This window comes from Lissotriton helveticus, chromosome 8, assembly GCF_964261635.1.
Source record: "Lissotriton helveticus chromosome 8, aLisHel1.1, whole genome shotgun sequence".
NCBI classification, from domain to species: Eukaryota; Metazoa; Chordata; class Amphibia; order Caudata; family Salamandridae; genus Lissotriton; species Lissotriton helveticus.
In genome coordinates, this window is record NC_136069.1 from 128,152,902 (window position 1) to 128,441,259 (window position 288,358).

Genomic DNA, 288,358 nt, shown 5'->3' on the forward strand with positions numbered 1-288,358 from the left:
AATTGCATGGACTTACTCTGAAGGACATCATGTGCAAAATGTTTCAAAATTCTGTTGAGTATTTAGGGCATACCCTCTCTGGAGATGGAGTTATTCCCAAAAAATCGCTTGTTGAAGCCATTTTGAAAGCTCCACATCCAGACAACAAGGAAAAACTTCTATCTTTCAATGGATTATGTGAATATTACAGTAAGTTTATTAAGGGATTTGCGACTAAATTGGAGCCCTTGAGGGAACTTACTAGACAAAAAGTTGAGTTTCATTGGGTAGAGAAGCAAGAATCTGCTTTTCAGTTAATCAAAGATGAGATTGCTCATGCTCCCACTTTGAAACCGTTTTGTGTTAACAAACTTTGTGTAGTTACTGTTGATGCCAGTGAGTATGGACTTGGAGGGGTTTTATCAAGTGTGTGGCGTTTGCCTCTAGGACTCTTATTGAGACAGAAAGGAAGTACTCAGTTATTGAGAAAGAACTTTTGGGATGTGTATGGGTAATCAAACATTTTCTAAATGTTTTGTGGGGAAGTCGGTTTCTTTTGAGAACAGATCACAAACCTTTGGTCTCAATACTATTGCCAGGTGGATGTCATAATGCCACCGCACATATTAGATTACAAGAGAACAATTTCAATGTAACTGCTGACTGCCTTTCCAGGTTGCCTTGCAATTCAGAAAACATAAAAGGTGAGGGTGATGATGTGGAATCTGTTGCTTCTTTGGGAGATTTTGTAGCCAGTGAATTTTCTGCCATTTCTGAAGATGTTTGGAAGAGTTGTATTGTAGGAGGCAAACATTGGGAGTTATTGAAGATAAATATTTTGGAGAGTTGGCCTAGAATCAATATGGTTCCTCCTGAGTTGAGGTCATTTCAGGAAGTGTTGAATGAATTGGAAATTGACAACAACCTTATTTTCAAAGGTGGGAAATGTGTACCTCCTGATTGTATGCAAGATGAGATCCTTAAACTTGCTCATGAAAGTCACCTGGGTATGTCATCTATGAAAAGGTTAGTGAGATCTAGTTTTTGGTGGCAGGCATGGACAAGATGATTGACAGGGTAGTTAGAGAATGTCCAATTTGTATTAACAGTGACAAAATGTTGAAAGTTCATCTAGCCCCGTTAATACCACTTGCATGGCCGAAAAATACCTGGCAGAAATTAGCGGTTGATATCTCTGGTCCTTTTTATTGTTTACCTCAAGATGCTCGTTTTGCTCTGGTCTTAATTGACTATATTTCGAAATGACCTGAAGTCAGGTTTGTTTAACATGCCACTTCACAGATAATTGTTTAATTTTTCAGAGAAGTCTTTTCTCTTGAGGGGAATCCAGAAATCCTTATCAATGACAAAGGGGTGCAATTGAAATCTAATAAAGTAGAGGATTTTCTTTGCTCGTGTGGTGTGAAATACATTACCACTCCTCTGCATGAACCACAAAGCAATGGCCAGGTGGAAAGGTTTAATCGTGTGCCTAAAGAATGGTTGGAGTGGGCCAGGAAAAGTGGAAATGAGTGGAAGAGGGTCTTGCGAGAGAGATTGTGGATGTACAGGATTACTCCCCATTCTGTTTCTGAACTTAGTCCATTTCGCCTCTTGAGGTAGAGAACCTGTTTCAAAATTGTGTCCTTGGTGGATTAAGGAAAAACTAAATTGTTCTGTTCCTGCTGATAGTTACAGTACTTCTTTAGAGTCAAACGTCACCAAGATAAAACGGAAGCGTATCACGATATTAAATACAATGTCAAGATTCCCACTTTTACTGTTGATGACTTTGTAAGGATACGTAAGCCAGGTTTTCTTGTTAAAGGTTCTTCAAAATATAGCCCCATACACAGAGTAGTCAAAGTTAATCTTAATAGTATTGTTACGAATGATGGTAAAGAATGGAATGCCAGACGTGTTGTTAAATGTCAAAATGGCTCTGGAAATATTTCATCTCCATGTGGGAGTGAGACGTACTACTTGAGAACCAATCGGGGCTCAGAGAATATATCTCATTCAAAAAATGTGTTTGATGAAAATACTGTGGCTTCAAGAGTGAAAGCCAGCAAAAGAGTTATACATTTTCCAGTTAGGTTTAGAGACTATAGGTAATTCTTCTTATCGTCTTTAGTTTTTTCACCTTTTCTTTTACTTTTATTTACAGCGATATAATGTAATGTATGCTTATATATTTTTTTTTATACTGTTGCTTTAATGTATGTTTCCCAGTAGTTTATGCTTGCAACCTCATTTGTAACCTGTTGCTATGGTTCGTGGAGTTCCATGTTCCATGCAACAGAAGTTATGGAGTGTGGCATATCTGTATCATTATCTCCATGACCACAGGTGAGTGTTCTATGTTCTATGATGCATCACCTGGCTTCTCATGTATTCTAGAATAGTGGGAGAGAGATCAGTTGTCTGTTGGACCTGTTGGTAGGATTACCTTTCTCTTGTACCTGCTTGAATAAATATACTACTGAACTAATTTCCATGGAGCAGTCATTATTACAATGGCGACTGGATGGGATTTACATCACCTTTTAGACGACATCATACCCAGACTGCTCAAGATTTCAACACGTTGGGCTAATTAAGCAAGTATTTTTTTTTCTCCATTTCTTGCTTAAAAGACTTAATGGGCAGTAAATGTCAAGTAGAGCATGCTGCTCATTTCATCTAGAATAAGGAAATATCTTTGAATTAAGGAGAAGAACTCTACTCGGAATATGAGAGGAAAAGCATAAAGAATATTTTTTGCTACATTTTAAAAGCGGATATTATGTGAAATGACGATGAGGAATTCAAGTGAGTAGCCTATTTTGATTGCTGTTCGGAGATTTTGGCATTTTAACATATTGCATTGTAAATTCTCACCGGTCGTGCAAGTGGCATTTTTTGACTTTGGTGAGTGTCATGGATCGCGCCTTCTTCGTGCTCAATCGCGAACTCTTCTTTGGAACGTCACTCGAGGCACAACGTAAGGACGCGCGCCTTCCTCGTGATCAGTCTTCTCTGGAAAGGCACAAAGTAAGGATGTGGTCACGCTTAAACCACTGTCAGCGCAATGATGAAATCGCGCTAAGAAAATACGTGGCGGCCATCTTAGGTAGCATATCCTAGCTACCAACAATGCTGCAGTTTAACGCTAGAGATGCCGAGTGAATCTCCGAGCACAAGAATTACAGTGGTTTCTACACAACGTTTATTTCTTCAACGCTAATAGAAGGATTACAGCGATTTGGTTTTTCCACGACGATTTTTTTTTGTTACTTAGTTCTGAAAGCAGACTCAGGTTGTGGAACCAGATTACATCAGGAAGCTGGTATTTGTCCTTATCTTTTTAATTATAAGTGTGTCAATTATTAGAATAGGAATTGGAATATTGTGAATATGGCTACACAGTCTACAGGGTTAGTTGCACCTGTACCCTTCCTTCCTTGGCCGGGTGAGCCGGCTATAAAGTGGATCAACTCGAAAAAATACTTTTTAAATTATGTGGCAGCACTAGAAGAAGAAAATGATGACGTTTTTACACCTTCTAGGAAGAAAAAAATGCTGTTACATAATTTAGGTCCTGAAGGTATAAGGATTTATTTGCAAATGGAAAAAAAGACAAGCTCTGACAGCGATTCAAATATATTTCTTGACACCTTAGCTGACTTGGATAGATACTATCAACCTACTGTGTGTGTAGGAATAAGTCGTTATGAATTCTTCCAGAGGAAAACAAAAGAAGTCAGAATCTGTGGAGGATTATGTATCATCTTTAAAAAAATTATCTATTAATTGCCAATTTGATAATCTACACGACGGTTTCATCAGAGTCCAGTTAGTAATGCACTGCAATAACTCATCTATTCAAGAGAAGCTATGGGTTTGTGGAGATTCACCCTTGAATGAGATTATCGCTATTATCAATAAAGCGGAAATGTCTCAGAGGTGTGCACCGGTTGCTTTAAAAAAGGATGATGAGAATAATATAGTAGCTAATGTGCAAGTTAAAAAGAAGGTAGATAGTAGAAAATACAATTTTTGTGGGAATAAAAAAGAACATATTAAAGTAAAGAGTAGTAATGATAATAAGAACATTTGTTACAGATGTGGTTACGCAGGTCAAAATGCTTTTGATAAGATATGTCCTGCATAAATTCTAAATGCACTTAGGGGCCGATTAGGATGGAGGATTTTCCGCCTCCTCCGGGCTGGCGGAAGCCACCTCCGGCCCGGAGGAGGCGAAAATCCTCTGCGGAGGCTCCAAAGACCCACCGCCAAATTAGGATGGCTGGTGGGTCTGGAATTCCGTCCGCCGCTTTTCCGCCGCGGTCGGCTTCCGACCGCGGCGGAAAAGCTATAACATGGCAGGCGGTGTCTATGAGACACCGTCCGCCATATTATGATGGTCGTGTAAAACTGCTTTTCCACGGCGGCTTTTCCGCCATGGAAAAGCATACGGACATTCACTTTGGGGGCCCGTTGCGGGCCCCCTGGGTGAATGGGGGGTGGGGGGTGCACATGGGGGGTACCTATGGTACCCCCCTGCATTTGCGTGCACAAAGCAGCAGGCACCGTGCGGTGCCTGCCGCTTTGTGCATGTAAATGTAACACATGCTTTTTAACATTGCGGCGGGTGCAGCTTGTAGCTGCACCCGCCGCAATGTTAAATATAGAGGATGTGACCGCCACCCTGGCGGTCACATCCTAATCAGCACGGAGGGAACGCCGCAGCCCCTGCGGACGTTCCCTCCTCCTCAAGGGTGGCGGACGGACGCAAGTCCGTCCGCCATCCTAATCGGCCCCTTATTGTGGAATACCAGGTCATTATGCTAAGGTTTGTAGAAGACGTGTCAACAAAAATCAAAAGAAACATGTGGGTTATGTCAATGAGAAAGAAGGAAACGACAGTAATAATGAATTGAGTTCTGGCGATGAAGAAATCCTATGTATTTTAGATTTTGATGATATTGAAGATGTTGTTTCAAATGTTAGTTCCACTGGAAAAAAGAAACCTGTATGTGACATCAACATTGGTGGGGTGGTCATCAAAATAATTGCAGATTCTGGATCCCCTTATACTATTGTACAAAGGGCAGTATGGGAAAAAGAGTTTGCGCATGTCATCAAAAAAGAATTAAAACCTTCTGATATTCATCCGGTAACATACACCGGAGAGAAAATTCCTATGGTAGGGTATGTTGAAGAATTGTTTAAATTCAAAGACAGGTCTACCATGGGAAAATTGTATGTTGCCGAAAAAGGTCCGTCTGTCCTTGGCTGGATTGATCAGGGGGAACTAGGGATTATGTTGAATCCAAAAGCTAAAGATCAAGTCATGCTTATTGATGACCTGAATGAAGAATTTATTGCAGATATAACTAAGGAGTTTCCTAAAGTATTTACTGGTGAAGTTGGGAAACTCAAAGGATTTTCACACAAGATCGTTTTGAAGAAAGACAACCAGCCAATATGTCATAAAGCAAGAAACATCCCTATGAGCATTAGAGGTGATGTATTGAAAGAATTGGATATACTTGAGAAGAGAGGGATCATTGAACCTGTGGAGAGCGCCGAATGGTTGGCTCCATTATTTATTGTGCGCAAACCGGACAACCGTCTTCGTTTGTGCATAGATTTGAGGGATCTTAATAAAAATATAGTTATAGACAAATTCCCTCTTCCTAAAATAGATGAACTACTCTCTCAAACAAAAGGTGTGAAATGGTTTTCAACTTTAGATCTATACATCTGCTTACCATCAGGTGGAATTACATGAGAGCAGCAGAAGTTTGACAGGCTTTATCACACCTTTTGGGTGTTACAGATTTATAAGAATGCCGTTTGGTCTGGCTTCTGCTGCTGCCGTGTTCCAACGGCTGATGCACAAATTGTTTAAAGGGATTGATGGTATTACCTATTTTCAGGATGACATATTAATTATGGGAAAAGATCTAAGTGAACATGATGTGAAATTGAGATTGGTTCTAGAGAAATGAACGGAAAAAGGTTTGACTGCAGAATTAAAAAAATGTAAATTCAGAATGAATTCTGTGACTTATCTGGGACATCAGGTAGGCAATAAGGGCATTTCTCCCAAGAAGGTGTTGATGGAAGCAATTGAGAAGGCACCCTCTCCTACTTCCAAAGATGATGTGAGATCCTTCTTGGGTTTGACAGAATTTTATCCAAAGTTCATTGGGAATTTCGCATCTAAACCCTTTAGTTTAAGACAGTTATTAAAAGTCAAGAGTGAATTTATATGGAATAGAGAACTGGAACTAGATTTTCAAAACATAAAAACTAAACTTGCAAATGATGTCCTACTTAAAGCTTTTGACAATTTGGCTCCGAGTATCATTACAACTGATGCAAGTGACAGAGGGTTAGGGGCTGTATTCTCACAAATAGATGAATGTGGCAAAGAAGTCACTATAGCTTTTGCTTCACGGTTGTTATCCCCTTCTGAGGTCAAATACTCTGTCATAGAAAAAGAAATGTTAGCAACAATGTGGGCTATGACTAAATTCAGGTAATTTATTTGGGGAAATAAATTTCTTCTTCGCACTGATCACAAGCCCTTATTGAAAGTTTTAACTTCTGATGGAATAATTAAGGCTACACCACGCATAGCAAAAATTAGCTTAACGTTATTGGACTTTAATTATGAAGTTGAGAATCTCCCTGGGAAGAGCAATCAGGTAGCAGATTATTTAAGTAGATCACCAATTCACCAATATGTCAAGGGTAGTGAGGAAGAGGAGAATTTCAGTGTAGCTGTAATTTTTGATGATACAGAAGCCATATCCAACAGGATTGGGAAAAGGGTTTATTGCAGGATAATGAATTAATTAAAGCTAAAGGGTTTATTTCGAATGGTTGGCCCAGCAAAAATTATCTTGCTGGTGATTTAAAAGCCATGTGGGAATTACAAGATGAGCTATCAATTGATGATAATGGTTATATCTGCAGATATGAGAGAGTTGTTGTTCCTTCTGCTTTTATGAAGTAAAGTTTTAGGAATTAATCATGAGGGCCATTTAGGTATTTCCAAATTAAAGGCAAGATTAAAATTAATTTATTGGTGGCCTGACATCGATAGAGATACAGAGAATTTTGTTAGAGAATGTTATATTTGTTGTGATTCTGACAAGTCATTAAGAAATTTAAGACCCTCTTTAGGATTTAAAACTATTCCTGATAATCCATGGGAACATTTGTGCATTGATTGGCTTGGTCCCATTGAGGATAGAGAAGGGAATAACAAACATATTTTGGTTGTTATGGACGTTTTTTCCAATTGGCCTGAAGTGGACATCACAGAGAATTTTGATTCTCAGCACGTTGTCATTTTTTTACAAAGTTTGTTTATTAGAGAAGGGATACCAAAAGAGATTTTGAGTGATAATGGGCCTCAATTTTCTTCAGTTAGGTATGAAAAATTTCTTGAAAGGAATGGTATTTGCAAAAAATGCACTCCTATATATAATCCAGCTGGTAACGGATGTGTTGAGAGATTCAACAGAGTTATCAAGGGTAGTGTCCAAGCTGCAGTAAATGTTGGTAAAGATTGGGAAAAGGAACTTTTAGTCACGTTATGGGCTTACAGAATTACACCTACTGGAACTGGGTATAGCCCCTTTAGAATATTAAGGGGTAGCGAACTTTTTTGCAAAGATAATGTAGCGGGGAGTGTTAAAAAAAATACATAGCAAATGGTCTCCAGCCTTAGTAAGATCTAATATGAGAAAAATGTATGATGCTGGGAAAATTCATTATGACAAAATGTATAATACCAATGATCTTACTATAAAAAAGGGTGATTGGGTTAAGGTAAAGTTACCTAACAAGGTTAAAAAAGGGTTGAGTAAATATTCTTCTCCTTTACAGGTTGTATCACCATACTCTCGATCAGCCAAACTCAGTGATGGGAATGTTTGGCATTACAATTGGATGAGTTTGTACAAGAATTAAAAAAATAAAAAGGTTGTCATTCCTTCATCTTCATTTTTGTGGATGTGGGATGATGTAATGGACTCTGCTTCTAATAGTAATGATATTGTAAGTGTTTCTTCAGATACGTCTTGTGCATCATCTTCTGTTGAATTTACCTATTCACAGAGTAATGCACAAAATGTATCCAATACAACCCGCTCTGGCACAGTAACTAAAGTGCCTATTAAATATAGAAGTTATGTAATGTAATGTTTTTCTTTATGTTAAGAGGGGAATAGAGTGGTTATTGTCTGAACTTTACCAATTTATACTTTATCAATCTTGATCTCATTGATGTTCTTGTTCACCTTACTTAGAATATTGTGTTTTAGGTCTTTCATATTATTAGGCTTGTATAGTTTTATGAAGAAGGGAGATGTGGCATATCTGTATCATTATCTCCATGACCACAGGTGAGTGTTCTATGTTCTATGATGCATGCCCTGGCTTCTAATGTTTTCCAGAATAGTGGGAGAGAGATCAGTTGTCTGTTGGACCTGTTGGTAGGATTACCTTTCTCTTGTACCTGCTTGAATAAATATACTACTGAACTAATTTCCATGGAGCAGTCATTATTACATAGAGTATCAGAGATGATCAGTTGCTGTACTGTACTCCTCTTGAATAAAATCTATTGTATTGAATTTCTACAGGTTAAGTCCCCATAGCAGGTGTAACATTCAATGGCCCATCTTTTGCTCTTGCTGGATTTACTGGATTTAACGTGGGAGTGTGTTGTGTAGTCGACGTACTGTCGGAGCAGCTCTGTAAACCTTGCCCATCCTTTGTGGTAATCCATTCACCATGTTCTCCACTGCTTCATCTGGTGCGCGTATGTGAGGCCGCTAAGTGGGATGTTGATTATACTCACACGCCCTGTCTGACCACCTGCTATGGAAGCACTTACCATACAGGACACCCTCCACCCTCGGCTGGACCTCATTGACATTTATAGGTAAGGTGGAAGGAGATAAAACAAGCCTTTTGTTTTAAGGTCCTTTAGATGTTCTTCTATTAGCCACAGCCTCGACTGTTATGGTTAAAACATAGTACAAATTATATCGCATACACTATCCAGCAAGGATTTTTGGAGCAGGTTGAAATGATCAGCTTAAGATAAAGTGCAATCCTTGTTGTGGGTTGGTTGGATACTTATAGGTGCAGTTGCTCTGTGATTCGCCTGCCCATTATGGCTAAGGGAGGTGATGTCCATTCCTGCGGGTGAACTAGTTTCTCCAAAGGCACTCTCATTAGCAGAAACTCAAGTAATTGTGGAGTCAAGATCATAGATTTGTACAGGGACTGACAGGGTCTCACTCCCTAATTCACTAGATGACATGGGGCCAACTGCATCGTCTGCTGCCAAAGTCCCTGAAAGGCGCCTTTCCACATGGTCTGTCTCCTTGTTCAGTGGCCCACATTGCACACTTGATAAAAACATCTAAAGATGAGGACAAGGGGGCCAGATTTATTAGTGGAAGTTATTTTATGTTTCCCCATATTACTTAGAACCCAAGTGCTCAAAAGAAGAGCAGGAAACTCGAAAAACCTAAGACACATTATTAGTTTGGCCGCACAGATCTACAACACAAGATAAACCCAAGCTGGCCCCCATGATATTCTACAGACAAAAAGGAAATGGAATCTTGCAGAACCTGAGAGTGGTTACTTTTGGAATATTTCTTAACATGACAGCCAAACCAACCCAGTGCCAAGAGGGGTGGTCCTGCACTGCCTCCTCCAGTCGCTAACGGGTGTAGGATGAGCCCGCCCTTGGCTCCAGCTTTCCCTGGGCACGGCCTGCACTCATCTCACACCGCAGCACCCAGAATGCACTTAAGTAGCCCTTTTTAGTCCAGCTGGTACTTGTTGGAGGGTTCCTCCTCTGCCCTGGGGGTTTCTGGGACAGGCATTCCCGTAGGTCAGCACAGCAGTTAAAATCAAATGTCATGTTTCAAAAGGTATGCACAGATATGTTGGCTAAACAGCCATAAATTAATGAAAATACCACCCATAGTGTGACTTACAAGTTCTCTATGACCATGCACACTTAACAGATGGTAGGTCAGATAGAATATAAATAAAAATACATTTAGGACTTGAATACGACTGCCCTGTAATGATCCCTGCACAAACACCTGGTTGCACAACTATCACCATTTTAGGTTGAGCATCCATTCCCTCAAGCAACGTCCAAGAGATGAGGCACTGGTTAGATCTGCTAGAAGGGCCTATATATTTGCAATACCAAATAGGAAGAACTTTTTTAGGGCCAGGGCCTGGGAGGTACTTGATGAGGCAGTACAATGTTCTTGGAAGTGGTTAATAACCCTTTCTTCTCAGACACTGCAAATGATAAAACATATTGTACAATAGCTTCAGAAAGCTGAGTTCTATACTTTGAGGGGATGTTCAGTGGAGATGACGCAGGGGGTCTGACATACAGTGGGACTCTGATATAGAAAGCGCTCCACTGCATTTCAATACTGAAGGGGTACTAAAAGCTATCCTGGCCACAGCAGGAGGAAAAGCCCCAGGACCGGATAGGGTACTTGCAGATTTGTATTAAGAATACTACCTAACCTGGGCCGGGATTTTGATGCAAGTATTTAATGCGGCCTGTTCCTGTGATCTCCCCTCTTCCTGGTCAATGGAAACTATCATACCTATTTTTAAAAAGCGTTCAAGGGATGACCCAGCATGCTATTGACCCATCTCCCTCTTGGATTCAGCTGCAAAAATCATGGGAAAAGTGGTTCTGGATCGTTTAACCACCAGGTTAGATAAGTCAAATATTATCACAGACTTACAGTATGGCTTTAGACAGGTGAACCGTATGTTAGATCAGTGTCTCAACTTACATCTGCTCATGGGGAACTACACAAGAGCAAAAAAGGGATCTTTGCACATGGCCTTTATGGACTGAATGTCGGCCTTTGACTGTGTCAATAGATCCACGTTATGGTCAATTCTTTTGGAGCTGGGTCTTGAGGTGGATCTAGTGGCCTTTCTACACTCTGCCCCTAATAGCACCAGTGCAGCAGTGAGATAAAATGAGGACCGGACCTTCTATTAGTTACACTCCATATTAACAAGTTAGGGAACATCGTTTTGGTTACTAGCGGAGACATACCGAGAGCTGGTACCAAATAATAACCGCACTTCTGCATGTAGATGATGCGGTGTTGTTTGCTAGGACAGGTGTAGGACTACCAAAACTGTTAGATGCTTTTATAGATTTTATGAACACACTTGATCTAGCAACTAATTTTACCAAATCACCTACCATGACAATTGGCATCAAGAAGGCTGCGAGTTGTAAGTTCTTCTGCCGGGGGCTTGCACCCACTAAAGTCCAAACTTTCCACTACCAGGGTGTGCTGTTTGATGACAACGGATCTTGGGTTGCGCAGAGAACACAAAAAAATAATGTTCTGGCAAGGGCGGTGGTGGCTACCATGGACTTTGCACAACAAATCCCGTCCTTGCACTGTTAAAAGTCTATAGGGAAAAATGCATCCTAATTGCATCCTAATGGCCTCCTATGGCTGCGACGTGTGGGGATATAAGGAAGTAAAAGATCTGCAGGTGTTAGAAAACAGATTTTTGCATAGGCTCCTCGCTGTCCCGCACTGTATCCCTGGATTCCTGCTGCATGAGGAGCTTGGTATGGAACACATTTCTGATCATACTGCAGTTGCAACTTTAGTACGATGGATGAGAATTTGATCCTCACCTATACCCACCCTTAATAAACTTGTCATAGTGGACTGCATGGCTCTGGAGGTGGCTCTACGTATTCCATGGTTGGAGTACATAGCAGAGAAGATGAGAGGTCTAGGCTGCCCTGATGTGTATACAAACCCCAATTTGCTGCAATCTGTTGACATCAGGAGGATCAAATCTCAGTTTCTGGCTAGTTGACAGGATGACAGGGAGGGTGTGGAAATCAATAAACCTACATTACACTCTGTTCCTGTCCAAAAGATCACCCTTACCTGTCTCTTGTTAATAATGTCTATCATTGTTACCTGTTTACCAGATTTAGACTGAATCTCATCCATTGGCTACTGGCTTTTCAAAGGGTTTCCTGAAGCCTGGGGACTCAAGGCCACATCCGTCTGACAATTTTTCTGAACAGGTCACTTTGCATGTTGCTCTGTTTTGTGAATTTTATGTCCCTCTGCCCAAAAAATATATTCTTCTGCTTTTGAGCCCATGTCATTTTGTCCAGGCAAGGCCAGCACTACTATATCTGCCGATGCTCTCCTCATCTATTGTTTGCTTCGGGGTCGCCAGCTATTTCTCTAGTGCTGTAAGAAAAAGGAGAAAAATGTCTTCTGTTTAGTTCATTTGTTCCATCCTTGAAGAAATGCACAAGAACTCTCTTTTATTGTTGAATATAATGAGCAGAATTTTTTCAATATTTATTTATACCAATGAGTTTTATATCTATTTTATCCTATTATTATAGTTTTAGTGAAATCTATTTATGTAAACTGTACTCGTTGTATGCATATGGTGGTTTACTGTTTTGTTTTTGTTTTTATTCTGTGCTTTTATGGCTTTTATTATCCAAATAAAAAAAATGTGATGATACAATTTGAGCAAATGTATTTCACACTGAATCAATGGATGAGGTAAAAGTCACATCCCAGATAAACTTTGTATCTCAAAGCTGCTGGAATTTATTAAAGGATAAAGGCTACAGAGACATGCATATTTGCTGCAAAAAGTAACCAGATGAAGTTCAAAACCTGTGGTATTGTATTTAACCAGATGGGATAAATATCACACACTACTTTCTTCTACTCATTTCCAGAGCCTGTAGGATGTGGTTAGGGTGACAGAACATGGAAGGAATCAAAATAAAAGGGAAGAACAGGGATATTAGAACAAGAATGTAATTGGAAGTGTCTTGCAATAGAGTAAGATGGAGAGACAAAACATCAGAAGAAATTAAAAGAGAGAGGAAAAAATACAGCGAAAAGAAGGTTTGAGTGGAGAGAGAAGAAATCATTTAGAGGGAGCAAGAAAGTTCTAAAGGAAGACGGAGCGATATAGGAACGGTTTAGGTTATAAACTTTTTACCTTGCACCAGCAACAAAAACTTCAGTTTCTCTCCATGTCAACCCCACCTCCATAATTATCATCCCCCAAACTGATGTTCTAACCGGCCTCCAGAACAGGACTCCAAGGGGCATATTTACAATGCCCGGGCCCTAACGCCACTAGAGTATCGCTTTTTATGATGCTCCGGTGGTGTTGCTCTCAACCCAATATTTACAAGGTAGCAATAAGCTACTTAATTTGGCTTGACACCACATTGCAAATATGCCCCTTAGCGCAGCAGTCTGCGATGGCAAAGGGGCGGGCAATAGGTATTGTTGTTTGGATTCCACCGCAATACCCATTGCTTTTTGACGCTGACCCAGATTTACAAGGTATGGGGCAGCCCCAAAAATAAAACCAGGAAATACCTGGTTTCAAATGTGCGATGCGAGGAGAAATGTTTTATTTCTCTACGTATTTCGCTCTTTCCATGTGTGCTGCATTCTGCAGCAAACATAGAAGCAGAAAATCGCCAGTAAATATTGTTTATGTGCAGGAAGGTGTCCCTTCCTGCACATAAAATACCCGCCCCAGCAAGGTATTTTGTAAATACAGCACATCCCTGCGTTAGTTTTGGAGTGCAGCATTAGCAATTTTGGAGTAACACTGCCATTTTTTTGTAAATACGCCCCACTACCCAGCCTTGTTTATCCTATCTTTTCGAAGAAAGTTTTGCTCTTTGTTTTTTGTGGTCTCCTTGTCTTGGGTTCATTTATTAGCAGAGTCCTGATGGTTATCCCCCCTCTCTTTTTAGAGGACCGAAATGTAGATAATCACTGCGGACCGTTTTTTACAGTTGTATATGGTAGGAATGCCATGTTGTTCTTATTGTATGATACACATTTCTGATCACTTGATTTTCACAGTGTGTATCACATGTACATACGTAGAGGAGCACAGAGCACGTCTTCCACCACACACCCACTGTGCTGTCACTGATGATTTTTCTTTACAATTTATTACCTGAATTAATTCAATTATTCCTTCGGTACAGATGACTTGATTGTGATATTATTGGTTATGGAACCAGTATTTGTATATATAACCTTACCTGCGGTCCTAGGCGACCCTCGGGGTCCCTTGTAGGTTATAGCTCAACATACCAAGGGCCTCATTTATAAGAAATGACGCATCGGTGCGTGAAAGCAGCGATGCGTCACTTCTCAGTGCGCACTCCTTGCGACATACTTGATGCTTCATATTTACTGTATGACGCATCATGTTGCAAGGAGTGACATATACGTCAGTATTTCTGACATATCTGCATGGCGCAAAAGTGACGCATTGCTGGAGTGTGTCACATAAGTGACGCAACTCCGGCAATGCGTCATTTCACATGGGGCAAGCCCTTTGTGAAAGGGCCTGCGTCAATCTTGCGCCTGCTCTGAGGCAGGCATAAGATTTTGACGCAACGGCGTCCTAGAAGTGACGTAGATTTCACTGCGTCACTTCTACGAGGCTTTTTGCGGGGGAATGCCCCCCTGCATACATTATACCTGACACAGTATAATGTAGCATTGTAAATAGTCCGCACCAGGAGGCATGTTTTACGCCGCTGACGCAGCACAAAAAGTTACGCATCGGAGGCCCAAAACTGACACAAGGCCTCATAAATGAGGCCCCATGTTTTGTCACTCCCTTTATGTTACTTTCTATGTTGCCCCTTACTGTAACGTTTCTTCCAGCAAAGTATGTGGCTTAATCTTAAACTTCCAACGAGCTTAAATAACATTTGGAAAGTGGCACCTCAGAAAAATGGACAAATCACTTCTAACACAGTAGCTAGCATGCGCTGTGCATTGCTTTAAATCTTTTTTTCCAGGATGCGGAAGCTGGCCAAGGGAGCTGGAGTCAGTGCCACGTGCACGAGCGTGAATCTTAGTCATTGGAAAGCTGCACCCTGATGGATTACGCTTGCGTGAGCTATGTTCAGTCCTGCCAACATTTGCAATCGAGCAGCGAAAGGCACTGTCTACACATGATCTTTTATTTATTTGCTTTCTTATTTATTTATTCACTGGTCCCACGAGATGCTTTAGCATCAAGCTTTGTATATTCCGCGCTTTTCCTCTCCTCTCTTGCTTCCCACCTATTTAGTGTGCAGCAATAACTGTCCGCCATCATGGGTCCCCCCGGCCCCGTTATGGAGATGGTTTGTCTAGCTGGTTACATTATCTAGCAAACAACGCGCTGATCGCTCCCTAGCAGCTCCTGGCTTCATAATTGGATCCCACAATAAGTACCCATCAGCCCCCTCGCCTGGATCACGGGGCCTCCGTCGCATCATTACTGAAGGGAGAGGCGCGCGCAGAGCATGTAATTCAAACAGTGGCACAAGCTGCAGTGCGTGCTGCCAATGAAACGCTATTCGACTGCATCTTTGTAATGGAATGGACTGCTCAGCACCCACGCTGTGGCGATTGAGTCTGTCACTCACATATTTATGTCCTGCTGGTAAATAATGTATTATGTGAATGAAAGTTTAAAGTACACACAAAAGAATTTTGTGGAAAGTTTAGCATGCTTGTGTCTTCGTTTGACCACCAGTTCTACTGTAAGTCAATAAATATGAACCTCGACGATATACTCAAGGTAGGTAGGTGTGAAGTAAAGAATTATACAGTTGTACTTTCCTATATCTGTTTATTTTCACACGATTCGCTAATCAGTATTCTGGCTACGATATTTTTGCAGCATAATACTCTGTGCTTGAGGTCCTGGCAAGCAACTGGCAAGGAATGAAGAGGCAAAGCAACAAATTTACTGGTCCACAAAAATAAATGTGCACCTGTCCTGCTCAACACAAGTCCAGGTAAGTAAAAAAAAGTGGGAGCCATTTTCTACCCTGTACCTAACCATTAAGTACATTTAGTATTGTCTAGCCTAAGCTTGGCCACAGGCTTGATGAAGGCAGTACCACAAACAGACAACTATGGGGTCTCCAGGGTTCCAGTTAATGAATGCCACAGTTATGAATGGGTAAGTCTAAATCTGGTTATCCGCTGCTACACAAAGTGTCCCTCACTGTTGCTGCATCATCAAGGAATGCCAGGGTGCTCTGACAGGGCTCTCAGACAGTCTGTCAGTGCTGCACTGGCGCTCTCCTCGGGTGAAGAGAAGAGGGCACAGCTTCCGTGATTCGCTGTCATGCCACCTATAATCCTATATAGGTGTATATATATATATATATATATATATATATATATATATATCCGTCACCCGCTGCTACAGCACCCGGCCGTGAGTGAAGGGGAGTTGACGGATAGTGAGCCTAATATATTTATATATATATATATATTTATATATATATATATATATTACAGCTCCAATTCCTAAAAAATCCTTCAGGAAGCAGCACTCATAGACACGATAATGCTCACACTCATGTTTATTTTGCACAGAGCAAAACGAAAAGACGCGTTTCGGCTTCAAGCCTTTGTCAGTTTCAGTTGCACTGTGCCGGCCAGCCATATGTTATAGATACATGTGAAATACACAGAAATTCTGATTGCGCCTCTAATGACCTCGATGTAAATACCAATATGTTGTTGAAATCAGTGAGATTTGCTCATTCAAAGATGGCGCGCTCAGCTGTAATGGTGATTCAAGTCCGTCTTTAATGTTTAATCCACAACAGCATCTATAACATATGGCTGGCCGGCACAGTGCAACTGAAACTGACGAAGGCTTGAAGCCGAAACGCGTCATTCGTTTTACTCTGTGAAAAATAAACACGAGTGTGAGCATTATCGTGTCTATGAGTGCTGCTTCCTGAAGGATTTTTTAGGAATTGGAGCTGTAATATTTGAGGAGCCTACTGCCACATGCAGCACCCACCCGCAAGTGCCTGGATTGACTGAGTAGGACCGGGAGCAATAATATATATATATATATATATATATATATATATATATATATATATATATATATATATATATATATATATATATATATATATATATATATATATATTTACAACAATGTTTAACTCCAAAAGGGAAAAACTTGGTCACACCTGAAAACTTTGTTTCTGCTTCTTTATTGATGGAAAAACAGCAGCTTGTGGCATAATCCCAACATGTTTCGTTCCAACATGGAACTTCTTCAAAGGCAAGCCTTGCTCTGTCCACAACCACCGTCCGATGTTTAAAATCATTTTGTTTGCCTCCAATGGCATTCTTTTATGGAATCACTTCCGTTTTGAAATGGCTTGTGGGACTTGTGGTCGTGCCTTTGTCCCAGTCATTTTGTGTCACAGTCCGAGTTATTTCGAGTTTGGTTTCTTTTATTTCGTGTCTCCCCATAATGTTCTCTTTCCAAATTGCCTTTTAATTTGGAGACACCCGCTCGGACCTGTGATTCAAAAAGGCTGTTTCCTAATTACAACCCTTCAGTGGGTAGAGCATTGTGCTGTTGTTCTTTCGGCGCTTGTTTGCACTGTGTGTTTATCCCAGTCATTTTGTTTCACAGTCCGTTTTATTTCAAGTTTCTTTTCATTTTTTTCTCTCTCTCGTGTGTCAGCCCATAGCGTTCTTTTTCCATGTTGACTTTCGATTTTAAGACACCAGCTCGGACCTGTGATTCAAAAGGCTGTTTGCTCATTTAGTTGTTTCAGCGCTGATTTGCACATTTATCCATCATTATTGGCAGAAAGTTTTCCCGGGCCAGTCTACATTTGAAACTGGCTTCTGATCCAATACCGAGGTCCCATCCTCGGCGGCACCACTCCCCCTATTTTCGGTTTTCCGAGTTCAACAAAATGGTTCAAGGCGGGAGAGCTGAGGCGCTCTTGTGGCGGTGTTTGACCTTCGGCAGAACCACACCGATATATATTACAACAATGTTTAACTCCAAAAGGGAAAAACTTGGTCACACCTGAAAACTTTGCTTCTGCTTCTGCTTCTTTATTGATGGAAAAACAGCAGCTTGTGGCATAATCCCAACATGTTTCGTTCCAACATGGAACTTCTTCAAAGGTAAGCCTTGCTCTGTCCACAACCACCGTCCGATGTTTAAAATCATTTCGTTTGCCTCCAATGGCATTCTTTTATGGAATCACTTCCGTTTTGAAATGGCTTGTGGGACTTGTGGTCGTGCCTTTGTCCCAGTCATTTTGTGTCACAGTCCGAGTTATTTCGAGTTTGGTTTCTTTTATTTCGTGTCTCCCCATAACGTTCTCTTTCCAAATTGCCTTTTAATTTGGAGACACCCGCTCGGACCTGTGATTCAAAAAGGCTGTTTCCTAATTACAACCCTTCAGTGGGTAGAGCATTGTGCTGTTGTTCTTTCGGCGCTTGTTTGCACTGTGTGTTTATCCCAGTCATTTTGTTTCTCAGTCCGTTTTATTTCAAGTTTCTTTTCATTTTTTTCTCTCTCTCGTGTGTCATCCCATAGCGTTCTTTTTCCATGTTGACTTTCGATTTTAAGACACCAGCTCGGACCTGTGATTCAAAAGGCTGTTTGCTCATTTAGTTGTTTCAGAGCTGATTTGCACATTTATCCATCATTATTGGCAGAAAGTTTTCCCGGGCCAGTCTACATTTGAAACTGGCTTCTGATCCAATACCGAGGTCCCGTCCTCGGCGGCACCACTCCCCCTATTTTCGGTTTTCCGAGTTCAACAAAATGGTTCAAGGCGGGAGAGCTGAGGCGCTCTTGTGGCGGTGTTTGACCTTCGGCAGAACCACACCGATATATATTACAACAATGTTTAACTCCAAAAGGGAAAAACTTGGTCACACCTGAAAACTTTGCTCTGCTTCTTTATTGATGGAAAAACTGCAGCTTGTGGCATAATCCCAACATGTTTCGTTCCAACATGGAACTTCTTCAAAGGTAAGCCTTGCTCTGTCCACAACCACCGTCCGATGTTTAAAATCATTTCGTTTGCCTCCAATGGCATTCTTTTATGGAATCACTTCCGTTTTGAAATGGCTTGTGGGACTTGTGGTCGTGCCTTTGTCCCAGTCATTTTGTGTCACAGTCCGAGTTATTTCGAGTTTGGTTTCTTTTATTTCGTGTCTCCCCATAATGTTCTCTTTCCAAATTGCCTTTTAATTTGGAGACACCCGCTCGGACCTGTGATTCAAAAAGGCTGTTTCCTAATTACAACCCTTCAGTGGGTAGAGCATTGTGCTGTTGTTCTTTCGGCGCTTGTTTGCACTGTGTGTTTATCCCAGTCATTTTGTTTCACAGTCCGTTTTATTTCAAGTTTCTTTTCATTTTTTTCTCTCTCTCGTGTGTCAGCCCATAGCGTTCTTTTTCCATGTTGACTTTCGATTTTAAGACACCAGCTCGGACCTGTGATTCAAAAGGCTGTTTGCTCATTTAGTTGTTTCAGCGCTGATTTGCACATTTATCCATCATTATTGGCAGAAAGTTTTCCCGGGCCAGTCTACATTTGAAACTGGCTTCTGATCCAATACCGAGGTCCCGTCCTCGGCGGCACCACTCCCCCTATTTTCGGTTTTCCGAGTTCAACAAAATGGTTCAAGGCGGGAGAGCTGAGGCGCTCTTGTGGCGGTGTTTGACCTTCGGCAGAACCACACCGATATATATTACAACAATGTTTAACTCCAAAAGGGAAAAACTTGGTCACACCTGAAAACTTTGCTTCTGCTTCTGCTTCTTTATTGATGGAAAAACAGCAGCTTGTGGCATAATCCCAACATGTTTCGTTCCAACATGGAACTTCTTCAAAGGTAAGCCTTGCTCTGTCCACAACCACCGTCCGATGTTTAAAATCATTTCGTTTGCCTCCAATGGCATTCTTTTATGGAATCACTTCCGTTTTGAAATGGCTTGTGGGACTTGTGGTCGTGCCTTTGTCCCAGTCATTTTGTGTCACAGTCCGAGTTATTTCGAGTTTGGTTTCTTTTATTTCGTGTCTCCCCATAACGTTCTCTTTCCAAATTGCCTTTTAATTTGGAGACACCCGCTCGGACCTGTGATTCAAAAAGGCTGTTTCCTAATTACAACCCTTCAGTGGGTAGAGCATTGTGCTGTTGTTCTTTCGGCGCTTGTTTGCACTGTGTGTTTATCCCAGTCATTTTGTTTCTCAGTCCGTTTTATTTCAAGTTTCTTTTCATTTTTTTCTCTCTCTCGTGTGTCAGCCCATAGCGTTCTTTTTCCATGTTGACTTTCGATTTTAAGACACCAGCTCGGACCTGTGATTCAAAAGGCTGTTTGCTCATTTAGTTGTTTCAGAGCTGATTTGCACATTTATCCATCATTATTGGCAGAAAGTTTTCCCGGGCCAGTCTACATTTGAAACTGGCTTCTGATCCAATACCGAGGTCCCGTCCTCGGCGGCACCACTCCCCCTATTTTCGGTTTTCTGAGTTCAACAAAATGGTTCAAGGCGGGAGAGCTGAGGCGCTCTTGTGGCGGTGTTTGACCTTCGGCAGAACCACACCGATATATATTACAACAATGTTTAACTCCAAAAGGGAAAAACTTGGTCACACCTGAAAACTTTGCTCTGCTTCTTTATTGATGGAAAAACTGCAGCTTGTGGCATAATCCCAACATGTTTCGTTCCAACATGAAACTTCTTCAAAGGTAAGCCTTGCTCTGTCCACAACCACCGTCCGATGTTTAAAATCATTTCGTTTGCCTCCAATGGCATTCTTTTATGGAATCACTTCCGTTTTGAAATGGCTTGTGGGACTTGTGGTCGTGCCTTTGTCCCAGTCATTTTGTGTCACAGTCCGAGTTATTTCGAGTTTGGTTTCTTTTATTTCGTGTCTCCCCATAACGTTCTCTTTCCAAATTGCCTTTTAATTTGGAGACACCCGCTCGGACCTGTGATTCAAAAATGCTGTTTCGTAATTACAACCCTTCAGTGGGTCGAGCATTGTGCTGTTGTTCTTTCGGCGCTTGTTTGCACTGTGTGTTTATCCCAGTCATTTTGTTTCTCAGTCCGTTTTATTTCAAGTTTCTTTTCATTTTTTTCTCTCTCTCGTGTGTCAGCCCATAGCGTTCTTTTTCCATGTTGACTTTCGATTTTAAGACACCAGCTCGGACCTGTGATTCAAAAGGCTGTATCTGTATATATATCTAACAAACAGGGTTGCCCCCAAAGAAAGTGCCCAAGCTCGTTGGCTATCTTCTTCCTTTATTGGAGATTGGCAAAGTGATGAACAAAGAGCCACCAGTTCATTTTGTAGCCAACGCGATTCAAGATAAATTCCTTTTGTCACAGGCTTTAGCTTGAAGTAAGAGGCAGAGCAGCGCACCCGAATTTATTCTCCATTAAGTACCTGCCCCAGTGGCCGTGGCCGTCTCCACGGCCTTCTGGTACCTATAGTGCTGCCGAGTGTTGCTCAAGTGAGTTGGCTTCATGCTTCAGCAATAAAGTTATTTAAAATCCCAAGTGGGTTGGCGGACCTTCCTGCTTCATTCACATTGCCAAAGTGATTCCTCCAATGTTGTGAAAACCACTGTCCCAAACGGTGCACGCCGGTTGGTGTCACTCAGGTCCGCTGTGAGGCAGCACGGCAATTTCACGGCCCCGCCGCCTCACAGTGGACCCAAGTGACGCCAACCGGCAACGTGAATGAAGCTGGAAGGTCTGCCAACCCACTTGGTATTTTAAGTATTTTACAGTGAGTGATGAAAGGTCATACAACTGTATGATGAGGTGTATCTGATTGTCACGTGGATGATGTCATCAGTGATGCCATTTGAGATGTCATCAGTGATGTCACTGACCATGTCATGAATGATGCAATATGTGACATCATCAGCAGTGGATTGTAGGCGCACGAGTTATAGTTAGCAGAACTAACTATAACGGAGGAAATTTAATGGTTTTGTACGACTGAAATGACCAGCTAACTATAACAGCCCTGAAACCTATGGTTTTTTAAGTGAATTTCCAACATTTTTTAAATGCTAATTCCTAACTATAACATGTCTGAAACCTATGTTTTTTCAGTAAATTTCGAAGTTTTAAAAAAAAAATTGACACCGATTTTCTACAGTTTTTTAACTGTTTAGTTTTTACATATTTTATTTTTAAATTACACTATATATTTTTAGTATAAATGGAAAAAATGTTTTTTTTTAAATATTGAAACAGAAATTTTTTGTTTTATATTTTTATTTTAATATATTTATATTATTTTCTTAATTTTTTTTCAGTTGGAATTACCAATGTTATCCTACGGAAGGACATTCAATTTGCAGGTAAAGTATGTTCACGTTACTTTTGTAATCCAGTTCTGGACTCCTAGGTTCAGCTCTGGGACCTCTATCTAAAACAGGCAAGTAATTACGTTTTTATCATTGGCACCATTTTTAGAGAATATTTCTAAGTTTCAAAAATCGACACTTAGAGACTTTTTCAGCAAAAAGCAGGCAATGATATCCTATGGAAGGAAATTCAAGTTACTGGTAAATACGGTTAGAAAGATTTTTCAGGATCAGTACTGGGCTCAAAGATGCAGCACTGAGGTCTCTCCTGATAACAGGTGAGTTAATTGGAATTCGTAGTTCGGCTGATTTTAGAGGAATATTTGTAAGTTCCAAAACTCCACACATGGAAGAATTTCCAAGTGAAAACAGTCAATATTAGCCTATGGAAGAAAATTCAAGTTACTGGTGAGTAGGGTTAGAATTACTTTTCAGTATCAGTACTGGGCTCAAAGATGCAGCACTGAGGTCTCTCCTGAAAACAGGTGAGTAAATCGGAATTCGTAGTTCGGCTTATTTTACTTTGGTCCAGTATATATAGAGCCATTTACCTACACCATCCCCTCCCTTCACCACTGTGTAAACGCGCCCTGTTTCCATTTAGAGTTGGGAGATTAAGTCCCCTTCAATCCTGAGGGTCCCTGGGGGCCAACTAGCCCACCAGGTACCTCCAGTAAGCGCAAAAAAGCTGTGTTGCAGAGAGGTGGCCTGCAACGCAGCTCCCTGGTGCAACTCTGGGCATTAGCTTGCCTAATCTCCACAACGGCCCTATCAACGCCGGGGATGCCTGGCTCCACCTTGGGGATTCCCAGCAGGGACCATCCCACAGGGAAAGCCAGGACGGGTTCCCCAGCGGTATACAGCGCCAGGATGCCGACTGGCAACAGTGCGCTTTACAAGTATACACATTACATTTACATTACATTACATTACATTACCATTACTGGAGGTACCTGGTGGGCCAGTATTTAAAGGGAATTCGTTCCCTATCTGCAAACGCGACAGGGGGCGCGTTTGCATAGTGTTGCAGCGAGGGGGCAGGGGCCTCCGCGCAATGCCGTTTGTTTCCCTTTTTTTTTAAAAAGGGGGGCTGTGTGGCCCCCCTTCTTTACTTTTTTTGGGCCCTGGGAACCTCATCCCCCAGGGCCTGACCCCTTTTTTAAAAAAATTGGAAGGGAGCCTCGTGGCCCCCCTCACAAGGCCTCAATCGGCCCCGGGACCCCATCCCCGGGGGCATGGCCTTTAATATTTTTTTATCTTTTGGAGGGGTGCTGCGTTGCCACCCCTCCTCAGGCCACTTATGGCCCCGGGGACCCCTTCCCCTGGGGCCGGCCTGTTTTCTAAAAAAAAAAGATTCTTTTTTTTACTTTGGGGAGGGGGGCCACGTGGCCCGTGAGCCCCCGCCATTCTTTTTTAAAAGCCCTGGGGGTGGCGGTCCCTGGGGCTGGTGGGGCCTGAGAGCCCCCCTGCAACAAATTTAAAGAAGCCCCAGGGGGTGGCGGTCTCCGGGGATGGCGGGCCTGAGAGCCCCACCACCTAGTTTCAAGAAGCCCCGGGGTGGCGGTCCCCGGGGCTGGTGGGGCCTCAGAGGCCCCCCTCACAATTGAAAGAAGGCCCGGGGGTGGCAGTCCCCGGGGCTGGGGGTGCCTGAGAGCCCCCCGCACATAATTAAAAAAAGCACCGGGGGTGGCGGTCCCGGGGCTGGGGGGCCCCTCTGCGTAAATATTGCAGATTTAAAAAAAAATATACATATATTTTTTGGCCTTCGGGGTCCATGTGGGACCCCCTGAGCAGGCCTAGGGGTCAGGGTGTTCCCCCCTTTTTGCATTTTGCACGTTTTTTTCCTGGCTTTCTAGGCACAAGATGGCTGCCAACACTTCCTGATTTGGAGTGTTGACAGCCAATTAGAATACAGCTCGTGCTCAGCAGGGTGCGCTTAGGGTGCGCGGATCCACTTCGGCCATAGATGTATATGTGATTTCAATTTCAATTTTCTCAGGAACTAATGAACGGATTTACACCATTTAACCAAAAGGCACGACTCTGAACCAAGGTCTACCTTTATGCCAAATTTAGTGTCATTCCGTTCAGCAGTTCAGGCTGCAGCTGCGATTAAAGATCCCTATGGAAAATTGTATGGGAAAAAAAGTTTTGGGACCCCCTTTAATCTCGGCCCCCGCTTGACGAATCACCCCGAGACTTTCAGGATAGGAGCGGACCAGAGCGCCCCACCAGTTTTAAAAATTTCACGAAGATCCATGAATCGGCGCCAAAGTTATTCCAAATAGAATGTTGCGGATTTCCTATGGAAAATAGGTCCTAACTATAACTACCTACTGGTAACCCCCAGTAGGTAATATATATATAAACGTATAGATAGCTGTGGATAGTCCAAGTATGAAAAGTGGCTGAGTGGGACTAGGGTCAGTGCTGTCATACCACCAGGGCATGGCGGAACGTATTGCTACCTCTGCATTCTGGTAATCAAGGTTCTTGCATGGACCACCTGTGCCACTTGCTTTAGCTTAAGCTTCATAAGAGTAATTTTGTACACCACTTCCTGTACTTATAACACCAACATGAACACCAGAGCAGGTGCGATAGGAACATGTTGTGCAACTATAATAGGCTTTAAGGGAACTGAGGTTAAAGAAAGAATTGTGATTGTGAGCTAGGCGAGGGGTGGTTGGGAACGCATAATTTCTTTTTGGAAATTCTTGCAAATCGGCTGTTGTTCCGGCCTCCCTACTTCTGACCCATGCTGCACGAAAGCGCATGCATCCAGGGCCATACCATGATGAGCTGCTCTGGCTCAGCAAAGAACCAAACACCTGCTGTTTTTGTGTTTCAAGTGTCTAATGGTATTGCACATAACCCAAAATGTCTCCAATACATGAATGAAATGCAGACAGCACAAGTGGGAAAGACTGAGCAGGGACTGCCCTCTAAAGTTCATGCATTAATTCAGAGCATTCCTGAGTTATATGGATGACCTTTCGACATTTCAAATGCTAGAAAAGCAGAAGCATAGCACAGAGCCATGTCAGCACTTCATGATACAGCTCAGCTCAGTAAGTGTGCTAATATGTGTATCCACTCTACTCAGTAGACGACTGGAATGAGATCTCAGGTGTATTGACTTGATGATGGGATTGACTAAATTACTGCTTTATTTACTTGATGGAAACCGAGTGGGGTTCTTTTAAAGGCAAGTGCACAAGGATAGGCTTGTGAAGGAGAGTCTGAATGAAATATTCCAGAAATGGGCTCTCTCATGCAATTCTTTAAGACCCTCATCTTCATCTATTTACCAGATAATTATGGTAGGGTGTACATCCAGAACATGGAAGTCTGAAGGGTTTTATGTCAGAGTATGGCCATCTCACCACAACATGAGCATGAATTAATTCACCTCAATTATTGTGTAGGGATGAGGATTACATGTTGGTTAACCCTTGGTGTGAGTCTTTTGACCTGGATAGTACCTTGTCCCCGGGCCATGGAACAATTCAGACGGCTTAGTTCTCTCTTCATCTCTGTGTACTGTTGCTTGCAGCACTGTTAGGAGCCATACTACAGATGCATGGCTCTATTTCTGGGGGGTGGCAGATTCAGTTTGAAGGCAGAATGAGCACTTTGGCATCTGCAGTTGCCATGGGTACTACATCCTGGAGTATTTATCCATTGTCACCAACAGATGCAGAACTTGTGCAATGGAGCTGTAGATGCAAATGACTTTAACTTACCACAATTTACAATTTGCATATATTGTTACTCTTGTCTAGGTTACAAAAACAAACGTTGTGGCTGAACACAGAGATAATGGTATGTTCCAGATCAAGCATAGGTAGGTCGACATGTTTCTTACCATGTGTAGTCACTATCGATTAAAGGTTGTTCATCAGGAGTTGGGTTAGTTATCAAGTGTTAGTCAAAAGTACCCAATTACAGCTGTTTAACAACAAGCATTTGCAATGCAATAGGTCTCGCATTAAGAAAGTTTGAGCTGTTGGTATTGTAACGACAACTATTTTATTCATGTGTTGGTTTTGAAAATAGTGAAAATAATATCTCTTACAATGCCAATAGTTTTAACTTTCGCAAATGTGACACCTATTGCATTTGTAATGCAATATGTGTTGTATTTACGTGACTTAGATGTATTGATATTACAAATAATAATGTCTTTTAATTTTTTTAAATAATTAATACCTAAATAAAAGTTATTGTAATTCATAATGGCAATAGCTTTAACTTTTGTAAATAACTTTTGTGAAGATTATGTTCGGTGTATTTTATTGTGACGAAAATGCAAGAACAGAAGTGAAATATTAACTTCTTTTTGTGACATTTGTAATAAAGCTTAAAGCATTGAGAAAACATATTTGAACCAGTTGTTGTTGAATGGTTGCACAGATTCATGCTGTGGTGGCGCTGATTGATGATGTTGTTGTGACGAGTGATGCTGTGGCGTTCAGTGATGCTGTGGTAGAGCATAGTGATGTTGTGGTGCCCCTGAGTGATGTTGTGGTGCCCCTGAGTGATTCTGTGGTGGTGCCGACTGATGCTGTGGTGATGCGATAGATAGAGTGAGTGAGTGCGATAGATAGATAGGGTGAGTGCGATAGATAGATAGAGTGAGTGCGATAGATAGATAGGGTGAGTGCGATAGATAGAGGGAGGGCGATAGATAGAGGGAGGGCGATAGATAGAGGGAGGGTGACAGATAGATAGATAGATAGATGTAAATGTAAATGTAAAAATGTAAATTGATACTTGTATAGCGCACTACTCACCCGCAAGGGTCTCAAGGCGCTTGTACGAATACTGCTGTGGAACCCATCCTGGCTTTCCCTGTGAGGTGTCCACTCCTGGGCAGCCCAAGGTGGAGGCCAGGCATCCTTAGTGTTGTGGGGGCCGTTGTGATAGATAGAGTGGAGATAGAGTGAGAGCGATAGTTAGATAGACAGATAAAGTGAGAGTGATCAATTGATAGATAGAGTGATGGCGATAGATAGAGTGAGTGCGATAGATAGACAGATAGCGCGAGGGCGAAAGAGTTAGGACGATAGTTAGAGGGCAACAGATAGATAGAGTGAGGGCGATAGATAGAGTGAGGGTGATAGATAGTTGTAATTTAAAAGTGTAAGAAGCACTGAGTGATGCTGTGGTGTTGTTGAGTGATGATGTGCTGGCCCTGAGTGATGCTGTGCTGGCCTTGAGTGATGGTGTGGTGGCCCTGAGTGATATTGTAGTGGTGCTGACTGATGCTATTGTGATGCTGTTGCGCTGCAGAGTGATGCTGTGGTAGTGCTTCATGATGCTGTGTGGTACTGAGTGATGCTGCTGTGTTCCTGAATGATGCTGTGTTGGTGTTGAGTGATGATGTGGTGGTGCTGAGTGATGCTGTGGTGGAGGTGAGTGATCCTGTGTTGGCCCTGAGTGATGCTCTGCTAGTGCTGAGTGATGCTGTGGTGGTCCTGAGTGACGCTGTGGTAGTGCTGAGTGATGCTGTGGTGGTGTTGACTGATGCCGTGGTGAAGGTGAGTGATCATGTGCTTGCCTCGAGTGATGCTGTGTTGGCGCTGAGTGATGCTCATGTAGCCCTGAGCGATATTGTTGTGTGCTTGAGTGACGCTGTGGTGGTGCTGAGTGTTGCTGTAGTTGGGCTGAGTGATGTTGTGGTGGCCCTGAGTAATGTTGTCATGGTGCTGAGTGATGCTGTGGTTGTACTGAGTGATGCTGTGGTTGTGCTGAGTGATGCTGTGGTTGTGCTGAGTGATGCTGTGGTTGTGCTGAGTGATGCTGTGGTGGTGTTGAGTGATGCTGTGGTGGTCCTGAGTGATGAACTGGTAGTGCTGAGTGACGCTGTGGTAGTGCTGAGTGACACTGTGGTGGTGTTGCCGGATGCCGTGGTGAAGGTGAGTGATGCTGTGGTGGCGCTGAGCGATGATGTGGTGGCGCTGAGTGATGCTCTTGTGGCCCTGAGCGATATTGTTGTGTGCTTGAGTGATGCTGTGGTGGTGCTGAGTGTTGCTGTAGTTGGGCTGAGTGATGAGTGAGAGGACACAGCATAAAATTAGCATGCTTCCGTCAGCGCGCAGCGGTCGCGCATGGCGGGCGCGCCTTAGGCGCGCCGAAGGTAAGCCAAAGGTTAGCCCATCTTCGCCCATCCGTGCTTCGGACGTGTCGGACACAGGACGGGCTACCTTACAGGTGTGGAATCCTGACAACACAGACATTGGATATACCCGAGCGAGTCTGCTGGCGCTTCGTCCGCCGGTTGAGAGACGACCGAGGTGTGTAACAATAGATCCTGTTAGTCTTAATTCCTGCTCTGCTTGTGGTTTTTATTGCAGTATTAATGAGAATATTTCATCAGGTTCCATCTTAGGTTCAAGCTCTATTTCTGCTGCTTAAATCAATGCTTGCTCAATGAGTAAACACACAGCAGAAATCTTTTCACTATTGGAAGATGGTACACTGGACTTGCTGTTTATAACAGAAACTTGGCTGAATAGCTCATGTGCTCCTGAAATTGAGCTGGCCATCCCCAGAGGGTTTAAGATCCGGAGGAAAGACAGAGCCAGTGGTAGGGGTGGCGGATTAGTCATTATTTTTAGGGAATCATGGGTCCTCAATATTGAATCTACGGATGACATAGTTGAGGGTGAGATTGTGAACTTCTCTCTGGTGTTGTCACCACATTTTACATTGGGAGGTTCTCTCATCTATCGACCACCAGGCCCCTCGGGTCCTTTTCTTAAAGCTCTCCTGGAGACTCTGGTTCCCCGAGCAGTGAGGTTTTCGCGTTTCTTACTGCTTGGTGACCTGAACATCCATGACGATCGTTCGGAACTTCAGGAAAGCAAGCTTTTACATGATTATTTTGACCTGGCGTTACTAACCCAATGGGTCTCCTCCCCCACACATACGGGTGGGCATACTCTGGATGTTATTTGTTCTAACTGTCCCCTGAAGGTCGAGGTCCCTCAAATTCTAACTTGGACTGACCATCGGCTGATTAGATTTACATGGTCGGCCATGAAAGTCCGGCAGGAATATGTTTCCCCGGAAGATCAACATAGGCAATTTTATTGCCTGGCTCGATCAAAATAGACCTATTCTGGGGGCGGAGCTGGATTCTGCACTTCAATCATTTGATGGGTGGTTGGGAGCAGGGATCTCCGCCTCATCGAAAGGGTCCAATTCAAGTAGAGATAGGATGACCCCCTCGCAACCCTGGTATTCGCCCCAACTACGCATACTTAAGCTTGGGTGTAAGAAATTGGAGCGAGTGTGGCGGGTGGCCTATTGCCCACAAGCCAAGGTAGCATACCTCACGGCACAGCGGGAGTATTATGCCAGTATTAAACTGGCTAAATCTGAATACTTTGTCAAGAGAATTGAGAGGGCCAATAATAACAGTCGCGAAATTTTTTCTATTGTCAAGAGTTTTCTCTCCCCCTGTGCAGAACAAATGTCGGCGAAGCCTTTCACTGAATGGTGTGAGAATCTTTCTTCTTTTTTCTTAACAAAAATTTCTACTATACAGCAGAGTCTCAGAGCTGTCAATGGTGGGAGTAGGATTTTTGATAATGTTAAATCTATAGCACCACCTACCCATACTATGGAGACATTTACCCTCCCCCCCCCTCAGTGGAAGACACCCTGTCTGCGATTAAGTCTTTGAGATCTGGCGCCCCTGGTGATACATGCCCGGCCCGGGTGTTGGCTGTAGTGGCACAAACAGTGGCAATGGAGGTTTTGCAAATAATGAGCCTATCTTTTAAAACATCTAAGGTTCCCGAGGAATGGAAACAGGCAAAGCTTCTTCCGTTGCTGAAGAAGACAGGAGCTGATCCCGCTGCGCCGGGCAATTATAGACCTATTTCCCTGCTTCCCGCTATGGCGAAAATTGGTGAGAAACTGGCTTTTCGTCAGTTGAATGCCTTCGTGGAATCTTCTGAGGCACTCCACCCTGCCCAGTCAGGCTTTCGTGCAGCACATAGCACGGAGTCAGCTTTGGTGGAGATCACAGAGGCTATTAGGGAATGTTTGGACAGCGGAGGCAGAGCGGTTCTAATTTTATTGGACCTCTCTGCCGCGTTTGACACTGTCCCGCACTCTCTCCTTCTGACCCGATTGGCTGAGATTGGCGTGTCGGGCTCAGCACTGGAATGGGTGAAATCTTTTTTGTCCGATAGGTCCCAGCAGGTTTGGATCCCACCTTTTTCTTCCTAGACCAAGCCTCTTACTACAGGGGTACCCCAGGGGTCTACATTGAGCCCCTTGCTTTTTAATGTCTATCTTACCCCGCTTATAGTGATGGCTGAACAAATGGGGGCCAAAATTATAGCGTACGCAGATGATACGCAACTTTTATTCACATGGCCTGATACAGCACTAGATACTGAGGTTATTTGGTCCTGTCTTTCTTCGGTTTTCAATTGGTTAGCAGCGGCACAGTTGAAATGCAACGAAGATAAAACTGAAATTTTGTTGTATGGCCAATTTCCCCCTAATTTTAGAGAACTCGTGTGGCCTTCGGATTTTCCCCAGCCAAGCTCAGTCACCATCCCTGCGAAGAATTTGGGAGTATGGTTTGGGGAGGATCTGAGGTTTGAGGCACACATAAAGAAACTTACAGGGGTGTGCTTCGGATCTCTCAAGGCCATGAGAACGTTCTTTCCATACCTCCCATCTTCGGCAAGAGAATCGGTTGCTAGGGCTTTAATACTATCACGGCTCGACTATGCCAATTCTCTTCTTAGTGGAACCCCAGCCTTCCTAGTCGCCAGATTACAGATCATCCAAAATGCGACGGCGAGACTTCTTTGCAATGTGCCTAGTAGAGAGAGTGTACGAATTCATCTGAAAGAACTACACTGGCTACCAGTAACACAAAGGATTACTTTTAAAATTCTGACACTAGCATTTAAGGCAGTCAATGACCTTGGGTCTCCTTATCTGAAGAAAAGATTTAGTCGCTACACCCCCACTCGATCTCTACGCTCTGCGGATTGTAATTTGCTGAGCGTTCCTCGCTTTCGGCGAGTGCGCCTTGGAGGCCAGTCAATTGCCGTTCTTGCGGCTTCGGCCTGGAACGCTCTGCCTTTGTTCTTAAGATCAATTCAGAATTTTGTACCTTTTAAGAAGGCACTGAAAACGCATCTTTTTAGACTTGCTTATTAAACTATTAAATTATTTCTGTTTTCCTTTGGCCACCTGCTTGTTTTCTTCTTTCGCGCCAGGATACTCTGGTAGTAATAGAGCGCGTTATAAACAGCTAAAAATAAAAAATGAATAAAATAAAAAAAAATTGTGGTGGCGCTGAGTGATGTTGTGGTGCCCCTGAGTGATGTTGTCATGGTGCTGAGTGATGCTGTGGTTGTGCTGAGTGATGCTGTGGTGGTGTTGAGTGATGCTGTGGTGGCGTTGAGTGATGTTGTGGTGGTGCTGAGTGGTGCTGTGGTGGCGTCGAGTGATGCTGTGGTAGTGCTTAGTGATGCTGTGGTGTTTTTAAGTGATGCTGTGTTGGTGTTTTTGAGTGATACTGTGTTGGTGCGGAGTTATTATGTTGGAGAAAGTGTAAGAAAATTTAAAAAAGCAAAAACCCGTCGGTGAACCCCCATTTTAGCCTGAAATAAAGTTGTTTGCCTACTCAATTTTATGTTCTCTATAATGAAACGCCCCTCGTGGTACTTAAGCTTGGGAGATTCTAGGTAACCATGTGTATAGTTCAGAAACGTAGTGCATGGTAACTGAATAAAGTAGAACACATTTGTAATTGGTCAACACACGGTATAGCAATTCAAGACAAACTGTGCTGCAATCCGGGGTTTTCATTAAGCAACCACTGCATTATAGAAATAAGTCACTTCACCTGCCGCCAGAGAAAATGGGGAGCAGAGAGCTTGGCTCTCACATTACTGCATACACACTGTTCCAAGCCCATCATCTCATCAACTTCTATTGGATGTAAACAATCATTTCCGTGCTGCCATGCATATTTAATATATAATAAACACTTCAAATATCTCACTTTAATTAGCGCTCTGAGCAAGATTTTGCTGTTACGGCGCGCTAGCGCTTCGAACAACATTTGTCTGTTACGGCGAGCAGTGAAAAACGTACTATTGTCAAGAAAGTAATTTGCACCCCTTTTTTCAAACAAAAAAAGACGGTGGGAGCAAGAATGTTGTATCCCATAGGTATTATCAATCGTAAAGGTTTGAATTTTCATAATGCATCACAACACCCAACGGCAAAGCTTACACCATGCAGAACAACTGCTGAGTCACTCACAACCTCTGGAATTCTAAACAATGACCTACAGTTTACAAAGAGATCTCTGCAGGCGGCGCGTGAACCCCGTAGGCTGCTGAGTGGACAAACATGTGCAAATGGTCTTGAACCCCCCCCCTTGCCCCCCAGGACCCTAAAATAGGGTGTGCCCGTCTTTTAACACTATACTTAATAGCAAACTGATTATGGCTTGATTCAACCAGGATCGCACAATGGGCGATACCAAGGGACAGGCTTTACACATCTTGGGTAAGCTTATAATATTCCCTACTAATTATATTAAAATGGTGTGAATCGCTTGAAAGCCCACAGAAGGTTTTCACACACACAATTATCCATATGCATCCCTGTTCTGTAGTTGACCGACAATGTTCCCCGTTTTCGGCCCACGCCATCTACTGTAATCAATACTGGTGTTTACTTGGGGTACAGTGCAGCCCAGTTAGTTACTCGGATCACTAAAGACTTTAAAACGCTGACCTTGGCAGTTTGGTCTTTTTCCGAAAACGTTCTCTGTCGGTGGCGGACTATGGTGAATCACACAACGCCATCACGTTATCTCAACAGTTCCAATACCAGCTCCCTATAAAGTGTCTATTTTGGGGTAATTTATTAGGCTCCAATAAAATAAATAAAATAAATCCTTAAGTATGTGTGACCAAGCCAGGAAAGTGGGGGTGAAACAACTACGCTAGCTTGCAATGTAAAGTGCTATGCAAAAACGAAGTAAAAAGTATTAAATATAACAAGTGGTGATAATGTAGAGAGAAAGGCAAAATAAGTAAAACAACAGGATATATTTTATAAACAATAAAGAAACAGTACTGGCTTACATTTATTTTTTTTTAAATTAGAATGGGAGGAGCGAAATGTGGCATGCCCCAGGAGGTATTAGCGGGGGAATGGTACAGCACGGGATACGGGTGACATCCCCCGGGAGATGGTAGCAGGGGAATGTCACTGCATGGGCTGAGTGGCAGGCCGTGGAAGGTGGTGTCGGGGGAAGGCTACCGCACGTCCCAAGAGTGGTGCGGTGGAGGAAGAGCAACACGTGGGGAAATAGATAGCGAGAGCAGGGGCACCGAAGTCAGGCGCTGCGCTTGTGGTGCAGGGAAGGGAAGCAGAAGACAAGACAAGAAGTTGAAATAAAAAGGAAATTTAAAATAAGGGGCAGTTGTTGGTACCGAAATGAGAAAGAGCCTCAAACCTTAAGAATGCTCACAAAAAAACAATCACTTACCTTCCCAGACGCCTTCATTTTATCTCGGGGTGCAGATTTGACAAGTGTTGTTCCAAGTCCTTCTTTGATGTCTATGCCGATAACGTTGAACGCGCGTGTTGTTCTGGTGAGTTCTACTGCTCATAAACATCAAAAAGGGACGATGAATGCCCAGTCGGCCGTAATTCCAGCTGTGACGTCAACGGAGCGTTTCGTCATTGCGTTGCAGCTTGAATTGTGTGACGTCACAATGCTAGCCAGGGGTGCCCTGGCTCCGGACCGGAAGAAGCAGTGGTCCCCTAAGGTCCCACCATGAGCTGCCCCGGTGGGCTGCCCATCCTGCTTCTTGTCCTCCTGTCTGCCCCTCCGAGCCATGGGGCCACTAAGCTCAGCTCCCCACGAGTTCTGCTTCCCTACTGCAAGGAAGTGCGGGTCAGCATTATCCTCCAGGCTGGGAGTGCCTGCTACAGCTGGTGAGTACCAGAAAGGGGCGGACGCGCTGACACATTGTTAAGGGGGGTCAACCAGGCTAATTAATCGGAAGAGAGTCCAAAAGTCTTTAAAGCTGTTGAAAGGGATGCGGTATATGGAAATCATATAGACTAGTAAAACACTACCCAACACGTACGTCACGCTTTTGTTTTGTAACGTGACTGTGCTGGTGGCTGGGTTGTTACGAAACTTCACTAGCCGCAAAACACGTACGTCGCGCTTTTGTCTTGTAACGTGACTGTGCTGGTGGCTGGGTTGTTACGAAACTTCACTAGCCGCGAAGTGAAAATAAACCTCCCAGGGGGGGTTCCGCTGCCGAGACAGCGCTGAGAGCTGCGAGGGCCATGGAGGCCAAGGACACCGAGCTCTGCGAAAGCCTCATCCTGTGGGTGAGTGACGGGACGGGCGCGAAAGTGGAACTGTGTGCTGGCTTGCCAGCGAAAGCGGGACAGGCGATGTGCGTGTGGCTGGACGTGCGTGTCCCCAGACCACAATCTGCGCGTGCCCCGGTCTGTCTCCCTTGAGAGGCATCTCAACGACAATAGGTCTCGAGAGCGAGACCTAACAAGCCTATTAACGAATTAGAAGCCAGCATTTACGAACGACATTGACACAAGCCAATGACAAATATGGGTTGAGAGTGGGCGGGCCTTCAAGTCTATACTTTAAAACAGCATGCTTGGCAGAACAGCGCATGTGCTGGCCAGGCTCGACCTAAAAAGAAAATCCTGGCCTCCTGCCACCCACCATCGACACCCTCTGTGTCTCTTGTCCTCCTTCCTTCCCAAAGCTGTGCTCTCTTTGGAGCAGAGGGCCAATGCTTCACTGCCAGGATCCCAGAGAGTCATATCAGAGGAGCCTGGAATTCATTTGACAAAGCAACAATGGGAAGCAGCCTTTGCTTACCTCTATTGCTTCGTCAAGGCAGCGACTAACTGGATTTGTAATCTGGTATTCACGCTAGTGGCCCTCAGAGACGGTCCTGCTTAAAACAGTTAATGGCAACTACCCAGTTATAATTCTGTGTGATCTGCATTTCCCTTCTCCCCCAAAAAATCCAAGTCTCGCAGGCCCTCCCTTGAAGCACCTTTATGGGCCTGCCAGAAATAAAATCGCATATCTGGTGTCTCTATTATCCATCTCTCCCACTAATGGTTCCTTTAGGACATACAGGATAGGTCTTTGATGTTCCGAATTGTCCCTCCTCTGTTCCCGAAACAGGTTACTTGGCCCGGCAGAAGGTACTCGCAGCAGTGCTGTCTTTCTCACACATGCCGTGGGGGTCACTGGGGCCAGAGCTGGCGGTACAGGTGCTGTGACATCAAGCCAGAGCATAACCAACTTATTTGACAACTTGTGTCACATCATCCTAGGCCAGAAGCCTTTATCTTCTAAGATGGCATCTGTGGAAGCCATATGCAATAGAATAATGTGCGGACTTGAACCACATAGCCGTGATTGGCAGGCAATGAAATCAAATGCTTGGAGTTACATCTGCTCATCTTTCACAGGCGTGGGTCGAGGGGTCAGAGCTGCTCAGGTTATAAGGCTGCCATCACTGAGACCTTGTAAACTCAGTGGACTGATGTGAAACTGAGTGCAACAGGTCAACAGCTCAGACCTTTCCACACGTGAACTGTCAGGTCAAGCACAAGATGACAGCTAAATTCTCCCTTCATCAGAACGGTGCGGGGTTGAGTCTTGGCAAGACAATTGGGTAATATCACCTGTTCATTATAGCGCTTAGAAACAGCAGGTGTGTGGTGAGTGACACCCTTCAGAGAGAGACCATTTTTATTCTAGTCCATTTCTTGTCCGAGTGCTGGTTCTTCACTGTCACATTGAATGCAGAACTTGTCCTCTCTGGGTTCCTGTCGCAGTGCCCGCCTGGACAGTTTCTGTGTGGCCCCACGCGTGCGACATGTGCCTCACGCATGCGACTTGTACCCCACGCATGTGGCATGGAATCCTGCGCTTGACCAATGTTTGGATCAACTTTAAAATTATGATCTAGTTTCAGTTCTTTTATGCCTCCTTTAGCCTGGCCGCTAACACTGCTCTAAATTCAAAAAGGTGTTTACATCCCATATTCAGTGCTAGAGGGGTGTGTTTTCAATATTGTAACACAGCAGCTCGCTAATCTCTGTGACACCCTCCCATTTCTCACATGTGCGGTCCTCTTTCGTATCTAAAAACAACTTTTTTATGGATGTTGCATAAAACATAAACGCATTTCTCTGCAAAATGTCTGTGATAGTCTCACACATCAGTCACATCAAAAATAAATAAAAAGAAAACTGTATTGAAAACAATCTGTTTAAGAATTATTTCGGGGCATCGGGGCAAGGTCTATGCAGAACAGAGCTGGGTGGAATCAGTGTATGCATAGGATTGTACCACTGTGCCTGGTATGGTGGAATCGCTGCAGCTGATGTGGTGGAATCGTTAAAGCTGTTGTGGTGGAATAGCTGCAGCTGCTGTGGTGGAATCGCTGCAGCTGCTGTGGTGGAATCGCTGCAGCTGCTGTGGTGGAATCGTTGAAGCTGCTGTGGTGGAATCGCTGCAGCTGCTGTGGTGGAATCGCTGCAGCTGCTGTGGTGGAATCGCTGCAGCTGCTGTGGTGGAATCGTTGAAGCTGCTGTGGTGGAATCGCTGCAGCTGCTGTGGTGGAATCGCTGCAGCTGCTGTGGTGGAATCGCTGCAGCTGCTGTGGTGGAATCTCTGCAGCTGCTGTGGTGGAATCGTTGAAGCTGCTGTGGTGGAATCGTTGAAGCTGCTGTGGTGAAATCGCTGCAGCTGCTGTGGTGGAATCGCTGCAGCTGCTGTGGTGGAATCGTTGAAGCTGCTGTGGTGGAATCCTTGATCTGGAGCTCGTCCGGCTTCTTGCCCCGTTCCCCACTTTAGCAGTCTCTGGGATGCCCTGTTTCTGCCTGTGCCAGGTGGCAGGGGGCATCTAAATACCGCGCCTACATGTCTCCTACAGCTGTGCCGAGGATTTGCGCCTTCTCCCTGCTGCTTGTCACTGTTGTCAGCCGCCATCTGAGGGAGGGCTGCCCGCCCGGCTGTGCCGAAGATGATCGGACAAGTGGGGCTTGGAAGGAGCCGCTCGGAGACGGCTGGGGGCTGCTGCTGGTGGGCGGCAGGTTCGCTGGGTGCGTGAGTGGGGCCGTGCACGAGGGACTAGCAGAGACTGGCTCGGGACTGGCTTGTATCATACTTGACCAACAGACATCAGGTGGTTGCCTTGCCCCCCTTTAAATCCACCATCAAAAGGGTTGGGCAGGGAGTTCCCCAGGGTTCGGCCATCAGCCCCATTCTTTTCAATCTTTACCTCCACCCCCTGGTCAAGCTAATTAAATCTTTTGGCATTTCAGTCACCAACTATGCTGATGACACCCAGCTCATCTTCTCCTTTGAGGGGGAGAATGCGGTGTCCCAGGAGACCTTTCACCATTGCATGGTCACCACGGCAACTTGGCTGAGCAACAACTCGCTGCAATTCAACAGCTCCAAGACGGAGGTGCTGCACTGCTCAGTGGACCGGGCCCCTCGACCTTTACCTCAGGACTTTTGGCCCCCCTCCTTTCAAGGCACGTCAGCGGCAGCCACATCAGTTCGGAACTTGGGTGTAACAATGGAACCGAATCTTCAACTAGATGGTTTCATTGACAAAACGGTGTCTACCTGTATGGGTTTGCTGCGTTCCTTGTGGAAGATCCTCCCTCTGCTCTCCGCCCATGCGAGACCAGAAGTAGTGCGCAGTATCATCTTGAGCAGACTTGATTACTGCAACGCACTGCTTCTGGGGGCACCTTCTACAGCAATAGGCAAGCTACAACGAGTGCAGAACTTCGCGGCCAAGTTAGCACTTTCCCGTCGACGTTCTGACTCGTCCTCCACGGCACTCAGAGACTTGCACTGGCTTCCCATCCCTAAGCGGATTGAGTTCAAAGCTTTATGCCTGGTTTTCCGGGCTTTGCATGGATTAGGACCTCTACCTCTACAGGAGATGTTCTCCTGGTATACCCCCACCAGAGCACTCCGATCGGCCTCTGCTTTTCTGGCTGTTGTTCCCAAAGTTCGGAGAAAGCGAATGGGTGGCCGCTCTTTTGGCTTCACGGCATCTAAACTGTGGAACGAATTGCCACTGTCGCTCAGAGGTTCAGAAAATTTTCTGTCTTTTAAAAAAGAACTAAAAACACACCTGTTCCCTAGGTCAGTATAGTGTTCTTTTTGCTGATACGGCTTTGACTGTGTTTGGGGATCTGCTTGATCACAGTGCCAGGATGCCCGTCGGGTGACAGTAGCGCTTTATAAGTGGGTTATACATACATACTTCAGGTCTGTGGGGGTTAGTGACGGAGGACGAGCTGCTCACAGGTTCGAAGGCGTGTGGGGCCCTCGATTTCTGTGGCTGAATTGCATGATTTAGTGTTTGTGTTCAGAGATGTGGTCATTATTTTCACGGCCTGTCCGTAGAGCCTCCCCCTGCACCCGAATAACTCGGGCACATAAGTGGATAACTTTCAGCTGTCCGTGGAATTAGGTGTCTCCGGCTTAAGGGAATTTGAGTGGGCGAGGGGCTTCGAAAGCCGTAGCCTTTCCTACACCCGCACCCCTCACTCCATCAGGGCTCCTGTGCAGCCCCTCTGAAGGGACACCTGTAGGAAACTCAGTGTCTCCAAAGTACAGTGGGTGGGCGTGACGTCTGGTGATGGCGTACACTGACGGCGATGTATCCACGGGCGATGCCAGTTATCTAAACTGACACAGCAGGGTGGGTGGCAATAGAACCAATACAAACAGAGGGGCACGGAGGCCAGATTTGTAAACCCAAGTGAAGTGTCCTGGTACATTAATCCATCCTTGCTTGTCTGCATCGGTGTGCAGAGTAGGACCCCCAAGATTGCCCCAGCGTCGGATTTGGACACTTTGAGAATTCCCAGATCACTTTCAAGCATTACCTCGGGAAAGGGAGGCACGTGGGTGTCTGATGCAGTAATGTGATAACAGTATAAAGGACAGTGTGACTTAGGGTAGTGGGTTATGTAACCTCAAGGGTTACCCAATCGTCACGGTTACCGTACTTCTCCCTTACTCGATGGCCAGCTGACCTAGAGTTCACTTCCGCACAGACTGCGCTCGGAAGCCGGGGGGCCTTCGACATCCAGAGAGGGTTCGGGGTGCGTGAGAGGCTCTGCGGCTGTCAGGGCTGCCCTGCCGCTTCCTCGGAGGAGCTGGAGTGGAAACGTGCGTCTGCCACCAAGGAGGTGGAGAGCCGAGCAGACGTGCGCAGGCCTGGGATCACCCCTCGAGAGCGGTCCTCCCTGGGCGCTAGCCAGACCTCCATACACCAGAACCCGTACCCGCCGCTCATTCTTTGGCCCTGAGACACATCTCTGGAGACCCCTCTTTCACCCGAGGCCTCTTCGCCTTCTCCGTTTAGTGGTTTAACACTTGGCACTGCTTTTTTCGCTCTACGACGTTTGAGCTTCTTTTTAAAAAAAAAAACTTTTCAGCTAAAATGTAAGCAATACATGTTAATGTTTTATTAGTAACAAAAATACGATAAAACAAGTGTTTTCGTATTACCATGGCGACCAACTCCTGAGTCATGCTGCAAGCTACGCACGGTGATGTCGGGATGTGCATCCGGAAGTTCGGGTGCGTTACGACTGTCGTGGGGCGGGACTTCCGTTTTCTATGGGAAGCCTGCGCCACGGAGTGACTGGTCCACAGAAGCAGCATTGACGCGGGGTTCCCATGCCCAAGGGAGAGCCCCGCGATGGCTGCAGAAGTCAGAAGTGGCGGCGGCCGCCGATGCGGTGAGTGGGGCGGGGCAATGAGCGTGTGTGTATGTGTGCGCGTGCAAGCGTGTCTTTGTGTGTGTGTACGCGTGTTTCTGTGTGTTTTCAAGGAAGGGGGGGTGGCTGTGTGTGTGCGCACGCCGTTAGTGCATGCTAGCTAAGTGAAAGCGGGCTGTGTGTATGTGGAAGCGTGTCTGCGCAAGCGCGACTCTTTAGAAGCGCATCCACAGACCAGAATCGCCGCGTGTGCCCCGGTCTGTCTCCCTTGAGAGGCATCTCGACGACAATAGGTCTCGAGAGCGAGACCTAAAAAAGGAGCCTAAGTGTATAATAATATCTTTTTGTAGTTAAAACAAAACTCACTCCATTAACCCCTTCGACGCTCATGACGAGCTGGGCTCGCACGCTCATGACGAGCCCAGCTCGTCATGTAAAGTGCGGTTTTTAAATTCTGAGCACAGGGGCGGAATTTCGCCAGCGCTCATGTGGTTAAGGTCCATAGTATAGCCCTCTAAGGTGAAAACAAAGGCTGCACTAATTCTGTGGGCTAAAAGGTTTTGCAGTGAGCAAAATGCTCGGTATCCTACCCTGTCTCTGCCACCTTGAAGCAACTACACATGGCACAATTTCTTGAGCTGGAACAGACTCCAAAATGAAGTAAGTCACATCAGCTTTAGATGCTTTTCAGAGAAAGAAAACAAATGTTTTTAAAGAATGAAACCTATTAACAAACTCCATTATCTAGTACCTTCACAGTCTACAAACGCACTACTAAATAACTACAAAATGTGTTTAGAAATGAGCAAGTGTGAATCTCCACTTCTTCTTTCTTTTCTATAGATAGATCCTCACACATGTAGGTTTACTACCAAGGGGCCGATTCCGATCCGGGTCGGAAGGGCACCGAACGCGATCCAGCCGGAAAAACTATGAGCTGTACGTGTGTTTTCCGGCCGACTCGTACAGCTATACGAGCGTTCAAGTACGATACGAGCTACGTGAAAATCACCGCCGAGTCGTTATTGGGTCCGAACGGCTCCGTACGTCTCGGCCGTAAGCTAACCGTGGCATGCAATGGATGCGCTTTACAACCGAGCCAGTACGATGCACGTGTCGGACAGCCGGTGCGAGCCGAAGTGTCCGGCTCACAGGAAGTTGTCTTTAGGGGTCTGCATCGGACCCCCTGTCACCAGCAGTTGTACGACTCGGACACAGGGGGAGACCCAAAGGTCTCCCCAACACAGGCATGTACGGTGCGGATGGCACTGATGCGTACCCTCTGTAGGGGTCGCCCTTGCACGAGATGCACCCATTCAGTCAATGGGAGCCCATGTACGCATCGTATGACCGGCTCCCTTTGACCTCTATGGGAGTCTGACCGAAACGAGTCCGGCAGCATACGGCCGCATCGTACTCTCTCGGTTGGACTGCAGGACTCCGGCTTGTTCGGAAAACACTCCGGATCCGTCTCGGTCAGAGAGCTTTCCGATCCAGATCGGAATCGGCCCCTTAGTAGTAAATGGGAGAGAGAAAAGGGGGAGTGGCTGGAAAAAGGGACATACTTACTTATATGGGAGGGGTTTAGGGCGGAGCAAGGAGAGGTTTAGGGAGGGGTTTAGAGTAGACATGCACCCACACACGAAAGAGTAAGACTATTGCTATTTATTGATTCCTCTTCTAAAGTTACTACAACCAAAAAGGGACCCAAAACAGTAATAAATTATTCCAGCTTAGTGCTAGAGTAAGTTTTGTCAGTTCTTGTTAGACGGACCGGGAGGGTCGGCCGAGGATAAGAGGAGGGGTCTCCGGGGAGAGCCGTCTCCAACGATCGTACAGACAAATAACTTCCCCCCCACTGACGTACACCACACAAGGATAAGGTTCAACGTTACTTTATAAGCAATTCTTGAAGTACGGTGAGATGGTACAAGGAGGTCTGGACTCCGGGGTCCCCTCTATTCTAGTCTCTTGGTTGGGTAAGGGGGTAGCGGGACAGTCTCGTTACCACTCTGGGGGATATGGTGGTAGGTGCATTAGCTCACAATCCTTGAGCTCGGCGTTCTAGATGATCGGACCGCGGCGGAGCCGGAAGGTCCCGGGATGGTTGAAGATAGCGACGGTCCGCGGCGGAGCCAGCAGGTCCCGGGAGGGTTGAAGATAGCGACGGTCCGCGGCGGAGCCAGCAGGTCCCGATGAAGATGACGGTTGCAGAAGGCCGCGGCAGCGCCAGCTGGCAGGTCGGTAGTTCGCAAGGTAGGGCTACGGCAGCGCCAGTAGTCCGTCAAGGATGAGTTCTTCACTGCGTCTCTCGACTCCAGGATACAACTGCCCTCCTGCTCCGGAGCTGCCCCAGTTATAGGTCTCGCGCCCCTTTGATGTCCGGACCCTCGCACTGGGAGGTCGGGAGGCCCGGGATGAGGGAGTCCAGACACCCAGCAGGGGGGTGGAGCCAGCGCCTGGGGGAGCTGGGGGCGATCGGCACTTGGCGGGGGAGAGCCATCGACACCTCTTTCTCCCATTGACCTGCCAAGTAGTCCGCTCGCCTCCTGGGTGGATGGTGGTGCCGGGATGTCGGGGCCTGGCCAGGCCCAGGGTCAGGGTTGATCGGAGGCCACGCGGCCTTGTGGTGCTGTGTCCAAGATGGCGCCCAGGCCGGGCGAGGGGGCCGGTAGGGAATTGGGCCCATGATGTGGAGATGTTCAGGGGCAGGGGCCCTATAGGAGACGGGAAACGGGTTGTTGTTGCGTGTGGAGATGTTCAGGGGCAGGGGCCCTATAGGAGACGGGAAACGGGTTGTTGTTGCGTGTAACACCTGAAGAGCGGGGCTCGGGCCTGGTCGGGCGGGGAGGGAGCCAGCCTTACACGTGGCCTGTCCAACATGCGTCCCCCCCAGCTGAAGGCGGGGAGAGTCACCCATCCTCTTGGGGACTCTCCTCGTCGAGGCGGAAAAAGCGTGACAGGCCATCTGCGTTGGCGTGGTCTTGCCCGGGTCGATGTTCCACAGTGAAGTCCATCCCCTGCAGGGAGATGGACCAACGTAGTAGTTTCGGGTTTTCCCCCCGCATCTGCATGAGCCATTGCAGGGGTCGATGATCGGTTTGGACCCGGAAGTGGGTGCCGAAGAGATAAGGCCGGAGCTTTTTGAGGGCCCACACCACGGCGAAGGCCTCCCTCTCGATGGTGCTCCAGCGTCGTTCTCGGGCCAGGAGCCGTCTGCTGATGAAAGCCACTGGCTGGTCAAGTCCTTCGGGGTTCAGCTGGGAAAGGACTGCCCCAACGCCATGGTCGGAGGCATCTGTTTGGACGATAAATTCCCAACTGTAGTCGGGGGCCTGGAGCACCGGGGCGGAGCACATGGCGGCCTTCAGCTTCTCGAAGGCCGCTTGACAGTCTGGGGTCCAGTTGACCTTCTTTGGTTGGTTTTTGGAGGTGAGTTCCGTGAGGGGCCCTACGTGAGCAGTTATATGAACTGGCCCGACCTGATCGTAAACGTAAAGCAAAAGGTTGCAATTTTTTGTCCGGCCAGATTACTGTCAGGCAACGGTACAACAAAGATGGCACCACCGCCATCTTATTTCAACTTTCCAGGGTAAAGGGGCACAGGCATTTTTATTAACCCCCGCTAATCTCAAGGTCATCTCCAGAGATAAAACAGTGTTTTTTACATCGGAGATTAAGGCGAAGGAGTTCTTAAATACCGTCTAATCTGCTTGTTTATCCTGTTCCCATTACCTGGTCACATACTGCTACATATGAAGTGTCTTCTTTTTGTTAATCTATAAAAAAAGGAGGAGGACCCCACACAGGCTTGTAAGGGACTGGGGGGAAGATAGTGTTAAAAGAAAAAAAGGTCCCAATCACAAATGGACCACAGAGGATGTGTCCGGTTTAAATATTCCTGCTGAGGGTGTCTGACTGAAACAGCATGCCAAATTCATAGGTGGGAAAGGCAAAGGTACAATGTAGTGTTTTACAATATTGACCGTATCACTAAGGGGACAGTTGTAGACTTGCACAAAGTTACACAAATTACTTTAGGCTATAATAATCATTGAGACTTATCGCAGTACATGTTTGGTAAAACTCTGTTTTCAAATTTATTAACACAATCAATTTAGAATTCATATGGTCATTAAAAAACAATTATAAAACCATGTCTCACTGGACATTGATACTTGACATTAATAAAAACGTATTCTTTTTATACAAAAATATTAAAAAACAAGAAGAATCACAAAAGTCGACGCGGCGTTTCGGTTTTTCTTTTAGTACACCTTCTTCAGGACTGATTCTAAACAGTTAAAAGACACAGAGTTACCATCCATTTTTTCATTTATACAGCATTCTACAAAAATATCTCTATATTTCATTATGTCCCAACAGATATGTTTACAGTTGCCTGTATTTTTTTAATTGTTGCTCAGTCCTCCCAGACACGTGTGCCAGTAATCGTTTACTTCAAGACCACAATAACCCACTCTTCTTTTCATGGTTCCATCTCAATATTGGCCCTTAGTTATTCTGTTCTTCATCACTTTCCCCACATGTTTATACAATTAAATTTTGTTTGCCTTTCCCTTGGAGTTTTTATTCCAATGCTGTTGAACTCACTGTCAAGAAATGTCTATGGCCAGCCTACCTTATTCCAGGTGGAGTAAAATGGCTCTACTGGAGAGTGCTGGCTATCCCAAGAAGTTTTCTATGGGCTTTTCGGTAGAGGACGAATCACAAGATGCCGTGTTCAATTAACAAAGTGTGACCTCTCTAAATAAAAAATTGTTTATATTTAGTGGACCATCCATTGGATTTTTCATTCTTGTTCTGACAAGTAGCTGCTTTATATTAAGTGAGCAATGTCACCGCTACATACCTCTTTGATTTAGGAGTTAAATCAATGTTCATTTAGTAGCCATCTGCATCTATAAGTGGGCTTTAGGATATATCTATGGACCTAGAGAAACAAGAATTCCCCTTAGTACATGCATTTACCTAGAACATCCTGCATCTGTTTCTTTAAGATATAGTATAGATAACCTGCTACCTGTTGGTATGATGTGTTCTTGCTGAATCTTACTGCCAGGAGGAGCCACCGTATTAAATACCGCTTGGACGGTTCTTTTCCTGAAAAATTCAATTATTCCCTCAATCAATGTTACAATATATAACTTTGCCTGGGGTCTAGTTCTCTGTTATTGTGTCACTCACCAAATAGGTTAAATTGAAGAGCCGCTGCTGACTTGATCCTCTCTCAATACGATCAATGATCAGCAGGTAACAGATCACCCAACTGGGGATAGTCTCGTAATTCTGTAGTTATCTGTAAGGGTATTGGGCATAGTATTATTTATACGCCCTTCTCACTGTGTCACCATTATTTGTCACTACTTCTCAAAATTTGGCTTCCGTTTTTTAGTTTGAGCACAAACAGGTACTCCATTTATAATAATGTCCCCACATTTCTCAATTAACGAATTTCCCTCTCTATCTTATTAAATTGTAATTACAATACCTACATTATTACTAAGGGCGCTTAATATATTCCACCCTCATTGCTTAGTATGATCCACCCTCGTGTCGTCACTGCCCATGTCACGCAGATCTTGTGCTATAATCTCCTTAGTGTGCCAATGGGTCTTAGCAGTGGTAGTCAATTGCGTTGTCATACTCTATAGCTGAAGAGACTGACCAAACTCCTAACCGATATTGTTCCCAATGTGAGGGTAGAGCCGTTCCTCCTCCTTTACCTTCTTTATTTCTTTCAGCCTCCCTGCTCCTTTCTCCTGGCAGTGCGTCTCGTCCACTCAATGTTTAGAAAGCGAAAGGAATGATCAACGCCGCATTTCCGAGTTTATATGCCTCTCGCTTTCTAATTGGGCGCTCGTTTTCCGTCGGCTGATTGGTAGGAATTTAACCAATCTAGAGAGCGTTGCTATGGATAAACAACGCATCTCCTGCTTATTCCTTACTTGCCTCGTATTGGTTCAGGGCATTTATACTAATTCAGACCACCTCAGGCACCCCAGAAGACCTCTGCATAAAATTACTCCTGAGATTCTGGCTCAAGCGCTTCAGGAATATCCCTGTATCCTATCCGGCCATCTGGAGAGGGACCTTGAAACCTTCCAGGAATGGTTAACTGAAAGGCTTGATGATCTTGCTCCTCTTTCTACCCCCTCTTCATCTGTCAAGCGCTGCTCGGCCCCTTGGTTTTCTAAATCACTTGCTCTGGCACGGCGTAACTGTAAGGTAGCCGAAAGACTCTGGCGGAAGCATTATGATCAAGAAGCTAAGTCTGCCTATAAACTATCTATTAAATCTTACCACTTTGACATTCTTGAGGCCAAAAAGAACTATTTTTCAGATAGAATTGAGTCTGCGTCAAATTCCAGTAAAGAAATTTTTACCATTGTCAAAGAGTTTATCTCTCCCAAATCTAGCATAGTCCAGCACAAGTTCTCCGAACCTTGGGTAAAGGAGCTGGCCATTTTCTTTAACACTAAAATCAAATTGATTCAAGAATCTTTTCCACCAGCTGCCCTTATTGCATCATTGCATGACTCCAATCTGACGTCCTTATCTCCTGATTCCTGCCCCATTCTATCGGAGTTTCCTCCTTTATTGGAATCTAATTCTCTGGATCTTCTACTCAGGATTAAATCTGGCTCTCCGCTTGACCCGTGTCCGGCGAGCTTTTTAGCCAGGAATGCCATGACTCTGAATTCCTTAATCTCTTCTATTTTGAACCTTTCTTTGTCCTGCGGCATGGTTCCGCCAGCCTGGAAGAAGGCAATGGTCGTTCCCCTTCTAAAAAAACCAGGCCTTGATCCAGAGATACATGCTAACTATAGGCCCATATCTCTCCTGCCCAGTTTGGCTAAGATCGTCGAGAAGCACGTTCACTCTGTGCTTTCTTCCTTCCTTGAAGACCATGGGTTACTCCACTCTACCCAATCTGGCTTCCGCTCCAACTTGAGCACTGAGACCGCTCTTTTGGAAGTTAACGAAGCCATTAAGGAAGTTCTCGACACAGGCGGAAGAGCAATGCTGGTGTTGTTGGATCTGTCGGCGGCCTTCGACACCGTCCCGCATGATGCCCTCTTGAGAAGACTTCACGAGATCGGTCTCAGAGGGACGGTGTTGAGCTGGATGAGATCTTACCTAGCGGGTCGTCGACAAGTGGTCTGGGCCCCCCGTACTCCGCCGAGATGCCGCCTATGGATGTCGGAGTCCCACAAGGGTCGGTGCTGAGCCCGACCCTTTTTAACATCTTCATGACTCCATTGGCGGTACTGGCGGAGTCAATGGGTGCCCAGATCATATCATACGCTGACGACACCCAGCTCCTCTTCACCTGCAAGAAGGGCATGGAGTTCGACGGGGAGAGCATCCGTGGTTGCCTTGGGGCTGTCTTCAACTGGTTTCAGCGAAGCAGCCTCAAGTGCAACCCTGATAAATCTGAGGTGCTCTTCTTCGGCTGTCAGGCAGATCCGCCCTGGCAGGAATGGTGGCCGGTTTGCATGTCCCCCCCCTCCTCCTCCTCTTTGGTCGCCAAAAACCTTGGGGTCAAAATTGATAACACCCTTGCTTTGAAAACACAGATCACAGGTCTCACGGGTACCTGTTTTGGTCTGCTAAAAATGATGCGCAAATTCCTTCCTCTGCTCCCTCTAGCCCATAGGAAGCTGACAGTACAAGCTCTGATTTGTTCCAGGCTTGACTATTCAAATATCCTCTACCTGGGTTTGCCGGATTATCTCTTGCACAAACTCCAGGTTGTACAAAATTCTGCGGCCAGAGCCATCTTCGGCCTACCCCGGCAAGCCAGATCATCTGAGTTGCTTTCCTCCCTGCACTGGCTTTCGATTAAGAAGCGAATCACATTCAAAGCTCTTACACTGGCCCATAAGGCACTCCATTTGGTAGGGGCCTCCTACATTCAGAAACGGCTTTCTTTCTACAAGCCCACCAGATCTCTCCGGTCGGAAAATCTTGGCCTGGCAATGGTGCCTCCCATTAAGAAGGCCAGAATTGGTGGACGTTCCTTTAAACATCTCGCCCCCAAACTATGGAACTCCCTTCCCGTTGATCTCCGCCGCATCCCCAACCTGTTTGCCTTTAGAAAGGCCCTGAAAACTTGGCTTTTTAATCAGTAATTCTGTTATGTTTTTGTTGTCCTTCTCCTTTTTTCAGTAATGGGTCAGAAAGCGCCGGGACACTCCTTGGAGTAGCCGTGCGCTATATAAGTCACCCATTAACATAACATTAACATTAAACCGTTAAATCTCATTGGTTCAATACACCAATGCGTTCCTATCGTAATATGCGCTGGTGTATTGCCATTGAGACTACGGCCGTATAGTTCCGTCCTAAGTTAATGAGTTATTACTACTTTGATTTTCTCGAGTGTTACTCTCGCGATGTATGTTATATGCTCTCATTATAAGGCCGCCATTGCCGTTTTGTGACATCTATTATTAACGCAAAAAGTTTTACTGTGGGGATACTAGTCTCTGTTGTTCCGCGAAGTGTGTCCCTTTGTGGCTCAAGGATAATCTGTTGCTGCGTGCTCGCAAATAACTACATATTATCCAAATCACCCTCTTCAGCGTCAATAACTGTATGTCATATTTATTCATATACCCATTTGCCACATCCATTTCTGCTATACTATGGGGATATTGTTATTGATATTAACATCCTCATGAAGAGAATCCTGGTTTTACGTGTTGTAAACATCATAAGGAGTGTCCTGGTAACCAAAATTAATTTGTCTAGGTGGTCTCACAGATTACGAATTTTAAATTCCTAGTCTGACCTACTGAATTTATTTAATAATTTTCTCCCAGTCTTCTCTTGAATTCAGACCCAGCCTAACACTGTTGAGGGTAGACATATAGAATTGTTCCCTTTTCTTTCTTTTATCATTCCAATTGCCCCCTCTCTTACTTACTGTTATTCTTTCTAGTCCGCACCATCTCAGATCATCAATCCCATGGCCGGCTGACCTCCAATGTTCAGTGAGAGGTGCTCCAATTTTGTTAGTTCTAAGGGCAGAGCGGTGCTCTTTTAAGCGAAGCCTGATTTCCCTGGATGTCTCACCCACATAGGATTTCTGACAGGGACATTGGATCAAGTAAATAGCATTTTTGGTCCTACATTTGATAAAGCTTTTGATGTTTACCGATCTATCATTAACTGTGATTTTATTCCCTTTGATGATACTTGTGCAGTTAACACATCCCATATAGGGATATGTCCCTGTAGGTAAAGGGTTGCCATCAATGGTCGGTTGCAAATTCTTGGGCGTTTCCCTGTATGTATGGACAAGAGAATTCCTAATCGTTTTGTTTCTCCTAAATGAGAACATAGGCTTTGGGATAGGTATATCAGTTTTGTCTGCTACCAGGTGCCAATTTCTGTTGATGATATTTTTGACTTGATGGCTGACTTGTGAGAAATTAGTGACAAACATAACAGGTTGTGGACCTTTCTGACTGTCATCCTTTGGTATAAAGAAATTTTCTCTATTAAAATATTTCGCCCGTTTATAGGCGTGCCTTACCATCCTTTTCGGATAGCCTCTCTCCAAAAATTTAGTTTTCAAGGTTGTTGCATGTCTATCATAATCCTGCATTGAGGTACAGTTTCTTCTTAAGCGAAGAAATTGTCCAAAGGGAATATTATTCTTCTGTGATGCTGGATGATTGCTATCGAAATGTAGCATGCTATTCCTATCAGTGGGCTTTGTGTATAACTCCACAGTTAGGTAACCGTCTGTCTCTTTGATTATAATATCAAGAAATTCCACACAGTGTTTGCTCATGTGTGATGTAAATTTAAGATTCACATCGCCCAAATTGAGCCAGATTAAGAACTCATTCAAGGTCTCCATTTCACCGGTCCATTTAAAAAATATGTCATCTATATAACGACCCCATTCAGAGATGTTCTCATAGAATGGGGCGGCCCTGTTGTAGATGTGCTTATCTTCAAATCTGGAGACATATAGACAGGTCAGGCTCGGGGCACATGTAGCCCCCATACTGGTCCCCTTAGTTTGTCTAAATAGTTCATCCTTGTACATAAAAATGTTGTTTTTGAGGATCAAGGTTATACATTCTAAAATGAACACTTGATGGTCTGTCAGTTCTTGTTGATTGCCACATAAAATTTCTTCCATGATCTCTATAGTATTGTCCTGGGGAATGTTCGTGTATAGTGCTTCGATATCCAAAGTCACTAACACTTGGGTTTCCGGATTGAACTTCAATCCTTCGACCTTCTTAATCATGGAGGTCGTATCTTTGATGTAGGCTTTTTGTTGTTGCACTATGGGTTGTAAAAAAACCTCTACGTACTTGCTCAAAGGTTCAGTAAGTTATCCTATACAGGATACTATGGGTCTCATGGGGGGATCTAGAATATCCTTGTGGACCTTTGGGAGACCATACAGTGCTGGAATTAAAGGATCTGTATTAAGCATAAATGCGAATTCTTCCTCGCATATAATAACATCTTCTTTAGCCAGTCTAAGCATTTTACCTATTTCTTCCATCAAGGTATCCCACTCTTCCCTACTCGATTTTTGGTAATGTGCCCTATTGTTTAAAAGTTTTGACATTCTGTTATCATAGTCATTACTATCCATAATAACTACACTGCCCCCTTTGTCTGCTGGTCTTACTGTTAGGGTTACATTTAGTTCAAGTGATTCTAGTGCTGTTTTCTCCTCCTTGGTTAAATTAAAAGGTGTCCAAGTTTTTTGTTTTATAAGATTATCCACACTTTTGTCCACAGATCTCTCAAAGGCTTCTACATCTTTGTGGACAGTATTGAGTGTTGGGGTCCAAGTGGATTTATTTTTTAACCCTGATTTGTTTTGTTTGGGAGGTTGATCTTTCCCATCAAAAAAGATTTGAAGTCTTACTTTTCTGAAAAAGTTTTGTAAGTCTCTTTCAAGGGCATATCTATCCACAGGGGAGCAAACAGCATATCCTAGGCCCCTTTCAAATAATTTGGTCTCTATAGGTGTTAACTGATAATTTGATAGATTAACAACAGCTCCTCTTTGGGAATTCATTAGTCCCATTGTTTCTGACTCCTGGTTCGTGGACGTTGAGGGTGTTGGGCTTGTACATATTGGGATTGGTGATTGTAGTTGTTGCGGCCTCTCCCTCTCCCTCTCCCTCGTTGTTGGCCAAATGTTTGGTTGCGTTTCTCTAAAAAAGACAAACCTTCTTTCAGAATTGGTTGTTGTTGTTTATTAGTTTCCCCGCTTTTGTTTTTATCATTTGTTCATTCACTCTCTGAATCCGTACTCGTGTACGAGGAGTCAAAGAACCTAACCCTTTTTCTAGGTTGATTTCTGGGTTGATTCTGCCACTGTCTACGGGATTGGAATTGTTCCCTGGGGCGTTCATAAAAGTCCTTCTGCAAATAGGGGTAGACAAATTCAGGATTATAGTTCTCAATGTCTTTTTTAAGTTTATTGCTCTTCTTTTTAATTAAATATTCATTATATCCAGCTACATCATTTTGGATCTCCTCTAATTTGGCTCTAGCATCCTCTAATGCTGTACTCTCCTGTAATTGGCTCTCTAAGTCTTCTATCTCCTTCCCTTCAATCACTAGAAATTCATTAGCTGTTTCTATTATTAACAGAATCCAATCTCTACTACACCGATTGGCTACCAGTGTCCATTTTTCGATGAATTTCCTATCTGTTATAAAAATACCGGGTTCATTCGTGACCTGGAGGCCCTTGGGTATAATCCCATTTTTACAGTATTCTACTAGGAACTCTGCGTGAAGTTCCGCTCTTACAGTTTTCTTTTTTAAGTTCCAAAGTTTCTCCCATTGTTCCTCATCCGATTTATCTAACCTAATTGTGGTGGTACTTCGGGATTTACTATTTATGAGTTGATTAAATTGATCTTCGGAAAAGCTGAATGTCTTTATCCCTTCCATTATTATCACACACAATCTGGATCGTGTTGTGGTATCTTAAATTTTACCACACTGCTGATTTGCAGTCGAATACAAAACCTCCTCAGCTAACAAGCTGAGTATGAATCTATAAAAAAGGAGGAGGACCCCACACAGGCTTGTAAGGGACTGGGGGGAAGATAGTGTTAAAAGAAAAAAAGGTCCCAATCACAAATGGACAACAGAGGATATGTCCGGTTTAAATATTCCTACTGAGGGTGTCTGACTGAAACAGCATGCCAAATTCATAGGCGGGAAAGGCAAAGGTACAATGTAGTGTTTTACAATATTGACCGTATCACTAAGGGGACAGTTGTAGACTTGCACAAAGTTACACAAATTACTTTAGGCTATAATAATCATTGAGACTTATCGCAGTACATGTTTGGTAAAACTCTGTTTTCAAATTTATTAACACAATCAATTTACAATTCATATGGTCATTAAAAAACAATTATAAAACCATGTCTCACTGGACATTGATACTTGACATTAATAAAAACCTATTCTTTTTATACAAAACAATTAAAAAACAAGAAGAATCTCAAAAGTCGACGCGGCGTTGCGGTTTTTCTTTTAGTACACCTTCTTCAGGACTGATTCTAAACAGTTAAAAGACACAGAGTTACCATCCATTTTTTCATTTATACAGCATTCTACAAAAATATCTCTATATTTCATTATGTCCCAACAGATATGTTTACAGTTGCCTGTATTTTTTTAATTGTTGCTCAGTCCTCCCAGACACTTGTGCCAGTAATTGTTTACTTCAAGACCACAATAACCCACTCTTCTTTTCATGGTCCCATCTCCATATTGCCCCTTAGTTATTCTGTTCTTCATCACTTTCCCCACATGTTTATACAATTAAATTTTGTTTGCCTTTCCCTTGGAGTTTTTATTCCAATGCTGTTGAACTCACTGTCAAGAAATGTCTATGGCCAGCCTACCTTATTCCAGGTGGAGTAAAATGGCTCTACTGGAGAGTGCTGGCTATCCCAAGAAGTTTTCTATGGGCTTTTCGGTAGAGGACGAATCACAAGATGCCGTGTTCAATTAACAAAGTGTGACCTCTCTAAATAAAAAATTGTTTATATTTAGTGGACCATCCATTGGATTTTTCATTCTTGTTCTGACAAGTAGCTGCTTTATATTAAGTGAGCAATGTCACCGCTACATACCTCTTGGATTTAGGAGTTAAATCAATGTTCATTTAGTAGCCATCTGCATCTATAAGTGGGCTTTAGGATATATCTATGGACCTAGAGAAACAAGAATTCCCCTTAGTACATGCATTTACCTAGAACATCCTGCATCTGTTTCTTTAAGATATAGTATAGATAACCTGCTACCTGTTGGTATGATGTGTTCTTGCTGAATCTTACTGCCCGGAGGAGCCACCGTATTAAATACCGCTTGGACGGTTCTTTTCCTGAAAAATTCAATTATTCCCTCAATCAATGTTACAATATATAACTTTGCCTGGGGTCTAGTTCTCTGTTATTGTGTCACTCACCAAATAGGTTAAATTGAAGAGCCGCTGCTGACTTGATCCTCTCTCAATACGATCAATGATCAGCAGGTAACAGATCACCCAACTGGGGATAGTCTCGTAATTCTGTAGTTATCTGTAAGGGTATTGGGCATAGTATTATTTATACGCCCTTCTCACTGTGTCACCATTATTTGTCACTACTTCTCAAAATTTGGCTTCCGTTTTTTAGTTTGAGCACAAACAGGTACTCCATGTATAATAATGTCCCCACATTTCTCAATTAACGAATTTCCCTCTCTATCTTATTAAATTGTAATTACAATACCTACATTATTACTAAGGGCGCTTAATATATTCCACCCTCATTGCTTAGTATGATCCACCCTTGTGTCGTCACTGCCCATGTCACGCAGATCTTGTGCTATAATCTCCTTAGTGTGCCAATGGGTCTTAGCAGTGGTAGTCAATTTTGCTGTCATACTCTATAGCTGAAGAGACTGACCAAACTCCTAACCGATATTGTTCCCAATGTGAGGGTAGAACCGTTCCTCCTCCTTTACCTTCTTTATTTCTTTCGGCCTACCTGCTCCTTTCTCCTGGCAGTGCGGCTCGTCCACTCAATGTTTAGAAAGCGAAAGGAATGATCAACGCCGCATTTCCGGATTTATATGCCTCTCGCTTTCTAATTGGGCGCTCGTTTTCCGTCGGCTGATTGGTAGGAATTTAACCAATCTAGAGAGCGTTGCTATGGATAAACAACGCATCTCCTGCTTATTCCTTACTTGCCTCGTATTGGTTCAGGGCATTTAAACCATTAAATCTCATTGGTTCAATACACCAATACGTTCCTATGGTAATATGCGCTGGTGTATTGCCATTGAGACTACGGCCGTATAGTTCCGTCCTAAGTTAATGAGTTATTACTACTTTGATTTTCTCGAGTGTTACACTCGCGATGCATGTTATATGCTCTCATTATTAGACCGCCATTGCCGTTTTGTGACATCTATTATTACCGCAAAAAGTTTTACTGTGGGGATACTAGTCTCTGTTGTTCCGCAAAATGTGTCCCTTTGTGGCTCAAGGATAATCTGTTGCTGCGTGCTCGCAAATAACTACATATTATCCAAATCACCCTCTTCAGCGTCAATAACTGTATGTCATATTTATTCATATACCCATTTGCCACATCCATTTCTGCTATACTATGGGGATATTGTTATTGATATTAACATCCTCATGAAGAGAATCCTGGTTTTACGTGTTGTAAACATCATAAGGAGTGTCCTGGTAACCAAAATTAATTTGTCTAGGTGGTCTCACAGATTACGAATTTTAAGTTCCTAGTCTGACCTACTGAATTTATTTAATAATTTTCTCCCAGTCTTCTCTTGAATTCAGACCCAGCCTAACACTGTTGAGGGTAGACATATAGAATTGTTCCCTTTTCTTTCTTTTATCATTCCAATTGCCCCCTCTCTTACTTACTGTTATTCTTTCTAGTCCGCACCATCTCAGATCATCAATCCCATGGCCGGCTGACCTCCAATGATCAGTGAGAGGTGCTCCAATTTTGTTAGTTCTAAGGGCAGAGCGGTGCTCGTTTAAGCGAAGCCTGATTTCCCTGGATGTCTCACCCACATAGGATTTCTGACAGGGACATTGGATCAAGTAAATTGCATTTTTGGTCCTACAGTTGATAAAGCTTTTGATGTTTACCGATCTATCATTAACTGTGATTTTATTCCCTTTGATGACACATTTCGCGGAACAACAGAGACTGATATCCCCACAGTAAAACTTTTTGCGGTAATAATAGATGTCACAAAACGGCAATGGCGGTCTAATAATGAAAGCATATAACATACATCGCGAGTGTAACACTCGAGAAAATCAAAGTAGTAATAACTCATTAACTTAGGACGGAACTATACGGCCGTAGTCTCAATGGCAATACACCAGCGCTTATTACCATAGGAACGCATTGGTGTATTGAACCAATGAGATTTAACGGTTTAAATGCCCTGAACCAATACGAGGCAAGTAAGCAATAAGCAGGAGATGCGTTGTTTATCCATAGCAACGCTCTCTAGATTGGTTAAATTCCTACCAATCAGCCGACGGAAAACGAGCGCCCAATTAGAAAGCGTGAGGCATATAAACCCGGAAATGCGGCGTTGATCATTCCTTTCGCTTTCTAAACATTGAGTGGACGAGACGCACTGCCAGGAGAAAGGAGCAGGGAGGCCGAAAGAAATAAAGAAGGTAAAGGAGGAGGAACGGCTCTACCCTCACATTGGGAACAATATCGGTTAGGAGTTTGGTCAGTCTCTTCAGCTATAGAGTATGACAGCGCAATTGACTACCACTGCTAAGACCCATTGGCACACTAAGGAGATTATAGCACAAGATCTGCGTGACATGGGCAGTGACGACACGAGGGTGGATCATACTAAGCAATGAGGGTGGAATATATTAAGCGCCCTTAGTAATAATGTAGGTATTGTAATTACAATTTAATAAGATAGAGAGGGAAATTCGTTAATTGAGAAATGTGGGGACATTATTATAAATGGAGTACCTGTTTGTGCTCAAACTAAAAAACGGAAGCCAAATTTTGAGAAGTAGTGACAAATAATGGTGACACAGTGAGAAGGGCGTATAAATAATACTATGCCCAATACCCTTGCAGATATCTACAGAATTACGAGACTATCCCCAGTTGGGTGATCTGTTACCTGCTGATCATTGATCGTATTGAGAGAGGATCAAGTCAGCAGCGGCTCTTCAATTTAACCTATTTGGTGAGTGACACAATAACAGAGAACTAGACCCCAGACAAAGTTATATATTGTAACATTGATTGAGTGAATAATTGAATTTTTCAGGAAAAGAACCGTCCAAGCGGTATTTAATACGGTGGCTCCTCCGGGCAGTAAGATTCAGCAAGAACACATCATACCAACAGGTAGCAGGTTATCTATACTATATCTTAAAGAAACAGATGCAGGATGTTCTAGGTAAATGCATGTACTAAGGGGAATTCTTGTTTCTCTAGGTCCATAGATATATCCTAAAGCCCACTTATAGATGCAGATGGCTACTAAATGAACATTGATTTAACTCCTAAATCCAAGAGGTATGTAGCGGTGACATTGCTCACTTAATATAAAGCAGCTACTTGTCAGAACAAGAATGAAAAATCCAATGGATGGTCCACTAAATATAAACAATTTTTTATTTAGAGAGGTCACACTTTGTTAATTGAACACGGCATCTAGTGATTCGTCCTCTACCGAAAAGCCCATAGAAAACCTCTTGGGATAGCCAGCACTCTCCAGTAGAGCCATTTTACTCCACCTGGAATAAGGTAGGCTGGCCATAGACATTTCTTGACAGTGAGTTCAACAGCATTGGAATAAAAACTCCAAGGGAAAGGCAAACAAAATTTAATTGTATAAACATGTGGGGAAAGTGATGAAGAACAGAATAACTAAGGGGCAATATGGAGATGGGACCATGAAAAGAAGAGTGGGTTATTGTGGTCTTGAAGTAAACGATTACTGACACAAGTGTCTGGGAGGACTGAGCAACAATTAAAAAAATACAGGCAACTGTAAACATATCTGTTGGGACATAATGAAATATAGAGATATTTTTGTAGAATGCTGTATAAATGAGAAAATGGATGGTAACTCTGTGTCTTTTAACTGTTTAGAATCAGTCCTGAAGAAGCTGTACTAAAAGAAAAACCGAAACGCCGCGTCGACTTTTGTGTTTCTTCTTGTTTTTTAATTGTTTTGTATAAAAAGAATACGTTTTTATTAATGTCAAGTATCAATGTCCAGTGAGACATGGTTTTATAATTGTTTTTTAATGACCATATGAATTGTAAATTGATTGTGTTAATAAATTTGAAAACAGAGTTTTACCAAACATGTACTGCGATAAGTCTCAATGATTATTATAGCCTAAAGTAATTTGTGTAACTTTGTGCAAGTCTACAACTGTCCCCTTAGTGATACGGTCAATATTGTAAAACACTACATTGTACCTTTGCCTTTCCCGCCTATGAATTTGGCATGCTGTTTCAGTCAGACACCCTCAGTAGGAATATTTAAACCGGACATATCCTCTGTTGTCCATTTGTGATTGGGACCTTTTTTTCTTTTTGTTAATACCTCCCTTTTTCTAGTGGAGGATCTCTAGTTATTGCAGGGGGGATGGGGGTGGTAGGAGAGCGCCCACTCCTTTCTTTCCATAACACATAAGGACATTTCAGTCCGTCTGCCTCACAGGGGTGGGTTTGCTGGGGTGTAAGGGGAGGGAGGGGTGTTCAGGGGTGGGAGGTTCATCAGGTTGGGGGGGTGGGTAGGGGTTCAGGGGGCAAGGAACAGAAGGAGCAGAGTTTGGAAATCATTTCAATATTTAAAAATGCAACGAGATGCCGTAATAATAAATTGTTAGCACTGTCTACTCGTTTTCTCTTTGACAATGGTTAAATTCTCTATTTGTTCTTGGAATGTCTGTGGGCTGAACAATAGAAAGAAAAGGGGGGTTATGGCACAGATTCTCAAAAATATGGGGGTACAGCTTCTTTGTGTTCAAGAAACACATATTGTTTGAAACAATAGGGCTTGTTTGAAAGATTTGGGTTTTGAACTTGTTGCCTGTGCTCGACAGGGATCAACAATAAGAGCGGTAGCAATTTAAAAAAAGTATAGCTGGGGAGAGTGTAAACGTGCTAAAGCGGATCAGCACGGACGATGGGTGATTGTTGAATTGAGGGTCAATAACTCTCCAATTACCTTATGTTCTATATACGGTCCTAATTTAGATGACCCAGAAATGTTTCATGATATCAGTATCGAGCTTGCTTCATTGCCCTCTCCTCTTGTGATTTGGGGAGATTTTAACATGCATTTACCTGGAGATTTTGATATTTGTAACAATAGTTGCTATGTTGGTAGAAAGCACAAGGTCTTTAAAGCCACTAAGGGCATTATTAATGAATTTGGGTTAGTGAATGTTTGGTGGCTTAAAAATTCAGGAACTCCGGGGTATACTTTTTTCTTTGCCCCCACATCAAACGCATATTCATATTGATTATTTTTTTGCCCCTATAGAACTATTAACCCGTGCCAAAATGGATATTTTCCCCAAAATCATATCAGATCACAACCCTGTTATTCTTGAATTAGCATTAGATATTTTGTCTCACTCTAACAGGAGCTCATAGACTTTCGATCGTCAGCTACTGGTGGATCAGGCGTATTTACAACACATGGCCAAATGGTTTCCAGAGTTTTTTTAGTCCAACTCTGGCTCCGCTTCAGTGGGCATAGTCTGGGATGCTTTCAAAACTGGAGTCCGTGGGGAAACATTTAGTTTCTCTATTAATAAGCAGCGTAAGATCAGGGCTAAACAAGATAAGGAATTGACCCAATTGCGTGATTTAGAGCTGGCGTTGATGCAAACTAACACCTCCAATCAAGAACATGAACAGCAGGTGCGTGACCTTGCTGTTCAAAAAATGAAAATATATGAATGTTATGCTGAGAAACTAGCTGCTCAAATAGCGATCCACCGTGCTGATATGTACGAGGTTGGAGAAAATTCAGGACGACTATTAGCTAAACGGTTAAGACAGAAGTCAGTGGCTGGGAAAGTAGATTCTATACAAGACGCTAACGGTCTAATTCATACCGAGCCCGAAAAAATCTTGGGAACATTTAAGGAATTTTATAGTATTCTTTACTCAAATAAGGATTCCCCCGACACTGCAGATGCGCTCGCTGAGTGTCTGAGGGATCAAGAAATCCCCAATCTTACTGCTATACAGAGGAAAGTTCTAGAGGAGGATTATACCGCACAGGAACTTGAATCGGCCATTTCATCTTTAGCGGTCGGGAAAGCGGTTGGCCCTGATGGGATTCCTTTGGAATTTTTTCAAACCTTTTTCTCAATCTTGAAGGAATATTTGTTGGAAGTCTGTGTTATTGCACAATGAGGTTCACCTCCCGTTTCCTGGCAAAAGTCAATAATAACGGTGTTTCTAAAGAAAGATAAACCTTCTTTGCTGCCCTCCTCATACAGGCCAATATCTTTAATCAACACTAACAGTAAGCTTTATTCTAAAATCTTTGCTACTCGACTTTCCTCAATGATCTCTTCTTTAGTATCACATGGCTTTATCCCTGGACTTGATACGACAGATCATGTGCGGTGAGTAATTGCTTTGATGGATTGGGCAGAGGTGACTAAAACCCCTATAGGCGTGACCCTGTTGGATGCCGAGAAGGCATTCGACAGGGCTGCCTTGCCTTACCTTTGGGAGGTGCTACGCTTGAAGGGGTTCGGGCCAAAAATCCCCCAGGCAATTAGAACCTTGGACCTGGCTCCAAAGGCATCTATTTGCCTAGCTGCAATAGAATCGCACCTCTTCCCGATCTTACGTGGCACAAGGCAAGGCTGTCCCACGTCACCTTTATTGTTTGCGTTATATATTGATTTTTTTTGGGTGAAATTAGCAGAATGTATACATATCAAACCAGTTAGAATATGTGAGGTTGAATATAGAGCCCTTGCTTATGCAGACGATATTGTTGTCATAACTACTGATCTCCCGTCTGCGTTGTCAACTGTAGAAGCCTTGGCGAAGCAGTTTGGTCATTTCTCCGGGTACAAGTTAAATATAAATAAGAATCGGATTTTGTATGTGGGGGTGCCTCTCCGAGAGATATAAATGTGGTAACAGAGGCAACATATCTAGGGATCAAAATTACCTCACCAGTTAGTAAGATTCCTGAGAATAATATTATTCCAGTTTTAGATAAAATCAATTCTACCTTCGAGCGTCTCAATCATCTTCATTTATCATTACATGGAAGAGCAAATGTCTTAGAAATTATGGTTCTCCCCAAACTTCTTTATCTATTCAGAGCCATCCCATTAGAATTTTCTTTAACCTGTCTTAAAAAACTTGAAAATATCTCTTCAAGATTTTTGTGGGGCTACAAACGGCATAGAAGGGCCTTAAAAAAATGGCACTTCCTAGATCCAGAGGGGGATGGGGTATTCCGTATTTTTTTATTTTATTATTGGTCATCTGTCTTGCAATTTATCTCACCTTTAGTTATAGGCAAAAAAAACCAAATAATTACCATGTCATAACCCCTCAATATACAAATTTAATATAGGAGAGGAGGCCAATGGTTGTCTGTTGAAAATACTTGAACCTAGTTATTATAAAAAAAACTAAGTTTAAGGTTCTGATTGCTGCATTTTCAATTTGGAGGCAAATCAAGCGTTATTTAGGGCTTCCTCAAATAAATTGTTACACTCCTTTTGATGCAGCGGGAATCTTTCCCAGAATTTTCGAGATGCTACAACCAGGAACTGGCACCAGCTAGTTATTAGTAATTTAGGTGATTTGTTTCAAGATCTTCAACCACTGTCTTTCATTGAGATACAACGTAAATTTGGTGTACATAAGGATTTTTTTAATTTTTACAAATCCGTAGCTATTCTGGGCTGTTTTGGCAATACAACATTAGGTTCAAGGTATGCCCTCTGATAGAGGGGATTGGAAAAGGATTCCCCATTAGTTTTTTTATTCTAATTTAATATTGATACTCCCAAAGGATTTAGAGCAATGCCAAGATAATTGGAGAACTAAATTAGAAGTAGTGACAATTGACCTTCATACCTCTATTTCTGTGGCTAATGATGTTTTGATTTCCGGGAGGATGCAGGCACAATATTATATGGTTTTGTATGATTTGTAATATTTTCCCAGGAAAGTTTCCAAATGGAGTACTGGAGCTGGGGCCAGCTGCAGCAGATGTGGCTGTTATGCTGCCGATGCGCAACATATGTTCTTTTTATGTCCTAAGCCTGCAGATCTACTACGTTCTATTCAACAGTATTTGATAGAAATACTTGGCCCCCCAATTTGCATTTCCGCAGAGCTGGTCATGTTAGGCACTGATTCAAAAGCTCTAACTATACCGGAGGCACGTGCTGCTTTTCTTTTTATTTGTATGGCGGTTCTGCGTGCCTGGATTGGAAATCCCTACATCCCCCGTTGTTCTCTTTCTGGAGGGCCCAGTTATTATCTATGTATAACAGTGGAGTTGCTATACTCAAAACTAAGAGTATTCGCAAGAGAAGTAGACGGTTAAAAATATGGACCCCTATATCTGAATGGATTTAATTGATTGTAGTATTGCTCCTATTCGGCCATTTGTTTTTTGTTCTTTTTCTTTTTTTGGGGGATATTTTTTTAAATACCAACTGCAATTTTTTTTCCTTATTGTCTTATATAAAGTGTCTTGTATGTACTTACAAATTCTGGTTTTTGTTAAACCTTTCTGCTTGTTATCCTTCAATGTGCGCATATGATCTAATTGTATTGCTGGTGGTGCAACTGTATTGTTTGTTGTCTCTGTATCTTGTCTGTTCCTTGCATAAAAAAAAATAATAATAAAAAAAAAATAGAAGGAGGTTTGCCAGTATCTACCTGTCACCTGGTTTCACCTAAATGCCCAGTAGCTGGCAGGAGGGACCAGATAGAGCCACGGAAGGTTAAAATTCAAAGTCTTAAAATGAGGGTTCCAGTTATTGTCATGATCAAGGTTACAGGGTTCAATCAAATAATCAATCAATCATTCAATCATTTGTAGAGTGCACTGATCATCCATGAGGGTCTCAAGGCGCTTAGGGAGTGGGGGGGGTGGGGTGCTGCTACTGCTCGTACAGCCAGGTCTTGAGAAGTCTTCTGAAGGTCAGTAGGTCCTGGGTCTGTTGCAGGTGGATGGGAAGGGTGTTCCAAGTCTTGGCGGCGAAGTGGGACTGCTTCCGGTGGTCGTTTGGTGGATGCGTGGGACGGTGGCGAGGGCGAGGTCAGTGAAGCAAAGCTGGTGGTTCAGGGTGTAGAATGGGAGTTGTTTGTTGAGGTATGCTGGTCCGGCGTTGTGGAGTGCTTTGTGGGCATGGGTGAGGAGTTTGAAGGTGATCCTCTTGTTGAAGGTGGGCAGTGATGTGACTGTGGCGGGGGATGTGCAGGATGATGTGTGCGGAGGCCTTCTATATGCGTTGGAGTCTTTTCTGGAGTTTGGCCATAGTTCCCAAGTAGAGGGCATTGCCCTAGTCCAGCCTGCTGCTGACGAGGTCCTGGGTGACTGTCCTTCTGGTTCCGGTGGGGATCCATCTGTAGATTTTTGCGCAGCATGCGGAGGGTGTTGAGGCAGGAGGAGACGGCGTTGTCTTGCTGGGTCATTGAGAGTGATGAGTCCAGGATGAACCCCAGGTTCCGTGCGTGGTTGGTGGGTGTCGGTGCAACTCCCAGCGTGTCCTGCCACCAGGAGTCGTCCCATTGGGATGGAGTGGAGCCAAGGATGAGGAACTCTGTCTTGTCTGAGTTCAGTTTCAGGCGGCTGTTCCTCATCCATTCAGCGACAGCCTTCATTCCTTCATGGAGGTTGGTTTTGGCAGTGGCGGGTCCTTGTTGAGGGAAAAGATCAGCTGGGTGTCATCAGCATATGAAACGATGTTGAGGTTGTGGGATCGGACGATGTTGGCGAGCGGTGCCATGTATATGTTGAAAAGGGTCGAGCTGATGGATGATCCTTGGGGAACGCCGCAGGTGATCTTGGTAGCTTCGGATCGGAATGGGGGAGGCGGACTCTCTGGGTTCTGCCGGTGAGGAAGGAGGCGATCCAGTCCAGAGCTTTGATGCGGATCCCCATGTCGTGGAGACATGTGCGTAGTGTGTGGTGGCAGACGGTGTCAAATGTGGCCGAGAGGTCCAGGAGTATGAGGGCCACGGTTTTGCCTTTGTCCAGCAGGGTCCTGATGTCGTCGGTGGTGGTGATGAGGGCGGTTTCGGTGCTGTGGGGTTCACTGCAGACAGTGCGTCAAATGGAAGCCTAGGGAGGGGCAAATCCCAACTTAGTCAAAGGAGCAGGGTGGAGCAATCTAGGACTTAAACTTGCCAGATCAACATTGTGACAAACACCAAGAAGCAGTCGGTACTATAATGCATTCTTTACTCAGAAGATTTCCCCAGTTTACATAGGTGATGGCAAATTTAAATCCACGCCAAGGTGTAGCGTCCTATTATTGTGTCTGTGAGGCATGACAGCAACATTATTGTTTTAGAGTACTGTAAGGGCGTGGCTACGAGCCGAACATGGCGGACGTGTAGTTACTGAGCTTTGTCCGTAGCCCACAACACAAGCTATTTATCCTTCCCCCTAGTAAGGCCACCCACCCGAAACCCACCCCAGGAGCTGTTAAAACGGACAGTGAAGCGGCGACGGAAATCAGCCGCCCTCCAACGCTGACCGGGACCTGGTAAAGGATCGGCGTTTGTCGGGGCCTGCGTCCACGAGTGAAGCCGCGACCTCGATTTGCGGCAAGACCAGACCTGCAGCGTGAGGCCGGCGGAACACTACTGGACTACCGGAGGTACCGGGGCCACGAGATACGCACACGCGCCTATCCCCCTGCTCCTACTTCCACTACCTGGGGGCTCCCTTCCCGAGTCACCTGGGGGGCCGTCTCAGACCTCCCCAGACCGATACTGGCCGGCAGCAAACCCGGGCCGCCGCCCGCGCCTCTCAACGACGCAGCCTGCACACATCTGAGACCGGAACACAGCGCGAAGACCGCCAGGCACCGAGGGGTGCTGGATGGCCGGATCGCTACTGCACTGACCTGGTGGTAGACGGCGGCTGCACGGCGGGAGCCGACTACGCGGGTGCACCGGAGGGCGCCATCTTGCATCATCTCCCGGGCAGACAGAGCGCCATACCACCCGCGCGAGGGGTCACCGGGACAGGGGCCCAGAGACACGACCGCCGAGCCACAAAGCAGGGGACACACTGAGCCTCTCGTGGAAGCCCCTGCCCATACGCTGAGGGAGACAAACCCTGGAGCCCCCGTGGGTGGAGGTGCATGGGCGAGATCGTCGCACCCTGGAACACTCCCACAGGGGATGATGCACAACACCACTAGGAACCCCCCCATTAATGACCACAGGAGCAACGAAGCAGACGTCACCTGCCACCACCGCCTCAGCTTGTGCCACTGCTGCGCGGAATCGCTGCACATAACGCCACAGCATTCCTCAGAGACACTGCGGTTGTCACGGACCCAGCGGGCCCCCTCACTCCTCACGAACACCCGCGTAGCTAGTGCCTCATCTCCTAATAGTATTCTTTACTCAAATAAGGATTCCCCCGACACTGCAGATGCGCTCGCTGAGTGTCTGAGGGATCAAGAAATCCCCAAACTTACTGCTATACAGAGGGAAGTTCTAGAGGAGGATTATACCACACAGGAACTTGAATCGGCCATTTCATCTTTAGCGGTCGGGAAAGCGGTTGGCCCTGATGGGATTCCTTTGGAATTTTTTCAAACCTTTTTCTCAATCTTGAAGGAATATTTGTTGGAAGTCTGTGTTATTGCACAAAGAGGTTCACCTCCCGTTTCCTGGCAAAAGTCAATAATAACGGTGTTTCTAAAGAAAGATAAACCTTCTTTGCTGCCCTCATCATACAGGCCAATATCTGTAATCAACAATAACAGTAAGCTTTATTCTAAAATCTTTGCTACTCGACTTTCCTCAATGATCTCTTCTTTAGTATCACATGGCTTTATCCCTGGTCTTGATACGACAGATCATTTGCGGTGAGTAATTGCTTTGATGGATTGGGCAGAGGTGACTAAAACCCCTATAGGCGTGACCCTGTTGGATGCTGAGAAGGCATTCGACAGGGCTGCCTTGCCTTACCTTTGGGAGGTGCTACGCTTGAAGGGGTTCGGGCCAAAAATCCTCCAGGCAATTAGAACCTTGGACCTGGCTCCAAAGGCATCTATTTGCCTAGCTGCAATAGAATCGCACCTCTTCCCGATCTTACGTGGCACAAGGCAAGGCTGTCCCACGTCACCTTTATTGTTTGCGTTATATATTGATTTTTTTGGGGTGAAATTAACAGAATGTATACATATCAAACCAGTTAGAATATGTGAGGTTGAATATAGAGCCCTTGCTTATGCAGACGATATTGTTGTCATAACTACTGATCTCCCGTCTGCGTTGTCAACTGTAGAAGCCTTGGCGAAGCAGTTTGGTCATTTCTCCGGGTACAAGTTAAATATAAATAAGAATCGGATTTTGTATGTGAGGGTGACTCTCCAAGAGATATAACTGTGGTAACAGAGGCAACATATCTAGGGATCAAAATTACTTCACCAGTTAGTAAGATTCCTGAGAATAATATTAATCCAGTTTTAGATAAAATCAATTCTACCTTAGAGCGTCTCAATCATCTTCATTTATCATTACATGGAAGAGCAAATGTCTTAAAAATTATGGTTCTCCCCAAACTTCTTTATCTATTCAGAGCCATCCCATTAGAATTTTCTTTAACTTGTCTTAAAAAACTCGAAAATATCTCTTCAAGATTTTTGTGGGGCTACAAACGGCATAGAAGGGCCTTAAAAAAAATGGCACTTCCTAGATCCAGAGGGGGATGGGGTATTCCCTATTTTTTTATTTTATTATTGGTCATCTGTCTTGCAATTTATCTCACCTTTAGTTGTAGGCAAAAAAAACAAATAATTACTATGTCATAACCCCTCAATATACAAATGTAATATAGGAGAGGAGGCCAATGGTTGTCTGTTGAAAATACTTGAACCTAGTTATTATAAAAAAAGCATTTTCAATTTGGAGGCAAATCAAGCGTTATTTAGGGCTTCCTCAAATAAATTGTTACACTCCTTTTGATGCAGCGGGAATCTTTCCCAGAATTTTCGAGATGCTACAACCAGGAACTGGCACCAGCCAGTTATTAGTAATTTAGGTGATTTGTTTCAAGATCTGCAACCACTGTCTTTCATTGAGATACAACGTAAATTTGGTTTACATAAGAAGGATTTTTTTAATTTTTACAAATCCGTAGCTATTCTGGGCTGTTTTGGCAATACAACATTAGGTTCAAGGTATGCCCTCTGATAGAGGGGATTGGAAAATGTTTCCCCATTGTTTTTTTTATTCTAATTTAATATTGATACTCCCAGAGGATTTAGAGCAATGCCAAGATAATTGGAGAGCTAAATTAGAAGTAGTGACAATTGACCTTCATACCTCTATTTCTGTGGCTAATGATGTTTTGATTTCCGGGAGGATGCAGGCACAATATTATATGGTTTTGTATGATTTGTATTATTTTCCCAGGAAAGTTTCCAAATGGAGTACTGGAGCTGGGGCCAGCTGTAGCAGATGTGGCTGTTATGCTGCCGATGCGCAACATATGTTCTTTTTATGTCCTAAGCCTGCAGATCTACTACGTTCTATTCAACAGTATTTGATAGAAATACTTGGCCCCCCAATTTGCATTTCCGCAGAGCTGGTCATGTTAGGCACTGATTCAAATGCTCTAACTATACCGGAGGCACGTGCTGCTTTTCTTTTTATTTGTATGGCGGTTCTCCGTGCCTGAATTGGAAATCTCTACATCCCCCGTTGTTCTCTTTCCGGAGGGCCCAGTTATTATCTATGTATAACAGTGAAGTTGCTATACACAAAACTAAGAGTATTCACAAGAGAAGTAGACAGTTAAAAATATGGACCCCTATATCTGAATGGATTTAATTGATTGTAGAATTGCTCCTATTCGGCCATTTTGGTTTTTGTTCTTTTTCTTTTTTGGGGGGATATTTTTTGAAATACCAACTGCAATTTATTTCCTTATTGTCTTATATAAAGTGTCTTGTATGTTCTTACAAATTCTGGTTTTTGTTATACCTTTCTGCTTGTTATCCTTCAATGTGCGCATATGATCTAATTGTATTGCTGGTGGTGCAACTGTATTGTTTGTTGTCTCTGTATCTTGTCTGTTCCTTGCATAAAAAATAATAATAAAAAAAAAAAAATAGAAGGAGGTTTGCCAGTATCTACCTGTCACCTGGTTTCACCTAAATGCCCAGTAGCTGGCAGGAGGGACCAGATAGAGCCTTGGAAGGTTAAAATTCAAAGTCTTAAAATGAGGGTTCCAGTTATTGTCATGATCAAGGTTACAGGGTTCAATCAATTAATCAATCAATCATTCAATCATTTGTAGAGTGCACTGCTCATCCGTGAGGGTCTCAAGACGCTTAGGGAGTGGGGGGGAGGGTGCTGCTACTGCTCGTACAGCCAGGTCTTGAGAAGTCTTCTGAAGGTCAGTAGGTCCTCGGTCTGTTGCAGGTGGATGGGAAGGGTGTTCCAAGTCTTGGCGGCGAAGTGGGACTGCTTCCGGTGGTTGTTTGGTGGATGCGTGGGACGGTGGCGAGGGCGAGGTCAGTGAAGCAAAGCTGGTGGTTCAGGGTGTAGAATGTGAGTTGTTTGTTGAGGTATGCTGGTCCGGCGTTGTGGAGTGCTTTGTGGGCATGGGTGAGGAGTTTGAAGGTGATCCTCTTGTTGAAGGTGGGCAGTGATGTGGCTGTGGCGGGGGATGTGCAGGATGAGGTGTGCGGAGGCGTTCTATATGCGTTGGAGTCTTTTCTGGAGTTTGGCCATAGTTCCCAAGTAGAGGGCATTGCCCTAGTCCAGCCTGCTGCTGACGAGGTCCTGGGTGACTGTCCTTCTGGTTCTGGTGGGGATCCATCTGTAGATTTTGCGCAGCATGCGGAGGGTGTTGAGGCAGGAGGAGACGGCGTTGTCTTGCTGGGTCATTGAGAGTGATGAGTCCAGGATGAACCCCAGGTTCCGTGCGTGGTTGGTGGGTGTCGGTGCAACTCCCAGGGTGGCCTGCCACCAGGAGTCGTCCCATTGGGATGGGGTGGAGCCAAGGATGAGGAACTCTGTCTTGTCTGAGTTCAGTTTCAGGCGGCTGTTCCTCATCCATTCAGCGACAGCCTTCATTCCTTCATGGAGGTTGGTTTTGGCAGTGGCGGGTCCTTGTTGAGGGAAAAGATCAGCTGGGTGTCATCAGCATATGAGACGATGTTGTGGGATCGGACGATGTTGGTGAGCGGTGCCATGTAGATGTTGAAAAGGGTCGAGCTGATGGATGATCCTTGGGGAACGCCGCAGGTTATCTTGGTAGCTTCGGATCGGAATGGGGGAGGCGGACTCTCTGGGTTCTGCCGGTGAGGAAGGAGGCGATCCAGTCCAGGGCTTTGATGCGGATCCCCATGTCGTGGAGACATGTGCGTAGTGTGTGGTGGCAGACGGTGTCAAATGTGGCCGAGTGGTCCAGGAGTATGAGGGCCACGGTTTTGCCTTTGTCCAGCAGGGTCCTGATGTCGTCGGTGGTGGTGATGAGGGCGGTTTCGGTGCTGTGGGGTTCACTGCAGACAGTGCGTCAAATGGAAGCCTAAGGAGGGGCAAATCCCAACTTAGTCAAAGGAGCAGGGTGGAGCAATCTAGGACTTAAACTTGCCAGATCAACATTGTGACAAACACCAAGAAGCAGTCGGTACTATAATGCATTCTTTACTCAGAAGATTTCCCCAGTTTACATAGGTGATGGCAAATTTAAATCCACGCCAAGGTGTAGCATCCTATTATTGTGTCTGTGAGGCATGACAGCAACATTATTGTTTTAGAGTGCTGTAACGGGCGTGGCTACGAGCCGAACATGGCGGACGTGTAGTTACTGAGCTCCGTCCGTAGCCCACAACACAAGCTATTTATCCTTCCCCCTAGTAACGCCACCCACCCGAAACCCACCCCAGGAGCTGTTAAAACGGACAGAGAAGCGGCGACGTAAATCAGCCGCCCTCCAACGCTGACCGGGACCTGGTAAAGGATCGGCGTTTGTCGAGGCCTGCGTCCACGAGTGAAGCCGCGACCTCGATTTGCGGCAAGACCAGACCAGCAGCGTGAGGCCGGCGGAACACTACTGGAGGTACCGGGGCCACGAGATACGCACACGCGCCTGTCCCCCTGCTCCTACTTCCACTACCTGGGGGCTCCCTCCCTGAGTCACCTGGGGGGCCGCCTCAGACCTTCCCAGACCGATACTGGCCGGCAGCAAACCCGGGCCCCGCCCGCGCCTCTCAACGACGCAGCCTGCACACATCTGAGACCGGAACACAGCGCGAAGACCGCCAGGCACCGAGGGGTGCTGGATGGCCGGATCGCTACTGCACTGACCTGGTGGTAGACGGCGGCTGCACGGCGGGAGCCGACTACGCGGGTGCACCGGAGGGCGCCATCTTGCATCATCTCCCGGGCAGACAGAGCGCCATACTACCCGCACGAGGGGTCACCGGGACAGGGGCCCAGAGACACGACCGCCGAGCCACAAAGCAGGGGACACACTGAGCCTCTCGTGGAAGCCCCTGCCCATACGCTGAGGGAGACAAACCCTGGAGCCCCCGTGGGTGGAGGTGCATGGGCGAGATCGTCGCACCCTGGAACACTCCCACAGGGGATGATGCACAACACCACTAGGAACCCCCCCATTAATGACCACAGGAGCAACGAAGCAGACGTCACCTGCCACCACCGCCTCAGCTTGTGCCACTGCTGCGCGGAATCGCTGCACATAACGCCACAGCATTCCTCAGAGACACTGCGGTTGTCACGGACCCAGCGGGCCCCCTCACTCCTCACGAACACCCGCGTAGCTAGTGCCTCATCTCCTAATAGTATTCTTTACTCAAATAAGGATTCCCCCGACACTGCAGATGCGCTCGCTGAGTGTCTGAGGGATCAAGAAATCCCCAAACTTACTGCTATACAGAGGGAAGTTCTAGAGGAGGATTATACCACACAGGAACTTGAATCGGCCATTTCATCTTTAGCGGTCGGGAAAGCGGTTGGCCCTGATGGGATTCCTTTGGAATTTTTTCAAACCTTTTTCTCAATCTTGAAGGAATATTTGTTGGAAGTCTGTGTTATTGCACAAAGAGGTTCACCTCCCGTTTCCTGGCAAAAGTCAATAATAACGGTGTTTCTAAAGAAAGATAAACCTTCTTTGCTGCCCTCCTCATACAGGCCAATATCTGTAATCAACAATAACAGTAAGCTTTATTCTAAAATCTTTGCTACTCGACTTTCCTCAATGATCTCTTCTTTAGTATCACATGGCTTTATCCCTGGTCTTGATACGACAGATCATTTGCGGTGAGTAATTGCTTTGATGGATTGGGCAGAGGTGACTAAAACCCCTATAGGCGTGACCCTGTTGGATGCTGAGAAGGCATTCGACAGGGCTGCCTTGCCTTACCTTTGGGAGGTGCTACGCTTGAAGGGGTTCGGGCCAAAAATCCTCCAGGCAATTAGAACCTTGGACCTGGCTCCAAAGGCATCTATTTGCCTAGCTGCAATAGAATCGCACCTCTTCCCGATCTTACGTGGCACAAGGCAAGGCTGTCCCACGTCACCTTTATTGTTTGCGTTATATATTGATTTTTTTGGGGTGAAATTAACAGAATGTATACATATCAAACCAGTTAGAATATGTGAGGTTGAATATAGAGCCCTTGCTTATGCAGACGATATTGTTGTCATAACTACTGATCTCCCGTCTGCGTTGTCAACTGTAGAAGCCTTGGCGAAGCAGTTTGGTCATTTCTCCGGGTACAAGTTAAATATAAATAAGAATCGGAATTTGTATGTGAGGGTGACTCTCCAAGAGATATAACTGTGGTAACAGAGGCAACATATCTAGGGATCAAAATTACTTCACCAGTTAGTAAGATTCCTGAGAATAATATTAATCCAGTTTTAGATAAAATCAATTCTACCTTAGAGCGTCTCAATCATCTTCATTTATCATTACATGGAAGAGCAAATGTCTTAAAAATTATGGTTCTCCCCAAACTTCTTTATCTATTCAGAGCCATCCCATTAGAATTTTCTTTAACTTGTCTTAAAAAACTCGAAAATATCTCTTCAAGATTTTTGTGGGGCTACAAACGGCATAGAAGGGCCTTAAAAAAAATGGCACTTCCTAGATCCAGAGGGGGATGGGGTATTCCGTATTTTTTTATTTTATTATTGGTCATCTGTCTTGCAATTTATCTCACCTTTAGTTGTAGGCAAAAAAAACAAATAATTACTATGTCATAACCCCTCAATATACAAATTTAATATAGGAGAGGAGGCCAATGGTTGTCTGTTGAAAATACTTGAACCTAGTTATTATAAAAAAAGCATTTTCAATTTGGAGGCAAATCAAGCGTTATTTAGGGCTTCCTCAAATAAATTGTTACACTCCTTTTGATGCAGCGGGAATCTTTCCCAGAATTTTCGAGATGCTACAACCAGGAACTGGCACCAGCCAGTTATTAGTAATTTAGGTGATTTGTTTCAAGATCTGCAACCACTGTCTTTCATTGAGATACAACGTAAATTTGGTTTACATAAGAAGGATTTTTTTAATTTTTACAAATCCGTAGCTATTCTGGGCTGTTTTGGCAATACAACATTAGGTTCAAGGTATGCCCTCTGATAGAGGGGATTGGAAAATGTTTACCCATTGGTTTTTTTATTCTAATTTAATATTGATACTCCCAGAGGATTTAGAGCAATGCCAAGATAATTGGAGAGCTAAATTAGAAGTAGTGACAATTGACCTTCATACCTCTATTTCTGTGGCTAATGATGTTTTGATTTCCGGGAGGATGCAGGCACAATATTATATGGTTTTGTATGATTTGTATTATTTTCCCAGGAAAGTTTCCAAATGGAGTACTGGAGCTGGGGCCAGCTGTAGCAGATGTGGCTGTTATGCTGCCGATGCGCAACATATGTTCTTTTTATGTCCTAAGCCTGCAGATCTACTACGTTCTATTCAACAGTATTTGATAGAAATACTTGGCCCCCCAATTTGCATTTCCGCAGAGCTGGTCATGTTAGGCACTGATTCAAATGCTCTAACTATACCGGAGGCACGTGCTGCTTTTCTTTTTATTTGTATGGCGGTTCTCCGTGCCTGAATTGGAAATCTCTACATCCCCCGTTGTTCTCTTTCCGGAGGGCCCAGTTATTATCTATGTATAACAGTGAAGTTGCTATACACAAAACTAAGAGTATTCACAAGAGAAGTAGACAGTTAAAAATATGGACCCCTATATCTGAATGGATTTAATTGATTGTAGAATTGCTCCTATTCGGCCATTTTGGTTTTTGTTCTTTTTCTTTTTTGGGGGGATATTTTTTGAAATACCAACTGCAATTTATTTCCTTATTGTCTTATATAAAGTGTCTTGTATGTTCTTACAAATTCTGGTTTTTGTTATACCTTTCTGCTTGTTATCCTTCAATGTGCGCATATGATCTAATTGTATTGCTGGTGGTGCAACTGTATTGTTTGTTGTCTCTGTATCTTGTCTGTTCCTTGCATAAAAAATAATAATAAAAAAAAATAAATAGAAGGAGGTTTGCCAGTATCTACCTGTCACCTGGTTTCACCTAAATGCCCAGTAGCTGGCAGGAGGGACCAGATAGAGCCTTGGAAGGTTAAAATTCAAAGTCTTAAAATGAGGGTTCCAGTTATTGTCATGATCAAGGTTACAGGGTTCAATCAATTAATCAATCAATCATTCAATCATTTGTAGAGTGCACTGCTCATCCGTGAGGGTCTCAAGACGCTTAGGGAGTGGGGGGGAGGGTGCTGCTACTGCTCGTACAGCCAGGTCTTGAGAAGTCTTCTGAAGGTCAGTAGGTCCTCGGTCTGTTGCAGGTGGATGGGAAGGGTGTTCCAAGTCTTGGCGGCGAAGTGGGACTGCTTCCGGTGGTTGTTTGGTGGATGCGTGGGACGGTGGCGAGGGCGAGGTCAGTGAAGCAAAGCTGGTGGTTCAGGGTGTAGAATGTGAGTTGTTTGTTGAGGTATGCTGGTCCGGCGTTGTGGAGTGCTTTGTGGGCATGGGTGAGGAGTTTGAAGGTGATCCTCTTGTTGAAGGTGGGCAGTGATGTGGCTGTGGCGGGGGATGTGCAGGATGAGGTGTGCGGAGGCGTTCTATATGCGTTGGAGTCTTTTCTGGAGTTTGGCCATAGTTCCCAAGTAGAGGGCATTGCCCTAGTCCAGCCTGCTGCTGACGAGGTCCTGGGTGACTGTCCTTCTGGTTCTGGTGGGGATCCATCTGTAGATTTTGCGCAGCATGCGGAGGGTGTTGAGGCAGGAGGAGACGGCGTTGTCTTGCTGGGTCATTGAGAGTGATGAGTCCAGGATGAACCCCAGGTTCCGTGCGTGGTTGGTGGGTGTCGGTGCAACTCCCAGGGTGGCCTGCCACCAGGAGTCGTCCCATTGGGATGGGGTGGAGCCAAGGATGAGGAACTCTGTCTTGTCTGAGTTCAGTTTCAGGCGGCTGTTCCTCATCCATTCAGCGACAGCCTTCATTCCTTCATGGAGGTTGGTTTTGGCAGTGGCGGGTCCTTGTTGAGGGAAAAGATCAGCTGGGTGTCTTCAGCATATGAGACGATGTTGTGGGATCGGACGATGTTGGTGAGCGGTGCCATGTAGATGTTGAAAAGGGTCGAGCTGATGGATGATCCTTGGGGAATGCCGCAGGTTATCTTGGTAGCTTCGGATCGGAATGGGGGAGGCGGACTCTCTGGGTTCTGCCGGTGAGGAAGGAGGCGATCCAGTCCAGGGCTTTGATGCGGATCCCCATGTCGTGGAGACATGTGCGTAGTGTGTGGTGGCAGACGGTGTCAAATGTGGCCGAGAGGTCCAGGAGTATGAGGGCCACGGTTTTGCCTTTGTCCAGCAGGGTCCTGATGTCGTCGGTGGTGGTGATGAGGGCGGTTTCGGTGCTGTGGGGTTCACTGCAGACAGTGCGTCAAATGGAAGCCTAAGGAGGGGCAAATCCCAACTTAGTCAAAGGAGCAGGGTGGAGCAATCTAGGACTTAAACTTGCCAGATCAACATTGTGACAAACACCAAGAAGCAGTCGGTACTATAATGCATTCTTTACTCAGAAGATTTCCCCAGTTTACATAGGTGATGGCAAATTTAAATCCACGCCAAGGTGTAGCATCCTATTATTGTGTCTGTGAGGCATGACAGCAACATTATTGTTTTAGAGTGCTGTAACGGGCGTGGCTACGAGCCGAACATGGCGGACGTGTAGTTACTGAGCTCCGTCCGTAGCCCACAACACAAGCTATTTATCCTTCCCCCTAGTAACGCCACCCACCCGAAACCCACCCCAGGAGCTGTTAAAACGGACAGAGAAGCGGCGACGTAAATCAGCCGCCCTCCAACGCTGACCGGGACCTGGTAAAGGATCGGCGTTTGTCGAGGCCTGCGTCCACGAGTGAAGCCGCGACCTCGATTTGCGGCAAGACCAGACCAGCAGCGTGAGGCCGGCGGAACACTACTGGACTACTGGAGGTACCGGGGCCACGAGATACGCACACGCGCCTGTCCCCCTGCTCCTACTTCCACTACCTGGGGGCTCCCTCCCTGAGTCACCTGGGGGGCCGCCTCAGACCTTCCCAGACCGATACTGGCCGGCAGCAAACCCGGGCCCCGCCCGCGCCTCTCAACGACGCAGCCTGCACACATCTGAGACCGGAACACAGCGCGAAGACCGCCAGGCACCGAGGGGTGCTGGATGGCCGGATCGCTACTGCACTGACCTGGTGGTAGACGGCGGCTGCACGGCGGGAGCCGACTACGCGGGTGCACCGGAGGGCACCATCTTGCATCATCTCCCGGGCAGACAGAGCGCCATACCACCCGCGCGAGGGGTCACCGGGACAGGGGCCCAGAGACACGACCGCCGAGCCACAAAGCAGGGGACACACTGAGCCTCTTGTGGAAGCCCCTGCGCATACGCTGAGGGAGACAAACCCCGGAGCCCCCGTGGGTGGAGGTGCATGGGCGAGATCGTCGCACCCTGGAACACTCCCACAGGGGATGATGCACAACACCACTAGGACCCCCCCCATTAATGACCACCGGAGCAACAAAGCAGACGTCACCTGCCACCACCGCCTCAGCTTGTGCCACTGCTGCGCGGAATCGCTGCACATAACGCCACAGCATTCCTCAGAGACACTGCGGTTGTCACGGACCCAGCGGGCCCCCTCACTCCTCACGAACACCCGCTTAGCTAGTGCCTCGTCTCCTAACAAGCTACCTACTGCGAAGAAGGCCCGGCACCAAGACATTGAGTGCCACAGCGCAGTGGGACTGTGTGTGGAGCGCGTGTCCAGCGTAGCGTCGCCCTGCACACTTGATCTATGGGGAGGCACAGGGGCAAGGCCCAAGACCAGGGCGCATCGGCGGACATACAATCGACTGGCTCGGAAGACCCTCTGGCCTCCTCCAACATGGACGTCATCCCGCCGACCGGGAAAGGAACGCAGGACGCCAAACTAGACCTTATCTTGAACAAAATAAGGGCTTCAAGAGAGGCACTTGAATCACGTATGGACAGCATGGTGACGGGCCTCTCCCTGCTCTGGGCAGATCACAACAAGCTAGCGGAGAGGGTGTCGGAGCAGAAGATTGCGCTCAATGATCTAATACCTCAACAGACAGAACACTCAGTAAAACTGGAAGGCATGGAAAAACAGCTCAGACTACTATGGGACAAGGTGGATGATGCGGAAGGACGAGCCCGACGCAATAACGTCCTCATTTTGGGCATTCCAAAACGCAGCGAGGGGAGGAATCCTACTCAATTTGTGGAAGACTGGCTCAAGCAGATGGTAGGCCCAGAGGATCTGACTGCTCTGTACAGCGTGGAACGAGCGCACAGGATGCCGTCCAAACCGCCACAGCCAGGGGCGCCGCCGCGCCCATTGATTGCGCGCCTCCTCCACTACAAGGATCGAGACGCAGTGCTACGCACAGCCCGGGAAAAAGCGCCTCTCAGATACGAAGACAAGACTATATCAGTCTACCCGGACTTCACTCCAGCGGTACAGTGAGCCAGGTCCACCTTTATGGGAGTAAAGCTCAAGTTGCGCGATCGGGAATTTAAATATGACCTCCTATTTCCCGCCCGCCTCAAGATCCTGCATGGCAACAGATCACACTTTTTTGATTCACCAGAGGAAGCGGAAGAATGGATGGAAGTAACTCTCACGCCGACCACCTCACAAGATCCATTTACCGACGGAAGGAGCGGCGGCCATCGTAATCGACCGGACAGACGACGCCCTACCACTGATACTGGTCAGGCCCCCTCAACGCGGAACCCCCCGACTAGACAGGAAACAGCGACCGGCTCGGAGGAGCGGATAAAGGTGGTACAGCTGACGGAGGAAGCACTGGCTGCTCAGGATGCAGGCACGACGAGAGACGCCGCCAGCATTACAGACACACACACCGAGGTCTCGGGATCAGCGGACAGCCTGCAGCTTTTCCCCAAGATCACGGCGCAAATGGCTGCAGAATTTTGACACCAGCACCTTGAACACTTCCTGGGTGGTAATGTATGAAATGCAAGAACGGTATGACTGGCCGCACATAGGTGGGTGGCTGGTGGGGTTATAACGTGCTAAGGGCTTGCTGGGTCACCGCAGACCAGCACAGATCCGAACGTATAGACTACACCCCCCATCATATGGACATGGTTATGTTTGACTGTTACCCACGTTGGGTATCATGGTTTGGACCCCGGGTCTGTTCATCTGGGGACCTCAATGTTCAGGGGTTATTTGTTCACTTGGCACTCCACTACTACCATAGGGTATACTTGGCACGCTCACCCATATGCCCAACATTGACACAAACTGCGATCGTTATGGGGCCACTTAATGTCTACAACTTGTGCACCTGGAACGTGAGGGACATGGGCTCGGTCCACAAAAGACACAGAATACTGGCACAACTTAACCGCAGGGGAGTCATGATAGCCTGCCTCCAAGAGACACACTTGAACACGGCTGAAAACCTGAAATTGGTAAAGAAGTGGAGGGGACAACTCTTTGCCACCTCTTACTCTGCATTCTCAAGGGGAGCGGCTATTTGGCTTCGCAATTCTGTGCCATTTAGGCCTGTGGAACAGAGAATTGATAAAGAGGGACGATATGTATTTGTGAGGGGTATACTGGATGGGGCTGCTGTTGTGCTTGGCTGTGTATATGCACCTAATTCGGGACAGTCAGAATTTTTAACCAGACTCAATGATGTGTTAGCGGACTGGGCGGGTTATCACTGGATTGTCGGGGGGGATTTTAATGCTGTGTTAGATGTATCATTGGACAGATCACACCCACCACTACACGCCACTGACAGCAGGAAACAGGTGGCTGCGCTGACGGAATGGGCAAGCGGGTGGGATCTGGCGGATACGTGGCGCAGTAAACACCCACTTGACAAAGAATATAACTTCTTCTCTCCGCCACACCAATTACACACCAGAATTGACCGAGTGTTCTGCTCCCGCCCTTTATTGGAGGCGGTCCTTACGGCTCAGCACATGGGGAAGACACTTTCGGACCACAACCCAGTAGAACTGACGCTACAATGGGGTAGAGCACAGACACCAATCCCGACATGCAGGTTACCCACGGAATTGCTGGAAGATGCAGTATTCAAATCATCAATGGCAACCACCATTGAGACGTACTTTGCTACGAATACTGATACTGCTAGCTCCAGACAGATTGAGTGGGACGCGTTCAAAATCTTCATCCGAAGGGAAGCAATGGCCACCCGCGTGGGCATGAAAAGGGAGGTAATTGCTGGGCTTCAGGGCAAACTGGCCATGTTGGAGCGCGAGGCGGCGGGCACAAACCTACACTTCACACCACTGCAAGAAGCACACATTAGACATGCGGAACTGCTAGAGGACCTACGATTACTGGACTATCGCGAACACACTGCCAGACAACACACGCAAGCCGATCGGTCAGGCCCACTTTTAGCTCGCATTATACGGACTCCCCGACACATCTCCCTATTTTAGAAATTGTAGACCAAGAAGGCACGCTGGCCTCGACTCAATTAGGAGTTAACACAGCGTTCAAAAAATACTACACTACCTTATATGGCCGACATCAGCCCATGTCACAAGAGGCACTGGAGAACTTCATGAGGGATTTAGCTCTTCCCCAACTAACTAATAGCCAGAGAGACGACCTGAAACCTAACAACACCACAGCAGAGATTAAACATGCAATACGCGCCCTCCCAAGAAACAAAACCCTGGGGACAGACGGCTTATCCGTAGAATTCTATGAGGCGTTTACTGACCTTCTTGCCCCACGACTGCTAATTATCTACCAGGAGGCTCTACGGACTACCTCCCTGCCACAATCGTCCCTACAAGCCTTAATAACTTCCCTACTAAAACCGGGCAGAGACGGAATGCAACTGGCTAACTACAGGCCCTTGTCCCTACTTAACACTGATAACAAGATACTGAGCAAGATACTGGCCAATAGACTAGCGCAATACATCCCCCAGCTGATCCACCCCGACCAATGCGGGTTTGTGCCTGGTAGAAGTACGGCCATGAACCTTCGTAGGCTGGCCCAAATGATGCCACGAGACAAAGACGATGTGGGCACAGAGGGTTGTATCTCACTGGACCTGAAACAAGCTTTCGACTCCCTCAGATGGGATTTCATGTTTGCAAAATTTGGGCTACCCCCAGAGTACATTGCATGGGTCCGGATACTATACACCCAGCCTACGGCACGGGTGCGTACGTCTAGATGTATCTCTGAACCTCTGGCTATCTTCAAGGGCACCAGACAGGGATGCCCGCTCTCTCCGCTCTTATTTATCCTGGCGCTCGAGCCGCTCCTCTGTAGGCTCCGCAAGGAAGCCTCTCACCGGGGCATTCGGAGAGGCGGGACGACTCACGTGGTGTCCGCATATGCGGATGATATCATCCTGTACCTCCGTGACATACGGGGTGACCTGGACCCAATACCCACGATCTTTGAGGACTTCCGACTGTTATCGGGCCTCACGATAAGCGAATCCAAGTCGTATGGATATAGCTTTGATGCTACCGATCCACCTATGTCACTGCCCTTCCCGCCGTGCACTTTCCAAATGGCAGAGACCACTTTCCGCTACCTTGGAATTCAAATCTACAGAGGCGCGGAGGAAATGATAGACGGCAACCTGGGCAGAGCAATACAGGCGCTAAAATCACAAATACAATTTTGGTTATCACTGCCTTTGTTGGTGGTGGGTAGAGTAGCAATTTCCAAAATGGTGGTACTCCCCCGACTCATTTACTTCTTCACTAACCTACCATTCCTGATCCCAGCTTCCACTTTCAAGGCTCTGGACACGTTCTTAATGGATAATATGGGGATCGGGGCGGAGACGCATAGGACTCGCTAAATTACAGCTTACAACTGAAACTGGAGGACTGGGAGTTCCGGACTTCAGAGCCTATAATTTTGCCTGTCAACTACAATGGCTGGCATATTGGCTGGCAGGCTGAAATATACATGAGATCGGCATGATGGAGGAGGATCGTTCCAAAGGGAAGATTCATGTCTTGCTCCTTCCCCGAGCGGAGCTCCCTAGGGACACCCCCCTCTTCTCCGACTTGCAGTGCAATACTGGCGGAAGGCGGTTAAGTACACCACTCCCATGGCTTCATACGCCCCTACGATTCCGCTCCTGGGTATCCCACTAACATCGGGAATGCTCTCGGCACACAAACTAACACCATGGCATGACGCAGGAATAACACACGTTGGAGACCTCTTCGTAGATGGGCACTTAATGCCCTTTGAGGACTTCAGGACCGCACATAATGTACCGGGAGGTTCGTTCCTCATACATGCTGGTTTACGCCACTACGTGACAACAACTTGGACGCGGGATGGCGACGAACCACTCACGAATCCATTGCTGACGATGCAATACCTAATGGGGACGGGAAGCCACCTGACTAGATGGCTTACTACTGGCATCAGAACGGGTAAGGCGCTTTCACTGCTACCCCTAAAGGTAAAATGGGAGGGAGACATTGGACGACCACTCGAAGATAAGGAATGGGAGCGTATCCTACAGTACCTCAAAAAAGTGGCTAGCAACCCGAAGTTCAAATTCATCCAATTAATGATATTACACAGAGCGTATCTCACGCCGCGACGTGTGCATGCTATGTTCCCCGACGCTGCAGACGCATGCCCTAGATGCAGAAGGGATGATGCCTCACTGCTACACATGCTATGGGACTGCCCGAAACTGGGCTACTACTGGACCACTATACATGAATCGCTCTCCAAAGCGGGTGCGCCCCTCCTAACACGCACCTTGGAACATGCACTATTAGGGCTAGGGCCAGCAGCGCGCAAAAGGAGTGTGTCGACACGCTTCACTGATATGGCTTTGCTGCTTGCGAAACGCGCGATAACCATGCGATGGAAATCGCCCAAACCACCCGACCATGACATGTGTAGGTCAGAGGTCATACGATGGGGCAAAGCAGAAGGGGAGGCGTTACAACGCAAAGAGCGCAGGGGCCACAGGAAGACCCTGATTTCACTGGACTGGTTCACAGTACTAGGGGCTTTCGAGACGGAGGGAGATGACGGATCTAATGCCTCGCTACTCGCACTTTGAACCACAACCTGTCCACAATACACTACCACTTGCCACGGGCGTACATGGTGCACCACACCACACGGAATTGGGGTAACCCACTCAACTCTTGATTATGCCTCCGGCTGATTGCCAGGACTACTATTATGGGCAAGAAGAGCTATTGGGGGTTGCCACGTACCAATGTATATGCATCTATGAACTGTGAGTGCCTAGGGTGGGATTAAAAGGGGAGCGGGGTTGGGGGGTTAACGAAGGTTTTTCTGTTTGGTTCCGTGCAGAAACAACAAAAGAGAACATTCATGTACCACTGGATATTATTGTACAGCACGGGGTATCTAGTTATGCAATTCCTTTTCTGTTAATGATATAATGCTTTGCCTTCAATATTATGCAAATAAACAAATAAAAAAAAAAAAAAAAAAGAGTGCTGTAAGAGGAGAGAACTCAAGTATTTGCCTTCTCCCAGCCCTAGTATTTATTTCTTGTAGATGGCAACCTGGGGGCTGCTCTTGTGTGACTTTATGAGGTCAGTTCTTACATTTAGAATGCGACGAAGAGACAGAATGGGTGAGGAGGTAGGAGAATAGACGAGACAGGAGTATAGGGGGAGAGAGAGAAAACTAAAATGAATGAAGTGTTTTATTTGCATATAGCCTAACATAACTATACCTATTGCTATAAATACATTCTTCTGTTTTCTAGCATGGCAAACACGCTTTACAATGCAGTTGTGTCCACACAGTGCCTTTAACTCACAGCTTTGACCACATATGTGTTTTTTGGTGCTTGTTCTGTAAATACCTTTACAGCGCATGGTATGTCTTTTTAAGGATAACTATTCATCAATGTGTGTGTATTTGTGTTACTGTCCTTGTGGGGACTTGGGTGTGATAACACACTCACGCTGTGGGGACTTGATTGCACTGTGGGGACCTGAACTCAGGTCCCCACAAGGCACTTTCTTCTAAATGATAAAAAATGGCTTCTGGAACATGTGTCAATTTTTACACCTTTTTAGAAATTGCCTTGTCGGGACCTGTGTTTCATCAAGTGTGTTTATATTTTTGCTTGGCTCTGCCCCTGTAAGTAATTAAGTAAGTATATTCTTTATTGCTTGAATAATAAAAATCTTTGCAATTGGTATAAAAGGTGCTTGTCTTGAGCACTTTTGCAAGGCACATAAAATAGCAAAGGATAAAAGGAGTACATTTCATTACAGTCACATTAGTATAAAAGCATTTCAAGATTTAGCAATGTTAATAAATGTGTAAATAAATATGTGCAAAAAGAATCTTGTGCTATCTTTAAATAGAGAGAAATTAAAAGCCCAAGGATTCCTGTGAGGCACTGTCAGTGTGTGATTTCTGTGCTTGCTATAGCAGGAAAGAAAGGACACTGTCTAACATTCGCAAATGAAAGTTATTTCCATGTAAGGGTTTTTCGCAGGTCGTAGTCATTCCAGATCATGGACTAACGGCTGGGTTTAGTGCGGTATTTGCTAGTTTCATGAAGCGAACCAGTCTGCAGGCTAATTGAATGTCCTCCCCGTTAAAGCATGCCAACAATGCCTGTCGACGGGTTCGCAAACGTCTTTGGTTCCATAGCTGTGTTAGTTGTCTCCTTCGTTCACTGTCTAGGGCTTTGCAGCTGCATAACAAGTGCAAAACATCCTCTTTTGGATCTTCGCAGAGTCTGCACTTTATTTTGGATTCCGAGCGTTTCCACTGGGGAAGATGTTCTTTTGATGGTATTACCCCCATTCTCAACTGCAAGAAGGATTCCTTCACCGCCCTTGAGAAGCCAGTGCCTAGATAGGCCTGTGGTTGGGGCCAGATCTAGCTCTAGATCACGAACCACCCGTGAGTCCTACTGGTTAGTGTTGCTTTATCTTCTTCCAGAAATTGATACTTCACAGTTTTGTTAACGAGCCGTTTGAAGCATTTGTGTGTACAGCTATCCCAAAGGTCTTTTAGAGAAAGGGTGCTTATTGCTGCTTGAAGATAGACCATTGCAGGGCTGTCCATGTTTCTTTCCAGCTCCCTCCCAGGTAAGTGTTCAGGGTGCCCGTCTCAGCACTCTTTACTTTGTGCCAGCATTTTGCGTAAGCACCCTTACGTGCTATTTGTTGTTTCTGTAGGCCGAACTCAAGCCTTAGTTGATCTGGCGAGGTGTACGGTGGGAGACTGAAGAGTATTCGCATTGATTTTGCTACTACTTTGTATAATGTGGGCTTGTCTCTCCCTCTCATACATTCGCTACAATAGGTTATCGATGGCAGTAGTCTTGCTTGTAGAACGTTTAACAGAGGGATTCGATTTGGTCCAGCTATTTTGTTCTTAATGCTCTTTAGTGCAATGGCCCCTGTAGAAAGGAGGCGGTACTGCACTCTTAAACACACATTGCATTTAAACATACTTTGCATTTAAAAACTCTTTGCTAACCAGAAACACACGCTAGCGACAGAAAGGAAGACATTTCAAAGGAAAAGCTGCATAACCTCTTGTTCATCCAAATATTTTTCATGCAAATAACCATTTTCTCAAATTATAAAAATAAAACTTTCTTTACATAAAGTATTGAGTTTAGAATTATTGTGTCTGAATATTGCTAATAGTTTTGTCAATATTGCCAAAAGCAATTTGTGGCATTTTCAAATCCCATTATATTTCACTATTGCCATTTGATTTTTTTTATCATTTTTGGCAAATAATTTAGAGGCATCAATGCTTATTGTTACATTTTAATACTTACACAAAGTATTCAGTCTTTATGTTGCATTGCCTTTTAAGAGCTGCAATTAACAAAAGAATTGTCTGAATTAAAAGCAGTAATCCACTTATCGAGCAACATACAATAAAAAACTCATCTGAATTTTAGTTACATGATGTACTTTGCAAGAGACACATTAACCATCTATGCAAATGTAATCCAGAATATGGAATAGACACCTAATCTCTCCAGCAAATGCATTAACCTCCAGAGTTACCTTACAATTATTACTATTCCCTGAAATGGAATGGGCACACAAAGATCTCTACAGCTGGTGCCTTCCCCCTGTAAGATATTTTAAAATGCAGACTTTGCAACTAATGTAGCAGAAAAGATTTACCGTCAAGTTTCTTCTTGTTGCCAATTTTTTTCTGGCATGTAAAAAAAAAAGAAATGTATACTTTGAGGCCCAGATTTTGTGTAGTTTCAAATTCTTGTAAAGCATTCAAATGTACACATGATAGACCTGCTAAACATATAGGTGAGGTGTTAGGATTTGTGTTTCTTCTTGTAATGTCAGTTTGTGCGAGGTCATGGGTTGTGATGTCACTCCTGTGATGCCACCTGTGATATCATGCGCCAAGGTGTCATACTGCCTAACTTGGCTAGCCCCCCCCCCCACTGCTTTTTTTACAACGTGTGCCCTGCTCCATCACATTAGACCATAACATAATGAAGAGATTTCTTAAAGTTACCTCAGAGAGTTCGGCCTATGGGTGATTTCCTTTGCCTCTCTCTACCTTGCTAATAATCTTAGCTCAGCTTGTCTTTTATGGAAGCAGGATGCTCATCTCAGCTACATTCATGACTGCATGTTTGTATCTCCCAACTATTCTTCAGTTTGCTTCTTTTTCAGTTGTCTTCATAGACAATGTTATCTCCTGTTCTGTTCAGTTGTTCAGTTCATACGTACAGGTATTTGCAAAATGTGAATAAACATTGAGTGTGAATTCACCTTTTCCCCGACTAACAAACTTGATGAAGTTAGTGAAGCTTTGTTTAATGGCTTCTGTTCCATGATTGAATTACTCTCTCAGTACTTGAGTTTCTCTTGTTCCAAAAGTCTGGAAAGTTCCCTAACCTTGTGCTCAAGATTTTCTCCACATTGCTGCCTTCTAAGCTTCTCTCAAGTCACTCCACTGTCTATTAATTGCATACAAAAGGTTTTTTGAGTTCTTTTACCCCTTGCATGTGTCGGACGGCACCCGGTCGTCCGACTTCACAGCGGGTGTGCGTCGAACGGCGTCTGATTTGCGCATGCGTGGAATTCGCCCGCACGGCGGGGGAATTCCAGCCACGCCCACAGGGTTAAACTCAACACATTTGTGCACACGTGGAATTCGCCCACAAGGTGGGGGAACTCCAGCCATGCACACAACTCAACACATTTTTTGCTGATTAGGGTAGTTACGCTGACTAATGTTTACGCTACAGGTAAGGCAAGAAAAACATGGGGATTCTCCTGCTGTGAAGGCAGATGCTTAGCTTTTCTCAGCAGTTCAGTGGAAGTGCATCACCCCAGAGGCACAAGCTCCAACTCTTCAGGGGCCTCATCATTTTACAATATGTTACTGCACCCCCACCCAGCTGTGTAGGTAGTCCTGCAAGAGACTTTTTCAGTGACTATTGGTGTGAAGGAATCTTCATTCATGTGCTAAATTGAATTCCTTGAAAAAAGATTAAGGAGTGAGGCATTAATATATCCAGCTTGAAAACATTGAGGCGTGTCGTTCTCACCCCTCATGTTTCACCATATGATTTGCTAAAGTGCAGATGAGGGATAGGTGTCTGATGTGCAGCATTTACCTCATGGATGTGATGAAGATACACAGATAAAACGTGTGTGTGTCTGTGTCTGTGTGTCTGCGTCTGTGAGTCTGTCTGTGAGTGTGTGTGTCTGTCAGTGTTTGTGTGTCTATCCCTGTGGGTTTTTATGTGTGTGTGTATCTGTCTGTCTGTCAGAGTCTGTGTGTTTTTCTGTCTGTCTTTGTGTCCATATGTGTGTTTGTGTATCTGTCTGTGTGTGTGTGTAAGTGTATTTGTGTGAGCGCCCACATGGGTAAGCGTGTTGGGTTGTTCCGGGCTACAAAAATATATACAAAAAAATGTATGTATAAGAATTAAGATAATTTTTTAAAATGTTTAAAGCAAAACCTTGTATCAACAACCTGTCATGGGTTATTAATTTAGAAATGCCTCACAGATCACCTAATAAAAATGTATAATAGAGAACAGACTCTGAGGCATATCTACAAAAACTTAACGCCACCGTAGCATTAATTTGTTGACATTACGGCAGCTTTTTTTATCGCTGTGTTTACTAGTTGCAGCTATTTGCAGTTAGCAGCACTTTTCCAGTGTAAACGTGAATTTTTAGTATCTCAACTACTGTTGGCGGAACTAAACGAAAATGAGATGCAAGGTGGGCGTTCACATGCAAAAACTGCTGCTAACCCCACTTCGCCATATTTACAATGAAATTCCCATACGATGATAACCACCCAAAACTGCTGCTAAGTCCATGTAGAGACAGCTTTTTAAGACCAGAAAATAGCTGGTGCAAACACTTGGGGCCTAATTTCAGAGGTTTTGGTGTTGGATAGCGCTGCAAGGAATGTTGCTGCGTTGCCCTGTGACAAAACAAAAGGGCAGGAATGCGCACTATCAATAAGATAGGGCACAACCCTGTGCCTCATTCATAAAAAGTGTTGCATCGCTGCAACTAAACAGCGTTGTGACACTTTTCACTGTGCCCTCCTTACGACACCATGGATGTGGCATATTCAATGTACTGCGCTCCATGTTGCAATCAATGATAGACACGTCTGGAAATCTGACGTATCTCGCAGCGCTAAAATCATGCTTTGCCACAGTTGTGTTGCAAATACAAAAAGAACAACTGATAGACAGAATACAGAACAATGTCATACATTCACCCCAGTACAGGGATCTGGTCCTAAAACCATCTTTTTATTTGCTTACCATGCCATTCCAGTTTGGACCTAGCCAGATGCAAATCAGTAGGATAGCTTGACTCTAGTGGCATGCAAGCATGACACAACTCCAGCAATGCTTGGGGCTAGCCTATCCCTATGCATGGGGCTAGCCTATCCCTATGGCACTCCGTCACCCCTACGCCTGCCATGAGGCAGGCATAAAGTTTTGACACAGCGGTGTTCTAGAATTGTCGCTGTGAAATCTGAGAGAATTCACTGCGCCAATCCTACAAGGCTTTGTGGCGTGGGAATGCTCACCCTGCATACATTATACCAGACTCAGGTATAATGTGGCACAGGGCTACACAAGGTCACGCATATGCCTAGATGCGTCATTTTGTAAATACTGTGCAACGTGGTGCAAGATTCTCGCTGCAAATACATCAAGAAAATGACAAAGCAGCACCCTTAAACTGCTGCAAGGGGCTCAGGATTAAGCCCCCTGTCTATTTCCCCTACGATGGCGCACAATGGCTGCCATATGCCAACGCAGGCACCCTTCCGCCATGGTGCATGAGTGACTTTGCTGCGGAGTTGATTGATCTTGTGGCTCCATCTCTACACAAGACATCTGCAGGTGCTTCTGGACTAGTGGAGGGTGGGAGTGAACCAGTTGACCTTCTTTGGGTGTTGTTTGCCTGGTCTTTTCTTGGAGGGTGCCATGGTGTTGGCCTAGTTGGAGATCAATCGGGGAAGGTTGCGCACTGAGGTGTTGGCGTCTGTAAGCATTGGTGGAGTGGATGTCCTGAGAGAGTTGACGAGAAGTTCTTCTGTGGCCTTGATCCAGTTGCAACGGGGGGTTCGATGATGGTGGTGGTGTACGGTGGGCGTGGTAAAGGCGTGATGTATAGAATGATGGTCTGTGCACGAGAGTTCTGTTATGTGGCTGTAGTCGAAGTTCCAGCTGGCGGAGAAGACAGACTCGAGCGTGTGTCCGTGGTGCAATGACTAGCTGCTTGAGTCAGATGTTGACGAGGTTCCCTAGGAGGGGGGTGGTGTTCTGGTCAATGAGGTTGTCCAGGTGGAACTTGAGTTATCGGAGTAGGATGTCGTAAGTAGATGGTAGAGCCTGGGGTGCAATGAGGTCTACAATGGCAATGGTGAATGGGGGTTCATGGCCCGGGGGGCCTGTAGACGAGAGTTACATGGAGGATGATGTTGGGTCTGGTCCTGGTCTGGAAGTAGAGGTGTTCCATGGTAGCTGTTGGGTCTTTAGTGTGCATGGTCAGTCGGAGTGTTTTTTTGTAGATGATGGCAATGCCTCCTCCTCGATGGTTGGGGTGGTCTTTGCGGATGAATTTGTTGCCGTCTGGGATGGGGATGGCGATGTCTTGTCCGGAGCAGACTTTGGTCTAAGTTTACGTGAAGAAGGTGATATCTGAAGAGGTGGCATCGAGGAGGTCCCAGATTTCAGTGGTGTATTTGTGGAGGGACCGCACATTGAGACGCTGGTGTGCTGATGTGTCAAGAGGTGCATTTGCAGTTTTGGCAGGCACAGGTTGCAAGGGTATTCTTTTGTGATGCTAGATGGCATGCTGTGTGACATCTAGGGTTGAGGTTGAGGGGGGTGCTTGTGTCATAACGGTGGAGTGTCTGAGAGGCAGGGTCCCTTGTGCTCGGGGCAGTACAGAGGCGGGCGCAGGCGGGCTTTCCTCCGGCGCACCAGTGGCATGCCCTCTGCCCTTGGCCGCACAGCATCCGCCATTAGGTAGTGCTGCAGGGGGGATGGACAGCTGGGAGGCGGGATATGCTGTAAAGAACACTGCAAGGAGGATGCAGGGAACGTAACGGCAAAGAGGGAGAGGACAGGGAAATAGGAGCGGCAAAAAAGCGCAGGAAAAAACAAATACAAACAAAGCAAAGATGAAAAAAAACAAAGGTAGAAAAGCAACGGAGAAGAGCAGAAAGATGAACAGGAACAGCTGAAAAGAGGGACAGGAGGGCAATCAAGCTGCATTGCAGTGATGCTCTACCACTGGACCACAAGGGATGAGGCGCAAACAGGAGCCTGCAGGTGGAGGAGGGACTCAAAAACCTAACCTCCGGGTCAGAGGAACCAGCAGCAGATCGGGACAGCAGCAGCAGCAACCAGATGGCTTAGCGCTCTGGGAAGAGGAGGTCCACTAAGGGTTAGTCCCCCATACACCCAAAAGCAAAGTAACACGGGGCAAGGAAAGGAAGCACCACCAGGTTGCCTCTTCCAATCTAACAGTGGTGACCAGATTCCGTGCTCTGCAGTTCCCCAGCGAGTAACAGCACATCAAGCTGCATACACAAGGTTCTGGGCTGGAACTGGGCCCCATTCCCCTGGCACCCACTGCCAAGAATGGCCGATCTCAGTGACTTGAGCCAGTTAGTGGTGTCCCCCACCAGTCTTGTGTGGAGGCCTCTGTGATGTAGGTCAGCCGCAGTGCAGGGATTGCTCAGGGCACGGTGTGCATTACACACAGGAGCTATGCCTGGGCCCAACTCACCCCCGCACCTCCTCCACTACGTGTCCCGCCTTCTCACCTGGACATTGACAGCAGGGCTCAATGCACTGCACTCTTTCCTAATCTGTGACTCAGCTATCAGGAGCCTCAGCCAGGTGGGATTTCACAAGCCTGGGTACAGCAGTTGTGCCAAGTCCACTGGGGAACATCCTGATGCAGGTGATGTAACAGGACCCCCTTAGGCCTGAACCTGCAGTGCTCCCACCACCCAAGTTTGGTGCAGCTCAGGGGCCCCACCCTCCACAGCGTCTGGCCTGTGCAATATCCTCCAGCCTGTGATGCAGAGAGGCACAGCCCACCATTGGTAATCTCCTCAGTGTACCCCAGTGTAGTGGTGGAGCCTGGTATGCGATGCAGAGCTCAATATGATGGTGTGCAGGAGCGCCTCTACCATTTTCAGCTCCAAGGGGAACCAATCAGTCTTCTCACACAGGTCAGCAACGTGTCTCTATGCGACCTGCCAGAGTTCACCACAGTAACTCCACAGCACCTCTGCCTCCCACTCCGGGTCACAGACACAGGCCCAGCAAGGCCTCTGGGCCCCAGGGACTTGCCCCACTTTCAAGGTTTTGGCTGCCACGGTGTTGCAAGGAGGGTGCTATGAAAAATGATGCATTACTGATTTTTCCCAGCGATGTGCCTTGTTTCATAACTGTAGCCCTGAAACTGTATTTCCTCCTCCCCTGGGACTCTGTTTAGTCATTATGGCTGTTTGGGGGTTTGTGGGGGTTGTTGATCTGTGCTGCACTGGGCCCTGGCTGCTCTATTCTGCACTTCAATGGTTTTATTTCCTATTTTTCATTGGAGGTGGACTTGTAGGCTATTTTTGCCTCTAGAGGCAACAAAAGTGACTTTCGGCTGACTAACGTGAGCTTTTTTACCACTAATGGGCCTTTTGTCACTTTTCTCTCGCTACTGTCTGAATTTTTATCGCCTTGACGCTAGTGTTAGTGGCAGTTCTCACAACGGCTAGCTGTTACTATCGCCATGTAGTGACGTATTGTAAATACAGGGCGATAGTTTTTGGTGCTAGGCCACGTTAAAAAAACTGTCGCTAATTTACGCTAACGCGAGTTAGCAGCAGTGCTTGCACATATACCCCTCTGTGTTCTGACACAAAATTGTGTTATGATATGTCATGTTATGTCATGATATGTTGTGTTATGTTGTAGAGATTTCTAAACTGCAGCTTGTTCCTCGAAGGATATTCATGCACTGGAACAGGTGTAAAGGTTGTCTGCAGGGTCTTAGTCGAAGAGCCAGGTTTTCATATTCTTACAGAATTCTAGAAGTGAGAAGGCGCACCTTAGGTGTAGAGGGAGGTCGTTCCATGTTTTGGCTGTGAGGTATGAGGTATGAGAAGGTGAACCATTCTGTTCTTCTGCCGTGGAGGTGGGGAGTGCATGCAAGAGTGGGAGAGAGAGTGTAGGTGTTTGGTGGGGTGGAGGAAGTGGAGGCATTTAGTGGGTTGGTGGAAGTTGAGGCGGGACTTGAGGTATGCCAGTCCAATGTTGTGCAGTGCCTTGTATGCATGTGTGAGGAGTTTGAATTCACAGCATTTATGTGTCAGCAGCCAGTGGAGATCTCTAAAGTTAGAGGTGCGGTGGGTGTGCTTCAAGAGGTCCCAGACAAATTCAGCAGTAGCGTTCTGGATGGTCTGAAGGCTGTGGAGGAGGTGGCTTCTGAGTCCATCATGGAGTGTGTTGCAGTAGTCAAGTCTGCTGGTGATTAGGGCTTGAGTGACAATATGTCTGGTGCTATTAGGAATCCATCTGAAGAATTTTTTAAGGAAGCATAGCATGTGGAAGCAGGGGGAGCTGACTGTGTTCACCTGTGTGGCCAGATTGAGTTTACTGTCTAACATAATCCTGAGGTTTGCATGTGTGGTTGGGGGTTGATGGAGTAGCATCAACACCAGCTTTTAGGTTGAGGAATTCCCTGACCAGTACACAAAACTGGTTATGATTACTTCTTCCCCTTTCCATGGTCTGTTTTTCCTAGGAGGATTTTGGAAGATGGGTTATTGGAAGTGGTAAGTCGGCACCTACCACCAGAAAAAATGCCATCAACATGTCCCAAATAGGGTCTCTATAAATTAGACCCTTGCTCATCCCTGGGAAGGTGACACCAAGCAATAAGGCTTAACATAGAAGACAGGCATTTAAAGCATTTAAAAATAACAATAATGTAAATAGGTTAGACCCAATACACAATACAAATACCACACCAATTTATACAAATAGGAAATATTTTACATCTTTAAAATGACTTCAAACCCATGGAAATCCAATGTAGGGAACCAAAGATGATATGTTTTTATAGAATAAACACTTTCTAGTGCTTAGAAACCAATAGCACCACTTCTGGACATCTGACTGTGCTTGAACGTTACAAAGTTAAAGTTTGAGGCTGACCACAATGGAGGCCTGCTGAGATACCCCTTGTGGTGGACCTCGGTCAAACTTTTACCTTTGTACTTAGAAACTTTTTCCGCTAGTGGCCCTCGCTACTCTCTGAGTCTGGATTTGGTGAGGGTATGCAGCTTGAATTTCAGGGAGAACCCAAGTCAAACTCTGGAAGTCATACCTCCGGACTCTTCTGTGGTATGGACCTGGAATCAGGGCCAGGTCACACTTGAAGGTGACCGTTTTGGCTTTCGTGATCTGGTCGGTCACCTCCTGGAGCTTTTTCCCAAACGTTTCCCAAACTGTCCCAAACCTTTGGAGGTCCTCCAAGAAGGTCTCCTGGTGGGTTCCAGATTTCCAAAACACAAATCCAATGGTCTCAAATCTCCTACATGGTCCATGGCAGGCCTGGACTCCACTTCCCACAATGCCTCTTAAAACTCCACTGGATGCACTCCAAGAGGGGGGCTCTGGCTGGAGAAGGATCAGTTAAGCTCTGTTAACCTGTGGCTGCAGGGAGTACACTCACATGGACCTCTCACATGTTTAATCTTAGCTTCTGAATATCAAGGGGGAATCCCTGAACAATGGGTGGCAGAGTACCACTCAGTTGCATGTCCACTTCCTCCAATGTGTTGCATCTTCTTGTACCAGAAATCACTATTATATTTTTCCATACTTTCCCTAGCAAAAGTTATGTTTTCACAAAATATTGCCATGTTAGCCTATGAGGTATCTTCAATGGGGAAAATGAAATGTGGAATTTCTTTCTAACAAGGGTTTATAAATCCTCTTGTATAACACCCCAGCTCATACTCACAGGACCCCCCTTCCCTGGAACACCTAGGGAGGCTCTTAGTATGCAAAATGATTTTGGTTATAACTTCACAGTGCCCACAGCATTAAAGTCAACTTTGTAATGAATTGCCTACAATGGGAAAAAATAAAATGAGCAGTTTTCACTTTCCAGGGTTTATAAAACATCTTTTATAGGGACCGCGCTTAAAGTAACATTACTCCCGCACCCCTGGAGCACCCAGGGGACACCTCGGGGTAACCACAATGTCAAAATAAGGAAGATTATCACTTTTAAAATGCTCATACCACCAAGTTGAGTTTGCAGTGAATTTGTTTTTTTTAAAGCAGTGCTGCAACTCAGAGCTGCTTTTAAAATGACCTCAGGCTCTCAGCAGTGCACACATGCAAGTGCAACAAAGGCTGCTGGCCCCTAAATTGCAATGCCCTATTATATACTAGGGGCCTCATTTATGAGGCCTTGCGTGAGTTTTACGCTTCCGATGCGTCACTTTTTGTGACGCATCGGTGGCGTAAAACATGCCTCCTCATGCGCACTATTTACAAAGTGACGCATCTAATCAGATGCGTCACTTTGTAAACCCCTGCGCTACATTATACCTGCGTCAGGTATAATGTATACAGAGGGGGCGTTCACCCGCAAAAAGCCTCGTAATAGTGACGCAGTGAAATCTATGAGATTTCACTGCGTCACTTTTAGGACGCTGTTGCGTCAAAATCTTGCGCCTGTCTCACAGCAGGCGTAAGACTGACGCAAGCCCTTTCACATGGGGCTTGGACCATGTGAAAGGATGCATTGCTGGAGTTGCGTCACTTTTGTGACACACTCCAGCAATGCGTCACTTTTGCGCCTACAGATACGTCAGAAATACTGACCTATCTGTAACTCCTTGCGACATGATGCGTCATATTATAAATATGACGCATCAATCATGTCGCAGGGAGAGCGCAGTGAAAAGTGACGCATCGCTGTTTTCACGCAGCGATGCGTCACTTTTCATAATTGAGGCCCTAGGGACTTATAGGGTAGGTAATTTCAATTATAACTGTACCTCAATATATATGCTTGTGTTTAACATAGCACTGGCCATGGGCATTACTTGCAGAGCCCAGGACACAGTCAGAGTCTGCTACCACCAGTTCCATTCACCACAAAGAAATGGGGTGGACAGGATAAAACGGGTGACTTTCCAACAGGGGACAAGGACAAGGGCAGGCCTGGTGTCAGGTTCCTTTGTGTGTGCTGTGGGTAAGGTCCTTTTAAATGTAAAAGGGCAGGGTACAGCTCAATCTCAGCCATGCAGCCAAGAAGATCCTTTCCAAGCTGCACCCCGGTCCCATTGTTAACTGTTTTTGACCAATACACATTTGTGATGGGGGGACCATTAACAGCGCCAGGTAGCTGAAAACTCCTAGAAAGGCCTCTGAAACCTTGGGCAAGAAATTGCCAACTTTCTAAACATGCCATTTTCAAAGTTATAATCTAAAATCTGACTTTACCATTAAAGGGGATTTAAAATTACAATTTGTATGAATGCAAACATCATTTCGCTATCTGCTCCAAATCTAAAGATATAATTGAAATACGGTACCCCAGGGTAAGACTATGGGAAAGATAGATTTTATAACTTATAAATATTAAAAAGAAAGGTTTAGGCCTGGCAGAATGTTTAGTTTGCCAGGTTGAAATGGCAGTTTAAAACTGCACTACAGGCTCCAGCGGCAAGTTTGAAACTAGATCTGGGTGGTAGACTCTGCTTGCGGAGTTTGCAGAGTTGTTCTCACTACGCGCTCTACATAGAGCACGGGATTCTGAAGGAATCCATGGAGTGATGCAGAGTAGAGTTGTTCCTCTGTTGCTGCTCGCCAGTGTTAAGTTGGTGAGTATGAAAAATCAAATGCCGGCGCGTCAGCTACTGTATCTCTCTTACAACAGCGTAACTGGTGGCATGGATTGTACAAACAGACGCGTGATTATGTCCTTCATTGTGACATATGCCAGCAATTTAAACCTTCAACTGCTGCGCGCCCGCCCTAGACACAGTTGTACATATCTAATAAGCCATTTGGGTGTGTTTATTTAGATCAATGAGGTCCTTTCTCCTCCAATACTGCGTATAAGTACATCTTAGTTGCAGTCGATGCGTGCACACGCTTTGTTTGGGTGCGGCCGCAAAAGAGTAAGCATGGGCGGATTTTGCGGATTCGCAATCCGCGAATTTGCGGATTTGCGGATTTGCGGATTGCGAAAATCCGTAAATTCCGCGAATTCTCGCGGATGTGCGTATTTTTTTGGGGGGGTGTGTTCGCACGGGTTTCTGCAAGTTCCCGAGGGTTTTGTACAATTTCGCAAATTGCAAACTTACTTGTCGGGTCGCCAGTTTTGCGAACTTGTTGTTTCTACGTGCCCAGCCTGTTTGCAAGGCTTTCTTCATCACTGCCACCCTCTGTCACCACTGGCACTCTCTTTGGTCACCCATGCCACCCTCTGGCTCACCCATGTCACCCTCTGTGTCATCACAGCACCCTCTGGTTCACCAGTGTACATTATTGGGGCAAAGCAAAGCACTGCCATCCTCTGTCAACACTGGCACTCTGGTTCACCCATGCCACCCTCTGGCTGGCACACCCATGCCACCCTCGGTGTCATCACAACACCCTCTGATTGACCAGTGAGTGTACATTATTGAGGCAAAGCAAAGCACACCTGCTAAGTGCTTTAAGTTATGCAAACCGCAACACCTGCCCTGCCTCAACTGACATTAATGAAGGCTGGCACCTGCTTGTCTGCTCCCTTTCCTTTTTGTTGCATTGTAAAAAAAATTTAACAGGATGCAATGGCATACTTGTAACTATTCTGTGACTGTCAGAGCAGGGTCACACAATAGTTGCAAGTAGGCAACCGGATTGTGGAGGGCCCCTTCAGGAAGCACTACAGGTAAATGGTTACAAATGATGAGCTCGAACTTTTGCACCTGCTCGTTGGTTTTGCTTTTGCAAAACTCGTTTTTCGGTAATTTCGCCCTATTCGCGAGGCGCGGCGTCGTGCGAAATCGATCGTGTAAGCCGCGAACTCGTGTGAGTTACCCCAAGGTTGAGTACGGGCGCCGCCATTTTGTTTGCGTGACGTATTTCCGTTTCCGCCCGCTATGTGTAATCTCGCGCGATGAGCGCCTTGCGAATACAAGTTTGCACGAGTTCGTGAGAGAAATCGCGTGCGAACTTACTTACACGCACGTGTTCGGGCGGCCATCTTGTTTTTCATTCATTCCTATGTGTCTGGGCATGGTGTTTCTATCCTCTGTATATCTCTGCCATCCTTTGCTTGTTTTATTTTTTTTTTGATCTATTAAACTTTTTTTCTATCCCTCTTGTTTTCTAGGTCTATATTTTTGTGTTTTAGTCTACTTTTGTTTACTTTTCAACTACTTTTTTAAACTTTTATTTCCTTCTTCTCTACTCCTATTCTTTTTCATTTTATCTCCTTACCTGCCCAGAACATGGTGAAGACAGCTGTCAAGCTGCCCAAGACGGGCACCACAGCCCGTGCCCGGCTCCCGTGTGGCCGCTTGAGGGCGGAAATGGTGGTGCCCCGGGAGATCTTCAGCCCTGAGGAGGTGGGCTCACTGGTTTATTATGTGCAGCGCCGTCTCCCCAGGACCATCGCGGCAGGCGGCAGGATCGCTGCCGGTTACACCAACAGCCAGGAGCGACGGAAGCGGTGGGGGCAGGTGTGCCGGGCCCTTTTTAACATCACGGGGGTCCAGCGCACCTATAATCAGGTGACCCACTGCTGGACCGATATCCTGGACCGGGAGCACGACCTGCTCGACCTGCTTGGAGTGGAGGTCCCCGGGCTTGGTGAGTAGTAGTAGCAATTTTTCCATCACTCGTCACTACTCTGTTTTTTCTCCTGCTCTGTGTGTTATATAATATTGCAAATATTTGCTTTAACTTTTTTACAAAGAGCAATAATGCTGCTGATTACATTGATAGGAGAGGTAAAATAATATTTCAAAATCTTCTGTGCATTTCAGGTGCACTGCTCTCCTTCTCTGTGGCGGTGCCACTGCTTATTTGTTTTCTATTTTGTGTTCATTTATTTGGGCTGAGTAATGTATGAGTGTACTTTACAGAACTGCGTAATGCTAGACACAAAGGGGCAGATTTACAAGCCCCTTGCGCCACGTTTACGCTGCCTTACCTGACGCACAGCGACGTAAACGTGGCGCATCCCTGCGAGTCATGTACAATGTGATGCATCTAGGGAGATGCGCCACGTTAAGACCTGGGCCTGCGCCACAATGGGAGCGTTCCCACGCAGGGGGAAGGGAGGGGGGTGGCGGTCAGGCAGATGTGCGCCTCGCAAAAGTGCCTGCGTGAAATCTACAAGATTTAAAGCAGGCACTTCCGCGACGCTGCTACGTCAATTCTTTATGCCTGCTTGCTTGAAGCAGGCGTAAGGACTGATGCGGTATGTTGAGTATTGGGCAGCCCTGAGCCTTGCTAGAGTTGCATCGCGCCTGCGACGCGACTCTAGAGATGCACCCCTCTTTCGTCACGAGATGCGTCACGCATCTGCCTACCCTTGTGCCAGGGTTTGCCGCATTATAATTGCGGCGCATCTGCCGTGACGCAAGGTTAGTTTTGCGTTACGCATTTGTTCTGGTGCACATCTGGAGGTGTCCAGCTCAGAACTCGTAAGTATGCCCCTAAGTGTCAGATTAGCAATTACCTGCGCATCCCTGCAAAGTGTGAGGCACGCCAGCACCACCCATGGTGCGCCGTATTTTCAATGCGGCACGCCATGGTGCCAAAACGTCACCGAAGCGTTACGCATCGGTGCCGTAAAGGCGGCTCATTGATGGAGTTGCGTTGCAACGATGGCGCAGCTCCAGCAATGCTGCGTCAAGCCGTAAGTCTGCTTCATGCAGGCGCAGGGTTTCAGTGACGCATCATTGTCCTTAATGACTGATTGAAATTTTATCTATTCCCCATAGCCACTTTTAGCATGCCTTCCTGCGCAGGAACGCCCTCCCTTGCGCTGGAACGCTCCCTTATGGCGCAGGGCTTTAGAATGGGATGCATCTCCCATATGCGTCACGTTGTTAATATACGCCACACCATGGCGCCTCTCTTGTTGTGGCGCTGCATCACAAAAGTGACGCAAGAACGGATCAAAATGGCCACCACCAACATAGCCAGCCCCCAACCCCTACTCCAAAAAGTCAAAAAACACAACACAAATCAAATCACCACAATCCAATGCCATCCATCAAGTTTCAGAAGGCTTATGCTGCCTGCTGGTGGTTTTCCGGTGCAAAATTGCAATTTTTACAATTTCACGAGTGCGAGATTGTTGCTTCACGGCGCAAACGTGGCGAAAAACCAGCAAAATCCACGAACAGACCGATTCTGGGCCCCCTGGGCATAATGGATGACATCAGAGCACACTGGGTGCAGGCCTATGGCACAAAGCACACAAACTGGCTTAAAAATGGCCCCTAGACCCCCACCCACACGGGACCAGGCAATAAAATGGCCCCCACCCACATAGCAAGCCCCCAACACCACCCCAAAAAGTCGTAAAACACACAAAAATCACCACAATCCAATGCCATCCATGCCCTGGCCAGAATCATGTTAAAAAAAAAATTCAACAAAACAGTTGTATCATGCATGCTCCCATAACTAAGCCTGGTGGTTATCAATTCATGTGCAGAATTGTAATTTTTACAATTTCGCGAGTGCGAGATTGTTGCTGCGCGGGACACGAGCAGTGCGAACACAAGCAAAAACATCCTCAGCTCGCGAACTTGCAGATTTTCCCCCCAAAAAAGTCGAACAAAAAGCAACACACACAAAAATCACCACAAACAAACAACATCAACTTACTTCTTTGTGAAATCAAATTTCGAATCCAAAAGTAATCCAAAAGGCCTCAAATCCAAATATCCAGCAGCAACCACAAAAAGTAATCCTTCCCAGTCAAGATCGAAATCAAAGTGGCCAGGAAATGGACTAAGCAATGGGAGGAGCTTGCTGGACAGGAACAGGAAGTTGGAGACTAGGGCACTTCCTTCACCCCACCCCTATGGGAGGAGCTTGCTGGACAGGAACAGGAAGTTGGAGCCTGGGCCACTTCCTTTACCCCTCCCCTTGTAATTTTTGTACTTTCGCGAGTGCGAGATTGTTGCTGCCCACGCCGCGGACCGCAAGCAGTGCGAACACAAGCAAAAAATCCGCTTTGCGCGGATTTGCGTATTCTCGCCACATCCGCGAGAGTTCGCGGATTGCGGATTTTCCAAAAATCCGAAAAATCTGCGAGCGTAATGGATTTTACGCCCATGCTTACAAAAGAGTGCTGATGCCCGCACTGTCATCAGGGATTTGTGTGTCTTTGTCAGAATTTTTGCATGTGGCACCTTTCATTCGGACCAGGGTCCAGCGTTCGCCTCTAAGACGTACAAGGATGCCATGGGTTCATTGGGGGTACAAGTCAAATTTTCGTCTCCATACAGGCCTGAGGGCAATAGTGTTGTGGAGCGAATGAACCATGACTTCAAGCAATCCTTCACAGCTAAGGTTTTAGGTACAAGCCAGAACTGGCTAGCCCATCTCTATAGGGTACAGCGTGCACTTAATAATCTCCCTAGAAGGTCTATGGGTGGGTGACCCCATACGAAATGCTCTTTGGAATCAAAATGCTTGTTCTGGGCCTTGAGGGTCTAGATAAGGCAGTGCTGCCGCATCTTTTGACGTAGATGAACATTCTGCTGTTTTACAGAATCTACAAAAGACCAGAGACAGTCTTGCAAAGGAACATTTGCCCTCCACATCTGATGCTGCTCTTCAGATTCTGGTAGTTGGCTGGCTACCCCGAGTTGGTGATCTGGTCCGTGAGAAGGTGGAGAACAAGAAGGAGTTCGGCCCCTCTTATCGTGCACCAGTTCCTGTGTTTGGCGTGCAGGGTACAAGTACAGTGATTTTACCTCCACTTCCTGATTGCAAGGAAAACAGGTACATCTCCATTAAAAATGTAAAGTTACAGTGAGTGGCCGATTCTTCTTAGTATGACTCCAGCGGTCTCTTGTCCAGAAATGATGAGCAATTCTGTTTTGGCTCTGGCAATTAACACCAGGCCTGATGTTGAAATCGAGATGCCTATAGTTGCAAGTCCTTTATTGAGTTCACCGGCTGGTGATACCCTTAATGAAACTGAGTATACCTACTCTACAGACTTGTCGATGCCTGATTTGCAAACATCTGCTGTTAACCAGTCACGCTTTTCATTTGACCCTGGTTCTACTTCATCAAAGACCCCATCGAAAAATTTAATTTTTGCTGTTTGGTTTAGGAAACACTTCGACTTACATTTGGCTAGTGCTTTTTTCAATTTTTTTATTCACGTCAATTGGATTTGTGGTGTATTTTTTCCGTTTTGAAAATGGACACTATGTTAAAGAAAGAACTTCAATTAGACTAATTGATGGAACTTTGGCACCCCACTCCTCATCTCTCATCTCTCATCATGAGGAAGGACCAGACTTATGTTAAAATTACAGCTTGGCCCGTTTTAATTGGGATTGTTTATGATGCTGTCAGATTTCAAATCCACGGCTCCAAAGAGGGTATTAATGTTCCCAAAGTACTACGTGTTTCAATGGGGGATGTGGTTAAACAAAATAAATGCTCTGATGACTGGGATGTACAGGCCATAGAGTCTCTGTTTTCTGATTTGGAATATTATGCTGCGTTTGATGCTGAAGATTTATATTTAGACTCAGCCGACTATGCTGATTTATTTTGCAACCAACATTATGGCAATCATTTTCTGCACAAAGCAAACACATTTAGAAATGTGGTTCATTATACACAATGAGAACATTGTCCAGCTCCCCTTGGGGGAAGCTCCAAAAAAGTTTACATATTTTACTGATTTTAATCAATCGAATCCTGAAGCATTTTATTTTAATATGACTGGAAAGTCCTCTTCTAATGTTAGACTTACCCACACTAAATTACTATTTTCTAAGTCCTTTCTTGACCAATTAGCAGGTGGGGGCTATGAACTGTGGAAAGATACTATTGATCATAAATCTATTTGGGGTTCTAAAGGCTGGCAGGTACTAGGCACTGAGGCTTTGCATGGTGCATGTCTCATCCTGAACCATATGTTGTTTTTTAATTCGACAATTTCACAGACAGCCTGCTTTGGATTTGCTGCGTCTAAAAAATTAAATGCTCACTCTCTTCCTGATTTAGGAGAATACCCTACATGGTACAATTACACTGATTTGTCCTTTAGTGAATTACAGTCTCTGTTGCTGAATTCGTCTTTTAACATTTCCAGTTTTGATTCCCAAGGTTGGTTGTTATGGCAAGAGTTCAGATTTATGCCAACATCGTTTTCTGGGTCTGACCCCTGGCTATACGCAGGTGAGGTTGATCCCCATTTTCAGAGTGATCATTCTGTTACTACCTATTATGTAGCCAAGTTATGTCAGAACTGGCTTAGACATTCCAACTTAACATCACTTAAACTCCATTTGTCCAAATTGACTGAAGATGTTGATCTGAATGGCTTTGTTAAAGGCCCTGTGGGAGGCAGATCTAAAAGATGGGTATATGCTGTTTACAATGACGTTTGGAAACTGTCTCAAATTGAAGCTGCTTCTAGACTACGTGAAATAGATCAAGCAAATTTAGAAAAAGTACTTGCAGTTGTTGATAACAGCAATAACACCCTTTCTTCCCGAATTTACACATTGGACAATATTGTTTCATCTGTTATTGATATCGTACAGGATGAAATGTCTGTTTTGTACCATGGTCAAATTCAATTGCGTTCAATTATGCAATTTGCTTGCACATTACAAACGTTAAAGGCTGGTTAAGTGCCTTGGGACTACATGAATACTTCTTCTCTATTTTTACCATTTAATATGACTGTAAAACAACAATTCATGTCTATGAAGGATGCTGCGTATTTACTTTTGCATACTGAAAAGTTAGAACAGTTTGATTTTTCTGTTTCTGAATATAATTCAGCTGTATGGCTAATTCAGGGGTTAATAATATTGCCTTTTCTGCTATTTAAATACGATTCATGTATGAAATACTATGCCAGAGGCATATTTGAACCTTTAGGTAGCGCTTGTCTCAATGAAGCTTGGTCTATAGGTGCCTGAGGGAGGGTAAAGAAGTTTATCTGAAAGGTGAAGATTGCACTTCCACACCTGATCACTCATTAGTTTGCAGGAACATCCAATTGCACAGCTCTTGTAATTCTGATGCCCCAAACTTGGCATGCATTTTAAAAGGAAATCCGGTCTCGGACATAACTTCGACTTTCACGTTGCTAGCAAACTGTATTTATTTACTTTTAAATGATGAAGACTGCTGTGGTATGCTGGCAGGGATACCATACATTGTGACAGTTTCCCAACGTGTAGTCTGTTGCAAAAATGTGCTGTTCCCTCCTCCAAATGGGAAGCTCGATGTATCCATCTGGACTTCCATTCCGACCTTGAAAGCAGAGTTCAACAAGATGAGTCGAATAAGGGCTCTATTGTCTCAAAAAGAAGTCACCCTAACTTCTTTGTATGAAACATTTGTCCTTCACGTGGCAAACACTCACACCGAGGTGCATGCCCTTTTGAATACTGATCTCTCCCTGCATTTCGGTGCCTTGATTCACACTATCTTCAATGCCTCGTCGACCACGGGCTTGGCGCACTTTTTTAAAATTGTAATTTCTGGCCTTGTGACTTTATTCCAAACTTAGGGGCCCTTTAGGATTTACCCGCCGGGCCGGCGGTAGCTACCGCTGGCCCCGCGGGGGCAATCCGCCCGCCATCCTCAACAAAATGACCCCCCGCCACATTAGGATGGCTAGGGGGTCTGCGGCGGATGGAAAGTCCGTCCACCTCATTTCCGCCGGTCGCGAAGTCGACTGGCGGAAAAAGTGCTTTCCTATGGTGGCAGTGTCTGCGAGACACCGCCAACCATATTACAATGCCTGCGGTCCTATGCCTTTCCACGGTGGCATTGCCACCTGGAAAGGCATACGGTCTTTGCTTTGGGGGCCCTTTGCGGGCCCCCAAGGTGAAGAGGGTGTGGGGGGTGCACATGGGGGGTGCCTATGGTACCCCCCTGCGCTTCAGAGTACAACATATGGGCCCCTATACCGGCATTTTTTCATTCTATTTTTTCCAGCCTCTTCAGCTGATTACCATTAATTCTCGCCTTGGCTGCCGGTATACTGCTGTTGATTTGCGTGCTCAAAAATGGCTGCACAATCTGTGCCCCACGACCACCTTCCCCGGCTGTTCCAGCTTCGTAACCGGATGTTTGATTATTATGGAGCGCTCCCAATGGCTACCTTAATTGTGGCGTATGGATTATCCTTCCGGTTCTCGTATTTTACATGCATGCAGCCTGTCTTCCTTTGCCTGGATTCCAATTTTGATTGGGCTCTGGATTTGTGTCTCTGCAACACAGTGTCTCCTAACCCGGATTATGATCTACTAATGAGCCCCTTAGTTGCTCATAAGTTAGACTGTTCTGGTATTGGAATAATGGCCTGCGCAGCGGCACATGAAGTTCTAGGTAATTAGAACAGATGGACTGCAGCCCACGACTTTCTGGCACGCAGTTATCTCGAAGAGCACCCGAGTTGTCCTTTGATGGTGCTAGAGCAGAGGTCTTCAATCTGTGGGGCGCAACCCCCAGGGGGGTCATGGAGTCCTTGGAAAGGGGTCGTAGATTCTGTCAGAGCATGCAGTTCCTGGCGTTGGGCTGATTGAGGGTGCTCACGGCGGAGGCCGAGTTCACATCGAGGGGTGAAAAACATCAAAGCCTCATTAACAAGTAAAAGGTCTTTTAAAGACCTGTCAAGTACTCGGGTGTGGCTGTGTGTATGTACAATCCTGTCATCTACCACATACCAGGCTTACATGCCAGGAACTATCACAAGGAATCTGCTGCCCTTCGGGCCTGCAGGAAAGGTTAATTAGGATTTTAAACACAATTGCTTCACAGAATAGCAGTTAATTTTCTGCATGATAGTATCAAGAGCAGAAAGGGTGTGACTAATGATTGATTATTTTGTGGAACAAAATCACAATTCACATATGCTACCTACGTTAGATATGCAGTAAAAGCACACATTTTACTTTAGACTCATTTTGAAATTATATTAATGAAATAATTCACAATTTTGTCGCATCGGGTTTCGTTTCGTTCTGGAAAGGAAAGGTTGACAAATAGAACTTTAGATTAATTTTAAGATTGTTTCTCCATTTCTGCTGCTCCCAAAATAGAAAACACACCTCTCAGGAAGTTGGAAATCATGGAAACTCATATTAGTTCATCTTTGGTCTATCGTAGCATGCAAACTCCCAGTGTTTGGGGTAGCTAATATTTGCAGTTAGTGGTAGTATGTGTTCGTCTAAAGCACCTTCTGGTGTCCTTTTAGGCAGCAAACGTTTTGAAGAAAAATAGGCTGACATATGGCTTATTCAGGACCATTCTGTTTTTCCTGCATTTCTTTTAAACGTATTCACGTCTTGAGGAAGATGATCACTGCTTTCGTTACAATTGCATACTGCTCATATAATAGGAAGCTTGTTATATGCTGCTTTTTATGAGCGGGCTTCACTTCACAGCGCAGCTGTCGCCAGACAAATATGTGAGGATCTCTACAGAGGTTTTGGCTCCGCCCACATTTTGAGAGCCAGGAGTACAGTAGGTATTAGAATTCTTTCGCTTTTTCAAGAGAGGCTCCCTATAATGAGAATTCCTCGTTTACAGCTTTTCTTGCTTCTTTACTATCAATTGAGTACTGCATATGTTGTTCTGTAAAGAAATAGATGAGTTTTAGATTTGTGAATCTCCAATTCTTGCTATTTTCTTTCCCAGACTTCTATTTTGCTGTTAATCACTTGTCTATACATCTATCCTGTTGGTATTTTATCTTGGACAGATCCTTTATGCAAGACCTCTAAAGGCTATTTTTTCGGTGAGCCACAGTATAGGAGTTTGAAGATTGCTTTGTATATTTAAAATTTGGAACTCTGGTCCTAAAAGCCTGTGATATCTAGTGCCTATACATTTCCTTTTTTTTTTTAAAAGATTTAAATACGTTTTTATTCATCAAAAGGAGTACAGGTTGGATAGATGGATGAATGATGGATGGATGAACGGATGGATGGATGAAGGATGGATGTTTGGATGGATAAAAGGTTGCATGGATGAATGATGCATGGATGGATGTGTGAAAAGGTGGGGGGATGAATGATGGGTGGATGTATGTATGTATGGATGGATGGATGAAAGGGTGGATGGATGAAGGATGGATGTATGGATGGAAGGATGAAAGGGTGGATAGATGAAGGATAGATGTATGGATGGAAAGATGAAAGGGTGGACGGATGAAGGATGGATGGATGGAAAGATGAAAGGGTGGATGGATGAAGGATGGATGTATGGATGGATAAAAGGTTGCATGGATGAAGGATGCATGGATGGAAGTGTGAAAAGGTGGGGGGATGAATGATGGGTGGATGGATGGATGAAAGGGTGGATGGATGTAGGGGTGGATGGATGGATGTATGGATGAAAGGGTGGATGGATGAAGGATGGGTGTATGGATGGGAGGATGAAAGAGTGGATGGATGTATGGATGCATAAAAGGTTGCATGGATGAATCATGGTTGCATGTGTGAAAAGGTGGGTGGATGGATGGATGGGTGGATGGATGGGTACAAGATGGATGTATGGATGGAAGGATGAAAGGGTGGATGGATGAAGAATGGACGGCTGGAAGGATGAAAGGGTGGATGGATGGATGTGTGAAAGTGTGGGTGGATGAATGATGGATGGATGGATGTGATGAGGTCTAACAGGCACATTTATAGTTGTCAAAAGTTGATGATGAGGAGTACCAGTTTCTAGAAACTTTTGTCGGAATGGGGTCCTTACGCCTAAAAAGGTTTTACAAGGAGGTCCCGGCATCAAAAAGTTTGAAGACCTCTGTGCTAGAGGCTCCGGCTGTCGAAGAACATGTGTGTTCTTTCTCATTATTGAATTCGATGGCTGAAAAGTTTTTGGATGAGAACAATGACTTCCTCTTGGAAGCAGTTGCAACGAACTGTGCCTATATGCTTTCGGATTAATGGCATAGTTTCAGCTTCACACACGTTTTTGGCCTAGAGTTTTTTTCATTTATTTTTTACTCTATTCACATTCTGTGTTTTGCAAACTATACAGTCCCTGCTTCGTGTTGAGTGAATTTTTTTTATGGTAACTAATTCGAAATTTTACTCCCAATTGTCCAGTTTGGCAAATTCCGATCAAGGGAGGTTGTAGTGAAGGCAGGGCCTTGTTTGAGTACATTGCTATATTAACATAGGCTTATTAAAAGTTTAAACGCCATTTTACCTTTTTGCTGCTTTTGCACACAACACTATAAGTAACTGTTGTTGTAAGTTAGGCTGCGTGAAAATCTTCACATGAGAATGGGTTGTTTTCCAAAATCCCCAGACTTACATATGGACCATAATCTGCACAGTTAGTGCTGAAGCCTCCAAGGTAATCATAACAATGTTAGGTGTTGTTCGGGCTGATCGGCTCATGCTCTAGACATAACAAGTGCGCAGCTGCAACTAGCTGAGGTTCTGGCGTCTTTAATATCACACTGCATGCATGATTTAGACACTCTGAAGAAAATCAGTTTCCAGAGAGACAGAGAGCTTTTGCAGATCCTGATGTGATTTACTTCTGCTGATCTTGGAGGTATGGGGTCCCCTATTTCTCCTAAGAGCCCTTCTTTATTATTAAAACATAGTTTCTAGCTAGGGAGGGTGGCATACAAGGCACTATAGGACCTGGTTTCCACTATCATTATAATATGATTTCTCCCTTTGTGTTTTATGGAATTGTAACAATGCTGTACAAAAGGGGGTGGTGATGGACAGAGCATCTGAATCAATCAAACACTCACACCCAGTCAAAAGATCTGGGTTTAATCCATCACCGTTCTTTAGCCCACTCTGCCACCCCAGTTCAGACATGGCTATATACAAATCAGTCGGACCCTGTACCTCATGGGAACAGTCCAGCCCGTACTGCCAAGCCATGTCTTCCCTGGACCGGAAACAAGCTTCCGAGGACCGGTTTCTGGCATTCCAGCCGTCTTCAGCCCGACTTGCTTGAATCCAGTGGCAAAGTGAGCAAGAGACTCACGTCTGAGCATACCCTGCCACACTTGTGGCGGCCAAAAGCGGTACAAAAGGGGGTGGTGATGGACGGAGCATCTGAATCAATCAAACACTCACACCCAGTCAAAAGATCTGGGTTTAATCCATCACCGTTCTTTAGCCCACTCTGTAACCCCAGTTCAGACATGGCTATATGCAAATCAGTCTGACCCTGTGCCTCATGAGAACAGTCCAGCCCGAACTGCCAAGCCATGTCTTCCCTGGACCGGAAACAAGCTTCCGAGGACCGGTTTCTGGCATATAGCCAGTGTCTAACGCAGGGTGGTGTGGAGTGCAAAAAAACGATGGATTTTGGCCCAGATCCTTGTACTGGGGTGAATGTATGACATTGTTCTACATTCTGTCCATCAACTGTGTTTTTTGCTATTTTCACCCCGAGTGGGCTGGGTATGCTCAGACGTGAGTCCCAGGCTCTCCACTCCACTGGAGTCAAGCTATCCAGGCTGATGAAGGCTGATAGCCAGAAACAGGCCCTTGGATGCTTGATTCCGGTCTGGGAAAGACATGGCTTGGTAGTTCGGACTGGACTGTTCCCATGAGGCACAGGGTCAGAGCTGATTTGCATATAGCCAGTGTCTAACCCAGGGTGGTGTGGAGTGCAAAAAAACGATGGATTTAGGCCCAGATCCTTGTACTGGGGTGAAAGTATGACATTGTTCTACATTCTGTCCATCAACTGTGTTTTTTGCTATTTTCACCCCGAGTGGGCTGGGTATGCCCAAACGTGAGTCCCAGGCTCTCCACACCACTGGAGTCAAGCTATCCAGGCTGATGAAGGCTGATAGCCAGAAACCGGTCCTTGGATGCTTGATTCCGGTCTGGGAAAGACATGGCTTGGTAGTTCGGACTGGACTGTTCCCATGAGGTACAGGGTCAGAGCTGATTTGCATATAGCCAGTGTCTAACCCAGGGTGGGGTGGAGTGCAAAAAAAACGATGGATTTAGGCCCAGATCCTTGTACTGGGGTGAATGTATGACATTGTTCTACATTCTGTCCATCAACTGTGTTTTTTGCTATTTTCACCCCGAGTGGGCTGGGTATGCTCAGACGTGAGTCCCAGGCTCTCCACACCACTGGAGTCAAGCTATCCAGGCTGATGAAGGCTGATAGCCAGAAACCGGTCCTTGGATGCTTGATTCCGGTCTGGGAAAGACATGGCTTGGTAGTTCGGACTAGACTGTTCCCATGAGGCACAGGGTCAGAGCTGATTTGCAGATAGCCAGTGTCTAACCCAGGGTGGTGTGGAGTGCAAACAAATGATGGATTTCGGCCCAGATCCTTGTACTGGGTTGAATGTATCACATTGTTCTACATTATGTCCATCAACTGTGTTTTTTGCTATTTTCACCCCGAGTGGGCTCGGTATGCTCAGACGTGAGTCCCAGGCTCTCCACACCACTGGAGTCAAGCTATCCAGGCTGACGAAGGCTGATAGCCAGAAACCGGTCCTTGGATGCTCGATTCCGGTCTGGGAAAGACATGGCTTGGTAGTTCGGACTGGACTGTTCCCATGAGGCACAGGGTCAGAGCTGATTTGCATATAGCCAGTGTCTAACCCAGGGTGGTGTGGAGTGCAAAAAAACGATTGATTTAGGCCCAGATCCTTGTACTGGGGTGAAAGTATGACATTGTTCTACATTCTGTCCATCAACTGTGTTTTTTGCTATTTTCACCCCGAGTGGGCTGGGTATGCTCAGACGTGAGTCCCAGGCTCTCCACACCACTGGAGTCAAGCTATCCAGGCTGATGAAGGCTGATAGCCAGAAACCGGTCCTTTGATGCTTGATTCCGGTCTGGGAAAGACATGGCTTCGTAGTTCGGACTGGACTGTTCCCATGAGGTACAGGGTCAGAGCTGATTTGCATATAGCCAGTGTCTAACCCAGGGTGGGGTGGAGTGCAAAAAAAACGATGGATTTAGGCCCAGATCCTTGTACTGGGGTGAATGTATGACATTGTTCTACATTCTGTCCATCAACTGTGTTTTTTGCTATTTTCACCCCGAGTGGGCTGGGTATGCTCAGACGTGAGTCCCAGGCTCTCCACATCACTGGAGTCAAGCTATTCAGGCTGATGAAGGCTGATAGCCAGAAACCGGTCCTTGGATGCTTGATTCCGGTCTGGGAAAGACATGGCTTGGTAGTTCGGACTAGACTGTTCCCATGAGGCACAGGGTCAGAGCTGATTTGCATATAGCCAGTGTCTAACCCAGGGTGGTGTGGAGTGGAAACAAATGATGGATTTAGGCCCAGATCCTTGTACTGGGTTGAATGTATGACATTGTTCTACATTATGTCCATCAACTGTGTTTTTTGCTATTTTCACCCCGAGTGGGCTGGGTATGCTCAGACGTGAGTCCCAGGCTCTCCACACCACTGGAGTCAAGCTATCCAGGCTGATGAAGGCTGATAGCCAGAAACCGGTCCTTGGATGCTTGATTCCGGTCTGGGAAAGACATGGCTTGGTAGTTCGGACTGGACTGTTACCATGAGGCACAGGGTCAGAGCTGATTTGCATATAGCCAGCGTCTAACCCAGGGTGGTGTGGAGTGCAAAAAAACGATGGATTTAGGCCCAGATCCTTGTACTGGGGTGAATGTATGACATTGTTCTACATTCTGTCCATCAACTGTGTTTTTTGCTATTTTCACCCCGAGTGGGCTGGGTATGCTCAGACCTGAGTCCCAGGCTCTCCACACCACTGGGGTCAAGCTATCCAGGCTGATGAAGGCTGATAGCCAGAAACCGCTCCTTGGATGCTTGATTCCGGTCTGGGAAAGACATGGCTTGGTAGTTCGGACTGGACTGTTCCCATGAGGCACAGGGTCGGAGCTGATTTGCATATAGCCAGTGTCTAACCCAGGGTGGTGTGGAGTGCAAAAAAACGATGGATTTAGGCCCAGATCCTTGTACTGGGGTGAATGTATGACATTGTTCTACATTCTGTCCATCAACTGTGTTTTTTGCTATTGTAACAATGCTGATCGGATTATTTTTAATCATATGCCTGCTTATGCTCGCAAAAATACTGCATCTTAAAGCACATTGTTAAAATAAAAATGTAAACTTTATTGTGTCTCTTTTATACCCATGTTGTGGACAGGTATGAGAATATAACGAAAGAGTGTTCTTGATTCTCACCATTCCTGAGAGTAACCTAAGTCGCATGTTCTGGGTTGTCTAATCATTGGTACCTTTGCTATAGGACGAATAGCTAATGTGACACTGATGCTAGTCGGTTAGGGGTTCTAGGTACTGAGGTGAGTATTTTGGTCCACCACAATTCACTGATATCCTGGGTCTCTGTGCACAGTTCTATGTATGAGCAAAATCCCTGCAACAAGACCACCTTTTGGAGAGATTTCTCAAAGATGCAGGTTGCAGCAGGTTGCTACCGCTCATGTTGGGAAACCTGCCACTCACGTTATGGAAACATCCACTCGAGTAGAACATCTATTCGAGTTGCCAAAAGAATCTGCGCTCTTATGTGTTGTGTGTGATGCTGTTCGCACTGATTTTACACTGCAGGACAAACACCAGGAGCTAAAAATCAGCACGAGCAGCGTGACTTACCTCACTCCACAGCTTGTGGAACTATGCCCAGGCCTACCTAAGACATGATTTGTAGTGCCACGTTAGTGGGTGGCACAATGTGTGTTGAAGCCCACTTATAGCATTTAATTTCCAGGCCCGGGGTAGCTGTAATACCATTTACTAGGGACTTACAAGTAAATTAAATGTGCAAACTTGGTGCAGGCTAATTTTGCCAAGATTAATGGAGAGAGCACCAGCACTTTGCCACTGGCAAGCAGGTACAATGTGCACAGAGTCATAAAAAACAAACAAAAATTAGTTCAATAATGAAGGCAGAGAGAGGCAAAAATCTGGGGTGATGCTTCAGAAAGGGCCAGGTCCAACAGTGAGTATGTCCGTTTTTGCATTATCCTGATTCTCTCTCCAAGGTACGCATTTCTAAGAATATCTGCTGTGCCCACTGGATGGCAAAAAAGGGGAAACCAGATATTCACTTCTTCACAAGAAGTAGGTGCGTGAGTATCTGAGTGGGTGTGTGAGTGTCCGAATTGCTCTATGAGTGGGTGCATTAGTGCCTGAGAAGGTTCTGCTCCTTTTCTGCTCACTTATGACCTTTATTTTGCCTCTTTCTGCTTGTTACTGACCTTTATTTTTCCACTTTCTGCTGGGCCTGGGTGGAGCTTGCGAGGTTCACTCTGCGGAGTCCCCCAAAAATTCCCCCAAATTCCCCAGAGTTCCTAGAGCAGGTGGAGGATTGCCCCACCACCTCAAATTAAGACCCTCTATCATTGTACCTGTTGCCCGTTTGTGGTCGCGTTGGCTGCTGCTGTTCATCTCAGGAACGCCTACCCCTCGCCGGACCCGCTCCGCGGGTCCCGCATCGCTGCTTGGCCACAGGAGTGCGCCGGGGGAACGTGGTTGGAGACTTAGGGCGCTGGGCAGTCTTGCAGGGCTGCGAGCAGCGTGGTCAGGGACTCCATATCCCAGGAGTCCCTGATAGCCCGGCAGAGAACACCTGGGCCGCTCTCCCTGCAAGCTCCGCCCCCTCACCAACGGACCTAAAAGCCCTCGCCTCTACCGCCTCACTGGGACCCTCTATCATTGTACCTGTTGCCCGTTTGTGGTCGCGTTGGCTGCTGCTGTTCATCTCAGGAACGCCTACCCCTCGCCGGACCCGCTCCGCGGGTCCCGCATCGCTGCTTGGCCACAGGAGTGCGCCGGGGGAACGTGGTTGGAGACTTAGGGCGCTGGGCAGTCTTGCAGGGCTGCGAGCAGCGTGGTCAGGGACTCCATATCCCAGGAGTCCCTGATAGCCCGGCAGAGAACACCTGGGCCGCTCTCCCTGCAAGCTCCGCCCCCTCACCAATGGACCTAAAAGCCCTCGCCTCTACCACCTCACTGGGACCCTCTATCATTGTACCTGTTGCCCGTTTGTGGTCGCGTTGGCTGCTGCTGTTCATCTCAGGAACGCCTACCCCTCGCCGGACCCGCTCCGCGGGTCCCGCATCGCTGCTTGGCCACAGGAGTGCGCCGGGGGAACGTGGTTGGAGACTTAGGGCGCTGGGCAGTCTTGCAGGGCTGCGAGCAGCGTGGTCAGGGACTCCATATCCCAGGAGTCCCTGATAGCCCGGCAGAGAACACCTGGGCCGCTCTCCCTGCAAGCTCCGCCCCCTCACCAACGGACCTAAAAGCCCTCGCCTCTACCGCCTCACTGGGACCCTCTATCATTGTACCTGTTGCCCATTTGTGGTCGCGTTGGCTGCTGCTGTTCATCTCAGGAACGCCTACCCCTCGCCGGACCCGCTCCGCGGGTCCCGCATCGCTGCTTGGCCACAGGAGTGCGCCGGGGGAACGTGGTTGGAGACTTAGGGCGCTGGGCAGTCTTGCAGGGCTGCGAGCAGCGTGGTCAGGGACTCCATATCCCAGGAGTCCCTGATAGCCCGGCAGAGAACACCTGGGCCGCTCTCCCTGCAAGCTCCGCCCCCTCACCAACGGACCTAAAAGCCCTTGCCTCTACCGCCTCACTGGGACCCTCTATCATTGTACCTGTTGCCCGTTTGTGGTCGCGTTGGCTGCTGCTGTTCATCTCAGGAACGCCTACCCCTCGCCGGACCCGCTCCGCGGGTCCCGCATCGCTGCTTGGCCACAGGAGTGCGCCGGGGGAACGTGGTTGGAGACTTAGGGCGCTGGGCAGTCTTGCAGGGCTGCGAGCAGCGTGGTCAGGGACTCCATATCCCAGGAGTCCCTGATAGCCCGGCAGAGAACACCTGGGCCGCTCTCCCTGCAAGCTCCGCCCCCTCACCAACGGACCTAAAAGCCCTTGCCTCTACCGCCTCACTGGGACCCTCTATCATTGTACCTGTTGCCCGTTTGTGGTCGCGTTGGCTGCTGCTGTTCATCTCAGGAACGCCTACCCCTCGCCGGACCCGCTCCGCGGGTCCCGCATCGCTGCTTGGCCACAGGAGTGCGCCGAGAGAACGTGGTTGGAGACTTAGGGCGCTGGGCAGTCTTGCAGGGCTGCGAGCAGCGTGGTCAGGGACTCCATATCCCAGGAGTCCCTGATAGCCCGGCAGAGAACACCTGGGCCGCTCTCCCTGCAAGCTCCGCCCCCTCACCTATTTCCCTCTCTATATACCAACGCTTACTCCTTGCTGCGCGGGAGGGCGCCGGGAGAAGCCCGGGACAAGGGCGGGACCGTCTGTGGCCGTCCGGGGCCGCTGGAGGCCGGGCTGGGCCACTCCACTAACACCCACGGTCCAGGTACTGATAAACTAACTGGCATATTAACTGATTTTTGACTTGATAGTTTATTGTTGGTTAGAAGGGGTTTTTTTTGCACTATGGCTTCCTCAACAAGTATCTCTACCCTGTTGCCTCCTACGGGTGAGGCTGAGCCTGCTGTCATGGGCCCTCTTGATTCCTACTTTAAGCGACTGCCACAGGATATTGATAAAGAGATCGCCCTGGCGGAAAGACGAGCCGGGCGTAGGCTCTCGATTGAGCTCTTGAAAAATCCGCCTGAGAAACATCAAGGTCAGAACTTTCCTGCGCTGGTTACACCTCTGTCATCTATTGTATTACCAGCCACCCAGGACCTATTACTTGACTTGCCCTTGTTTACTGAGTTAGCTGATAATTCACTATTAGACACTGTAGCAACTAGTCTACCTGTTGGGCATCTTGATGTATCTAGTCAGTTATCTAAAGGGAAAGGAGTGTTAGAAAAATCCTGTGTACAATTGGAAGTGATTAAATCCAACCCTTGCCCCAAAAGGAAATGGGGAGCTACTGTAAAAAAATCACAACCACAAAAAGCCGCAAGAAAGTATAGGAAGCTGGGCACTAAATCATCCCCAAGCCATGTTCTTGCAAAGAATGGCGTTGTAATGGCAACAGGGGAGGCTGAAGCAGTCCCAGTAGGAGTGGACCCTATAATTATGGCGCCTTCCACAACACTGACGGTATCAGCCCCAGATCCAACTATCATAGCACCCCCGGGGTCACTATCTCCCAATCACGATCTCTTGTCAGAAGTGGAAAAAATAATGCGTTCCCTTCTAAACCCCGTAGAGCTAAGACTTAAAAAGCTAGCTGAATAACTTGACCATTTAGAACAAGCTAGCCTAGATAATTTTTTCTCAATTAAATCTCTAATTAAGTCTGGCAATAAAATGGGTGAGAGTGGGAAACACCAACAGATAGCCGACAGAGACCAAGGAGTCGTGTTGGTTGACTTACAATCCCCGACTGCGAGTGGTATTCCTGTACAGGATAATAAAGGGGTGAATAGTAAGAAGGTATCTGATTTAATGCCCACCACAAGTAGCAGTAACTGTGGGAAAATTAAGCCCAATAACATTACCAACAAGGGTAGAAAGGACAGTACTAAAAACCCACCCAGCACAACTAGCAAAAATGCCACACCTTTGCCGACCGGACCGGAAAAAACTATGGCCAATCGGTCAGGAAATGACAAAATCCATTCTAGTAATGGCACGGGAAATAAGGTGGGGCCTACCTCCCAGATAGCAATGGGGGGTGGTCCCACAAGGGATGCCCATAGTATCGGGAATGGGATTAATACTTGTGTGGCAGTGGAAAACATTCTTACACAGTGCCGTGTTCCCTTAGAACAAGGCCAACCAAAGCCACAAATAACTAAGCTGCTGACTAGGATCCCCCCAGTACAGCTCACCCCGGACTCCTACCCATATGTGGCCATACTTACTAACGTTCCACCCCTACTGGAGGGCCAAAGAGAAACCTATGACACACTAAAAAACAAGGCCATGCATTGGCTTCGTGTCAACAGACCCCTGCCAGGGGGAGTGGACGGCCTGATAATTGGGGCCAGAAGGGTCAATTGGATAGGGAACACCTTAAAAAAACAGGGGGGTGAGTGCATTATAATTAACTTCCAGGATCCAAGGGTTGTGGGGTTGATTACGGGACCTGGTTGGAATATTAGTATTGGTGGGATTGGGGTGGTGGACCTCACCTTTTTTTATCCCAGACCGGTGGTGATCTACCCTGGGGGCTGTAGGGAGCAATTGAGATCTAGTCTCTGTCCCTGGTTAGAGGCTGGCCCCCCAGCTGCTCCCATACCAAGAATAAATGATTGCTACAAACAGGCATTTAACCCTCTAAATGTGCATGGGCAGATGAGGTGGGGATGTTGACAGAGATCTGCCGAACAAACAAACTTGGAAGGGGAAATGGTCAGGGGAAGCATCCCAGATGCAACATTGACACCCAACGAAGATGTAATGTGTCAAATATCTGAAGTGGTGAACGAGAGGGATGGGAACATTATTGTATGTTCGGAGGGCTGGGTGGGTGAACCGGGCCTTACAACCACCAGTTGCACTAAGGAGGGATCAGATGTAAATTGTTTAAATGTTGTTCTAGGAGAGGATTGTGATTGCGGGAGGCTGACTGATGCACCGACCATGGCACCTAATGAAAAGGGGACTTGTATAGAAAATTCCCTGGAGAGATTTTTGTCATGGAATATAGCGGGGCTGGGGGCTAGATTGTTGTCACAGCATTGGATAGATTTTGTAAGTGGGTTTCAAATGTGCCTATTCCAAGAAACGTGGGCTTGTGACCCAATTCATTTCCCGGGTTACTTAAATTTTTATATACCAGCAACGAGAGGCCCTAGGGGTAGACCTATGGGTGGCCTCACAGTCTGGATCAAGCAAGATTCAAAAGTAAAAACAAAAATGATTGATCTAGGTTGCAAGGATATACAATTATTGAGATTATCTGTAGGAAAGGGTGGTGTGATAGATATTTATAACATTTATGCTAGGGGCAAGAGTCTTGGGAATTCTGCTACCCTAGAAGTTCTATCCGCCTCCCTCGAATCCCAGTCAATTGGAAATAGAGTGATTTTGGCTGGTGATCTGAATAGGACATTTGAGCCTCTTGAAAATACTGTATATCCAATAGGACTAGAGGAAGATGCCCTTTGGGGCATCCCAAATCTAAACCTCATACCTGTGAAGCGGTGGACAAAAGATATTTTGTTGTTGAATGCGTTATGTCTGGAGTATGGTTTGAGGGCCCTCAATGGCAGGACAAAAAGCGACCAAGGAGGTAATTGTTCATTCGACAATGGTCATAATAAAAGTAGGATTGACTACGTCATCTGTAGTCTTGAGTTATGGTGTGGCGTGGGTGATATGGAAATCATGGGGAGAGTAGAAAGTGACCATAACCCCCTCTGTGTCTCCCACTCATGGTGGAGGGCCGCACGCGCAAACCCAGTGTCAGGTATTGAGAGTGTACCTGTTATGGCCAATGACTCAAGAAGGGTGAAATGGCCATATGTGCTGGCCAATTTGGCCACCTTGGAATCCATTAATTTGGAGGTAGACAATGCTATTGCTGCCATGGAAAAAGTAGATTCTGTAACACCAGGCTCCGTCCAAATAACTGATATACATGACACATTCTTCTCTTTGATAAAACCGCACTTCATCAAGCCAGTGAGGGCTAACAGAAAAGTACCAATTACATTGGCGAGCTGGTTCAACAAACAGTGTAGGGTAGCCAGACTGGAGTTGGGCAGAGCACTCAAAAGCAGGGATAAGGCCTTGATTAGCTCCACCAGGAAACTTTATAATGACAGTATCCGCAAGGCTAAGAAGCGGTGGGATGAGGAGTATTGGGAGGAGCTACTCGAGGCCGCAGGGCAAAAGGATTCCAGACTTTTCTGGAAAATTGTGAAATGGGGAAGAGGGGGTACCCCCAATAATCCCGTCAACAATGTCGATGAGGCATTGTGGGTCGATTATTTTAAACCCCAGTATGCTGAGAGTAGGGATATGGTGGCCATAGAACCAATTTCTATGGTATTTTGCAAGGGCGATTTATTTCTAACTAAGGATGCGGAACTCGTAATTTCAACCCTGCAGGGGGGGAAAGCCCCTGGGCTAGATGGAATCCCCTCAGACATCTTTAAGCACGACAAGGTTCGGTGGGCAAAATATGCGACCTTGTTGGGAAACGGCCTAGCTAAAGGGGCAAAAATCCCCAATATATGGAAGGGGGCAATAATAATACCGATCTTCAAGAAAGGTGACCGGTCACTCCCGGCAAATTATAGACCAATAAGTTTGCTGGCCACTATGCAAAAAGTAGTGGGGAAGATGTTGGTCGACAAACTTATGGCCTGGGTAGAAGACAATAATGCTTTATCCCCCTTCCAGGCAGGATTTAGACGTGCAACCAGTACGGTCGATCAAATTTTTCGCTTCACCATGCTACGGTGGGGGACTGTACTCCTGGGTAAAGGCAGCCTTTATGTAGCATTTGTAGATCTAAGGGCTGCCTTTGATCTGGTGCCTAGGAGCACGTTGTGGGAGGTTTTGTCCAAGATAGGGGTCCCACTTGATTTGCTCACGTTGATAATGCGTCTCCATGAAAGTAACTATGCCAAGGTCCAGTGGGGGAGGAATGGGGAATCCACTACCAACTTCCCAGTTGAGCGGGGGGTACGGCAGGGATGTGCAATGGCACCCCTGCTGTTCTCCCTGTTCATCAATGGCATAGTGGATAGGATATTGGACGCAATGGTTGACGCACCTTCGTTAGCGGGCATCAGAGTTCCAATTCTGATGTTCGCTGACGACACCTTGATCGTGTCCAAGACCCCGTCGGGTCTCCAGCGCGCCCTGAACATATTCGACACTTTCTGTAAAGAACGGGGCCTCGAGGTTAATGTAAATAAAACCAAGTTGATGGCCTTTGGGCAAAAGCGCCAATCTCAACCCAAGGTATTCTTGAATAACATCAAATTAGAGTTAGTAAATGTTTTTACATACCTTGGGGTGGAGATATCAAGTAAACTTGGTTGGGCAAGACACGTAGAGAAGGCGGTGTTGAAACACCAGCAGATTTCAGGAGCCCTCAGGGTTGAGCAAGTAAAATCTAAAACTAGGCCTATAAAACCTGTTCTTATGGTTTATGACGCAAAAGCCCTGGGCGCAACCCTCTATGGGGCTGAAGTCTGGGGCTTTGAGAGTCTTACCATCCTCCAAAGATCTGAGAACAGGTTTGTGAGAGGGATAACTAGTCTCCCCCAAAGCACCCCATTAATACCGCTTGGTTTTGATTTAGGCAGAAGATCGCTTAGTGACCGTGCCCGATTGAGGCCTATCCTCTATTGGAGACGGCTATGGACAACCGTGGAAATAAGACACTACGCTGAGGGGTTCTTAGCATTAGCCAAATCAGATGCTTTTCGTAAAATTGCATGGCTAAAAATGCTAAGGGACGTCCTTGCCGAGCTTGGGCTCTCCAAACTTTGGGAAAATCCCCTTGGGGAAGTATTCCCTAGTAAATCCAGTATCAAGGAAATATATTGGGATTATATCGATCAGAAGCTTTGGAGGAGCGTAACCTCTGGATGGCAAAAAAGGGGAAACCAGATATTCACTTCTTCACAAGAAGTAGGTGCGTGAGTATCTGAGTGGGTGTGTGAGTGTCCGAATTGCTCTATGAGTGGGTGCATTAGTGCCTGAGAAGGTTCTGCTCCTTTTCTGCTCACTTATGACCTTTATTTTGCCTCTTTCTGCTTGTTACTGACCTTTATTTTTCCACTTTCTGCTGGGCCTGGGTGGAGCTTGCGAGGTTCACTCTGCGGAGTCCCCCAAAAATTCCCCCAAATTCCCCAGAGTTCCTAGAGCAGGTGGAGGATTGCCCCACCACCTCAAATTAAGACCCTCTATCATTGTACCTGTTGCCCGTTTGTGGTCGCGTTGGCTGCTGCTGTTCATCTCAGGAACGCCTACCCCTCGCCGGACCCGCTCCGCGGGTCCCGCATCGCTGCTTGGCCACAGGAGTGCGCCGGGGGAACGTGGTTGGAGACTTAGGGCGCTGGGCAGTCTTGCAGGGCTGCGAGCAGCGTGGTCAGGGACTCCATATCCCAGGAGTCCCTGATAGCCCGGCAGAGAACACCTGGGCCGCTCTCCCTGCAAGCTCCGCCCCCTCACCAACGGACCTAAAAGCCCTCGCCTCTACCGCCTCACTGGGACCCTCTATCATTGTACCTGTTGCCCGTTTGTGGTCGCGTTGGCTGCTGCTGTTCATCTCAGGAACGCCTACCCCTCGCCGGACCCGCTCCGCGGGTCCCGCATCGCTGCTTGGCCACAGGAGTGCGCCGGGGGAACGTGGTTGGAGACTTAGGGCGCTGGGCAGTCTTGCAGGGCTGCGAGCAGCGTGGTCAGGGACTCCATATCCCAGGAGTCCCTGATAGCCCGGCAGAGAACACCTGGGCCGCTCTCCCTGCAAGCTCCGCCCCCTCACCAATGGACCTAAAAGCCCTCGCCTCTACCACCTCACTGGGACCCTCTATCATTGTACCTGTTGCCCGTTTGTGGTCGCGTTGGCTGCTGCTGTTCATCTCAGGAACGCCTACCCCTCGCCGGACCCGCTCCGCGGGTCCCGCATCGCTGCTTGGCCACAGGAGTGCGCCGGGGGAACGTGGTTGGAGACTTAGGGCGCTGGGCAGTCTTGCAGGGCTGCGAGCAGCGTGGTCAGGGACTCCATATCCCAGGAGTCCCTGATAGCCCGGCAGAGAACACCTGGGCCGCTCTCCCTGCAAGCTCCGCCCCCTCACCAACGGACCTAAAAGCCCTCGCCTCTACCGCCTCACTGGGACCCTCTATCATTGTACCTGTTGCCCGTTTGTGGTCGCGTTGGCTGCTGCTGTTCATCTCAGGAACGCCTACCCCTCGCCGGACCCGCTCCGCGGGTCCCGCATCGCTGCTTGGCCACAGGAGTGCGCCGGGGGAACGTGGTTGGAGACTTAGGGCGCTGGGCAGTCTTGCAGGGCTGCGAGCAGCGTGGTCAGGGACTCCATATCCCAGGAGTCCCTGATAGCCCGGCAGAGAACACCTGGGCCGCTCTCCCTGCAAGCTCCGCCCCCTCACCAATGGACCTAAAAGCCCTCGCCTCTACCACCTCACTGGGACCCTCTATCATTGTACCTGTTGCCCGTTTGTGGTCGCGTTGGCTGCTGCTGTTCATCTCAGGAACGCCTACCCCTCGCCGGACCCGCTCCGCGGGTCCCGCATCGCTGCTTGGCCACAGGAGTGCGCCGGGGGAACGTGGTTGGAGACTTAGGGCGCTGGGCAGTCTTGCAGGGCTGCGAGCAGCGTGGTCAGGGACTCCATATCCCAGGAGTCCCTGATAGCCCGGCAGAGAACACCTGGGCCGCTCTCCCTGCAAGCTCCGCCCCCTCACCAACGGACCTAAAAGCCCTCGCCTCTACCGCCTCACTGGGACCCTCTATCATTGTACCTGTTGCCCATTTGTGGTCGCGTTGGCTGCTGCTGTTCATCTCAGGAACGCCTACCCCTCGCCGGACCCGCTCCGCGGGTCCCGCATCGCTGCTTGGCCACAGGAGTGCGCCGGGGGAACGTGGTTGGAGACTTAGGGCGCTGGGCAGTCTTGCAGGGCTGCGAGCAGCGTGGTCAGGGACTCCATATCCCAGGAGTCCCTGATAGCCCGGCAGAGAACACCTGGGCCGCTCTCCCTGCAAGCTCCGCCCCCTCACCAACGGACCTAAAAGCCCTTGCCTCTACCGCCTCACTGGGACCCTCTATCATTGTACCTGTTGCCCGTTTGTGGTCGCGTTGGCTGCTGCTGTTCATCTCAGGAACGCCTACCCCTCGCCGGACCCGCTCCGCGGGTCCCGCATCGCTGCTTGGCCACAGGAGTGCGCCGGGGGAACGTGGTTGGAGACTTAGGGCGCTGGGCAGTCTTGCAGGGCTGCGAGCAGCGTGGTCAGGGACTCCATATCCCAGGAGTCCCTGATAGCCCGGCAGAGAACACCTGGGCCGCTCTCCCTGCAAGCTCCGCCCCCTCACCAACGGACCTAAAAGCCCTTGCCTCTACCGCCTCACTGGGACCCTCTATCATTGTACCTGTTGCCCGTTTGTGGTCGCGTTGGCTGCTGCTGTTCATCTCAGGAACGCCTACCCCTCGCCGGACCCGCTCCGCGGGTCCCGCATCGCTGCTTGGCCACAGGAGTGCGCCGAGAGAACGTGGTTGGAGACTTAGGGCGCTGGGCAGTCTTGCAGGGCTGCGAGCAGCGTGGTCAGGGACTCCATATCCCAGGAGTCCCTGATAGCCCGGCAGAGAACACCTGGGCCGCTCTCCCTGCAAGCTCCGCCCCCTCACCTATTTCCCTCTCTATATACCAACGCTTACTCCTTGCTGCGCGGGAGGGCGCCGGGAGAAGCCCGGGACAAGGGCGGGACCGTCTGTGGCCGTCCGGGGCCGCTGGAGGCCGGGCTGGGCCACTCCACTAACACCCACGGTCCAGGTACTGATAAACTAACTGGCATATTAACTGATTTTTGACTTGATAGTTTATTGTTGGTTAGAAGGGGTTTTTTTTGCACTATGGCTTCCTCAACAAGTATCTCTACCCTGTTGCCTCCTACGGGTGAGGCTGAGCCTGCTGTCATGGGCCCTCTTGATTCCTACTTTAAGCGACTGCCACAGGATATTGATAAAGAGATCGCCCTGGCGGAAAGACGAGCCGGGCGTAGGCTCTCGATTGAGCTCTTGAAAAATCCGCCTGAGAAACATCAAGGTCAGAACTTTCCTGCGCTGGTTACACCTCTGTCATCTATTGTATTACCAGCCACCCAGGACCTATTACTTGACTTGCCCTTGTTTACTGAGTTAGCTGATAATTCACTATTAGACACTGTAGCAACTAGTCTACCTGTTGGGCATCTTGATGTATCTAGTCAGTTATCTAAAGGGAAAGGAGTGTTAGAAAAATCCTGTGTACAATTGGAAGTGATTAAATCCAACCCTTGCCCCAAAAGGAAATGGGGAGCTACTGTAAAAAAATCACAACCACAAAAAGCCGCAAGAAAGTATAGGAAGCTGGGCACTAAATCATCCCCAAGCCATGTTCTTGCAAAGAATGGCGTTGTAATGGCAACAGGGGAGGCTGAAGCAGTCCCAGTAGGAGTGGACCCTATAATTATGGCGCCTTCCACAACACTGACGGTATCAGCCCCAGATCCAACTATCATAGCACCCCCGGGGTCACTATCTCCCAATCACGATCTCTTGTCAGAAGTGGAAAAAATAATGCGTTCCCTTCTAAACCCCGTAGAGCTAAGACTTAAAAAGCTAGCTGAATAACTTGACCATTTAGAACAAGCTAGCCTAGATAATTTTTTCTCAATTAAATCTCTAATTAAGTCTGGCAATAAAATGGGTGAGAGTGGGAAACACCAACAGATAGCCGACAGAGACCAAGGAGTCGTGTTGGTTGACTTACAATCCCCGACTGCGAGTGGTATTCCTGTACAGGATAATAAAGGGGTGAATAGTAAGAAGGTATCTGATTTAATGCCCACCACAAGTAGCAGTAACTGTGGGAAAATTAAGCCCAATAACATTACCAACAAGGGTAGAAAGGACAGTACTAAAAACCCACCCAGCACAACTAGCAAAAATGCCACACCTTTGCCGACCGGACCGGAAAAAACTATGGCCAATCGGTCAGGAAATGACAAAATCCATTCTAGTAATGGCACGGGAAATAAGGTGGGGCCTACCTCCCAGATAGCAATGGGGGGTGGTCCCACAAGGGATGCCCATAGTATCGGGAATGGGATTAATACTTGTGTGGCAGTGGAAAACATTCTTACACAGTGCCGTGTTCCCTTAGAACAAGGCCAACCAAAGCCACAAATAACTAAGCTGCTGACTAGGATCCCCCCAGTACAGCTCACCCCGGACTCCTACCCATATGTGGCCATACTTACTAACGTTCCACCCCTACTGGAGGGCCAAAGAGAAACCTATGACACACTAAAAAACAAGGCCATGCATTGGCTTCGTGTCAACAGACCCCTGCCAGGGGGAGTGGACGGCCTGATAATTGGGGCCAGAAGGGTCAATTGGATAGGGAACACCTTAAAAAAACAGGGGGGTGAGTGCATTATAATTAACTTCCAGGATCCAAGGGTTGTGGGGTTGATTACGGGACCTGGTTGGAATATTAGTATTGGTGGGATTGGGGTGGTGGACCTCACCTTTTTTTATCCCAGACCGGTGGTGATCTACCCTGGGGGCTGTAGGGAGCAATTGAGATCTAGTCTCTGTCCCTGGTTAGAGGCTGGCCCCCCAGCTGCTCCCATACCAAGAATAAATGATTGCTACAAACAGGCATTTAACCCTCTAAATGTGCATGGGCAGATGAGGTGGGGATGTTGACAGAGATCTGCCGAACAAACAAACTTGGAAGGGGAAATGGTCAGGGGAAGCATCCCAGATGCAACATTGACACCCAACGAAGATGTAATGTGTCAAATATCTGAAGTGGTGAACGAGAGGGATGGGAACATTATTGTATGTTCGGAGGGCTGGGTGGGTGAACCGGGCCTTACAACCACCAGTTGCACTAAGGAGGGATCAGATGTAAATTGTTTAAATGTTGTTCTAGGAGAGGATTGTGATTGCGGGAGGCTGACTGATGCACCGACCATGGCACCTAATGAAAAGGGGACTTGTATAGAAAATTCCCTGGAGAGATTTTTGTCATGGAATATAGCGGGGCTGGGGGCTAGATTGTTGTCACAGCATTGGATAGATTTTGTAAGTGGGTTTCAAATGTGCCTATTCCAAGAAACGTGGGCTTGTGACCCAATTCATTTCCCGGGTTACTTAAATTTTTATATACCAGCAACGAGAGGCCCTAGGGGTAGACCTATGGGTGGCCTCACAGTCTGGATCAAGCAAGATTCAAAAGTAAAAACAAAAATGATTGATCTAGGTTGCAAGGATATACAATTATTGAGATTATCTGTAGGAAAGGGTGGTGTGATAGATATTTATAACATTTATGCTAGGGGCAAGAGTCTTGGGAATTCTGCTACCCTAGAAGTTCTATCCGCCTCCCTCGAATCCCAGTCAATTGGAAATAGAGTGATTTTGGCTGGTGATCTGAATAGGACATTTGAGCCTCTTGAAAATACTGTATATCCAATAGGACTAGAGGAAGATGCCCTTTGGGGCATCCCAAATCTAAACCTCATACCTGTGAAGCGGTGGACAAAAGATATTTTGTTGTTGAATGCGTTATGTCTGGAGTATGGTTTGAGGGCCCTCAATGGCAGGACAAAAAGCGACCAAGGAGGTAATTGTTCATTCGACAATGGTCATAATAAAAGTAGGATTGACTACGTCATCTGTAGTCTTGAGTTATGGTGTGGCGTGGGTGATATGGAAATCATGGGGAGAGTAGAAAGTGACCATAACCCCCTCTGTGTCTCCCACTCATGGTGGAGGGCCGCACGCGCAAACCCAGTGTCAGGTATTGAGAGTGTACCTGTTATGGCCAATGACTCAAGAAGGGTGAAATGGCCATATGTGCTGGCCAATTTGGCCACCTTGGAATCCATTAATTTGGAGGTAGACAATGCTATTGCTGCCATGGAAAAAGTAGATTCTGTAACACCAGGCTCCGTCCAAATAACTGATATACATGACACATTCTTCTCTTTGATAAAACCGCACTTCATCAAGCCAGTGAGGGCTAACAGAAAAGTACCAATTACATTGGCGAGCTGGTTCAACAAACAGTGTAGGGTAGCCAGACTGGAGTTGGGCAGAGCACTCAAAAGCAGGGATAAGGCCTTGATTAGCTCCACCAGGAAACTTTATAATGACAGTATCCGCAAGGCTAAGAAGCGGTGGGATGAGGAGTATTGGGAGGAGCTACTCGAGGCCGCAGGGCAAAAGGATTCCAGACTTTTCTGGAAAATTGTGAAATGGGGAAGAGGGGGTACCCCCAATAATCCCGTCAACAATGTCGATGAGGCATTGTGGGTCGATTATTTTAAACCCCAGTATGCTGAGAGTAGGGATATGGTGGCCATAGAACCAATTTCTATGGTATTTTGCAAGGGCGATTTATTTCTAACTAAGGATGCGGAACTCGTAATTTCAACCCTGCAGGGGGGGAAAGCCCCTGGGCTAGATGGAATCCCCTCAGACATCTTTAAGCACGACAAGGTTCGGTGGGCAAAATATGCGACCTTGTTGGGAAACGGCCTAGCTAAAGGGGCAAAAATCCCCAATATATGGAAGGGGGCAATAATAATACCGATCTTCAAGAAAGGTGACCGGTCACTCCCGGCAAATTATAGACCAATAAGTTTGCTGGCCACTATGCAAAAAGTAGTGGGGAAGATGTTGGTCGACAAACTTATGGCCTGGGTAGAAGACAATAATGCTTTATCCCCCTTCCAGGCAGGATTTAGACGTGCAACCAGTACGGTCGATCAAATTTTTCGCTTCACCATGCTACGGTGGGGGACTGTACTCCTGGGTAAAGGCAGCCTTTATGTAGCATTTGTAGATCTAAGGGCTGCCTTTGATCTGGTGCCTAGGAGCACGTTGTGGGAGGTTTTGTCCAAGATAGGGGTCCCACTTGATTTGCTCACGTTGATAATGCGTCTCCATGAAAGTAACTATGCCAAGGTCCAGTGGGGGAGGAATGGGGAATCCACTACCAACTTCCCAGTTGAGCGGGGGGTACGGCAGGGATGTGCAATGGCACCCCTGCTGTTCTCCCTGTTCATCAATGGCATAGTGGATAGGATATTGGACGCAATGGTTGACGCACCTTCGTTAGCGGGCATCAGAGTTCCAATTCTGATGTTCGCTGACGACACCTTGATCGTGTCCAAGACCCCGTCGGGTCTCCAGCGCGCCCTGAACATATTCGACACTTTCTGTAAAGAACGGGGCCTCGAGGTTAATGTAAATAAAACCAAGTTGATGGCCTTTGGGCAAAAGCGCCAATCTCAACCCAAGGTATTCTTGAATAACATCAAATTAGAGTTAGTAAATGTTTTTACATACCTTGGGGTGGAGATATCAAGTAAACTTGGTTGGGCAAGACACGTAGAGAAGGCGGTGTTGAAACACCAGCAGATTTCAGGAGCCCTCAGGGTTGAGCAAGTAAAATCTAAAACTAGGCCTATAAAACCTGTTCTTATGGTTTATGACGCAAAAGCCCTGGGCGCAACCCTCTATGGGGCTGAAGTCTGGGGCTTTGAGAGTCTTACCATCCTCCAAAGATCTGAGAACAGGTTTGTGAGAGGGATAACTAGTCTCCCCCAAAGCACCCCATTAATACCGCTTGGTTTTGATTTAGGCAGAAGATCGCTTAGTGACCGTGCCCGATTGAGGCCTATCCTCTATTGGAGACGGCTATGGACAACCGTGGAAATAAGACACTACGCTGAGGGGTTCTTAGCATTAGCCAAATCAGATGCTTTTCGTAAAATTGCATGGCTAAAAATGCAGCAAAGGGACGTCCTTGCCGAGCTTGGGCTCTCCAAACTTTGGGAAAATCCCCTTGGGGAAGTATTCCCTAGTAAATCCAGTATCAAGGAAATATATTGGGATTATATCGATCAGAAGCTTTGGAGGAGCGTAACCTCGGAATCCATGGGGGGTAGATTCATGGAAATTAAACCAAGACCAGCTCTAGAAAAGTATTGGGACAGTATAACTGTTCCATTAGATAGGAAATTATTTTTCCAATTAAAGGCAGGTTCTCTCCCCTTGAGGTGTTTGACGTCCAGTTGGAGAACTAGTAGCAGTTCGTGCTGCCCGTCATGTGGGGCCCCCAACGAAAGCATCGCACATTTCCTTTTTTTATGCGAGGCTTATGTAAATCCAAGAAAATCTTAGTTGGCTCCTGTTTGTAGGAACCTTGGTGTCCTAAGCGGTGTTGAGGGGTTGAGAATTATTTGTTCCTCCACTGAAATGTCCATCGTAGTTGGAACGGCAAAATATCTGGGGTGGGCATGGTCCATAAGGAGGAGGGCTCTATCCTCTAATGTGCCTTGATTTTTACCTCTTCCGCTTGTTTGATTTATCCTTGCAAGCATCTACTGGGAGAAAGACATGAATTTTAACTAGAAAATGCTGTTAAATATGTATGTTAGGAGTCTTGATTGTATAAACTTGGGAATGGTCCGTAACGCGGAGGTTTCTACACCTTAACATGCATTTAGTTTCAGCACTTTATGAGAAAGCTTATTTTTAATCCCAATTGGTAATAACTTTTATGCTTATGTACTATGTATTTTTAATTACAAATTTATTGTTATCAAATGCTTGAAGTTTTAAAATGTATGAATTTATATGTGTGTGCTTTTATGAGTGTATAACTCGAATAAAGCTTTTTCAATCAATCAATCAAAGTCCCCTTGGATGCTGAGAGTAGATAGGGGCTGAGAAGCCCTCCTGTAACCACCAGTAAGTACCCCACAGCGGGATTGCTGAGACCTTGTCAAAGGCCCCACCCCCTTTCTCAAACACTCTGCAAACACACCTCCTGGTGCACTACTGGTTGGGGGATAAAGGGACAAGAGACAGGGAGAATGAAAAACAAAAAAACTCTCTTGACTGGCAAAGCCTCTGGTGTCAAAAGTCATGGTGGAGTTGGAATGCCGAAGGATCGTGGTCTGAAATGGGGTGTGTTTTATAATGTGGTATGCAGGTGTTTCCATTTGGCCAATGGACATCAGGTGCATTCTACCAGCATCCATCCAATGGCCACAGTGATGGTGCAATGTTGAGCTCATACTGCGACAGACTCACTCTGTCTGGGAACCGCCACTAGTAAAGCACCAGTACAACTGTGAAATCTAAATCTGCTTGGCAGGAACATGCTGTCTTGACAGCGACGCAATAGTATTCACGAGAATTTGTGTCCACTGCGTCAGTGGCAGGTGTGCCGCGACCGTGGGGGGGAACACTGTCTACACAGATGGCGATCACCATCACCACCATCACCACCCCCTTTTGTACCGCTTTGTTCGCCATAAGTTTGGCAGGGTATGCTCAGACGTGAGTCCCTTGCTCACTTTGCCACTGGATTCAAGCAAGCCTGGCTGAAGACGGCTGGAATGCCAGAAACCGGTCCTAGGAAGCTTGTTTCCGGTCCAGGGAAGGTGTTGCTTGGCAGTTCGGGCTGGACTGTTCCCATGAGGCACAGGGTCAGACTGATTTGCACATGGCCATGTCTGAACTGGGGTGGCAGAGTGGGCTAAAGAACAGTGATGGATTAAACCCAGACCTTTGGACTGGGTGTGAGCGTTTGATTGGTTCAGATGCTCCGTCCATCACCACCCCCTTTTGTACCCCTACACAGATGGCGAGGCAGACTTCATGTATCTAAATATGGTGGGTGAAAGACCGTCGACTCATGAAGTACTAAGGACTACCGCAGGATGGTGGTATGACCACCAAGATTTAAATCAGGCCCTAAGTCCCAAAGTAAAAACTCAGGCTGAGACGGACCTGCTAAGTGTAGTTGACCCATGATCTATTGCAGTCTGACCTAGTTCCGGGTCAACTGTAACTACAGACTATCATTGACTCTTTTTACCTTGAAACTTCTAAATTTCAGATCTCTATTTCTCCTTATTGGATTTTTGTTTTTTAGTGCCATTATGTTTCTTAAAGTTCACTCTAATTTTGCTGAATTAAGAGTGCAATTTTAATTCTGTTATGTTTTTAATTGTTTTGTTAATCCTAAATGCTTCACACATTAAGTTGAGCTTATCTGCCGTATGCTATAGCTACCAGAGGTTGCCCTCATGTTTAAATTACCAAAAACATTAAATGGACGTAACAGGTAAGTACTTTATAACTTGTTGGAGATACCCATCCTCCCTAATTAATAATTCACTTTCTAATAGCTGTTGACCCAGATAGAGCCTCTGGTGGCAAAGTATTTTCTAATGCTTAATCAAAGGTCTAGGGACAGGTTCAGTGGATGGCCCCCTTCCAGTTAGAGCAACTTCTTTTCTCCAAATGACAATTGTCTCTTTTGTCCTTGAGTAAAATTCATACCACTGCTTTATAAATGTATTCTGTGCTTCTGGTCAATCCAACAACATTGAGCCTTTCATGAATTCGGGCCCTGAACATTATTGTGTTGTTTCAAAAAAGAATCTTTATTTCTTTGTCCATGAATTTATGTTTTATTTTACAACCTCACTGCTCTTTATCACCCTGCTGGCTTGCCAGTGTAGTTGATGGAGCTGAATAATAGCTTTCCAGCTTCTCTCTGCTCCATAGCTAAGCAACGTGCTGGTAAAAGTGTACATCATCAGTCAGGGCAAGTGTGACATTCACAAACCGACTGGGTTTGAATTGCTCGTCCCAATTCACTATTTTTAGGAAGTGAATATTAAGAAATGGCTAATTCAGAGTACTACTGCTTTTTATTTTTCATTTTGCAGCTCACAATTTAACACCCATTCCCATGTACATATCATAATTATCAATTTTTGTTTTTAATTCGTCTAACACATAAAGTTGTCCTTTATTTTGAAAATATTTTAAAGACAGTGAAGTGCATTGGGGCGATTGGTGAATAGGCTAAGCTAAGGAAGCAGAACTGTAGAGTGTTGAAGGGGTTACAGAAGGCAGCATAGCAGCAAACGCAGAGGAGTAATGTACTGCCTAATTCGGAAATTAATGAAGTACAGGGTCTCAAAGTATTTCTTAGGAGGCCGTTGCTGGTGCTGTCGAATGCCTGAGTTGCAGAAGAACAATGCTGTTTAGTTTTGGTTCAAACTCACTTTTTTCCTTCCACCAAACTACACTTGCTTTCTACGTATCTCACTCTTATAGGTTATTTTTCATCATTGTTTTCTCCCTTTGTAACATTGTTTTTCCTATCTTTTCCATTACTCTTTCCTTCTCTCTTTTCCGCTTTTGTCTCTTTTGCTCTGGAGCAATGTCATCAGATGAAAATAGGCCCAGTCTCAGAAAAGGGAATGGCAGTCCCACCTCCTGCAACCACCAGCACAAAATTAAGAACTCGGACTAGCCCTCTCCCTCCATTTCCAGATACCAAATATTTAAAAGAAAGCTACCGTATGAATACTTTTATTATTTGTTTTGTATATTTGTTCAACTGTTCTTGGAAAGCTATGGAACTTTGATTAATGAACTACATTTTTGTTAAAATTATGGGGCATATTATCGACAAACAGCAATGATTATCACTAAGCGCGTTTGGCGCTGTTTTTCTCATCACTGGATTTTATCGCAGAGATAGCGCGTTATTATCGATGCTTATCTCCAAGGCGATAATAAATCCAGCAATAGAGGGGAAATGCGTGAATATCGTATGAAATCCAGCTATAAAAACTCAGCTACAGGTAAATTCTTGATAATAGGACATGGTGCACTTAGCCTGGCAATCCACCTCCCATAGGATAATATAGCCAAGTCAGGAATTTTGCAGACGTTAGATTCCAGCGTTAATAATAATAATACTAATAGGGAAGTTTGTATAGCGCCTGGTTACGCACACCGGCATGTCCCCACGCTGTGATGAGTGGAAATAACAGGCCCCCCAGAAGTGCTCAAATGTGCCTTAATTACTTACGTTAATGGGGGCTTAGCGAGATTTTAATTGTTGCTACGCGGGTCCGGGGCATCGTTGTGAATATTGCGAAGCTGCGTTAGAGATGTATTCCCATGAAGTTATGTGAGGAAAGCCTACTTTGCATCTCATTAGCGATGCGATGCAAGCCGTTAGTACAACGGGTGCTAGCACAAGGAAACGCGATAAAGCCTGTTAGCGTGACCCTGATAATGCTGCAATAATATTATCGCCGCTTTTTGGCAGGAAACGGCCGCTAAAGTGGCGAAAATGGGCTTGATAATATGCCCCTATGTCTTTAAAAAAACCTAGTCCTACATTTAAACTACCATCACGAAAATCAAGAAGTGGATGTGAAGCCCTAGTCTGTTATTCCAACTGACCTTCTAAGTAAAATCTTTGCTAAGGGCAGGCAACTGCGGGCAAAAAAAGAGAAATCTCTAGGCCAACCAAAAAGAAGTCTCAAACGTGGAGAGCCCAGAATGCCTCGGGAAGCATCTAATATTGCCCACTTACTCTGCCATGGGTATTTGTGAATCCTCTAAGCATTCTTGCACTGTCTGTGCTTATAATAATATGACTAGCTATGAAACAGTAGATTAATTGAGGCACTAAACTATAGTTTTCTTGATAGCTCTGTAACTTATATGATATTGAAACACTAAAATATCCTGAGAAAGTATACTTGCAGATAACTGTTGTGTTAACACCAATGTTTGTTTACACAAGAATGCCTTAAATCAGACAGGTTTCAATGTCGTTCTTGTATTAATCTGAAGCGTGCATTTGCCTTAATGCATGCAGTGTTTAATGATTCTCCTAGGTCCAGAAGCCACTTTATTTGGTGTTGTGCATTGCACATTTTCGGCATCCTACAAGACTGCCCAACTTTGTTTCCAATCCTGTCAATCAAACGTGTAAGTGTAAGACTGCAGTGGATTCAGCATTATGTTTATGTACCAGTATCTGTTTTTTAAGTTCCTCACATTCATCTCATGATAAAATCCTGGCTCCTGCTCATTAGTTTCGAAGTAGTAATAGTTTCTAACATCTTTTCACTTTTTTATTGATTTATATTGAGACGAAATTGTATAAAAGTGAGCCAGTAATGTATAGATGTTAGCACTGCATGCTCCCATTGCCTTTTAAGCAGATGTTCTTGTCGATTAAAATGACAATTGTCACTTACTATTTTGCTTGCATATTGGCTATTTTTGCATTAAGGACATGCGAGAATATGAGAGAATAGGCAATTACAGTACCTGGGCCATTAAGTATGCTGAACATTCAAGAATCACGAACATGCGTTCAGATGCAATAATAGTCTACTGCATCCTAATTTATATGCCGCTGGTTCCCGTAAATAGCTTTATAAGCAAAATATTAGAAGCTGCAACCACCTGTCTCCTGAACACTGAGTGGTTAATAGTCTCAGGCCATTTCAGTCTACACATTGATAATATAGATGACATAGAAGCCCAAAACCTTATGGAGTTACTATCCTAAATAAGGGCGACATACCTATAGACAGACAGACACTTGACTTAATTTTCTGTCAGCCACACTTCATTAGTTTAACACGTACAATGTCGCTAAGTTTGTCAAACCATGAAATAATCTTATTTCCAACATGCATAAAAGATGCCAAGTGGGATATAGTAGTAAAGTCTCAAAGACGAACTAGAGCGTGGAAAAATTAAGGGGCTTATTTATAGGAGCTCAAGTCACTTTTGCACGATGGAAAGTGGTACATGCATGACGGAAGGCTCTCATAAAGATTTATGAAGCCACACGAAGCAACCCTGCATAGCTCTGAATGGCCTCATGAATCATGAGTAAGGCAACACAGCACAAATCGCTGGGTCGCCGTACTCTGCGCCCAGGAAGCATTCCATGGGCATTACAGTGGGTTTTTCCAAGCAACACCCATGGAATTTGAAGCTGCCCCAGATGTACAAAGTAATGTAAACCTGGAGAAGCATCAAATCCATACGCCTCCCGAGGTGAGGTGCAACAAGTATTAACATGTCAATTTCTCCGTGTTTTTCCTCTTTCTATCTGTGCTGCATTCGATAGAAAGAGGAAAACACCTTTTGGAATTGCTTTTGTGCAGGAAGCTGCCCCTTCCTGCACAAAAATTATCCTGTCTCCAATGAAGGCACCCTGGCACCATGGTGCAACGGTGCCTATGTCGGCGCTAGGATGTGCAAATGGCACCAACACAGGCAGAAAGGACAGGAATGCACTGTATTGCTTACTTACAGTGCATGCCTGCCCTCTCCTTTTGGTGTAGGGCAGCGCAGCAAGGAACCTAACTTGCTGCCCTCCACCAAAATGTCATAAACAAGGCCATAAATATAGAGGAATGGACCTCTTGGACGAAAGTACACCATATAAACTGGATCCAGAAGAGGGTACATAAAGGATGTCGAGTCTGCTGGTGACGAGGGCCTGGGTGACGTTTTTTTTCTCGTGTCAGAGGGGTTCCATTTGAATATCCTGCGGAGCATTCGGAGGGTGTTGAAGCAGGACGCGGAGACGGCGTTGACTTGCTTTGTCATGGAGAGGGCGGAGTCAAGGATTACCCCCAGGTTGCGTGCATAGTCGGTGGGTTCCGGGGCTGTGCCTAGCAATGTGGGCCATCAGCAGTCGTCCCAGGCTGATGGGGTGGACCCGAGGATGAGGACCTCCGTCTTGTCTGAGTTTAGCTTCAGCCTGCTGTCCTTCATCCATTCGGCGACGGCCTTCATTCCTCTGTGGACGTTGGCCTTGGCGGTATGTGGGTCTTCGGTGAGGGGTATGATCAGCTGGGTGTCGTCGGCGTAGCAGATGATGTTGAGGTTATGTTGTCGTGCGACGTGGGCGAGGGATGCCATGTAGATATTGAACAGCGTCGAGCTGAGGGAGGATCCCTGTGGGACGCCGCAGATGATCTCAGTGGTTTTAGAGCAGAAGGGTGGGAGGCGGACGCTCTGGGTTCTGCCGGAGAGGAAGGATGTGGTCCAGGCCAGGGCCTTTTCTTGGATTCCGGCATCATGGAGGCGTGCTGATAGGATGCGGTGGCAGACCGTGTCAAAGGCTGCTGATAGGTCCAGGAGGAGGAGGGCGGCTGTTTCTACTTTGGACATCAGGATCCTGATCTCGTCGGTGGCGGTGATGAGGGTGGTCTCGGGGCTGTGGTTGCTGCGGAAGCCAGATTGGGAGGGGTCCAGGATGTTGTTGTCTTCAAGGTAGCGGGTTAGCTGTTTGTTGACAATCTTCTTTGTGACTTTCGCCATGAACGGAAGCAGGGAGATGGGCCGGAATTTCTTGAGGTCCTTGGGGTCCGCCTTGGGTTTCTTTAGTAGGGCATTGATCTCGGCGTGCTTCCAGCTTTCCTGGAAGGTTGCTGTCTCGAAGGAGATGTTGATAGTTTTCCGCAGGTGGGAATCGATGGCTCAGCTGGCTTTGTTGAACACGTGGTGAGGGCAAGAGTCGGATGGGGATCCGGAGTGGATGGAGTTCATGGTTTTGATGGTGTCTTCGACGCTGACGCTGGACCAGGTGGTCAGGCGACTGGTGCAGGTGGAGGTCGCAGGGGTGGTGGTCTCGGCGGTGGGTGCGTGGGTGTCGGAGTTGAAGCTGTTGTGGATGTCGGTGATCTTGCGGTGAAAGAAGGTGGCCAGTGAGTCGCACAGGTCTTGTGATGGGGGAATGTGGTTGGTGTTGGAGCTGGGGTTGGAGAGTTCTTTTACGATGCTGAAGAGCTCTTTGGTGTTGTGTGCATTGTTGTCTAGGCGGTCCTTGAAGGCGGTCCTCTTGGCGGTCCTGATGAGTTGGTGGTGCCTGCGGGTGGCGTTCTTGTGGGCTGTGTGGCTTTCTGGTGTTTGATCGCGGAGCCACTTCTTTTCCAGTTTCCGACAGGTGTGCTTGGAGGTTCGGAGGTCTTCGGTGAATCAGGCGGCTTTCTTGTTGGTGTGGTTGGTGGTGGAGGTCTTGAGAGGGGCAAGGGTGTTGGCGCAGTCATTAATCCACTGTTTGAGGTTGGTAGCGGCGGTGTCGGGGTCGATGGGGTCGGCGGGTGGTCTCAGGGCAAGTGTGGTGGTTAGTTGGTCCTTGGTGACCTTGCCCCAGCAGCGGCGTGGCAGCTGTTGGGTGCGGTGGTGTGTGGTGGGGTTCCTGAAGGTAAAGCGGACGCATCTGTGGTCGGTCCAGTGGGGTTCGGTGGTGTGGTTGAAGGAGACGTGGGGGCTTGCGGAGAAGATGGGGTCAAGTGTGTGTCCAGCGGCATGGGTGGGTGTCGTCACGAGCTGTTTGAGTCCAAGGTTGGCGAGGTTGTCAATCAGAGCGGTGGAGTTGGCGTTGTTGTTGTTCTCGAGGTGGAAGTTCGGGTCCCCGAGGAGGATGTAGTCCGTGGATGCGAGGGCGTGGGTGCTGACTAGGTTGGCGATGGTGTCGTTGTACTGTGGTCGGGGTCCGGGTGGTCTGTAGATGAGTGTTCCTCTGAGGGCCGTGTTGGGGTCAGTGTGGATCTGGAAGTGCATGTGCTCGGCGGTGGTGAGGGTTTCGGTGTTGGTCGAGACTCTGAAGGTGTCTTTGTGGACGATGGCGATTCCCCCTCCAACTGCGTTGGTGCGGTCTGCGGGAGATCACGGTGTGAAGCATGCAAACTAATCAACAAAATGCATCTGCTATTTAGAGACTATACATGGGGAACTATCTGCTATTTTGCAAAAATCGAATTTATTAATAAAATGTGATGTGTAATAACATAGCTTGAAGTTGAGTATAAATAAAAGAGTAAATTGCATGTATTTCTGTGTTCGTAGTAGATTTTATTGTGGCATAGAATGCGGATGGCAAGTAAAATTGCTTTAAAATGTTGCATTTGCTAGGTAACACCTAACGCGGGTTATTAGAATGGTGGGTGGTAAACAGAAGGGCTTGAATTCTATATCTAATTTTGTTATGCTTACTTTCATGCTAGTTTCCATGGAAGCTTGAACGGCTTTGTCTGAAAAATGGCTGACATTGAATGCAACTGCACACAGAAAATTAAAGATGGCCCGCGCATGTCCAAAGTGGATGTTTAGTCACGAGTGTATGGCCTATGTCTGGAGTGAGAGATGTCAAGACTAGCCTGGCCTATTACAGGAGACTATTTTAAAAAGCCTGGGAACGGATGAAACATGGATGCAGATAAATGTGGCAAATATTAACCAAGTGCGAATGTGAACATTTTATGAAGGCATGAGAACCCCTGGGATGAGTAAGGACTTTACGAACTGGTTTGAACTAGAGGGACAATGAGGTGATCATCACCACCCCTCCAATGGCCCATTCAGAAATTAATGTAGACCGTAAATGTTTCAAATGCGGGTGTAGAAAGTTAGTGAAAGGATATAAGAGAGCCCGTGCTTATGATATACAGGAGGGCTGTTTTTTCAACACCTTTGCTCAGCAGGACATGCTGTCTGTTGAGACGATTTTTATGATGCAAGAGACTTTGAAAATTTTGGACTTTGAATTCTGATAGGGATAAGGAACGAGAACATCACGAGAATTCCATCACGGGAGGGCTACGTCTGAGGAGGTTAGAGGGACAGACAGACAGCTTGGGAACCTATCCTGTGATCTGCGGTTCATGTTGTGGAGAACCATTTCCATCATCACCCTATGGCCAGGGGTAATGAGTACTTTCTATTTTCCTTACTTGTCTTTGTTCAAAACTAATTAAATAATTTCTAACTATATTGGATTAATAAAGTTCAAGCAATTTAACATTTCTCTCTAAAATGAAATTAAGATAAAGTAGTTTGGAAATATAGACTCGAGTTTGTGGTTATTAAATCATAAATCATAATAAATAAATATTTAAGGTTTTAAATTGTGATCGAGCTGGACTTAATCTCCTACTAGTTGGTCCATCGACCAAATAGCAGAGTACCTTGATGATTTTGAAACTGATAACTGCTAAAGAAAATGTATATAATTAATGTATGAGATAATTAGATACCCCGCATGTCTTGCAACTCGTCTACCTATCACTGAGACAGTAATTGTGTGAATGTGTGTTCCACCGAAGAATAAATAGTAAGAATTTTCCTGGATTAGTGACCCAGAAAGAAAGAGTTTTATGTTACGCCCGCTGCATCACAGTCAGGATTACGATGTCACGTTCCACCTGCCCTTTCATGGCCCATAGATCGGTCACATCCAAATACAGCGGGTGGTATCACTGACCAATGGTCTGGCGGTCACATTCTGCAATGGTGTCGGTGGGATGCTCGTCCGACCGACATCGTAATTAGGCCCACTGTGTTCTGTTAAATAGATATGTAAGAGACTAGAAACACCTGGAGGAAAAGTGGACTCCAGAAAGTAGCTAACTACATCTGACCGATCTAATATGCTCAAATAAATCATAAAACAACAGAAAGTTAATTATTTTCATGATCATTTACAAATTCAAAAATCCCACTGAAGAAATGTTTGAGATTTATTAGAATCTAGTTCTGCCACAGTGCTAAGTAACTGGGGGCCATATTATCAGGTTCTGGTGTTAACCTGGGCTTCTATGGGTATTCACAAGGGCATATTATCACGCCCATTATCGCCGCTTTAGCGGCAGATTCCTGCCGATAAAAGCGGCGATAATGTATCGCCCTTTCTTGATAATATGGCCCATAATTCCATAACAGGAGTTATTAACAACATATTTGACATATTTCAGGAGAAGATTATTAAACTGGTATAGAACCTGGACCAGAGAAACACAGGTATTATGCCTGCAACAACAAACAACAGGAGAGTATAATGGTCCTTCTTTGACAGAGCTACAGAAGACACCATCAAATGTCTGTGGACCGAGATGAAAAAACATCACTGAGGGATGTCTGTCTAGTCCAACATCTAAAAAAAGGTGACTAACACCGTTCTCCCTATTGTGACAGATGTAATATATGCAATACCTCCCTTCAATCAGTTCAACTTCCATAGAAATACGCCGAGGTCACTCTGCTACTAAAAAAACATGTTTAGACCCTTTAACTTTGTCTAATTACCGTCCAATTTAGATGTTTTCTTTATTTGGCAAGATCATGGGAGCAGTTGTGAATAAGAAACTAAGCGATTTTCAGAATCAAAAACAGACCATTCTGGATTAATACAGGATTTCAGTATGGAGACAGTGTTGGCTAAATTTACTAGTTCCAGGCGGATTACTGTCGACAAGGGAGGAATTGCAGTTTTGAAAACTTGCTTGATCTGTCAGCCGCGTTTAGTATCATCTTTTAAACATTTCGGGGCTTATTTACAAGCCCCTTGCGCCACCAACACGTCACTTTTACCATGTTAAAAATGACGCAAATGTGGCGCCAGGGGCTTGGAAATATGCCCCTTCCTCTTGAGTGGCTCACAAAATCGTGGATTGAAAGAACAGGCTTAAAATGGTTCATATCTTTTATATCTGAGAGAAAGCAAATAGTTTCCTACAAGACTACTGTTCCTCAGTCAAATTCATCTGGGTAAGAGTTACATAAGACTCTACATTGACTTCCACTTACCTACAGGAGCCTACCTACAGGAGCCTTTTTAAGGTGCATTGCTTATGTTAAACGACGCCCTATGGCCCCAGAAAAGAGAACAATAAGTTGTCACTTTTCATCCACTATGAGCCAGCATGCACTTTGAAATCAGCCTCCCAACATCCCCTCGGTATCACTAATTATAAAAAACTCAGAACAGGAGATGATGAATTTCGCTCATCACTTCTAAGGCTTGGAATGCAATGCCCTAAGCTGTGCCTGAGAGGACTCAAAATAATGTATAACTTTCTCTTAAAATTTAAAACCTTACCTATTTGATCTGAACCTATATTTGCTGACAAATGCACAGCACAGACTGCCCTTCTTTCTTTTGCTTTTGTTTCCTTACAAGGATGGGTTATCCAAAGCTCCTGGATACCTCTTGTTTAGGTTTATGCTGCGCTATAGAAAACACACATTTGTTGAATCATTCATTCAACATTGCAACACACTTTTAAACTCACCTGTAAGTGAAAAAAATCACATCAGCAGAGTCCAAAAAAATCTATATTTGAACTGGTTGATCGACACAAATCTATTTTATACACGTTGGTGTACAAAGTGCTCTTTGCTAAAGATAGTGAAGAATATTCTTTCAGAAAGCGACTTCAGAATTGCTTTTCAAGCCCTCTTACTCCTGCATCTCGAAGGTGGTAATCCATGGCCTACAGACACCACAATAGCACCACGTAAATGCATTATACACACCTTAGCATGTCTCATCCAGAACCTGAAGAAATATGTTCACATTAACCCTATCCTGATGGAATTCCATTGACACCCTTGCCAGCTCGTGCCATTTTCAATACCAGCTGCATCACTTACAAAGCCATCACAACTAGCACCCATCCTTGTCTTGCAGACAACCTCACCATCTCTGGTGGTTCTCGGCATGCCCCCCGACAGTACACCATCAGACTGTAGACTAAGAGGTGTAGAAGAAACAAAGCAGCAGGTCCTTTTCCATCTATGCACCCAGAATCTGGAACACCATTCCCATTTCCATCAGGACCACCCCAACATTGCTACAATTCAGGAAACAGTTGTAGACCTACCTTTTTAAAGAACACTACATTAAACATTGATAATCCAGCTACCACTACTATTACTCGACTTTATGCTTTTGTATTTTTACCCTCTACAGAGCTCTGCTGCCTTTTGGCTAGTTTGCGCTGTGGAAATACCACACATATAGACACAAACAATGGTGCAAACCTGAAGTACATCCGTATGAAACTATTTTATTTTATATTAATGGAATCTGAAAACTCAGGATCAGACTAATGCTCAACATCAGTGTGTATTTTCTGAATGGGATGGGTTGAGGGAAGGAAGTTAGACTTGGGCTAAGTGACACGGAGACCCTGCCAAAATTGGATATATTATGACAGTACAATTGTACAAAGACTACATTTATTGAATGTGCTGTGTCCAGGTAGATCAAATCCAGAAGATACCGATTGGTGCCACTCGACATTGTCAAACTACTTTGAAATCAAATTGCTGCTTTAGAAAGTGAATCAGATTGTACAGAATTGCAAGCAGATGAGTTTGACCCAATCTTTGTGCAATAGCATGGATCTTTTTAGACTGAATGAGAGAGCAGTAGGGACAGACGTAGCACAAGTTATTGCAAATCTAACTTCTCAAAACTTAGGGGCATATTATCAAGGGGGTTTATCTCCGCTTTTTTGGCTTTAAAAGCCAAGAAAGCGGAGATAAAATTATCTCCCTATTACCTAGCTGTTGCTAACACCAGTTAGCGACAGCTAGTAGGAGATAGCGACCATCTTGGGCCCCACTTTGCATGTCAGTGATATTTATCACTAATGACATGCAAAGTGGGCGTGCCAAGATGTTAGCGACTGGAAACAGTCGTTAACATCGCTATCTCCTATTACCAACTTTTGGAGATATTCGCGCTAAGCGCGAATATCTCCAAAAGCTAACACCTGCCCTGAGCAGTTCTTAGCCATGTTATCCAATGGGAGGTGGATAACATGGCTAAGAGCATTAGCTCGGTAATGCATGAATATCGCTGACTTTTCAGCGATATCCATGCATTGCGGCCGTTTTTTATCGCATTTGCGATAAACCTTGGTAATACCAAGGTTTATCTGCGGTAAAAATCGCCGCAGCTCAGCGGTAAAATTTTGGGGCATATTATCAAGGGGCTTTATCTCCGCTTTTTTGGCTTTAAAAGCCAAGAAAGCGGAGATAAAATTATCTCCCTATTACCTAGCTGTTGCTAACACCAGTTAGCGACAGCTAGTAGGAGATAGCGACCATCTTGGGCCCCACTTTGCATGTCAGTGATATTTATCACTAATGACATGCAAAGTGGGCGTGCCAAGATGTTAGCGACTGGAAACAGTCGTTAACATCGCTATCTCCTATTACCAACTTTTGGAGATATTCGCGCTAAGCGCGAATATCTCCAAAAGCTAACACCTGCCCTGAGCAGTTCTTAGCCATGTTATCCAATGGGAGGTGGATAACATGGCTAAGAGCATTAGCTCGGTAATGCATGAATATCGCTGACTTTTCAGCGATATCCATGCATTGCGGCCGTTTTTTATCGCATTTGCGATAAACCTTGGTAATACCAAGGTTTATCTGCGGTAAAAATCGCCGCAGCTCAGCGGTAAAATTTTGGGGCATATTATCAAGGGGCTTTATCTCCGCTTTTTTGGCTTTAAAAGCCAAGAAAGCGGAGATAAAATTATCTCCCTATTACCAAGCTGTCGCTAACACCAGTTAGCGACAGCTAATAGGAGATAGTGACCATCTTGGGCCCCGCTTTGCATGTCAGTGATATTTATCACTAATGACATGCAAAGTGGGCGTGCCAAGATGTTAGTGACTGAAAACAGTCGCTAACATCGCTATCTCCTATTACCAACTTTTGGAGATATTCGCGCTAAGCGCGAATATCTCCAAATGCTAACACTTGCCCAGGAGCAGTTCTTAGCCATGTTATCCAATGGGAGGTGGATAACATGGCTAAGAGCATTTGCTCAATAATGCATGAATATCGCGGACTTTTCAGCGATATTCATGCATTGCGGCCGTTTTTTATCGCATTTGCGATAAACCTTGCTAATAGCAAGGTTTATCTGCGATAAAAATCGCCGATGTGCGGCGATAATTTTTGTCTCTAAATAAGTTAGAGACAAAAATTATCTCTATTGGTTGGTAATATGCCCCTTTGTCTCTAACCAAGCAATAGCGATAATTATTGCTATTGCTTGGTAATATGCCTGTTAATTCCTGCAGCTGGTTCGTCAGTAGTCAAAAACTATGCAAGGGCTGGCAACAACATCAACCTTTACAGATATGTAGGCAAATGTAAAGTGCTTCTTTGTTTGTGTAATAGTAGATGAACTTTAAATGTTGTGAACATCTTGAAAAAGATAAACAATATTTTGGGGTGAAGCAACGTGAAAAGTATGATGTGATTTCACTTGGAAAGGTAGAAACATAGCAAACTTGGCCCCAATGCAAACATAATGCAAGACATCTGCTGATTGAGTTAAGATCCACTCTTCCTAGTTTGGAATTGAAGTGATACCGCACATCAAGGTTTCATCTTTATTATTTTTTTTCCAGTGTAGCTGATTAACACAGGAGTCCACATCAAAAGCAAAAATGCAGAACACAACTCATGCACTTAGGTCAGTTTGTACTACATAGAAAGGTCACATATTCATTCACGCACTCTCGCAATTGATGGAGCAAGGATTCGCATGTAACACGACTTGCTTGTACTCAACCCTCTCGACATAACGTTAATAAATGAATCAACATGTTCGTATTACTAACATTGCATTACATATCATACGAGGGAAGCTTGCATATGTGCTTTTACTAACCGTAATCTGGCCCCTTTTTCTTTCTGTTCCCCTGCCCGCCCGCCCATTGGCCACCCCGCTCCCGCGTCCCAGCTGCCCCTCCCTCCCACTTGGCCTCTTATGGAGGTCGCCCGGCGCAGGCGAGCGTGACCTAACCCCAGGTCACTCCCCATGCCGCTCGACTCCTCTAGGACCCGAGTGACGCCGAGGGTTCGCCGCTTGTGTGCCCCGGGTTTGCATTGCTTTCCTCACTGTACTTTTGTTGTTGCTCTCCTGTATTTTTACTGTGCCATTGTCTTTTGTGGATTGTTAGGCGCTCCTTGTGCGCCCCTGCCCTCGGTGCCCCCCCTGCTCCCCACTTCCCGCTGCTGTTTCCCCGTGGCCCGCCCCCTTTTTCTTTCTGTTCCCCTGCCCGCCCGCCCATTGGCCACCCCGCTCCCGCCTCCCAGCTGCCCCTCCCTCCCACTTGGCCTCTTATGGAGGTCGCGCAGCGCTGGCGAGCGTGACCTGACCCCAGGTCACTCCCCACGCCGCTCGACTCCTCTTGGACCCGAGTGCCACCGAGGGTTGGCCGCTGGTCTGCCCCAGGTTTGCATTGCTTTCCTCACTGTACTATTGTTGTTGCTCTCCTGTATTTCTAGTGTGCCATTGTCTTTTGTGGATTGTTAGGCGCTCCTTGTGCGCCCCTGCCCTCGGTGCCCCCCTGCTCCCCGCTTCCCGCCGCTGCTCCCCTGCGGCCCGCCCCCTTTTTCTTTCTGTTCCCCTGCCCGCCCGCCCATTGGCCACCTCGCTCCCGCCTCCCAGCTGCCCCTCCTTCCCACATCGCCTCTTATGGAGGTCGCGCAAGCCCGTCTGCGCCCGCCTGCGCCTGGACCGCGCCCAGCGCCAGAACCCGACTGAGGTACGACACCGCCACCCTCACCGCACTCAACACAGGATGACTTGCTGCATGCCACCAAGCCACCCCGAAGCGCACCCACGGACCCTTCACCTGCCAAGCATGCAAATTCTCCTGCCTCCGAACCTGCACCCCGCCCACCGAACACAGCAACGACAACAACAACCACCTCAAGTGCATCCGCCTCAACACCCGCTCCGTCCACAAACACGCCGTCGAACTCTGGGAAGTCCTTGATACAACAGCACCAGACGTCGCCTTCCTCACGGAAACATAGATGAACGCCTTCTCGGACCCCGACATCACCATAGCCATCCCGGACAGCCACAAAATCACCCAGAAGGACCACGTCAACAAAACTGGAGGAGGAATCGCCATCATCTACAGGAACACCATCAGCGTCACGACAAACGTCGAAGAACACACTCACCGCCGCCGAACACCTACACTTCCAGATCCACACCGACCCCCAGACCACCTTCAGAGGAGTGCTCATCTACAGACCCCCGGGCCCATGGACACAATTCAGCAAAACCATCGCGGACTTCATCAGACCGCACGCCCTAGTCTCACCAGAGTACATTCTCCTAGGGGACCTGAACTTCCACCTAGAGAAAAACAATGACAACAACACCACCACCCTGCTCGACAACCTCGCCAACCTCGGACTCAAGCAACTGGTGAACACCCCCACCCACTACGCCGGCCACACGCTCGACCCCATCTTCCCTGCCAGCAGCCACGTTGCCTTCAGCCACTCCGCCGGACTACACTGGACCGACCACAGCTGCATCCACTTCAACTTCAAGAAGCCCTCATCCCACCACCACACGCTACAGATCCCCCGTAGATGCTGGAGCAGAGTCACCACAGACCAGCTGACCACATCGCTGAGCCAGAACCCACCTGTCGACACCCCTGACACCAACAATGCAGCAGACAATCAGACAATCTCGCACAGTGGATCACCAACTGCGCCGACGACCTCGCTCCACTGAAGAAACCCCAAGGCAAGACTAGCAACAGAAAAACCTCATGGTTCACAGACCCCTCAAAATCGCAAAGAAATCATGGCGCCACAAGCGGACATCAGAAAACATGACAGCCCTCAAGAGCACCACCCGCGAATACCACCAGATGATCCGCACCCCAAAAGGACATCATTCAAAGAGCGGCTGAACAACTCCCACAACAGCAAGGAACTCTTCAGCATTGTCAAAGAGCTCTCCAACCCCAGCGCCAGCAACAAAGACATCACACCGTCGCAAGACCTCCGCAACTCCCTCACCGCATTCTTCCACCGCAAGATCGCAGATATACACGACAGCTTAGGACCCCCAGACTCCAACTCCAGCCACCAAACCAACGTCCCCCACCACCAGCCTCAGCGCATGGATGCCCATCAGCACTGAAGACACCACCCGCGTCATGAACACCATCCACTCCGGCTCCACCTCCAACCCATGCCCTCATCATATCTTCAACAAAGCCGACACCATCATCGCACCCCACCTCCGGAACATCTTTAACAGCTCCTTCACATCAGCCACCTTCCCTGAAAGCTGGAAACACGCAGAAATCAACGCCCCTCTGAAGAAACCAACAGCGGACCCCAAAGACCTCAGGAACTTTCGCCCAATCTCTCTTCTCCCCTTCCTGGCTAAAGTAATCGAGAAGACCATCAATAAACAGCTGACTGCATTCCTCGAAGCCAACAACTCGCTCGACCCATCCCAGTCCGGATTCCGAGCCAACCGAGACCGCCCTCGTCGCAGCCACCGATGACATCAGGACCCTGATGGACAACGGAGAGACTGCCGCTCTCATCCTCCTGGACCTCTTGGCAGCCATTGATACCGTCTGCCACCGCACCCTAATAACCCGCCTCTACAACTCTGGGATCCAAGGAAAAGCCCTGGACTGGATCACATCGTTCCTCTCCGACAGCACCTAGAGAGTCCGCCTCCCTCCCTTCTGCTCCGAGGCCACCAAGATCATCTGCAGCGTACCCCAGGGCTCCTCACTCAGCCCAACCCTCTTCAATATCTACATGAGCCCCCTCGCCACCATCACACGCAAACACAACGTCAACATCATCTCCTACGCCGATGACACCCAACTGATACTCTCCCTCACAAAAGCTCACTGCCAAAGCCAACTTCTAGGACGGAATGAAAGATGTCGCAGAATGGATGAAGCACAGCCGTCTGAAGCTCAACTCGGACAAGATTGAGGTCCTCATCCTCGGACAATCCCCATCCACCTTGGACGACTCCTGGTGACCCACGACGCTGGGCACCGCACCGACACCCACGGACCACGCTCGCAGCCTGGTATTCATCCTGGACTCCTCCCTCACGATGACCACGCAAGTCAATGCAGTCTCGTCCTCATGCTTCAACACCCTGCGCATGCTCCGAAAGATCTTCCGGTGGATCCCCACCGAAACCAGAAAGACAGTCACCCAGGCCCTCATCACCGGCCGACTGGACTTCGGGAACGCCCTATACGCAGGAACCACAGCCAAACTTCAGAAACGGCTTCAGCGCATACAGAATGCCTCCGCACGACTCATCCTCGACATCCCTCGCCACAACCACATATCCACCCACCTGAGAAACCTGCACTGGCTCCCTGTCAGCAAGAGGATCACGTTCAGGCTGCTCACCCACGCACACCAAGCACTCCACAATATGGGCCCCGAATACCTCAACAACCGCCTCTCATTCTACACCCCCACCAGCCAGCTCCACTCCACGAGCCTCGCCCTCGCCACCGTCCCACGGATTCGCAGAGCCACCACCGGAGGAAGATCATTCTCCTACCTGGCAGCCAAGACATGGAACTCCCTCCCCACACACCTACGACTGACCCAGGACCATCTCACCTTCAGGAGACACCTCAAGACCTGGTTATTCGAGCAGAAGTGGCACGCCCCCTCCCTTCAGCACCTTGATACCCTCACGGGTGAGTAGCACGCTTTACAAATGTATTGATTGATTGATTGATTGAACTTAACTGCGGGTACCAGTCTCAACCTTTGGTGATCCTGACCTGATCCAATTTGGCTTTACCTGTCCTGATTCTGATCTGCACCTGCTACCCTACTGGCAGCTGCAACTTTCTGGGTTCTGTCATTTAAACTGAGTTGTGGCCAGGGTTAGTTCTTCGCACCATTCCTAGGTAAATATACATTTATGTGAGTTCGTCATTAACTTATTTCCTTCTCTTCCCCTCCCATAATGTTACATATTTGATAATAGTGCTTGCATATCGATGTTCCTTTTCTCTTTACCCTTCCTATTGATAAAAGTTTGACATATGTTCCTATTTCCCCTCCCTTTTGCTAAATGCTTAAACGTTTTGATCACATTTTATGTTCCCTTTCTTTACCTTCCCTATTGCTAAATGATCGAAATTAGTTTAATACATCTTTTGCATAGTTACATTGTGATTCTGATCTTCATAATTGAAAGTCTTTTGGTGTTTAATCTTTGGATCATGACCATTTAAGAAACTTAGATAAAGAATTTTAAACTTCCCGAGTTTGTGGTTATTATATGAGTGCAAATGTTATTATTCCTATTATGCTAACACCCTTGATCCCTTAGGTACCGGTGACGTGGATTGGTAAGTCAAGGTATAGTTAGGTCAAAGTCCTAATGAAAAATACACTGGTAGTAGAGCGAAGGTTACCTGCATAATTTGTGAGATTTATTGATTATGGGCCCAGGCGAATATTGATAAAAGACTAGTCGGTGACCTACGCGCTCTATCAATAGGTCCATGCAGGGTGTAGTCCTTTGCCCCAGCATGGTGAATTACCTGTCTACAGAGAGTGGGGTGTCACCATCCTTTCTTCTGCAAGGGCACAATGCGACATATCTTTAAGACACTTTCTTATTCTGGGTTCCCAATGTGACAAGCAGTCTATCGCTATGTGGCGTTTTGCCAACAAAAGGTCCGAGGTTGCGAACCTGTGGGATATCTGCCCCTGTTAGGGCTTGGACACCATGCTGAGTAGGCAGTGTTGTCTTGTTGACTGCAAGGGTACCTTCGATGCTTGTGTGAGCTTCGCCACTGTCCCCTTTCAGTATCCCACCAGCTTAGTGCACATCCAGCCCATGGTTAGGAAGGTAGCCTCAGGCGCTCAGCATCTGCGGCAGGACGAGGGTCTGTGAGGGTATATAAAATGTATTCTACCAGGGGCCAGGTATGTGCGATGTGAATAATTGGTGAACCATTTATTACAACACAGGCAATGCAACAAAGTGCCTTTACAGCCCTGTCAGTACCACGACTGCGACGTTACCTTGATTTTCATTATAACGCAAGTCATTACAACAACTTGCTTTAGGGAATGAGGTGTTGGACTGGTGTTGGATTTTAGGTCTAACACCTTCCCTACTGATACACTGACTGGTCTGCAGTAAAATATTGGAGTCCAAAAAGAAAATCCTTAAGATGTCTGCTTCATGTTCAGTTCTTTATTTCGCATCCAATCATATCATCAATATCATCCAATTTGAACACAATTAATGCTTTACATAGCCAACGCTTTTAGTCCCCTTCTTGGACATCATCAGGGCTGTTAAGTAAAAATACAAAATTTAAAATCCAACAAATGATTACAAAGTACAAATGATTATGTTACCAAATACAATTTTTCTCCTACTCTGCCTATTTGAAAATCTTAGTACAAATGATTACAATAATTGACACACAGAAGTTCGAAATTAAAACCCAGGTCAAAAATGTTTCATTATTAAAACGATAGCAGATCTCGAACATCGCAACCTTGTAACATAAATCCCCCTAATATGATATTATCTACATATTCCACTTGATTATTAATAATACTCATAGCTCACATAAGTTCATGGGAAGAATGGCATATCTTACAGAGGGATAGACTTTCACCACCCACCCACCTTAATCCTAAAATCCACTGATAAAATACATTATCATTCAATTTATCTAACTAGAGACTGGAGTTTAAAACTCTCACCTTCAAACTGTAAGAATGCACTTTATCCTTATCCAATCAATCAGAGTGCATCCTATGTTATATTCCTGCTATATTGTCACGATCTGTCTGCAAAATAAATAAAAACAGTGATAAGCTCACTTAAGTGGTTCCTTTTTGATACAACTAATCATTTAGGACCATATGGTCAAAGTCAAGCTGTGCGCACCTGTTTAATAAATGTTTGCTCTCCCAAAACTCTCAATTCTCCAATACCTTATTTGTTTGTTTAAGTAAAATTCCTCACTCTTCTAGCATGCCTAAATCCAAGAAAAAAAGAGTATACTTTTACTTAAAAAGACCACTACTTCCTACTTCCTACTTCATATTTCCTCTCCAACCCCTTCAATAATACCACACTGCCAGAGAATACCCGTACCTTTCATCTGTCAACAATACCTCCCCCCATGTGTCAGAAGGCGTCTCTCCCAAAACTCTCAATTTTCCAATACGTTATTTAGATTGTTTGAGCAAAATTCCTCAATCTTCTAGTATGCCTAAATCCAAGTTCAAAGAGTATACTTTTACTAAAAAACACTACTCACTACTACAGATTTCCTCTCCAACCTCTATAAAGATACCATACTGCCAGAGAATACCCATACCTTACATTTGTCAACAGTAACCCTGCCCGTATATAAGTCAGCGTCCTCCATCCGGCCCGATCAATCCGGAATGAAAAAAAGAGCCCGCCAAACTTCTAATTTAAAGTCCAAATTATCCAAGCAGGTACGTCTTTAAAAGTAACGACCATTCACCAAGCATATGTTTCTTCACAACATTTCAACCAAATTTATTTCACAAACGGTACGCCATTTCACTTAAAAAATGCTAAACTACCATTTTCATGGTCCGATTCCGGCCTTACCCTTGTCCTGTTCACTGCACTTCTGGTAACAAAAAAATGGAACTGCAGTAAACCCATTCCTTATCCAATCCACAGAAGCTTGCATTAAACCCTATCCAATCCTTGCAAAGCTATCCAACCAATGCATGTATAATCGTCTTCACCCTTCCTGCTTCTAATCATGACTTAATGTAACCTGCTAACATCGTACTCTTTCCCGACGTGCCTTTAATGTTTAAAATATTCATATTCCTCCACTACTCATCATTTGTATCCCACAGTACAAGTCCAGCAAAATTAATTACACCTCATTTTCTCTACCGTGTGTATATGTCCATTCAATGCTATCAGACCAATGCATGTATACTCTACTTCATCATTCCTGGTTGTAACCACGACTTCCTATTACCTGCTAACATCGTCCTCTTTCCCGACGTGCCTTTAAGGTTTCAAATATTCATATTTTAACGCTACTCATCATTTGTATCCCACAGTGCAAGTACAGCATAATTAATTACACCTCATTTTCTCTACCGTGTGTGTATGCCCATCATTCATGATTATTAAAATACCAATATTCGAGTGCCTAACAACTAGTCATTAACTCAATATCTCTAATGTCCCATTTAACAATCGCTCAAACTTATCAGGAATGATTATCCTCTCACCCTGACGGCTTCAATACACCACACCCAAATCCTGAAGGGTGATTTTAAGGCTGATGTCAACTCCTAGTTATTTCCCACTATTTTCAAAAACACTGTCACCCTATCATCATCATGTATATAATTACAAATAATCCCACATGGTCTCACAATTTTATCAGGCATTCAACTGCTAAAAAGAACCCTCACCAAACCGTCACTTTTATTCTGGTCAACCTCCAGAAACCACAATCACCAACTAAGTGCAATTGCACACCATGACCTCCCAATCCTCTATTTGATCAGCACCAAAAACATATATATACACATACCAAAATCATCAGTTTAAAAAATAATGAAGTTCAGTGTCAGTGTTCAACCCTTGAGAAACGGATCTACACTTAATGATCCATTTGGCTTCTGCTTGTCTAATCCTCAGTTCCCAATCTCCTCCTTTAATATTAGGAATCACCTTCTGTATGCCATGAAACCTGAACTCTTGCTGTGTACTGTGTTGCTCCTTCATATGTAAATACAGTGGTGATTTAATATCCTGATTGATAATGGAGCGTCTGTGCTCCTGAATCCTCGTTTTCAAAATCCTTTTGGTACTGCCAATGTAATTTCTGTTGCAACCACAGATGATTACATAAATTACACCTGTACTATTGCAATTGATGAATTCTTTAATATAATAACGTTTATGTGTGTTGTACATAAAATCTTTTGTTTTATTAATGCCCAAAACACACTCATTACAGCACCCACAGACATAGAAGCCTTTAGGTGGTGATGGCAACCAATTAGAATTGATCATTCCTGATGGTTGAACATAGTTCCTAATCACCATTTCCTTAATAGTGGAACTTCTTTTATAAGTTACCACTGGTCTATCTCCTACCGGATCAAACAAGCCTGGTACGCCTTTTAGTAAATTCCAGTTATTTCCTAGAGCTTTGATGATTCTGTCCTTCTTTGGACAGTAGGTCTTAACAAAAGTCATTCATTTTTTGTTTCTACTTTCTCCTTCTGGACCAAAGTAGATTCCCTTTTGATTTTCATCGCTCTTTCCTTTGCCTTTTCCAAAACCCTATCCTTGTAGCCCCTATTCCTTAATCTGTTCTGAAGTTTATCCAATTCCTTTCTAAAATCACTCTCCAAGCTACAGTTTCTCCGTACTCGAATAATTTCTCCATACGGAATTCTTGTTGTTACTGATATAGGATGGAAACTATCAGCTCGTAATATGGAATTAGTGGCTGTATTTTTTTCTGAACAACTTACTGCTAATTAAATCACCATCCACAAATAATTCAACACCAAGAAATTATATTTTATTGATATTATGATTGATGGTGAAACTAACGCTAAAGTCATTCTGGTTTAAATAATTAAAGTATTCCAGCAATTCAGTTTGAGTACCCCTCCAAATCATTAAAATATCATCGATGAAGCGGGCCCAAAATAGAACAAAATCAGTCCATCTTGAGGCCACCCTGCTCCAGGCATGCTACCTCTCAAACCAGCCCATAAAAAGATTGGCGTAAGAGGGAGCAAACCTGGAACTCATCGCTGTCCCTCTCAATTGATGGTACCATTCATCCTCAAAGAGAAAGTAATTACTACTCAGAAAGTGGTTAAGCGCCTGTTCTCCTCTGCCATTATTAATACAAGTATAGAGTCCAAATACGTCCAATGTGACCGGTATCATTCCTTCCTCCCATTTAAAATCTTGCAATTTATTTAAGACGTCCATAGTGTCCCGTATATATGATGGTAAATTAACCACCAAAGTTTTCAAAAAACCATCAACAAATTTAGATAAGTGTTCCGTGGCACTTCCAATACTAGACACAATCGTTCTTACCGGAGGATCAGATTTCGACTTATGTATTTTGGGTAGAGTGTAGATGAAAGGGGAGGTTGGATGTGTTACATTTAGACATTTATATTCAGCCTCATAAATTAATCCTTCCTCCTTCCATGAGTATAATCTCTCTGAAATACGTCTAGATAATTCCATAACTGAATTACCTAATACTTTAACATAATAATTTGAATCGCTATGCAGACTCTGAATTTCTTGGATGTAATTGGATCTATTAATAGCCACGATGTTCCCACCCTTATCAGCTTAACGAATTACTATGGTCCTGTCACATTTCTAATCATTCAAAGATACTCTTTCCTGTCAAGATAAATTGTCCTTATTCTTAAAGCTACTCCTTTCCCTGTCCTGTATTCGATGAAATATATCAATAGCACCGAACTGGGTTCCCTGAGTTGTGAATTAGGATTTAGTTCTTAATCCACTAGTACAACTAAAATCTGTTGTCACATCCAGCATGGTAGCCACATCATCAATCCCAAACCCCTCTCCTTCTGTTAACGACATTAGTAAATGGACATTCTCCAAGTCAGAAATACTCATATCTGAACTTTTAATAGCTGGTTTCGTATACATTGATTTATCCATTGTGGCAAAGAAACTTTTCAAATTTAAATTTCTAGAAAATTTAAACAAATCGATTTCCAATTCAGTATATTCACATGAACTACTTGGACAGAATGATAAACCTTTCTTCAAAACAGATAATTTGTACTTATTCAATTCTGTATTTGAAAGATTGATATCTTCAAGTTCCCTTGCTCCTACTTAGTCGTTATGAAGTTTCTGAACTTGTTCTGACTCCTGGTTCCAATCCTGATATTTCTGGTGTTTCTGCCCCCTTCTGGTTCTATAGAAACCATTTTCCGACCACTTTTGATTCTCAAAATAACCTCGGAAAAAGATGAGCTTCTAGCCGGAGCACCTCCCACTGCTCCCGGTGCAGGCAGCTCATCTAAGGATGAAATACTAGAACTACTATAATTTAACGAACTCAGCTCCCCCTGAGTTATATGACCTACTGTTTGTTTTAGTCTGAGAGCATAATCAAAGCCCTTTGCGAAGGTGAAGACCCTTCCCTGGTTATGATCTTTTCGATCTCTTCTCAGTTTACACACCTTTTTTATCCTTGATCTGCAGCTGATGACTATTAATGACATCCTTCCAGATGCTATAATTTTTTTCTGTCAATTCAGTTAAGTTCATGTCTTTAATTTCTTTCTCTAGATCCGCTATCTGGCCCCTCAGTTTCTCTACCTTCCTGTTTGCGTTCTTGATGAGTATATTCATCATGGTAAAAGAGGAAGCATACACATTCCTTGAGATAATCTTCCTCAGAATCATCAAAATTTGGGAAGATAAGTATTCTTAGTCCCATAGGGCTTCTTTTCTGATCCAAGTAGTTCTTCAATGTCATTCCATCCCACCATTTCGGTAATTCTCACATTTTCCAATTTGAGAAATGTTTCCCGTAAACTCATATTAGGCATATCCTTTCTTACTGTAGAACTAGTTGACTTACTCAACTGAAATACTTCTGTTGCCAGTTTATCTCTGTCATCATCCATTCTTTAAGCACTCGTGCAACAACACCCCTATATATATAATCAAACAGAAGCAAGATGATGGGGTTCAGACCGAGTGTGCACTAGAGAGCTAGTCCTATTCAATGTTATTATCCACTTATTAATACTCCTCGTAAACGCTCTACTTCCCGTGGCCCACCATCTTCAACCACAAGTTTACAAACATTAACAATACTCCAGAAGGAGCGTTAAATATATAAACACATTTTCTGCAATAAAATATTGAAGTCCAAAAAGAAAATCCTTAAGATGTCTGCTTCATGTTCAGTTCATTATTTTGCATCCAATCCTATAATCAATATCATCCAATTTGAACACAATTATTACTTTACACAGCCAGCCCGTTTCGTCCCCTTCTGGGACATCATCAGGGCTGTAAAGAAAAAATACATAATCAAAATCCAAAATTTGAAATCCAACACATGATTACAAAGTACAAATGAATATGTTACCAAAAAATGATGAGGATGGCTCCAACCAAACAACGTCTCTCCTACTCTGCCTATTTGAAAATCTTAGTACAAATGATTACATCAATTGACATACAGAAGTTTGAAATTATAACCCAGGTCAAAAAATGTCCATTATTAAAATGATAGCAGATCTCGAACATTGCAACCTTGTTTCAGAAATCCCCAAAGTATTTCAGAATATATCAGAATTAGTAACACAATGAAGCAGATTTTCTGTTATTTCTGAAGTGTTTTGGAAACAAGGACTCTATACAATTAAAACAAACCATTACTCTAGTTGATGCAATTTTCACACATTTTTGTCTGTGCACTGTATAGCTTAATAGTAAAACTGTAAGCCTGTGAATTCAATTGAAAACATGTTGTCAGTAATGGCAGTGTGCTACCACACCATGTATACTCGACTCTAAGCAACGTCTCTCTACTCTGCACCACTCCTCGCCACTGCATTCTACTCTGCACCACTCCACTTTATATCACTCCATGCCACTGCACTCTGTGCCTCTCTACTCTGCTCCATGCCAAGGCACTCTTCACTCTACTCTACACCACTGCACTCTTCACCCCTGCACTCTATACTACTCCAGGCTAAGCCACACCAAGCTACTGTGCACAATTCCACTCTATGCCACCTAGGCCTCTCTGCAACACTGCATTTGACGCCACTGCACTCTATGCCAATACATTATACGCCAATGTACCATACTCTGTAACGCTCAACTCTATGCCCCTGCACTCTATGCCAATCCACTCTAAGCCACTCTAATCGACTCTGCATCACTGCACTTTATGCAAAAGCATTCTAAATCACTTTAATCTGTGCAATTACACTCTATGCCACTCTACACAACTGCACTCTACCCTTTACTACTCCACTCTACGCCACTTCGGTCTACTCTGAATCAATCTACTCTATGCCACTGCATTCTACTCCACTCTACTGCACTCTGCTCTACGCCACTGCACGCTACACCACTCTATTCTTAACCACTGCATTCTACGACAATGCACTGTACACAACTGCCCTCTGCCACTCCACTCTACACAAATGCACTCTACTCTGTATCACTGTACTCTATGCCACTGCTCTCTAAGTAACTCTACTTCACTATACACCACTGCACTCAGACACTCTACTCTGAAACACTTCACTCTCGGCCCCTGAACTCCACACCACTCAACTCTGCACTACTCCACTCTATGGCATAGAACATCACTTTATGGCACTAAACTCTATTCTGCACCACTCTATACTACTCTGCTCTGCACCACTCTATGCCACTTGTCTCCACTCTGCACTCTACCTCACTGCACTCTATGTCACTTGACTTGTGCAGAGGCCGCCCTCCAAGGGGGCCTCGAAGGCCAGTGCCATAATGGATGCCAGAGCCCTGTAAGGAACAAGTTTGTGCCACAAGAACTGCCCCAAGGCGGAGGGTAGGGGCGCTTCCCGCGAGGCAAAATAATGCCAGAGAGGCACTAGGTCACCGGACCAAAGGGGGGCAGGTGACCTACGAATCCTCCCAATCATTGTGCACCCCATGCGTTCAGCCGTAAGAGGGGTAAATAAGGCGCCGCCCCACATGCAGCAGCTCACTACTGCCTTTTGGAAATGCGGAGCGGCGCCGAAGATTTTCGAGGCCAGTCAGCACTTGAACCCACGGGTCGTTCGTCGCCCCGTAAGGCAAAGGGCACCAGCAAAGGCACCAAGGAAGCCTCCAGCCAAGAGAGTTTCCAAGGGGTGTGTTGAGCTTAAATGACAACACAACAAGTGGTGAGCATATTAGCGCAATAGTACAGGAATGCTTGAAGTAATTTTATCCATTGTTAGTTAAGGGCCTGGGGGCACAGGGGCTGGGGGTGGCAATCACTCCATCACAGGGGGGGGTTTCAGGGCTGCCATAGTACCTTATTGACCCAGGCAGGAATGTTTGCGGAACCAATCAGCTGGGCCAAATAATCCCAGCACCCCAGCGGAAGGAGAGGGGTGTCGGCATCCCTTACAGAGGCTTGGGGTATTGTAAGTAGGACAACCAACCAAAAGAAGGCTACCCCCCCCGAGGTGTACTTTAGGCCATTACCGGGCCTGCATCCGTAGTCATGAGGGCCACCGGGTTTGCGAGTGTGATTCCTCTAGCAGCAAAGGAGAGAATATGGAGAACAGAGTTCATAGACATTTTCTCATTGTTAGAAATAAAAATGGATGGCTTGAACTTAACGGTGTGCGATAGGAAGGATGAGGACAGAATAGAAAGGAGAGGAAGGAAAGGTCCTTCGACAATTGGTTGGATGCCTTCAGAATTATGGCCTGCATTATTGTTGAGAAATTTCCACAGAAAGCAGCGGGTCTTTGGCTGTATGAGGCCAATATCCACGGGGTGCAAAGGCAGTTCCCAGGGGAAGCATGGTTAGAATATGATAAGGGTTTTAGGTTGAAAATGCAGACCCACCCTGAGTTGGAGTAGAACGAGGAAGACGTGTCTGGTTTCATACATAAAGCGATGGTGGCAAAAGACGTCAAACCATGGGCAGGTAGGGGGAGCAGCCCTTTTGGGGTCCCTTTCAAAAAGGCAGGGGTAGGCCATTTTACAAGCCAAAAACATATAATTATTGGAAGCCCCACCAACCAGCGGCCCACCCCTCATTTAATGGAAATATGAGGGCAATGTGTGCACTTGGGGGGCCTCCTGAAAGTTCCAACACATATGTGCCATCTGTGGGGGAGGGCACCCAGCAGCAGTGTGCAGACGCAAGAAGGAGCAGCAAGGGGACAAGAAAGAGAAAACGAGGAAGCAATAATACTTACTTGGGGCCTGCTGAGGGAGTGGGGGGAAGTCAGCAGTTACCAGCTAGCTGCATACCCCATTAACACGCACCAGCTCCATAAAAAAGAGTGCACAAGAATGCTAGTGAAAGCTTTTGAAGAAGGATTTTTCATACCATGTGCAGGCCCCTTGTACACAGGCAGCACCAATAAATTGAAATCAGCGCTGCAGCACCCCGGGATAGTGAGTCAGAATATAGACAAAAAAAAACCTAGGTAAGGTCAATGGCCCCTTGCCCGCTCCCCTCGAGTCTGAAGGGGCTAGTGATATCACTGTTAGGGGTAGTTCCCAAAAAAGAAGCAGGTCAGTTCAGACTTATCCACCACCTCTCATTCCCAGAGGGAGAATCAGTCAATGATGGCATAAGCACAGAAGTATGCTCGGAGGGCTACACGGCGGTGGATGATGCCATTGACCTAGTAAGGGCAGCGGGCCATGGTGCACCTTATGGCCAAAGCCAACATTGAGTCCGCTTTCCTCCTCCTCTCTGAACCCAGTCCTAGGATGTTTGTTTCCGGTCTAGGGACGACCTGTCTTGGCAGTTGGGGCTGGACTGTTCCCATGAGGCACATGGTCAAGACTGATTTGCATATGGCCAGGTCTAAACAAAAGAATGATGGATTTAACCCAGATCTCTTGACGGGGGTGAATATTTAGATTTTTTTCTGCATTCCGTCCATAAATTATGTGTCTTTTGCTTTCTCGCCCTAAGTGCGCTGGGTATTCCAAGACGTGGATCCCGGGCTCACTGTGCCACTGGATTCAAGCTATCCTGGCTGATGAGGGGTGAAACTCCGAAACTGGTCCAAGGATACTTGTTTCCAGTCCAGGGAGGACCTGGCTTGGCAGGTCGGACTGGACTGCTCCCATGAGGCACAGGGTCAAGACTGATTTGCATATGGCCAGGTCTAAACTGGGATGGCTTGGTGAGCTAAAGAATGATGGATTTAACCCTGAGCTCTTGACTGGGGGTGAATGTTTTGATTTGGATTGCATTCCATTTATCAATTGTGTGTCTTTTTCTTCCTCACCCAATATGCCCCGGGTGTGCCCAGACGTGGGTCCCGGGTTCACTCTGCCACTCGATTCAAGTATCCTGGATGAAGCGGGGTGAAACCCAGAAACCGGTCCAAGGATGCTTGTTTCCGGTCCAGGGTGGACTTGGTTTGGCAGATCGGGCTTGACTGGTCCCATTAGACACAGGGTCAAGACTGATTTGCATGTGACCAGGTCTAAACTAGGGTGGCATGGTGAGCAAAGGAATGATGGATTTAACCCAGATCGCTTAACTGGGGGTGAATGTTTTGATTTGTTTTGCATTCCGTCCATCAATTGTGTGTCTTTTTCTTTCCGGGCTAGGTCAGGTCCAGCAGAGCCTTGCCTTCATGCAGTCGACGTCCTGCCTGGAGTGGCATAAGTAGAACTACGACTGAGAAGGTCTAAAACTGACCAGGCTGTCAAAGGGGTGGTAATAAGGCTGTAATGCATCAGGGACCCCAAATTCTGCACAAGATGTTGATTCCTAACCTACATGGCATCGCGCCCGGTGGGGGAAGTCCCCCTCTTCACGCACAGAGATGGCAACCTACTAAGCAAATTCCAGTTCAATGCAGTGATTCGCCAGGCCCTGGGCAGGGCGGGTTTCCCCCCAGCATCCTTTGGTTAGCATTCATTTAGGATTGGGGCAGCAACAACAGCGTCCGAGCATGGGATATTTCAGACAGAGATCAAATCCATCAGCAGATGGCAGCCCAAGGCATACAGGACCTACGTGAGACCCCAGCTACTTTAGATGAACACGGCAACAAATAGGAGTAAATGGTCACCTGACATTCTCTTCCTAATCTGATCATGGCCTCTGCAGGACGGTGGCGCCATCTACTGGCATGTGTGATGGGTCACTCTTTTGTTTCCCAGATGATTTTGTGGTGGCAGCAGGGAGTCCACAAACAGAGAGGCGGTCCAGTCAACACATACGTCTGTTGGTGGAGTTGCCCAGGGATGAGATGGGACCAACTGACAGCGGTGCTCGAGGAACTCCAGACCAACACAGCCCGGCACCCAGATGTGTTGATAATTCATCTGGGTGGGAACGACTTAGCCCGGCGGGGGCGAAAAGAGCCACTCCTGGCCATTAGGGCGGACCTCATGGAGGTGGCGCTGTACTTTGGGAGCACCGTCATCATGTGGTCCGAATTAATTAGCAGGCTGGTGTGGCATGGGGCCGACTCGCAAAAGGCAGTCGAGAACTCTAAAAGGAAGCTGAATATTGCAGTCAGCAAATTTTGCAAAACCATTAAACCAATGGCTTGGAGAGCATGAGACGCGGCTTCATCCACCCAGGTCACGCGGAGCCTTATGGATGGGATGGGATGGGTTCCATCTAGCAGAATGTTTTCTGGAGCAAGCTGTGGGAGATGATGTTTTTAACAGGCTGCACCTAAACCGTAGACCAAGCTGCATGGGGGAGCCGCATGAAGATGTGAGCCTCCTTGGTGGTGTGGCGGTTACGAAGGGAACATTTGGTTGGTTATGGAAGCAGACCGAGAGGGTTGTGTGCAGAAAGAGGGCTCACTTTGGATGCCTTACAGCAGGGTGAGCAGGCAGGACAAAAGGGGGTATCAAACGGACATGGCGCTCACAGCCCAGACCCCGCCAGACGTCTGAGCACAAAAGTGACTAGCAAGGTAGCGAGTTGGGGCCTAACTCCTGGGAGAAGCTACCCCCCCCCCCCCAAATGCAAAGGGGTCTGGAAACTAACAGAACAATGTACAAACTGTCAGGGTAATTTACATCTATGTGATATGCAAATGAGCTATGGCAAGCAAGTGATTTATGACCAACAAATGAGATATGGCTCATGATTTTTGACTCTGAGGAAGAACGATTTATGGCATAGATGTATGACTGCTGGTAACATAAGTTACATTATAACATTAATTTGTGACATGTGATTATGACTCCATGATTTATGATGTTACCTGGCAATGATTTACAACCCTGGTCCTAAAGTATATGGCCAGGGGATAGTACATCATGTGTAGAGGGATATACAAAGGTAATAAACTGTGGCCAACAACGACCACAAAAACTAGGCGAGTGTTGGCAGTCTTTTGGTAATACACATATGTAAGAATTGTATGCCACCCTGAAATGGGCACAGTGCAGGTGTAAGTGCAGAGACTGCCTCACAATGGTGGCCTCAAGGGCTGACGCCATAACAGACACCAGAGCCCTGTAAGGAACCAGTGTGTGCTGCCAAGAAGCGCCCGAGGCAGAGGGTGGGGCACTAACCACGAGGCAGAATCCCGCCAGAGAGGCACCAGGTTACTGGACCAATGGGGGGGCCAAGTGACCCATCATCAGGGTGCATCCCCCGTGATTGGTGGGAAGAGGGAAGCCCCACTTGCAACATGTCACTGCTGCTTTTTGGAGCTGGAGTGCGGCGCTGAGGATTTTTGACAAAACCCACCCACCCACACCTATACATCAGCAGTGTTGCTTTGCTGATGGATACGAAGGGTACATTTGGTTGGTTATGGAAGCACACCAACAGCGCGGTGTGTAGAAAGAGAGCCGCTCACTTTAGGATGCATTACGGCAGGGTGAGCAGGCCAGACAAAAGGGGGTAGCAAACAGAGATGGCGCTCGCAACCCAGACCCCACCAGACATCAGAGCACAAAAGAGACTAGCAAGGTAGCGAGTTGAGGCCTAACTCCGGGGAGAAGCTACGCCCCACATGCAAAGGGGTGTAGAAACCAACAGAGCAACGTACGAACTGTCAGGGTAATTTACATCTATGTGATGTGCAAATGATATATGACAAGCAAGAGATTTATGACCAACAAATGAGTTATGCTCATGGTTTATGACGCTAAGGAAGAATGATTAATGGCAGTAGATGTATGACCGTTAGTAACATAATGATTTACAATACAACATTAATTTATGACATGTGACTATGACACCATGATTTATGATGTTATCTGACAATGATTTATGACCCTGGTCCTAAAAATTATAGCCAGGGGAAAGTACAGAATGTGTAGATGGATATGTAAAGGTAATAAACTGCGGCCAACAATGACCACAAAAACTACGCGAGTGTTGGCTGTCTTTTGGTAATACATATATATAAGAATTGCAGGCCACCCTGGAATGTGGAGAGGTGGGGTGCAGTGGCCAGGGCAGCTAACTTCAGAGTACAAGGCTCACAGTTTGATCCCAGGTTACAGAGGCAGATCAGCTGAGCACCATGTGACTCTGGGCAATAGCTCACTTAATTTCCACGACGGTCCCCAGCTCCTTGAGACCCGTAAGGGTGAGTAGTTTGAGCTTTACAAATACTGGTATATGATTTACGAATGGGCACAGTGTGGGTGTTATATGCTGCTCTGCTGTCCGCAGTATCACTCAATTTCATACAATTCCACTCTACATCACTCCATCACTCTGCTCTACCCTGCTCCACTCCTCTCTGTGCCACTCCACTCTCCACCACTTCACTTTGCGCCAATACATTCTCCTACTTACCACTCTAATCTATGCCACTGAGTTCTACAACATTGCATTTTATGACACTGCACTCTGCGCCGCTATACTCTGCAACACTCTACGCAAATGCACTCTACATCAATCCACTCAACTCTATGTCACTCCAGTGCATGCCACTATACGTGACTCCACACCCCTCAAATACACTCTAAGACACTCCACACCACTCTCTTGTATGCCAGTAACCTTTAGCCAGGCTGAGCAGCAGCCACTCCGGTGTACAACATGGATAAAACATATTGACAAAGCCAATAGCTCTTGCATAGGCGAGTCCTATTGGCTTTGCCATTGCTTGCTTTAATGTGATCTAAGAAAACGTTATGAAATCAGTGTGAGGCACCAATGTACCATGCATTGATTTTTTATGTTTAGGCCGATGTATAATTAACTAACCACTTTTATCATGCACCCTCAGCTCCAACTATATCTCCAAATCACCTGATAAACTTGCACAGTAAATTAATCTCTTCCCAGCAAGACCAACTCAACGTTCCTACCTTGAAAAAACTAGTACCATTAAACCAAGTAATACTGTGATAGGTGTGGAGAGGTGTGGCTCACTGGTTAGAGGCGGCAGACCTGTAAGCAGAGAAGGGCCTGGGACCAGGGTTCAATTCCCGACGTGTCAGGGTCTTGGACCAGGGTCAACGGACTCGATAATTCTCGCCTCAGTGCCTACTCTAACGAGGGAACACACTCGGTAACTCTGGGCATTAAGCTTGCCTCATCTCTACAACGGCCCCCCACAGACGCTGGGGATGCCTGGTTTCACCCTGGAGATACCCAGAAAAGGGACCATCTCACAGGGAAAACCAGGATGGGTTCCCCAGCGGTCTACAGCGCCAGGACACTCGGGTAGAGTAACAGTGCGCTTTACAAGTATCCCACATTTACATTTACATTTACATATTGGCAGGACTTAGACATGGCACAATTGTACTGTAGTATTCGTAAAGAGCTGTACATCTCACAGTGGGGTGCCAAGGCGCGTTTATGATTGAGTAGCACACTACATCATGGAAGAAGGCTTGGCTAGCCGAAGAGTGGTATTCATGTTATGACCCAATGTGCAGGTGTTTTGGTGTTGTGCACACAGGAGCACTAGATGCCCTCTCACCTTGGGGCACTACACCCAGTAGTGTGATGGAGAAGCATATGTGAGATGCCTGCAAAAGGTAATTGTAATTAGCTGATTGTTATAATTCACTCTTCAGTTCCTGAGTTATGCTTTATGGTTTCTGGTGTGCTAGAGGTCGAGAAAGCGTCGAGCTTTTACCTAAATAATGTGTGTTTTAGGTAGTCCAGTTTGAGGTGCAGGGGGGAACTAAAACATATAGGCTGCTACAAACTACACACCTACAATGGGCATCCGGGCGCTATACCCCCCCCCCCCCCCCCAAAAAAAAAACAGGTTATTATTATTATTATGATTGTTAATACAACTATCATTATTCCCACCATTCTTACTGACAAGTTGTCTCAGTGTGTACAATTACTTTTTATTTCTGACAAACACCTTCTTCGCCAAAGTGTGTGCTCAGCCATTCATGCATGAGGAACCCAAGCGAGGAAGAACAAACCAAAGGTGGCATGGAAAAGTAAAAGCCTTTTTTCATTATTATTGAGAAATAATCATTCGGAAAAGAGTGAGGTGTCCTTGAGAGGTTTGCTGGCGCGAACGCCCTACTCCTCCTCTCCTCCGCAGAGCTTTGTGATGGAAAACATTCACAGGAGGCAATTTGCAACAGCATACTTTGCCTCTTTAGTATATAATGATAACTGGAATAACAGGTTTGCATTACCAAACTGACGAATTCGAAAGATGACAACCATTTGAGGGGGAAGACGAGGCGGGGGGAGCGCTGCCCGGCATCGCACGCTTCCTCTCCCTCGCTGTCGACATCAGCACGCGCCTGCTGCAGGTTCGCTCCCACGGAGAGCCCATTACATCCTCGGTGTTGTGAATTCTTGACACTTGTCTTTTACATAAGTACGAAAAACCAGCCTTGCAGATGCACTTCAATACTTAACACACTATCAGTATTTTGATACCTTGACGTGGTTTAAAATCATACGTTGATTCTCATCTCAGTTTTTACCCATAGCTCTTTAGGTCTGGTTAGCCAAGAGTTACAGAATTTGGTGAAAAAATAAAATAATTTTTTATATATTACCTACTGGCGGTCGCCAGTAGGTGGTTATAGTTAGGATTGATTTCCATAGGGAAATCGCAACATTCTATTGGGAATAACTTTGGCGCCGGTTGAGGAATCTGCCTGAATTTTTCAGCAACTTTGCCTCGCGGAGCTCCGCTCCTTCTCTGAAAGTTTGGGGGGTATTCGTCAAGCAGGGGCCGAGATAAAAGGGGGGTCCCAAAACGTGTTTTCCCCATGTTAATTTCCATAGGGCGGTCGGTCGCACTTTTAGCTCGAACGGCTGAATGGATTTTCACCAAACTTGGCAAAATTGTAGGGACTGGTAGCCCGATGTGCCTTTGCTATGTCTCAAGATATGTGCTCCAGAGGATTTTGAGTAATTTAGGTTAAAAAAAATGTATATATCTATAGCAGCGCGCTCCGGGCGCGCTACGCGACTTGCGCACGGCAAGCTGATTGGTTCTCGGGTGTCTGTAAACATGCGAAACAGTCCGCAGCGGCCGCCATCTTGTGTCTCGGTAGGATATAGACACAAGAGGTGGCGAAAAACAAAGGGGGAAATGACCAAAAGGGGGCAGGGTAGACCCCCCCTGACCCCCTAGGTTTGATGTGGGGGCCATAAAAGGGTCCCGCGGGGTGAAAAAAAATAAAAAAAAAAATCGATTTTCGCGGGGGGAGCGCCCGGTACGCGCACCGGGGAGCGGACTGGGGAGCGTACTACGGGGAAAACAGAGTGAAACAGGAAAATAATAATTCAAAGTGATTAGAGGTAGGGTAGCTCTGCATAGAGTTGTTGTGTTGTTTGGGTGTTTTAAGTACCAACATGTAGGTACCAATGTTGAGTCTTAAATTTAATGCACACCGTTTCCTCTGTAGATATCTTGCATGTTGTTACAGAAGTTATTGTGCTATATGGAATCCATATCATAGTCTGTCAGGAAAGCAGAAAGAACATGGAGGCAGGAGATGAAAAAGAGATGTCAAATACACATTGGAGATAATATAGTGGGAGAAAGGAAGTATCTATGAGCAAAATTACTATGTAACACAAAAAAGTTGCACAGTATACTATAAGTCTGACTTTACATTATAATCAATTTGGTACTAGTTTAAGAATTACATATAAAAATGAATAATGTCTCAAACAATTTTCGAATTATTAAATATAAATTTATTTTTGAGATTCATTTTCCAAATTAAATATAACGTCTAACATTTGACTGTCCGAAATGTCCTCATTTTGAAGGAGGAAATCCACAGATTCTACACATTGTAGAAGTTCATGGTCTCGTGATTCGTCCATGAATTCAATGTCATTTGGTTCAATGTTTTCTTCATTGTTCTTTGCAAGGACAATTTCAAATGAAACTTTTTGTTCTACTTCCATTTTGGATGAAATTTGCATTAAAAAAAATATATCAGTAGAGATAGGGCACTGTTGGGTTTAAGTTTAGATAGGTAGTTTTTAACAGTGAATTTATCTTTGGGCAGTGTATGGTATCAGACTGGAAGTAGAAATATAAAAAAGTGTATGTGATGAAACCTAAGTAAATTCATAATTATACAAGACAAGCCTAAATCCATCCATAACTATAACAGAGAAGTCTATCTAAATCTATAACTATTACAGAGGGATAGTATATAACTATCAGAAAAAGTTTTCCATATTAACTTAAAGTGCACAATATACTTCAGTTTTCAAAATAACAACTTACCTTTAAAAAGAAGTTGAAGTTATTAGTGAAAATCCTTTTGAAATGTACACCAGGAAGTAGTAGTCAAAATGGCTGTGTTTCCCTCTCTTTCTTTATATATATTCATGTACATAACCAATCAAATGTCAGGTAAAAAAAGTAGAAAATGAAAGTAACATTTTAATTGGTTGTCAATTCTAACACTTCAGACGTGTTTTTGTGAAGTAATTTACCTCAGGGTATTTAGAGAGGTCTAGAGGCTAAATGGCTCAATGGAATTCCATCGAATTTGGGAAAATGGTAGGGATTGGTATGTAGCATGAGCTATTCTATATTTGGTGAAAGTGTCTCCAGTGGTTTTTATGTAAATTAACTTTTAACATTTTTTTAGAGCGCTTCCCGGTGCGCGCCCCGGTACGCGTATCGGCAGCGCTACGGCAGTCCTCCATTTTGTTTTCGGTAGATTTAAGACAGAAAATGGAGGACAAACAACGTTGGGAATGGGTTTAAGGGGGCATCGTAGGCACTCCCTGACCCTCTAGGTTTTCTGAGGGGGTCTTAGGAGGCCCAAATAGGCAAAAAAAAATATTATTTTTCGCGGGGGGAGCGCCCGGTACGCGTACCGGGGAGTGTACCGGGGAGCGTACTTTAGTGAAAAACAGTGAAAAAAATTAGAAAAAGATAATCATTTTGGAGTGATCAGAGATAGGGTAGCCCTGAAAAGGGCTTTTGGGTTCTGTGGCTGATTTAGGTACCTACAAGTAGGTACCAATGCACAGTCTTAAATTCAGGAGGAATATTCTATTCCCCTCAGTGCACACCATCTCCTCTGTAGATATCTTGCATGTTGTAACGCAAGTTGTTGTTGTATATTGAACCCATTCCATAGTCTCTCATGTAAGCAGAAACAGATTTATTCACATGTTTCCGTGCTTTCTCAAATTGTGGACAAAATTGGTTGGACCACTTCCATTTCTGCCTTTGGCATATATTGGAAAATACCAAGGCAGTTTGAGGAAAAAGTGCCATCAATTGTTCAAAGGTGTCCTTTAAAAGCATTTCCAGACCTACCCCAGTCAAATTGCCTAAGTCATTTACACCACAGTGCAGAATTATGAGGTTAGGGTGTGGCAAATGCAAAAAGGTTTTCACCAATGGTATCAATTGGTGACATCTCAATCCTCTCTGGCCAATCCATTTAATATTCACATTTGGTAAATCAAGGTTGTGAACATTTCTGGTAGCTGCATACCTTTGAGCCCAGTGGATATAGCTATGTCCAATAATCCAGACAGAATACATGGTAGAGGAGGTGCTGGTGCAGTCAGATAAAGTGTAGGAATAAAATGGCAGTTGGAACAGTAGGAGTTTGCAAAAAAAACCTGTGGAGTTTCAGTGCTCTTGAATCACAAGCAATGATTGGTAGATTGAGATAGTTGAAAACTGTATGTTAGGGAGCATGGTTGTGTTCTGTGTAAGAAGTAATTTGAATGGTTTAAAAAAGTCATTTAAAGAAACATTGCACCAGATAAGCTGGTGTATTCGCAGGTCAAACATCCTTGCTGAGGTGATTTGCAACATTGTAGAATAAACTTTTAAACCTTGGAGCTCAGTGAGGAGGGAGTTGCTATGGTAACAGGTAGAAAGGGCTGAGGGGGGGAAGGGTGTTGGTTTGAAAATACAGAGGGAAGAGTTTTGATTGGTTACCATGAGCAATATGTGGGTAGATTTAGAGATTTTCTGTGCCATTAATGGTTGCAGTGCCTGGAGAACATACCTTTTGCTCTGCTAAAGAAATATTGGTGTGAGTATCTGACACTGTTGTGAATCTCCGAGAGCATTTTTAATGGTGAGTTATGATTCATTTAATATACATAGAGACTTGTATACTCTATGGAGAAGATTCGGAAGCAAATTGTGGTTTTTTAATGTTGCTTTGTGTCATGCTTTTTGATAATGCTTGGTAAAAAGTTTTTACTGCATAGAGGAATTGTATTTTGTAAAATTGTGAAGTTTTAGTAGTGACATGGAATGCTTGTACATAGGACCTGTGCTGTGTTTCTTAAATGTGATGTCAAAAACGATTTTGGGAAAAATGAATGGCTTTTACATTTTTTAAAAGGAATAAAGAATGTGTGCATGTTTAAAGAAATAAATGTGACTCTTTACAATGATGTTACCTTTGTTAACTCAGTGTAGGAAGCATATTGAGTTTGTTTGCATAGAGGAATTGTATTTTGTAAAATAGTGAGGTTTCAGTAATGACATGGAATGCTTGTACATAGGATCTGTGCTGTGTTTCCTAAATGTGATGTCAAACACGATTTTGAGGAAAATGAATGGCTTTTACATTTTTGAGTATAATGTGATGCAGAGGTTTAAAAAGTGACGCATCTACCTACATGCGTCACTTTTTAAATATGGTGCAAAAAGGTACATGTTTGGGCTTTCCTGGGGAGCGTAGGTGGTGAGGCTTGTGTCTAAGAGTGCAGTGGACTAGGCTTCATGAAGCCTATCCCCGACTGCACTCTTAGACCCAGGCGTCAATTTGACTCTTTCTATGATGTTACCTGTGTTAACTCAGTGTAGGAAGCATATTGAGTTTGTTTGCATAGAGGAATTGTATTTTGAAAAATAGTGAAGTTTCAGTAATGACATGGAATGTTTGTACATAGGACCTGTGCTGTGTTTCCTAAATGTGATGTCAAACACGATTTTGAGGAAAATGAATGGCTTTTACGTTTTTGAGTATAATGTGGCGCAGAGGTTTAAAAAGTGACGCATCTACCTACATGTGTCATTTTTTTAAATATGGCGCAAAAAGGTACATGTTTTATGCCGCCGATGCGTCACAAAAAGTGACGCATCAGCAGTGCAAAACTGACGCAGGGCCTCATAAATGAGATTCTTTTTTTTTTGCACACTACTCCAGTTTAGTCCTGTCCACTGCACTCTTGGACACACGCCTCACCTTTTGTGCTCCCCTGGACAGTCTTCATCTCATCTGCACTCCTTCTTAGGTGTCAGAATCCTATCACATGGGGAAAGCTCCATGTGAAAGCGTTTGCCTCAGTCTTATCCCTGCTGTGAGGCAGATGCTTGTACATAGGACCTGTGCTGTGTTTCCTAAATGTGATGTCAAAAACGATTTTGGGGAAAATGAATGGCTTCTACATTTTTGAGTATAATGTGGCGCAGAGGTTTAAAAAGTGACGCATCTACCTACATGCGTCACTTTTTAAATATGGCGCAAAAAGGTACATGTTTGGGCTTTCCTGGGGAGCATAGGTGGTGAGGCTTGTGTCTAAGAATGCAGTGGACTAGGCTTCATGAAGCCTATCCCCGACTGCACTCTTAGACACAGGCGTCAATTTGACTCTTTACAATGATGTTACCTGTGTTAACTCAGTGTAGGAAGCATATTGAGTTTGTTTGCATAGAGGAATTGTATTTTGTAAAATATTGAGGTTTCAATAATGACATGGAATGCTTGTACATAGGACCTGTGCTGTGTTTCCTAAATGTGATGTCAAAAACGATTTTGGGGACAATTAATGGCTTTTACATTTTTTAGTATAATGTGGCGCAAAGGTTTAAAAAGTGACGCATCTATTTTTTTTTTATATATTATTGTGTCCTTCCCTCATGCTAACTGCTTTATTAAATATTTTTTTTCTTTTTTTGGGGGGGCGCGCCCCGGTACGCGTACCCTAAGGACAAAAAATTGACAGAGATCCTTTAAAAATATAGGTTTCATTTTATAAATGTGAGGTAGTTCTGAAAAGAACTTTTTTTTTCTTTTTGTTGTTTTATATTTTTTTTATTATTTTACTGAACATTTTTTTTTTTTTTTGAACAATTTTATATTTTTTTGTGTTTTTTAAGGGAACAAACAAAAAACAGGGAAGTGGAAATGGCTCAACAGGAGCAAAAAAAAGAAAAGAATTAATGCTTCCTTTTCTTGTTGCATTGGTGGTTGTCCACAGCATTATTTATTAAGGTGACAATAAGTTCACCATAACATAACGTTTTGCCACAGAAAATGCAAGCAAATTTTACGTTGACAAATTATTGTTGTATATTTGGCACCATTTGGCGTGCTTCAGGATCAGAAAGTGAGTCTTCAGTAGAGGAGGTGCTGGCCACAGGGGGTGGGTTGTTCTGAAGTTCCTGTACTTCAGCGTGGGCTAAGTTATTGGGATGAAACCTCTCCATGTGGCGGATCATGGTAAAATTACCAAATGAATATTTCTTTAGGGGATTGCCCCTGGAGAGGACTGAGCCACAAATTAGACAGGTGACTTTGGGGGCGTTCACCTTTTTTTTGTCTTCAGGGATTGAAAAGAATTGCCAAATATAGTGCACTTTAACGTGCCTTTGCCTTGGTTCTTCATGCAGGAAGCGCCTTGATTGTTCCTCCTCCTCCTCTTCTTCCTCTTCTTCTTCTTCTCCTCCAAGGAACTGTGGTGGTGGACCTTCTTTTCTTGGTGGTGGTGGTGGGGGTGCACCAGCTGCAGCTACAAGTGATGCTATTGCAGTGATCAAAAATAGCTCTTGCTCTCTCAATGAAGAAAGTTAGAATGAGGAAAAAAGGAGGGGGCTTTCATCATTTGGAGAAAACAAATGATGAGAACCAATGAAAAGTGTTATTTTCAGGTCACATGACTCGACACACGACCCGATGCGCTTACGTTACACGCTCCGGCGCGCTTACGCTATGCGCACCGGGCCGCGCCGCGGAGCGCTTCCGGGTGCGTTTACACAGCGCGTCATAAGACACATCGCGCGGCAACGCGATACGTCGCACTTACGCGCCGCGCCATAAGACGCATCACGTGGCTACGCGATACGTCACGCTTACGCGACGCGTCACGATGTGGTTTTTTCGATCGCGGCAATAGCGCTAACGGGACGCTCCCCGGTACGCGCCCCAGGGCGCGCCGCAATATTGCGCTTACTTGTGCGTTCTCCGGTAAGCGCCCCGGGAGCGCCCCGGGTTAAAAATAAAAAAAATAAACAAATTGACATCATTATACAATATAAAATTCGCTTTAAAATTTATTATTTTTTATAACTATAAAGATTTGCTATTAAAAAACCATTGAAATTCACTGAAAAAACCATAGGTTTCACGCCAGTTATAGTTAGGAATTAGCATTAAAAAAAACGATTAAATTCATTTAAAAAACCATAGGTTTCACATCAGTTATAGTTAGCTGGAAGTTTTACTCGCATAAAACTAATGAAATTCCCACGTTATAGTTAGTTGGACTCACTATAACTTGCGCGTGCAATGCACTGCTGATGACTTCACATATTACATCACTCATGACATGGTCAGTGACATCACTCATTACATCACTGATGACACCATCCAGTGAATGTGTGTCTTTTTGAAAAATAAATATTATTGAGTAATGTTTAAATATTTAAATATATTAATTAGTGTTTCACTTTGTGTATAAGTGGCTGCATGGGTTGGTGAGTAGGTACATGTGTATGTATATAGGTAATTAGATGTTTTTCTTAGTATCAGTATCAATCAATCAATCAAAAGCATTTATATAGCGCGCTACTCACCCGGAGGGTCTCAAGGCGGTTGGGGAGGGGGGGTCCGCTACTGCTTGAACAGCCAGGTCTTGAGCTGCTTCCTGAAGGCGAGGTGGTCTTGGGTCAGGCGGAGGTGGATCGGGAGGGAGTTCCAAGTCTTGGCGGCCAGGTAGGAGAAGGACCTTCCTCCTGCTGTGGCTCTTCGGATGCGGGGGACGGCGGCGAGGGCGTGGCTGGTCGATCGAAGCTGGCGGGTAGGACTGTAGAAGTTGAGGCGGCTGTTGAGGTATCCTGGGCCTTGGTTTTGTAGGGCTTTGTGTGCGTGGGTGAGGAGGCGGAAGGTGATTCTCTTGTTGACCGGGAGCCAGTGCAGGTCTCCCAGGTGTCCGGAGATGCGGCTGTGTCGGGGGATGTCGAGGATGAGTCTTGCTGAGGCGTTCTGGATCCGCTGAAGTTTCTTCTGGAGCTTGGCGGTTGTTCCGGCATAGAGGGCGTTGCCGTAGTCCAGTCGGCTGGTGGCGAGGGCCTGGGTGACCGTCTTCCTGGTCTCGGTGGGGATCCACCGGAAGATCTTACGTAGCATGCGCAGGGTATTGAAGCAGGACGAGGAGACGGCGTTGACTTGTCTGGTCATGGAGAGGGAGGAGTCCAGGATGAAGCCCAGGTTGCGTGCGTGGTCTGTCGGTTTGGGTGCGCTGCCCAGGGCGGGGGGCCACCAGGAGTCGTCGCAGGCGGAGGGCGAGGAGCCCAGGATGAGAACTTCCGTCTTGTCTGAGTTCAGTTTCAGGCGGCTGGTCATCATCCACTCGGCTACGTCTGTCATCCCTTCGTGTAGGTTGGCTCTGGCGGTGGCTGGGTGTTTGTATGGTTTGGTGGAGGTATTACTTAGCACATAGATGCATGAATGACTGACTTTCTCTTTGTATGTGTTTTGAAGACAGCATATGTGCAGGACTGTATGGGTGGATGACTGTGTATATGTGTGTGTTACTGAGTGAATGAGTGTCTCAATAGTTTCTTTATCAGTAACTACATATGTTTTAATCTAGTGTATGTGAATATTGATGTATATAAGTGAGTATATCTAAGAGTAAGAGATTGTAAGAGTTCCTATTTAAATTAGTATGTGTTTCTATAAGTGATTGTTTAAGAGAGTAAGTATGTGTAAGTTTTCTTTGAAGTAAAGTGGTAGTGTGTGTATATCTGTATATGCAAATAAATGGATGTTCAATAGTTTATTTGCATGTGTGAGTATGTGTGTGAGTAACTTTTGGATGACTGTCGGTGTGTAACAGGATGTATAGGTGTATCACTACATATGACGAGTGAGTATATGTATGAGTGACTATATAGAACTGTTGGTGAATCAGTGCATGTGTATATTGATGGTGGAATTATTCAATTGGTTGTAGTAACTGGTATGGGTATCTCCATTTTTTTTTTTAAATGTTACTTTTTATTTTTGAATATGTGTTTCAAGGGTTACATTTCAGTGAAAGGAGGTCTGTCACTCTGTCACAAGGATGGTGTCATCAGTGATGTCATGAGTGATGTCACTGACCATGTCATGAGTGATGTAATATGTGACGTCATCAGCAGTGCATTGCATGCGCAAGTTATAGTGAGTCCAACTAACTATAACGTGGGAATTTCATTGGTTTTATGCGAGTAAAACTTCCAGCTAACTATAACTGATGTGAAACCTATGGTTTTTTAAATGAATTTAATCGTTTTTTTAATGCTAATTCCTAACTATAACTGGTGTGAAACCTATGGTTTTTTCAGTGAATATATATATATATATTACCTACTGGCGGTCGCCAGTAGGTAGCTAATTTCCATAGGAGTAGCATTTTTTGTTTTGCTTATAACTTTGGCGTTGTTTGATGAATCTTCATGACATTTTCAAAACAAATTCTTTGTCAGCTCCTATTTGTTAAGGGGGGCGGAGAAAAAAGGGGGGTCCAAAAATGTGTTTTCTCCATGTTAATTTTCATAGGAAACTTTTGACAAGGCTACAGGTTTAACGGGTGAACGGAATTACCCCAAATTTGGCAGGGAGAAGGGTCATGGTCTAGAAAGCGCACTTTTGTTTATTTGGTGTAAATTCGTTGAGTAGTTTTAGAGAAATATAACAATTTACAGATATCGATATTTGGGATTTCGGCCATCTGATTGGCTGAGGAATTAGGAGCATGAGCGTGCTGCTTATTGGCTGCGAGCAGTGTGAGCGGTTGCAACTAGGAAGTCTTGGCCTCCATTTTGTGATTTCTTTGAAGTGAGTAAGGGAAAAAAAGGGAAATAAATTCAGAAAGAGGATTGTAGGAGCGCTGTGAGCTCTGTAGGGTGGTTAGGGTGTGCTATAGAGGGAGTGTGAAGCAAAGTATTTACCCTTAGCGGTGTGAAAGTGCTGTTTTGCCCTTGGTGAGATGGTGCTGATGTAAGGGGCCGGCACACTAGGGGATGAAAGCGTGCGCCTAAACCATGAGCTGAGTGCTGTAAACTGATGTGCTCTGGGCGTTGTAGCATACTGGCTGCTGTAGCATCGCAGCGGCTTGGGATGTGTAATGTTCCAAGAGGTCACTGTTGCCATGGTGCGAGAAAAGTGAAGCAATCCAATTCATATCCTTGAAGGGACAGTAATGTTCCTCGAATGTTGGAGCGGCAATTTGAATTGGCAGGCAATCTACGATGTTGTCAAAGGTCGCACGTTGCAGGAGATCTTTCGCGGCTGCGCAGAAATCCCATTCCGCCACAATACTTTTTTCCGTTGCATTTGCCATTGCTCCACTGCCTGAACAATCAAGTTCATAGTTTTCAAGATACTAGTTTACTTGCTGGATTTTAGGAGCGATTGTTGGGCAAAAGTTCAAGCTTCAAGCTTGTAACTATTTTAGAATGGCGTCGGCAAGCTGCCAGTGCCATTCTAAAATAGTTACTAAGTTAGCTTCAACGGGAAGCACTAATAGAAGAAGGTGCTCGAGTTTAACTGAATTCGAGCACCTGCTTTATTTTATCTTTTAGTACTTCCTGAATCCAGTAGTCCAGTAACTAGAACTTCTATTGAAATATACACAATGTCCTTTTAGTATACTTGCTTGAAGATTTGTTTTAGATGACTTATAGGTTTACTACAATTACCAAGTCCAAAGGAACAATGACTAGTCTACACTGTGGACAGCAGAAATCGATATTCAAATTGTTTTGATTTATTTATTGTAGAGTTTTCTGTAATTTATGTTGTTGTATTTTGTGAAGAGGAAGTGAGAAAAAGTATTCATCGTTGTCTGTGTGAGTACTACCTTCAATTAGCACTGCAGACAGCAGTGTTCACAATTCAGATTGAGTCGCTATTGTAGATGACGGAGGCCTGTAGGAAAAGACATTAGTCCAGTGTGCTCTGTCTGCACCATGCATATGTATCATTACAGGCTCCCCTCATGCTTTGTGTTGCTTTGCTTATGACAAACTGGGGAGCTCAAGTCCACGTTACGTAGCTGTGGGTCCTTGCTAACCGCTCTCTCTGGCCAAACTAGGACAGAAGTGTTCACAATTCAGATCGAGTGGTGATTGTTTAATTACAGGATCCAGTAGTCAAGTAACTACAACGTCTATTGAAATATAAACATAATCCTTTTAGTATACTTGATTGAAGACATTTTTTTAGATGACTTATAGGTTTAGTACAATGACCAAATTTATCTAGCAAGTGGAAAGGAACACTGAATAGTCTGCGTTGTGGACAGCAGAAATCAGAATTCAAATTGTTTTGATTTATTTATTGCAGAGTTTTCTGTAATTTATGTTGTTGTATTTTGTGAAGAGGAAGTGAGAAAAAGTATTCATGGATGTCTGTGTGAGTACTGCCGTTAGCTAACACTGCAGACAGCACTGTTCACAATTCAGGTTGAGTCGGTATTGTAGATGAGACAGTCCTGTAGGAAAAGACATTGCGCTAGTGCGCTCTGTCTGCACCATGCATACATATCATTACAGGCTCCGCACATGCTTTTTTTTGGTTTGCGTATGAGAAACTGGGCAGCTCAAGTCAATGTCACATGGCTGTGGGCCCTTGCTGAACGCTCTTTCTGGCCTACACTGCAGATCGCAGTACTCACATTTGAGATTGAGTCAGTATTGAAGATGGCGCAGTCCTGTAGGAAAAGACATTGCTGCAGTGCGCTCTGTCTGCACCACTCATACCCATCATGGCTGGGTCCACCAATGCTTTTTTTTTGCTTCACGTACTGCAAACTGTGGAGCTCAAGTCAATGCTACGTGACTGTGGGCCATTGGTGACCGCTCTGTCTGGCTTACACTACAGACAGCAGTGTTCACAATTCAGACCGAGCCGCTATTGCAGATGATGCAGTGTTAATGGCAACAGATATTGCTCCTAGTACGGCCCGCCCGCAGCACGCATCATCGCTGGCTAGGGACACATGCTGAATGCTTTTGATGTGGCTATGTGAGCGCACTACAACTGATGGAGCGTTTATGATATAATCTTTTTGTGTATTATTTCAGATCTATTGATTGTGTCTCAGTATACCAGAAGTTGTGGTTGTTTTACGATAGAATTTTTTCTGCATTATTTCATATCTACTGTCCCTACCTTACTGCAGCACAAATTATTGATTACTTTAATATCGAATCTCTGTGTGTGAACTAATGAATTCTGTTGTAGTTGATGCTAGCAGCAACCTCTCCCTCAGGGTTGCTTTACACTCACCCCACACGCATCCAGCACAGACGTCACTGGATATGTGACCCTGGTAATAAAAAGGTGTCGAGCACACGTGTCCGTACCCCCTTCCACTATCTATGTGTGTCTGTGTGTTCATTATCTGTGCATGATACTGCCTCTGGGCTGTACTACGTTACATTGTGCTGTGGACAGCGTATGCAACCATGTAACCTCTGGTAGTGGAGAAAACTTCGGTTATGTAACTTTTAGGTGTATGGCTATCATAGACAGAAGGCTACTTTACAAAGTATGAATATTGATGACGGTGATTGTTGCATGTTGTGTGTAGTCTAAGATATGTGTACATTGAAAAAGTTTAGAAAAAAGCTCAGGTGCATCTCATCAAATGCAGTACAGAGATTGACTAAAATGGGTGGGGTTTCCAACTGTTAAAATGGAAAATGTTATGAATTAATTAAATGCTTTTTTCTATGGTCACATGACAATTGTGCACCCAGCGCGCAAGGAGACTGCCCCCGACTTGATTTTGAGAATATATATTTACTATAATATAGAAATATATGTGTTTAAAATATTTTTCATTATCGCTTGCTGTCATATACACTTTAAAGTTATTTAGATATAGTTTTGAGACAAAATAATAATGAGGGAATAGCGTACGTGGTGCGACACCGGACATCTATGACGTAACACGGGGCGTGGCAGCGTGCACTCATCGCATACGCAACGCGCAGCGGCTGCAACCCCATACGTATATGACATAACGCGTGGCTTGGTACCCATCGCATACAAAATTGGCAGGTGGTGCAACCTCATATGTATATGTTGTTTTGCAGGACGAGGTGCCACAAACCCATCGGATACGAAATACGCATCATTTAAATGTAGTGGATAGGATTCGCGTGCTGATCGAGCTTGGTAGACAACCGGTATGGGACTGTAGTTTTCTAAAAAACAATTATATACTTTTTTTTTGAGAAGATATAAAACATTACATAATTTTTAAAGTTAAATAAATGGATAATAGAGTTGGAAAATATTAAAAAACAATTAGAAAAAATATAGGTTTTATAAATATTAAAATATGAAATTAACATTTGAAAAAACTTTGAAATTCACTGAAAAAAACATAGGTTTTACAGACTTTATAGTTAGGAATTAGCATTTAAAAAACCTTAGAAATTTATTGAAAAAACCATGGGCTTCAGATCTTTTGACTGGGTGTGAGTGTTTGATTGATTCAGATGCTCCGTCCATCACCACCCCCTTTTGTACCGCTTTTGGCCGCCATAAGTGTGGCAGGGTATGCTCAGATGTGAGTCCCTTGCCCACTTTGCCACTGGATTCAAGCAAGTCGGGCTGAAGACGGCTGGAATGCCAGAAACCGGTCCTCGGAAGCTTGTTTCCGGTCCAGGGAAGACATGGCTTGGCAGTTCGGGCTGGACTGTTTCCATGAGGCACAGGGTCAGACTGATTTGCATATAGCCATGTCTGAAATGGGGTGGCAGAGTGGGCTAAAGAACGGTGATGGATTCAACCCAGATCTTTTGACTGGGTGTGAGTGTTTGATTGATTTAGATGCTCCGTCCATCACCACCCCCTTTTGTACCACACAGACACTCAGGCACCCATACAGATACTAAGACAACAAATCAATAACCTATATAGACAGTCATGTAGCTAATCACCAACCCATGCAGCCGCTTACACACCAACTGAGAGACTAATACACACAGTTTACTCACTAACCCATGCATTCAGTAAGACACGTTCAATCACTCAGTTATACAGTCAGTCACGCACCTACTAAATAATCAATTCAGGCTCTTTAATACACGTTGGCATAGATATATATGAAAAATATTTAAACTTTACAGAAACACATATTCACTGGATGATATCATCAGTGATGTCATCAGTGATGTCATTTAAGATGTCATCAGTGATGTCACTGACCATGTCATGAGTGATGTAATATGTGACGTCATCAACAGTGCATTGCAGGCTCGCAAGTTATAGTTAGCTCAAGTAACTATAACTGGCAAATTTCTATGGTTTTATATGAGTCAAATGACCAACTAACTATAACTTCCCTGAAACCTATGAATATATATATATATATATATATATATATATATATATATATATATATATATATATATATATATATATATATATATATATTACTATTATAAAGAGAGAACAGAAACCTTTTGTCAAGGTAAACTCAGGAACCACAGCGCCAATCCACACACCCAATACATTGTTGTAATCCTCAGGGTGTGTGGATGGACATAGGCTGCATAAAAAAGAAAAACGTAAATTAAAAAATTCAACTTTAAATACAAAGTAGTCCCCCAAAAGTAGCGCCGGCCGCGACGTAGCGCTGGCCGCGACCTAGCGATGTCCGCAACGTGCGTGATGATGACAGGCGGGGAGGAGCGGTGATGAGCAGCGAGGAGTGGCGGTGAAGTCCGGAGCGCGGGGAAGAGCGGCGGCTCAGGTAAGGCAAAGGCAAAGGCGAGGCGGGAGGCGGGAGGCGGGAGGTAGGAGGCGGGAGGCGGGAGGGAGGCGGGAGGCGGGAGGCGGTCTGGGCAATGTCGGGGCGGGGGCCGGGGCGTGAGTGCACCCAAGCCTGAAATGTTGCCCCCAGCCCCCTTCTGCCCCGGGCAACGCTGCCACAATCGGGAAATGCTGCCCCCAGCCCCCTTCTGCCCCAGGCAACGCTGGGGCGGACTTCTAGTATATATATACATATATATATATATATATATATATATATATATATATATATATATATATATATATATATATATATATATATATATATATATATATATATATATATGTCACCTTGTCTCCCTCGCAAGAGGGAAGAATTGAGCCACAGCCATGCAGCAATTTATTTACAGGAGGTGCGTTGAAGTTGAAGTTGAAAATATTTGTAAAGTGCACTGTGGCCAAGCGGCTTCCTGGCGCTGAAAGATTGACAGTGTCAGATGGAAGAGGCAACCAGGGAGTTACAGGGTGGTAAAGGCTTGGGCATACAGATAGGTATTAAGCGCCTTACGGAAGTGCAGATAAACAGTGATGGACCTGATGGTGAGTGGAAGACTGTTCCAGAAGCGGGGGGCGAGAATAGAGAATCTGGTACCACCAGTTCTGGACTTACGGAAGCGGGGGACACTGAGGAGTGCCTGATTGGAGGAGCGAAGATTGCGACAGGGGTGATAGTGGGTGATCATGGAGTTAATGAAAACAGGAGCAGTGCAGTCGTGGGCCATAAAGACTAGGCATCCCATCTTGAAGAGGGTTCTCTGCAGGATGGGAAGCCAATGGAGGGACTTGAGGAGGGGAGTGGTATGGTGGGACTTAGGAAGCCGATGAGTGAGGCGGGCAGCCTGATTCTGGATGGTCTGAAGGCGCCGGATCTCGTAGGCAGGAATGGCCACGTACAGGCAGTTCCCGTAGTCCAACCATGAGAGAATCATAGCCAAAACAATTATTTTAAGGGCATCAAAGGAAAAGAAACGAGCGATCGTACGGATGATCCTGAGGGACAGAAAGCAGGATGATACAACAGAGCTAACCTGGGGACGCATGGAGAGGTCCTGGCTGGTTTTGATGCCCAGGGTTCTGACTGTTACTGAAGGAATTGGATGGGGGCCGAAGATGGAAGGCTAAAAGGCAGAAGTCCAGGGGCTGATGGCACCACCAGTCAGGACTAACTCTGTTTTGTCCGGGTTAAGGTTGAGGTGGTTTTGATTCATCCAGTCAGAAATAAAAATAAGTGCGGATTGAAATTTAAGGAGAGAATCAGGAGCAGGGGAGAGATCAAAAACAAGCTGAAGGTCATCTGCGTAATTGTACACGGAGACCTGCATGTTAAGCAGAGAAATGATGAGGGGATATATATAAAGATTAAAAAGAAGAGGGGAAAGGGAGGAACCTTGGGGGACCCCGCAAGGCACCGACCGGGGGGGCAGAAAAGCCGGAGAGACGGACGGCCTGCGTCCTGCCTTGGAGAAATGAGGAGAGCCAAAAGAGGGCGGTGCCCTGGATGCCCGCTGCCCTGACACGGCCGAGAAGGATGGAATGGTCGACCGTGTCAAAAGCAGTGGACAAATCAAGGAGCACCTGGGCCTGGGGAGAGTTGGAATCCGCCTTGCTCTTCAGCTCATCAAAAACAGAAATGACCACAGATTCGGTCGAGTGGACTGGGCGAAAGCCAGCTTGATGAGAGGCTAAAAGATGATTGTCCTCTATATAGGCCGACAGGCACGAAGTGATGTGGCTCTCCAAGATCTTACTTAGGTAAAGGAGCAGGGAGATGGGCCTAAAGTTAGCAAGGAGAGTAGGCGTTCCTATTTCCGATGCATTTCGGCCATCATTGGCCTCTCTCAAGGGGCGGAACACTGCCAGTAGCCACGCCATTCATTTCCCTGATTACTCGGATGTCAACCCCCTGTTGGGTGTCATCCCAGGTATGCTGGTTCTTGTAGTCCACTGTCCGTTCCCTAACATGGAAGTTGTTATGCCTTCCTTCAAATACGTTTGCTGCTTGCCTCCGTGATACCCTGCAGATTTGTGTAGCATCGCAGGGATCCTTACCAGAGTCTCGTCCCTGGCGGCTGCCGTTGCCCTTTAGTTTCTCACAACGCCTCAAACTTTTGGTCCATGTCGGGCAAATTATCGGCGCTCTTGTTCATGGAGGTGCGTTCCTCTCGGCGGGACCACGCCGTCAATATGTCACCTTGTCTCCCTTGCAAGAGGGAAGAATTGAGCCGCACACATCACGGGGGTTGTCAGCAATTTATTTGCAGGAGGTGCGTTCCTATTTCCGATGCATTTCAGCCATCATTGGCCTCTCTCAAGGGGCGGAACGCTGCCAGTAGCCACGCCAGTAATTTCCCTGATTACTCGGATGTCAACGCCCTGGTGGGCGTCATCCCAGGTTTGCTGGTTCTTGTAGTCCACTGTCCATTCCCTAACATGGGAGTTGTTATGCCTTCCTTCAAATATGTTTGCTGCTTGCCTCCGTGATACCCTGCAGATTTGTGTAGCATCGCAGGGATCCTTACCAGAGTCTCGTCCCTGGCGGCTGCCGTTGCCATTTAGTGTCTCACAACGCCTCAAAGTTTTGGTCCATGTCGGGCAAATTATCGGCGCTCTTGTTCATGGAGGTGTGTTCCTCTCGGCGGGACCACGCCGTCAATATGTGACCTTGTCTCCCTCGCAAGAGGGAAGAATTGAGCCGCACACATCACGGGGGTTGTCAGCAATCTATTTGCAGGAGGTGCGTTCCTATTTCTGAAGCATTTCGGCCATCATTGACCTTTCTCAAGGGGCGGAACGCTGCCAGTAGCCACGCCAGTCATTTCCCTGATTACTCGGATGTCAACCCCCTGGTGGGCGTCATCCCAGGTTTGCTGGTTCTTGTAGTCCACTGTCCGTTCCCTAACATGGGAGTTGTTATGCCTTCCTTCAAATACGTTTGCTGCCTATATATATATATATATATATATATATATTCACTGAAAAAACCATAGGTTATAGACCATATATAGTTAGGAATTAGCATTTAAAAAACCTTATTTTACTCACACAAAACCATTGAAATTCCATATATAGTTAGTTGCACTAACTATATATCGCGCACCCGCAATCCACTGCTGATGATGTCACATATTACATCATTCATGACATGGTCAGTGACATCACTGATGACATCACTGATGACATCTCAAATGACATCACTGATGACATCTCACTTGACATCAATGATCACATCACTGATGATATCATTCATGTGATAATACAATGCATCTCCTCACACTCTAATATAACCTCCGTTACACCCAGTGTTAAATAGAGAGTATCATTTTTGAAACCATTGACACACCAATACTAGTTACTACATACGCACTCACTGATTCCTATGTCTACACACACATTCACTCATACAATCATTCATACATACAATCACTCATCTTTACAACACTATCATATGCACTCATACACCTATACAGACACTCACACTCTGCCACTCATCCATGGAGTTACTCACACACCTAGTCAGTCCTGAAAAGAATCAATCACACTTCCATTTTCTCATCTATACAGTTAAACACAGAACACCTTACATTTTTGAAACATATACTAACACATAGTTACTCTCTTATAGAATCACTGATACAAGTACACATTGATCTGCACAGAGTCACACACCTCCCAGCCAGCCATACACACACTCAGTCTCCCATACAAACACTTGTGCAACCAATCAATAACCCATATAGCTACTTATATAGCTACTGATCAACACATGCAGCAGCTTGCACAACAACAGACATACTGATGCACACTTTCAGACAGTTTAGTCACTAACCCGTGCATTCAGTAAGACGCATTTAATCACTCACTCATACAGTCAATCACGCACCTACTAAAACCTTCATTCAGACACTTATACATCCACTCATTCTTCAATATGTAAAACATATTTAAACTTTACAGAAACACATAATCACTGGATGTTGTCATCAGTGATGTCATCAGTGATGTCACTGACCATGTCATGAATGATGTAATATGTGACATCATCAGCAGTGGATTGCGGGTGCGCGATATATAGTTAGTGCAACTAACTATATATGGAATTTCAATGGTTTTGTGTGAGTAAAATAAGGTTTTTTAAATGCTAATTCCTAACTATATATGGTCTATAACCTATGGTTTTTTCAGTGAATTTTCAAGGTTTTGTAAATGCTAATTCCTAACTATATATGGTCTATAACCTATGGTTTTTTCAGTGAATTTCAATGGTTTTTTAATAGCAAATATCATAAGCTGTCGAATGTCAAGTACGTGGTAAGAATTTTTTTTTTCGTGTTTATGCACACTGATCTGCTTTGATTGCTGCCCCCCACCCCTCATTTCTATTAGGAGTACTCTCTCTTTGCAGATAGTGAAGGGTAGTTAACGCAGCCCTTTCCCCCTTTGTAATCCGTCGTGCCTGCTTCTCTCTCCATTTGATTGATTGTTCTCTTTGGTTCATTCTCTATTTACAAACAAGCACAGAGTCGCAATACTCTGTTTAGTCTTTGCAGATAGCGAAAAATCGTGTAAAAAAACAAAAGGAATCGAGCAAAATCAGTAGGCCACTAATGGGATCTCTTTTGACCTCGCTAAAATAGAAACATTAGGAACAACCTGTTGAAAATAGCAATGCGTATGTATATAAGCGGCGTTCATTTGTGTTCACAGTACCCCTTGTTGATTGTTTCAATCGAGCATTGAATTGTTCGAAGTTAATTCTCTTAACGATCTTCTCTACCTGCAAACGAGGAAGAATAGGAATATTCTATCTCCCTTTGCAGATAGTGAAGGGTAGGTAACGCAAGCCTTTAACACGTCGTACCTATTTCATTCCTCATTGATTGATTGATTGTCCGAACATTGACTGTTTGGGAATTAGTTCTTTTTGGAGGTATTCCCTGTTTGCAAATAAACGTAGGAAAATCTTTGCAAGTAGTGAAAGGGTACGTAATGCGGACCGTTCTCCCCCGTTGTAATCTGTCATGCCTATCTACTCCCCACTGATTGATGCACCTTTTTCACCCGGACCATTTACTAGAGATACGTCATCTGGCCCGACCAGAGAGCACCCCTAGTGAAAAGGACATATGCAATAATAACGAAGTGATCACTGTATCCTGTTAACAGAAACTTTACCATGAAACAACCTGGAAAGAAAAAAATAGGAAAACGAAAATCAGTAGGCCACTGATGAACATGAACTTTTATTAAACAACGAACAAAGAAACGATAACATAACGTAATGATAAAACCTATTAATGTCCTAGAAACAAGAAAACGTTAAAATATGCCAGTGGTGAGAGACCAGAAAAACAGTAAGAGAAACCAAATCACCCCTCGCTGTCCCACCGCCTGCCACGCCAAAAAAATCGATAGACTAGGGAAAATGCAAGTCAGTAGAACATCCACCCCCACTCTGGAAACTTCCAAGGTGGGGCAGGGTTCCGGCTACGCCCAGCCGGGAGCAGCCCATATAAGGCAGGTCCTGCTGCCACGCCTCGGCCAGGAGATCCTAACGTAGGGTGTAGCCGGAGGAGAGGCCGAGACCAGCGGGACCCGGCCAGGGGATTGCCTTTACAACGCTGAACAGTTGCAGGGGGGGGGAATGTCTCCTCGACCCTCCCCTCTCTCTCCCAGTCCGGCCGCGGTGGCCCTTGAGAGTTGCAGGTAGTCCCGCCACATGCTCTTCCGGTCCGACCACCAACGGTCGGGGGGCCGAGGCCGACGGGATCCGGCTGCAGCCGATAAACCAAGAAACCCGTTCATGGGGCCAGAGCCAGGGGCGTCCGGCCGACATCCACCGGAAGCCCGGCCCGAAGACGGACGGGACACTTCTTTCTTTTATAATGGCTGCGACAACACTGGAGGGGGATGTCTTGCACATGCCTCCGACCCCCCCCTCGTCCTCATCGCCTGGTCCGGCCATAACAAATCTCAAGCGAGACGCCGTGGGGTGCACTGGGAGGGAGAGACGGTGCGAACAGGCCTCTCCCGCCTCCCCAGGTGGAGGCTTCCCAGCTGCACCCTCAGCGCTCCAGGCGGTGCCATCCTAACAACTACAGTGCTGCACAGTTTCGGAACGACCTAGATAACGGTTCTTCCACTGTGGCCATGCTGCAACGTCTCGCCCGGCAGGGTGGAGCCCGTCCGCTCATGTGACCCCGCGATCGCCGGTAGCTGCCGAACTCTCAAAATGGCGGTCGACCTGGCAAGAGCGGGCCCAACATAAAGAAATGGCCCGGTCACTGGTTGACTCCACCACCGTAGTCCTCCACGACCTTGAAGATTCTAGAGGAGCCGCGGGAGTCTCCGACCCCCGATGGGGAATGACTGCCATGATCGCCCGTGGAGTGACGAAACTGTATCCGCGGGACGTCGGCGCTCCCATGCTGGCGCCAGCCTCACTTTGAATTACTACAATCCTGCAGACCTTACTTCCGGTGAAAGCACAGTGTGACCCGGTAGGAAAAATTATTGCACCCCCTCCCCTTTTTGACTGATAGTTCAAACCACCGATCCTTTCCTTTGCCCTTTTAACGGAACTTTGGACTGCCTCCCCCTCTTTTACATTTTCTAGAGAAAACAAAACATTAACCACTACATTAGCATAGCAGTTGACACCAGAACTGTTTTCAAATTGAAAACCAACAACATCTTCAACAGAATCCTTTTTGTTTCTGCTGTGACCCTGCTACAGCACAGGCATTGTCCCCAGCAGTAATTCTGCAATGCCGGTAAGAATAGCTGTGGTGCCTACTGGACTCACTCACCCCCGCGGCGCCCCACGCCGTTTTTTGCTGGGCGGCAACTTACTAGACATCACTTTCGTGCCATCTAGATTTCAGCGCGTTCTGCTGCCTTGGAACTATTCGCACAACAGACCGCTACTGACAAGAATATTTCATTATTGGTGCTGTCAATTTCAATAAATCTATTGGATAATTAAAAAGAAATTGCCACGGTCTCTTCGTTGTTTAAATGTTTTTACTGTTTTTGTTTTGTTGTATATATTTATATGTTATTAAAGTTTTATATTCCTACTACTTTGTTGGAGTGCTATATATTTTTAATGTGACACATAATTGTAAAAACTTTGATGTACAAAGAGTCATTCCTGGAATCTTCCGCTTCAGGCTCGGTCCCCTCCCCAATCACAATACAGGATGGTTTTCAGATAGTAGGAACGCGTGTGCTGTGACGGATCACATCGGGTGTGGGCCTTGATCTACTATAACTCCTTTGAAGAGGGGTGATTCTTTACAGCTGGGGCCATAAACTACATCTGCAGGGCTAGCTGATAGCCTAGGACCGGCCTGGACATTCGGACACAGAGGAAGAGGAGTGTCAGAGGGTGCGGTAGTGAATAGGGCGAAAGGGAGGTGTCGGGCGGGCACAGAGTGTGATTCTCAGGGAAGAGCAGCGCAGATGGGGGAAGGTTTATTGCCCATGCATAAGACAGAGAGCGGTGGTGACCAGTGCCTGGGGGAGATGCTTACGAGGGTGAGGAGCCATGCTACGAATCGACAGCGTGCAGAGAGTGGGTCTGGTCAAGACATCTAAAATGGCTGCCGTGCACGACAAAAGTGTGGCATTTCAAAAAAGGCAAGATGGCGCAGACAATGTTTTTCAACACTTCCTCATTTCCTTCGAATCGAACGTTAACAGACGTTGGGGCATATTACCAAAGTTAAGCGATATTTATCGCTAACGATGCTTACCAACCAATTTTTTACCACTAAGCATCGTCAGAAATTATCGAAGATAAACCTTACTATTATCAAGGTTTATCGCAAATGCGATAATAAACGGCCGCAATGCATGAATATCGCTAAAAAGTCAGCGATATTCATGCATTACCGAGCTAATACTCTTAGCCATGTTATCCACCTCCCATTGGATAACATGGCTAAGAACTGCTCAGGGCAGGTGTTACTTTTTGGAGATATTCGCGCTTAGCGCGAATATCTCCAAAAGTTGGTAATAGGAGATAGATATCTTGCATGTTGTAATGCAAGTTATTGTGGTATATGGAACTCATACCATAATCTCTCAGGAAAGCAGAAACTGATCCTTTTGGGACCGCCTAAAAAGGCCTAGGGGGTGAGGAGTACTCTACTTTGCCCCCTTTTCACGTTCCGAACTATTTTATTTTACTCTCTTCTGTAATTACACAAAATACCAGCGATAAGATGCATCGGAGACACACAGTGAGAGAAAGGAGGCCGGAGATGAAGAAGACATGTCAAATACACATTGGAGATAATATAGTGGCAGAAGGGAAGTAAATATGAGTAAACTTACCATGTAACATAAAAATGTTGCACTCTATACTATAAGTCTCATTTTATACTACAATCACTTCGCTACAACCTCATAAATTAAAAATAAAAATAAATAATGTCTCAAACAATTTTTGATTTCTAAATATAAATTTATTCTTCAGAATTTTCTAAATTTGAAACAACTAGTAACATGTCCTCATCAGTAATTTCCTCTTCAATCATCTCATCTGGAATCTCCTCATTAAAAGTCTGCAATGATGATTCTTGTAACTCTATGGTCTCCAAACACTCGATAAATTCGCCATCAAGAGATTGATCAAAAAAATCATTCAAGTCATCTCCTCCTTCTGACAATATTTCATTATTGGTGCTGTCCATTTCAATCAATGTAGTGGAATCATTCAAGTCATCTCCTCGTGACAATATTTCATTATTGGTGCTCTCAATTTCAATCAATGTAGTGGAATCATTCAAGTCATCTCCTCCTTGTGACAATATTTCATTATTGGTGCTGTCCATTTCAATCAATCTAATGGAATCATACAAGCCATCTCCTCCTTGTGACAATATTTCATTATTGGTGCTCTCAATTTCAATCAATGTAGTGGAATCATTCAAGTCATCTCCTTGTGACAATATTTCATTCTTGGTGCTGTCCATTTCAATCAATCTAATGGAATCATACAAGTCATGTCCTCCTTGTGACAATATTTCATTATTGGTGCTCTCAATTTCAATCAATGTAGTGGACAATTCAAAAGAAATTGCCACGGTCTCTTCATTGTGAGCCATTTTATTTTGAAATTGCTTGCTGTAAATTGCAGAAAAAAATAATCACTTTCATTTATCGTTTTTAGTAATACATAATATAAAACTAACTTCATCAAGTATTTAGTATAACAGAAGGACTGCAAATAAATAACAGAAAACATTTTTCAAATTATCTTCAAGTGTACAACATAGTTCCCCTTACAAATTAACAACTCACCTTTTTAAAAGTAGCAGAAGTGTTAGTACTGTGTAAATCAAACACCAGAAATTCACCACCAAAAATTCCTCACAAATGTACCTCAGACAGTAGTATCACAAAATGGCTGTGGTTTCCTCTCATTTGACATATATACATAACCAATTAACTTTCATCACACACAAATACAAAACCAAAGTAACATTTTAATTGGTTCTAAATTTCAACACTTTCAAATGTGTTTTCCCCATGCAATTTTCCATAGGACATTTACATACGTCTACAGCCTGAATGGCTGAACGGAATTACACCAAACTTGGCAAAATGGTACATCAAACCTAAGAGGTCAGGAATGATCTACTATGCCCCCTTATGGTCATTTCCCCCTTCGCTTTGGCCTCCTCTTGTCTCTCAATCCTACCGAGGGACAAGATGGCGGCCGCTACGGACTGTTTGGAATGTTGACAGACGCCGGAGAACCAATCAGCTTCGCAAAGCTCCGTAACGCGAAAAGTACGCGAAGCGGAGCGCTGTTACAGATATATATCTTTTTTTCAACGTTAATTTCTCAAAATCCACTGGAGCACATATATTGAGACCTAGCAAAGGCACATCGGGCTACCAGTCCCTAATATTTTGCCAAGTTTCGTGCAAATCCATTCAGCCGTTCGATTATTATTATTTTGTTTTTTTTTTGCCCCGCGGGGCCCTTTTAAAACCTCCACATCAAACCTAGGGGGTCAGCGAGGATCTACTATGCCCCCTTATAGTTATTTCCCCCTTTGTTTTGACCTCCTCTTGTCTCTCGATCCTACCGAGAGACAAGATGGCGGCCGCTACGGACTGTTTGGAATGTTGACAGACGCCGGAGAACCAATCAGCTTCGCTTCACAAAGCTCCGTTGCGCGAAAAGTCCGCGAACCAGAGCGCTAACCGGTCCGCTGTTACAGATATATATCTTTTTTTAAACGTTAATTTCTCAAAATCCACTGGAGCACATATATTGAGACCTACAAAAGGCACATCGGGCTACCAGTCCCTACAATTTTGCCAAGTTTCGTGCAAATCCATTCAGCCGTTCGGGCTAAAAGTGAGGCCAACCGCCCTATGGAAAACTCAATGTTAAAAACACGTTTTGGGACCCCCCTTTTTTCTCGGCCCCCACTGGACGAACCCCCCCCAATTTTTCAAGGGCTGCTCAGAAACAAAATGTGCCATTTTCCTGAAAATTTCAGCCGATTCCGTCCACAAACGCCAAAGTTATTAGACATAGAATTTTCAAAAAACCCATAGAGAAAAAATCCTAACTATATATACCTACTGGCGACCGCCAGTAGGTAATATATATATACTTTGACTGTGATGAAGAAGACCTGGAATCTGAGTAATGATGATTACTGAAAAGTACCCCGGACCATTAACTCTTTGTCCATCCCACAATTTTCAACTCTCATGAAGGAAAGAGTGGTAGTCCTTGTGGCAGCATTCCATATGTCAGACGTTGAGGTCCCTTTAAGCACAGCCCACAAAGCTGCCACTCCTCCAGATTATCTCTGAGGAAGCTGGGTGGACAATGATCTTCCTTTTCTCTCATATGATATTATAATGACTTGCTTCAGCTGCCTACTTAACATAAACCTTGGGGAGTCAATCACTGGCCTCTTCAGAAAAAACTTTTCAGCAATCATGCAGCAAGGGACTCAAGACCTCTGGATGCAAACTCACTCTTACAGCCACACACTGGGCACTCACAGTGGAAACTGCACATCCCAATAAAAATCCATCCCTCAAGAAATTTAAAACTGAGGCTGGATCACAAGAATTTGAGTTTAGATTTCTGGCTGTACATAATTTTTCCTAACTGCACCAATGTCTAGAATGAGACGTAGGTGTGGATGGCTGCTTAGATAATTGCAGAAATGACGCCACCTCAGTGAAACAATGAAAGCTCACTATAGGGGTCATTATGATGACAAAAGTACTGCCTCCCCCGGAGGTGGAGGTCCTTCCGCCATCACCAAGCTCATTACCCACTGCCAAATTAGGATGGGTTGGGTATTGCGGTGGATGCAAAGTCCGCCCGCCGCTTTTACACATGGCGAATGGTGGCGGTGCCTAGCAGGCACCGTCCACCAGATCAGGATGTGGGCTTAGGAAGCCTTTCCATGGCGGCAATGCTGCCATGGAAAGGCTGGTGGGGATTGGGTTTAAGGGCCTGTGGTGGGCCCCCTTTGTGTGGGGGTGTGTTGCCATGGTACCCCCTCATTTCCATGCAACAAGTGGCAGGCACGGCGTGTTGCCTGCCACGTAGTGCAGAGAAATGCTGTACATGCACTTTTCACATTGCGTGCGGTGCTGCAGCCAGCAGCACCACCCGCAATGTGAAAAGCCCAGGATGCGCCTGCTAGTGTGGCAGGTGCATCCTAATTGCAGTGGTGGGCCCGCCACATGTCTGGCGGGTTGTCCCACACACCACTACGATCGTCCGCCATCGTAATCAGCTCCTATGTTTGCCATTTCAAATGCCATTGCCACAGTGGGAGATAGGTCAAACTTTCACGTTTAGATGAATAGAAAAAAAGATGCAAAGGAGTGCTTTGTCCACCGAAAAGAAAAGGCATCCACCTTTTTACCTCACTGATAAGGAGCTCTCAACAAAATTGTGGCACAAGTGCATTCGCCCTGGTTTCTAACTATTTCACCACCAGTCTCTCAAATATCTGAACTACCTGCTGGAATGTAGTTGGAAAGAGGGCTAGAACTACGTAGGTGGGGAAGAGCCTACTCATTGTCCTCATGCCCATTCTCTCTCCTTGAATACAGACTGCATGTAAGGAGAGGAGATTGCTCTCCACTCAAGAGCAAATCTCCTGAGCCAAAGACAACAAACAGTGTATTCTAAAGCCCTCTTGAGGGTTGATGCACAGAACCATTAGGTTGTCTGTCTTGACTTGAACACTGGGTCTCTTCACCAAAGGTGTAAAATGTGTCAATGCCAACTGAACACGTTTAACTCCTTCCAAGTGGACAAAAAATTCTGGGTCCCAGAACTCTCGACTCATTCTCCAATATTATGTTATGTTATGTTATGTTTATTTATATAGAGAATGGCTACCCCAGCAACAGGGCGTCCCAGCGCTTACGGACATGCCTAATTATAGTACGGCCATAATGGAGGTGACAGAGTGCCCAATCATAAGGAAATCCTAAGCAGAAGAGAACAGACAGGTTTTAATGTGTTTTCGAAAGAGTAGATGGTTAGAGGTAGTGCGCATACTTAAGGGAATAGAGTTCCAAAGTTTTGGGGCAAGAAACCTGAATGACCGGCCCCCAGCTCTGCACCTCCGGATCTTGATGGTACAGGCAAGGGAGAGGTCCGCAGAGCGGAGAGCGTGCAACGGGACATAAAAGGAACAGAGTCCCTGCAAGATTTGGGAGCCAAGGCGATAGAGCATTTTGTGAATGAGGGAAAGGGTTTTAAATTGTATGCGTTGTTTGACAGGCAGCCAGTGCAGCCTACGCAGAACCTGGTAGGTATGACAACGTTTTGGCAGTCCGCACAGAATGCGGGCAGCAGCATTCTGAGCCCTTTGCAGTCTGTTGGTGACTGTCAAGTTGGAACCAAGCATGAGGGCATTGCAATAGTCTAGATGGGATAAGACCATAGCTTGGACGATTGTGTGCCGAATGGGTGGTTCAAAGAAGCCAAGAATAGGTTTAAGAGAACGTAGGCGGCCATAACAAGTGCCAGCCACTCTTTTAGCATGGGATTCAAGGGTAAGTGAGTTGTCTATAATTATATTATTAACCTATTAACCTCCATCTCTGCTTTCATCTGTGGTCAGGATGCAGATCACGTCAGAAGAATCTCCGGAAAGAATCCCTTGTTCATAGTCCCATGATTTAAGCATCACTGTAGTGCTTAAGGCACTTCCAAAGAGATCAGCATTCTGTGACTCTATTTTAATTTGGCATATAAGTAAATAAATGACTACTGATTAAAGGTGCAGCTTGGCCTAAAGTAAAATTGGCAATGATGATGCCATTTAATCATGAACCTTCAACCAGATCATGACAGTCTGGGTTTTCTGAGTCAGAAAAGTTGAGATGTACATCAGCTTCTGCTTTTGGGAAGACAACAAGAGAACTTTCACTGATTGTGTTCTGATGTGGGCCCTATTACTGGATCTCCTGTATCAGTGTCAAGTGAGGCTTTTCTGGTTCATCAGTAAGCTGTGACAGACCTCTTTCACCTGAGGCTTAAAACCTCAAGAAGAATACATCATTCAGTCATCCAAATATATGGAACCAGAATGCCCTTCACATGCATTAGGCCCCACCAATTGTCCCAATACCTTGTTAAGGACTTTTGGGGAGGGGGGTCAAACCAAACGGTAGAACTTGAAACTGGTAATGATTGTCTCTAACTGCAATCAAAAATACTTCTGTGATTTTTCATGTAATGGAACTTGTACTCATACGTCCATGAGATCTATGGAGACCAGAAAGTATCCTTGTTTTACATATTGCAACACTGTTTTCAGTGACAGCATCTTGAATTTGACATGTGGAATAAAACTGTTAACTGCTTTCGGATATACCACTGGCCGAGGTTTCCAAATGCCTTGTGAGCCAAAAAGCAAATTGAGATGAAGCCTTCACCATTCTCCATCATGGCACAGGAACTGGAATCCCTGTCCTCTTAGAAATAGAGCTTGGACTCCCCCCAACAAGGTCTGCTGCTTTATCTGAAAATTTGGTAGAGGGCTCAGCTGAAAACAATCACCTGGGTCTGATTTTAAAAGGAATTTGGTCATATTTTTGAACAATGTCTAGGACCCACTGATTTGAAAGTGACACTTTGCCTTTGTCTTAAAATGCAGACATTCTACCTCCTAGTGGAAGGTGTTCATCTATTTAAACATAGTCAGAAGGTGGCTGGGGTAGGTTGGAAGGCATCCTGGCTTGAAAAGCTACACCAAAAACTCTCTTTGAGTAATAAAATCTCCCCTCTAACTGAAGATTTCAAGGGTGCCATCGGCTTTCTGTCCTAACTTTTTTCTTAATAAATGTCTCTAATTTGGTGCGAAGCAGTTTAGACTCTCTGAAGGGGATATGCAATAACAGGTTTTTCTGCAAAGAAACCACCTTCTGAGCCCTTATCCAACGCTGCCTTCTTGTAGCTTTAGATGCACCTGCTGCTGCCACTGCTGAACCCAGAAAATTGAACGACACGTCCATCAGGAAGCAGACCCGCCATTATATTAATGCAATGGTAGAGTTCACATCCACACCTTGTTCCATTTGTCCTGCCGGTTATTGAAAATCTTTGATATAGGACTGTATGGCATAATTAGAATATGTTGAAGCCATGACAGAGACATTAAAGGCTGAATATGTTCTTTTCATTGCCAACTCAACCAGTTTTCTACCAGGTCTGATGGTGATGCCTCTATGAAAAATATAAAGCCCTGTGATGACTGCCCTGCCATTATTAAGTTCATTTTCACATGTGAAAGGAACTCCTCCACAAACTCTGCAAGAAAATCAGGAAAGTCTGCTTGTCCATCTCTCTCCAGTCATTTGTCACCACTTTTCTAAAAGTCACATGCAAAGGTAAGCACTCTGGCTCTCTCCTCTGATATTTGACAAAGATATATTTTTCTTCTTGGGTCAGGGCATTTTGGAATGGCAAATTCTAAGTTATTTCAATCCTCCCCTTGGATACATCTGCCTTTGATCTCCTCCTCCATCAGATCCTGGTCCTGGTTTAGGGAGGATATCAAAGCGCTTTTAGGAGAAGATGGGTTTTTTCTAACCTTAAGTGCTGAAGAAAGCTTGCTCAATTAAACACTGATTATTCTTCTTAGTAGGTACCTGGGCGTGGAATTGGCCCTCCTCTGTCTCTTCAGAGCTACTCATAACCTCTGCATGGTGCTTCTTAGCACCGCTCTTTCTTTGCTCCATTTTGCAGTCTGCAGTGATTTAAAACAATGTTACCCCCAACAGCCAGAGTGTGTACTAAAACTAAGCAGACACTCCACAACAATTACAGCTGTTTAAAATGTGCACTAAGCGATACAAAAGGGGATGATGGACGGAGCATTTGAGCAAATCAAACACTCACCCCCAGTCAACTGATCTGGGTTTAATCCATCACCATTCTTTAGCTCACTCGGCCACCCCAGTTCAAACATGGCAATATGCAAATCAGTCTGACCCTGTGCCTCATGGGAACAGTCCAGCCCGAACTGCCATGCCATGTCTTCCCTGGACCGGAAACAAGCACTAGTCATGCTCTTTGAAAATCTGCCACCATTTTAAATTTAGGCCCAGGTTAGCATCACAAAAAATGTGTTTCCAACCCCGGTTTGATAAATGGTGTTGGTACACAATGAAATGAAGTGTAGCACTCAGTTGGTGCTAATTAAGGAGCATAGCTATGAGGGGATTAGCGTTGCTCTTTCACCACTCAATGTGTTGCAAGTGCGATGCAAGCCCAAAATGCACTAAATGGCTTCATAAATCTGGAGTAATGCAACACAGCACAAATCACTGCATTGTGTTACTCTGCCCTGGGAAGGTGTTCCATGGGCATTGTCTGAGTGTTCCTATGCAACTCCCTTGGTTTTTGGCACATTCCCAGATTTACCAAAAGAGATAGTTCTGGAAATGCACCAAAAAGATACGCCTTCTCAGAGGAGGCATAACAAGGCGAAATATATCTATTTCTTCTTGTTACTTCCTCTTTCTATGTCTGCTGCATATGCCTCTCAGGATTGTTTTTGTGCAGGAAGGTGCCCCTTGCTGAACAAAAACAATCCTGCTTGCAACACCGCCATCGTTTAAGGGTACCTGCATTGGCGCTAGGCAGCCAAAAGGCAATAGAGCAGGGACATAGGGAGGAATATGTTGTATTTTGTTAAATAGAACATTTCTGCCTGTTCCCTGTCACGCAGGGCAGCAAGGTGACTTGCTGTGCTGCACTGCGAGACTTTCACATAAATATACCCCTCACTCTAAAGGAATGTGCTGAGGAAGATGGCAAACAGGTAATTCCCGCCACTGCCTAAGACTACTATGGCAATTACGCTTTCTGAGACAAAAAGGAATGTTCTATTATAGCAATTTCAAGCTGTATGTTTGCAAGGGTCCAGCAGCTCCCCCAACAGTTTTACTAAAACATTGACAAAATCAAAATGCTGACATCTATGCCAGATCTACAGGCTTTGCCAATGCTTATTTTGATTGTGTTATTAACACTTATCTATCGCTGGCCTGTTATAGAGTGTCTGTATGTCTCCCCTCTTGCCGCTTACCAGGCATGACACAAAGCCTGCCCTGATGAAGGCGCCATTACATAGAGGTAATTGAAACATAACTCACTGTAAATTACAATCTGGAAGCTGGTTTCCCTAATCATCACTTCCCCTAACTCGTTTTCACAGGAAAGTGTGCATTTCTGTAAAGGGCTGTTAAGCGAAAACAGATATATATATATATAAATATATATATTACCTACTGGCGATAGCCAGTAGGTATATATAGTTAGGACCTAGCTACCATAGGAAATCCGCAACATTCTATTGGGAATAACTTTGGCGCCGGTTGAGGAATTTGCGTGTAATTTTCCAAAATTTAGGCCCGCTCCGGTCCGCTTCTTCCCTGGAAGTTTCGGGAGTATACATCATGCTGGGGCCGAGAAAAAAGGGGGGTTTCAAAACGTGTTTTCCCCATGTTAATTTCCATAGGACGAATAGACAAGGCTGCAGCCCGAACCGCTGAATGGAATTACACCAAACTTTGCAAAATTGTAGGGACTGGTACGCAGAAGTGCCTTTTCTATATTTGGTGAAAATTGCTCCAGTGGTTTTTATGAAAATGAACTTCAAAAACACATATATATCTATATAAGCTTACTGTACTCTGTACCTTCCCGAGTACGAGCTGCATTCTGATTGGCTGCCAATGTCTGTCAACACTCCAAAACAGAAATTGTTGGCAGCCATCTTGTACCTCGGTAGACTGAGGCACAGGAAAGCAGAAACACAAACGTGTAGAACTCAAAAAGGGGGCAGGGTAGAAGCACCCTGACCCCCTAGGCCGAAAAATCGCGGGGTATGAGTGAGATCTGATTGGCTGTTAACACTTCATCCAAGAAGTGTTGGCAGCCATCTTGGGATCAATATACATGATAGCACCTCATTAAAAAGCATTGAAGTTAATAGAGGGTTTTACGACTTTAGTTACATTATACATCATTTGTTGATGGTACCATACTCATTTTAGGAATTGTGGTGTGTTCTAAGGTGATTTTACCATGTGAAAAAGCCTTATGCTGGGATATAATGAATCATGTTTGAAAGAAAACTATTATCTCATGCTTTTCCCACAGTGGTTTGGAAGGGGATCTATAAGCTAAACTGAAAGCATATTTTCTGTAAATTCACATTATCTTTCACAGTCATGTGAGAATGAAGTCTGACATTCTCAGTAAAATATGTACATACAACAAGGACAGAGACTGTCAGTTGATTCCTTTGTGTTCTACTGCAGCCTCCTAGAGTGTTCTAAAGAACAACTAGAACGCTAACAGTCCTACTTATTACAAAGGTATGGCACACCTGAAGCCATCTTGATTGGAATAAAGTGGTAACTCTTAAAACATTTAATTTAAAAAGGAACAAAATGAGGGGGTATATTTTGCCATAGAAAGTATGATTAGTGCTGCAGAAAGTAATATTAGGGCACATTTTGAGTGCCTTCTCAAAACCTCTTCTATTTCATTAAAAAATTCTGACATGCAGTCTCCCAAGATGGCCACCAGAGACAAAAGAGCCCAAATGTAGCCCAAATATCACCCAGATGTAGCCCAAGTATAGCCCAATGACAGAATGTCCCAGAGTGTTCTAAAGAACAACTAGAGCGCTAACAGTCTTACTTATGACAAAAGTATGGCACACCAGAAGCCATCTTGATTGAAATGAAGTGGTAAGTCTGAAAACATTTAATTTAAAAAGGAACAAAATGAGGGGGTTCATTTTGCCATAGAAAGTATGATTAGTGCTTCAGAAAGAAAAATTAGGGCACATTTTGAGTGACTTCTCAAATCCTCTTCTATTTCATTAAAAAAATTCTGACATGCAGACTGAAACATGCACTTTGAATACCAGCAGCAGACTTCCCTGGTGAGCAGTAGCTTTACTACAGTGATCTTTTTTTTATTTATTTTTTTATTTTATTATTCATCACATTAAGCACACTTTATCCTGTATACAATACACTTTAACAACTGTTACTTTTTCCTTAATTTCTATTGCACAGATTCAATCCTAGGTACATGTACAATACAACATTCAGTAAGTTATCATTCCAATACTTATAAAAAGGGGTAATCAGGGTTTTTTAACATTTCATTCAATCAATAAAGGTAGAATAGACAAACAAGAAATAAAGAGCAGAGAGGGTTTTTTTTTCCTATTCATCATTACTTTGCGTCTCCTTCCATTTACTTAATGGCTCCCAAATCCTTCTGCCCAAACATCTTCCTCTCCTCCCCTTCAGAGCATATATGTTTTTCTCCATATTATATGAATATAGCATATTTGCCAACCAGGTTTGAAATTTTTGGGGATTTTTATCGAGCCAAGCCCTGGCTATTGTCAGTCTGTAAACAGCCATTGCAACAAATAAGAATTCCGCCTGCTGTTCCTGCTACCCCTTAGCCACTCCTAGCATAATCCAGGATGGTGTAAGAGTAATCAATATTCCCAAGGATCTTGCTAAAAACCCCTCTATCCCTTTAATCAGTGAATGTAAATGAGGGCAAGTTGCAAAGATATGTATGCTATCTGCCTCCAACGCATCACATCGGGGGCAATTAATTCCTGTACTACCGCCCCATTTTGCTATCCTCGCAGGAGTAAAATACAAAAAATATAGTGTCTTATAGTGCTGAGACTGCAGAGGGGCTGCACTCAAGATTGTGCGTCCTAAATTCAGGGATTCAAGAAACAGGGTACTTTCATCTCCCAGTTTGTCTGCCCATTTCGTACTAAATTTCTCCAAATCGTCCGTCTTCCCCTTTATCAATATTGCATAGAAGGACCTGATTGTGCGATCCCCCATCAGCTTAATTTTCTCCATTATTTCAATTTTATCAAAGCCTGCGGGGCCTCCCACTTTGTTTTTAAGGAAGCTCCTAATCTGTAGGTACTTAAAAAAAACCCTATTGTCCAGCCCATATGCATCCCGTAGGTCTGAAAATTGTTTAAATCCATCATGAGAAAACAAATCCCCTATTTGCGTAATCCCCCTTGCTACCCACTCTGCCATCGTCTGATCAGCGAAGATTTCAGTGGGGAATGATCTATTATTAATCAGAGACACATATCTATTATACCTCCCCATCTTAGCTTTCTTTAGAAATGCGTTCCACACACTTACAGCCGCCAAAACCGTCTTGAACCGAGTTCTCTTAAAATAACCAAAATCTGTACAGTTTAAAAAACAATTATGAGCATTTGTCCCAAGCACAACAGCATAAACCCCAGTAGACATGTTGTGCACTCTTTCATCATCATTATTCCCTCCAATTAATCCCTGTATATATTGCAAAACAGTTGCCATATAATATAAACGAAAATCTGGTGCACCCCATCCCCCTTTATCCCTAGGAAATGTCATAAACCTGTAGGCCCTCCGGTTCTTACCGTGCGTCCAGATAAACCTATTACATATGGCCTCTAGGCCATTAAACCAGCTGGCTTCAAACAGGAGAGGTATAGCCCTGAAGAAGTACAAGAATTTAGGTAGAACCATCATCTTAATGATATTAGTGCAGCCTACCAGCGATAGATGCAGGTTATTCATCCTCTCTAGGTCCGTTTTGACTTGGGCTATTAAAGGTGACATATTATTTTTTACTATCTTATCTACATCTGATGTAATTTGCACCCCTAAATAGGTTGCCGCTCCCACAACTCTGTCATCATTACATACTACCCAACGATTTTTAACTATCTGGGTTTTTGTATTATTCAGACTGTACCCTGGAACTGCCCAAATCGAGTAGCTTCTTCTTCAATTGCCCTAACAGCGTCTGTAGGATTTGAAGTCAAGATGGCCACATCGTCTGCATATGCCAGCGTTTTGAACCGGCATCCATTTAATACTAGCGGTGGAATTTGATCATTACTTTCCAACTTGCGTAGATATGGATCAAGGTACAGTGCAAAGAGCAGGGGAGAGGATGGACACCCCTGCCTTGTTCCTCTATTAATGTTAACTGCAGTTGATTGCCCTCTATTAACCCTTATCTTAGCCACCGGGCTTATGTATAATGTCTGCAGTGCCTTGATAAATCCTGCCCCTATGCCATTCCACCTCAAGATTGCCCATAAGTACCTCCAGGAGACCCTGTCAAATGCTTTTTCGGCATCTAGAAACAAAGCTGCCATAGGGTCTCCTAGAGTACTTGCTGCATCAAATGCCGTAATTACCTGCCTAGTATGTTGAGTCGTTCCTCTACCTGGAATGAACCCATGCTGAGAGGGGGTTACCAATGATTCCACTACTCTTGATAACCTTTTGGCCAGGATTTTGGAGAATACCTTGACATCCGCGTTCATCAGAGTGATAGGGCGATAGGACCCCGGGACATTTGGAGGTTTTACTTTCTTAGGTATTACAATGATATCTGCTCCACCCCATGATTCTGGGACGAACTCGCCCTTTTGTGCTAATAACATGACATTGAACATTTCTTTTAAGAGAATTGGTTGAAAAGCTTTGTAAAATTCAACAGGAATCTGGTCCGGGCCAGCTGCCTTCCCGGATGGTAAATCTCTCAGAGCCGTAACCAGTTCATCTAGCTGGAAAACCTCTTCCAATCCATTCCTGTCCTCCTCTATTAATTCTGGGGGCGCTATCTCTCTTAAATACCTACTTATATCCTCCTCCCTCCCTGGGCCATCCGCTGTATACAGCTCTGTATAGAATTGTTTAAATACCTCTCTGACCTGCTCAGCTTCCGTTACCATAATACCCTGGGAATTTTTGATCTCCTTGATATCAGCCATCCCTTCCCTTTGCCTAGCACGTATAGCCAATATATGGCCAACTCTCTCACTGAGTTCATATACTTTTTCTTTATTTACTAGATACCTCTCTACTGTCTTTTTAGCCATCCCGCCCATAGCTTCTGCTTTAAGAGCAATTATTTTCAATATTAGCTGGTCGATTGGAGAACGTAATTGTATAGCTGAAGCAAGTTCTTCCTCTGCTTCCATGATTAATCTCTTAGACTGTTCGGCTTTTACCTTCTCTATCTTTTGATCCTTGATTACATAGCTCAAGGTCTCCCCTCTTACTCCAGCTTTAAAAGCATCCCACACTACCCCTGATGTTGCTGTGCCTCTATTTATCTCCCAGAAATCCTTAATCCAATTTGTCATAGTTTCCCTATAGCTCTGATCCTGTAGGAGTGTTCTTTCAAATGTCCATTGTCTTATCTCTTTTTTCCTCCCTTGCCCAGTTCTTAATGTTAAAACTAACGGGCTATGGTCTGACATGATTCGGGGTTCCCTATCTATTCTTACCCTATCCATCAGCCCTCTTGAGATTAAAAAATAATCCAGCCTGGCCAATACCTGATGGGGGGCTGAGAAAAAAGTGCTCCCATCCGAATTTGGATGAAACTTTATCCAGGGATCTTCGAGAGAATTATGAGTTGCCATATCTGCCAGTGCCCTATATGTCCTCTTCTTCCCTCCCGAATATTTTCTACCAGGGTCTAAAAAGCTGCTGTCACTGTCATGGAGGTTAAAATCACCGCAACAAATAATCGGTTCTGGCCACTGCGCCAATTCTGTATCTAGAAATTGAAATATATCCGGATCATCCCCTGTGGAGCCGTAAACAGAGACAACGGTGATAGTTTCCTCCTTAAATCTTAATTCTGCTATAACCCATCTCCCCCACGGATCCTCCTTTTTCCTCCTAACCACCGTATCCTGCCTCCTACCTAGGATCGCCACTCCTCTTGTCTTAGTGTCTTGATTAGTCTTTGCTAATACCTTAAAACCAAGCTGCTCCAACAGGTACGCCTTAGTGCCTTCAATGTGCGTTTCCTGAAGACACACTAGATCAAGGTGTAATGACTTTAACAGGGCAGCCACTTTAAGTCTTTTATTGAACTCATTTAGCCCGTAGATATTTATCGAGGCTATCTTACATGCCATCACAGTTCATTTTTTTTTCCCCTCCCTGATTGTACCTGTGCTGATTAGTTTCTATAAGCTTCACTTCCTCCTCTCCTTCTCTTCTTCTTAATATAGTGCGTTGCATATCTTGCTTTGTATCCCCACGTGTGCTGTGTCCACAACCATATCCTAAGTGTAAATCCTTTTTCCTCCCCCCCCACCCCCCTCCCTTTTGGATCACACCCCCCCAAGCTACAGGCAAATAGGTCAATCTTGACCTATGTGTTGCCCCTGTAGTCTGCAGTGTCGCTACTCCCTCCTACCCTGCTCTCCTATCAGTCAGTTACAGCTGTGTTTTTCCTTTATGACATTTCCTCTACGGAGTTTTAGGTGGGCTTTTTGGTGGGGTTTTTCCTCTGCTCTCCTTTCCCTTATCTTTCTCTGAGATCTCTGTCAAGAAATCCCCCGCTTTTATCTCAGAAAAGAACATCCTAGTGTGCCCCTTACTGATAACTTTCAATCTTGCCGGGAACAGTAAGTATGCTTCTACACCCTGTTTCTGGAAGGGTCCTATCATCTGCCTTAGCTTCCACCTTCTTTCGACCGTAACATGGCAGAAATCAGGCCTGGCAAAAAATGTATTTCCATCAGCTGTCTTTCTGGACTCTGGTCTAGCCTTATCCATGATCTCTTGCCTCGCTAAGAAGTTCCCTAGAAAGACCAGCATTGCCCTTGGAAGCGCATTCTGCTGACCCCCACGGTTTTTCCTTACAAATAAAGGATATCTGTGGGCTCTTTGCACTTCTAGTTCCCACTGCCATTGTGATTCTGGAAAGGCCTCTTTTAGCAATTTGATCACATATCCTCTCGGATCCTGTCCCTCCCGCCCTTCTTCAAGTCCCAAGAGTCTTACATTGTTCCGCCTTTGGCGATTTTCAAAGTCCTCGACTTTCCACTGCAGGTCTTCCACTACCTTTCCTTGCTCAGCTTTGAAGGTCTGCCAGTCCGTTACTTCATCTTCCACTCTACTGGTTCTTTCTTCAACCTGAGTTACTCTTTCCTCCACCTCTTCATACTTTCTATTTACCTTCCTCAGCGAGGCTTGTAATTTTTTTGTGTCGCGTTTTGCTCTCCGACTTTCTGCCCTAGCTTCGGATTGCATCTGCTTCAGTGTACCAAACAGCATTTCCAAAGTTACGTTCTGTGATTTTGGTCGCCCGGCATTGTCTCCCTCCCCCTGACCACTTTCTTGGTAAGTCTCTGAAGTAGCAGAATAGTCCCACGATAGTTTTTTGTTCATGCTACTTCTGGACCCTCGCCCATCTCTTCTCATTCCGACTTTCCTTCTTTTTTGTGTTGCTAAATCTCTGGAATCCTTGCTAGTATCTGAGCCGGTAGTATGGTCAGTGTAACTCCCCTCCTCCTCATTTTCAGGCTCGCTTATATCCGTTGTGTCTGATCCCTCATTAACTGAAAAAAACTCAGGGGAACCTCCTCTGTTGTCTCTGCCCTCCTTGCCATCCTTAACACTGTCCTGATCTTGCTCGAGTTCTCGTCGCACTTCAATACTCTGTGTGCTCCCCCAGCTCGACTTAGAGTGTTGCCAGGTTTTTTTATTAAACCCTGCTTCCACAGATAGCAATGCGTCCAGCATTTGTACATTGTTGTGTCTTTCAAGCTCCTCCAGAGCTTTCTGACCTGCAGTAGCATTCTCCTCTGCTCCCTCGCTCACCTTCTCTGCTCCGGCGCTCTGCTCCGCTCGATGCGTGCTGCTTCCTGGAGCGTCTGATGGTTGCCCGGCAACTGGAGCTTCAACGCTTGCGTCCTCGTGGTCTGCTTCCTCCGTTTCCTCGGCCCCAGCGTTCAATGCGGCTGGAAGCCGCGGAGCACCTTCCTCCTTCTGTGATACCTCCGGGGGTTCGCTCAGCACACCTGAATGCAGCGCATCATCCGCTCGCTTCTGCAGCATTGGGGGCGCTTTAGGTGTAAAAGATTCAGGTAACGTAGATTGCCGCATCTGCTCTTTTGCAATAGCCGTTTGTGATCGGTGTGATTTCCCTTCAGGCTCCTGTGTCGGCTCTTTTACCACTTTGCTCGCTGCTAGTCTGGTTTCTGGTTTTGCCTCAGACTTTCTTTCTTGTCTGTCGGTTTTCTTCTGCAGGGCTCCCTTTGAGGAGCGGCTGATATATTCCATCTGCTTTTTAGCGGCCACCAGAACTTTTGGGATAGCTCCTGTGCGATTTTCTTCTTGCGTTGCTGGGCCTTTGATCGACCCAGTTGCTGATGTTTTCTCTTTGTCTTGCCTACTTCGCTGCGACATGTCGAGAGATGTATTATCAATGGTAGCTATGTTCCTCCAGCAGCTCCACCAAGCTTTTCTCGCTGCAGCAATTATTCTTTTGAGATATCCTGACTCAAACGCTTCAGCAGAGATACGGTGTATGAGAGCAGCAGGGTCCCACATCCCCGTATTCAATTGTCCAGTATCATACTAGGGTAGGAGAGAGGAGAAATGCGACTTTCCTCTACAGAGCTACGGCGGCCATCTTGCCCCCCTCGAAAACCGCTTTACTACAGTGATCTAATGAGCAACTAGAGTGCTAACATTCAGAATTTATGGCAAATGTGTGACACATCTGAATGCCTTCTTGATGGAACCAAAGTAAACAAGCATTGAAAATGCAATAGATCTCGCCCTCGTTTAAGTTAAAGCCATTCTGTTTGTAATGAGGTGGCCTTTTAGCTTTGCTTTTATTAGTGTTTTTAAAACGTCCATGTAAATAACATGCATATGTATGCATATATGTATATGTATGCATGCATTTATATTTGTATTTATATAGATATGCAGATTATATATGTTTATATATGTATGTATATATATATATATACACATGCATATATATACATGCATATGCATATATATGCATATATATATGTGTATATGTGTGCATGTAGAGAGAGGTAGAGAGGTAGAGGTGTAGAGGTAGAGAGGTAGAGGTAGAGAGGTAGAGACTAGTAGAGAGAGAAGTAGTGAGAGGTAGAGAGGTAGAGAGTAGAGAATGAGTAGTAGAGAGTAGTAGAGAGCAGTAGAGAGAGTAGCAGAGAGTGAGTAGTAGAGAGTAGTAGAGTGAATAGTAGCGTGAGTAGTAGAGACTAGTAGAGAGTGAGTAGTAGAGAGTGAGTAGTAGAGAGTAGTAGAGAGTAAGTAGTAGAGTGAGTAGTAGAGAGCAGTAGAGAGTGAGTAGTAGAGAATAGTAAAGAGTGAGTAGTAGAGTGTAGCAGAGAGTGAGTAGTCGAGAGAGTAGTAGAGAGTAGTAGAGAGTTAGTGGTAGAGAGTGAGTAGCAGAGAGAGAATAGTAGAGAGTAATAGAGAGTGAGTAGTAGGGTGAGTAGTAGAGAGTAGTAGAGAGAGAGAGTAGTAGAGAGTGAGTAGTAGAGAGTAGTAAGAGTGAGTAGTAGAGAGTAGTAGAGAGAGAGTAGAAGAGAGTGAGTAGTAGAGAGTAGTAGAGAGTGAGAAGTAGAGAGTGAGTAGTAGAGAGTAGTAGAGAGTGAGTAGTAAAGAGTGAGTAGTAGAGAGAGAGTAGTAGAGCGTGAGTAGTAGAGAGTAGAGAGTAGTAGAGAGTGAGTAGTAGAGAGTAGTAGATAGTGAGTAGTAGGGAGTGAGTATTAGAGAGAGAGTAGTAGAGAGTAGTAGAGTAGTAGAGAATGAGTAGTAGAGAGTGAGTATTAGAGAGTAGTGGAGTAGTAGAGAGTAAGTAGTAGAGAGTAGTGGAGAATATTCCAACGTTTGGCACAGCACCACTTGCACAATAAGTCCAATCAAATCATATCACTTAGAGTCCTTATTGAAGCGCTGAATCTTGGTGTATATTCAAATGCTTTTATTTTCCTTAAGTTTATGTACCACAGCCAGCCGACGCGTTTCGTTCTGTACAACAGAACTTCTTCAGGGCGTTCTTATTTCCTTCAAGTTATGTCGGTATCCTGTTGTCATATAACTAGATATTTCTTCCAAATGTTAGACGAGACATAAGTACATTCTTATTCAAAGTGACTAGGTATCAATTGTCCTTGTGGGACCCCGTGAGCGGGCCTAGGAAGTCAGGGTGCTTCTACCCTGCCCCCTTTTTGAGTTCTACACGTTTGTTTTCTGCTTTCCTGTGCCTCAGTCTACCGAGGTACAAGATGGCTGCCAACAATTTCTGTTTTGGAGTGTTGACAGACATTGGCAGCCAATCAGAATGCAGCTCGTACTCGGGAAGGTACAGAGTACAGTAAGCTTACAGTAAGCTTACAGTACGCTTATATAGATATATATGTGTTTTTTGAAGCTAATTTTCATAAAAACCACTGGAGCAATTTTCACCAAATATAGAAAAGGCACTTCTGCGTACCAGTCCCTACAATTTTGCAAAGTTTTGTGTAATTCCATTCAGCGGTTCGGGCTGCAGCCTTTTCTATTCGTCCTATGGAAATTAACATGGGGAAAACACGTTTTGGGACCCCCTATTTTCTCGGGCCCCGCATGACGAATCCCCCCGAAACTTCCAGGAAAGAAGCGGAGTGGGGCTGGCCTAAATTTTGGGAAATTACACGCAAATTCCTCAACCGGCGCCAAAGTTATTCCCAATAGAATGTTGCGGATTTCCTATGGTAGCTAGGTCCTAACTATATATACCTACTGGCTATCGCCAGTAGGTAATATGTATATTCCACTCAATCCGTTGGAATTCTGTTTCCATGCACAAAACAACGGTTCACGGCATCACGTGGTTTCTGAGACGCGTAGAGGGTTTGGCATCTGAATAAATATTTCGTGAAAGCAGTTGTGGTGCCGTGGACCGTTGTTTTGTGCATGGAAACAGGATTCCAATGGATTGAGTGGAATATTGGGCGTCGCTGACCCGCCACAGCCCACCGTCGTAAGTGGCTCGAGTTGAAGCAAAAAAGGAAGTGGAATATATATATATATATATATATATATATATATATACATACTAGCAGCCCGTCCTGACGTTGTCCGGGTATGAATTGCTGCCGGGCAGTAGTATATTGTTTTGTAGGATTTCGTTTTGATAGCATTTCTTATCTGTGACAGGCCTGTGAAACGCTCCGATTCACAGTGCACTGCTGATGCACTTAAGAGTGAGCGTTCAGTAGTGTGTGAACTCGAGTTTCCATACTTTATTTTTCCTTGCAATATTATATAGCGCAACCACATGGCATGAGCACAATTTACATTACAGAAGAACACATTCATTTGTGGTAGGCACGGGGAGACATAGCGATTTGCCTGGAATCACAGGATGTTGAGCTGATGCCGAGATTCAAACGTAGCTCCCCAGCTCTAAAGTTCGCAATTCTAGAACTTGTGGTGGGAGGTGTGTCTAAAAGTGTATGTCGATGCTGGCCATCAATGAGAGAGACCTGTGCATTTTTCAAATCGGTGGTGAAAAAATATGAGTATGTTGCTGGAGATGTGGGCCGCCGTGCCACCAATGTACTTATCAGGGAGGGTAAACACCCATTATTCCGCAACTTTCTTTCCGCATACCATCACTCCGCATACTTTCATTACGAAAGTACCATGACTCCGCAATGCCATTATAACGCATGGGATTACATTTTATATGCTTTTACCACGCATACATTTACAACAAAATTCGTTGTAAATGCATGAATGGTAAAAGCATGTTTTTTTTTAATGTTTGGATATGGTAAGTTTGGGTATAGGGGTATATGTTTTGGGGTACTGAGGTATATGTTTTGGGGTGTTTGGGTATTTTGAGGGTGTAGATATAGTTTTGGGTTATGGGGTACAGGGGTAGTTTTAGGGTTTAGGGATAGGTATGGGTTTTGAGGTACAGGGGTATTTTTAGGGTTCAGGGCTAGGTTTGGGTTTTGGGGTATAGGGGTATTTTTAGGGTTCAGGGGTAGGTTTGGGTTTTGGGGTACAGGGGTATTTTAAGGGTTCTGGGGTTGGTGTGGGTTTGGGGGTACAGGGTTATTTTAAGGGTTCAGGGATAGGTTTGGGTTTTGGGGTACAGTGGCATTTTAGGGTTCAGGGGTAGGTTTGGGTTTTGGGGTACAGGGACATTTTTAGGGTTCAGGGCTAGGTTTGGGTTTTGGGGTACAGGGGTATTTATAGGGTTCAGGGCTAGGTTTGGGTGTTGGGGTACAGGGGTATTTTTAGGGTTTAGGGATAGGTTTGAGTTTTGGGGTACAGGGTATATTTATAGGGTTAGGATGGGTTAGTGTTTAAGGGTGTTGGGGTATTTTAAGGAGTAAGAGTGGGTTATGATTATGGGGTGCAGGGGAATTTAAAGGGAGCAGGGTGGACACCTGGAGCTGGAATGCACAGAACCTGGGAAGAAAAAACAATGAAATATTGGGCACAACGCTCGCTTTTTTTTCGCTGTAAACCCGCCCCCCGCACACGCCCATGCCCCCAGCACACGCCCACAGCACACGATATGAGACATGGCATGAAGGGCGGATCGTACCACACAACCCCAGCGTAGGTCACACCCCCAGCACACGCCCACAGCACAATGCAGACACGCCCACAAGGGACTACTTTGCTGGCACGGTTCTTTTATCTTTTATATTTATATGGTGGGCGTCTGCATAGCCTATGTCCTTCTGCTGCAACTGCCCTTTCCAACGCTGTATTGAGTGTTGTGATTGGTGCTGTGGTTCCTGAGATTACCCGCCTCAAAGATTTGGGCTCTCTCTTTATTATATTAGTATCGATATATATATATATATATATATATATATATATTTTCGCACTCGTTTTCCTCACGGCGGCGCACCCACCATCCGGAGCCCATCAAAAGGAAGAAAACGGAAGACCCAGGGTGCAGGTGAGTTTTTTTATTCTTCAGCACACCACGCCAGCATAACGTTTCGGCCTTCACAGAGGCCTTGGTCACATGATATATATATATATACATATATATATATATATGTATATATATATATATATATATATATATATATATATATATATATATATATATATATATATAGATTTATATATATATACTAGCAGCCCGTCCCGACGTTGTCCAGGAAGACTTTACGAGGTGAAAGGTACTCACCAGCATCGCGCACCCCGCACACGGGCACTCCAGCAGCATTTTTACACCCCTGGGCATGTGGATGTCAACGTGCCTCTACGCCCTTACGCCATCGGCCACACGCCTCCGCACAAGTGTTAGGGTCCGGCACCCTCCCCCCGCCATGTATTTGCAAACATACTTCCCTCAATGTGCTGCACGGGGCCGACAGGCTGTGTGAGTTAGCTCTCGCCATCGGCCACATGCCTCACGGTGTTGGTTCCGCTTCCGCGCTCCTGTCCGCTCCTCCCCGCGGTCCTCTCCGCTCTTACCTCTGGGCAGGTCCCATGTAGCCTCTACGCCCTGACGCCTTCGGCCACACGCCTCCGTTGGATGTTGGTTCCGCGCTCCTGGCCGCGTTGTATACAGACACGCATGACGCCAAACGCCGTGCTTACCTAACGCCACGCCCACACGCCATTGCGCCTCTCGCAAGCCGCGATCAAATCACTGTATGCATACGCCCATGCCCCAACATACTACTTTTCCCCTAACGTTCTTTTCCCCCTAATGTATATGGTGTGGTGCTCTATAGCCTATGTCCATCTCCTGGACCTCCCCTTTCCAATGCTGTATCGGGTGTTGTGATTGGTGGTGTACTTCGGGAGTTTACCCGCCTCAAAGGTTCACAGTTCTCGCTTTATAATAGTTGTATAGATATAGATAGATATAGATATTGATATATATATATATATATATATAGATATATATGGATATATATCTATATATATTCACTGAAAAAACAATAGGTTGCAGGTCATATATAGTTAGGTATTAGCATTTTAAAAACCATTGAAAATGCTCCTATATAGTTAGTTGGACTAACTATATTTCGCGCACCCGCAATCCACTGCTGATGATGTCAGATATTACATCATTCATGACATGGTCAGTGACATCACTGATGACATCACTGATGACATCTCAAATGACATCGCTGATGACATCACTGATGACATCTCAATTGACATCACTGATTACATCATCCAGTGACTGTGTGTTTCTGTAAAGTTTAAATATGTTTTACATATTGAAGAATGAGTAGATGTATAAGTGTCTGGATGAAGGATTTAGCAGGCGTGTGACTGACTGTATGAGTGAGTGATTAAATGTGTCTTACTGAATGCATGGGTTAGTGACTAAACTGTCTGAATGTGTGCATCAGTATGTCTGTTGTTGTGTAAGATGCTGTATGTGTTGATCAGTAGCTATATGAGTGGCTATATGGGTCATTGATTGGTTGCCCAAGTATTTGTATGTGAGACTAAGTGTGTGTGTGGGTGACTGGGAGGTGTGTGACTCTGTGCATAGATGTGTGAGCAGTTGATTCACTAGGTGTATGAGTTCAAGAGTGCATATGGAAACAGCTCTATGGATGGTTTACTGTGTGCATTGGTGTGTTGGTGAGTGAATGTATATCTCAGTGCTACATGTCCAAGTAAGTACATATGTAAAACACAGTGCATGTGAGAGTTGGTATATATAAATGACTATACATGAGAGCCAGTGATTATGCAAGTGGCTTTATGGATCAATGTGTACTTGTATCAGTGATTGTTTAAGAGAGTAAGTATGTGGTAGTATATGTTTGAATAAGTAAGGTGTTGTGTGTATAACTGTATAGATGAAGAAATGGGAGTGTGATTGATTCTTTGCATGACTGACTATGTGTGTGAGAAACTCCATGGATGAGTGAAAGTGTGTGAGGGTCTCTATAGGTGTATAAGTGCATATATTAGTATTGTATTGATGAGTGACTGTATGTATGAGTGATTGTATGGGTGAATGAGTGGATGTGTGTGTAGACCTAGGAATCAGTGAGTGCGTATGTAGTAACTGGTATTGGTGTGTCAATGGTTTCAAGAATGGTAGTTTGTATTTAAGACTGGGTGTATCAAAGGTTAGATTAGAGTGTGAGGAGGTGCATCGTATTATCACATGAATGATGTCATCAGTGATGTCAATTGAGATGTCATCAGTGATGTCATCAGTAATGTCATTTGAGATGTCATCAGTGATATCATTAGTGATGTCACTGACCATGTCATGAATGATGTAATACGTGACATCATCAGTGTCAAGTTCACACTACGTCGTCCCTTACCTTATCTGAAGAAGAAATTGAAGACGACGTAGTAGATTTCGCAGAGACGCAATTGACCAACTTCCCAATTAACTAACAATAAACTTTGCTGACTCAAATATTACAGCTAAGAATAATACTAGGAATTTGGGAGGAGGGCCGGTACTGGACGTAGGTGTGTAGGGTTTTTCTTGCTGTCGACCTGCGAACAACAAGTGGGAAGGATTTGTTAAATCAGATCCTTACGTCCCTCCTTTCTTAACCACGCTAATTCCACTCAAAAAGGCGATGATTTTCAAGTAGCTAGTTGCTCCTACCAGCGATCAGAGTTGTTCAGTCCTAAGTCCAGTATTTCTTTTTCTTGCGCAGATGTGTAGTCATCAGATAATCTGGTCAGGTGTTCTTAGTTGGGAGTTTAAGGGTCTTCATTTTTCCTGTAATTTCCTGTATTATATTCTAGAAAATGAAGAAATAATCCTTCAGAAAATATCTTAAATAACCTCAGATTTATTCCCCTTCGTTATTTGAACTTACTTGCAAATGATTTCAAAATAAGTGATACATGAGGATTCTGTAAGTTCTCCCATGTTTCAAACCTGTTGTAATACACTAAGAGAAAGAAAACACTTCCCACACTACAACCTATAAATTATCTCTTGTCAAAGGCAGTTTAGAAATAAACAAAAAAATAAACATTAACATTACAATGTATTGTCTTGCAATGATAATTCAACTCTTGCGCCAAGATTTAAAATGTCCTGAAAGGTTTCTTTTTCAAAAGCTACTAGTTTCAAATCGAATTTTCCCTTTCCTTGTAAGAAAGCTGAGTGCTTCTAAAGTGTTCCGCAAATAGTCTTTTACTCTCTTGCGATGGGCGCCTTATTTTTCAAATAAGCACTTATCTTATTGTTGACTTTTGTTCTCAGGTTCCTTCCGTCTTTCACAGGACATTCAGAGGCTGCTCCTAGAAGTCGGGGCTTCAATCAGGCAAGTTCGGCACGCCAACTGCAAACGCGACCTCTCCTCTGCAGCGAACGAAGGCAAAGCAGTTTCTGGAAGCCTGGGTGCGGTTTAAATAGTAGACCGCACCCAGGAGATAACGTGCGCACGCCACGTTAAAGCCGCTGCGAGTGAAAACACTCAAAGCGGCTTTGATTTTTGGGATCATAAGACTGGCAGCCCTTTCCAAGCAGCGCTTGCACAATCATGTCGGAAATAATTACCAAAGTTACGATTTTCAATGAAAAAAGAAATATGAATGCACAAACACTTCGGAAATGTTAAACAACAATATTTTCAGCATACATACTTAACAGTCTTAACACTTTTCACACTGGTAGTGCTGGTGCATGGGAAAGGGGTGGGTTTTTCAAAGAACCAAGATGAAAAGTCATGGCTTAAAAGAGGGAATCATGACAGTACTCCCTCCTCAAGATCCCCCCCAAAACCGGTGAAATAGGTTTTGGTTTGTCCGGGTGTCTTACATGAAACAATCTTACTAGTCTAGGAGCATTCTTTAAGTGTTCCAAAGGTTCCCATGATCTTTCTTCCGGACCAAAACCTTTCCAATCAACTAGATAGAAAAATTTCCCTCGAACCCTTTTTGAATCCAAGATTGATTTTACCTCATATTCTGGGTTCCCATCAATTACAACAGATGAAGGTGGTTTGATGAAACGAGTTTGAGGGTGAAAAGGTTTAACTAAAGATACATGAAACACAGGATGTATTTGGAACCTTTTGGGAAGAGTTAATTTCACACAGACAGGATTTTCAATCTTTTCTATAGGAAATGGACCAATAAATTTAGGGTTGAATTTACGCTGGCCTTTGAATCGTAGATTCTTTGTACATAACCATACTTTGTCTCCAGGAACATAGTCCAGTTGTTTTGTCCTATGCTTGTCTGCAGCTTTCTTTTGATATTCTTTAGCTTGTGCCAGATTGAAAGCGGCCTTTTCTTGAATAGAGGACAATTTGGAAACATATTCTGAAATTGTCGGCACTGAGCATACTTTCTTTATTTCACTAGGGAAACTTTTAGGATGATATCCAAAATTACAAAAGAATGGGGACATTCCTAAAGAAGTATGATCTACATTGTTGTAAGCAAATTCTAATTGACTCAAAATTTCTGACCAATCTCCTTCTTCAGATGATAACATACAGAGAATAAATGGTTCTATTGTCTGATTGGTACGTTCAGTTAAACCATCCGTTTGAGGATGATAGCTTGAAGATAACCGTAGTTCCATATTCAACAGAGAACTCAAACTTTGCCAAACACGAGAAATAAATTGAGACCCTCTATCAGAGATTACCACTGAATGAATTCCGTGTAAACGAATGATATTAATCATTAATAGTTGTGCTAATTCCATTGCTGTAGGCAACTTCTTAAGGGGAATGAAATGAGCCATACGAGAAAACTGATCCACTATTGTTAAAATAGTAGAATAGCCTTTCTTGGTTTTAGGAAGTTCAACTATAAAATCTAGGGAGATCGTATGCCACGGATGAGGTGGAATAGGAAGTGGAGTTAATAAACCACTTGGTGCTTGTGTAGTGTAGTTCCTATTATCCCAATAGGCTCTGCGCATTGGAATAATATCTTCAATAGTATAGACCTAGAGCAGAGGTTAACTAGGTCTTCTACCGATGATATTAGATTTAAAGGTTTGTGTTTGCCAGCTAGCTCAGAGTTCACTAGAAACTTTCTCGAATAGACAAGGAGGATTTTAACCTCCCTGGATAGACAAGAAGGGATTTAGTTTCTGACAACCATAGAACATGACAACTTTGCTCTCCCCTAATCAAGAGTGTATCTCTAGAGTCGTGTGAAAACAATAGACAACTTATTTTACTCAGTCAGTACGTGCATTCTTAGTTTCACCAGTTTGTAGAGAAATAAGAGATGGGCGTGGTTCAATAAAAGATGTTATTTATTGATCAGTCTCTTTTCTCATACAAGAGAAATGAATCGCTATTATTGCAATACTTGTAGTTAAGTAAAGTGCATACAGTAGAGACAGAATTATAAAATAATACTGTAAAAGCATTGATATGGTTTCTGAGCCTTATGATACTTTAAAATGGATAAAATAGATACATACATATATACATTTGACTAATCGTACTCAACTGGTGCTTCTAACCACGCCTACCCCAATGTACCTGACCTAAGCCTAATACGTGGGCGGGAGTAGATAAGTAGCAGTTTAAGTTAAGTTTGTTTTGCCAAGGGACTGATTCGAGAATTCTCTGCAAGGGGTTATTCAGTTCTGTACCTGAGATCTAGAATGATGGAGGGCTGGTATCTCTTATCCCAGGTCTTGATATTCCAGCTGCCTGCGAGGGCTGCATGGAAGCGCCGGAGCTGGATTTCTCGGCAGGAGAAAGACAGCGTCTCGTTCTCAGCGCGTCAGGAAGGCGGGGCAGCGTCTGTGGGCTTCGCTCTCTGCTGGGCTCCTCAGCACGTCTCGCTGCTCCGATCTCGTCACCACCGCATGTGTTTGCTTAAGGCAATGTCGGTAATATTTATACCTGAAAGGTGCCGAGATTGACGTAAGGATGGACATATATACGTCAATAAGGATGTCATATGAACGGGCTCGTTCGCACATTCTTTTGCTGAAGTTCTCGGTGAAATCAAAACAAATGTTATGGGAATTTCCCAGGTTGCTGTAGGTTTGATTTGTTTTGAGAACTCCGTATGCCTTATCAGGGGCTGGAGGAATATCGCTTGTCTAATTAGATGGCATGCGTTATGACCTAATCAGATAACGCGCTTCTGTGCCGTGGTGTGGCTTAATCAGATAACGGTTTTTGCACCGTTGGATGGCTGCTAGTTAATTATTAACCAAACCAGGGTCAGGAATAGGGGAATCGATACAGTACCTATAGGAATACATCACACCCACTCCACGTAGACTATGTCCATATTTACAAATCTAGGCATAGTGAAACCAATAGCGTACGTACCGTACCACCCCAAAATACAATCATTTGTATCTAGAAATTGGAATTATAAAATATATGAAACACAATCACATGTACTATCACGTGTACTATATGCACAAGCAGTCTAATAATGCTAAACATATAATTCATATTTTTAAATTCAGCATGAATAAATGCGATAACCACACATTTAATGGCTCTTAATACAGAAAAAAGAATGCGAGACCATTTCATCACAATCATAAAGTTATGTATAATAGTGCTAGAGGATAGCGAATGTCTCGTGACTACCTAAAATAGAAATTTAGTTCTCTAAGAATAATGTCTACTTTAAGCAGAAGATAAGTGTCCCAAAAATCGTAAATATTTTGGAATTGGGGAAAAGTTCTTGCAGTCTGAAAAAAATGATGAGAAAATTTTTCATATCGCTTTTCTTTAAAAAGTTGAAGGCCAAATTCAAGATGTGGGGAACTCCGAGTGCTAGTTTGCTCAAAGTTATTCCTGCTGCTCTGGTGAAAACATCATATCATTTAGACTGTTGAAAAAACTGTCAACAGCTTCTTGCGTAAGTTCCACTAATTCGGAAAAAGTTGTTACCATGCATTCATGAGCTTGAGCATGATTGCCTCCATTGATGTTTTGATCAGCATAGCTGACTGAAGGTCGTACCTGATTGATGCTGCTTTCATCTTGTACTTCACTACCCCTCAATCGTAGTGGTGAAGACTCCACGAATGCCGTCATCAGGATTGGTAGCCGCTGGGGACAGCACAATGCATGAGCCGTTACCGGACCCAACAAGGTATCTGCGTCCATTGGCACATCCGATTGTAGTGCCAGACAGGTGTCCAACACGCATTCTTCGCCACATAGCAAGCACCTTAATACAGGCATAACACAACTTTGCCACATTGGTCTAAATGAAAGAAACCAAGTCATGTTCAGGTCTCTAAGCCGGGATAGTCCAAGGATTTTAGTTACCCGGTCCCGGTAGCCAATGGCTAGGATCATTTCTTCCCTTGTCGCAGGTGTTTTGTCTGTGACATGGTTTGCCATAGCGAAATAACAGGATCAAAAATAGAATACCCGCTACTAGTTCTAAAAGGAGAGGAAGTCCGCCAAAAATGGAATGGACAAAGTCTGGAAAAATACCCAGGATGGCTTTGAATGGAGTTAAAGCACCCGAAAACACTGATTTAAATACACTTGAGATACCAGTGGTATCAGAAATATTTAAGATTTCGTTCAGTATTTCTGCGAAATGTATGGGGGAATTAGTTGATAATAATGAATGAATCTCTTCTGTTGTCCTTGCAACTTGGAGATCATACGTTTCTTTTGATGACGTGAGCCTTGTCGGCGTCTGTAGGAGCACAGTCTTCATTCTGCTTAAAGTATCTATTCGAATAGAAGCAATTTTCAAATCGGGCCATAACCTTGCCTCCCTGTCTGGAGAATCGCTGGGGAACAATACATGTTCACAGCACATGACCTTCCTAGTCACAGTTATGAGATAAGGTTTTCCGGGCAGCAAACTACAACATCTGCGATCTACTATTAGAATGTAACTCCCGTTCGAGAGTCTCCTAAAGAATGGTTCTATTCGTGTTGCAGGTGTGCCTAGCTGATAACATGAAAGGTTATTTGAAGTCCCTTCACAGGCTCCGTGCAAACTAATACCCTGACACAGAAGTGTACCACTTAGTGATCTTGCACAATTATCGCCACTGAGAAACACTTTCTGGCCTTTATTACTTACACATTCGTGTGTATAGGGCAAGTTCCATATTGACTTAATGTATCCTTTACCCAACCTTTCATACTGGCCTGCCTGTATATATTTTTGGCAGAATTGAAACTGGAAAGTAGTTATCGGAATATTTATTATTCCATGTATTATCCATTCAATGACAGGTCGTTCTGACATTGTTAATGGTAATCTCTCAAGTTTTTCAATGCTCAGAATTGTATAGTCAGCACCCTTCTGTGCCAAACTGATTTGTTTATCAGTGAGGTTAAAGATATTAAATAGTGACGTTGTGTTGATTAAATGCCAGGGCACATAGCCGGAACGCAGATTTTGTAACGTCCAGCTAAACTGTATAATAGAACGCAATTGGGACTGACCGTGTTGTAACATCAGTAAGATATTATATCGATTGCTGAAGACACAATGCTGTCCAGAGAATATATTCTGGAGGACAGAGTCATTAACCCATTGTCCACCACAGAAAGTGATTTTTCCAAATTAATACGGTCAATTTCCCGTATTTTTTCTGCTGTCTCAATTTGAGTTACTTTCCAAACTTCGTTATAAGCTGCATATATAGAGGCCGCTATGAAACGTTTTTGAAGCTGTTTGCGTGGTCCCAATATGAAATCACGCAAGTCAGCACCTTCTGTAAGTAAAGTTAGGTGTTGCTTAATTTCAGCCAGTGTGGACATTTGTAGCCATTGAAGGCAGAGCTTGCCCACGCTGTAGGTGGTTACTATCCCTGGATGTTGTCTTTGGGAATATCTAGGGTCTGGCCTAGTCAATGTGAACCCCTGTATTTTGTTCAGGAATCTGTCTTGACAGTTATTTGTATCTGTGGGCCAGATCAACCATTTTTTCCATTCAGGATCTGGTCTGTTTTGGTTTAAAATATGGTTTACGTCTATCTCAACATCTTTAGAGCTATTACTGTACACTGTTGGCTTTGGAATAGACGGTTTGTTCAAATCTTTGATTTTGGCTAAGCCAAGACAGGTAGTTTGTTGAATAGTGTCGTTCAAAAATATAATTTGTTCTGGGATCATGCAGGCTCTAAACAATGATTCTATACCTTGTACTTGCCAATCTCTTGTACCCCAAGTAGTTTTTGCTTCAATATTATTGTTCCAGAAATCAAACCCAAATGTATTAATTTGTTCAAAGAATGAATCGGAATATATCAATTTTGTGTTTGTAAGCATGGTCTTCATACCTGTCTTATTTGACAATTTGAAATAAAATGTTTCTGCATTACTTGTGTTAAACCCTGAAAAGTATGAATATTTATCATAAAATGTTTTCGAGCTATCTTTTGGAGGAGTAGCACAATGTTCCCATTGGTTATAATTCAAAACATTTCTAGGTTGTGCAGATTTATGTAGATAATGGTTACCATAGTGGTTATAGCAGAACATCTGATCATAATTAGACGAACCCTGCAAATAATCATGTTCTGTGAATTTAGCAGACATCACAAGATCAGACATCATGTCATTAATACTTTCAAAGTCCCAATCATCAGCAAATGAGCTCGGTTTTACAAAGTCACTCAATGAGATCTTGAATTGGTGTGGATACTTCAGGATTTCAACCGGACCATAGATTTCATAATCAGTTTTGTCCCATGCTACACCGCCTGGTATAGGATTGGCTGTGAAGTTCACTGAAGAAAGTTCTCTTTTCTCGATGTGTGAAGATGTGTGTGGTTTAAGGACCAAGTTAATTTTCTGGCTTGCTGTGTCCATTTTAGCATATTTTCCTTCAATGAAATGTCCCAAGCATAGTACTAAGATGAGCCAAAGAATGAGGATAAATGCACCGAAGGCCACCCAAAATTCAATCCATGGAGAAATCAGATAGGTTTCTTTCAGCTGTTGAAAAAGTTCCTTAGCTTTGTCTTTAAAAGTTTTTGTTGATGGCTGTTTCTTTGCTTCACTCAGGTCTTCAGATGAATCATCGAAGTTGATGAAGTAGCCGGATGCTGTTCTGTCAATTGTTCCAATTGCTTTTGGATTTTGCTTTGTTTCATTAGCAAAGTCTGCAGTTACATCATCATAGGTTGTTGTTTCTTGATGAGAAGTTTTAATTTGGGTTTTAAGAGGTTCAAGTTCCATTGCTTTGTTGCATAGTCCTTGTTGATTCACTGTAGATTTTCCAAAGGTGATCAGTCTTCCAGTTTGAGCCTCTGTATTCGTAGCAAACATTGGTGTTCTGCTGCTTCTTGGGAGTCCACTTGGCCTACTGTTTGTTATCGGCCACATGATTGTGGTTTAACCAGGTTGATGGATACAACTCGGTTCTCCTTTTTACCAGCAAGGGGCGGTAGTACTACTGATCTTGTCCCGTTGATAGACAAGACAGGAACTGCTTTTCTGTAAGAAGGCCCAAATTCCTTCTTTACCGCTATCTTTTCTCTGACAAGATCCCCGACTTTTGGAATCCAGACAGGTCTTGCTGGGACAGGTGGTTTCTCTTCAGTGGTTGTTGGCTGTTGTTTCAGCTTTATGTTGCTCAGGTCTTTTCTTGTTTCATTTAAGTCCTGTAAAATAGCCAAACGATCTTTGATATCAAAGCTTTTGTCTTTAACCACTGAAGTCTGACTATCAAGATCTTGGATCATCATTCTAGTCCCGAACAATAGTTCGTACGGACTGAACCCTTTCAGAGAATTCCTTGGCAGGTTATTTAGACTACGTTGGACACTTATTAAATGTTTGACCCACCCAGCTCCCGAACCTAATACCTTTTCTGTTATAGATTACTTTATGTCTTGGTTTTTTCTTTACACCATCCCGTATCCCTCAGGAAGGAAGTGAGAAGAGTCCCGCTATGCAATGCTCATTTGGCCATGCTTCCCCATAAGCTTGAGGGCTAAAAGGAATACATTAGTCAAAACGTAGCATGCTCCTAGCGTATATGCCATTATAGACTTGCAAATCCTTTTATAACAGTCCAGACGTCAGCCGAGCGCTGGGGTCTACATTATAAGTGAAAATTAGTCTTTTTATGTTAATATAACGCTTTTTCGTGATGGGTACATTCCTATTGTTGTTGTTTTTCTGGAGCGAAGTGCCATGGCAATAGTCCTCCTCGCTCGCCACTGCGATCTCTATTGCAGTCTGGGCAGTTTTTTTACAAAAATGTGATGATGCAGGCTCATGCCTGGCCACCAGTACACTGATTGTAATTCTTCCAGAGAATCTTTTTGCTTAAGGTGTCTGAGACCCTCACCCATATGTGCGTCAGCTATTAACAAGCCTCTCCTGTCCGTGTTTGGAATTACTCTATCCCCCACTCCAGGGATTCGAGCAAAAGGGACTGAGTTTGCATCGATTATGTATGTATAATTGAGCGGATAATTGATCGGTAACGCTGAGCAGTCGCCTTTTGATGACGTTTTCACCGCCAGCACTGTTTCACCGTCAATGTGTTTTACTGTACGCTTTTTTGTAGCTACGGAAGCCGGTTTAGTTGCTCCCGCTGTGGCTGTCTCAGCCAATGGATTCCCTGCAACGTGAACGCCATCACGCTGATGACTCAGTGAATGTATCACGTGAGTTTTTGGTAGTTCTTTCTTTAAAAGAACTAATTGTTCCCAAAGTGCTTTCTGCTTTATTGTGGCACCTGTGTCATCTTTGTAACCGTTTTGAATCCATCTCTTCAAATCGTTATTGTATGTTTTGACGCAGTAATACGAATCGCACACAATAAGTGTCGGGAATTCGCGATCGGCATTATCTAGCGCCATTTTTAATGAAAATATTTCAGTTTGTTGTTCTGAATTATTTTCCACTGAGTGTGTTTTTGTAAGTAGAGGTCTTAATTTACCTCCGCGCCACACTTCTTTTACAATTTCGCATGTGGCGTTGTAAGCCAGCTCTCCCCAAACTGAGGGTTGAGCATACCCGTCTGTATATATTACACAGGCGTACTGTCGTAAAGGCAGAATGTCGATTGGCAGAGGGTATTCTCTCTCATATTCTAGATATTTAAATTCTTTCATTTCTGGGTCAAAATAGTATTTTACTTTGTCTGTAGCAACAGAATTTACCCATTGTATCCATTCTGGATCTAGTGCAGTTGTCGGTAAATTACATGGTGTTGTTAATGCCTCAAAAGCTGATTCTGCTGTTCTGACTGTAACCTGTCTACCGTCTGCTTGGTATTTTGCTTTTACTACAGCTGTTTGAACCGCATGAACAATATTTTCTTTAATGCTGAACCTTTTTTCAGCTTCTGTGTACAAATGTGATTTGTATGCTATTGGTACCTTCTCTCCCTCATTAGAGGTCAGGTATGTGAATCCGCATCTTCCTGGGATGACTCGAATCACAAGGTTGCGTGTGTTGTCACGTGTTTGTAGTTTTGTTTTAACTAACATATCTGTTTGTAACGATCTCAACATTTCTGTGTGTTTTTGAGTCCAATTGATTCTTTTAAAATCTGGTTTTATTAGATCATAGAGAGGTTTAATTCTCTCTGCATAATTTATAATGTAAGTTCTTCCGAAGTTTAGGAAGCCTAGAATTGATTGTAAGTTTTGCAGTGTTCTAGGTGCTTGGATTACAGCACATTTCTCTAGGAAATTGTCAGCCAGGCTTTTGCCTTCACTTGATAGTTCAAATCCTAAAAACAGGACTGTTAGATGGGCAATTCTTGACTTTTTAAAGTTGAATTTGTAACCCTCTGCTGCGAACCCAAGTATTATGGTGTTCACTCTCTTCAAGTGAGTATCCAAGTCATCATCTGTTAGATAGATGTCGTCGACATAAGATAATGCCTCGTCATCATATGTTTGTAGTAATTCTGTTACTCTCGCTGAGAATAATCCTGGGCTGTTCTTGAACCCCTGGGGCAAACAACAGAAATTCTTTTGCGTGCCATTTATTGAGAACGCCGTCAAATATCTGCCCTCTGGTGCTATATTTTGACAAAAGAATCCATTAGAAATGTCTAATGTGGTTTTGTATTTTTTGCGCACTATGTTATTCATTAGTGCAGCACTATGCGAGTTTTGTACTGTAAATGTTTTGCAACATGAGTTAAGGTGTCTGTAGTCCAAAACAAGACGATATGAATTGTCTGGCTTGGAGACAGGAAACAAAGGATTATTCATTGTGAGGTGCAAGTTTCAATCACCCCCTGGTATTCCAGTTGATCTAGGATCTCTTTTACCTGTTTTTTAGCTTCTTGCTTAATCGGGTACTGCCTCTGTGCAGTAGGTTGTGATTTTAACTGGATTTTGTGAGGAGGAGAGTCCTCATCCCATCCCACATGATTTTTATATAAGGCAGGGGCTTGAGCTACTGCCCACTTTCTTGCAAGTGTATATTTTTTATGAATTGGAATATGGTTTGAGAAGGCAGGCATAATTATTTCTTCGCCATGTGGGCACTCCCTGACAAACTCTGGAGGCCAGTCTCGTTCAGCTAGAAGCATGTCATAGCCCTTGGACAGATTATCCCAAAATTGTCCCCTTATTTTTCTAGTCTTATCCCCTTCTATACGCAATGTTATTTCATATATTTTATGAGGTTTGCTAACTCTGGTATCTGCAGTTTCCACCTGAATGTATTCATTCGTGTCCACTGTCTCCAGATGATCATAAGGACTTTGCGAGCTATGCTCACTTCTGCTGCGCTGTCTAGCATTGTCTGAGCCCATTCTCCGTTTTTCAGCTGTGTCCTCAGTATTCTCGGCATTGTTGATTACTTTAATACTGGCTACCTTCTTTTTTGGAAATTGTAATTTTTTATTCAGGTGAGCAGGTTCTCTGTCTTTGGACTTGACGTGCTCTTCCCTTTGTTCTGATCGTCCTCTTCTTTCCGATTTCTGCGAGGAAGTCTGAAAAGATTGAGAGGGACGTGTATCAATATCTTGATATCTATCAGGTTTCTTTATATTATCCCTATTTCTAAGGTTGTATTTTTTCACAGAGGGCTCCCTTTGGGGAGACTTGCGTCCTTGGTCGGGAGATCTTTCTCTCCGCCGAGGAGACCTTCCTCTGGACTGGAATCTTTTTTCTTTAGGATTGGATTGTTTATTTCCATCCCAGCTCTTTTTTTGAGTGTTTAAATTATTTTTTATAAATACTTTTTCAGGACTTTCAACTAGTTGGGGTTTCACTGGTATTCCACCCAAACTATCTCTTCCTAGTTCTTCATAGGATTTTTCTATGATTCTGGCAATTTCAGATGGTTGGTCTGCTATATTTGTCTCTTTTAACCTCTGGCGAATCGCCACATTTGCTGCTTCTCCCTTTATGTTGGCTAATAATATTGCAGAGACCTGCTTGAAGTCTTTCAGTAATTTCATACCGAGAGTTAAAGCGGGTTCTGGACCGTATTCATCTTGAATCTGTTTTAGCACATCTGGTATTACTGACATGGATGGTACACCATGTGTTTTTGTGTAAATGGAAGCAAAGACTGTTCCCCAAGTGTCACAGTCCTCCACATGTGGTGCGATTCCCATTGGAAGACAGATAGTCAGAATCCTATGTTTCTCAACAGGGGTGGTATCTGGAAACACTGCCTCTATTTGAGTTATTTTTTGTGCTAGCCAGAAAGGAATGTGTTCCCGTTTTGCGGGTACCTTACCTAGACAGGACTGTATGTTCTGAGGTGTAATTTTATTTGTGTTCCCCTGATGACTGGTCAACTGTGGAATTTTAATTGCTGGTTGGATTGTTGAAGTCCGCATTACATATTGGACTAATTGTCTATGTATTTTTATTAGTTGTTTTAGCTGTGCTAAAAGTTCTGGTGCAGGCATTTCTTCAATGTCTGGATGTGGTGTGTATCCGGCTAGGACCGGCCACGTTGCTCCTGGTCTACCTAGTGGACCGAGCCTGGTGATGTGATTATTATGTTTTAGGGCGCGATTAAACAAGAGCAGGTGCTCTTGGAATTTGAGTGGTATTTCCACCTCCTCGAAAGGAGTGTACTCATTAGGAGGTTCCTCTATTTTGTAATAGTGGAAGTCCTTTGTTACAGCGTTTGCTGCTGGAAAGTTTATCCATGAATAGAATACCTCTGTCTGCCGATATTCGTGTGCCTCAATTACGAATATGACTGTACCACCTCTTGGTGTCAGTCCATTTTCTATAAGCTTTAGGGTTATAGATTTCCTTATGTTGACCGGGATGAGTATTATATCCGGGTCATTTTCCTGCAGAGTATTATCTGCTTCTAGGAGTTCAGCTGCTAGTCTAACTGTCTCCCTTTCTTCTTCAGTTTCTGACATACTATTGTCAAGAAGGTTATTCTGTTTGTTTGCAGATCAGGTTTCTATGGAAACAAAGATTAGATGCACAATATTTTGGAACAGTGTATCCTTCACCGTTGAGTAAACCATGAACCATACATAGGAGTCTCCTCCTGCGAGGTTTGGCGGATATAACCTTTCACCCACTCCAGACTTCTTTGGAGTATTATGGGAAAAAAGGGGTCTGTGTGAAAAAGCACGACTGAGTTACTCTAATGTCTTGCGTTAGTTTTATCGCCTATCCAAACGGTTGGGCGCCATGTAGTGTAGTTCCTATTATCCCAATAGGCTCTGCGCATTGGAATAATATCTTCAATAGTATAGACCTAGGGCAGAGGTTAACTAGGTCTTCTACCGATGATATTAGACTGAAAGGTTTGTGTTTGCCAGCTAGCTCAGAGTTCACTAGAAACTTTCTCGAATAGACAAGGAGGATTTTAACCTCCCTGGATAGACAAGAAGGGATTTAGTTTCTGACAACCATAGAACATGACAACTTTGCTCTCCCCTAATCAAGAGTGTATCTCTAGAGTCGTGTGAAAACAATAGACAACTTATTTTACTCAGTCAGTACGTGCATTCTTAGTTTCACCAGTTTGTAGAGAAATAAGAGATGGGCGTGGTTCAATAAAAGATGTTATTTATTGATCAGTCTCTTTTCTCATACAAGAGAAATGAATCGCTATTATTGCAATACTTGTAGTTAAGTAAAGTGCATACAGTAGAGACAGAATTATAAAATAATACTGTAAAAGCATTGATATGGTTTCGGAGCCATATGATACTTTAAAATGGATAAAATAGATACATACATATATACATTTGACTAATCGTACTCAACTGGTGCTTCTAACCACGCCTACCCCAATGTACCTGACCTAAGCCTAATACGTGGGCGGGAGTAGATAAGTAGCAGTTTAAGTTAAGTTTGTTTTGCCAAGGGACTGATTCGAGAATTCTCTGCAAGGGGTTATTCAGTTCTGTACCTGAGATCTAGAATGATGGAGGGCTGGTATCTCTTATCTCAGGTCTTGATATTCCAGCTGCCTGCGAGGGCTGCATGGAAGCGCCGGAGCTGGATTTCTTGGCAGGAGAAAGACAGCGTCTCGTTCTCAGCGCGTCAGGAAGGCGGGGCAGCGTCTGTGGGCTTCGCTCTCTGCTGGGCTCCTCAGCACGTCTCGCTGCTCCGATCTCGTCACCACCGCATGTGTTTGCTTAAGGCAATGTCGGTAATATTTATACCTGAAAGGTGCCGAGATTGACGTAAGGATGGACATATATACGTCAATAAGGATGTCATATGAACGGGCTCGTTCGCACATTCTATTGCTGAAGTTCTCGGTGAAATCAAAACAATGGTTATGGGAATTTCCCAGGTCGCTGTAGGTTTGATTTGTTTTGAGAACTCCGTATGCCTTATCAGGGGCTGGAGGAATATCGCTTGTCTAATTAGATGGCATGCGTTATGACCTAATCAGATAACGCGCTTCTGTGCCGTGGTGTGGCTTAATCAGATAACGGTTTTTGCACCGTTGGATGGCTGCTAGTTAATTATTAACCAAACCAGGGTCAGGAATAGGGGAATCGATACAGTACCTATAGGAATACATCACACTTGATGAGAAGGTTTATTTTGAATGCAAACACTACAGGTTTCCACAAACATCTGAACATCTTTAAACATAGATGGCCACCAAAAGGTTCTCTTAATCAACTCATACGTTTTCATTATGCTAGGATGAGCAGAAAGAGAAGTGTCATGATGAAATCGAAGTATATCTTTTCTAATTGGAACTGTAGGTACAAAAATTAAATCATGCATAAAAATCAAATCTTCTCTTTCTTGCAAAAAAGGAAGTTCTTTTTTCCATTGATCCAAACCTTTCTTTTCGAATTCTTTCTGAATTTCAACTATTATATCACAAGTGGTTAAACAGGCTTGAAATCGAGACTTTGGTAAAATGGGTTGACTTCCTACTGGAGACTCAGGAGAATTGTAACCCATTCTAGATAAAGCATCAGCTTTTAAGTTTTCTTTTCCGGGTCGGTATGTGATTACAAAATTATAGTCATTGAAAAACATAGACCATCTCAATTGTCTAGCAGATAACGCCTTTACAGATTTTAACGCTTGAAGGTTTCTATGATCAGTATAAATTGTTACTGGATGACGAGCCCCTAGCAAGTAATGGCGCTATTCTTCGAAAACTGCTTTTATTTCCAAAAGTTCTTTGTCGGCTATTGCATAGTTCAGTTCTGCTTCAGACAATTTCCTGGAATAAAAGGCAATAGGATGCATTTGACCTGTATTTTTATCCCTTTGGGATAAGATTCCTCCTAAAGCGAACTGAGAAGCATCTGCTTCTACAATGAAAGGTTGATTGGGATCAGGATGACTCAGAATTGGAGCTGAAGTGAATCTTTTCTTTAAGTCCTGGAAGGCTTTTTCAGCTTGATCAGACCAAATAAATGTTACTCCTTTTCGAAGTAATTTTGTGATGGGAGTGATTATTTGGGAAAAGTCTTGAATAAAGAGGCGATAAAAATTCGCAAAGCCTAAAAAGCTTTGTACCTGTTTTACTGTTGTGGGACTGGTCCAGGAATCTACTGCCTCAACCTTTCTAGGGTCCATCTCTATTCCCTTAGGACTGATGACATAACCAAGGAACTCTACTTTAGAGACATGAAATTGACTTTTTTCCAATTTGACAAAAAGTGAATTTGACAGCAATTTTTGAAGAATGGCACGAACTTGCTGTACTTGTTCTTCTTCAGAGTTAGAAAAAATCTAAATGTCATCGATGTAAACTACACAGCAAACGTCGATGAATTCATGTAATACCTCATTTATAAAAAATTGGAAAGCAGCTGGAGCATTGCAGAGTCCGAAAGGCATGACCTGATATTCAAAGAGACCAAATTTAGTGCGAAAGGCTGTCTTCCATTCATCGCCCTCTCGGACTCTTACAAGATGATAAGCTCCGCGAAGGTCCAATTTGGTGTAAATGGTTGCTTTTTTGACCTGATCTAACAAAGTAGGTATCAAAGGCAATGGGTACCTGTTTTTAATAGTTACATTATTCAAGGCTCTATAATCTATATACGTGCGCAATTCACCTCCTTTTTTCGGAATAAAAAAAAGAGAAGATGACACAGGTGATCTAGAATGTCTAATGAAACCATTTGCAAGATATTCGTCAAGATAATCTCTAAGATGAATGTTTTCTTTTTCTGTTAGGGCATAAATCCTGCTACAGGGTAGAGTAGCACCGGGAACTAAATCAATTCGACAGTCGAAATCCCTGTGTGGTGGAAGGGTATTGGCCTTTTTTTTGTCAAACACATCAAAAAGATCTGCCAAAATGGGAGGGACCCCTCCAAAGCCAAAACCCTGGTAGAGTCAGAACAAAAGTCAAAACCCTGAATCATATCCTTAGTCTTTTTTAAAAGAAAACATTGATTGGAGCAATGAATGGAATTAAATGTAATTGTCTTAGAAACCCAATCAATTATCGGATTGTGCTGAATTAGCCAAGGAATTCCCAAAATTAATTTGAACTGAGGGGCATCTATAATGTCAAAATGAATTTCTTCTCTATGAATTGGTGAACAATCCATCTCTAATAACTCAGATTGTCTGTTGATAGGTCCTGAAGTCAGTTCTTTACCATCTACTGCTCTTACTATTTCAGGATGATCTTTTTGAACGGATTTAAAACCTAGTTGTGAAAAGTAATGAGTGTCAATAAAATTGCCTGTAGCACCCGAATCAATTACTGCTTCAACTTTTTTAGATTGTGAAGAAGGTAGTAAACTCCTTAACTCCACTAAAATACAGAAATGTTTACATCCCAAAGGGGGAACAGTAGAGGCCAAACTGGGAATAGCACTCGATGAACTGACCTCTACCTTCATCGAGTTTTCTAGTTTTCCGAATGCTCTTGAATTAAGGCCACATCAGAAGTTTTAGACTTTCCTTTATTGGATCGCGCAGGACAATCCCTAACAAAATGTCCTGTCTTACCACAATAAAGACATTGATTCATCTTACGTCTCTTATCCTTTTCTTCCTTTTAGAAAGGACCCCTAATAGAACCTATCTGCATAGGTTCTACAGGATCTAATTTAGGGGGTGCTTCTCGGGAAGAAGAATTTCGCTCTTTTACAAACAGAAACCTGTGATCACTCTTTCCTTTCTCACCTTTCCTTTCACCTAAACGGTGATTCAATTTTACCACTAAGTCTATAAAATCCTTTATGTCGTCGGGCGGTTCTAAAATTTGAGTAACCATGTCTTTTAATTCGTCCTTTAAACCTCTATAAAAGATTGAGACTCTCTTATCGTAAGGCCATCTTGCTTCTAAAACCAAACGGTTAAACTGAGAAATGTAGTGAAGCAAATCAGAAGACCCTTGTTTTAGGTTAAGCAACTCGTTATCAGCAGTTTGAACGAAGACATGTTTAGAAAAGATTTTCTTTAAAGCTCGTTCGAAGTCCTTAAAATTATATAAAATAGGATCATCGTTTTCCACCAAGGGAACAGACGAAAGAGCAGCATCTCCTCCAAAATAAGATAACATAAAAGCCACCTTGGCAGAATCATCAGGAAAGGCAGATTTTTTTCCAAAGAAGTGTAAATGACACTGTTGCATAAAAATGGAGAACTTGTTGACATCTCCGTAAAACCTTTCTGGTTGAGCTAAAGGTGTAGGAACTGGCGTAACAACTTGAATCTGAGACTGAGCTCCAGACTCAGAAGTTATACCCAAAAAGGTCGCTGGTTTTGGAAGTGTTTTTTGTTGGAAAGCTGTTTGTAAAGCTGTCATGTCTCTACGAATAGATGCATTTTCATCTCTTAGATCTTTCAGTACAGCAGCTATATCTTGTAAGGTAACTTGGTCCATTGCGTCTGGGCGAAATAATACTCGTGGGCTTTGCCTTCTGTCAAGTTCACACTACGTCGTCCCTTACCTTATCTTAAGAAGAAATTGAAGACGACGTAGTAGATTTCGCAGAGACGCAATTGACCAACTTCCCAATTAACTAACAATAAACTTTGCTGACTCAAATATTACAGCTAAGAATAATACTAGGAATTTGGGAGGAGGGCCGGTACTGGACGTAGGTGTGTAGGGTTTTTCTTGCTGTCGACCTGCGAACAACAAGTGGGAAGGATTTGTTAAATCAGATCCTTACGTCCCTCCTTTCTTAACCACGCTAATTCCACTCAAAAAGGCGATGATTTTCAAGTAGCTAGTTGCTCCTACCTGCGATCAGAGTTGTTCAGTCCTAAGTCCAGTATTTCTTTTTCTTGCGCAGATGTGTAGTCATCAGATAATCTGGTCAGGTGTTCTTAGTTGGGAGTTTAAGGGTCTTCATTTTTCCTGTAATTTCCTGTATTATATTCTAGAAAATGAAGAAATAATCCTTCAGAAAATATCTTAAATAACCTCAGATTTATTCCCCTTCGTTATTTGAACTTACTTGCAAATGATTTCAAAATAAGTGATACATGAGGATTCTGTAAGTTCTCCCGTGTTTCAAACCTGTTGTAATACACTAAGAGAAAGAAAACACTTCCCACACTACAACCTATAAATTATCTCTTGTCTAAGGCAGTTTAGAAATAAACAAAAAAATAAACATTAACATTACAATGTATTGTCTTGCAATGATAATTCAACTCTTGCGCCAAGATTTAAAATGTCCTGAAAGGTTTCTTTTTCAAAAGCTACTAGTTTCAAATCGAATTTTCCCTTTCCTTGTAAGAAAGCTGAGTGCTTCTAAAGTGTTCCGCAAATAGTCTTTTACTCTCTTGCGATGGGCGCCTTATTTTTCAAATAAGCACTTATCTTATTGTTGACTTTTGTTCTCAGGTTCCTTCCGTCTTTCACAGGACATTTAGAGGCTGCTCCTAGAAGTCGGGGCTTCAATCAGGCAAGTTCGGCAAGCCAACTGCCAACGCAACCTCTCCTCTGCAGCGAACGAAGGCAAAGCAGTTTCTGGAAGCCTGGGTGCGGTTTAAATAGTAGACCGCACCCAGGAGATAACGTGCGCACGCCACGTTAAAGCCGCTGCGAGTGAAAACACTCAAAGCGGCCTTGATTTTTGGGATCATAAGACTGGCAGCCCTTTCCAAGCAGCGCTTGCACAATCATGTCGGAAATAATTACCAAAGTCACGATTTTCAATGAAAAAAGAAATATGAATGCACAAACACTTCGGAAATGTTAAACAACAATATTTTAAGCATACATACTTAACAGTCTTAACACTTTTCACACTGGTAGTGCTGGTGCATGGGAAAGGGGTGGGTTTTTCAAAGAACCAAGATGAAAAGTCATGGCTTAAAAGAGGGAATCATGACAATCAGCAGTGGATTGCGGGTGCGCGAAATATAGTTAGTCCAACTAACTATATAGGAGCATTTTCAATGGTTTTTTAAATGCTAATACCTAACTATATATGACCTGAAACATATGGTTTTTTCACTGAATTTGCACGGTTTTTTAAATGCTAATTCCTAACTATATATCACCTGAAACCTATGGTTTTTTCAGTCAATTTCCAAGGTTTTTTAAATGCTAATACCTAACTATATATGACCTGAAACCTGTGTTTTTTTTAGTGAATTTGCAAGGTTTTTTAATTGCTAATACCTAACTATGTAATGATCCAAACCTATAGTTTTTTCAATGAATATATATATTTTTATTTTCAAGTTTGTTTTTTTATATGATTACAGGGTCCGCGCACCGTGAGCGCTCCGAAAGCACACCGTAAACGCTCCGGCTCTTACCCTGACAAATTTTTTACAATTTCTAAAACATAATATCTACGATTTTAACGTTGATTTTAAAGGTAGAATATATTTGCTTTAATGTAGAAAATGTATTTTTCAAATTTTTAACAACAGTATATTACTTTTTAAAGTAGTAACAAATCTCGCGAGGGTGCGTCGCACGCGCACCCAACGTAAGAGCTCCGTCCGTGCACCGTAAAAGCTCCGAGCTCTTACCCCCGAAAGTTTTATAAACTTTAAATCGTTATATCTACGTATTCATTGCACAATGTAAAGGTACACATTATCTGGAATAATAAAGAACATGTTAATTTAAACTTTTAAAGACCATATATAACTTTATTTATGCAATTATAAATCTCGCGAGGGTGCGTACTACGTAAACGCTCCGTAAGATGACGTAAGCGCCCCGTAAATGCATCGTAAGCTTACGTAAGCGCCCCGTAAACGCAACGTAAGCGCTCCGTAAGCTTACGTCCAACCATGTGACCTTAAACCAAAATATTTAATTGGTTTATAATACTTCCTCCTCCAATTGTTGAAAAACCCCTCCCATGTTTATCATTCTTCTTTGGCTTTCAGAGAAGCAACACCTTTTTTCTACAGCTCCTAGCTACAGAAAAATACTTCCAAATGGCTGAACATCCAGAGTCTGACCATTCTTCTAATGAAGAGTTTGTTGAAGAGGACCCTCACCCAAGTAAGAAGAAGGAGTCCATAGTCTGGAAATTTTTCAGTTTTCCAGATCATCAAAAGAAAGTAAATGCACCACTGGTCAGCTGCAAGATCTGTGACACAGTGTTATCAAGAGGAAATCCAAATAAGAAATATTCATTTGGAACCCACACCATGGAACGCCATGTAAAAAATATGCACCCCAATAATTGGAGCAGAGCTGTGGTGCAGAGATCTCAGGAGGAGGACTCTTCTCCTAGTACATCTACAGCAAGAACCGGAGTACCACCAATGCCATCTTCAACGGTGGCGAACATTCAGCCAGAACTGAAAAATCTAATGATGCAATGCATAAATTGCAGTAAATTAGTAGCCTTCGGACAACAGTCCATTGAAGTAATTTTACAGAAAAACAGGAACCACAGATGCACAAAATAATTTTTTTCTTTCAATTTCATAGTTTGTTCCTGTTGAACAATTATTTTGTGTAAAAAGTTCATTTTTCTACGTTTTTCAAGCAAAACAAAACCAAAAAAAAAAGTTATTTTCAGAACTACCTCTACTGGTTAAAGAAAGAACTAAATTTCTATGTTTGTATGTAAAAGTTTGTCATAGTGAATGTCAAAGTGCAAAACTATAAGAATGTGGTACAACATAAACCTATAAGGTGTTTACCTATAGTATACTGTACTACTTCCAAAGCACTGAAATGTAATATATGATTATAAATATGTTACAACTCAATGGGCCAGATGTACGTAATCTCGACTTACCTACTCATAAATACCGAGGGCCCAATGTAGGTAATCCCAGATTACCACTTCTTAAATACCTAATCATACCGATTCGGTATTTAAGAACTGGCAATGGGGATGTAGGTATTTTTACTGAATTAACTACCGATTCGGTAAAATTCGGTAATTACCGATTCGATAATTACCGAATCTGTGTTTACCATTGATTCCTATGGGCCTTGAAGCCCATAGGAATCAATGGCAAATACTGATTCGGTAATTACCGAATCGGTAAATACCGAATCCTGCCAGGGGGAACAGGGTGTCACTTTGACACCCTGTAGCACCCCTGTTTTTGACTAGTGTGCAATGTGACACACATACATGCCCTTAGGGAATGTATGTGTGCCACATGGCACAGGTGTACATGCACAGAGGTCAATGTACACTGGAATTCCTTATTTACCACCCAATAGTATTGAGTGGTAAATAACGAATTCTTAGATGCCTCTAGCACTATCAACAGTGCTACCTACATTAGAATTGACAGATTTGGTATTTTTACCGAGTCTGTATTTACCGATTCGGTAATTTTACCGATTCGGTAAATGCAGAATCGGTAAAAATACCAAATCTGTAAATAAATGCCTCCTACATAGGAAAAGGCATTTACCGGTCAGTAACGGCCAAATTCAGCCGTTACCAACCGGTAAATGCCTACCTACATCGCGTCCCAAATCATACCACTTCAATATTTAAGAGTAGGTAAATGGGATGTATGTAATTTGTCTTTTGAAATTACCGAATCTGTATAATTCAGTCATTTTACCGAATCGGAATTTACCAATTCGGTAATTGCCATTGATTCCTATGGGCCTCGAGGCCGTATAGTATTCAGTGGTAACTAATAAATATTTAAGGGCCTGTGGCACTGTTTTCAAAACAAAGAAGTGTAAAGAGAGGGGAAAGGAGTTGGCCTAATGGCTAGGGCGCTCGACCTCGGACCTGGGGATCTGGGTTCGGGTTCGAGTCTCGGTAACGACGCCAAAACCTCCTGCGATTCTGGGCAAATCACTTAATCTCCCCGTGCCTAAAAATGAATGTGTACGTCCTCATGTAACTTAACTGGTGCTATGTAAAGCGCTCTGATACCTGATTCAGTTCAGGTCTAGTTCGCGCTATATAAAACTCTGCAAAAAATAAATAAATAAACAAATAAACAAAAGTGAACACAAAAGGGAAGAGGTGTGAGAAACAGAGAGAAGGAAGTGCACTGGAGGAAGTGCAGTGCCAATAAATGAAGGTTTACTAACAGGACAGAAATGGATAACAGAGTAAAGGAAGGAGAATAAAATGAAACCTAACAAAATAAAGAAAGAGGGAAACTGACTAAGGTAAAGAGGAGGAGTGGTAGAAACAGAGAGCAAAGAAGATTAACTGTAAGGATGAGGTACAGCATAAACCTATAAGGTGTTTACTTATAGTATACTGTACTAATTCCAAAGCACTGAAATGTAACATATGTATATAAATATGTTACAAATCAATGGGCCAGATGTACATAATCTCAATTTACCTTCTCAAAAATACCGAGGGCCCGATGTTGGTAATTCCACATTACCACTTCTTAATTACCGAATCATACTGATTTGGTATTTTAGAATTGGCAATGAGGATGTAGGTATTTTTACCGAATTAATTACCAACTCGGTAAAATTCGGTAATTACCGATTCAGTAATTACCGAATCTATATTTGCCATTGATTCCTATGGGCATTCAAGCCCATAGGAGTCAATGGCAAATACCAATTCGGTAATTACTGAATCAGTAAATACCGAATCCTGCCAAGGGGAACAGGGTGTTACTTTGACACCCTGTAGCACCCCTGTTTTTGGCTTGTGTGCCATGTGACATGTATGAGGGCATGTATGTGTGCCACATGGCACAGCTGAACGAGCACAGATGTGCATGTACACAGGAATTCCTTATTTACAACCCAATTGTATTGAGTGGAAAATAACAAATTCTTACAGGCCTCTAGCACTGTCAACAGTGCTACCTACATTACAATTTACAGATTTGGTATTTTAACCGAGTCTGTATTTACATGGTTTTAGGACATGTATATGTGCCACATACCACAAATTTTTTAAGAAATATGTAACCCTCAAAAGTTGTCCATCATTATATACATGTATCCATTGTAAAATATAAAAGTATACATTATTTTGGATAATAATGAACATGTTTATTTTAAACTCTTAAATAACATATGTAACTTTATTTAAACAACTTTTAAACAACATATATAACTTACAACATATATAACTTTAATAAAACACTTTGCTCTTGAAACCCATAGAACCCATAAAACTGACATACCCATAGAACACAGAGAGAATCTATAGAACATGTACCACTCACTATTTACTTAAAACTTTTCAACATTATATATAACTTTAAATAAGCAACTTTAAAACAACAGTTTTAACTTTATTAAAACAAGTATAAAACAACACATATAACTTTACCCAGAAAGAGAAAAATACCCAGAGAGAGAGAAATACCCAGAGAGAGAGAAATACCCAGAGAGAAAGAAATACCCAGAGAAAGAGAAATACCCAGAGAGAGAGAAAGAGAAATGTGCTCTGCTCCCAGCACTTCTTTTAAATCAACAGCAAAACAAAGACAAAAAACCTGTAGAACTACCTCTACTAGCTAAAAAAGAACCAATTTTCTATGTTTGTATAGAAACCTATGGTTTTTTAAAACCCAGAGAGAGAGAACCTGAGAAACCCATAGAAAACAGAGAGAATCCATAGAACATAATTTTTTTAAATACCCAGAGAGAGAGAACCTGAGAAACCCATAGAACAAAGAGAGAATCCATAGAACAGAACTTTTTTAAATACCCAGAGAGAGAGAACCTGAGAAACCCATAGAACAAAGAGAGAATCCATAGAACATCATTTTTTTAAATACCCTGAGAGAGAGAACCTGAGAAACCCATAGAACAAAGAGAGAATGCACAGAACAGAATTTTTTTAAATACCCAGAGAGAGAGAAAAAGAGAAATGTGCTCTGCTCCCAGCAACTCATACCATAAGATTACGTCAAACAATGTGATCTCATAGCAAAACATTTTATTGGTTTATAATACTTCCTACTCCAATTATTGAAAGACCCCTCCCATCTTCTTCATCATTCTTCTTTGGCTTTCAAGGAAGCAACACCTTTATTCATTTGCACTTTGCTCTTGGAAAATCTTTTGAAATGTCTCAACAGCAAGAACCTGAACATTCAGAACATGAGGAAGCTGAGCATTCTCAAGATGAAGATTCTTTGCATAGATTCTTTTCATTGTTTGTACAGCAGGAACCTGAAGATTATTCTAGTTCATCATCAGATGGGTTTTGTTGAAGAAACCCCTAGATCAACAAAATAATCCATAGATTGGTAGTTTTTTCAATTCCCAGAAGGACAGAAAAAGTTCAATGCGCCTTTTGTAACATGCAAAATCTGTGGCACAGTACTTTCCAGAGGGAATGCAAAGAAAAAATACAGCTTTGGATCTTTTAGCATGGAACGCCATGTCCGAAATTTACATCCCAACAACTGGAATAAAACTGCAATAAAAAGAGCATCAGAGGATCAGGGCTCTGCTCCCAGCACATCCTCTTAAACAACAGCACCACTAATATAAGCATCAATGGTTAGAGGAACTTGACCATTCAAAACAGAGAGAGTCCAGAGAGAGTCCATAGTTGTCTTTTCTTTATATCCTCTAATTGAGGCTTCTTTTTTTAAAAATAATTTCGCCAGTTCTTGGTATCCATAATCTAGTATGACTCTGTAGATATTTACAATCTGTTGAAAAGAGAAATATGACATATTATAGACCACTACTAACATAGCACATAGCAATCATATTATGCATGCAGACTAGGTGATACAAACGTGCTGCAAGGGGCTTCAATGTTAAATACTAATGCTGGTATAGAGATCATGTAATGGTTTAATTAGCATATTTACAAGTCCTGCCTGGACTAGGCCTGAAATTGTTCCACACCCACATAGTACTCCCCAATTCCACACCAAAAACCTGGACCCTGGGCCTTCTCCCCCAGCAACATGGCCAGGCCCTGCCTGGACCAGACCTCAAAATGGCCTCCACCCACATTGCCAGGCTCCAACAACACCCCCATAAATACTGCAAACGTTTCATTCATGTCTTGTAAATATGCCAATGAAACAATTACACAATCTCTATACCAGCATCAATGTTAAACATTAAAGCCCCTTGCACCTCCTTTAACAAAAATTGGAGCATATTTACAAACCCTGGCCTGGCCATGTTGCTGGGGGTCAAGGATCCATTTTGAATCCAGGCAATGTGCTCAGGCTTGCATCCAGTTTGCCTTGCTTACACCCATTATGCCCGGGGTAGTGAGTGGTGCAGAAGAGGCTTGTAAATATACCCTTTTTTTCTATATTCTATCTCAATTGATACCAAGGGGCTTGTAAATATGCTCCTCTTTAATATGCACCACTCACTACCCCTGGGCATAATATATCTAATGAAACCATTACACAATCTCTATACCAGCATTAATGTTAAACATTAAAGCCCCTTGCATCACCTTTAACAAAAATTGGAGCATATTTACAAACCCTTTCTGTCACATTTAATAAAAAGACGATAAACCAACATTTGAGCAAAGCATTAAAAACAATCTAGAAAAAAAGATATATATATCAGAAAAAAGAGGGGCATATTTACAAGCCCATGTTAAACATTGCGCAAAATGTGACCCTTTTAAAAAACTATTATAACCACACATTTCTCCAAAAATCATACAGCATGGTAAATCAGTTTTTCAAACAGAACACAGCCCATTTCAATATGCACTACATTACTGGGTGCAGGCCTGAGCACACTGCCTGGATTCAAAATGTAACCTTGACCCCCAGCAACATAGCCAGGCCCCAACACCACACCAAAAATTCAGAAAACACACAAAAATCAGCACAAACCACTGACATCCCTGCCCTCAATAATGTTTTAATTCAATATTTTGAGGCCTGGTCCAGGCAGGGACTACCCATGTTGCTGGAGGTGAAGGCCCAGGGTCCATTTTAAATCCAAGCAATGTGCTGAGGCCTACAATCAGTTAACCTTGCTTTCGCCCATTATGCCCAGGAGTAGTGAGTGGTCAAGGATCCATTTTGAATCCAGGCAATGTGCTCAGGCTGGCATCCAGTTTGCCTTGCTTACACCCATTATGCCCAGGGGTAGTGAGTGGTACAGAAGAGGCTTGTAAATATACCCTTTTTTCTATATTATATGTCAATTGATACCAAGGGGCTTGTAAATATGCTCCTCTTTAATATGCACCACTCACTACCCTCTGGGCATAATATATCTAAGCAAGGCAAACTGGGTACAGGCCTGAGCACACTGCCTGGATTCAAAATATACACTTAACCCCCAGCAACATGGCCAGGCCCCAACACCACACCAAAAATTCAGAAAACACACAAAAATCAGCACAATCCGTTGACAACCCTGCCCTCAATAATGTTTTAATTCAAGATTTTGAGGCCTGGTCCAGGCAGGGACAAAAAATTGGAGCATATTTACAATCCCTTTCTGTCACATTTAATAAAAACACGATATACCAACATTTGAGCAAAGCACAAGAAACAATCTAGAAAAAGAGAGATATATTTCAGAAAAAAGAGGGGCATATTTGCAAACCCATGTTAAACATTGCGCAAAATGTGACCCCTTTCAAAAATATTATAACCACCCATTTCTCCAAAAATCATTAAACATGGTAAATCATTTTTCAAACAGAACACAGCCTATTTCAATATGCACTACATTACTGGGTGCAGGCCTGAGCACACTGCCTGGATTCAAAATGTAACCTTGACCCCCAGCAACATGGCCAGGCCCCAACACCACACCAAAAATTTGAAAAACACACAAACATAATACAATGCAGAAACCTCACTTATTTTTTAAAACCAACACTAATAAACCCCAATATGTTTCTTATGCTTCCCAATACTGCTACCAGTACTCACCTTGAAAATCGCTTTTGAAAAAAGAGAACAGTGTCAAAAAACACAGCAGCTTTTCTTAAAGAGAATGCCTGATCTGCACCTCAGAGACTGGAAGCAGAAATGGCAGTTTCCCACTGTTCTTCACAGATATCTCTGCTCTTAACCAATCAACTTACTTCATACACTATTTCAAAACTAAACTAACATTCCAATTGGTTCTACACTCCCACACTTTCAAACTCACATACAAGTCACCCATCCCCTACTGCTCACTGAACCTGTTACCATGGAAACTCCCACCTAAGAACAGAGTTGAAAAGTTCATCAAACTAAGTTGCAAATAAACCAAGGAATCTTGTTAGAGCTTTCAATATAACAGCTATTCATGTAAAATGTTCCTTTCAATGATCCTTTCTGAACCATTAGAATTGCATCTTTTAAAAAATAAAAAATATGCACCCTAATTTACTGTTTTAATCACGGGGTGCTCGCACGGAGCGCGCACGGCGCGCGTACCCCCGCAATTTTTTGAAAAAAACATAATGAAAAGTGGGGCCTGTGGGGTCCTTATGGGACCCCCTGAGCAGGCCTAGGGGGTCAGGGTGCTTCTACCCTGCCCCCTTTTTGAGTTCTACATGTTTGTTTTTCTGCTTTCCTGTGCCTCAGTCTACCGAGGCACAAGATGGCTGCCAACAATTTCTGTTTTGGAATGTTGACAGACGTCCAACAGCCAATCAGAATTCCGCGCACGCACGCTAAGGTCCGCGCACGTGCAAGGACGGTGTGCGCACGGGCGTGCACCGTGTCCCGCCTATAGATATATAATTTGAAAAAAGTCGATTTTCTCAGTAATTACTGGAGGGATTTTTACCAAATATACAAAATAAATTATTGCATATCAGTCTTTACAATTTTACCAAGTTTGCAGTAATTCCATTCAGCCGTTCATAGGACTCAATTTAACATTCAATTTTATCAAACACTACTGAACGAATTTACACCAAACATACAAAAGGCACTGCTCCATTCCAGGCTCTACCATTTTGCCAAGTTTTGTGTAATTCCGTTCAGCCGTTCGACCTGTAGCCTTGTAAGAATGTCCCTATGGAAATTAACATGGGTAAAACACGTTTTGGGACCGCCCTTTTATCTCGGCCCCCACTTGACGAATCCCCCCGAAACTTTCAGGGAAGGAGCGGAGCGCAGCGAGGCAAGTTTGAGCACAATTACAGGCAGATCCCTCAATCGGCTCCAAAGTTATTCCCAATAGAATGTTCGCCATTTCCTATGGTAACTTGGTCCTAACTATATATACCTACTGGCGACCGCCAGCAGGTAATATAGAGATAGATATATGTGGCATGCATGTGGCAATTGCAACTGGCCATTCACGTCTAACATTTCTTTGCAAAGCAACAGCAGAACGTGCCTCAGAAACGGCAAACATACATATTCAAGAGCGAGTAATGGAATTTGCCCCCATTGATCAGGGAAATATATGGCTGAAAGGCCCTCTTTAACTATGCGTGAATGCATCTCCCTCCAAATAGTTAAAATATAGCATCCATGTTTATAAAAAGGTAATAGTTTTTCAGCCTACATTGATTTTCGCAAATATTCTCCTCCTACACATAATTATATCAAATGTCAGTAGCGATGGAAAAGAACATTGATTTCGACTCTCGCTTTATCTGAAGATTAATGGCTCAACATACCCCTTTTCATTTATGGTTATATACCATAGTGAAGGGTATTCAAAGTTGCAAAGTCTTCCAACTTAAATTTTCTTAAACTTTGCAAAATGCATGAGATTCAAAACTAACAAACATGAAAAATAAAAGGACAGCTTCAGTGGCACAACAAACAGCACAAAACTTTTCTCAGTGCAGCGGATGTCTGGGTGCCATTTGGCATCTCCTACATGGACGTTCTGGGCTTTTTTGGAGCCCCGGGTAGAACAGGAATGTGTGGTGCGCATTAATTTGTGTACAATGTGAAATCACAGAAATGACATCACAGGATGTGCTATCAATTGGGTATCAATTCCCTGGAATTATGAAGCAACTTCACAAGAAGCGGTTTTCCTGTAGAGGTTATTGTTAAAATAAGAAAAAACACTAACATAAACACAAAAAGTACAAATATTTGAAAGTTGTATAAACAGTAATCAGTATAGGAGTCTCACTAAGATGAAAGGGTCCCACACTGGGTGGAAAGGTTTGTCCTAGGTCTCTGAAAACTTATTTCTTTAATCAAATGTGAACAAATTGTTTTTAGATTAATGCATTATGTTTGTGTGTGGTATTTACCAAGGCTTAAAAGTGTAAAGAAGCAGAAGTCGATTCTTGAGGTAAAATGTATTCTGGTCAGCAGGACGAATACATCTAACTGTCCTCCCTCACTTTCTGGAATTCTTTCACCACTACCTTCTATACATTCTCCTGGCGCACGTAGAAGCAGCTCACGCCAGAAGAATGTAAGGAACAACCCCAACACATCTTTCCCCTCTACATCGAAAAGAAAACAATAATATTTAATCCTGAAATTAGCTGATTACATATGACAAGCAAAACTTAAAATTGAATACAGTGTTATAACATAGAAGCATGGAAAATAAAATGACTACAGATAAGGAGTCAGCATTGTAAAATGTAATCCTGGAACCTCAACAGCAATTGGTTAGCCCTAGAAGATGTCGAACTACTCCTTTGGGATGATCGTAACACACATATCTTCCCCTTGTTCCACCATTTACCATCATCCAGTTTCACAGCACCATTATTAACCTTCACCACTTTCTTAAGATCGGAGAACCTAGAGGCCAAGTCAAGGAAAGCTTTATTCGGCTGCTTTTTTAAACAGGCATAAAAGCACATAAGTATAAAAATAAAATTTCATTCATAATACATGCACAGCAATCGATAAAAGAAAACTCAATTGATATTATACAAGGTACTCCAACTACAACTCAGTTATTATACAACATTTTCTGTATTGAAGCACCTTCTTTAAAAACATTGCTATTCTCTATGCTACTTGCTCATTTTCTAGTAGCTGGAGTAAAGACATAGTGGGCAACACTGCCTAAGCCCCTGATTGAAATAAAAAGGATAATCCAAAACAGGAGTAAGTGTATAGTGGATTGTTCTCAGATATTGTCGCAAGGACATGATAACAGGTCATGGGACCAATCATTCATTTTTGGTAAAGACACTAATCCGTGTACAATTCCCAGTCTAAACCTTGTTAAGAGAAATCTATTGAATGTCCCGGGTACAAATGATAGGTAAGGGTCCATCCCCAGTGTTGTGTGTAACGACTGATGTTGCCTTACACCATCTGAGAAAGGTGTTTTCGACCATTTGTAGTGGGATAGGTTTTGCGAACCCCCATACCCCAGCACCATAAGTTGCCATTGTGACACATTTAGCCTTACATATTTGCAGGAGTTCTGCGGGAGGTTTCCTGCCTAGCTTTTTTGCAAAATTTGTCAGGGCTGTTATTGATTTAGTGAGTGCTATTTTTTTTGAGGAAATAGTTTGCACCCATATGTCATGCTGATTAAATAGAACTCCCAGATAGGAAAAATTTCTGGTAGTTTCTAGCTTTTGACCATCTATATACATTTACCGCGTCCGCTGAGTCCCTTGTCTACATCTCATGACAAACTTCTTTGAGATGTCAGTATTGAAGCCTAAGTCCTTCATAAAGTCCCAAAACCCATCCAAAGCTCTCTGAAGGCCATTTTGAGTGCACGCCATTAACACGGCATCGTCCGCATAAAGAAGTGCGGGTATAAATCCCCCTCCAGCTTGGGGATAATCTTTACCTTTCAAGAGTAGAGCTTCACCCAGTCCGTTAATGTAAAGATTAAAAAGGAAAGGGGCCAGCACACAGCCTAGCCTGACCCCTCTCCTAATGGGAAACTGCTTAGTACATTCACCCCTCAAACCGTACCGCACGCTTGCGGTAGCTCCGGTATACAGTTGTTTAAAAAAATCTATGATTTCGTGGTCAATCCTTACTTTCTCAAGGACCTCCCACAGCCTAATGTGTCTGAATTAACCAAAAGCTGCGGTAAGATCAACAAAAGCCAGGAAAAGACTCCCCTTTTTTGCTCTATTGTACTTGCCTATCAAAATAGACAAGTTCAGACTCTGTTCGGTTGTGCCGAGCCTGGCACAAAACCCATACTGGAAGTCTGACAAGACCTGGGCGTCTTCTGCCCAATCTTGGAGACGCTCCAAGATGACCCACCCTACCACTTTGATCGTGGAATCCAGGAGTGAAATTGGCCTATAGCACTTGACGATCCCCTTTTTTAAAGATAGGGATGATCGTTAATTGCATCCAGGTCTTAGGGAATGTTGTCTTAATGCTGGCATTAATTACTTGAGTTAAAATTGCCCCCCAGAGTAAAACTATAATTTAAGCATGTCAACTGGGACCCCATCGGGTCCAGGAGCTTTGCCACCTAAACTAAGTGCAGGGCACTATTCAACTCCTCCAATGTGATCTGTAAATCAAGTTGTTCGTGGCTATTTAAGGTAGTGTCAATCATTTCTCCACCCTGATTTTCTTGATCACTATACACTTTGGAAAAGTGTCTTATCCATGTTTCTTTTGAAATAGCTATTTCAATTGATGGGGCATTTTTGGAGGATACAAAAGGGAGTCCTCAGGACCTTCCAAAACGCAGTGCAGTCTTTTAGCTGGGCTGCGCGGTGTAGGTCCTCCCAAGCCTCATTTCGTAAGGTTAGTTTCCCTTCTTTTATCTCACCTCTATATTCTGCTCTAGCCTGTCTAATTTGTATTGGTGATCTAGGATGCCTGTGCAATATTTTTTTCAAGGTGGAATAGGGCCTAGTGCATTTCTTATCAAACCACCCGGAAGTTATTGACTTGTTATGATACTGGGCCGTAAGCTGGTTCTTAACCTCTTTAGCAATGTCATTAAAGGAAAGCACAATATCTGTATCAAGCACAGTGTCGTTCAAACATGTCTCGATTGTGGATTTAGAGTTCAATATCACTTTCTTAGTCAATGCTTCAGGGTCTATGTTTGCCCATTTTAAAGAATAGCCATTTGTTTTATTTAATTCAATGTTCCCCAACATTTGACTGGTCATATAGGATTTCTTTGATTCATGAATAGGTAACCTAAGTTGTAAGCAGAGAGGAAAATGATCGCTTAAACTAGTATCCCCTACCTTAAAAGAAAGGACCATATGTGCGTGTGTGCGTGAGGCTAATATAAAATTAATAGTTGTTGCAAGCCCCCTCCCATTAAAGGTTTGTGGCATACAAAATGGGGTTGCCAATAATTCATTAACATAACCAAGATCTATTGCAGAGATAAAATCATTACACAGATCCCCCAAACTAGTATGACAGAAGTGGGCATAATACCCTTCTTCAATATACAATCCACACATTCTATTATCAGCGAAATTACACAAAGCACAATTAAAATCTCCCACCAGCATAACCATTATATCTTCAACATTCTCAATGCATAGAGCATTCAAAGCCGCACTTAAGTTCTTTATCACTAATCCGAGGCCATCATGTGGAGCATTATTATAAACGTTTATCAGCACTATTCGGTGGGTCGCATTCACTACTAGTTCAATTAGATGATAATAACAATCCCCCATATGAACATTTATTTTATATAAGGTCATACTGTTGGAGATATAAGTGCAAATACCGCCCTTTGGCCTTCCCCCCACACCCTTCACTGCCTGTGTATGGTAGGTCTTAAAGCCATTTATGTGTAGTGGTTCGATTGCACATGTTTCCTGCAGGCATAAGGTTTGAACATTCCCAATAAGTTCGACCAAGACTGGGTTCTGTAACTTGGTGCGCAGCCCGGATATGTTGCATGATGTGATCGAAAAAGTGGAAGTGACTGACACAGGAGAAGAGCTAACCACCTTCAGAGGGACAACTGTCGGGTAGGACATGCTCGATGGCACAGGCAATCCATTAGAATACTCCAGTTGTTCTGACAAGGTAATCGTGCTCACTAAGCCACCTCCTATCCTACAGAATCTGTGACACACTCTAACGGTAGAACCTTGTGTAACTTTTCCAATTTGTGTGCACCAAGATTCAGAATTACACCTGTGGGGGTAGTATCTCTACCCTCTTCTGACCCTACGTCCATTACAGCATGGGATGGGAGTCAGTCAACCCCTTCCAAAGTGCAAAGAGGGTAGAAGAAATTATATACAGGAACCTCATATCTACACTGAAATGGACCCAATGTATTTCTCTCCTTTGGGTGTCTATGTGAGACCATTGAGGGTTGATAGAAAGGGCCCAGGAGGACTACACTTATCCCCCTGCTACTAGCCGGGCAATACCCAAAAATATCAAATATATTTTTGACCAGCCTCAGGGATCTAAATGTGATCACCACACAATCCCCTGGCACCACTTTAGTAGAGCTTCCAACCCATGGGATTCGGCGCACCATCTTAAACTCAGATGGTTAAGCCTGTTTTCATACTTAAAAAGTGTATCGACCAATGCTCCAATTCTCCAGAAGGCAATGGGGGTATATTTGTCAAAACCACTATAAAGGGTGTTGCTTCAGGGGGGAGGTGCAGCTGCCTGGGCCCCAACAAGTTACCCCTCCCCGTGTTTGGATGAATTAAGCTATTGAGGGTCTGCCTCCCTAAATTTAGGTTACAGCTTTCCCCAACTGTAGTCTCCTGATTCAAAGTATTATCAAAACGATCCTCCCTTCTTCTTCCTCCTTGGCTATTAGCGGAAGGTGGCAACTGACACTGCATTTGTACCAAGTTTGTGCCGCCTACCTATGCCGGTCATGTCAACTGGTTTTGTAGAACATGCATGTTATGGGATATTGCCGCTACGGGTATTTTCTGTATATTATTAGGAGCGGGGCCGCCACTACTGGCCATAAGACCAACCTTGTTTCTTTCCTGATCTGTATCCTGCTGGGGGAGTGTCGGGCGATTTATACTCGTTTCCAAGGTAGCTAACCTGTTCTCTATACAGGAAAGAGTGGTTATTAAGGGTCTTAAAAGGACCAAAATAGTGTCCTCCAACCTGTCCCAGAAGTGTACATGATCCATTCTCCAAGATGCCCCTAGTTGAGTGTTAGCATCTGAAAAAAAGGGTGCTCCAGAATTGGTACACTTGCTTCATTCTCAGTCATGGACCCTGGGTGTTTATTCCGGGCGCCACACCCGTAGGGGCCAGCGAGGCATCCACAACTAAGGCCAGGGAGGGTAGATGGCCCGTAACAGGTTGAGGAGTTTTATCTGAATCCGTGGAGCTATTTATTATGGGCGGGGTGGCACTTTGTGTCTGCGGTAGAGCTATTAGAGGCTCAAGGGACAATCTTTGCTCAGTTAACGCAATTTGATGTATCAGAGCTGATTCCACCCTCGATAGGAAAGCGTCCAGAGTCCCGACTACCCCCTGCCCTGTTAGCGATTTACGTTTGCTCATCCTTTCTACGCCCGGGATATATTACAATATTTACATATGCTTCTTATTTACTTGTTATTTGTGGATCTGATTCAGATATAACAAACCCAGTGATGTAATAAACTAATGTTCCATAAAGCATCATAACTAAGGGGCCGATTATGATGGCGGACGGACCTGAGTCCGTCCACCACCATAGATTAGGAGGGACCGTCCGCAGGGGCTGCGGCGGTCCCTCCGTGCAGATTAGGATGTGACCACCAGGGTGGCGGTCACATCCTCAATCTTTAACATTGCGGCGGGTGCAACTTCAGGCTGCACACGCCGCAATGTTAAAAATGCATGCACGGCATTTGCGTGCACAAAGCCGCAGGCACCGTGCGGTGCCTGCCGCTTTGTCCACGCAAATGCAGGGGGGTACTATAGGTACCCCCCATGTGCACCCCCAACCCCCTTCACCCAGGGGGCCCGCAACGGGCCCCCGAAGTGAAGGTCCGTATGCTTTTCCACGGCGGAAAAGCCGCTGTGGAAAAGCATACTTTGTACTCCATCCTAATATGGCTGGCGGTGTCTGATAGACACCGCCAGCCATGTTAATGCATTTCCGCCGCGGTCGGAAGGCGACCACGGCGGAAAAGAGGAGGACAGATTGTAAGACCCACCAGCCATCCTAATTTGGTGGTGGGTCTTTCAAGCCTCCGCGGCTGTTTTCCCACATCCTCCGGGCCGGCGGTGGCTTCCGCCGGCCTGGTGGATGCTGAAAATCTGCCATCGTAATAGGCCCCTAAATTCGAAACCGTGGCCCAGCCCAGTCTCTTCCTGGACCTGGCGGATCAGATGGGCCCGCCCTTAGCCCGGGCTTCACCCGGCACGCTCGCACGTGTCCCGTGTAGTGGTGGGTGGGGCTCTCTTTATAATCGATGTTTCTGGGACGCATGCGGAGCCTACTGCAACGCTCTTGAGTTCCTGGGCCTGGTAGTCCTCAGCAAGAAAGTGTGGCGTGCAATGTCTTTTGGTAAAGTGGCAAAGTGCGGTGAGTTAGATCAGCATTTCCTGCATGAGTGGTGGCCCTGCCCCTCTTTATAGTCGCTGTTGAAACTAGAGGCATATGTATAAGCCCCTATCTCCAAGGGAACGTCAATTTTTTTGCAGTATCCATAGCGGTAGGGACTATGCCTTATTTACAAGGCAGCATTAAGCCACTTAAAGTGGCGTAATGCTGCCTTGTACATAAGGCCCTGCTTCACGCTATGGTTAGCGTGAAACGGGTGGAGAGTGGGTGTTGCAGTGGGCGTTCCACTGCGACATCCATTGATTTTGACGCTGCCTCCTATTTACAAGGGCAGGGTAAATAGAAGGCAGTGCCAAAATGAAGGCCAGGGAAATCCTGGTCTTTGCTTCTTCCAGCTTCTTCCATGTTTCTGCTTTTTTCATGTGGGCTGCCTTGTACAACACACATGGAAAAAGCAAAATGCCTTGGATTGTTTACGTTCAGGAAGGTGATCCTTCCTGCATATAAACAATCCTTTAAAAAAATTGACATTTTTTAACTTCTATGTGAGCTGCATTAAGTAGCACACATATAAGTGACAAAACTGCATTTCAAGAATGTTTATATGCAGGAAGGGGACCTTCCTGTACATAAAACATCTTTCCCTGCAGGCAGACACCCTTGCACTATGAAGCAAGGGTGCCTGTGTTGGGGCTACACTGCTAAGAGTACCACCAGTGCAGGGAGAAACGCAAGGCTTCACCATATCCTTGTAAATATGGTGCAGCCTTGCATTACTGAAGTGGGGAGTGAGGCATTAAGCCATGACGGCTAATGCCTCACTCTGCCACTTCTTTGTAAATATCCCCTAGATTGGGTAAAATCCTAAAATGCTTCACTGTCACCATATCACCCACATTCACTCTTAACTCCATGGTAACCAGTGTTGAGTGTGTTTGATCATGTTTGTTCAGTGCCTCGACGCACAACCTATCTACATCTTCTATTTTCTTCTCTGGCACCACAAATGCAATCTCACCCATCCATTTCCTCATCAACTTGGAAGAGGGTAAACGCCCTGTAGAAAAACAACAAGTGGCACACCAGTATCAGAATTGGCAGTAGTGTGCACTGCCCACTACAGCTTCTTGAGTTCTATTTGGCAGTTGAGTCCCTTGGCTTTTGCCAATTGCACATTCTCTTTTATCACTCTGCTAAAGCGTTTGACAAGACCGTTACTTCTTGGGTAGTAGGGAGAGGTTTTATTGTGTTTAATGCCAATGGATAGTAAAAACTCCTCAAATTGTGTGCATGTACACTGATACCCATTATGGCTAAGTAGCTCATCATGGATGCTTTCTCTTGCAAACATAGACTCAAGAAACTTAATCACACATGCAGAATTGGATGCTTTCACAAATTTAACTTCAGGCCAGCAACTAGAGTAGTCCATGAGGGCTATGCCATATTCCGGTACACAAACTGATAAATTCTTGGGACCCACAGTATCTATGGCCAATTTAGCCCTGGCTTGCTGGGCACCTCAATTGCCTCTAGCAGACTGGGGATCTTTACCTGCGACTTGTCGTTAACAGCAGGGCTCATGCAGTCCCTCACAAAATGTTCTACATGCTTGTCTAAAGCCGGCCACCAAAACTTTTCTCTTACCCTCTTTTTCATAGCACTCATACCTATGTGGCCTTTATGTGCTAATGCAAGTACTTTGCTTCTCATGGCATCATGGACCATCAAAAAAGTGATTGATGCAATAACCCATCCACAATAGACAACTCATCAAATACATGTTTATACTTGCTGAAAGGCTCTTGGTCATTGTTCTATAATCCCCACCCCTTGCTTATGACCTTAAGGATTTTCTTGATTTCCTGGTCCTTATCTTAAGCCTCTATCCACTCCTGCTCTGTTATGGCACCATTGGAATTACTCTCTCTGATGCCAGGCTCTCTATTTCCGTATTCTTCCCCAATACTGTTATCACAACCACTGGTTAGTCTAGAAAAACAATCCACCCAAATATTATTTTTCCCAGGCACATACTCAACATATTAATCGTGTTCACTAAGCCTACATTGTCATTTGGCAATCCTAGGAGTAGCTTTCTCATCCCCTCTTGTGGTGAATAATTGAACAAGTGCCTTTATGACCAACATGCACCACACAAACTTCGAACACCTCAGATAAGACTTGAAATGAGTGATACCCCACCAACATGCAAGAGCTTCCTGTTTAATCACGGAATAGGTAGACTCATCTCCTCCCAGACTCCTGGAAGCAAAAGCTATCACTTTATCCTTGCCCTCCCTGTGCTGCATGAGCACAGCACCATAACCTCTTGGACTAGCATCACTCAAGATTAGAGTCTGATCCTTGGTCTCAAATGCCTTAAGGGGTATGGCATGTGCTACATATTACTTAATCTGCTGAAACTCCTTGGCATATTCATTGTCCCAGCTGAATTTTATATTCTTTTTAAGAAGACATCTTATGTTATATGTCTTAGCTGCACAATTGGGAACAAACCTGGCATTGAATTCCAAGAGTCCCATAAAGTACCTCAATTGATCCTTGTCACCCAGGGTTAAAAATCTTCAATTGCCTTAACTAGGCTAGATTTGGTTTGTACACCTTCCGATGATAATTTATATCCTACATAATCCACAGAGGGCACATTCAATCTGCACTTATCCACACCTTTAGTCACACCTCTTTGTTTCAACAAAGTTAAAACCTGCTGTAATCTCTTGTTGTGTGAGTCCTGGTCAGCCCCATACACTGACACATCATCCTGAAAGGCCATTACTCTAGGCATCCCTTTGAACATATTCTCCACGATTCTCTGGAAAACTGCTGACTTGGAAGCAAGTCCAAAGGGCATTGGCTTGAATTGAAAAAGACCCTCTGGAGTAATGAATGCAGTGAAATGCTTGAATTCAGCGTGAAGTTCAATCTGGTGATATGCAGATGACATGTCCCGCAAACTGAACCATTAGCACCTTTGAGCGTGGAGTTCATTTGTATAATGTTGGGTAATGGATGTTGGTCTATCGTATATGCTTGTTGAAATCATGCAGATCCACACAAATTCGTAAGGCACCTTTGGCCTTTTTAGCAAGAACCACAGGAGACACCCAGTCAGAATAATTGTTTGGTTCTATGACATCACATGCACACAACTTGGCCAGTTCTTGCTTTAGTTCATATTATAATGACAAGGGTACCCTCCTGACCTTGTAAACGATTTGTTGGGCTCCCTCCACCAACCTTATTCTATGTTTAAAACCTTTGGACAGGCCTAGTTCCTTCTTGAAAACTTCCGGGTACATGAATTCCTATGATTGTACGATTGTTTTTGACTGAATACTTTGCATGGATAACAATGACATCTCAAAGAGCGCAGTACTGAGTTACTGATTTATTCCAACTTTCCACCTCCAAAACAGGGGTATCTCGTGGCATCACATTGAGTTGGATATTATTTAATAACCTAGCCAATTGAGGCTGGGACGGAATTACAACCAGTCAGAAGGCTAAACACCCCTGTGTATCTGCTCACCAGCCCTGAGGAAGTCGTTGGTAACTCGCAAACGACAAAACACGTGTTGGCGGCGAGAAATATTACAAGACACCATACATTAAAGATCCCATGAAGAAAAAATGAATGTTTTATTTCTGAAAAGTAGTATTACTGTATAAATAATTTGCTGTGGTGTGCTTGGATTATGATTAGTACTACTACATCTATAGCATTCTAATCTCTTTCTAGTAGTACTATTATTCATATTATTGTCTCTGTCAGTCTTTCCTTGGATCTCTTTTGCTTTCTTGTATTTGCTTTTGACTGCAAGAATATATGGTGCGTGAGATTTTCCATCAACAATGTAATTTGTTCCATGTATGAACTTGTGCTTTCAATCCTCGTGGAAATGTTTAAAGCTTTTTGCAGCCAAATATGGTTTGGATAACCGGCCTTCTTGTACCTTCCTACTGCTTGTCTTTTCAACTAGTTGGTCCCTTACCATTTCTTCTTTGAATGCTCTATATTCACAAGAGGCTGCAAAAATGTGCAATGCACCCACATAGCTTGACATAGACTATCCAGGTAATTAACTTCTTTTCTAGAATGTATGTCTCTCTAACATTACGTTGTTTAAGCTAAAAAATGTGTGTTCAGAGCTTTGATAGCAGTGGCATACTCATTCTCCACACCATCACCTTCACCTTCTTCTATGAGAACAACTTCTTTTGGAATGTGTTTCAAAGTAATGCGGCACTCCGAACCCAAACAATGCCTGATAATTGCATATTTTGTCTCGTGTGTAAAGAGCATCCAAGTATGCTTCAAACCCTGCTTTCCACCTTTCCAATCCAGTTCAGTAGGCACAGGATTAGGCACAAAAGCGGCTGGTGGCACTATGGCTTGCTGCATAACGCCTCTTGCTTCGAAATGTAGCAAAAGCAAATGAATAGTAACTTTGACATAAGTTTGAAATACAGCTTATGATAAAATGCACTTAATCACATTTGAGGGTGTGGTGTGTGTATCACCGGGATTGCGTAATAAGCACTAGGAGGTGTTGCAATTACTATCAGTAATAAAGACTGGGGGTGTAGAATTAAATTTGATGTGCGTGTCACCGAAACGGGTGCACGCTTAGGCAAAAATGAAGGTATTGCGGTGTGACAATCACTGAAAAATGGGGCTTTTCCTTGTTGAACAATGGCTGGTATGGATTGGCTTGTAGCGTTAATTACAAATCACTTTTGAAGGTGTGTTGTGCGCATAACCAGAAAGGTGTAGTAAGCACTTGATGGTAAAGAGAGCAGATGTTGAATTACATTTGGTGCGGGTGTCACCAAAACAGATGCACGCTTAGGCAACAATGAGGGTGTTGTGCTGTGCCAATCACTGAAAGTTAGGGCTGTTCCTGGTTGAATAGTGGCTGGCAGAGCTTGATTTGTGGAAAAGCTTGGTGTGCGTGTCATCGAAACGGGTGCACGTATTTACATTGATGTGCTAATCACCAGAGTCAGCACTTTGCCTGACTTCAAAATGGCCACCACCCACAAAATGCTTGTGTGACGATGCAGGACGCACCAAAACAGGACACTGAAGACGCGGAGATAGGGTTGTGCTCATAGAGCCACTTAAAACATTGGGGTAGCTTCAGAAACCCTCAGCTTCAAAATGGATCAGAGTACCTTCATACCATCGTGTGGTACACAAATCATGTAAAGCTTGATGCACAGAAAATGGACCCTTCATAACAGCCTGTGACAAGGAATCCGTATGGCAACATAGCATTTCAATGACTTTTGCTCTGTGCTGGCTCAAAGCAACTGTCACAGATCGAATGTCTCTGCCCTGACAGTAATGAGGGAGACCAGAGAATACACCAACGAACCTGGTCTAGTATTGCAACATAGCATTGCAATATCAACATATCCTTTTCTCTTCATATGACAAATTCAAAATGAAAACTGGTAACTAATACTGCAACCCTTCCCACCAACGATAAAAACAATCTTCTAAAAAATGACAACCATTACATTATATAAGGTCTCCTTGTCCTCTGAACTCTTTTCTCCACCAACACCCTCTGTATCTACAATCTCACTGTTTTGAAGCAACCCCCAAATGCTATGGTGGAAAGCCTGATGGGTCAGAAGCAGATAAGGGTGTTATCATATTCACTGAAACAGATGGAACAGAAGGGGCGGAATTAAAAAATCAACTATCTGACAGTGGATAGTCACATTGTGCTCTTCATTCTCACCTCCCACCGGAAAGAACGCGCCGCAACTATCCTCTTTCTCACAGCATCGATGCAAGTTTCCTCTAAAATCAAACTTTGCACCTCTCTACTAATTCTGTTTCTCACCATTGTTCAGCGCCCCATACCACCTGAGAACCTGTCTATCCTAATAAGGGCCCGAAACGTATTCAACCCTCTGAATGTCCTTCCAGACTTGATTTTCACCCAATCATCTGGCACAGTGTTGTTGTTCTCGTTATTCCAATATGCAGTAGTTCCTGACTCACTCTCCATGCCTCAATCCATACTGATCTCCTTATTTCCCTTCAACAAACTCTGAAACTAATATGAAGTCAATCTGGTATTAGACTTCCTACTTTGAATCCACAAAAATGGTAAGACTTTCACTGTGGTGTTCTCTGTAGTGCGATATGCCCATACAAGATCAGAAACAATCTTATCCACACTGAGCTTGTTGGCCAGCAACAGCTGAAAGGCACCTTTGACCATCCTGTTTGCCCTCTCTACAATTATGTTAGCCTTTGGATTATACATTGCAGTGCGAGAATGTTGCACACCACATGCCCCTAAAAACACTTTTATTTCCCAATAAACCAACTGCATCCCATTGTCAGCTATGAGAAAATCCGGATAACCCTCATCCTCAATTTGTGGAAGCTGTTGTCACCCCTAACATAAACTTGACCACTAGCCATCTTGTGTGTATATCAAGTAATGCAAAAGCAAACTTTTTTGCATGTCCTAATCCATCCTTGGGACCTATAAAATCTCCACAAACTGTGTGCATACCTGACCGGGGTCGTGAATACTCTCAAAGTCAACCTGACACCACACCTTCAACGTCTCCAAATCTCTCCCAAAATTTGAACCTGATCCTTTTTGTTTGTACCTGTCTGACCCTTATGTCCTGTAGTGTAGTTCCTATTATCCCAATAGGCTCTGCGCATTGGAATAATATCTTCAATAGTATAGATCTAGGGCAGAGGTTAACTAGGTCTTCTACTGACGATATTAGACTTAAAGTTTTTGGTTTTGCCAGCTAGCTCAGAGTTCACTAGAAACTTTCTCGAATAGACAAGGAGGAGTTTAACTTCCCTGGATAGACAAGAAGGGATTTAGTTTCTGACAACCATAGAACATGACAACTTTGCTCTCCCCCAATCAAGAGTGTATCTCTAGAGTCGTGTGAAAACAAAAGACAACTTATTTTACTCAGTCAGTACGTGCATTCTTAGTTTCACCAGTTTGTAGAGAAAAGGAAGAGACGGGCGTATTCAATAAAAGATGTTATTTATTGATCAGTCTCTTTTCTCGTACAAGAGAAATGAATCGATATTATTGCGATACTTATGGTTAAGTAAAGTGCATACAATAAAAGCAGAAGTATAAAATAATACTGCAGAAGCATTGATATGGTTTCTAAGCCATATGATAGTTAAAATTGATAAAATAGATACATACATATATACATTTGACTAATCATACTCAACTGGTGCTTCTAACCACGCCTACCCCAGTGTACCTGACCTAAGCCTAATACGTGGGCGGGAGTAGATAAGTAGCAGTTTAAGTTAAGTTTGTTTTGCCAAGTGACTGACTCAAGAATTCTCTGCAAGGGGTTGTTCAGTTCTGTACCTGAGATCTAGAATGGTTGAGGGCTGGTATTTCTCGTCTCTGGTCTTGATATTCCAGCTGCCTGCGAGGGCTGCTTCGAAGCGCCGGAGCTGGATTTCTCGGCAGGAGAAAAACAGCTTCTCGTTCTCAGCGCGTCAGGAAGGCGGGGCAGCGCGTGTGGGCTTCGCTCTCTGCTGGGCTCGTCAGGGCGTCTCGCTGCTCCGATCTCGTCACCACCGCGTGTGTTTGCTTAAGGCAATGTCGGTAATATTTATACCTGTAAGGTGTCGAGATTGACGTAAGGATGGACATGGATACGTCAATAAGGATGTCATACGAACGGGCTTGTTCGCACATTCTTTTGCTGAAGTTCTCGGTGAAATCAAAACAATGGCCGCAGGGATTTTCCCAGGTTGCCATAGGTTTGATTTGTTTTGAGAACTCCGTATGCCTTATCAGGGGCTGGAGGAATAGTGCTTGTCTAATTAGATGGCATGCGTTATTACCTAATCAGATAACACGTTTCTGTGCCGTGGTGTGGCTTAATCAGATAACGTTTTTTTGCACCGTGGGTCGGCTGCTAGTTAAGTATTAACCAGAACAGGGCCGGGAATAGGGGAATCGATACAGAACCTATAGGAATACATCACACCCACTCCACGCTGACTATGTCCATATTTACAAGATCTAGGCATAGCAAATACACTAGTAGAGCATGTGTATACCGTACCACCCCAAAATACATCCATATGCATTTTGAAACATGAAATATACGAAAAGATATATATATATACATTATATGCACTCAAGCAGTATATTAATGCTAAATATCACGCATATTCATACATCATAACTAATAAAATATGAAAATTACACATGAAATGGCTCTTAATACAGAAGAAAAAAATGCGAGACCATTTCATCACAAAATAAAATATTTATGAACAGGCTAGAGGGCAGCTAATGATTCTAAAGTTCCTAAAATAGAAATATAGTTCTCTAAGAATAGTTTCTACTTTAAGCAGAAGATAAGTGTCCCGAAAAATTGTAAAATATTTTTGGGGCTGCTGAAAAATAATGTTCCGCTGTCCGTAAACTGGAGAAAATTGTTCATGATACTTTATTATCAAAGTTGAAGGCCAAATTCATGGTGTTGGGAACGCCTTGTGCTAGCTTGTTCAAAAGTCATTATTTCTGCTCTGGTGAGAACATCATATCATTTAGACTCTCGAAAAAGCTGTCAACAGCTTCCTGTGAAAGTTCCATTAACTCGGAAAAAGATGTTACCATGCATTCGTGAGCATGATTGCCTTCATTGATGTTTGGATCAGCATAGCTGACAGAAGGTCGTACCTGATCGATGCTGCTTTCATCTTGAACCTCACTACCCCTTAATCGTAGTGGTGAAGTCTCCACGAATGCCGTCATCAGGATTGGTAGCCGCTGGGGACAGCACAATGCATGAGCCGTGACCGGACCCAACAAAGTTTCTGCATCCATTGGCGCATCCGATTGTAGCGTCAGACAGGTGTCTAACACGCATTCTTCTCCGCATAGCAAGCACCTTAATACAGGTAAAACACAGCTTTGCCACATAGGTCTAAACGAAAGAAACCAAGTCATGTTCAGGTCTCTAAGCCGGGACAGTCCAAGGATTCTAGATATCTGGTCCCGGTATCCAATGGCTAGGATTGTTTCTTCCCTTGTCGCAGGTGTCTTGTCTGTGACACGGTTTGCCATAGCGAAATAGCAGGATCAAAAATAGGATTCCTGCCACTAGTCCCAAAAGGAGAGGAAGTCCACCAAAGACGGAATGGACAAAGTCTGGAAAAATACCCAGAATGGCTTTAAATGGTGTTAGAGCCCCTGAAAACACTGTCTTAAATACATTTGAGACCCCACTGGTATCAGAAATATTTAAGATTTCGTTCAGGATTTCTGCGAAATGTATGGGGGAATTAGTTGATAACAATGAATGAATCTCTGCCGTTGTCCTTGCAACTTGGAGATCATACGTTTCTTTTGATGACGTGAGCCTGGTTGGCGTCTGAAGGAGCACAGTTTTCATTCTGCTTAAAGTATCAACTCTAATGGAAGAAATTTCCAAATTCGGCCATAACCTTGCCTCCCTGTCTGGCATTGCGCTGGGGAACAATACTCGTTCACAGCACATGACCTTCACAGTCGTAGTTATGAGATAAGCTACTCCGGGCACCAAGCTACAACATCTGCGGTCTACGATTATAATGTAACTCCCGTTCGATAGTCTCCTAAAGAATGGTTCTATTTGTGTCGCAGGTGTGCCTAGCTGGTGACATGAAAGGTTATTTGAGGACCCTTCACAGGCTCCGTGTAAACTAATACCATTACACAGAAGTGTACCGCTTAGTGACATGGCACAATTATTGCCACTAAGAAACACTTTCCGGCCTTTATTACTGACACAAGCATGTGAATAGGGCAAGTTCCATGTTGACTTAATGTACCCTTTACCCAATTTTTCGTACATGCCAGCCTGTATATATTTTTGGCAGTATTGAATCCTGAAAGTAGATATTGGAATATTAATTATTCCATGTATTATCCACTCACTGACAGGTCGTTCTGACATTGTCAATGGTAATCTCTCGAGTTTCTCAATGCTCAGGATTTTATAATCAGCACCCTTCTGTGCCATACTGATTTGTTTATCAGTAAGGTTAAAGATATTGAACAATGACGTTGTGTTGATTAAACGCCAAGGCACATAGCCTGAACGCAGATTTTGTAACGTCCAGCCAGGTTGTACAATAGAACGCAAATGGGACTGACCGTGTTGTAACAACAGTAAGTCTTGCGATATTATGTCGATTGCTGAAGACACAATGCTGTCCAAAGAGTATATTCTGGAGGACAGAGTCATTAACCCATTGTCCACTACAGAAAGTGATTTTTCCAAATTAATATGGTCAATTTCCTGTATTCTCTCTGATGTTTCAATTTGAGTTATTTTCCAGGCTTCGTTATAAGCTGCATATACAGAGGCTGCTATGAAGCGTTTTTGACGCTGTTTGCGTGGTCCCATAATGAAATCACGCAAGTCAGCACCATCAGTAAGTAAAGTTAGGTGTTGCTTAATTTCTGCCAGTGTGGATGTTTGTAGCCATTGAAGGCAGAGCTTGCCCACACTGTACGTGGTAATTATCCCTGGGTGTTGTCTTTGGGAATATCTAGGGTCTGGCCTGGTCAATTTGAACCCCTGGATTTTGTTCAGGAATCTGTCTTGACAGTTATTAGTATCTGTGGGCCAGATCAACCACTTTTTCCAATCTGGATGTGTTCTGTTTTGGCTTAATATATGGTTTACGTCTATCTCCTCATCTGTCGAGCTATTACTGTTTATCGTTGGCTTTGGAATAGACGGTTTGTGTAAATCTTTGATTTTGGCTAGGCCAAGACAGGTAGTTTGTTGAATAGTGTCATTCAAAAATATCATTTGTTCTGGGATCATGCAGGCTCTAAACAATGATTCTATACTTTGTACTTGCCATTCCTTTGTACCCCAAACACTTTTTACTTCAACATTTTTGTCCCAGTATTCAAAACCAAATGTACTCATTTGCTCACAAAATGGGTCTGAATATATCAATTTAGTGTTTGTAAGCATGGTCTTTGTACCTGTCTTGTTTGATAATTTGAAATAAAATGTTTCTGCATTACTTGTGTTGAACCCTGAAAAATATGAATATTTGTCATAAAAAGTTCTTGAGCTACCTTTTGGAGGGGTTGCACAGTGTTCCCATTGATTATAATTTAAAACATTTCTAGGTTGTGCAGATTTATGCAGATAATGATTACTATAGTGATTATAGCAGAACATTTTATCATAATTAGACGAACCCTGCAAATAATCATGTTTTGTAAATTTAGCAGACATCACTTGGTCAGACATCATATTATTAATGCTTTCCACGTCCCAATCATCAGCAACTGAGCTTGGTTTTACAAAGTCACTCAATGGGATCTTGATTTGGTGTGGATATTTCAGGATTTCAACCGGACCATAGATTTCATAATCAGTATTGTCCCATGCTACCCCACCGGGTATAGGATTGGCTGTGAAGTTGACTGAAGAAAGTTCTCTTTTCTCGATGTGTGAAGACGTGTGTGGTTTGAGGACCAAGTTGATTTTCTGGCTTGCTGTGTCCATTTTAGCATATTTTCCCTCAATGAAGTGTCCCAAACATAGTACCATGATGAGCCAAAGTATGAGGATAAGTGCACCTAAGGCCACCCAGAATTCAATCCATGGAGAAATCAGATAGGTTTCTTTCAGATGTTGAAAAAGTTCCTTAGCTTTGTCTTTAAAGGTTTTTGTTGATGTTTGTTCCTTTGATTCACTCAGGTTTTCAGATGAATCGCTGAAGTTGATGAAGTAACCGGATGCCGTTCTGTCTATTGTTCCAATAGCTTCAGGATTGATATTTGCTTTATCCGTGTGTTTTGTTGCAGCAGCATAGTCATTCATTGCTTCATTGTAGATTGGTGTGTCTCTGCTAAATGTTTTTATTTGGGTTTTTAGAGGTTTAAGTTCCATAGCATTGTTGCATAGACCTTGTTGTTGTTCTTTTGGCATTTCAAACGTGAGTAGCCTCTTAGATTGAACCTCTGTGTTTGTAGCAAACCTTGGTGTTCTACTACTTATCGGGAGTCCACTTGGCCTACTGTTTGTTATCGGCCACATGATTGTGGTTTAACCAGGTCATGGATACAACTCGGTTCTCCTTTTTACCAGCAAGGGGCGGTAGTACTACTGATCTTGTCCCGTTGATAGACAAGACAGGAACTGCTTTTCTGTAAGAAGGCCCAAATTCCTTCTTTACCGCGATCTTTTCTCTGACTAGATCCCCGACTTTTGGAATCCAGACAGGTCTTGCTGGGACAGGTGGTATTTCTTCAGTGGTCGTTGGCTGTTGTTTCAACTTTATGTTGCTCAGGTCTTTCCTTGTTTCGTTTAAGTCCTGTAAAATAGCCAAACGATCTTTGATATCAAAGCTTTTTTCTTTAACCACTGAAGTCTGACTGTCAAGATCTAAGACCATCATTCTAGTTCCAAACAATAGTGCGTACGGACTGAATCCCCTCAGAGAATTTCTTGGCAGGTTATTTAGACTACGTTGGACACTTATTAGATGTTTGACCCACCCAGCTCCCGAACCTAATACCTTCGCTGTTATAGATTGCTTTATGTCACGGTTTTTTCTTTCTACGATTCCGTTTCCCTCGGGTTGAAATGGACAAGAATACCGCAATGCAATGCCCATGCTGGTCATGGCCTCCTTATAAGCTCGAGAGCTAAAAGCAGGACCCTGGTCAGAATGCAGCATGCCAATTGCGTATGTGCCGATAAAGACTCGCAAATCTCTTATAACAGTTCTGGCGTCAGCCGATCGCTGGGGCCACATCTAAATGAATCTCGTGCAGGAATCCACTGCGACCATGATATATTTATAGTTACCATCCCTTTGTAAGGGACCACAGTGGTCCAGGTAAATACAAGCTAATGGTTTATCCGAGATTAGAAGGGGCGTCTGAGCTGGTCGTCTCACTGTTGATACTTTCATTTTTTGACAAATTTCACATTCTAGAACATAGTTCCGTGTTTGTCTTCTCATTTGCGGCCACCAGTATCTCTGTTTTAATAATGATACTGTGGCTGAGACGCCAGCGTGTACAGAAGCAAGTCCTTTGTGTGCCGCTATGATAAGTCCTAACCTATGTTCCATGTTTGGAATCACTCTATCCCCCACTCCAGGGATTCGAGCAAACGGAACATTGTTTGTATCAGTCATTAATGAGTATTTCACTGGAAAGCCTTTTGGGAGTGTTTCTATCGAATCTTTTCCTGTAGCGCTGACAGCTTGTAATATGTCGCTGTCTATTTTTGTTTTTGACCGTGTGATGGCGGCTACGGAAGCCGTTTGCACAGCTGCTTCGCTGCCTCATCAGCCAATGAATTCCCTGCAACGTGAACGCCATCACGTTGATGACTCAGTGTATGTATCACGTGAGTCTTTGGTAGTTCTTTTTGCAAATGAACTACTTGTTCCCAAAGCATTTTATGCTTGATTGTGCCTCCTTTTGCATCCTTAAAACCATTCTGAAGCCAGATCTGCAAGTATTCATTGTAAGACTGAACGCAATAATACGAATCGCACACTATGAGTGTGGGGAATTCTCGATCGGTATTTTCAAGCGCCATCTTGAATGCTAGTAGTTCTGCTCTTTGAGCTGTACAATCTCCTAGAGATTGTGTTTTAGTGACCGCTGGTTTAAATTTCCCTTCGTGCCAGCGACCTTTAACGATCGCGCAGGCAGCACTGTAAGCTTGTTTACCCCCTACTGTGGGTTGTGCTGACCCGTCTGTATATATTATACAGCCGTAGTGTTCTAGAGGCAGAATTTCGATTGGCGGAGGACATTCAAATTCGTATTGGAGAAATTCTTGTGTTTTTAAGTTGGGATCAAATTCGTATACAACGTCTGTTGCAGCAAGAGAATTAGCCCACTGTATCCACCTTGGATGGAGTGCTTTAGCATTCGGAATGCTTGCTTTTGTTACCGCCTCCAGGGCTGGTATTGGTGTCACGATGATTATTCGTTTACCTTGTGCTAGGGCCCTTTCCTTTGCAACAGCAGTCTGTACCGCTGTCAGAATTTTTTCCGTTGGACTAAATTTCATTTCAGCCTTTGTGTACAAGTGTGATTTGTATGCAATTGGTACCTTTTCTCCCTCATTAGAGGTCAGGTATGTGAATCCGCATCGTCCTAGGATGACTCGAATCACAAGATTGCGTGAGTTATCACGTGTTTCTAATTTTGTTTTAATTAGCATGTCTGTTTGTAAAGATCTCAAAATTTCTGTGTGTTTTTGAGTCCAATTGATTCTTTTAAAATCTGGTTTTATTAGATCATAAAGGGGTTTGATCTTTTCTGCGTAATTTGCAATGTATGTTCTTCCGAAATTTAGGAAGCCTAGAATTGATTGTAAGTTTTTTAGTGTTCTAGGAGCTTGGAGTACAGCACATTTCTCTAGGAAATTGTCAGCCAGGCTTTTGCCTTCACTTGATAATTCATATCCTAAAAACAGGACCGTTAGATGGGCAATTCTTGATTTTTTAAAGTTGAATTTGTAACCCTCTGCTGCGAACCCAAGTATTATGGTGTTCACTCTCTTCAAGTGAGTATCCAAGTCATCATCTGTTAGGTAAATGTCGTCGACATATGATAATGCCTCGTCATCGTATGTTTGTAGTAATTCTGTTACTCTCTTTGAGAATAATCCTGGGCTATTCTTGTGCCCCTGGGGTAAACGGCAGAAACTTTTTTGCCAGCCATTTACCGAGAACGCAGTCAAATATCTGCTCTCTGGTGCTATATTTTGACAAAAGAATCCATTAGAGATGTCTAATGTTGTTTTGTATTTTTTGCATACTATGGACCTGATTCACAGAACTAACTTAAGACAAAATCCTAAACTTACTACTTTTGGAATTCACAGAAGTTAGAATTTTGTCTTAAGTTTGTCTTAAGACAAACTTAAGACAGACTTAAGACAGACTTAAGTTAGGATTTTGTCTTAAGTCTGTCTTAAGTCTGTCTTAAGTTGGTCTTAAGACAAAATCGTAACTTCTGTGAATACCAAAAGTAGTACGTTTAGGAATTTGTATTAAGTTAGTTCTGTGAATCGGCCCCTATGTTATTCATTAGTGCAGCACTATGTGAGTTTTGCACTGCAAAAGTTTTGCAACATGAGTTAAGGTGTCTGTAATCCAAAACTAGACGATATGAGTTGTCTGGTTTGGAGACAGGAAACAAAGGATTGTTCATTTATGAGGTGCAAGTTTCAATCACCCCCTGGTATTCAAGTTGATCTAAGATCTCTTTTACCTGTTTTTTAGCTTCTTGCTTAATTGGGTACTGCCTCTGTGCAGTAGGTTGTGATTTTAACTGGATTTTGTGAGGAGGAGAGTCCTCATCCCATCCTACATGATTTTTATATAAAGCAGGAGCTTGAGCTACTGCCCACTTTCTAGCAAGTGTATATTTTTTATGAATTAGAATGTGATTTGAGAAGGCAGGCATAATTATTTCTTCGCCATGAGGGCACTCACTGACGAACTCGGGTGGCCAGTCTTTTTCTGCTAGAAGGATGTCATAGCCCTGGGAGAGATTATCCCAAAATAGTCCCCTTATTTTCCTAGTCTTATCCCCCTCTATACGCAATGTAATTTCATATATTTTGTGAGGTTTGCTAACTCTGGTGTCAGCAGTTTCCACTTGAATATATTTATTCGTGTCCACTGTCTCCAGATGATTCATAAGGACTTTGCGAGCTATGCTCACTTCTGCTGCGCTGTCTAGCATTGTCTGAGCCCATTCTCCGTTTTTCAGCTGTGTCCTCAGTATTCTCGGCATCTTTGATTACTTTAATACTGGCTACCTTCTTTTTTGGAAATTGTAACTTTTTATTCGGATGAGCAGGTTCCTTGTCTTTGGACTTGACGTGCTCTTCCCTGTGTTCTGATCGTCCTCTTCTTTCCGATTTCTGCGAGGAAGTCTGAAAAGATTGAGAGGGACGTGTATCATTATCTTGATATCTATCAGGTTTCTTTATATTATCCCTATTTCTAAGGTTGTATTTTTTCCCAGAGGGCTCACTTTGGGGAGACCTGCGTCCTTGGTTCGGAGATCTTTCTCTCCGCCGAGGAGACCTTCCTCTGGACTGGAATCTTTTTTCTTAAGGATTGGATTGTTTGTTTCCATCCCAGCTCTTTTTTTGAGTGTTTAAATTATTTTTAATAAATATCTTTTCAGGACTTTCAATCAGTTGAGGTTTTACCGGTATTCCACCCAGACTATCTCTTCCTAGTTCTTCATAGGATTTCTCTATGATTCTGGCAATTTCAGTTGGTTGGTCTGCTATATCTGTCTCTTTTAACCTTTGGCGGATCGCCACGTTTGCTGCTTCTCCCTTTATGTTGGCTAATAATATAGCCGAGACCTGCCTGAAGTCCTTCAGTAATTTCATACCGAGAGTTAAAGCGGGTTCTGGACCATATTCATCTTGAATTTGTTTTAGCACATCTGGTATTACTGACATGGATGGTACACCATGTGTTTTTGTGTATATGGAAGCAAAGACTGTACCCCAAGTGTCACAGTCCTCCACGTGTGGTGCGATTCCCATTGGAAGACAGATAGTCAGAATCCTGTGTTTTTCTACCGGGGTGGTGTCTGGAAACACCGCCTCTATTTGAGTGATTTTTTGTGCTAGCCAGAAGGGTATTTGTTCCCGTTTTGCGGGTACTTTACCCAGACAGGACTGTATGTTCTGTGGTGTAATTTTATTTGTGTTACCCTGATGAGGGGTCAGCTGTGGAATTTTATTTGCTGGTTGGATTGTTGAAGTCCGCATTACATATTGGACTAATTGTCTATGTATTTTGATTAGTTGTTTTAGCTGTGCTAAAAGATCTGGTGCAGACATTTCTTCAATGTCTGGATGTGGTGTATATCCGGCTAGGACTGGCCACGTTGCTCCTGGTCTACCTAGTGGACCGAGCCTGGTGATGTGATTATTATGTTTTAGGGCGCCATTAAACAAGAGCAAGTGCTCTTGGAATTTGAGTGGTACTTCCACCTCCTCGAAAGGAGTGTAGGTATCCGGTGGTTCCTCTATTTTATAATAGTGGAACTCTTTTGTTACAGCGTTTGCTGCTGGAAAGTTTATCCATGAATAGAATACCTCTGTCTGCCGATATTCGTGTGCCTCAATTACGAATATGACTGTACCACCTCTCGATGTCAGTCCATTTTCTATAAGTTTTAAGGTTATAGATTTTCTTATGTTGACCGGGATGAGTTTTGCATCCGGGTCATTTTGTAGCAGAGTATTATCAGCTGCTACGAGTTCAGCTGCTAGTCTAGCTGTCTCCCTTTCATCATCACTGTCTACCATTTTACTGACAGGAAGGTTATCCTGTTTGTTTGCAGATCAGGTTTCTATGGAAACAAAGATTAGATGCACAATATTTTGGAACAGTGTATCCTTCAACGTTGAATAAACCAAGAACCATACATAGGAGTCTCCTCCTGTGAGGTTTGGCGGATATGACCTTTTACCCACTCCAGACGTCTTTGGAGTATTATGGGAAAAAGGGGTTCTGTGCGAAAAAGCACGACTGAGTTACTCTAATGTCTTGCGTTAGTTTTATCGCCTATCCAAACGTTTGGGCGCCATGTAGTGTAGTTCCTATTATCCCAATAGGCTCTGCGCATTGGAATAATATCTTCAATAGTATAGATCTAGGGCAGAGGTTAACTAGGTCTTCTACTGACGATATTAGACTTAAAGTTTTTGGTTTTGCCAGCTAGCTCAGAGTTCACTAGAAACTTTCTCGAATAGACAAGGAGGAGTTTAACTTCCCTGGATAGACAAGAAGGGATTTAGTTTCTGACAACCATAGAACATGACAACTTTGCTCTCCCCCAATCAAGAGTGTATCTCTAGAGTCGTGTGAAAACAAAAGACAACTTATTTTACTCAGTCAGTATGTGCATTCTTAGTTTCACCAGTTTGTAGAGAAAAGGAAGAGACGGGCGTATTCAATAAAAGATGTTATTTATTGATCAGTCTCTTTTCTCGTACAAGAGAAATGAATCGATATTATTGCGATACTTATGGTTAAGTAAAGTGCATACAATAAAAGCAGAAGTATAAAATAATACTGCAGAAGCATTGATATGGTTTCTAAGCCATATGATAGTTAAAATTGATAAAATAGATACATACATATATACATTTGACTAATCGTACTCAACTGGTGCTTCTAACCACGCCTACCCCAGTGTACCTGACCTAAGCCTAATACGTGGGTGGGAGTAGATAAGTAGCAGTTTAAGTTAAGTTTGTTTTGCCAAGTGACTGACTCAAGAATTCTCTGCAAGGGGTTGTTCAGTTCTGTACCTGAGATCTAGAATGGTTGAGGGCTGGTATCTCTCGTCTCTGGTCTTGATATTCCAGCTGCCTGCGAGGGCTGCTTGGAAGCGCCGGAGCTGGATTTCTCAGCAGGAGAAAAACAGCTTCTCGTTCTCAGCGCGTCAGGAAGGCGGGGCAGTGCGTGTGGGCTTCGCTCTCTGCTGGGCTCCTCAGCGCGTCTCGCTGCTCCGATCTCGTCACCACCGCGTGTGTTTGCTTAAGGCAATGTCGGTAATATTTATACCTGTAAGGTGTCGAGATTGACGTAAGGATGGACATGGATACGTCAATAAGGATGTCATACGAACGGGCTTGTTCGCACATTCTTTTGCTGAAGTTCTCGGTGAAATCAAAACAATGGCCGCAGGGATTTTCCCAGGTTGTCATAGGTTTGATTTGTTTTGAGAACTCCGTATGCCTTATCAGGGGCTGGAGGAATAGTGTTTGTCTAATTAGATGGCATGCGTTATTACCTAATCAGATAACACGTTTCTGTGCCGTGGTGTGGCTTAATCAGATAACGGTTTTTTGCACCGTGGGTCGGCTGCTAGTTAAGTATTAACCAGAACAGGGCCGGGAATAGGGGAATCGATACAGAACCTATAGGAATACATCACAGTCCCTCATGAGCAATTGAAAACAGTATATTCCTCACACCAACAGGTGGTCTGATCTTTTCGCCTCGTACCAAAACATTGTCTCCCTTTAAAGACAGCTCATCCAGCACTTTGGCATCTATCGTTAAAGCCCTAGGCAAGGTACTCTCTCTCTATGTCCACATTTCAACACCATCTCAAAGACACGCTTCAACCCTTCATCCTGTAATATAGCCTCACTCCACTCCTCCTTACTAACAGCACCCAAAACCAGTGTACCACATCAATCATACACACCACTGCTCCCTCTCTTTCGCTCCTCATCACCGCCTCCTTGTCCACCAGTTCCCAGTTCAACGGCAAGCACGAAAGGCAATTTGCTTGCATGTTCTTCCAACCAGGAATACATTCTAGCACATAATTGTACTCTTGTAACCTGGCCGCCAATCGGGCAAGTTAAGCTGACCCTATACCTCCTCCACAAGGGGAGAGAAACTTCATTAATGGCTTGTGGTCTGTATACAATTTCACCTGACCGCCCCAAACATAGGTCCAGAAGTGCTCCGTATCCCATGCCACTGTCAACACCTCTCTCTCTCCATGACAGGATAAGGCGCTCATTGGACATTAGGTAACGAGATGCAAACACCACTGTTCTCTCACTGTATCCCTGAACCTGGCTGAGAACTGCCCTGTGAGGAAGCGGTACCTGAAACCAAAAAGGACTCACCCCTTTCGGCCGTGTTCAGTCCAAACACCAATGCATGACACATTGAGTTAACTGGAAACCCTCCTTCCTCTCTACAGGAAGCCAAGGGGAAGATTGACCAATGGGAAGGAAGAAGCCCACCGATGAGGCGGGACAACGGACATTATGGGAGGGGACGCGGGAGGAAGGAGCGCACGATAGGAGGAACCCGGAAGACGCTGAGGAGTTCGCAACGACGGAACATCAGGCGACCAGGGAGATCCATGAGACGCCGAAGGAAGAAGATACCGCCGGAGGGAATGTGGACTGCTGGTTCGAGGACTGGTGGACGCCCCCGGAGGATGCTGAGAGGCTGCGCAACGCGGTGAGTGGGTCAGCAGGGACAGGGAAGGAAGGAGGGGACGACGGGTAGAAAAGCTAAGGCGGGCACATTTTTCTCTTGTGTTTTTGCACCCCGCATAGCTGTTAAATTCCAACTGCACTCCTTACCCTCACTGATATCACCTAAGCTGAGGCACGTGAGAGGGAACCATAACACAGCAGGAAAGAGGGGGAGGCTTTCCCCGAACGTATTCATTTTTTCCCCTCCGTTAGATGCTGAAAACCAGTAAAAAGAGGAATCGAGCACCAGAGTGTGTTCTTGCTTGCTTTAGATTCAAAGCACTTCAGGTGTGGTGACGGTAAACAGTAAAGCCTTAACCTCCTACAGTACACTGACCACTCTTTCCGTTTCTTTCCTTTAAGCCTTCCGATGTGTCTGTCCATGGGACCAGGAGGGAGGAAGAAGTGAACAACGACTGGCCATGGCATTTCATAGCACAATCACCTGACGATCCTGACTATTGGAATACCATTGAACTATTGAATTTTTCTCAAACATGCCTACCCCATCTTGTATATCTCCTCAATAAGCCTCATCATTCAACCCACACTTTGGCCTCCTAGATTCCATTACTGCCCCTCCCTCCGACATGCCCCTATGCCACAGGAACTCAAATTCACAGTGACAATGGACTTACAACTCGTAACAAAGGGAACTAGAATGTCCTCATCACAAATGTCTTTCTTTATGTTCTCAAAACTCACATTTCTCAGAAGGATTTTAAGATCTCCTGTCTTAGAGGCAAAGTTCTTCATGAATTTTGAAGCAAACTCAGTCAGACCTATGAAAGATCTCAACGAATCTTTGTCCTGAGGTGGCGGCCCCTACATAACGGCATCTAACAAATCTTTCTTAGGTTTGATTCCATTCGCTGACAACGTATGCCCAAATATTCAATCTCTTTGGCAAGGAAGACACATTTCTTTCATTCTCAAAGTCAAACCAGCCTTTGAGTGAGATCCTGTCTCGAACCTGTTTTAACGTAAACTAGTGACTCTCTTTAGTGTTGCCAAAGACTAATATATTGTCTTGGAAATATATTACTTTAGTCAAACCCTTGAACACCTCTGACATTACTCTCTGAAAGACATTTGCCGCAGAGCATAGACCTAACGGCATCTGGGTAAATTGAAAAGTGCCCTCCATTGGTGTAAAAGCCATCAGTGGTGTGGTGTCATTATGCAACTTAACCTGATAGTAAGCATGTTTAAGGTCTAGTTTTGTGAACCCCCCACCTTTGAGCATTGAGACAAGCTCATTGATATTGGGAAGGGAAAAATTGTCCGCTACTACATTCTGATTCAAGTGTCTCAAGGCAACACATAATCTGGGATTACCATCAGTTTTATTAGTAATGACTACTGGAGAGATCAAATTTGATGTTTCCAGAGGTCCTATGACTCCACTCTCTAGCATCTCATCCAGCATTTTTTTTTACTTCCCCTCTAATCATTATGGGAATTTTTCAAACTTTGCATTGTATAGGTATCACATCTTGTTTTTTTAAAAATATTTTTATTGTTCAGCTTGTATATTACATCATATTACACAGCATTTGAGCGAATCATGACAACCATAAAATCCATAGAACAAACTTATATTTACAAATGAGGGAACAGGAAGGAGAAAGCACCAGATAGATATAGGGAAAATACAAAATGAAAGGAAGTATATGGAGCGGGCCAACACGACAATGATACTACAGCATTTGAACAAACCGGTAACCCAGATCAACCAATCAGTTATTCTGCCAATGAACAAATGGAGCCCAAATTCGCAGCCCCCTCTCCCGCCTCCTCTTGCCTCCCCGCATGAACACCGCAGATTCTAAATTATGCAGGGCCAGGATCCTGGCTCTCCAATTCACAAACGTGGGGGGATCTGGGCTTATCCATTCGGAAGTGATACATAGTCGTGTTGCAGACATCGCTATGACTATTAAAGCAGAAGAGTATAGCTCGATCTAGGGTCCGCGACATTTGATTCGCAGCCCAATATTACTACTTCGGGAGATAGAACCACCGATATTTTAAGACTAAAATTAATAAATGTTTGGACTTCTTGAATAAATACATCAAGTTTGGGGCAACTGAAAAACATATGTATATCATTAGCAGCTGCTAAGCCACATCTCGGACAACTATGGCCCCCGTTCCCCCCATTTAGAAATTTTAGCCGGGGTGTAGTAAAGGTCCAATAAAGCCATATATGATTGTGAGCGTAGGCTACCTAAAGTTAAGATCATGTTAGATATATCCAGTGAATGCGTAATGTCGGTTCCTGACCGACCCAGTTTGTTATCCCATTTAGAGTTTTGGAGGGATAGGTCGTCAGGAAGACCCAAAAGAAGGTTTTGATAGATAAGCCCAATTTTTGATTTCTTCAGGATCAGATCCATAAGTAAATTTTTAACAAAAAAAAGATGGATTTCGAAGCAGAAGTCGCTCTAGATAGCTGCTAATCTGCAGGTATTTAAAAAATTCATGCGAGTCTAGAGCAAACTTCTCTTTAAGAAAGAGAAAAGGAGCCAGACTCTCCTTCTGAGCTAAATCTCCCAAAACAATAATACCGTGCGTCCTCCACCTAATTGTGATATGATCTTGAAAAATAGATGGTAGCAAGCTAGCTGCTGCGAGGGGTGTGTGATAGATAATATTAGAAATTGACCATTTCCGCCATACCTTCCTCCAAACCGAATACATAGTCATGATGACTCTAATTTTTTTTTTTTTATAGTAACTGGGTTTAAGAACTGTTAGTAACTTTCCTTTCACATCCTCCCCTAGACCAATTGCAAGGATCGAAGGGCTACATTATACTGGAAGTACTGCTCTGTCCCCAAAGAGTGGAGCAGCAAGATGTTGAAGTAGAGCTGCCCAATTGTAAAGCAACAGATTGGGGACTGACCACCCTCCCCTATCTACAGGCAACTGCATCCATCTCGAGGCCCTTTCGTGGCTGACGGTAGCTCCATAAAAACCTATTGCAGCATCTCTCTACCCTAGACATGCTGGTCTGGGCAAATTCTAATGGGATGGTTCTAAAAAGATACAAACATTTTGGTAAGATTAGCATCTTTAGAACATTCCTCCTTCCAAACAGAGATAAGTGCAAATTATCTAGTCTATATAAGGTGGTAGTAACTGTATCTATAATAGTTAAGATGTTAATTTCTGGCAATTTTTCAACTTCTGCTGTAATTCTTATTCCTAGGTACATTGCACTTGAGACCAATGGTGCGTCGGATGGCCCCATAGCAGAAGATTGGACCACCTGGGGTTTTTGAGCATTGAGTTTGTAGACAGAGCACCGGCCAAACTGCCCTGCTAAGAACTTTTACGCTGAGAACGAGGTTGCCACATCACTAGTCAACACAACAATATCATCGGCATAAGCCAAAACTTTGTATTCAAAAGTATTAACCCGTACTGGAGGTATAGATAGAGCAGTCTCAATTCTGCTTAAAAAAGGGTCAATATATAAAGCAAATAGCAGGGGAGAACAGGGGCAACCCTGCCTGGTGCCCCTGCTAATAAAAAAGGAGCTTGAGGTCATGCAGGAGATGGATATAGTTGCCTGTGGCCTGATATAGAGTGCCTGTACAGCCTGAATAAAACCAGGGCAAAACCCCTTCCACTTCAAGACTTTCCACAGGAACCCCACACAACCCTGTCAAACGCCTTTTCGGCGTCTAACAGGATTGCGCCAAGGAACGAGCCCATGACTTGAGCCCAGTCTAAGAGTGCAATGACACGGTGGACATGGTCTGCCATGTCTCTGCCAGGGCTGAATACATGCTGGTGGATAGAAACTAATGGGGAGGTAACTAAGGCTAGTCTGGTGGCCAGAATCTTTGCGAAAATCTTATTATCCGTATAGATCAATGAGATCGGAGGGAATGAGGCGGGATCAAGCGCAGACTTTTTTTTTTTTTAAATAAAATAATATTTGTATGTCGCCAAGAGTCTGGTATATGGCCGAGCTGGGCCTCCCTAAGCGTTGTTAAGAAATCCTCATGGATCTCCGAACGAAATGTACTGTAAAACTCCAAGGGAATAGAGTCCGGGCCAGACGCCTTGCCATTAGCCAGGGTATTTAACGCCAATTCGACCTCCTCCCATTCTATAGGTGCAGCCAAAACTAAGTTCTGATTGTCTGATATTTTTATGGTATTAAGTTCGTAGACAAAGACCGCAAATTCTTCATTCATATTGTCATCGCTGGATGACTCTGTATATAATGAAGAATACAAATCAGAGAAGACGTTCAGGACTCCGTCCAGAGTGTCAAATATCCGGCCCTGAGCGTCCTGAATCGAATCAATACGATTGGCCGTGGATCGCTGTTAAAGGCGCTTGGCGAGGAACCTTCCAGCTTTTTCCCCAAACTCGAACCTAGTCGTGCGGTTCTTTATGTACTTAGCTACTAGATCCCTCCCAAAGAATTCAAGGAGAGAGGCTTTAATACATGCCACCTGCATTTGATTATGGGCAGTATCCTGACCTTCTTTGATGGTACTTGTGAGCAAGACTTCTGCATGGCAAAGTTCATCAGTCCGAACATTGATTTGCTCACGGATTTGCTTCTGACGTGAGAGTGAAAAGCTCTTAGTTTCACCTCGGATCGCTGCCTTGAGTGTGTCCCAGACTATGATGTTGGAGGCCGAGCCTCTATTAAAATTAAAAAATTCAAGAACCCAGGGTCGCATATGATTTAGGTAGGTTTCTTCTAATAGTAACTTCCTCTCAAAGGTCCATGGTCTAAGGACCTTTGAGACAGAAGGTAGGGAACACTTAATAATCAGCGGATTATGATCAGATATTATACGAGGTGAAATGGTAATTGATGTTGTATCCGCTAGCTGATCCGACAGGAAGAAATAATCCAATCGTACCATTTTGTTGTGGGGAGCTGAGAAGTAAGTACAACCGTCTAAGTCCCTATGGTGACGATGCCAAAGATCAGTCATTAAGTGCTCCTGAACCAGCACTTCTAGGGCCCTAAACACCTTGGGTTTCTTGCCTACATATTTTTGTCCCCCAGTTATATTGAAGTCTGCTGAAAGATTAATGTTAAAATCACCACACAGGCAAACGGGGTGTGGCCACAGAGCCAGCTCTACATTTAAGTGATGTAAAACAGCAGGGTCATCCAAATTGGAACTGTAAACAGTGCAAATGGTCAGGGGCGCCCCATTAATCAAAAGTTCAGCAATAGCCCAGCGGCCACAATTGTCTTGGGTGGTTTTCACGCACGATCCCACACCGCGCCTGACCAGAATAGCCACCCCTCTTATCATTGAAGTTTGTCGAGAACATCCTATCAGATCAAAACCGGGGATTTTTAGATATTCTCTATTATGCCATGGTAAGTGCGTCTCCTGTAGACAGAGTACCTCTAAGTTTAAAACCTGAACGACCCTTGAAAATAAAGCCCTCTTCTTGCCATTATTCAGTCCACAAACATTTAATGAGGCTTTATTGTATTTTACCCGACGCCATTCAATCTTTTCAACGAAAACAGCAAAATACCCACAAAAGTCGCTATGGTATCATGACACAAAAAACATTTTACAAGCTGATTTTTTTTTGATGCGTCCCCCTCCCAGTCCCCCCAAATCCCCTCCCAAAAACCCCAACCTCCCCCCCACCAACCCTGAAACACCTCCACCCGCTGACCCAACCCCCCTCCCCCCGACCTAGACAGTAGGACCGAGGTCCAAATGATGGGGAAACTGGTGAGCGCTGGGACCCCCCCCTGGAGTTGCTGCAGATCTGCAGAGGTTCCTGAAAAGACACCAGAGAACAAAACTAACGATCCTCAACCCCCCAAATGGGCATGCCACCGCTAGAATTTAAGCAAAACAGTGAGAGAAAGGGAGAGAATATGAATGCAATCCTAAAAAATTCTAGATTGAGTCCAGAAACGCCTTAGCCTGTATCTCTGACTCAAAAAATGTTGTTTGAGCATGATGAATGACTTTGAGTTTGGACGGATACAGCAAAAACACCTGCGCCCCTTAGATTGGAATGGGGCGATCAGCTGCCGGAGCTGCCATCTCCGTTCAACTGTAGCTGGGCAAAAATCTGGCCTAACAAAAAGTTGGCACCCCTTCCACGATCTCTGTCTGTCCGGCCTCGCTAAATCATGCAACTTCTCTATGACCAGGAAATTAGGCAAGGATATTAAAATAGCATGATGTCTGTTAGATGTTTGGCCAGAGTGTTGCTTAGTCTTGAACCGAAACCGGTGGGCACGCTGAATTTCCAATTGCCAGTCCATTCTTTCACTTCAGGGAATGCTTCTGTGAATAGCTCCACCCTAAATCGATGAATATCAGTTCCTTCAATGCCTTCCGGAACCCCCAAAATCCTTAAATTGTTTCTGCGGGCCCTATTTTCCATGTCCACAAGCTTCCATTGAACATCTCCCCTATGCGCTTGAATTGACTCAATAGAATTCCTCTGGGTAGCCATGTCATCCTCCAAGATCGAAATCCGAGTTTCTGCTTCGGCTACCTTAGATGCCGTATCTGCACAGGTTTTTATAACTCTCCGGAGTGAACTCTGGGCCCTGCAGCAAGCAGCTTGCGCACAGGCGCTTTCCTGGCGGGTCTCTTCCCGATGGGCAATGATTGTTTGATAAATTATTGCCAGCGTCATTTCACCTGGAGGTGGGCCCATGCTAGGGTCGGAGATGTTAGGGGCTGACTCTAAGGGGTTGGCTTGCACTCCCGGTTCTGTTGTGTATGAATAGTCCCAGGCTAAGGAGCCATCACCTGACCCGGATCTTGAGGCAGTTTACAAACTGTGGCTAGAACATTTGAGATGGCCGCAGAGTTCAAAACCTCATTTGTGCGCCAGTCCCCCGTAACACTATCTTCGTCGTCGTCCGTCCAGAGAAAGAAAAAAAAATTGTCACCATCTGTGTCACCATCAGTATTTATTGAGGCTGGTGGCAAGGAAACTTGGACAGCCTCTGCATGTGCGTGGACATTAGGTGTCGACGAAGAAGGTGCTGCAAGGGAGTCTATGACTGTGTGTTTCTAGATAATCTGTAACGGAGGGACTATATCTCCCAGAAGGCAATGGGGCTGTCGAGATAAACCCATTGTAGATTCAATGCAAATCAAAGTTCCAGAACTATTATCGTCAGACATCCCCGGGTCTGATGGTGCAATGCCTACCGAGCCCCCATTTGTAACAGTTAGCGGAACGACTGCAGATGGTGTCTTAGAGACAACATCCATCTTACTCGCTGCAGCTGTGGGGGCTTTAGTGGATGTGGTAACTGTAGGCTGCCGAGACTTCACTGTCACTGGGCTGTGGGGGGTCTGGGGCGTTTTATTAGTGCTGGCAGCCCGTGTCTGAAACATTGCAGGAACTGGAACAGTTTTGGTATTTTTTAGATTTTTGTCAGGTGGAATATCTGACTGACCCTTCTTTGCGATGTCAGCTGAGAGCGCCACCTGTGTGGACGGGGGCTGAGGCACCAGAGGTTTTGCCGGAATCCGAGGCTGGTTTTTTGTTTGCCCCTTCGGCGGCATCACGGCGGTTTGCGCGCAGAGCAGCTGAAACTGCTGAAGTCGCCGTGTCAGAGCAAAGCCGCTGCAGAGCAGACGTCACGGAGCCGGGATCAGCTGTATAGAGCGGCGTCGATAACTCACAGGCAGCCGCAGCATCCTGTTATGATCGGTAAGAGTACGAAGACGTTTTTTGAGTGGTGCGGGTTACATCCGTTTAATCCACTCGTTAAGGGCTATTGCACCGGCAGGGCATCCAGACAGGGAGAAGCGCTGCGACCAGTTTACTCAGCCAGTGAAACGGCCACCATCTTTTCTCACATATTGTTTTTACCTGATATTATGCAAAAATCTTTCAAATGTTCCATCTCATTACAAAACACACTCTCAGTGTCCCTAATAATATCATCCAACATCAACACATCAACCACCATAGCTTGATTGGGGCATGAGGGTCAATAGCAATGTGGAGGTCGTACTGATGGATCCAGTCCAACATTGGTAGTCCTGACTCAGCCACATACACTTTCCCTCTAGTCTTTCTGCCCCAAAAGACACTTTGAGATACCATATACCCTATGATGTCAATCTTGTCTTCTTGATAACCCCTTGGATTTATGTCCATTTGAAGCAATTTCACATTTGGCCATATTGACAAGAACACACTCTTGGGAATGATTGTGTATGAAGATCCCGACCAACCATCAAAGCTACTCGTTTCCCAACTACTCCAACTACTTCAAATTCTGCCTTAGATCTGTGCTCTCTACCTGGACAATCATCCTCTTCAGTGACATATAAGATCCTCTTAGTCACCAATCTTTCCCTAAGGCTAAGCAGTTTTTCGCTTTAGTTGTCTGATTGAGACTGCAGTACCTCCCATAAATCCTATTAGAGGATGTACCCATCTGGAATCCTTTGTTTTCTTTAAAGGCTACAACACCAGCCTTGGTCATAGCTGCTATCTCATTTGCTGGAGAATCCCTAGCTGCTACTTCTACCTTTGAGACTTGAGACTGAACACTGACAGAAGCACCTGGGCTACTGACACAATGCAAATGGAGGGCAAATAGGAAGGGGGCTTGTTTGAGGTCACTCAAAGGCTTGAAAATGCGTTGGTGCACTACCAAAGTTGGGGTATCAAGAGGGAACATTTGAGGTGCAATGAGATGTGGTACTGAGAGCCCAAAAAAGGAGTAAGAGGCACAGGGGTATGGGGATCTTGGACCTTGTCTCAGAGTGAGGGGAGTCAAAAAGTCCCTGGTAAAGTTTACTGTACAACCCTGGCCACATTTTGTGCACCCTGGTTCCCTTTGTAATTAGTGAATCCACACAGTTCTGAACATGATGATTATTGAAAGAAGAATTACACTACATTGACAAACTGGGCAGTGAATCTGCATTCTTGGAATGCCCATCTTTGGGCCCTCACTAAACCAGTCTGGTAAACTAAGAAGTGTTATGCAGCTTTCTCCTTTCGTGCAGAAGAAGAGGCCTACAGATTGTAAACCTGGCTGTTTCCTATGATTTAGTCGGTGTTTAGTCACATTCTTCTCTCTGTCTGAGTCTGCCAGCGCAAGGATGCCTGTTAGGTGACAGTGCGCTTAATAAGCTAAATAAATAAAATAAATAAATAAATAAATAAAACCGAAACAATATTGTAGAGTCAAGGAAGAGGACAAAAGGTAAGCTTCTTGAAGAGTGTAACAACTACCAAGAGTTGGAGGAAGAACAAGTGCATAGCCTGCTGCAATCATTCATTTTATCAGCCATGGCAGATCGATTAACTGAGAAGTGAGAGCAATTGACAACCAAACACAGACAAGTGGCTGCATGTACTTGGCTGATAGATCCCACAAATGTCATCATACAATTTAGCAGATTATGTGCATCATGTGAGGATGATGATGTGGCATCACAAGTCTGTTTCCAGTTGCAAGAAAAAGGCCCCCCAACCACAACCACATAAGAGGAGTTTCACATTTGAGCCAGCACACACATAGCAGCATTTCTGAAATTCATGCATAAATCTGAATAGGCCTCAGAGTCATCATCATGTTGGCTTCCCTTGTTGATAGACCCAATACCTTCCTTTTTCTGGCTGTTGAGGTAGACCTGCCCTGAGTCCTTCCATCTTCCTCCTGACTTTGAGTAACAAATCAGTACAACTCCGTCCTGGGACCTGTAGTGCACTGCTGTTGAAGAACAACAAGAGAAACAGAACTTGAGTATTTTGTGTAGATTTATGTTTGGTAACTAAAGTGACTGTTCTGGTCTCTGAAGAACCAGAAAAAAAAGGAATGGTCCTGCAAGTAAATCTCACTAATTGTGTAGGGAAATTCATCTTCAAGAAAAATGATAAACCCCAAATATTGCAAATCCTTGAAATCATGTTTACAAATTATTAGTTGAACACCCTCCAACACTGATTGCCATCACATAAATCATCAATCATCACTCACGATCACTCAATAATATATCACTCATTGGTGCAATAGTTAGTTAGCTGCTCCAATCCAAGCAAATGAACTTTTTTGGGGCACCCTTGCTAGGGAATGATAAAAGAAGGATAGGCCTGGAAGGGAGGCAGGCATTGTCTCTAATGTACTTGAAGTGAATGGGGAGGATTCTTCACTACACACTTCTTCAAATCCAATCCATCAATGCATGTGCCTAAAAACAGTGGGGCTGCCTAAATCCGGCACAAAAATAATGTTCCACTAGCTATATCTTTTTTTTCCGCAAAGCAGTTCAGTGATAAATAACTAAAACATTCTGTGGGGGCCTACTCTCATCCTCAAACTCAGGTGGATTGCCCGGATGTTAGTCATCATTATCTAACACACTTGAACCTGACCAATTACCCTCATCCTCCTGCGTTATTTCAGAAGCAGTGTAATTGTGTAGTATAAATGTTGGTTCATTTTGATCATGGTCAATCTCCATGTTTTGAGGTGAGAGACTGTTCCTTCTCACTGTGACAACTGTAACAACACGGAACACACACTCAGCTGACACACTAGCTACAGGACAAGCTAGATACGTTATTGCTAGCCTGCTGAGTTCTAGCCATTGTTGCATCTTCCCATTCCAATACATCAATCGGTTTTGATAGACATAGACCTTCTTTGGGCCATCCAGATAGTTCTTGAACATACTTTAAATGGTCATTGGGGCTGCCACTTGCTCAACCACTTTTGCCTTTGCATCTGCACTGGACGTAAGACCTGCAAATTGAAACCAACCTAATGCAGAGGTTCTGGCTGAGTGTTTTAATTCTCTTGTTGTTGCTGTCGCTGCCAGTGTTATTCTTGCTTGTATTGGCTACTTTTAGACAACAGGATTGCCCTCTCTGGAAGTTAAAGGCAGCATCACAGAACTTGTGCCCGAGGGTAGGACTATATTCTCCAGCTGTTCTTCTTCCAGATATGTAGCTAGCTGAATTCTCCACGTTTTGTATTGTGAAATATCGCTTTCTGAAAAAGGCATGAAAGTGGCAGCAGTTTTTTGTACTGTAGATCAGGTATTGTGGCATTGATGTACTTTTTGGATAACACAATGTCTCTTTGTAGCCTTGTACCACCAGGCAAGCAAAAGATTAGGCTCTGAACCAAATTATGTGCATATTCGCTCACACCTGCAAATCATTCAGCCACTATTTTTAACTGGTCCTGTGGCAGGTGATTCTGTCTTCCTTGCTGACTTTCCGTGAGAAAACCTCAAAAGGAAGTAGCATCCCTATCAGGAATTTGACTGGGCCCCATTTTTCCATCACATTGGACATGTTTTTCACAGTTGCCTTTCCTGCTCTTTGAATGACATGCTAATTGAGTGATTTGTACTGCTCAAACAGACATTGGAACATGTAATGAGTTGAGTTCCAATGTGTTGGCACCTCCTGTATGAAGGCTTTAACTAGTACACTATTCTCATGCTGAATGATCCTCAACTGCTCCTGGGCTGTAAAGAATGGCTGAAATAAATGCAGATTCTTCTGCAGGTGGTCAGTAAGCTGCTGAACATGTCTTCTTTTTTGAGCGAGTCCTGCACAATAAGGTTGATGCATTATGCCAAACAAAAGACCCTGAAATAGCCCCCAACACCATGGCCTTAAGTATATTACTACCATTGTCAGTGGTAACAAAGTAAATTCTGAGACCTCTGGGTCACAGTCATTCAGACACCTTGCTGGTAAAGTCTTCTAAAATATTTGTAGCAGTATGGGAATTCTCCATGGCAAACAGGGCAACTGTTGCATGCCGCCAACGGCCCTTAAATGTTCTTTAGTACTAATACCTAGAGATACCTGTTGCATAACCCCTACAAAAGAGACCCACTGTGTAGTGATACACATGTAATCAGTGGCTCGACAAATTGTCCACATCTCTGTCGTCAGGGGATAGTGTGAACAGCAATCAGCTGCAAAGCTTGTACAACCAATTGCATCACGTCGTGATGGAGCGCTGGAACAGCAACTCTGGCAAAATAGGTCCAGTTGGGTACCTTCCATTTCAGGCAGATGACTGCAACAAATTTAAAAAGACCCACTCCTTCCACAAAAAATAAAGGGAGGAGATCCAGCACTAACATTTTAGTCAGCTTTCCATTGCAAATACTTGTGGTTGGGTGTTTGTGTTCATAAGGCTCCTCCTGCCTAAATATGCCCATAATAGTAGTCAGCTTTTTTTTCTTTTCTGGTATCACTGATGCCTGCGACTTCCAGAGAGAATCAGAAGGTGGTAGACTCAATGTGTATCTTGGAGCAGTCACTGTTTCTATGGTGTGTCTCCATCTCACTCTTGTTTATTTATTTAATGCAATTTTATATAGCGCAGACTTTACCCAAAGGTGCCAGAGCATTTCACAATAGAATCAAGTAAGTTACATGAGGAAATTTACATACTTACACGTTACAGATACAAACGAGATAGATGAAAAAGTAAAATAAAACAAAAGATAGCAGTCACTTGTGCCATTAAGAGGTTGATGATGTGGGTGATACTGGAGCAATGCTTTGCTTAAAAAGCATTTCACCCTCTTCTTCCTCACCACCTTCACCTTCCACCATAATCAGACTCAGAGCTGATTCCCCTCGCTCATGATCGCCACTAACTGCAGCAATGTGTTTAATTGCTGCAGTTAGCCTGCTGCAATTTGTTTAATTACTACAGATTGCCTGCTGTTTTTCATATGGTCATTTGACCTCCAGTAGCATTGCTTGAACCGGGCTTCCCTCAACGAACACTCGTGTGGCAAATGGAACATATCGCAATTTCATCTTACTGCATGATAATTGTTAAAAATCCCCAAACTGGGGAGATGAACTTTTTCAGTGCGCCACTGGTGCCCCACCAGTGTCCAAATAACTGAAGATAGGCGGGTGTGTCGACGATTGGCTCTCTGCAGTGCATACTTCTACTAAGCTGGTGTTGGATGTAGGTTTCAGTTGGGGCCTTACAAATATGGGAGCTGGCGCTGGCAGTCAGGCTACATTCCTTCAAGCAGGTTGATTATTAGGAGTGGTAATGTTGGTGTCCTGTGGGCCAGCTTCCACAATGACTATGTCATTGTCATCCTCACCCATTTCCAAAATTGTTAGGTTTTCGGGAATTTTCCTTTCCCTGACCCTCTCCTGGCATGTCTCAGACACAGCTGGGGTCTAATCCATGCCCAGATCATCAGAAGGGGGGCTTAGAGAAGATAGCAGAGTACCTTTCCTTTTTCTTGCTGGAGATCCGGAAGCCAATGTTTCTAAAACAGGAGGCTCTTCTTGCTCAGCAGAAAGCACAACATCCTGTTCTATTCCTACTTCTGGGAGACCTACTATTACTGGCTGTGGCTTTTGTCCACTGTGTTAATTTTCCTGCAACAACTGGGTACTAATTTGCAAAGGAGAGTTATCCAATTCCATATCACTGCTCATCTGCGCCTCCATGATTGCAGTGGCTGCGTCAGTAAGAGACATGGGCTTGGGCTTAGGTTGGGGTGGTATTCTTGATGTGGGAGTGCAGGTTCCAGTTTGTTCCCCTTGTGGGGAACAAGCAGGCACAAGTTTACTGAAAAAGTTTCTGCTCAGCACGTCAGTGGTATAAAGTTGCTTCATCTCACTGATAACTTTCTAAGCAGTATCCTTCACTGGGGCCACCATGAAGCTGTCAGATGGCAGTAGCACTTAGCTGCACAAGTGGAAGAGATTGCAGGACTCATGTCACATCACGTGTTGTATGGGCAAGTCACTTTGTACAGGTCTACTATCTGGCAGTACTCTGGGTGGCCCTCTTTGCACCTAAAATCAGGCAAGCAATAAAAACATTTAGTGGAATGTGGCATTGTTGCAGTTTGAATCAGTACAGGCAAGGACAATATAATTTAGTTTGGTTATTTAAGTTATTATCCTAACTGAATATAACAAACAAAGTATCTATTCCAAAGTCAAACCACGCCATCATAACATAAATATTTAATTTCTGATCACTGCAAACAATATACAGATGTAAATGTTTGACTTATGTGCATCTAAGCCAGAGAGACACCAGTGGCCATCGAAAAGGTGAGGGGATAATGGAATAATTCTTTAAAAAAATTGAATGCTGATGTGCACCTATTGCAGACAAGGGGCCCAGGGGGAAATGGAATAATGCTTAAAATATGAAAGCTGGTGTGTGTGCACCTACGGCAGGCAGGGGGTCTAGGTGTAAATTCAATAATACCTAAAAAAACTAATGTTGTTGTGTGCCTGTGCACCCCTGGCAGGCAGGGGGTTGATGGGTGAATGGATGGAGGGAAAATGCAAATAAATAAATTCAAATATTTTTGTTAATGAAATAAAATAAAGTACATTAAAAAATGAATTGCTGGTGTACTAGACAAGTGTAAGAAGCCCATTGGTGGCCAAGATGGTGCAAGCAAAAAAAATGCATATAATATACAGTTCATATTAATCATAATATACATATAATACAATGATCATCAAACATTATTAAACTAATATCAGAGAAAAGTACAAATAAATGGACAAAAACAAAAAGGCATCAATCTCCCTAGAAAATGCCTTTGAATGAAAACAGAAAAAAGTAAACAAAGGTTGGCTGCAAAAAATTCCTGCTGACCATATGGTCAACCAACAACAACCAGCTAGGAGACATAGCCACAACGAAGAACACATGCATGCCTATGGCGAAAGCACACTGTCTGGCTACACAAAATGACCACCGCCACATGGTCAAACAACAACAACCAGCAGGGAGACATGGCGACAACAAAGAACACATGCAGGTCTATGGCAAATTCACACTGACTGGCTACAAAAAATGACCACCGTCACATGGTCAAACAATAACAACAAGCAGGGAGACATGGCGACAACAAAGAACACATGCAGGTCTATGGCAAAAGCACACTGACTGCCTACAAAAAACTGGTCAACAGCTACATGGTCATACAACAACAACCAACAAGGAGGCATGGCCACAATCAATCAATCAATCAGAACAATGTGTCAAGCGCGCTACTCACCCGGAACGGTCTCAAGGCGCTGGGGGGGGGGTCCGTTACGGCTCGAAAAGCCAGGTTTTGAGTTGCTTCCTGAACGAGAGATAGTCCTGGGTCAGCCGTAGGTGGATGGGGAGGGATTTCCATGTCTTGGCCGCCAGGTAGGAGAAGGATCTTCCTCTGGGGGTGGCTCTGCGGATGCATGGTAGGGTGGCGAGGGCGAGGCTGGTCGATCGCAGCTGGCAGGAGGGCGTGTAGAAAGTGAGGCGGTTGTTGAGGTATTTCTAGCCCAGGTCGTGGAGAGCTTTGTGTGCATGGGTGAGGAGTCTGAACGTGATCCTCTTGCTGACGGGGAGCCAGTGCAGGTCTCTTAGGTGGGCGGAGATGTGGTTGTGGCGGGGGATGTCCAGGACGAGTCGTGCGGAGGCGTTCTGTACGCATTGAAGTCTTTTCTGTAGTTTGGCAGTGGTTCCCGCGTAGAGGGTGTACCCGTAGTCCATTTGGCTGGTGACGAGTGCCTGGGTGACCGTCTTCCTGGTTTCGGTGGGGATCAATTGGAAGATCTTACGGAGCAAGCGCAGGGTGTTGAAGCAGGATGACGATACGGCGTTGACTTGTCTGGTCATTGCGAGGGCGGAGTCCAGGATGAAGCCCAGGTTTCGTGCTTGGTCCGTTGGCTTGGGGGTGGTACCCAGGGCAGGGGGCCACCAGGAGTCGTCCCAGGCGGAGGGGGATGATCCCAGAATGAGGATTTCTGTCTTGTCTGAGTTCAGCTTCAGGCGGCTGTTCTTCATCCATTCGGCGACGTCCTTCATTCCCTCATGTAGGATGGCTCTGTCTTTGGCCGGGTCGTTGGTGAGGGAAAGGATCAGCTGGGTGTCGTCGGCGTATAAGATGATGCTAAGGTTGTGTTGGCGTGCGATGGCTGCCAGGGGGCTCATGTAGACGTTGAAGAGCGAGGATCCCTGAGGTACGCCGCAGATGACCTCTGTGGCCGCGGATCAGAACGGGGGGAGGCGGACTCTCTGGGTTCTTCCGGCGGAAACGAGGTGATCCACTCCAGTGCTTTCCCTTGGATTCCGATGTTGCTGAGGCGCTGTATTAGAGTGCGGTGGCAGACTGTGTCGAATGCTGCAGAGAGGTCCAGGAGGATGAGGGCAGCTGTTTCCCCGTTGTCAAGCAGGGATCTGATGTCGTCGGTGGCTGCGATGAGGGTGGTCTCGGTGTTGTGGTTGGCTCAGAAACCGGACTGTGAGGGGTCGAGGGATCCGTTCGTCTCAAGGAAGGTGGTGAGCTGTATGTTGACGGTCTTCTCGATGACTTTGGCAGGAAAAGGGAGGAGAGAGAAGGGGCGGAAGTTCTTGAGGTCGGTGGGGTCCGCTGTCGGTTTCTTCAGGAGGGCGCTGAGATCGGCATGCTTCCAGCTCTCAGGGAAGGTGGCGGTGTTGAAGGAGATGTTGATGATGTTCCGGAGTTGGGGTGCGATGATGGAGCCGGCCTTGTTGAAGACGTGGTCGGTGTAGGGGTCGGTAGGGGATCCGGAGTGGATGGTGTTCATCGTGCGGGTGGTGTCTTCGGTGCTGACCGGGGTCCAGTTGCAGAGGGTGGTGGTGGGGGTCGTTGTTTCGGTGGTTGGGTGCGTGGTTGGTGCGTCGAAGCTGTTGTGTATGTCGGCGATCTTGCAGTGGAAGAAGGAGACGAGTGAGTCGCAGATGTCTTGCGTGGGTGTGATGTCGTTGTTTCCGGCGCTGGGGTTGGAGAGCTCTTTGACGTTGCTGAAGAGTTCCTTGCTGTTGTGGGTGTTGTTGTCCAGGCGTTCTTTGAATGATATCCTTTTGGTGGTGCGGATCAGCTGGTGGTGTGTGCGGGTGGCGTTCTTGAGGGCGGTCATGTTTTCTGTGGTCTGGTTGTGGCGCCAGGCTTTCTCGAGGGTGCGGCAGTTTTTCTTGAATGTTTTGAGTTCGTTGGTGAACCACGAGGCTTTTTTGCTGCCGTGTCTGCTGGGAGGGTTCTTCAGTGGTGCGAGGTCGTCGGCGCAGTTGATGAGCCACTGTGTGAAGATGCGGGCTGCTTCATTGGGGTCCATCGTGTTGGTGGGAGGGTTCTGGCTGAGGGAGGTGGTGAGCTGGTCGGTGGTGATCTTGCTCCAGCACCTGCGGGGAACTTGTTGCGGGTGGTGGTGGGTCGTGGTTCTCTTGAAGCTGAAGTGGACGCAGCTGTGATCGGTCCAGTGAAGTCTGGTGGAGTGGCTGAAGGCGATGTGCTTGCTGGAGGAGAAGACGAGGTCAAGCGTGTGGCCGGCGTAGTGGGTGGGGGTGGTCACCAGTTGCTTGAGTCCGAGGTTGGCGAGGTTGTCCAGCAGGGTAGTGGTCTTGCTGTCGTTGTTGTTCTCCAGGTGGAAGTTGAGGTCCCCTAGGAGGATGTATTCAGAGGAGGCAAGGGCCTGCGGGCTGAGGAAGTCTGCGATGGCTTCGCTGAATTGTGTGCGTGGTCCCGGGGTCTGTAGATGAGAGTGCCTCTAATGGTGGTCTTGGGGTCGGTGTGTATCTGGAAGTGGAGGTGCTTGGCGGCAGTGAGGGTGTCGTCAGAGTTGGTCGTGATGCGGATGGTGTTCCTGTGGACGATGGCGATGCCTCCTCCGGTATGGTTGACGCGGTCCTTCCGGGTGATCTTGTATCCGTCCGGGATGGCTATGGCGATGTCGGGTGCTGAGGAGGCATTCATCCATGTTTCTGTGAGGAAGGCGACGTCTGGATATGTTGAGTCGAGCAGGTTCCAGAGTTCGACAGCGTGCCTGTGGACAGAGCGGGTGTTGAGCAGGATGCACTTGAGGTGGTTGTTGCTGGTGCCTGACCTTTCGGGTGCGGTGATGGTCCGGAGGCAGGTGAACTTGCAGGCTTGGCAGGTGAAGGGTCCGTGGGTGCGTTTCGGTGTGGCTCGGTGGCAGGTGGGGTTCCGGTCGGGTTTGAGTGCGTTGAGGGTGGCGGCGTTGTACGTCCGTCGTGTTGGCTGGCATCCTCGGGAGCCAGGGGTCCTGGCACTGGGCGCGGTCCAGGCGCGGACGGGCGTAGCGGGCTTGCCTTTGGCACGCCTTTGGTGCACCAGCGGCGCGCCCGCGGCGCGCATCCGCTGCGCGGTCGCTGCGCGGTCTCCATAAGAGGGAGGGGGAGGAGGGGTCAGCTGGGAGGCGGGAGGGCAGGCTGCCAATGGGCACGGGGGCAGGCCGCAGGGGGGTCAGTGGCGGGAAAAAAACGGCGGGGGTCAGCGGCGGGAAGAGCGATGGCGCAGGGTCAGGGGCTGCTGGCACACGGGGAGAGCAGGAGAAGGCTGGCAGGCTGAGGAGGCGGCTGGCTGGCAGGCTGAGGAGGCGCTGTAGTGGCGGGGAAGTGACCTACCCGAGGGTCAAGGGTCGCTGTCTCCATCACGCAGCAGCCTCCCTTTAACTGGGGTCAGCTGGGTGGTGGGAGGGCAGGCTGCCAATGGGCATGGGGGGCGGGGCCGCAGGGGGGACAGTGGCGGGAAAAAATGGCGGGTGTCAGTGGCCGGAAAAGCGGTGGTGCGGGGTCAGGGGCTGCTGGCACACGGGGGGGTGCAGGAGAAGGCTGGCAGGCTGAGGAGGTGGCTGGCTGGCAGGCTGAGGAGGTGCTGTAGCGGTGGGGAAGCGACCTACCCGAGGGTCAAGGGTCTCAATAAGGAACACATGCAGGGCTATGGCAAAAAACACACTGGCTGACTACATAAAATGGCCACTGGTTACATGGTCAAATATCAAGCAAGAAGGCAAGGAAAACAAAGAAAACATGCAGGCCTATAGACACTGCCCACATAAAATGGCCCCTGGCCACATGGCATGGAGAACAAAGACAAATGGTGGTCTATGACTAACACACTCACTGGCCAGACAAAGGGGGCATGGTAACACTGAAGTAAACACTACCATTAATTCAGCAATGGCAAACATGACAATTAACTGAGTTATAATAATTTTACAGCAATGCACATTCTGCGCAGGAATCAAATATTACACAGTCTACACACTTTTGCAGAAAATAAGTAAAATACCCCACAAAAACAATTTTTGACTTAATGCCATTCCCACATTGAATGATGTTTTAAACAACATATGGCACAGAAACAGTTGCTACATGCACTATGACTAGTACTGGGCCTACTGACTGGATTGCCCATTGGCAGCCTAGGCCACATAAAAAAATAAATTAATATATTGAAAAAGTATTAACCAACATGGAGAAAATGTACTGGACTGTGCATCATTTTTCCTTTACAAAAGGTTAAACATTAAATGCAAAAAAATCACTAGGCCCCTGCTGAAACTGCACACCACCTACCACAATAAACTTTAATACTTTAAGTGTTTCCTTATTTTAATTGTCTGTTCCCCCTTTTAAATTATTTTGTAATATATTGTAATATGAATAAACTGTTCAGTATATTCTCATAATTTTGTCTGCTTTTACATTCTGCTTCGCTAGTACAGTATCACGTTAGTATTGTTGTTTTTGTTCATGTGTCCTGAGAATATATGTTCCAACAGTAAGGTGTCCCAAAGGGAATATTTGTTTGACAAAAGTCCATTGTGGTACTCCATCCCTTTGGTTTTGGGGTCCCTCTCTCTTTTACTAGACACAGTACAAGAGTACCTTAAGTGCTACTTTGGTTATAATATTTGCATATGTTGCAATATTTTTAGCATGCCTGTTTTAAGCAGACATCGAAGAATGTGTTGCTTTTAGGAGGTACCATAGTGAGATGTGAAGTGAATTAGTCGGCTCCCCTAGAGGGAATACCTAAAAAGATTTAGGTATAAAAACATGTTTCTTCCTTGATGACTTTTCCCCATGAAATTCAAATATGAACACAAAACAAACAAGGATCCTAATCTGCGCACTTTTAAAAATGGAGATATGCAGAGCGATTTTTTGGTTTTCTGCCAGCCAAAGCTAGTGAATTGAGTGTATTTTGGCTTCTTGAAAATAAAACAGTCTGTTGGGCTGCTTTGTGCTGTCTTTTGGAATACTATTGAGAAGCTCTTCTTGTAAATATGACTTACAACTAGTATTTACAAATGGTTTGGTTTAAGTACAGTCTGTGGGCTGTCCTTTATTTCTGTCCTAAGTGTTGATATGTGGGTTAATCCTGTGTTTAAATGTCTATGTGGTTTGTGGTTTCATATTAATGGTACTTGTGTGAATAAATAGCGATTGCGCTCTTTGTGAAAGAATGGCTAGCCTTAAGTGCGCTGTATTGTGTGTTCTGAGTGTATGACCCCTTCTGTATATGTCTGGAACGAGCTCAATGTGTGTGTTTGTGTTTTTTATTTTGCTGTTATCAGTCTGTTATGCAAAATGTCATTTAATAATATTAAATAAAAATCCAGAAGTGAACTATATGATATGCTAAATAACTACATGTTACTATTAAATTGATAGAGTAAGCAATTATGCACATGTACAAACGGCCACAATGCGAGAAAGAAGAAATTAGAATTCACATTTGATAGGACTAAAATAGGACTCAAAAATAAAATTGTGTGTTTTGCAATAAATAAACTGAATTATAACAGCATTTTCCTTAGATACATTGTCTTAGTTATAAACAGGCAAACACATCATCTGAGTAAATTGGATGCATATTATAGTACATGCATTGAAATGCTTCAGTTTTAATAGACTGTTACCATGCTTCCATTTCAACACTAAAAAAAAGCTTTCCAACAGCTGTGTTTTAACTGCCGCATAGAAACAGCTGACGTTTTTGTAGGCCACGGAGAGACAGGGATGTTGATTCAGCTAGGATTTTGTCAGTGCAAACACGGGGTAAAATCCTGCATTTCAGACTGCTGTTTTAAAAATCAGGTTCATTATTTTGGATAACAGGAAAACATTTAAAGTAGGGATTTCCTTTCTTTAAGCTTTTTTACATAAGCACATTTGTCGTTCTGATGTCAAATAATGATTGTCCTTTTAAAAAGTGGCGCAAGATTTTTCATGTTTCAAGTTAGGCTTCTGTGCTTAGGCTTATGAATGAATATGTTTAAATATGATAGGCAAGGGATGCAGCTTGCTTTTCATATGTGGAATTATCAAAATGATTGGTTTTATTTAAAAAAGTTATGAAAAACATTTAAAAAAAATAAGTGCTTTTAAATTGTATTTTAAGTTGTTTTGTACCGCATAATGAGAACCTTGCATGTGAAATTTCACTCTGCGCAAGGGTAAAAAACTCATTTTTATAAGGGTATATTTGATACATTTCTGATGCCCAATCTCTGGAATGTGTAGAGAACATTCTGAGGATGACTATTATGCAAAAATAAAATAGGATATTAATTTTGCAGTGCCGCTAATATCGTCGAAATTGTGCAAAATTCACTAATTTGAAAAGAATTCTGCCATTCAGAGCAGCTTTTAAACTGCCTTAGGCTTCAGTAAATGCACACATTTAGGTATGAAACAAATAGCTGACTTCTATATTGTTAGAAAAGTATACTGCACACTGGTTATAATTGAAAATATGTATCAAAAACAGCAGAAGTTATTCTCTTAACTCTAAACTGACAGACAGGGGGATGGGTCTGGTTTCCAGCTCTGTCTCTAGGGTGACTTTGAATTGGGAAAGCCGCATGGAAACCCTTGCACATAGAATAGGACAGCTGGGAAGGGTTAAAAGTCAGTTCTATATTTAGAAGCCTAGCATGGCTCCCAGAGCAAAGTTTGGTTTGACATTTTGACCTCTGAAACATTTTGAAATAGGACAGGGGAGAAAAGGAGAAGTTTTACTTTTTTTGGCAAAAGCAAGCACTTTATGTACTCATATGATAAAAAACTATATAATGGTATATGTGATTAACAGATAAGCTTTGCCATATATATATTCAGCACTAATGCTTTTAGTCTGAGGATTACTGTACAAAAGCTGAGGCACTGAAATTTAGTTTGACATCATGTGCCCTCATGTTACACTTGTACATTTGTTAAAGGGATTGGCGGTTAATTATTCATGTTCTTTAGCTCTCTTAAATTTGCTATGTACCTCTTATAACTTTGTTTATGCCCAGTTGCTACGAATAGGGGTTGATAGTGTTGACAGAAGTGAAACCTGTTTCATGTTTCCTACTATCAAAATGGGGGAAGGAGGCTGGCTCCTCTACAAATTAAGGGTAGGTAAAATGTATGTGTCTCTCTCTTTTTCTCAAATTTTTTTAGCCTGTCTAAGCTGTCTGTAAATTAGCAATGAGACATTTAATTGGCTATTCAGTAATACTGTTTTAAACATTGTTAGCATTAATAAAATGAATAAGTATATATGTTATGGTACTGGCCATCCTGTTTGATGAAATTATGGCAGGATGATTAGTCTAGATTGTTGTTCCCTTATTTGAACTTTGAGGGGAACTAGGTGTGGGTAGTTTTTGTTCTAAAATCTTAGGAGGTAACACAATTATTGTATGTTATTCTCATGCTACATAGTTTTGCAAGGGCATTGCTAGTTTTTATAGCTAGTCTGTGTAAATAAACTGACAGTCCTTATTAGAGCTGATGTTGCATAGTTTGGATCATGAAAAATAGAATGCAGGGAAGGTACCCATGTGATCCTAAGCAAATATTTTTGAAGGAATATTGTTTTATAGATAAGAACCCCAGTAAAATTAGCAGTTTTAGATTTTTGTGTTGCTCCTTTAACATGAGAGCATAGTCCTAAGCATACATTGTAGGTGCTTTTGTTGAGAGAAATCATTTTAGAAGTGTCTGCAGTCCTGCACAAGCAATGTAAAGTTTATGAGAAAAGTGTAGCACATTTCTTTTTTTTTAGGGTTTTCAGATTAGTACACAGGAATACACCAATGTAAGGATTTAGGGTACGTCTGTGTTCTTTTTCTCTTTTCCTAAGAATTTAGTAAATGAATACAGACTTCCTTGGCTGCTTGGGATTGGGTGATGTATTACCCTTGTCAGTTCACCAAAGAGTTCCTTTTAAACTTCCCAATAGGTCCAGGCTGTCGTGTTGTTTAATCTCACATAAATGAAGTGGTTCTTGGGTACCTTGCTAATATATGGGGTGTGCCAAGACTAGGAAGTATTCTGAGACTATCCTCTCTGTTGATAGACTGTTCCTGTGCCTTGTCTAAAGACATTTTGTTCTGTCCACCAATAGATATTTGCTGCCTTACAACCATTGCCAGAGGGTCCTGGACATCAGATTCAGCCTGGGGAGTCAGCACAAGTCCAGCTTGAAGCCAAAGTGAAGGTAACCAGCACCGGCATTGCTGGCAACTAGGATCTCAATGAAGGCGGAAGCCCTGGGATGTTAATTGAGTACCCCTGCCACTGTCTTGGGTGAAAGACGGGTCACAAACCAGAAAGGAGAAATTGTGGATCAAGTTTTTGATGCCCAGCTGAGAGTCACAGACCAAACAGATCGGCAAGGAGGCTTTGCTTGAGGTGACCCCTTTTGAAACAAGGGTTGCTTCAGAGATTCTAGCATCAGACCTCTGAATCCTGGTCCTAAAGTGAGTGTAAGTTTGCTCCTTTGTTTGTTGGTCAAAAGTGCCTGAGCATACTGGATGCAAATATGTGGCCCCAATGAATGAGCAGTGCACCAACAGAGCAATACAGGAGTTAGGAAAGGACTTGAGTTTAGGGTACA